At 48.0% G+C, this 279990-nt stretch overlaps 11 protein-coding genes and 1 pseudogene across 21 annotated transcripts; 8 read left to right on the forward strand and 4 right to left on the reverse strand.

The window, feature by feature from the left end:
- Positions 1-10710: 10710 nt before the first annotated feature.
- On the reverse strand, positions 10711-13618 carry Snu13 (small nuclear ribonucleoprotein 13). The gene is made up of 3 exons (XM_090328815.1): positions 13518-13618; positions 12812-12932; positions 10711-11888 (listed from the first exon to the last, which is right to left on the reverse strand). Exons 1-3 carry the CDS (start codon positions 13569-13571, stop codon positions 11626-11628), a joined length of 438 nt encoding a protein of 145 aa, XP_090184941.1. The 5' UTR covers positions 13572-13618; the 3' UTR covers positions 10711-11625.
- Positions 13619-18720: 5102 nt separating this feature from the next.
- LOC150067619 (uncharacterized) lies at positions 18721-26598 on the forward strand. Its single transcript, XM_090328816.1, has 2 exons — positions 18721-18984; positions 22175-26598. The coding sequence occupies exons 1-2, from the start codon at positions 18769-18771 to the stop codon at positions 26501-26503; spliced, it is 4545 nt and encodes a 1514-aa protein (XP_090184942.1). The 5' UTR covers positions 18721-18768; the 3' UTR covers positions 26504-26598.
- Positions 26599-29197: 2599 nt separating this feature from the next.
- Mei1 (meiotic double-stranded break formation protein 1) lies at positions 29198-98271 on the forward strand. 2 transcript variants are annotated; one of them, XM_090328817.1, is made up of 31 exons: positions 29198-29380; positions 31489-31612; positions 32618-32668; positions 38196-38269; positions 39793-39898; positions 40870-41073; positions 43997-44127; positions 49220-49334; positions 51334-51450; positions 52641-52740; positions 52849-52983; positions 57866-57980; positions 58991-59082; positions 59735-59876; positions 61208-61319; positions 65850-65910; positions 69504-69601; positions 72065-72233; positions 75356-75503; positions 78036-78311; positions 84746-84911; positions 86422-86526; positions 90061-90171; positions 90457-90617; positions 94334-94415; positions 94600-94775; positions 95389-95470; positions 96099-96205; positions 97324-97455; positions 97607-97716; positions 98130-98271. In XM_090328817.1, exons 1-31 carry the CDS (start codon positions 29222-29224, stop codon positions 98173-98175), a joined length of 3807 nt encoding a protein of 1268 aa, XP_090184943.1. In that variant the 5' UTR covers positions 29198-29221; the 3' UTR covers positions 98176-98271. The 2 variants fall into 2 exon arrangements, with proteins under 2 accessions (XP_090184943.1, XP_090184944.1); XM_090328818.1 differs by lacking the exon at positions 97607-97716 and having other exon boundaries at positions 98087-98231.
- Positions 62418-63552, forward strand: LOC150067621 (nucleophosmin-like; annotated as a pseudogene).
- Positions 98272-99444: 1173 nt separating the features above from the next.
- On the forward strand, positions 99445-114882 carry Ccdc134 (coiled-coil domain containing 134). Of its 2 annotated transcripts, none has more exons than XM_090328821.1 (7): positions 99445-99539; positions 101598-101707; positions 102814-102935; positions 103122-103206; positions 105318-105499; positions 105928-105999; positions 114299-114882. In XM_090328821.1, the coding sequence occupies exons 2-7, from the start codon at positions 101614-101616 to the stop codon at positions 114422-114424; spliced, it is 681 nt and encodes a 226-aa protein (XP_090184947.1). In that variant the 5' UTR covers positions 99445-99539; positions 101598-101613; the 3' UTR covers positions 114425-114882. The 2 variants fall into 2 exon arrangements, with proteins under 2 accessions (XP_090184947.1, XP_090184946.1); XM_090328820.1 differs by having other exon boundaries at positions 99451-99600.
- Positions 114883-121409: 6527 nt separating this feature from the next.
- On the forward strand, positions 121410-183115 carry Srebf2 (sterol regulatory element binding transcription factor 2). Its single transcript, XM_090328822.1, has 19 exons — positions 121410-121625; positions 149925-150368; positions 151080-151261; positions 152580-152726; positions 154555-154776; positions 156918-157032; positions 157152-157333; positions 160554-160746; positions 161030-161211; positions 162429-162705; positions 165083-165252; positions 171424-171592; positions 173334-173451; positions 174578-174687; positions 176072-176204; positions 178312-178480; positions 180138-180323; positions 181997-182108; positions 182288-183115. Exons 1-19 carry the CDS (start codon positions 121538-121540, stop codon positions 182506-182508), a joined length of 3420 nt encoding a protein of 1139 aa, XP_090184948.1. The 5' UTR covers positions 121410-121537; the 3' UTR covers positions 182509-183115.
- Positions 183116-185920: 2805 nt separating this feature from the next.
- Shisa8 (shisa family member 8) lies at positions 185921-191198 on the reverse strand. Its single transcript, XM_090358125.1, has 4 exons — positions 190384-191198; positions 187267-187400; positions 186562-186693; positions 185921-186342 (listed from the first exon to the last, which is right to left on the reverse strand). The coding sequence occupies exons 1-4, from the start codon at positions 190902-190904 to the stop codon at positions 185960-185962; spliced, it is 1170 nt and encodes a 389-aa protein (XP_090214251.1). The 5' UTR covers positions 190905-191198; the 3' UTR covers positions 185921-185959.
- Positions 191199-201620: 10422 nt separating this feature from the next.
- On the reverse strand, positions 201621-202588 carry Tnfrsf13c (TNF receptor superfamily member 13C). Its single transcript, XM_090358139.1, has 3 exons — positions 202444-202588; positions 202063-202362; positions 201621-201841 (listed from the first exon to the last, which is right to left on the reverse strand). The coding sequence occupies exons 1-3, from the start codon at positions 202586-202588 to the stop codon at positions 201660-201662; spliced, it is 627 nt and encodes a 208-aa protein (XP_090214265.1). The 3' UTR covers positions 201621-201659.
- A 4954-nt stretch (positions 202589-207542) lies between these two features.
- Cenpm (centromere protein M) lies at positions 207543-216325 on the reverse strand. Its single transcript, XM_090358151.1, has 7 exons — positions 216230-216325; positions 215804-215883; positions 214550-214642; positions 213139-213218; positions 211769-211860; positions 209526-209686; positions 207543-209324 (listed from the first exon to the last, which is right to left on the reverse strand). Exons 1-6 carry the CDS (start codon positions 216284-216286, stop codon positions 209546-209548), a joined length of 543 nt encoding a protein of 180 aa, XP_090214277.1. The 5' UTR covers positions 216287-216325; the 3' UTR covers positions 207543-209324; positions 209526-209545.
- Positions 216326-218227: 1902 nt separating this feature from the next.
- On the forward strand, positions 218228-221055 carry Smim45 (small integral membrane protein 45). 2 transcript variants are annotated; one of them, XR_016539660.1, is made up of 3 exons: positions 218228-218307; positions 218407-218525; positions 220264-220315. XR_016539660.1 is itself a non-coding variant. In XM_090358166.1 (3 exons), exon 3 carries the CDS (start codon positions 220750-220752, stop codon positions 220954-220956), a length of 207 nt encoding a protein of 68 aa, XP_090214292.1. In that variant the 5' UTR covers positions 218228-218307; positions 218407-218525; positions 220670-220749; the 3' UTR covers positions 220957-221055. The 2 variants fall into 2 exon arrangements, 1 of the variants encoding a protein (XP_090214292.1); XM_090358166.1 differs by lacking the exon at positions 220264-220315 and adding an exon at positions 220670-221055.
- Positions 221056-234780: 13725 nt separating this feature from the next.
- Positions 234781-264233, forward strand: Septin3 (septin 3). Of its 7 annotated transcripts, XM_090328823.1 has the most exons (12): positions 234781-236195; positions 237202-237209; positions 244637-244828; positions 249751-249879; positions 250573-250654; positions 250950-251087; positions 252850-252967; positions 254541-254636; positions 257069-257168; positions 259347-259398; positions 260559-260652; positions 262903-264233. In XM_090328823.1, exons 1-12 carry the CDS (start codon positions 234781-234783, stop codon positions 262966-262968), a joined length of 2490 nt encoding a protein of 829 aa, XP_090184949.1. In that variant the 3' UTR covers positions 262969-264233. The 7 variants fall into 7 exon arrangements, with proteins under 7 accessions (XP_090184949.1, XP_090184950.1, XP_090184951.1 ...); XM_090328824.1 differs by lacking the exon at positions 237202-237209 and having other exon boundaries at positions 234781-236164; XM_090328829.1 differs by lacking the exons at positions 234781-236195; positions 237202-237209 and adding an exon at positions 239331-239460 and having other exon boundaries at positions 257072-257168.
- Positions 264234-266462: 2229 nt separating this feature from the next.
- Wbp2nl (WBP2 N-terminal like) lies at positions 266463-278135 on the forward strand. Of its 2 annotated transcripts, XM_090358184.1 has the most exons (7): positions 266463-266576; positions 269962-270070; positions 270320-270461; positions 270861-270953; positions 272190-272297; positions 276021-276556; positions 278052-278135. In XM_090358184.1, exons 1-6 carry the CDS (start codon positions 266515-266517, stop codon positions 276485-276487), a joined length of 981 nt encoding a protein of 326 aa, XP_090214310.1. In that variant the 5' UTR covers positions 266463-266514; the 3' UTR covers positions 276488-276556; positions 278052-278135. The 2 variants fall into 2 exon arrangements, with proteins under 2 accessions (XP_090214310.1, XP_090214318.1); XM_090358192.1 differs by lacking the exon at positions 266463-266576 and having other exon boundaries at positions 269988-270032.
- Positions 278136-279990: the final 1855 nt, after the last annotated feature.

Genomic DNA, 279990 nt, shown 5'->3' on the forward strand with positions numbered 1-279990 from the left:
TGGTTGGCTTGTTGTCGGTCATGGGGCTTAAACTCAAGAGTTTGGGGTACTGTCCATCTTCTTTGCTGGTGGTTAATGGACTGGTCTGGGCTTGAACTGCAATTCTCATATTTTTTTAGTCTCCTGAGTAGCATTATAGGCACAAGAGCCGCCAATGCCCAGTTCAATGTAGCTTTTGTTTTGTGGCTTTGGAATGACTTCACCCAACTGTAGGTATGCTTTCTCCTGTTCTAATTGCAAAATAGGGAAGATTAGAAGAATAGAATAGTGGTAGAGCGCTTGCTAGCATGCATGAAGCTCTGGGTTCAATTCCTTGGTACCACACACACAGAAAAAGCCAGAAGTGGTACTGTGGCTCAAGTGGAAGAGCACTAACCATAAGAAAGCCCAAGAATAAGCCGAGCAAGGTAGCTCACTCCTATAATCCTAGCTACTCAGGAGGCTGAGATCTGAGAATTTCAGTTCCAGCCAGGGCACTAAAGTCAGTGAGACTTTTTATCCTCAATTAGCCACTAGAAAACCAGAAGTGGCTCTGTGGTAGAGCCCTAGCTTTGAGCTAAAGAGCTCAAGGACAGTGCCCCAGGCTAGGAGTTCAAGCCTCACAACCGACGAAAAAAAAAGCCACTGAGGTTTGCGAGAAATACACGTGTTTCTTTGTAAACTAATGTTTGCTTCTTTAGCAAAAATTAAAGACAAACTTCATGCATAATTCAGTGCCGCAATGATGCGTCAATCTGCCAGGTACGCTGTCCAAGACCTGGCGAGAGACGTGGTGTGCGCATGCGCGTTGCAGGCAAGCTGCCAGGAAAGGGGTGGCTCCAAGATAGTGCTGCAGAGCGCTGCAGAAATGCTACTGAACCCAAGGAACATGTGGAATGGTAGCCTCGTATCAGAGCTCTTCTGTGATACCCTTTGTAATAAATTTTAAGAAAAGCAAGGCAGGACCCCGAGATTTGGGAGATAAACTCCGTCTCCAAATCGGAGGTGCTCACTGAAGTAGGGGCTAGGATGACTATGGCTTTTCCAGTTGAGTCCTTGAAACTTGGACCAAGCACACATAAAAAAAATCAATTCTACAAGGACTTACTGTTGGGAGCCAGAGTGGAATCAAACTGTACCTTGACTTGCATCAGACGATGGCTATATTGTCTTATTGCTTTCTGGCCCTATTCTATGTAAATGACCTGAGAATTACCATATGAATGTAACACCTGGAGGTTCCCTGGGAGAGGAGGAGGGAAGAAGGGGGAGGGGAAAATAAACGCGGCAGTCTAGTCAGTCTTTGCCTGGACTGCGGACATCCCGGACCTAGTGTGTCTGTCTCTCTTCTTTTTCTTCCTAGTCCTTGTCCCCTATTTCAGGAACCCCAATCTGCGAACCCTGGTTTGCTGCCGGTTGGCCCCGGCATCTGGCGCCCGAACAGGGACCCTGAAAATCTGGGACGAAGGTGAAGGACCCCTCCCTGTGGTGAGTAACACATCGTAGGACTATTAAGAGAGTATAGTCAGGAGTAAAAATTATGGGTCAAGCTAATAGCCATGGGTTATTTCTACCGATCTTAACAGGCCTATTTGAAGCCCACGGAACGCGGGTGGAAAAAGGGGTGCTTCAGAGCTTCCTACAGTTTGTCGAGGAGGCATGCCCGAGGTCTATAGAGGAGGAATTCCAAAAAGCCTGGCAGCGGATAGGAAAAAGAATTCTAGATTATTATGATGTATATGGCCCCGAGAAGACCCCAATAGAGGCTGCTACTGTATGGAGTTTAGTAAGTGAATACATAGATCCTCTACATGAAAATGCTGAACTTAATCTTGAATTAAGGGAACTTTATGAGTTAAAGGACCCTTCTGAAAAACCTGAGGCTGAGCCATATGCCGCAGCCCAAGAGAGTCTAAGTGAGATCTTGAAAAGGGAACAACAACCAGTAGATATTGAGTATCAGAATTCAGGTTTGAATATCAAAGAGGAAAGTTATGATGAGTCAATGGAGGGCCGAATGGCTACGATGGAGAAGAAGTTAGAAGAAATCCTACATTTTCTATCGAAAATGGGGACAGAGCAGAGAGCCCCCCCAGAAGTAGGAAAGAAATATGACCTTCAGGCCACTATGGTGTCTGATTCTAAACCTTACCCCTCACACCCACCGCCTCCGGCTGCAGCCTTACGGCCTCAATCCCTTTCTCAACCTTTAGGCAAGCCTAAAGGCCCTAGCAACAAGTCCCTTTTAACAGGCACTACAACCAGGCACAGTGCATCGCAATTAAACCTGACTCAGGCTGCTAGAGAGAGGGAAGGTATTTCAGGGCCTCGATGCTTCCCTAGTTTAGTTGATTATGATGAACAAGTATACCATCAACCTGTTCCTGTTAAACTATTACAGGATTTAAAAAATGCCTGCTCCCAATATGGGCCAACTGCCCCTTTTACTCAAGTAATATTGGAGGCCGCGTGTGCTGGTATTGCATGCCCAAATGACTGGAAGCGGCTTGCCAGAGCATGCCTTAGTGCGGGAGAGTACTTATTATGGGAGACAGAGTTCACTGCACAGTGTCGGGCTAAAATTGAAACAAATAGGTCTAAGAACCTGCCTTACACTGTTGATCAGTTGTTAGGAGAGGGAACCTATAAAAACACCAAAGATCAATTGGGTTATGCAAAGGAGGCCTATTTACAAATAAATGCTGCGGCGAGAGAGGCTTGGAAAAAGTTACGCAATTCCAATCGTACAAAAAATCTAGTAGAAGTTAAACAGGGACCAAATGAGCCTTATCTAGAATTTTTGTCTCGATTAATGGAGACTGCAGACCGCCTAGTACAAGATGAGAATGCAAGGGAGATTATAGTTAGACACATAGCCTATGAAAATGCCAACGCCGCCTGTCAGGCAGCTATCAGACCCCATAGGAATAAGGGAGGAATCACGGACTTTATTTCACTGTGTGCTGATATTGGACCCTCCCATGTACAAGGCCTTACTTTAGCCGCCGCTCCTCAAGGAAAGACTGTTACTGAGTCTCTAAAATATAGAGGTCAGCGGCATTCTCGGGCTGCTAGACCCCCAGGGCGTTGCTTCTCTTGTGGACAAATAGGACATTGGATGACGCAATGCCCACGCCAGGCCAGGCAAAAGAGAGAAAAATCACCTGGCACATGTCCACGCTGTGGTAAAGGGAAGCACTGGGCTAAAGATTGCAGGTCAAGAACAGATCGCAATGGCCGCCCGCTTTCGGGAAACTGGAGGAGGGGCCAGCCCCTGGCCCCGCAAAACCATGGGGCAGTCCCTCCCTCTTCTCGGCCACAAGTGCATCTTCTAACAACCCCCCAAGATCAGTCTCCGGCCTCCTCCGTGCCACCCCAGGAAGTGCAGGATTGGACCTCTGTTCCTCCACCTGCTCAGTATTGACCCCAGAGATGGGGACACAAGCTCTCCCCACGGGGGTCTTCGGCCCCCTTCCCCCGGGAGTGGCTGGATTGCTGTTAGGGCGAAGTAGCTCAGCCCTTAAAGGGATACAGATTACACCTGGCAAAATTGACCAGGATTTTACTGGAGAAATCAAAGTTATGGCCTCTGCCCCGAAACACGTGGTATCGATCCCAGCCGGTCAAAAATTAGCACAATTAATATTTGTGCCTTTACCTCCCGGGGAGACTGCTAATTCCCCATGTGGACAGAGAGGATTTAGATCTTCTGATATCTATTGGGTACAAAGCATAAAACAAGAGAGGCCTGAGATGACTATATTTATACAAGAAAAGCCCTTTAAAGGAATATTAGACACTGGAGCAGATGTGTCTGTGATATCTAAAAAACATTGGCCAGCCCAATGGCCCCTGACAACCTCTATGACTTCCCTACAGGGGGTTGGGCAAGCAACTGACCCACAGCAGAGCAGTGCGATCCTTGTTTGGAGAGATGAGGAAGGGCACTCTGGTCATTTTCAGCCATTTGTCTTGGATCATCTGCCAATTAATTTATGGGGTCGTGATATCATGGAAAAAATGGGAGTGTATATGTTTAGTCCTAGTGCTGCGGTCACTAAGCAGTTACTTGATCAAGGCCTCCTCCCCTTTAGGGGACTAGGCCGAGCAGCACAGGGGGAGCTAGAGCCACTCCAACCCCAGTCTCACCCTACGAGACAAGGATTGGGGTATCCCTTGACGGGAGCTGTCGTTTGCCCTCCCCCACATGCTGATCCCATAAATTGGCTCTCTGAACGACCGGTATGGGTTGAACAGTGGCCTCTTTCACTAGAAAAGATCATTGCAGTACAGCAGCTAGTACAGGAGCAGCTGGACTTGGGGCATGTGGCCCCTTCTAACTCTCCATGGAATTCTCCCATTTTTGTTATAAAGAAAAAGTCAGGTAAATGGAGGCTGTTACAGGATTTGAGAAAAATAAATGCCACAATGGAACTGATGGGGGCCCTACAGCCTGGCTTGCCTTCACCCATGGCAATCCCAAAGGATACTTATAAGATTATTATAGATTTGAAGGATTGTTTCTATACTATACCCCTGGCGCCTCAAGACTGTAAGCGCTTTGCCTTCAGTGTCCCCTCTGTTAATTTTAAAGAACCCATGAAGCGATATCACTGGCTTGTGCTCCCACAGGGCATGGCAAATAGCCCAACTTTATGTCAAAGTTTTGTGGCTAGAGCCATTTCTTCCACTCGTGAAAAATTTTCTTCTGTTTATATTGTTCATTATATGGATGACATCTTGTTGGCTTGTTCTGACCCTATCGTCGTACGACAAGCCTTTGGACAACTAAAGCAGGATCTGAGCCTCTTTGGCCTTGTAATAGCAGCTGAAAAGGTTCAGGAACACCCGCCTTTTACATATCTAGGCCATATATTAGGCCCACACTATTTTAAAAGCCAAAAAATACAATTAAAAACTTCACACTTAAGAACTCTTCATGATTTTCAGCAATTCTTAGGAGATATAAATTGGCTTCGGCCTTATCTAAAGCTCTCCACAGGAGAGTTAAAACCCCTCTTTGATCTCTTAAAAGGAGATACCAACCCTACATCCTTGCGCGAATTAAATCCTGACGCCAGGAGGGCCATCCAAATTGTAGAAAAGGCAATTTCCCAGCAACAAATGACCTATTGTGACTATTCTAAACCCTGGGGAGTTTACATTTTAGCTACTTCTCACTCCCCAACTGCTGTATTGTGGCAGGATGGCCCACTTTTATGGCTTTATCTACCATCAACACCCGGCAAAGTGCTGACCCCCTACTACGAATTGGTAGCTAATCTGATACACATGTGCCGAGTGGATTCCCGTAAATATTTAGGTCAGGAACCTCATTTTATCTGTGTCCCATATAATTTACAACAACAAGATTGGCTATTCGCCCATTGCGATCCTTGGGCCATTGCTTGGGCCAATTATACGGGAAAAATTTTGCATCACTACCCGTCTAACAAACTTCTCCAATTTGCTGCGTGTCATACGTTTCTATTTCCTTCCATAGTACAGGCCTCGCCTTTATCCTCTGCCGCTTTGGTATTTACAGATGGATCCTCAAATGGAACGGCTGCTCTGACCATTAATGGGAAAACTCAATCTTGGGTTACAGGTTTTTCCTCCGCCCAAGAGGTAGAATTAGAGGCTGTTTTACAAGCACTCGTCCTGTTACAAGACGAGCCCTTTAACTTATACTCAGACAGTCAATATGTAATCCGTGCTCTTCAAGTCATAGAAACTGTTCCCTTTATTGGAACTACTAACTCCAATATTCAGACCCAATTTCGCCAAATACAAACTTTGCTTTGTTCTCGCAACCACCCCTGTTTTTTTGGCTTTGTTCGAGCTCACACTAATCTTCCTGGCCCTTTAAGTGAAGGCAATGCGGTCACTGACTCCGCCACCAGAGTTTACTTAACTCAGGTTGAACTTGCTAAGCAGTCACATGCCATCCACCATCAAAACAGTCGAGCCTTGCGCCGACAGTTCAAATTATCTAGGGAAGCAGCGAGGCAAATAGTTAAGACTTGCCCCAACTGTGTCCCTTTTTCACCAGCCCCCCATTTAGGTATAAACCCACGAGGACTGCTTTCTAATCACATTTGGCAGATGGATGTCACGCATGTTCCATCATTTGGCCGATTAAAATATGTCCATGTTACTGTAGATACTTATTCTAATTTTATCTTGGCCACCCCCCTTGCTGGGGAAGCCACTAAACATTGTATCTCTCACTGCATTCGATGCTTTGCTGTGATGGGGATTCCCTCACAAATAAAAACAGATAATGGCCCTGGCTATGCAAGCCGAGCATTTCAATCCTTCTGCCGTTCCTATAATATCACTCATATTACAGGCATTCCTTACAATCCTCAAGGTCAAGGCATCGTGGAGAGAGCTAATGGATTATTAAAACATCAAATTGCTAAAATACAGAAAGGAGAGTCATATCCCGCTACCCCTGTGAATATACTTAATCATGCTTTATTTGTTTTAAATTTTTTGAATTTGGATTCAAATAATTTATCTGCTGCTCAGCGATTCTGGGAAAAAAGAGAGCAGCGTGCTTTTGCCTTAGTAAAGTGGAAGGATCCCCTAACTGGTGCTTGGCATGGACCCGATCCTGTTCTAACCTGGGGTCGAGGGCATGTATGTGTTTTTTCACAAGGAGAAAATGACGCCCGCTGGCTGCCTGAACGCTGCGTTCGGATCGTGGAGAGTGACAGTGGCCATCCAAGCAGCGACTCACTGGGCCTACACCCCCAACCCTCCAGTGGTGCATCCTGCGACGTGGAAAGGACCTGAGTTATTTGTGCATGTCTATTGGGACTGCTACTGATCCACTTGTTCCACACATTCATATGAGCTGTGTTTCTCCTCCTTTTACTATTATGTAGGGACCTTTTAACATATTCATTGACTCTACACAATTTAATATGTGACATTATTTTGTCTTTACCATCCCTCTTCTTAATAACCTTTTTTGTAAAAGATGCCCAGGTGAAAAGCAAAGGCCTCCAGAGGTAAGTAGAAGTCGGCCGACCCCCTGTATGTCTGTGTTTTGTTTTATTTTTTTTATTCTATTTTATTTTATTTTATTTAAAAAAAAAAAAAAAAAAAAGGGGTGCACTGTGGGCCTAAAATAGAGGCCTGGGTGGTCAAGGGACGCCTTGACCCCCCTTCCCCTTCTGAGTTTCTTGTCAATATCAAGGCATACCTGAGAGTCCCACCAGCAAGACATGTCTAAATCTAAAAATAACTGTTTGGTGAAAACATTCATTTGAGCTCATGTTTTTTGTGTTAAGTGTATCTGATTGAGTCCAATTTTCTTGTTATATGTCAATGTCTGATTATTTAAAAGTCTCCGTTTGTCTTGTTCGTGTTACATATTTTTCCTTGTCCAGTTTTGTCTTTAAAATTGGTACCATTTCTAAGTATGGATCCTTATGGTTTTTCTGTGCGTACTCAAGCACACATCCTTGTTATTTATTTGAACATTTCTGGGCCTGGTATGGCCCCTCCCAATCCGCTGCAGCTGAGGTGAGCAGAGGCCAGACAAAGCAGCTGCAGGCTTCGTTCAGTTTCCTTTTTCCTACAACCTGCTGAAGTGACAGTCTAGAGACACTTGGTGACAGGACACAGACTTGTCTTAGTTCTCCTAGGTTTAAGACTCCCACCCAACTTTCATCTGCAAAAAGTAATATGTCTGATATCAGAAACAAACTCTGGAAGAATAAATTTCAGCTAAGTTGCCTTGTTAGAAAGCTTTGTTTAAAAACAAAAACAACAACAACAACAACAACAAAAAACCTGGTTGTCACCTCCAAGAATAAGCTTTGCAAAAACAACAACAACAAAAACAACAAAAAACAACAACAACAAAAAAACCCTCATGGTACTAAAATTTCCGGAAAATGAACGGCCGATATTAATTTTGCGCGCTTTAAGATCTTTGAGTATGAATGTGTGTACGAATGGGTGTGAGTGAACATGTTCAAGGTTAAATTGTCAGCATGCTGTATAAAACAATGGTTGAGCTCATTTGAAACACAAAAGCAATTGGGTAAATCTAAGTCTAAACTTCAAGAAAATTAGTAGGTTTGAATGTTTCCTATGTCTCAAAGGATTATTGCATTGTTTTAAAGAAAAACTGGTAAATATTTTTCTAGATCCTGAAATCTGCATTTTATTGCAAGGCATACAACTGTTTACATTGTAAACATTGTATCCTGTTTAGCACAGAGATGTTAGGGAATTTGGAATTTATTACTTTAAGTTAAAGTTTGGAAACATGTATTAGAGATTTAAATGTGAAATTGTTCATTAACGTCAGAAATTTTGCCTGTCTGTCTTTTCTTGCAAATCTGATGGTAAAATGTGGATAATGTGATTAGTATTTTAAAGGAATGTTTAAAGGTTTATCTCCATGCTATTGGGTGTTAAAAAAAAAAAAAAAAAAAAAAAAAAAAAGAGGAAACTAAGTCCAGACCTAGACTTTTGGTGCACTGATGTCTATAGTTCTTGCATTAGGGAAAAACTGTTATTTGAGTTTAAATTGTTGTTGGAGTTTAAGACAGTAATCTAAACTGCAAAAAAAAAAAAAAAAAAAAAAAAAAAAAAAAAAAAAAAGCCCTTTTCTAAAAGGCAAGAGGAGTGACTTGAGCCCTAGGGGGCCTGAAGGCAGAAGGAGTTCTTTGTGCCCTTAAAGGTTTTTCAATTGCAAATAAAGGCTAAGGTGTTGATTGTTTAAGCCAGTATCAGCAAAAGTTTTAAGAACATTGGAAATGGGTTTCTAAACAATATTTGAAAGTGAAATTGTCTTAAATGTTTAAAGAAAGAGAAAAAAGGAAAATCAGGACTACCAAAGTAATTGCTTAATTGCTATTTCAGCTTACTCTTGTAAGTTACTTTATAGCAATCTCCAGAAGGCCCATGGAGAAGGACAGCAGATCCTCATTCAGATGTAAGTTTGGCCCTCACCAAGTTCCAGGTAAGATCATGCTTAGAGACTATTTCTGTATTGACCACCTTGTTGCTTCTAATTGGAGTAAAGTGGCCTTTTGTAGACTCATTGATCTGAAAGCCACAGTTTTGAGCCTGCCCGGGCAAAGCAAAGTCCCTGTGAGACTGTGGTGTCTAATCTGCCAGCAGGATGCTGGGACAGAGTTGCTTTGGAGCTCGAAGTGGCAGAGTGATAGCTCTGAGCTGAAAAGCTGGGGGGAAGCACTCAAGCACCAAGCTCGGGACTCACAGAGGCAGGGCGCTAGCCTTGAGCTGGAGAGCTGAGAGACAGCGCCCAGACCCTGAGTTCAAATCCAGCAACCAACAAAGTGAAATGCCAATGGGATGTTTATCCCTGTGTGGAGAGACACTACCGGGACAGGAAAGCCTCTGCTTGGATGGCAGAGTTGGTGTCAGATCTTAGAGTCACTTGTGCTTGGCCATTCAAATTAATCAGAGCCGGGAGGTCATAGAATAGTTTGTAAGCATGCCTTACTAATGCCCGTGCCTTTCATAACTGGGCAGGAACTTGTCAATCTTCTGTGATAGTGGGTAGTTTAAAGTCCTAATTGAGCGAATTTTTTTTTATTTTTGACACCAGCCACAAATTCAGGAAAAGTTTGTGGATCTGAAGCTTGTGTCTCTATTAATCTGTTTAGATCTGACAACTGAAGCATTGTTAAGGTTGCAGAAATTTAGTTCCCCAGACAATCAAGAAAAAGCCTTTGCAAACGGGTGCTAAGTAGGCTGCGCTGTTGTGGCCAAGGATGGTTTGTGCAGTTGTTGAATGTCAAGTATGATTTCTAGTTTGGAGTAGATTGTTGTTCCTGGTGTCTAATCCTTGCAACCCCTTGATAAAACAGGCTAGGCTTCTTAAGGTCCCTGGTCAAGCGTGGAGACGGCGCCCCTGAGTCAGATTGAAGAAGTCACGGAAGTTGAATCTCCGCCCATCAAATCCCCGTTGGACCAAGGGACCAAAGTCATTTTTGGAAAATGTGACAGGATAAATTAGGGGTATAGAAAAGAGTAAAAATTGCACTTGTGTTTCTTTTAAAATAAAAAACGGGGGACATGTTGGGAGCCAGAGTGGAATCAAACTGTACCTTGACTTGCATCAGACGATGGCTATATTGTCTTATTGCTTTCTGGCCCTATTCTATGTAAATGACCTGAGAATTACCATATGAATGTAACACCTGGAGGTTCCCTGGGAGAGGAGGAGGGAAGAAGGGGGAGGGGAAAATAAACGCGGCAGTCTAGTCAGTCTTTGCCTGGACTGCGGACATCCCGGACCTAGTGTGTCTGTCTCTCTTCTTTTTCTTCCTAGTCCTTGTCCCCTATTTCAGGAACCCCAATCTGCGAACCCTGGTTTGCTGCCGGTTGGCCCCGGCAACTTACTCTGGCCAGTGGTAGCCAGCTCACCAGAGCACCATCAGGTGGTGAGCAGGTGCCTGGGACTGGTGGGGAATACAGATTCCCTATTTTCACTATTTCCTCCTTTCACAAGAGAATGATTATCCAGAAGATAAATCTGCTCAAGTGATGAGCTGACTTCCCAGCCAACACTGAGAAGAGGGAATACCACGTCTCAAAACAAGTTTTCCCTACCCATGATTTAGTTTTTGGCAGCACTGGGATTTAAACACAGGGTCCTTTACCACTTAAGCCATAAAACACAATGTCAGTCAAATGAGTCTTGTGTAACGTTAACAATCAGGCACTGCCACACTTCACTTAAAATGGAAGATGAATATACTTTTTTTATTAGGATGTGCAAGAATGACATCAGTGTTTTCACATAATATAGAATACATCTGCCCCACGCTGCAGAAGGTTCCCACAGCCAGGGCTAAAGTGGCCGCTGAAATCCCCATCGACCCAAAAAAAGAAAGAAAAAAAGAAAAGGATGTTTTCTGAGTTCCATTGTCTCTGCTGTAGCTATACCATGTAACGATGATTTGCCCAGAGCCCTTCATTCCAGAATCAATTGATCCTCTTGTCCATGCTACTTCTGAGTCTTCAAGGCCCAGGTCAACCCACTCCCACCCCATTCACTGAGTCTGCCTTTAGGTCCTACAGATTTTCCCTGCGGTATGTTGTTGTCCCCCCACCCTTGGAGGCATGGGTGAGGTGAGAATACAGTATCACCTCAAGAGCACCCAGGAGTAGAATACACATTAGTAAATGGCTAGAGACTAATCTCATAGGATATATATCTCCTCCTTAAATGATACATGACCATTCAGAAAGTGGGAACTGCAAGGGAAACTCAACCTACAGATCCTGTATGAAGGTTCTGCATGACAAGACAATTTATTCCCGACTGGCATACAGGATGGAGGTGACAGGTAGGAGCTGCACCAAAACCTGTACCTCAGTTGGGTCTCTCCCTGTTCTTTCTACTTTTGTTTTTTTGGGCATTAGGTCAGTTTTCAAGACAGAATAAAAGGATGACAAAGAGGATGAGGGGAAATGGGGAAAGCATTTCTGCAAAACAAACCAAAACAATACAAAAATCTAGAAACCAGATTTAGTATGATACTTTATAATAGAAAGGCATTGAAAATACTACATGCTAACACTGACAATATGACACACTTCGGGGGGGGGGGGGAGGGAGAGAGTGGGATCAGGGCAGAGGCCAAAGGCTTAGACTAAGAGCCTTTCAATGGACTGCTGAATGGACTGGATCTGCTGCTTCAGCTGAGAGCCTTCTTTGATGGTGACAGAACAGGCAATGACAGGCCTAGAAACCCCACAGGCTCGTCCCAGAGCCTGCTTGGAGCGCACAAACACATAGGGCACATTTTTGTCTTCGCACAGCAGCGGTAAGTGCAGGATGATCTCCAGGGGCTCAGCGTCTGCTGCCATCACAATGAACTCAGAGATACCTCTGTTGAGGGTTTTGGTGGCTGTGGAGACAAAGACAGGAACCCATAGGTCATGTGGAGCTACAACAAAATCATTTCCAGAGAAAGAATGATGGGTATGAGAAAATTGGGCAAAATGGCTGTGTATCCTGCAATGGCCCAGTCGATCTGAGGAGCAAGAGCAAGTTCCAGTCCAGTGCCCTCCTGTCACTGGCCACTGCTAGAGCAGGTGCCACAGTGTGAAGAGCTGGGCTGGAGCCATGAAGACAGATACATGGGCTACATGCTCAGTCTTCTTTGAGTAACACAGATTGAAGTGATTCTCATTCCCTACAATCTCAAGACAAAATGCCCAACGTTTCACATCTCCAGAGACAGTTCTCCCGCACTCGTCTATTGCCATGTTAAGAGTAAGAGTATTCTCTACCAACTCTGAGCAAAAATGTCTTGGCACAAAAAACTATTCCAATGAAAAAGTTACTTGTTAAAAAGCATAACAAAGATGAAATTCATGGATGTTAAGTACTCACATATACTGAAAAACAGCACTGCTTTAGATGACTTTAAAGAGCATCAAGTCTTGATAACTACCTTTCAAGTGGTTCCATAAAAGCAATGTGGGTTTATATACGAAGAGAAAAAAAAGCAATATTGGAAAGTGATGATTCTGCAGTTCAAAGTCAGCCTAAACAAGACAGGCTTGTGCCTGTAATCCTACTTAGAAGGCTGAGACCTGAGGATCACAGTTCAAAGCCAGCCAGCCCAGGGCACTAAAGTCCCATGAGACTCTTATCTCCAATTAACCAGATGTGGCACTGTGGCTCAAGGGGTAGGACGATAGCCTTGAGTAAAGAGCTCAGGGACAACACCCAAGCCTAGAGTTCAAGTCCCACAACCAACCAAAAAAAATAAAATTGTAAATCTTCAGATGGAGACTGGTGCCTTTAACATCATGGCTGACTTACCCTCATTGGCTCCTTTCCGAAGCTGCTTGTAGTTACAGGACTGTTGAACTAGGTCCAATAGTTTTTTGGTAAGATGAGCATCTGCAAGGGGGTAGGCTTTGGGATTTACATCAGCCTCCGTCTGTGGGGAAAATACAGGCATCTGTCAAACCTCACCGCAGACAAATTACTAATCAAAGGGGGAGATGAACGAAGGATCAGAGAGAGTAATGGAGGAAATAAGTCTAATTAAGGAATGTCTAGTGAATGGGTCAAAATGAAATCACCGCCAAACTGAGGACTCATACCTAGCTACTCGAGAGGGCAAGATCTGAGGATCGCACTCAAAACCAGCCCCACATTCAAAGGCAGCTCTGGCAGGAAAGCCTGTCAACTCCTATCTCCAACTAGCCACCAAAAGAGCCAGAAGCGGTGCTGTGGCTCAAGTGGTAGAGCACTGACCTTGAACGAAAGCTTAGGGACAGCGGCCAGGCCCAGAGTTCAAGCCCAGGAACAGCGAAACAAACAAGCCATGACAGTAACAACAAAAAAACCACCAAACTCTCCCCTCATGCGCAGGGACATTTATTCTCCGGACAGGTCCCGGCCAGCCGCGCGGCAGCCGCGCGGCGCCCCCACGTCCGGAGGCCCGGCAACAGACGGCCGCACGGCGAGAGCCATGGCGCGAGCCACGGCACGAGCCACGGCGCGAGCCGGGCACACTCACCCTCGCGCCCGCCATAGCGCCCGCCATCGTGCCCGCCGGCCCGAGCCCGAGCATTAAAATGCCCACTGGAGGGGAGCCGGAAGTGGCGCAGCGATGCGGCGGAAGTGCCGCCTTTGACCTACAAGGTCCCGGATGCAAGAGGTAAACAAGGCTTGCAGCAGGGCGGCGCGGATGGACCAGGCTCGAGGTGCCAGCGCTGCGCACGGAGCCCGGGCGCCGGGCAGTGGGTATTTAGGCTCATCCCTAGACACTTCCGCCCCAACCATGACTTCAGAGCCCGCGATGGCGCCCGAGGCGGGCGCCCGGGAGGCCCCGCTTCACCCTCAAAACAACTCCTCTTCCCTCCCTTCGCTCTCCCTCTTCTTCTCGTCAGCTGGGAGGCTGAACTCAGTACACTCTTCTCTGCACCAGCAGCTCCACTCCCAGTTTTTAGGTGGTTAACTGGAGATAAGAGACTCAGGGGCTTTCCAGCCCAGCTGGCTTCAAACTGCAATCCTCCACTCTCAGTCTCCTGTGTATCCTTACAGGCATAAGCCACTGACTACAGGCGTGAATCACCAATGAGAGACGAATAAGACTTTATATTTTAAATGTTGATCTATTTGGGTGAAAGCTTTTGCTTGTGCTTTCTAATTTTCCTTGTCCTACCACTTTTATTTCTTCCCTTGAATGTATTATTTTTCCCTCTACTGTTTTGAAGTTCATTCTCTCATTCTTCCCTTCTCTTTTATTCTTTTAAAGAGACTAGCTAGGCTAGGTTGTCTTGAACCCTAAGTTCAAGAGACCATTCTAACCTAAGCCTCCCAAATAGCTAGGACTAAAGCCTTTTTATGCTCAAATACTAGTCAATAACTAAAAAATTAGGTTCTATTATCTTGTCCTTAGATTTGGGTAATTTTCTTTGTAGTGTTGGGGATTAACACTCAGTAGGATTCTACATCTGCTGGCCAAGTGCTCTGTAACTGAACTACATCTCCAGCCTATTTTTGTCTTCTCTCCCTCCTTTGGTGGCTGGCTTTGAACTTGGAATCCCGCTGTCCCAGCTTCTCAAGAACTGTTTAAGACCTTACCCCATAACATAGTTCTACAGTTCTAGGCTAAATTTTTTTTTTTTTTTTTGCCAGTCGTGGGCACTGTCCTTGAGTTTTCTCAAGGATAGAGCTCTACCACTTGAGCATCATCACCACTTCCAGCTTTTTTTTCTATGTATGTGGTACTGAGGAATCAAACCGCGGTCTTCACACGTGCTAGACAAGCACTTTATCACTAGGCCAAACTCCACCCCCACACACATTCTGACTTAAATACATCCACATGCTATATACATTAATACAGCTATGGCATACAGAAAGGTAGCTCCATAAGATCATGATGGAACTGAAAAACATCCATTGTCCAGTTACTTGGTAGCAGTTTTAAAAGTCATAGCACAAGCCCGGCGCAGTGGCTCACGCCTGTAACCCTAGCTATTCAGGAGGCAGAGATCTGAGGATCAGGGTTCAAAGCCAGCCAGGGCACAAAAGGACCTGAAACTCTTGTCTCCAACTAAAGAACCTCTAGAAAAGGGGAAGTGGGGTTTGACTCAAGGGTAGGGTGGTAGCCCTGAGCTGGAGAGCTCAGAGGTACCTAAGGGTACTTGAGCAGAAGAGTCCAGGGGTAGGGTGGTAGCCTTGAGATGAAGAGCTCAGGGACAGCACCCAGGCCTGGAGTTCAAGCTCCCTCCAAGACCCCCCCACACACACACAAATTCCTAGCACAAAGTGGGAACTCTGGCTCGTGCTTATAATCTTATCTACTCAGGGGGCTGAGATCTGAGGATCACAGTTCAAAGCCAGCCTGAGCATAAGTCCACAAGACTCTTGTCTCCAATTAAATTGCCAAAAAGCCAGAAAACTGGAAGTGGCACTGTGGCTCCTGTGGTAGAGCACTAGCTATGGGCTGAAGAGCTCAAGGCCAATGCCCAGGCTCAGAGTTCAAGCCCCATAACCGACCAAAAAAAAAATAATCCTAGCACAAGGCATTTCTGATGTTTGTGGTGATCCAAAGTGTAAATCTGTCTGATGCCAGCTGCAAGAGTACAGAGGCTATAGCAATTAATAGTCATAGCTTATTTTTTTTTAAATTATTTGTAGTGCTGGGGATCAAACCCAGAGACGTGTGCGCATGCTAGGAAAGCAATCTACCACTGATTTATACCTCTCAGTCTTTATTGTTAACATTCCTCTTTATTTTTTTTTAAATGTTTTTTTTGTGGCTCATGGGGCTTGAACCCTGGGCCTGGGCCCTGTCTCAGCTTAAGGCTACCATCCTACCCTGAGCCAAGCCCCACTTCCAGTTTTCTAGAGATTAATTGGAGACAAGAGTCTCAGGTTCTTTTGTGCACAGGCTGGCTTTGAACCTTGATCCTCAGATCTCAGCCTCCTGAGTAGCTAGGATTACAGGCATGAGACACTGCCCGGCAAAAAGAACTGTTTACTGTTGTAAAATAATAATCTATTAGGGTAGCGGCATCCTCTGACCCTCATCTCTGATTGCATTAGGAGGCCATGAGAAAGACTGACTTATTAACATTGCGTTTATGATGTTCACACGTCCACAAAACCAGCTACAAACAACAGAACCTGTCCTTATCCAAGTGCGAAGCAATGTCTGCCAACTGCATACACGCTTCCATAAAAAAGTGTTAGGGCTAGGTGTTTAACCCATTGCTTCATTTGATCTCATGATATCCTCATGCACTGGCACCCCCATTTTGCAGCTGAGGAAAACAGTTCAACCCGAACCCACTTGACTCCAAAACTCTTAACCAAACTATGGTAAGCCAATCAGTGGCTTTAGAAGCTTCTCCAGCTTTGGACTTAGCCACATACTAGCTATCAAAGGGCGCAGAGTTGCACGGGCGGGAAGGTAATCCCACCAAATGCCACTGGATTAGACTTCGAGATGATGAAAGTGTTCAGTAAAACCGCTCCCCGCCTCAAGTGCCAACCCAAACTAACGACGGCAGGGCACCCGAATTAGAACTTTCTACTAACTGGCGATCGACAAACGGAAGCCAGTGTTTCCAAGCTGGAGCCTTCCTGAGCTCCGTGACGTTTCCGCCACTCCTCTCGGCGCTCAAAATTAAAACAATCGTCCTTTCGTCCCCCGCACGTGTTGACTCGCGCGGAGTTCTAGCGCAGGCCGGTAGAAACTAACCACTTCGAACCCCAACCATGAGAACAGGGTGGGTGGAGGTTTACCCGAATCCCACGCTTCCAACCCATCGCCTACAGACTCGCCGGGCGCTGGCGACTCCTGTAATTCTAGCTAAGCAGGAGGCCGAGATCTAAGGAGCGTGGTTCGAAGCCGGCCCATCTCGAGATACAACTGAGTGCCCCAAAAAGCCAGAACTTGAGCGCTGTGGCTCGAGTGGTGGAACGCGAGCCTGGAGAAAACCCGCTCGCGGGCCGCCCGAGGCCCTGCGTTCAAGCCCCACAACCGGCACCCAGAGAAAAGAACAGGTCAGGCTTCTCCACGGCCCACGTGGGCGGTTCGTCCCCCGGGCCCGGGTCTCGCCAGCCGCCCCCGCTCGTCGGAGGCCTCGGGCCACGCACACCCGCCCTGGGCTGCGGTCACGTCGCACCGACCACGGCGTGGCGACCGCCACGCCGAAGTTTCCCGAGAGTCAACTTCGGGCGCCAGCGACGGAAGCCCGCGGCCGGCCGAGTCCCAAGCGGCTGGGATCCGTACGGGCGGACCCGGGAGAGCGCGGGGACGGAGTCCGGAGCCCCCACTCACCCGGGCTCCGGGCCTACGCGCGAACTCACCATGGCTGCGGTCCGGCAGGCACGCCACTCACCGCTCACGAGCGACCGACGTCTGAGAAGCCGGAAGACCGAGCAGGCAGAGCGGAAGTCGCCGCGCGCTGCCGGAAGCGGAAATGGCGTCACACGGGGCGGGGCGAGCGCGCCGCCGAGGCCTCGGCTTTGCTGATTGGATCGGCTTGGCTGTTTTGATTAGCATCCATCACTTAGTACACAGCGCGCCCTGGCTCCCGACGCCTCGGCGTGCGACTTGACGATTCGTCCTCCCTTTTGTGTGGATGCCAGTCCCGGGGGTTGAGCACGGAGCCCGAGTTTTTCCGGGAGCTCTGCCACTTCGGTTTTCCGGTGGTGGTTTGGAGACGGTCTCGTAGTCCCCAGATCTCAGCCTCCTGAGCAGCTCGGATCACAGGACTGAGTCTCCAGCACTGGCTTCACGGGGCTCTGATCTCCAGGGAAGCCCCGAAAACCTGGGAGCGGAGCTGTGGCTCAAGTGGTGGAGTGCCATCCTGGAGCAAGAAAGCTAAGAGAAGTGTCCATGCTCTCCAGAGAGGGGGCGACGGGAGGACAAATGGGAGAAGCCAATAGAGAAAGGACATGTGCCGGTGTTTCCGACCTAAATCCGAGCCACCCAGAAGGCTGAGATCTGAGTGTTGCAGTTGGAAGCCAGCCCAGAGGGGAAAGTCTGTGTTTTTATCTCTAATTAACCACCAGAAAGCTGGAAGTCGGGCTGTGGCTCAAAGTGGTAATACACTAGTCTTCAGCAAAAAAGCTCAGGGACAGCACTCAGCTCTGAGTTCAAGCCCCACAACTGGCAAAAAAATAAAGTACGTTTTTATTACATCTCATTCTCATAAATGGAAGGAACTTATCCTCTTTCTCTCTCCCCCTCCCTCCCCCCCCCCCCCTCTCTCTCTCTCTCTCTCTCTCTCTCTCGCTCGCTCTCTCTCTCGCTCGCTCGCTCGCTCGCTCGCTCACTCTCTCGCTCTCTCGCTTTCGTCTATCATGGGACTTGGACTCTGGGCCTGCCCGAGCTCTTCAGCTCAAGGCTACTGCCCTATCCCTAGAGCCACAATGCCACTTCCAGTTTTCTAGTGGTTAATTGGAGATAAGAGTCTCTGCTCTTTAGTGCCCAGACTGGCTTTGAACTGTGATCCTCAGATCTCAGCCTCCTGGCGTGAGCCATCTTGCCCTGCCCTTCATCTCTTTACTACAGAGAAGGAGAGATACTTAAAAGTTTTAACTTCTCTTAATTCCTTCTCAGCACATCTCCTTAACAACATTCTGTATACTGAGGGCACACAGCCCCATGATCAGTAGCTAGAGCTGAAGCTCCTTTGTGATGTGGCCTTAGTGACAGAGGAACTATGAAACAGGGGTACCCCACCCCAAACTGGTTGATTCAACCACCCCAGTGCTGCCCTTTTGTACTCTTAACATCACTGGCCATGTTGCTGCCACTGCTGGGTGCCTGTGCTGTGGTAGGGCCATTCCAGGGTCCTGAATGGGAACCAGTGAGGGGTCTACTCTCCCAAGATTGCAGTTGCAAGGACCCCCGGTGTTGTGGCAACCTGCTGGTCCTGTGCCTCTTTCTGATCTGGCAGGTCCGGCACTTTTGGCACTGTATCATCAGGACTCGTCTCTGTAAGAGGAATGGCATTAAGGTAAGGTGAATCCCTTTACTTCCATTCTCCTCTCCACAATCAGCTACACTGCCCCTTTTCTATCACCTGTGTACCAGAGAAACATGACAGAGTGGCCCAGACTAGTCAGGGTGCTCACCATCTGATGCTCGAGACCCAGGAATCATCCTAGATATTTTCCTTCCCTCATTCCACCGTTTCTATCCACCTGCAAGTCGCAGGAGCTCTGTTGGCAAATTGTATCTCAAGTCTGACCAGTTACCTCACCACCCCAGGCAGAGTCACCAGTATGTCTCAGCTGGATCTGGGTAATATCCTTTTTTTCTTAGTTCTTGTTGCTTCTCTGACCAAGCCACCACAATGAAAGGGCTTGTGTGTATGTGTGTGTGTATTTGCTGCTACTGGGGCTTGTACTCAGGGCCTAGGAACTCACCCTTAGCTTTTTCACTAGCACTCTACCACTTGAGCCATATATCCATTTCTGGCTTTTTGCTGGTTAGTTGGAAATGAGTTTTATATACTTTTTGTACCCAAGCTCACTTCAATTGTGATCTTTAGATCTCAGCTTTTTTCTTTTTTTTTTTTTTTTTTTTGGTCAATTGTGGGACTTGAACTCTGGGCTTGGGCGCTGTCCCTAAGCTCTTCAGCTCAAGGCTACTGCCTTGAGCCACAGTGCCACTTCTGGTTTTCTGGTGGTTAATTGGAGATAAGAGTCTCGCAGACTTTTTAGCACCCGGGCTGGCTTTGAACCGTGATCTTCAGATCTCAGCCTCCTGAGTAGCTAGGATTACAGGTGTGAACCACTGAGCCCAGCTTAGATCTCAGCCTTTTGAGTAGCTAATATTACAGGCATAAGCCATGGAGTGACAAACTTCACAATGTTTTTTTTCTCTCTTTTTCTCTGGCAATATTGGAGTTTGAACTCCAGACTTCATACTTGCAGGGCAGATGCTCTACTATTTGAGCCACTCTACTAATCCCTTTTCTTCAAAATAAGGTTGATTGAGATTGGAGGCATGGCTCAGGTAGTAGAACATCAGACAATGAACAAGTTCAAGTTCTGGTTTCAGACAAAAGAAAGTTGAATCTAGGGATAACACACACACACACATACTACAAGTGTACATGCCAGAGAGTTTTCACAAACTGAACATACTCATGTGCAGCACATTATGAAAAACACCACAAGAGAGAGAGAAAGAAACAAACCACAAGCCCCCTCTTTCCTATAATCCAAACCAGCCTTTGCAAAAAAAAAAAAATTCCATGTGACTCATCTCTCTTTTTTCTTTTCTTTTGCCAATCCTGAGGCTTGAACTCAGGGCCTGAGCACTGTCCTTGGGCTTTCTCAAGGCTAGAGTTCTACCACTTGAGCCACAGAACTACTTCTGGATTTTTCTATGTATGTGGTACAGAAGAATCGAACCTGGGCCTTTATGCATGGTAGGCAAACACTCCACCACTAGGACAAACTCCTGGCCCTTGACTCATCTCTTAAACAGCAAAAATGCTGATATAGCTGAAATGAAAGAATGGTTATCATGAATAAAAAAACAACAACAACAAAAACCCAAGTTTGAAGCCCCTAGTTCAGGCTCTGGTAATGGCACAAAAACCATACCAACCACAAAGCTAGGCATAGTGATGCATACCTGTAATCCTAGCTAACTAAGAGTTCTAGGTGCCTGGTGGCTCACCCCTATAAGTCTAGCCTCTCCTGAGGCTGAGATCTGAGGATTATGGTTCAAGGCCAGCCCGGTCACTAAAGTCCATGAGACTTATCTCCAGTTAACCACCAGAAAACTGGAAGTGGCACTGTGGCTCAAGTGGTAGAGCAGTAGCCTTGAGTTGAAGAGCTCAGGGACAGTGCCCAGGCCAAGAATTCAAGCCCTACAACTGACCAAAAAACTAAAAAAAGGGGGTGGGAACTGGGAGTTTGGCCTAGTGGTAGAACGCTTGCCTAGCATGCACAAAGACCTGGTTCGATTCCTAGGTACCATACACATAGAAAAAAGCCAGAAGTGGTGCTTGGCTCAAGTGGAAGGGTTCTAGCCTTGAGAAAGCCCAAGGTCAGTGCTCAGGCCCTGAGTTTAGTTCCCAGAACTGGCAAAAAAAAGAGGGTGGTGCTGGTGATAGTTAAGGAGGGAGGGAATGAAGGAAGGGAAGAAAGGGAGATGGAGAGGGAAGGTAGACTAGTTTGTCTGTCTTGGGACTTGAACTCAGGGCTTGGGCTAATGCTCTGCCATTTTGAGTCACAGCTCAACATCCAGTTTTCTGGTGGGTAACTAGAGATAAGCATCTCATGAACTTTCCTGCCCAAGCTAACGTTGAAGTAGGATCCTCAGATCTCAGCCTCCTGCATAGCTAGGATTACAGGCATGTGACACCATGCCCGGCTTCTTTCTTCCTCCTCTTCCTCTCCCTCCTCCTTCTGTTTATAATGCTAAGGCTGGGACCCAGAGCCTCCTAAATACCAGGCAAGTACTCTAGGACTAAACAACACCTCTAGCCCTACATGGGCTTCTTTGCTATTCCTATACACAAAGACCTCGTCCTGTTCTCAAAGCCTTTTTACTTAACTTCTCTCTGTCCAGTGTTGTTTCTTCACATGCCACTTGCTGTACCTCTCTATATATTCAGGTTTCTAGCCAAGTATCCCCTCCTTTTAGAAGTCTTCCCTGACCTCTGGGTCTAAAGGAATGAATTCTATGCCTTCACTATTTAGGCTCTGTTTTTGGTAGTACGAGGGCTTAAACTCAGGGTATTGTACTAGTCAGGCTTAATTGCTCATCGGGTGTTCTACCAGTTGATCTACACTTCCAGCTAGGCTCTTTGATGTAGATGGATTGTTTCGGACTTTTGTGCCTAGGATGGCTTTGAATCATCTAGATCTAAGCCTCCTGAGTGATTAGGACCATACGCATGAACCATTGGTACCTGTCTCAAATGCTTTTTAATACAAAACATTATGTTATATATTTGGTTATTGTCTTTTCTAGAATATAGCCCCCTGCTTCTCTTGATACCTCAGCATCCAGAACAGAACCTGGGCTCAGAGATATTTCTCACTTTTGGGGGGGAAGGAATATCATTAGCTTTAAGGGAAGTAACTCCTTTTCTGAGCCCAAATATCCTGGTAATAGGAACTGTTAGTCTAGATCTATGGAGGGAGTGCTTTGTGAACTAACTCTGCACAAATTCTAACCTACAGGTCCAGTCACAGAAGCGGGCAATGTCCTCTGAGAGACATGGCACTTTCTTTGGGATACCTTCTGGATTCTTCCATCTTGACAAGCTCAAGGATACTCATGTCAAGCAGTTGGTGGAAAAGCAGAGAAGACTCCAGAAACCTTGGGTCCAACCCCCACCCTCACCACAGATGCCACCGAAGGACCCACCTTGGAATGTCCACACCCTCTCTCAGTCCATCTTTTGCACCTCTTCCTTTTCAAGCACCCATCTTCTCCCTCAGGACAGTTCTTCAAAAGCAGAGAGGACATCCTGGAGGCTTAGGGATAGTGAGACTCATCTCCGTCTACACACATGCCAACAGGTGGAACAGATGCTGGTTCACTCCCAGGAGAAGCTGGTGCCAGCAGAACCTGCAGTTAACTCAAGGTACCCCACCTCCATGCCTTTGGCCATGTCTGTCCCAAATCTTTCAGCTCAGAGACTGCAGTTCTTTCATGGAGAGTTCCTTCCTGATCCTCCTAGCCACCATCAGAAAATTCCCACCTGCACATCCTCTAACAGCTCCCAAGAGAATGGGGTGCCACAGAGAGAAACCCAGGCAGTGGGCAGAGAGAATAATGGAGAGACACAGGCCCCATGGGGTATGAACCAGAGAGAGAGCAGAGGGCAGGATGCCTGGGGAATCCAAACTTCTAGGGGCCAACTCTTGGTAGGTTATAGAATGAAGGATGGTACAGTAACTAAGGCCCTGGGGTATAAAAGCCTGAAGACACTAATAACTAAAGCTGATGGAAAGACCTGGACACCAGTATGGGAGAACCAGAACCATGTGGGAGTTGAAAATCAAATCCTAATTGGTGATCAGGGGAAGAAGAAACAGAAAGAGGCTCCCCTAGGAGAGAACCAAGTGGGATTAAGATGGAAAACAGATGCTGAGACCCAGACACCAGAGTGGGGGAACCAGGGAGATGGTGGAAGTGAGGGTGTTGTCAAAACTCAGTCATATGAGAAGAGAGAGGCCAGAAGAGAAGAAAAAGGAGAGGAGACCCAGGTCCACGGCTGGACTGGAGGTGAGAATGGTTACAAATCCCAGATGCCACAGCAAGAGACCCAAGGCCAGGCTGACATTGGTGCAGAAACTGAGGCAGAGGAGAAGAGAAACCAGGAGCAGGCTGGAAGCACGAATGCTGTGCAAACCCAGATATCTCGAAGGGAGAACCTGGGAGAAATCCAACAAGATGATGATGATATAGAGACCCGGGCCCTTGAGTGGGGGAAACAGAGATGCACTGGAAATGAGAAACTTACCGAAATCCAAATACCAGTGGGGGACAAGCAAGGTCAGAATGGAAACAAGAAAGCCAGGGACACCCAAGAATTCCGCATAGAGAACCAGAATCTATCAAGATGTGCAGTTCGAGGGGGATGGGAAAAACAAAGCTTGGGAAGGGTCCAGGAGGCCGAGGAATGCCAGATAACTAGAAGGAAGAAGCACAGAGAGATAAGACAGGAAGACTGGGTGGTGATCCAGGCAGCATGGTGGGAAAACCAGAGAGTGGTGGCAAACAAAATTCAGCGAGAATTTGATATACCATGTTGGAGAAATCAGATGCATCTTTGTGATGAGTTCAGAGCAGAAATTCTGGTACCAGAGAATGACCAGAGAAAGGGTGGAAATAAGGAGGATACACTTATCCTAGCACCGGAGGCCAAGAATCAACGACATTTAAGATGTGACATGGATATTTATCCAGTAGATAGGAAGTCCAAGATTGGAGATGAGAATGGAATAGATTTTCAGGCACTAGAGAAGAAAAATCTGAGAAGGGTTTCAGGCAAAACTGATGTAGACACCCAGGAACTTGTGCAAGAATATCCAGGTCAACTAAGAAATGAATTTCACCAACAGATACATATATTGAAATGGAAGAATCAGGAACATATTAAAGACAATAATAATGAAAATACCCTGACATCTGAGGCAGAAAAATGGGGAGGGTTAATAAGTAACTTTGGTGGAGAAACCCACTCATCAGGATGGAAGAAAGGAGAGCAGATTGGGTGTGATAATGATGCAGAAATGCATATACAAGACATGAGAGTCCCAAGAGAAGCTGGAATGGAGGATGCCACAGAAATCAGGGAAGCTAGGGAAGGAAGCCAGAGTCAGTTGGGTCATAATAGAGATGGCCACACCCATCTATCAGAGGGGAAGAATAAGCCAATCGGAGTGGAGGATGGAACAGAGAAAACGAGAAACAAGAGAGAACAAGGAAGAAAGGATGAAGTGAAGAACCACAGACCTGAGAGGAAGAGTTGGAGACAGTTGGAGAGTAGAAGAAGGAGCAGATCCCTAGGCAGGGGGAGCTGGGAGCTTCCTGGAGCAGAGAACCCTGCAGAAAAGCAGGCATCCATGAGGACAAGCCAAAGAATAACAAGAAGTGAGGATGGAAGAAAGATGCAGAGATTTAAGAGAAAGAAGCAGAGACCGATAGGAAGCAAAGTTAACAGAAAGATATCTTCAGCGAAGTTGAACCATCAGGTACAGATCCGAGGCAGAAATGCCACAGAAATTAAAAAACAGAGGAAGAGAAATGTGAAGAAGATCACAGGTGATAGTAGCCCAGAGACACAGATACCTGTGGAAGATGACCAAGTACAAGAGATCCAGACACAAGGGCAAGAAAACCAGAACAAGGGGGAGTTTGAGGATGCTTCAGAAATCCTGGATGTAAGGAATGAGAGAAAGGGCAGAGGGGAGAGGGGTGGATGGTCTGGAGCACCAAGGAGAGGAAACAATCACAAAGTTGGAGGAGGAATGGATGCTCTTAGGATCTGTCTCCAAAGTGATGGTTCTGCCAGTGAGAGTGAGGACCCCTCAGGCGGGAAGCCCAGCCTGACACAGTTCCCAGCCCTTGTTGCCTCTGAAAATGAGGCTCTGGAACACAGGCAGACAGTGATAGTAAATAGTATAGTCTCTGCCCCCTGTTCTGAAATGAAGCACAAAGCTGGGGTCACTTCAGCCTCCCCAAAGGCTGGACCCAGATCCCAAAGAAGACAACAGAGGAGCCCCTCCAGCCACACATGGCAGTCCCAGGATCCACAGTCATCGGAGCCCTCTGTCTGCCCTTCTTGCCCATATGACCAAGCTCCCCAAGCTGCCACAGCTTTGGTGGGTGTCTCCACTGCCCTCGATGTCATACCCACTTGGCCAACCCTCAGGAAGACCAAACGGGAGCTCCTGGAGTCCCTCATGCGTCGGAGGATTGCACACTTGAGATGGGGCCTCCCTTGGCGGATCCTGGAGTCTTATTTGATCTTTAACTTCTTGAGATCTTGCTCTTTGCCTGTAGCTGAGGTGAGGCTGCCAGGATTATGCACAAACCAGGAGCTCCAAAGGCATGGTGGCATCCAGGGATCCAAGGCAGGCCTTAAGTCTCCAGAGAGATCCCAAGGCTTTCCACCCCCTGAAAGAAAAAGCTTAGAACTTCCCACATCGGCCAGGCCTTTTCAGAAGTGCAGACCACTCAGGTCAGAGTCACTGGGCAGTGCCATTCCACCTGTGAAACCCAGGAGAACTAGGCCACCAGGGGGAGTTAGAGACCCTCAAGTCCAGGAAGAGGTTTCCAAGTCTAATATCCTTGCTCCCAGGAACTCCAGGTCAGCTTTAGAGTTTAGGAGTAGGCGTGGGCCCGTAAGAGTACTGGATCTTTCCAATGAGGACATCAGAGGCAGGGAAATGAGCAGGACTGGATTCTCCCTGATGGCAGAGGGGGCTCCTAGCAGAGTGAGTATCTTATCCTCCAGAGCTGATCAGAATTATTGGAAGAAAGAGCACACATCCTGGGGGGACCCTGAGCCTTCCAGACTTCAATGTCAGCAGTCTGCGTACCACAGAAGAGGAAGCTTGAAGACTGGCAAGGACAGGGGGCCTGAGGAACAGCTTTCCTTCTATTCCACAGAGACCTCCAGCCCCAAAGAAAGTGTCCACTCAGTTGTGACCAGTACAAGCATGTCTCTGCTGGGCAACAGATCCTGGTCCCCCCCATTGGCCAAGGCCCAGTACTCAGCCCCCAACTTGACCTTGAGAGAGCCTACCTTGCTTCCACAAGTGGATGACCCACATTCAAGTGAGGACATTGTTGGAATTAAAACAGCTTTAGAGAGAGACTTTCAGCCGCCAGAGTATTTCTGTGCTGGGGTAGCTTTTCCCCAGACAGAGAGCAACCAGGGCTGGGGGACATGTGAAAAGACCAGCTGGGGTCCAAGAAATCCACCAGCCCCCCGTAAGTTTGGTTTTATAAAGCGGTTGAGATGGTTTATCTTCCACGGTGGCTTTAAAAAGTAGGCCACTGGTCCCAAGTCCTTAGGAGAATGAATGAGAGTGAATTAATCACTCATCTCCAGAGCCTCTAATAAAATTGTTTTTGGGAGGTTCTATAAGGATTTTTTTTGGCATATGTTTTCTGAATACTACATTTGGGAGTTTAAGAATACTTTGTGGATGGGGTAGAAGCTACTTATAGCCTATGGTTTTTGAGATTTGGGGACTGTGGGTTGATCCAATGTCATTTTTTAACACCAGTCCTGGGGCTTGAACTCAGGGCCAAGAGACTGACCCTGAGGTTCTTTTGCTCGAGGTTAGCACTCTACCACTTGAGCCACAGTGCCACTTCCAGATTTTTCTTTTTATGTGGTACTGAGGAGTCGAACCCAGGGCTTCATGCATGCTAGGCAAGCACTCTACCACTAGACCACATTCCCAGCCTTCAAGCTAATTCTAACTGATGCTGTGTAAACAATCTCAGGATTGCGTGAGTGGGGTACTGGAACTCCGCATGTATACTATTATTCAGGTAGTTTTGGTTACAAGAAAGGGAAGTGACTATGGGCTGTTTGTCCTGCTAGGTTTTTGCTGCCTGTAAACTGACTTCCTGCAAAATTCATTCCTACCTCTTCAATACTTAAGGATTGCCCACTGCAATATTTATTGTTTTACCAGGCCCACCAAAGGACAAGAGAGCTAATCATTTTACTTTGGTCAAGATTGAAATGTCATGGCCTGGAAATGTAGCTTAGTGCTTGCCTAGAATGCATGAAGCCCTGGGCTTGATTCCTCAGTACCACATACATAGAAAAAGCCAGAAGTAGTGCTTGTGGCTCAAGTGCTAACTTTGAGCAAAAGAACAACAAGGATAGTGCCCAGGCCTTGGGTTGATGGACGACCTGTCTTCTGACAAATCTGTAGATAAATTTAGCAGGGTGGGGTGCTGAGTGGCTCATGCCTGTAATCTTAGCTATTCAGGAGGCTAAGATATGAGGATGGTGCTTTGAAGCCAGCCTGGAAAGACAAATTGGAGAGAGACTTACCCAGTTACAGGCTGGAAGTGGAACTGTGGTTCAAGTAGTAGAGAGGGTGGAAACCAAATGACTTTTGAAAAAGTCAGGGTAGATTGCAGGTCCTCAAATATCAGTACACACACACACACACACACACACACACACACACACACACACACGACACTCCTTGAGATATAGTTTGTTGCATTAAAAATAGAAATAGAGCCAGGTGCTGGTGGCTCATGCCTGTAATCCTAGCTACTCAGGAGGCTGAAATTGGCGGATCCCGGTTCAAAGCCAGACCAGTCCCTGAGACTCTTATCTCCAGTAAACCACCAGCAAACTGGAAGTGGCGCTTGTGGCTCAGAGGAGTGGGGCAGTAGCCTTGAGCTGAAGAGCTCAGGGACAGTGCCCAGGCCCAGAGTTCAAGTCCCACAACTGACAAAAATAGAAATAGATTATTTTGTTTTATGGCCTTTTTTTTATCTGCTTGTTTTGTTTTTGTTTTTTTTTGCCAGTCTTGGGCTTAAGCTCAGGACCTGAGCACTGTACTTGCTTGCATTTTTCTCAAGGCTAGAGCTCTACCACTTGAGCCTCAGCACCATTCTGGCTTTTTCTAAGTATGTGGTACCAAGGAATCGAACCTGGGTCTTTGTGCATGCTAGGCAAGCACTCTACCACTAGACCAAACTCCTGGTTCTGCTTAAATTTTTTTTTTAATTATTGGGACTTGAACTTTGGGCCTTGGCATTGTCCCTGAGCTCTTCAGCTCAAGGCTACCGACCTACCCCTTGAGCCATAGCACCACTTCCTGTTTTCTGGTGGTTAAATGGAGATAAGAGTCTCATGGACTTTAGTGCCCAGGCTGGCTCTAAACTGCAATCCTTAGACCTCAGGTGTGAGCCACTGCACCCAGCACTAAACGTTTTATTATTAAATAGTTGTACAAAGGCGATTCGGTTCTATAATTCAGGTGATGAGTACAGTACTTCTCAATGTCACTCCTTGTCATTCTTTTCCCCCCTCATGTTCCTACCCTTGTTACATAGTCCATGTTTTACACAGTGTACATTGAATGACTGCATTTGCTCACTTTTATCCCTGTGCCCCCCCTCTTTGCCCGCCCCCCTCAAAGTTTCCAGGTCTTGGTCATTTGTTTAGTTCAAAACAGAGGAGTTAGCCTCTGGGTTCCCCCAGAGTATCCTCTCCTTCAGTCAGTTTGTGTGTGTGTGTGTGGGGGGGGGGACTTGAACTCAGGGCCTCTTGCTTGGCTTTTTAAAACTTGCCCTGGGAGTCTGAGGGCAGGAGGTGGGGGAGCCTACCCATGCACCACACTAGGCCTTGAACGCGGGGGCCAGTCATTAAGGCCGCGGCCCTGCCCCCCGTGCCACCCTCCACTTCCCGCCTTTGGGTGGTTCATTGGAAAACAGCCTCATGGGCTTTCCCACCCTCCCTGGCTTCGAACCGTGATTCTCAGATCTCAGCCTCCCGAATAGCCTTCCATGGCGGTGGAACCTAAGATCACCAGCGTCGGCCTTAGTCGCTCTGGCTCCACAATCCCACCGCGTGCTCCTCAGAGGGAGGCCGACGTGGCGCGCAGGCGCACGACGCACGCCCTCCAGTGCGCACTCGTAGGCTGGGGGAGCCTCCAGTGCGCTTGCGCACACTTTGCGCGGGGGAAAGTCCTGACGCTGGAGAACGCCAGGCGGCGACGGCTGTGAGGCCGATGGCGGCAGCGCGCCCTCCGGCCTTCCAGAGGGATGAGGACACCGCGCTGCTGCTGGAGAAAGCCCATCACCGACATGACCCGCGCTGGCTGCTGCCCGGGGCCCCGCGCCTCTGCCTGGCGTGCACACTGGAGCTGCTGCCGGAGCAGGGCGTGTCGGTGAGGGCGGTGAGGGGCGAGCCCCTTCCCGGCCTGCCCCGGCCATGGCGGCGACAGCAGGCTTCCTCCCCGAGGGGAATCCCGGCCTGCTCGCCTTGCTCATCCTCCCCAGGCCCCAGGCCTGCTCATCACCCAGCCCCAGATTCAGGGTGCCCTGCAGGCAGGCTCTTTCCAGTGAGGCCGCCGCCTCTTCCTACGGAGGCCGCAGACTACGGTAGAGGGTCAGGTCAGGCAAAAGCGGCGGGGTGGGGACAGAGTTGGCCCTAACACGGGCTGGACTTTCAAGTTCATGGGAGGGGAATTCCTAGTGGTGGGGCTTGGGCTCAGGGCCTGAGCACTGTCCTTGGACTTTCTCAAGGCTAGAGCTCTACCACTTGAGCCTCAGCACCACTTCTGGCTTTTTGCTGCATATGTGGTACCGAGGAATCAAACCTGTTTCTTCATGCATGCGAGGCAAGCACTCTACCACTAGGCCAAACTCCAGGCCCCAGTAGTTCTCTTTTATTTTTTATTTTTATTTTTATTTATTTATTTATTTATTTGCCAGTCCTGGGCTTAAGCTCAGGGCCAGAGAACTGTCCTCGGATTTTTCTCAAGAACTCTACCACTTGAGCCTCAGCACCACTTCTGGCTTTTTCTAAGTATGTGGTACCAAGGAATCGAACCCGGGTCTTCGTGCATGCTAGGCAAGCACTCTACCACTAGGCCAAACTCCAGGCCCCAGCAGTTCTCTTTTAATCTCAAGTTGTGTATGTTCGTGTGTGTGTTGGTACTGTGGCTTGAACTTGGGATCTTACACTCTCAGCTGATACTCTACCACTTCAATCACACCTCCAGTCTAGTTTCTTTTTTTTTCTTTTTTTTGCCAGTCCTGGGCTTGAGCTCAGGGCCTGAGCACTGTCCTTGGACTTTCTCAAGGCTAGAGCTCTGCCACTTGAGCCTCAGCACCACTTCTGGCTTTTTTCTATGTATGTGGTACCGAGGAATCGAACCTGGGTCTTCATGCATGCTAGGCAAGCACTTTAACCACTAGGCCAAACTCCCAGCTCTCTAGTTTCTTTTTTATAACAATCTTGGGGCTTAAACTCAGGGTCTCCGAGCCTTTTTGCTCAAGGATAGTGGTCTACCACTTTGAGCCACCGTTTTCTGGTGGATAATTGGAGGTAAGATTTTCTGGGACTTTTCTGACAGGGATGGCTTTGAACTGGGATTCTCAGATCTCAGCCTTCTAAGTAGCTAAGATTACAGATGTGAGCCATTAGCACCAGGCTAACCATTTTTTTTTTCCAGGCCTGGGGCATGAAATCAGGGCCTGGGCACTGTCCTTGAGTTTTCTCTAGGCTAATGTTCTACGACTTGAGCCACAGTACCACTTCCAGTTTTTTTCTGTATATGTGGTACAGAGGAATGGACTCCAGGGTTTCATGCTTGCTAGGCAAACGCTCTATCACTAGGCCATGCTCCCAGCCCCTAAAAATTTTTTTTTTGGTTGATTGTAGTTCTTGAACTCTGGGCCTGAACTCTGGGTACTTGAATTCTGGGCGTTGTCCCTGAGCTCTGTTTAGGTCAAGGCTACCACCCTACCCATTGAGCCACAGCACCACTGCCAGTTTTCTGGTGGTTAATTAGAGATAAGAGTCTCACAGACTTTAGTGCCGGGCTGACTTTGAACTGTGATCCTCAGATCTCAGCCTCTTGAGTAGCTAGGATTACAGGTGTGAGACACTGCAAGGATTTTTAGGGTTTTTTTTGTTGTTGTTGTTAGTCATGGGGCTTAAACTCAGGGCCTGGTGCTGTCCTTGAGATTTTCTGTTCAAGGCTAGTGCTCTACCACTTTGAGCCACAGCTCCACTTTTAGGTTTTTGGTGGTTAATTGGAAATAAGTCTCACAGACTTCCCTGACTAGGCTGGCTTAGAACTGCAATCCTCAGATCTAAATGTAAGGTATGAACTTGTCCCTGCTCCCAGTGGGGAGTTGGATCTCCCCATACTCAACATCCAGTTTAGATGACACTTGAATACTAAACTGTAATTGGGAAATGGTAGTTATTTGTTTCAGATGACCTAGACTTGGTTCATCCTGAATGTTTATTTTCGTTTTCTCAAAGTTGGTGCGCAAAAAACATGTGCTGTCCTGCTTCCGAGATGTCCTCATGAGGCACACCTCTTTGGTCACACAGCTGGTGGCTCAGGAGCAGAAAATCTGCATTTACTTCATAAGCATGCTTTTTGGTGAGATCAGAAGGGAAACTTGGCATGAGTTTTGCATGTATAGCATGTATATTTGCTTTGGGGGAATCTTAGGAAATTGGTTTTGGAAAGATGATGCTTATATTGTAACAGTTTACTAGCCTATCATTTTATCAAAATGCTGGAGATATGGTTCCCTTTTTAAGATATGATTTATCTTATAGTAACAAGCCTTAATGTATGGAAGTATGAGGCAAAATATGGATAATTCATGATCTTTTAGAGTCTTATTTAGATTTTGTGTACAATCAGAAGGCTTGGAAGCGAGTCTGCTGACATTGGAGTGACCTGGATCAAATTATTTTCCTTCTCCTGTGCCTTAGTTTCTTCACATGGAAAGTGAAATACATTAAATGTTATCTGAAGTTCTTTCTTTTCATATGATTATAGTGTCTAAATGGAATGAGACCTTTTGGACAGTAAGGCAGCTAACTTGTATTGTCTCTGTCTCAGGCTTTTACCTGCCAGGATGGTCTTTTAAGGGAGACAGGATGAGTCCCAAAGTTCAAGGATGTTATAACTAACAAATTACTGAGCTGAAATTTATCCTAGATCTGTTACAGACTTTAGAGAACACAGTTTTTCTGTTGTGCCATTTTGATAGTTCTCATCTCTTTAAAGCCAGAACAGATGTTTAAGGACTAAGGGTAGAATTTAACTAGGACATTGCATAAAGCTGCTAGTTTTAGAATTCAGTTTGCCTGTGATTTTGTCTGTATATTTGCTTCTCTTAAAATAGAACTGTTAGGGCAGGAGTTTGGCCTAGTGGTTGAGTGCTTGCCTAGCATGCACGAAAACTCGGGTTCGATTCCTTGGTACCGTATACATAGAAAAAAGCCTTAAATTGTGCTGAGGCTCAAGTGGTAGAGCTCTAGCCTTGAGAAAGTTCAAGGACAGTGCTCAGGCCCTCAACTCAAGCCCAGAACTGGCAAAAAAAAAAAAAAAAAGAACTGTTAACCACTCATTCTTACTTTCCTCTGTTCCAAGGACTTTTATGCAGTGTGGAAGATGAGAGTATAATAGATCTCTGTATTGAAGGTAAGGTGAAATTGTGGGTACCTAGTATTGGAATTGTAGTTCTGATTACTTGAGACTTTGGTAAATCGAGACAGATAAGGAAAAGTCAATTTGTTGTTTGTAATTAATTCTATAATAATTTCTTTCTTATTCTATGTTAATTACTACATCAGGAATTTGGGATACATAAATGGATAAGATTTGGTTCCTGCCGTCTATGAATTTACTATCTGAAAAAGAGATTTAATTACTACATCAGGAATTTGGGATACATAAATGGATAAGATTTGGTTCCTGCCGTCTATGAATTTACTATCTGAAAAAGAGATTGGCTAGGTATCAATTAGATACATACATAACAGCACTTAAATTACACTTCATATTGGTTTTTTGAAAGTTGTACACAGGTGGTGGTTAAAATAGTGGAAGTGCATGTGTTTGTATATTAAAGGCTTATAAAAGTGAGCATATTCTTGCTGAGTGAAAACTGTTAAGATCCAGAGCTACTTCAGTTATTTGAACACATAACACACACACAAAGACCAAAGCAAACTTTTTAAAAAAACAGTTTAGGTAATGAAGGTATACAAAGCAGCTTCTGTACTTGCTCTAGAGAAGCAAAGGCAAGAAGTTAAAACTCAGATTTGGAGGATGGATCTTACGTATGAAAGTCAGACCAGGAGGACATGCAACTTAGATGCTGCTGAGTCTCTGAGTTTGGAGGACAGTCCTATGGTACTGGGACCAGACCTCTGAGGAAGGGCCCTACCAGATCATGTTGAGGGAAGAGGGATGCAATGAAGCTGATTCTGGAAAAACTGAAAACTGAATCTCTTTGAAAGGTACTACCAGGGTTAAGAAGTTCTAGAGTAATACTCATAGGAGTAAAACAGACAGTAAACAAGAAAGTCAGAGGAAGCAAAGAAAGAAAGCCAGTTCTTTCTTCATATAGCCTTGACCATTTCTTTCCAGTGTTTGTTATTGGTGGAGCTTAGAGGAGACAAACCACTAGAGCAGAAATGTGATTTGCAGTTCCAGTTTCAATATCCCAAAGTGTGTGTGTGTGTGTGTGTGTGTGTGTGTGTGTGGTTAGACAATACCAAGATAATTGGCTCTCAATCCTTTGGTGTTCATACAACCTTCTGCACATACCTGAACTCCTATAGAACAACAACAATCTTCCCACATATTGATGGCTGAGAGTATGGCTCAAGTGGTCGAGTGTCTACCTAGCAAGTAAAAGGTTCATCTGAGTTCAAACCACGGTACTGAAAAAAATACAAAACAGAAACTTGTACCTAGTAAGAAGCCACTATCCTTTATATAGATTTCATGCCAAAAAGTTACTCTTCTACCTTCAATATAAGGAGATGAAAAGTTCCAGTAATAATTACATTCATTTCTGGGATGTGATAATTAGTTTTCAAATTTATCTACTGTGCCATCTGCATATTCCATTATGTAAAGATTAAAACTTTGAAGTTAACCTCCAACAAATCTTCTATAAATGATAAGGAAAAGAGGAAAGAGGAAAATAGTTAATTTACAGTTGTTACAATCTTCATTTCTATAGGAAGTTTCCAGAGTATTTCTTTCCCTCCTTCCCTCCCTCTCTCCCTCCCTCCCTCCCTCCCTCCCTCCCTCCCTCCCTCCCCTCCCTCCCTCCCTCCCTCCCTCCCTTCCTTCCTTCCTTTCTGGGCTGGCTTTGAACTCAAGTCTCCTGAGTAGCTAGGATTACAGACATGAGCCACCACCCCTGGCTCTTCCTTCCTTTCTTTTATGTTGGTCTTGGAGCTTGAACTCAGGGCCTGGGCACTGTTCCTGAGCTTTTTTGCACAAGGCACTGCTCTACCACTTGGAACCACAGCTCTACTTCTGGTTTTTGAGTGGTTAATTTGAGATAAGAATCTCATGGGGGCCGGGAGTTTGGCCTAGTGGTTAAAGTGCTTTCCTAGCATGCATGAAGACCCGGGTTCGATTCCTCGGTACCACATACATAGAAAAAAGCCGGAAGTGGTGCTGAGGCTCAAGTGGTAGAGCTCTAGCCTTGAGAAAGTCCAAGGACAGTGCTCAGGCCCTGAGCTCAAGCACAGGACTGGCAAAAAAAAAAAAAAAAGAATCTCATGGGGACTTTTTTCCCTGGGCTGGTTCCAAAACTGAAATCCTCAAATCTCAGCCTCCTGAGTAACTAGGATTATAGGCATGAGCCACAGGTACCCAACTTAAATCTATGCTTTTCTATGATATAAGGGGTTCAGTATAATTCACCTGATACCCTGCGATTGGGCCCTCAGGAAATGATGCCATACTGGTGATTTAATGTTGATCTCAGCCATTGGGAGGCTAGGCACCCAGTAGTTAACAATAATTAACTCAGTCTTGATGAGAGAAAGTCCATGTTGAGCCCATGCATGGTTTCCAACCCCACCATTAAAGCTATTTCATGGTGCCTACTTTGGGCCTATAGAATGAACCCTGGGATGACTCAAGAAAAGAGGAGGACTGATATCCACAACATGTGTCATTTTGTCCCTTTATGATTCAGAACCTCCTCTTAGGTAGATTAAGAAGTAATTACACAGGACACAGTATCTTCATACTTAATTTTGATTTTGAGACAGTCTCATATGTAAATCAGGCTGCCTTGAACTTCCTTGGCAACCCTTGTTTTTGAACTCCTCATCTTCCTGGTTTAGCCTCCCAAATGCGAGGATTACAGACTTGTGTCACCATAACTGGCTCATCTTCATAATTTGTATCAATTCTGAAAGGTCTATCTTCTTGTTCAGGCCTCATTGTCACCAATCTTCTAATTCTCTTTTTCAAGTCTATGTCCAGCCAGCAAGCCAATCAGCAGGTGGCTATAAATTAATGTGATCTAAATATATTTCTGACCATCCAGGCATACAAATTTGTGAACAAATATTCTGGTCATCTGGGATATTTTTCCTTCAGAGACAATCTTTGTTTCTTTACTGCTTTCTGTGCTAGAATCTGGGTTTGAACTTAGATGTTCTTGCTCAGTTTTCTTGCTCATGGCTAATATTCTGCCATTTGAGTCATTCCTTCATTCTAGCATCTTGCTGATTAATTGTAGCTAGAGTCTTGGACTTTTCTGTCCAAGCTGGCTTTAAAACTTGATCCTCTAGGTCTCACCCTTCTGAGTAGCTAGAATTGCAAGTATGTAAGTATGAGCCACTGATGTCTGGCTCAGGCCACTCTTTTTTTTTTTTTTTTTTTCGTAGGGCATGGGGCTTGAACTCTGGGCCTAGGCGCTGTCCCTGAGCTCTTCAGCTCAAGGCTACCACCCTACCCATAGAGCCCTACTTCCCAGTTTTCTAGAGGTTAATTGGAGATAAGAGTCTCAACGGAAGTTTGCAAGTTAGTGCCCTGGGCTGGCTTTGAACAGCAATCCTCAAATCTCAGTCTTCTGAGTAGCTAGGATTACAGACATGAGCCATAGCTCCTGGCAGGCCCTCCTTTGTTTTATGCTCACCCTGGGACTTTAACTCAGAGCCTAGGCTCTGTCCTTGACCATTTTGCTCAGTTACTGCTCTACCACTTGATCCCCAGCCCTACTGGCTTTTCTTGGTAGTTTAGTGAAGATAAGACAGATCTGAGAATTGTGGTTTGAAGCCACCCCAGGCAGGGGACTCTTATCCAAATTGGAAGTAGAGGTGTGGCTCAGAGCAGCCTTGAGCAACAAACAAACAAACAAACAATTAAAAAATCCCCACAGAGACAGCTCCCATCCCCAGGATGAGAGGGGGGCGGGAATGGCAGAGGGAAGAGAGTCACAGACTTTGCTGCCTGGACTAGTTTTGTATCGCCATCCTCAGATCTCAGCCTCTTGAGTAGCTAGGATTACAGTACAGGCTTGAGCCACTGATGCCTAGTACTCATGCTTGAGTGGACCTGTAATCCTACAGCCATCAACTTCTAGTTGTTGCTGACATAGCTTGCAGAACCATCATTATTAGGCCCCCAAAATTTCCAGGAGGTGACAGGCACAACAAGAAGACTGCAAGGGTGAAGAAGATTTAGGTGCTTCTTCCTGGTCTCTGTTTTCTTCCTGTTTCTGGGAGTGTATATTCTGGAATGCTGCTTTGTCCTGGGTAATGATAGAACCTTCTCACAGTGGCCACTGAACCTACCTAGCTCATAGCTTTTCCAAAGTTAAACAGCTAATTTCCTCTCTACTTCTCAGAGACTCTTTTTTTTTTGTTGGTGGTGGTGGTGGGACCTGAACTCTGAGCCTGGATGCTGTCCCTGAGCTCTTCTGCTCAAGGCTAGAATACTCTAAAAATAGATGTTTAGAAATTGTTTTTTTGTGGGTCATGGGGCTTGAACTCCCGGCCTGGGCACTGTTCCTGAGCTCTTCATCTCAAGGCTACCGCCCTACCTGTGAGCCAAGCCCTACTTCTCTTTTCTAGAGGTTAATTAGAGATAAGAATCTCAGGTCCTTTTGTGCCCTGGCTGGCTTTGAACTTTGATCCTCAGATCTCAGTCTCCTGAGTAGCTAGGATTACAGGCCTGAGCCACCACACCCATCTTAGAAATTTTTTTTTTTTCCAGTCCTGGGGCGTCAACTTGGGGCCTAGGCACTGTCATTGTTTTTTCTTGAGGCTAGTGCTTTACCACTTGAGCCACAGCCCCACTTCTGGCTTTTTTCTATGTATGTGCTACCAAGGAATTGACTCCTGGGCTTTGTTGCATGCTAGGGAAGCACTTTATCACTAGGCCACACTCCTGGCCCTAGAAAAATATTTTTAACATAGAAATATAATATTCTAAAATATATAACTATATGATAACATTTAAACGTGAAAACATATATATTTACATTTAAAATTGTAAATAGCGGGGCACAGTGGCTCACAGAAGGCTGAGATTTGAGAATCTTAGTTCAAAGCCAGCCTGGGCACTAAAGTCCTTGAGACATTTATATCCAATTAGAAAAGCAGAAGTGGTGCTGTGGCTCAAGGGTAGAGCCTTGAGCTGAAGAGCTCAGGGACAGCACCCAGGCCCAGGGGTAACATAGTAGCCTTGAGCTGAAGAGCTCAGGGATAGTGCCCAGGCCCAGAGTTCAAGCCTCATGGCCAACAAAAAAAATAAAATAAATAAGAAGTAAAACAGTTGATTGTATTCCTGGAAATTTGGATTTATTTGGTATGTAGTGGGACTTGGACATTAGCATTTTCCTTTTTTCCTTCATCTTTTTCTTTCCTTTCTTCGTGCTGGTTATTGAACCCAAGACCTCACACACAGTAGGCAAGTACTCCACCACTGAGCGATTGCCCCAAATTTGTAAGCTTTCTGATAATAGGCAGCCTGATGTGAGAATTGCTGATATAAAATGATAAAGAACCCCCCTCTCCAAAGATCCTTTCATTATGTGCACGCATAGTTTCATAGGAGAAATAGAAAAGGTTAATACTAATGACTGCAAGGAAATCACTGCCATTTCTGACTTTGTGTAGCAGAGCTGAGAGGCGATTTCTGGGTCAGGCGATGTCTTCTAGTTAATAATGTTATTATGTCTCCTTAGTCATTATCCAGCTTATGACACAGCCGAAGCTGGAGCAGACCACCCATTACCTGTTGGACAAGTGCCAAAATGAGGTTGGTACATAATTGTAGGTTCTTTTTATTGAGAGGGGGAGCACACAGGGCTTATGAGCCATGCCTTAGGTCCTTTGCACTTTGGTTTTTTTTTGCAGATAGGGCCAGGCTGGCCTAGACTGTAACCTTCTATTTGCACTTCCATATAGCCGGGAAGACAGGAGTGTATGTTCAGCTATTGGTTGAAATGAAGTCTCACTATTTTTTTTTTTTTTGCCTAATGTGGTCTTGAATGGCAATTTTCCCATCTCTGCTTCATGAGTATGTAGGTTTCTCACAGTCCTAAGATTCTGCTACAAGAAGAAAAAGGGGTTTGTCTCAACTCACTGAGTGGAGCTTTTGAATGTGTTCTAGTACTCTTTGCAATATCCTCCTTTCCTTTTCATTGTTTCAAATTCTACTTTTATTCAATAAATTCTCATCTGTCTAGTATAATCATCCCATGGCCAATACTTGGTATCTTCCTAAATAACATACAGATTTTCTTAATGAGTTTATCAAAGAACTATGTTTACTATATCTTGGTTTGTTGTTTTTGTTTGGTTTTCATATGCATTACTTTGTACTGAAGTCATTTGCTTTTATAAACATTTAAGAAAAGCATTGTGGATATATTTAACTTTCTTTTTTTGGTTGTTGATCTTGGGACTTCAACTCTGCACCCGGGCACTGTCCCTGAGCTCTCAGGAGAAAGCTACCTCCTTACCCCTTGAGCCACAGTACCATTTCTGTCTTTCTAGTGGTTAATTGGAGATAAGAGTCTCAAGACTTTAGTGCCTAGGCTGGCTTTGAACTGAGATCCTCAGATCTCAGTCTCCTAAGTAGCTAGGATTACAGGTATGAGCCACCTTGAGCGGCAAATTTTTTTTTGAGATAAGGTCTCATTTTATAACTAGGCCACCTCAAACTTGTAATTCTCCTGCCTCACCTCTCAAGTGCTGTGACTATAGGCTATGATACCTAGTTTATATGCAGTATTTTTCTACCAGAGACATTAAATCTTTTATCAAAACATACGTAGTCAGTAAAAAAGGTGAAATATATACTACTTACCCTCCTGGTAAATCATCAGACTTAGTTCCTGACTCACAGAAACTGTTTACTAATACGAGCAATAATAATATTATGTAAATATGTATATATATATTATATATGTATATGCCCGTGTTTTATCTTTATAATTCTAACGTTTATCTTCTAGTTTCTGGAGGCAAAATATGTCATTTTTTCCTGTCCTAAGGATCAAACCCAGTGCCTCACATACACTATTCAAACACTGTACCACTGAGCTACATCCCAAGACAAAAATGCACTAACATTAATTCATGGGTACTAAGCTAGGTTCTGAGAACTCTTGAAAGGAATTTGACCCAATATTTTTTCCCCAGGACTTCACAGTTGAATGATTAAAAACAGACATGTTAAGAAGCTGATGGCAAAGAGACCTGCATAGCATAGGCCTTGGTGTGGATAGGGAAAGATCCTACCTGATACTGATAGAGAAGTATGTTCACTTTCTGTAGCTGTGCAACATGCCCTCCATGCAAGGCAGCCTGGCCATTATGACTCTTCTTGGCAAGTTGGTGGATGCTATCCCTGCTCTGGCAGATGACTTTGTAATAGAGCACAGTAAGTAAGCTGTAGGGAACCCTGGCCTCTAAACTTCTCCTGTTTTGACCACACTACTGTCTGGATAACTCATTTATTGTGTATACCTGGAAAGTCATTATGCCATTACTTTCCTCTAGAGTTTAGTTTTCTCATCTGCAACTGTGTTTTGTTGATCAATTTGAAAAAGTGAGTTCCTTGACTCTGGTCTTGTATGTTTTCCTTCTTTGCCTGCCTGCCTATCTGTCTGTCTCCTTTTACATTGGACCTCACTATGTGGCCCAGATTGGCCTCAAACCTGTGATCTTTCTCAGCTTCCCAATGGTGAGATTACAGATATATTCACCATACCTGGTCTTCCATCCATTTGTTTTTGTTTTTTCATTACTAGTACTGAGCCCAGGGTCTCAGGAATTCTGGATGAGCACTGTAACTCTTAAATCATGCCTCTAGCCCTTTCATTTTTATTTTGTTTTTGAGATAGTCTCACTAGCCTTGCCCAGGATAGCCTTGAATTTTGGGGATTCCTACTTCTGCCTCTTCTGAGTAGCTTGGATTATCGGCTTATGATACCATGTTCATTATTGTAATACAGACTAATTAAGGACCCTCTATGACATTCATTTTGGGTAGACAGAGGATATAGTACTTTTTTCCATCAGTGAAATACTGACACATATTTTATTGAGGATTTATCCAAGGGTTAAACCTTTAACTTCTCTGAACATTTATTCTCTCCCATCCCCCTTCCTTCTCTCCTCCCTCCCACGAGTGGTGCTGTAGTTTGAATTCAGGGCCTTGTGTTTCCTAAGCAGATGCTCTACACTTGAGCTATGCTTTTAACACTCATTTTCTCTTGATTAAACACTTAGAAAGCATTTATTATAGGTGGGTATAGGAAATTACCATCACATCCTCATTGGGGATAATAGTTGGAGTTTCATATTGCAGATGACATTGTGAGATTTTGTCTCTGGTTGTTTTCTGATCAGGTAGCCTGATGGAGCACCTATTGAAAGGTTTGGTATACCCTAATGAGGCCTTGCAATCTTCCATATGTTATCTCTATGGGAAGCTCTATTCTTCACCAGTAGCAGCCAAGATGCTTTCAGGCCATTTCCGAGAAAAGTTGTGTCCAGTCTTCTTTTCTACCCTGGAGAGTGCCCAGGCAAAGGAGCTACAGATCAACTGCTTGGGTAAGACAATAGGGTTGGGTGAGAAACAGAGAGCAAGCTTTTCAGATTTTGCCTGAGAACTTGTGATACTGGCTCCTCTAGTTTCAGAGGTGTGTGTGTGTGGCACTTTTGCAAAGGCAGAAGCCAAACATTTGGGAGATGAGCTAAGGCTGTGTGAAAGATGCCTAGAGTTGGTGTGACATCATAACAATGTTATCTTTGGGGGGAAAGAAAATAGAACATTACCTCAGGCCTTACTGCCTGTATTTGCTGCCAAGTTCATCTTTATAACAAGCACATTGTCAGTAAAACCTCCCATGGTCCTATCTCCCTCCAGGGGAGAGTAAAGGTTTCTCTGCTTGTTATTTTTCTTCTCCCTGTTCCCTTTTCCCCTTAATATTTAATATTATTATATAATGTTTATCTACTTGTTAAATTCTATGTCATATAGAATGCCTTGGTGGCATCCTTTGACATCCAGGATGTCAAAGGACTAGAATCCCTAACACTAACTTTCATAATATAACTATTTCTCAAGTACCATTTTTGGACTTAACTTTTTTTTTTGCCAGTCTTGGGCTTGAGCTCAGGGCCTGAGCACTCTCAAGGCTACAGCTCTACCACCTGAGGTTCAGCACCACTTCTGGCTTTTTTTTTTAATGTATGTGGTACCAAGGAATTGAACCCAAGCCTTCGTGCATTCTAGGCATGCACTCTACCAGTAGGCCAAACTTCCAGCCCTTAACTTTTTTTTTTTTTTTTTTTGCCAGTCCTGGGTTTGAACTCAGGGTCTGAGCACTGTCCTTGGACTTTCTCAAGGCTAGATAGAGCTCTACCACTTGAGCCTCAGCACCACTTCCGGCTTTTTTCTATATATGTGGTACCGAGGAATCGAACCCGGGTCTTCATGCATGCTAGGCAAGCACTTTAACCACTAGGCCAAACTCCCAGCCGCCTTAACTTTTTTTTTAATGGTTCTCAATTTCTTTCAGTTCCTAGAACATTGTTCCTACTACCTGAACTGCTTCTCTCTATTTCTAGTTTTTTTCCTATATTTTTATTGTAATTAATAGAAGGGTTACATTATATTCACCAGATTCTATTTCTAGTTTTATCTGCTCATCCTTTAGGTTCAGGTTAAGCTTACTCATCCCACAGTAGGCTAGATCCTCCTGTATACTCTCAGATTTTTGGCAATTATTCTTTGTTCATTCATTACAATTATTAGAAGTCATTTGAGAGGCTTTTTAAACAATTTATTTTGGGGACTAAGGGTGTGGCTCAAGTCCTGAGCTTGAGGCCCTGAGTACAAATATTGGAACCAGCACAAAAATAAGCAAATGAATTAAATTAAAAAATGTTTTTAGCTGGGCACGATGGCTCATGCCTCTAATCCTAGCTACTCAGGAGGCTGAGATCTGAGGATTTCAGTTCAAAGCTAGCCCCAGCACTAAAGTCCGTGAAACCATTATCTTCCATTAACTATCAGAAAACCAGAAGTGGTGCTGTGGCTCAAGAGGTAAGGCAGTAGCCTTGAGCTGAAGAGCTCAGGGACAGTACCCGGACCCAGAGTTCAAGCCCCATGACTGACAAAAAAAATTAATAATAGGGGCTGGGAGTATAGCACTGTACCAGTGGTACAGTGCTCGCCTAGCTTGCATGAAATCCTGAATTCAATTCCTCAGTACCACATACTCAGAAAAAGCCAGAAGTGGTGCTGTGGCTCAAGTGACAATGTGCCAGCCTTGAGCAAAAAGTGTTCAAGGACACTGCCCTGCCCAGGCCCTGAGTTCAAGTGCCAGGACTGCCAAAAAAAAAGTAATATATATATATATATATATATATATATATATATATATATATATATAAAATGAGATGGTGTCTTGTTGTATTGTTTAGGTTGTTTTAAGCTCTCAGGCTCCAGTAATTTTCCTGCCTCAGCCTCCTGAGTAACTGAGACTCCTGGTTTATCCCATAATACTTGACTTTGGGTGACTTATTTTTCTTTTTTTGGTCTGAGACCAGGAATTGAACTTAGTACCTGACACTTTTGCTCATTGGCTAACACTCTACCAACTGAGCCATGCCTCCAACTTCTGGGTAACTTTTTTTTTTGCTGGTCCTGGGGCTTGAACTCAGGGCCTTGGCACTATCCCTGAGCTTCTTTTGCTCAAGGCTATGACTCTACCACTTGAGGCACAGCACCACTTCTGAGAGTTTTCTGTTTATGTGGTGCTAAGGAATCAAACCCAGGGCTTCATATATGTCAGGAAAGCACTCTACCATGAAATCACATTCCCAACCCCTGGGTGACTTATTTTTATGTTTGTTTCCCACCCAAGAGTATATGATCCATTTGTCAGTCAGAATATATGTATTGAGTTCTGGTTGTTTGTGAAAATTGTGCCAAGTAACTAATGATGCAATAATGAAACATATTTTTCTTACATTATTTCCTTATAAAACTAAGAATTTGGGCTGGGAGTTTGGCCTAGTGGTGGAGTGCTTATCTAGCATGCACAAAGACCTGGGTTCAATTCCTTGGTACCACATATATAGAAAAGCTGGAGGTAGTGCTGTGGCTCAAGTGGTAGAGCTTTAGCCTTGAGGAAAGCCCACGGACAGTGCTCAGGCCCTGAGTTCAATGCCCAGGACTGGAAAAACAAATAAACAAATAACAACTTGGAATTCATTAAGAGTGATTGTGGTTGTGTTTGTCTAATTTACTGTTGAATCCCATAGTCTCAATTGTGGCACTTAGTAAATTTTCATTAGATCCTCTGGGAAAGGCTGAATGGTAGAAAGCAAACCAGTATTTAAGGATTCCAACGATTCTTTATATCTACAGAGACCTGAAGAAGTGTGGGCTGTTTTAGGGCTGAAATAGGCCTATTCCTGGCCTTGTGTACTTCTCACCTCAGTTTTCAACTTCTTTGTTTCCTAGGTTTGCTGAGGCAGCTACTGAAGTATGACCTCTTTGTGTCCTTGCTCATGAGCAAGTCTGTGCTGGCAGAAAGTGCTACGACCGTCAAGGAGTCACAAGGAGAGACCTCACTGCCTTTGGTGCTCAAAAAGGTAGTTGTTGGGCCAGGGATGTAGCTCAGTGGTAGAGCACATGCTTCGCATGGATGAAATCTGTTTTGGTGATCTCAGTACCATAACCAAAAAGTAGTTGTAGTTCCTAGATTCAATAACAAGAAATCCCAAGTGCTTCCTAAGTATTTAGGATTTATTTTTCTTTCTTTTTTCCTTCCTTCCTTCCTTCTTTCCTTCCTTCCTTCCTTCCTTCCTTCCCTCCCTCCCTCCCTCCCTCCTTCTCTCCCTCCCTCTTTTCTTTCTTTTTCTTTCTCTTATTTTTTTTTCTTCCTTTCTTTTCCCTTGAGATACTGGGGCTTTAAACCTGCCAGGATAGGTACTCCACCACTTGAGCCATGCCCAACCTTCTGTTGCGAATCTTTTTTGTTGTTGTTGCTGATCCTGGGCCTTGAACTCAGGGCCTGGGTGCTGTGCCTGAACTTTTTTGCTCTACTTTTTGAACTACTGCTGCGCTTCTGTTTTTCTTTTGTTTTGTTGATGGTCAATTGGAAATAGCAGTCTCATGAACTTTCCTGCCAAACTTGGCTTTGAACTGTGATCCTCAGATGGCAGCCTCCTCAGGTAGCTAGGATTACAAATGAGCCACCAATGCTGAGTGAATCTTATCTCTTTTATCTTTTTCTTTACTTTTGAGCTGTTTGAAAATAGAGAATGCAGGAGTGAGGTGGAATCTTAGAGTTGTTTTGATTTGCATTTCTTTTATGACCAGAGATGTTGAGCATTTCTTCATGTGTCTATAGGCCATTTTTGTTTCTTCTTCAGAGAAGACTCTCTTTAAGTCTTTGGCCCATTTTTTAATGGGATGGTTGTTACTTTGGAGGTTAGTTTTGGAGTGATTCAATTTTTTGAGTTGTTGATATATTTTAGATATGAGGCCTTTGTCCGTTGTTTGGTTGGTGAAGATCTTCTCCCACTCTGTAGGCTTCCTGATTAGTTTACTAGCTATGTCCTTTGCCATACAAAAGCTCTGCAGTTTAATGCAGTCCCACTTATCCAGCCTTTCTCTGATTTGTTGTGATTCTTGGTCCTTATTAAGAAAGTTTCGACCTGTGCCAAGGAGGCCTAGTGTATCTCCTATTCCTTCCTGTAGAGTTTTCAGTGTGTCAGCTTTTACCTCCAGGTCTTTGACGAATGACAACAGATGCTGGAGGGGATGTGGCCAGGAGGGATCACTACTACACTGTTGGTGGGAGTGCAAACTCGTTCAACCACTATGGAAAGCAGTGTGGCAGTGCCTCAAAAGGCTAAACATAGAACTCCCCTATGACCCAGCAATTCCACTACTTGGCATTTACCCAACCACCCAGAAACAAGGACATACTAAACCCACTAGCACAACAATGTTCATCGCAGCACTATTCACCATAGCAAAGATATGGAACCAATCTAGATGTCCTTCAGTTGATGAGTGGATCAACAAGTTGTGGTATTTGTACACAATGGAATTCTATGCTGCTGTCAGAAAGAATGACATCGCCCCATTTGTTAGGAAATGGAAAGACTTAGAAAAAATCATATTAAGTGAAGTAAGCCAGACTCAAAGGAATTTAGGCTCAATGGTTTCCCTCATTCGTCATAATCAGTAGAAACCTTGGGCTCTACTAGCAGAGATTTGCAATAGAGCAAAATCTTGATACATAAGGACATATAATGTGAAGCTAATTGAAAGGACCTCCAGGATAGTGAAACAAAAGCCATATAATGAATGATTGTTGTCCTTAATGTACTATGTTGTCTCTCATCTCCTTTGCTGTCCCTTGGTTATCTCATATTGGTATAGTATCTCACTTTGTTATCTGATATATTGAATTTATTTGTATTTGGATATTTGAAATTTGATAGGGAAGGGGGGAAAACCAAGACGGGTAGGGGGTGTGGGGGGGGAGGGAAACGGGTACCAAGACATGTGAAAGGGTATCAATGTATGTGAATTAATGCACCTTCTATCTGGCAAATATCATGTAACCCTTTTATTAATTACAATAAAAAAATAAATAAATAATAAAATTAAAAAAAAAAAAGAAAATAGAGAATGCATACAGCCACAGAGACAAAAGTACTCTAGTTGTTTTAGGTGTAAGCTTCTCTGCTTGGCACCAAAAGCCTTCTTTTTCTGGATCCTAAGCACCTCTTCAGCTTCACTTACCTGTCTCTTTTATCTTACAACCCAGCACTTCAGACTTCTACACGTTGCTCTGGTACTGAGTGAGCTAATTCATCCTGTCTGCAGATGTTCTTCCTTTTGCTTGTATAGCCTTCTTCCCTCTTTGTTAATCCAATTAAACTTGAAATCCTAAGGATTTTCTTTTATGTAGGCTTTAAGGAGAATGTGCCCATCTGCCATGTGCTTTTCTTACCATATTGTGGTAGACTGACTGGTGTCAGTCAGTGTACAACCCAGGGCTGGAAAGAACTGTGTAGCAGGAGGTAACTGGCTAGACGTTTGGCTCTCTCTGCAGGAAGAAGGAGGAGTTCTGGTCAGAAGTGAGAAAGCAAATTGCTTTCTGGGGTGCTTCTAGAATAGTTCATGCAAGGCCTCAGTCTCTAAGCTAGAAAACAATGATCAGTTCTCTGTCTATGTTTATTTCTTTGGTGCCATCCTGGAATCCCTGTGAGTTTCTGGTTAGAATGTTTGATCCTGGGTCTAGCAGAGGCAGAAAGACTTATGAAAAGGGGTCTCACAATCCACCCAAACAGTATAGTGGTGGCAGAAACAGAGATAAAGGACATTTTCCTGGGGAAGGAGAACTTGATAGAAACAGGAATATTGGCTAAGAGGCTCCAGCCTCCATCTACATGTGGAAACTTTCCATTGACAGTGTAGGATAATCTGACTTTATTTTACTATGACTTTGAATAAGACTGAGTCTAGAGGAACAACTGAGATACTTACCGTGGTTGAAAAATTTATGTGAATGAAAAAAGTATCAATAAAGATAAATAAAGTGTCTTGTGAGTTTGAAGTTGTCTGAGCTACATAATGAGACTCTATCTCAAAAACTAAATAAATAAAAGAAGAAAGAAAGAAAGAAAGAAAGCAAGCAAGCAAGCCAGGTACTGGTGGCTCATACCTGTAATCCTAGCTACTTAAGAGGCTGAGATCTGAGGATCATGATCCGAAGCCAGCCGAGATAGGAAATTCCATGAGATTCTTATCTCCAATAATACTACTCAGAAAAAGCTGGAAGTGGCACTGTGGCTCAGAGTGGTAGAGTGCTAACCTTGAGCAAAAGTGCTCACGACAGCATCCAAGCCCTGAATTTAAGTTTCAGAAAAAACAAAAACAAAACTAAACAAAACTTGGAAAAATAAAAATTTGATGTATACCAGCAGACAAATTCTCAGAATGCTTATATCTAGTTAACTAGCAACAAATTGGAAATGGAGCTACAGCTTATGTGGTACAGTGCCATCTGTGAATGAAAAGCCAAATAATAAAGCTGGGTTTGGTGGCTCACGCCAGTAATCCTAGCTACTCAGGAGGCTGAGATCTGAGGATCGAGGTTCAAAGCTAGCCCGGGCACTAAAATCTGTGAGGCTTTTATCTCCAGTTAACCACTAGAAATCTGGAAGTGGGGCTGTGGTTTCAGGGCTATTGTGGTAGCCTTGAGCTGAAGAGCTCAGGGACAGTTCCCCAGAGTTCAAACCCCATGACCCACCAAAAAAAAAAAAAAAAAAAAAAAGAAAGAAAGAAAGAAAGAGAAAAGAAAAGCCAAATCAGCAAGAGGCCTAGAGTTTATGCTTTATCTTTGCTACTTTTCAGCTAGGTAACCTGAGATCATGCCTAAGTTTGATGATTTACTAAGAGGACTCGCAGGTGTTGGTATGTGGTTAAACTCATGGCAATGACTAACTTACTTAAAATGTTAAACAAAACAAAATAAAATCAGCAAAGGGAAAAGGCTCATAAGGTAAGTGAGGTGCTGAGAAACATTGGCAGAGGCTTCTAGGGGCTTTTCCCAGTGTGCTCAAGGATGTACACAGCTGCTCCAGCAATTAAGCATGACAGCACACGAAACATATCCTACTGGAAAAGCACATTAAATTTTCAGTGACCAAGGATTTTATATCTATTTTTATATGTCCATCCTGGGGCATGAGCTCAGTGTTTAACTTTTTCTTTTTCTTTCTTTCTTTTTTTTTTTTTTGCCAGTCCTAAGCTTGGGCTCAGGGCCTGAGCACTGTCCTTGGGCTTTCTCAAGGCTAGAACTCTACCACTTGAGCCTCAGCACCACTTCTGGCTTTTCTTTCTATGTATGTGGTACCGACCAAGAAATCGAACCCGGGTCATCGTGCACACTAGACAAGGGCTCTACTACTAGGCCAGACTCCTGTCCTCACTTAGCTTTTTCACTCAAGGCTGGCACTGTACCACTTGAACCACAGATCCACTTCTTGCTTTTTGGTGGTAAACAGGACATAAGAATGTCACAGACATTCCTCCCTGGCTTTGAACTAAGATCCTCAGCCTCCTGAGTAGTAGGATTACAGGTATGAATCACTGGTTCCCAACTATAATTATTTCTTTTTATTCCCTGTGACAAGATTTTGTTGTATAACCTGAGCTAGCCTCAAACTTGTGATATTTCTGCCTTAGCTTTTCAAATGGTGGGACCTGCAAGCATGTACCATGACACCTGGTTGCTAACTCATTGATATACTGTATATGTGAAGCTCAGAATGAAACCTCCCTTGTTGTATGACATGATTGTTGTAAATATCAAAAACTACATGAAGGCTATGAAATTCCTTTTTGTTATTGAAGCCTGTATACTACTTGGTGATGGTTTTGGGGTGTGTGTGTGTGTGTGTGTGTGTGTGTGTGTGTGTGTAAGTGCCATTGATTTTCACATTATATTCTTTCATTGTGTTTCTTTCCTTGTTGTTCAGAGACATTTTTCCATAGTGCTTAACTGTTCTTCTTTGCTTCTTCCTTGTGTCTGGCTTGGGGCAGAAGAGGAAGGATAGGGATGAAATGGGATCCTGCCCTAATGTATGTAGGCTGTCTGCTGGTCTGTTAGTGGTGTGGCTAAGGTGTTTTTCGTTTGTTTGTTACTGTCTGTTTCTGCAGTTTCTTCTTTCCAGAGATGAGATCTTGCAAGTGGCGAGTACCCACTGTATAACTGCAGTGCTGGTCCACTCCCCAGTGAAGTATGCCCCGGCCTTCATCCATGCTGACATCCCAGGTAAAGGAGCAATGTAACCTTTTCTCAGTTCTCCAGAGCTCTGCATAGAATCTTGAGAGTCATAGCCGGTACCTTATCATGGAATTGTCAGTATCCCACACTGGAGGGATAGGGTGGGGACAGGGTCAGGCCTTATAACATCTGAATTTACTTGCCACGGATTTATCACATGACACTGGACAATTTGTTATTGACCTTTGTTATGTATTTGATCCTTTTTTGTGTCCATTGGGGATATATTTATAGTTATTATTTTAAAATTTGTTTATTGTTATTATAAGGGGGATGGACAGAGGGGTTACAGTTACATAGCTCAAGTAAAGAGTACATTTCTTTTTGGAAAATGTCACTCTTTCCCTCACTTTCTCCCAGTGTCTTAGTTTTTAATGCTTAAGTCTAGTTTTTTAACACTGGAGCCTGAGGTTGAGATCTAAAGATAACTCTATTACTGGCTTTTTGCTAGTTAATTAGAGATAAGAATGTCATGGCCTTTTCTGCCCAGACTGGCTTTGGGCTATGATCTTCAGATCCCATATAAGATTTTTGAATATATAAGATTTTGAACATATAAGATTACAGATGTAAGCCACCAGTACCAGGCTTGATTTTTTTCCCTTTCTTTTTCTTTCTTTCCTTCCTTCCTTCCTTCCTTCCTTCCTTCCTTCCTTCCTTCTTTCTTTCTTTCTTTCTTTCTTTCTTTCTTTCTTTTTTTCCTCCAGTCATAGGGCTTGAACTTGCCTGAACTCTACAGCACAAGGCTAGTGCTCTACCACTTTGAGCCACAGTGCCATTTCGGTTTTCTGGTTGTTAATTGGAGATAAAAGTCTTGTGGACTTACATACCCAGATATCAGCACCCCAGCACTTATTTGATTTTTCTATGAGTAAAAAGTTACTGTGGGGTGGCAGAAACACTCCCAAACCAGAAAGGCAAAGGAGTGGGAAGTAATGTTTTAGTAGTAGCTATTAGGAACCAGGAAGTATGTCCTGATATGCTAGCAAATGTAATTATATTTAGGTGCTCATATTGTATTTTATTTTTTGTGGAGCAGGATTTCAAACTCAGGGCTTGTAATTATACACCCAACTATATTCCAAGCCCATCTTTGTTATTTTATAGATGATAGGACTGATTTTTTTTGAGGGAACACACAAATTTTTTTTGTGCATTGAGGTAGCTACATAATACATTTACCCCCTTTTCTACAGAGGATTTGGGAAAATGGAAATGTAGACAATTTTGACATGTTATAAGTGATTATTGAATAGAATTGAGGCTCAGATAGGAAAAATCAGTGGCTCAAATCAACAAGGCTAGTTATTGACAGAGATGGAATATTAGGTCAAATTTCTTCTTTTTACTTTGTTAGTCATGGGACTTGAGCTCAGGGCCTGGGTGCTGTCCTTGAGTTCTTTTGCTCAAGGCTAGTGCTCTACCACTTTGAGCCACAGTTCCACTTTCAGTTTTGTGGTAGTTGCTTAGAGATACAAGTCCCACAACCTTTCCTTCTTGGGCTATCTTTGAACCTTGAGCCTCAAATTTTAGCCTCCAGGGTCCAGCAAAGTCAAATTTCTTTGACTCTAAAATTTCATTTTTTTTACCAGGTGTCTGTAGCTCACACCTATAATCCTAGCTACTCAGGAGGCTAAGATCTGAGGATTGCCGTTTGAAGCCAGGCTGGGCAGAAAAGTTCATGAGACTCTTATCTCCTGTTAACCAGCAAAAACCAAAAAAATCCAAAAAACTAGAAGTGGAGCTGTGGATCAAGTGGTAGTAAAAAATGCTCAGAGACAGCCCAGGCCCCTCTCCTCATAACTTAGATTAGAACCCTGAGGATGCTTTCCAGATTTGTCGTGAGTTGATAACACCTATGTCCAGGGAGAAGAGTACATGGACAAGTACAAAGGAATGTGCTATATAAATCCAGAGCACTTACATCAGCTCAAGGACTGCTATATCCTGACTATCATTTATTGTTTTCTCCTTTTTCTCTGGCCAGAGTTCCTCTTTGAGCATCTTTCTTCTTCCAGTGAAGTGCTTGTCTGGTCTACCTACAACTGCTTGATACTCCTGGCAGAAGAACCACTCTTCTTTTCCAAATGCCACACAGTGTATGGTTGGTAGTACAGGTCCTGTACTATCTTCTAATCTGGTGGGCAGCAGTTTAGGGTTGAGCAGCAGTGAGTAGTGGTAGGCTTCCCTGGGGAAGAAGTGCTAGACCTAAATATTCCTGTCAGTACAGCTCAATACCAGGTTTTGTATGTAAGCATTGATATCCATACAGTTCTATTCACTGGTTAGCAGAATTGTTTAGACTTTAGCAAGAGAAGACCATGTCTACTAGCCACTAAATTAATTCCATTTATACATAATAATTCCAGTGATACTGAGCTTTGGATTCAGTTCTCTCCATGCCATTATCTGTCTATCCAATAGTCTTTAGATTTTGTGTGTGTGTGTGAGGGGTGGGGGGAGGAGTGTCATGGGGCCTGAACTCTGGGCCTGGCTGCTGATCCTAAGCTCTTCAGCTCAAAGATACTGCCCTACCCCTAGAGCCACAGCCGTACTTCCTGTTTTCTAGTGATTAATTGGAGATAAGAGACTCACAATCTTTTGTGCCCAGGCTGACTTTGAACTGTTGCAATTGAACTGCGATCTTCAGATTTCAGTCTCCTGAGTAGCTAGGATTATACGCATGAGCCACTGTACTGGCTTAGTCTCTAAATTTTGTTAGTTTATTTTTTCAAAGTCTCTTGAAATCATTCATACTGATGATCACATATGGATTTTTAGACTAGACAGTGATTCATTTTGCATTTATTCTATGGTCCTAGTCTGTGTCAGTTATCACATCTGGAGATTTAGAAATATATATAACATTTTCCTTGCTCCCAGGAAGGGAAAAGAGGTATAAACAGGAAATTTTAAAGATGATTTGCGCTGTCCTAAAGAGAAGCAAGAAATGCTCTGGGGAAGTTCACAGCTTTGTCAGAGTGGATCAAGGAAGGCTTCCTGAGAGGAGCACAGGTTCAAGGAAGTCAAGGAAGACTAGGAGTATGCTGAGTGAGGAAGCATGTGACTACTGGGCTGTAGCTAGGCTTGTATAGGGGATAGAGGAGAGGAGACAGGAATCGGACGAGGGCCTGCCCTTGAAGATCTCACAGTCATGACTTGTCAACTCCCTCTTGTTAGGGTCACTCCACAGTGGGTCTCCAGATAGAAAGTGTCACCTCTCCTTGGTGGGGTGGGCAGTGGAAGAACTGCAGAACACTGATCATTGGCCTGTGGGATGTCATCCTGAGGTAGGAATAGAGGCAGTGGTCAGGAGCCTTCAAGGAAGTTTGAAGATGACCAACACAGAGCTGCACAAGCAGGGCCTGCTACTCTTTGCTGAAATCCTGACTCGGTAAGCCAAGTGATGGAACACCAGATTATTGAAGGGAAAGTGAGCTGTTATTCCTAATGAGACTAGGGCAGGAGTTTACCCACTTGGTTCTCATCTACGATTTCCTAGGCAGCCAGAAGAGATCAAGCTGTTCACAAGCTCAGCTATGTGTGGAGATGCTGGCCGTGCCCTCCAAGAGGCAGTGGGCAGTCCTGTCCTGGAGGTGGCCATTGAGGCAGTAAAGGCCATTTCTGCTTTCCTGAGGTGAGTGATCCTGGAAGGATGAACTTTTTTTTTTTGTCAGTCTTGGGGCTTGAACTCAGGGCCTGGGCACTGTCCTTGGACACATTTTGCTCTGCTACTTGAGCCACAATGCCACTTCTGGCTTTGTCTGTGTACGTGGGACCAAGGAATTGAACCCAGTGCTTCGTGTCTGCTAGGCGAGCACTCTACTGCTAGGTTACGCTCCTGGCCCAAGGATAAACTTTTTTGCCTTTGTATTCTTGAGGACCTATCAAGGACAGATACCTTCCAGGGATGTTTTTTAATTCTTTCTTTGCTATATTAACTATCTTCTCTGGGACTGCTATTTGGATGTTAGACATGCTAACAAATTTTCTTTCTGTTTTTGTTTTTTTTTTTCCAGTCCCAGGGCTTGAACTCAGGCCTGAGCACTGTTCTTGGGCTTTCCTCAAAGCTGGAGCTCTACCACTTGAGCCATAGCACCATTTCTGGCTTTTTCTATTTACGTGGTACCAAAGAGTTGAACCCAGGTCTTCGGGCATGCTTTCTACTGCTAGGCCAAACTCCTGTTCGTGCTGACAATTTTTAATCTTTTGTCACTGTATAATAACATCTGAGAGATTATCTTGACTTTTTCAACCTTTCTTTTGTTTTATGTCTTCTATTTTAATTTTTTAAGAACACTTTCTAATCCTTTACATGTTTGTTTTATTGCTTATTTTTTGGTTGCAAGAATTCTTTGCCTATGCCAGGCATGATAACTCATGCCTCTAATCCCAGCTACTCAGAAGGCTGAGATCTGAGGATCTGAGGATCTGAGATCCCTTCTGAGTAGCTAGGATTATATTACATGAACTACCAGTACCAGCTTTTCTGTTTTTCTTTTTCCTGTTGTTTTTTTCAAACAACAAATAACACACGAACCAAAAAAACCCCAAAAAGCAAAAAACAATAAAAACAAAACCAAGAGCTAGTTCTGTAGCTCATGCTGGCCTCGAATTCACTATCCTCCTTTCTCAGAGTGAGATAATGGGCCTCATGTTTGCTAGGAAAGTGTTCACAAGAACCATGTTCCCAGCTCCTTTTTGCTTTTGCTCTAGTTATTTTCCAGATAGGATCTCATATATTTGCCAGAGTTGGCCATGGATTATGATCCTTCTACCCTCACCTTTAGAGCAGCTGGGATAACAGATGTACGTCACCATTCCTACCCCACTTGTTTCTGTTTCTTGAATACTGCAAATTTGTTCCTGCTGTCGGACATTTCTACTAGCTGTTTCCTCAACTATTCTTCTGCCTCTACTTCCTAGATCCTGGGAACAAAGATGTGTACCACCATGTCTGACATGCTATTTATTAATTTTATGACATTAGTTATTGACTTGCCAATAAGAAACTAAAGAGGCAGGAAAGGATTTTTTTTTTTTTTGGTCATGGGGCTTGAGCTCAGGGCCTGGGTGCTGTCCCTGAACTCTTCAGCTTATGGTTACTCCCCAACCCCTTGAGCCACAATACCACTAAAGGTTTTCTGGAGGTTAATTGGAGATAAGAGTCTCACATTCTTTAGTGCCTAGGCTGGCTTTTAACCACAATCCTATTTACAGGTGTGAGCCACCGTGCCTGGCAAAGGATTTTTCTTTTAGCAGGAACATGGCCCTGCTTATATTTTAGCTTAGGTTTTTAACTCCAGAACTTTGAGAAAATAAAGTTCTATTGTTTTAAGCCACCCAGTTTGCAGTAATTTATGATATCAGGCCTAGGCAACCAGTATCTCTTAAGTAATTACATAACATTTTTAAATTTTGCATCAGTTTACAAACTCATCTAACTGATTAAATTAAGTAACCTCTTGGAGCTAACAGTTAGACTAGTAAATGACTCTTGTCTTCACTGAATCTATATAATGTAAGGGTTTAAATAGATCTTTTTTTTTTGTCTAGGCAATTTTTATAGTTGGATGGACAGTTTTTCTCAAAAGACAAAACTTAGGTAGTGCACATACTTCTAAATGGTATCATCATTGTTTGTAAATAAGTTTCCAGTGCTCCAATTTGGGGTTAACTCATCTTGATCCAGGAATTAGGAATGGAGCTCCTCAACATGGCTTCAAATTAGGGAAGTACAGAGGTTATAAGAATGTGGGAGCATTCCCTACTTCCCTAAGAACAAAAGTGTTGTGAGCCGGCGAAGTAATTCACCAATAGGCAGATAATATGATGCAACATAGTTTATTGATTTCATATAGCTTAGCAGAGTTGACACTATATTCTAGTTCCTACCTTCTAGTCCTAACTTGCCTAATCCTTATCTGCCTATCCAGCACACCCGCTGGGCTCAGCTCTCTGACATCTCTTAGTCCTGAAGTTGAACAGGGCCTGTCTATCAGATGTTAGACCCAGCTCCCAGTCCTGCCGTGGTGTGAGCTCTGGGGCCACACGACGAGTCTCGGTCCTCGTCAGTCTTCTCCAGCAAGAGCAGCTTCTGCATGCCAAAGATCCTCTAACCGCAGTCTCAGTGAAGGCCAGCAGAAGTGCCGCTCCTCATTCTGATTCCTTGGTTTATATTAGTCCTTGGCCTGCTCCTCTCCAGCTCAAACTCCTTCGTGTTTGATTTGAATTGGTTGTGCCTTGGTCCTTGCTTGGTCTGGATTGGTTACACCTTTTGGTCGGTGGTGCCCAGGGATGTGCTGGTTGCTTGCTCTATCTATTCTGCCCAGGTGTCTGGGCTCCTATGATACTTCATCTTGTAAGCCAGACTCCTGACCGTTCCTATGGTTACAGTCCTATGTGTCCTTACATCATAATTTATCTCCATGTCCATAAGCCTTTAGGTACAAGTTTCTATTGGCAATATATTTCTTAGTTGCATTTTATTACTGTATTTTATTTAATTACTCTACTCTTCTCATATTATTATATCACTATTTTATATCATATTCATTTAGCATTTCACAATATGTTCATCATATACCATTTTCATATTTTATTTATTATATCCATCATGCTAATATTTTCACCCTATTAAATGCTCACAACAAAAAATCACAATGAGTAAAACTAGATTATTTGCTTTACAAATCCTAAATGATAAAAATCAATAATGGCCACTCAGCAAAATTAGTATCATTCAGTTTCTGCTTCCATCTGCAATGAGACATGAAACTTACTACCTTAAACATTACCACTTCCCCAGATGTGATACTCAAATGTAGTTTCGGAAAAATCAGTCACAATATAACAATCATCATACCTCACAATGATGGTAATTTAAAAATAATCATCCTATTTCTTCCCTTTTCAGACATGCAGCCCACACCTTGTAATGCAGCTGTCTGGTAATCAGAACATGGTTGCCATGCAGTTATAAACATTTCTTCCCACACTCAAAACACCAATGTTGGTAGAAAACAGCCTCTTTAGAGGAATTGTGTTGGCCTCATTAGATATTAAAGCTGCATGTATTCCCTCTACTGGGTAATCTATAAAAGTCAATAAAAGCTTCTATAATTTATTGTATCAGATGATGAATCACTAGACAAAGCTTTCCCTGAAACAGATCTTGTTACCTAGTTTTATTTATTCCATACTCATGAAGTCTCCAAAAATAGTTTTCTAGCCAGGCGAGGTGGCTCATGCTTGTAATCATAGCTACTCACGAGGCTGAGATCTGAGTGCCTAGGCACTTAAGTCCGTGAGATTCTTATCTCTAGAAGTGGTACTGTGGCTTCAGGGGTAGGGCATTAGCCTTGAGCTGAAAAGCTCAGAGACAGTGCCCAGGCCCACAGCTTAAGCCCAGCTACCAATAAATAAATAAATAAATAAATAAATAAATAAATTAAATTAAAAATAGTTATAATCTCATGGAATAGGGAACTCATGGTTACCTAGCTAATTTCTTCTATTGCTATAGAGTTTGGCTCTTACTACTAAATTAAGTCTTGTTCTTAATAACATTTACCTATTGATCCTGATTTTTTTCTATTGGGGTCACCAAGAATTAGGTTGGTCAATCTGCCCAGAGATCTTATCATTTATTTGAGAGCAGTGGTCTTTGTACCACTTGATACATCCTCAGTTCCTCATATTGCTTCTTTTACCAGGTAGTCCAAAATGGTGAAAAAAAATCCTCTGTGTCATTAATAAATCTATCAGCACTGCTGGAGATTATAAAGACTTGCTTGATGTTAAGCAGTGTGCTAAGTACGTGGCACACATTAACTGACCCTCAGAATCATTATATGAGGACAGCGTTATTAATGTCCTTTCCTAGATGAGGAGATGGATGAGTACAGATGTTAGGGACATGCACAGTTATGAAGCTATATAAAGGGGCCAGGAATTTGGTCTAGTGGTAGAGTGCTTGCCTAGCATGCATGAAGACCCGGGTTCAATTCCTTGGTACCGCATACATAGAAAAAAGCTGGAAGTGGTGCTGAGGCTCAAGTGGTAGAGCTCTAGCCTTGAGAAAGTCCAAGGACAGTGCTCAGGCCCTGAGCTCAAGCCCAGGACTGGCAAAAAAAAAAAAAAATGAAGCTATGTAAAGGTTGCAACTGGGTTTTTTTTTTTGTTTGTTTGTTTTTTGCCAGTCCTGGGCTTGAGCTCAGGGCCTGAGCACTGTCCTTGGATTTTCTCAAGGCAAGGGCTCTACCACTTGAGCCTCAGCACCACTTCCGGCTTTTTTCTATGTATGTGGTACCAAGGAATCGAACCTGGGTCTTCATGCATGCTAGGCAAGCACTTTAACCACTAGGCCAAACTCCCAGCCCCATGCAACTGGGTTTTTTAAAAAATAGAATCGGGTCAGTCCAAATCTTGTAAGTCACTGTCCTTTGCTCTATTGTCTGAAAGCCTGGGAGGATCTTGGGTCTACCACTCCCTGAACCCACTCTTGTCTCTCAATGTAGGAAGGACCATCAGAGCTCACCGCCTGTGCAATACAGGATACTACAGGCCTTGCTTGAAGCCATGCTGAGCCGGTGTGTGGAGTTTTTCCAGACTCCACTGAACAGAAGGTCCTTGGTCAGTGCAGCATAACTTGCTTATTCTAGAGCCCCTTCTCAAATTCATTTTTAGGAAGTTAATATATTGCTGTACACCTACAATTAGATGTTACTTTTTTCAGATAAGCAGCTTTTCTCTAAGGTCCACAGTTATCAAGTACTTGAATTTGCTTAGTAAATCTGAAGGTATTTGTACTGAAAACATTTGTGTAAATTTTGTTTCTTAATGTTATCCAAGAATGTATGGTAAACATCCTTAAAATATTATTTATGGGGGCCAGGAGTTTGGCCTAGTGGTAGAGTGCTTACCTAGCATGCATAAAAACTTGAGTTTGTTTCCTCAATACCACATACATAGAAAAGCCAGAAGTGGTACTGTGGCTCAAGTGGTAGAGCACTAGCCTTGAGGAAAGCCCAAGGACAGTGCTAAGGCCCAGAGTTCAAGCTCCAGGACTGGCAAAAAAAATATTTATGACTTATGCTTCAGCATTTTAGAAAGAATCCGACTGATATGTATTATCTTGTAATTGTTTAAGTACTATGAACTTAAAATACTGTCTTGGTGAATGCTGATTATAGCTTAGGATTAAACTCTTACAACAGGCTAATGTTAACCTGTCTATAATATACATACACATACATACAACAGATGCATACATACAGTAATGGTTCTAAGGGAGAATGGGTTAAGTTTCCTCCTTTATTTATGTATGTATGTATGTATGTATTTATTTATGTATTTATATATTTGTTTTTGGGTCTTCAAAAATAAATAGGAGCCTAGGCACTGTCCCTGAACCTTTTTAATCAAGGCTAATGTTCTACTACTTTAAGCCACAATGCCAATTCTTCTCCTTCTGTTATTAAAAGACCTACTTAATTACATCTTCTAGGGTACAACCTAGGTTACCTAGAAAGTTTTGGTTCATGTGGATGGCAGACAGTGTAAATAGAGGCGATCTGAAGTAATCCATAGACTAGGTCCCAGAGTCAGATCTTAAAGCCTGGGTTTCTCTATCTTTTCCTCAGGGCCATGCCTGCAGCAGAAATTCAGAGAAAGCCATTATTCGAAGGGGAACATTCCTCCAGAGTACTCTGGAAGGATTTAGAAGGGCCTGCAGGTGAGGAAGATTCTAGAATGCAATGATGGCATGGAGGGTAGGGGTGGGAGATATTTGGGGATAGAGTTTTTCTAAGGATGATAAAGATTCCCTTTTGGTGATGTCTGCTACTGTGCCCCAAGATTGTATGTTGGTGACTTTTGTTGTTTTTACCCCATTGCTTCTTGTAGTAGCTATTCAGTGAGTTATGCATTATTAACAGATGTTTGTTTTCTCTGCTGTATAACAGGCAAGCCTAGTGCTAGCCAGAGAGTACAGAAAGTTAAGTTAAAATAACTCTTTTCCACAGGAGATTAGAGTCTCTTGGGGAAGAGACAGCTTTGAGTATATATGTAGGATTTGCTGGGTTGTCAAGAATCCAGGAAGGTATTCCAGATAGAGAAAGCAGTATAAGAAGAGATGTGAAACAGCAGATAGCATGGATGTTGAGGGAAGTACACATAGTTGGTTGGAAGAGTCATGTATGATGATCAGCAGAAGGTTGGAGAGGTAGCCAAGGACTTGATACTCTCCTCAATAATACCCCTTAGGTTTTCCTCAGATGTGATCGCGTGAATATATTCTCTGGATCCTGAGCTCAGGCATCTGCTAGAATACACCACCCTTAACTTGCATGGGTTGTGGTAGAGGTACTCACATACTGATTCCTCAGGTTGGCTGTGGAATTCCAAGATGAGCCTTTTGCCCAGGAGAATCCCTTTACAGCTCCCAGTGCAGAGAAGGAAGATACCCTGGAGACTTTTTCAGAATTTCTTCTTAGAGCCTGTGACTCTCTATGTATCCCCCTGGTGATGGTGAGTTCCTCTGAGTTACAGTAGCAGGAAGCTTGAGAGAAAAACTGAAGACAAGCCAGGTTGACAGGTTGACAGGAATTGAACCCAGGGCTTAATGCATGCTAGGCAAGCACAAAGACCCGGATTCGATTCCTCAATACCAAATACATAGAAAAAAGCTGAAAGTGATGCTATGACTCAAGTGATAGAGCTCTACCCTTGAGAAAGTCTAAGGACAGTGCCCAGGCTCTGAGCTCAAGCCCAGGACTGGAAAAAAAAAATAAATAAAAATAAATAAATAAATAACATTTCACTATAAGACTAGTTGATGCCTTTAAAGAAAGTAGAAGTCAGTAGCCAAGTGGGGTGGCTCATGCCTATAATCCTAGCTACTCAGGAGGCTGAGATCTGAGGATCAAGCTTCAAAGCTGGGGCACAAAAGAACTTGAGACTCTTATCTCCAATTAACCTCTAGAAATCGGGAAGTGGGGCTGTGGTTCAAGGTTAGGGCAGTAGCCTGGAGCTGAAGAGCTCAGGGACAACACCCAGGCTGAGTCCAAGCCCCAAGCCCCACAAAAAAAAAAAAAAAATAGAAAAAAGGAAGTAGAAGTCAGTAACAGTCATAGGTAATGTTTACAATGTGATAATATATTATAATGCATAATTTTATATTCGTTATGTTCATTATTTAATTTTTTGCTGCCCATGGCCCTGGCAGATGGGTGGTAGAATTTTTATAATCTCTGTCTCTCTCTCTCTCTCTCTCTCTCTCTCTTCCCCCCCCCACAGGCAAGCATGATTGATCCATGCCCCCAGTCCCCTTTTGCTTTTGTTACATTTTCTTCTAGAATCTCACGTTTTGCCTGGACTGGCTTGAACCACGATTCTCCTGTTTGTGCTTCTCATGTAGCTAGCATGAGAAGCATACACAGTTGTGTTCAGATTTTTAGTGGTTAAAATCCAGCTTTATGAGAATTTCCCAGGCCAACCTAGAACTACAATCCTCCTGCATAGCTAGAATTGCAGGCATGATCATCATGCCCTCCTTAGAAAGCATTTTCTTTACCTCACACCTCATTTGTTTCTGAGAGATAAGTCTTGTTACTCATTTTAGTTTTTTGGGGGGAGGGGTTGGGAAAAGAAGCCTACAGAATAAAGCATCTATTATTAGCTATTAAATAGCAGATCTAAGATGTAGAATATAGGTTTGTAACTTCATGTTCTCTAGCTTGTCTTTTGCCCTTTAAGTGAAAGCAATTTGTCTATTGAAATATTTGATGTCAGTCTTTATAGATGTTTTTCTTCTTTAGACACCCATTCCTGGTGGCATGTTTTCCTCCCTTGTGTTTTAGACGTACTTGGAGCAGGCCACCCATCCCGCTTTGATGGAAACCTTTTTCTGGATTCTGTACAACCTCTTTGTCATTGTTCCTCACATGAAGGAGAAATTCTCCAAGAAACTTGGTAAGTAGAAGGTAGTGTGGAACTTGGTAGAAAGGTGCACACTATAAAAAAACTAGACAATATATATTCTATAAACATGTTTTGTTATATAGATTAATATGTATCTGTGACAAACCCTAAGTTTAATTTTAATTATGTTCTAAAATCTATGTGCCAGTGATTGCATATAGAAATTCCCTTCTTCAATACTTGTTTGTTAAATGTGACATTTGAAATATGATGTAAAAATTAGTGTTAATAAAATCTGTTTTTTTAAAAAGGGCCTGGCTGGCATGGTGCCTCATGTCTGTAAATCCTAGCTACTCAGGAGGCTGAGATCTGAGGATCAAGGTTCAAAGCCAGCCAGAGCACAAAAGGACCTGAGAATTTTATCTCCAATTAACCCCTAGAAAACAGGAAGTGGGGGCCGGGAGTTTGGCCTAGTGGTAGAGTGCTTGCCTAGCATGCACGAAAACCCGGGTTCAATTCCTCGGTACTGCATACATAGAAAAAAGCTGGAAGTGGTGCTGAGGCTCAGGTGGTAGAGCTCTAGCCTTGAGAAAGTCCAAGGACAGTGCTCAGGCCCTGCGTTCAAGTCCAGGACTGGCAAAAAAAAACCAAACAAACAGGAAGTGGGGCTTGGCTCAAGGGTAGGGTGGTACCCTTGAGCTGAAGAGCTCAGGGACAACGCCCAGACCCAGTTCAAGCTCCATAACCCACAAGAAAAGGGGGGGCCTGGAGTTTGGCCAAGTGGTAGAGTGCTTGCCTAGCATGCACAAAGACCCAGGTTTGATTCCTTGGTACCACATACTTAGAAAAAGCCAGAAGTGGTGCTGAGGCTCAAGTGGTAGAGTTCTAGCCTTGAGAAAAATCCAATGACAGTGTTCAGGCCCTGAGCTTAAGCCCAAGACTGGCAAAAAAAAAAAAATTAGACAAGGAAGTAGAGCTGTGGTTGGCTCAAAATAGTACAGCACTAACTTGAGTAAAAATTTTACGGCCCTGAGTTCAAGCCCCATGACCAACAAATCAAAATAAAAATATCCTTGGTGTGATTCTGTCTTGCTTCTCTGCTTGTCTGTGGAGCTGTACTCCTCCGTCCGCCCTCACCTCGCACTGCCCATGGAAGTCTTGGACATGGATATGAGCCCACTGCAGCCCCAGAACTACCTTTTTGGTTGTGAACTGAAGGATGACAAAGATGACCACTTTAAAGTGATAATCCAGGGGCCGGGAGTTTGGCCTAGTGGTTAAAGTGCTTGCCTAGAATGCACGAAGACCCAGGTTCGATTCCTCCGTACCACATACATAGAAAAAAGCCAGAAGTGGTGCTGAGGCTCAAGTGGTAGAGCTCTAGCCTTGAGAAAGTCCAAGGACAGTGCTCAGGCCCTGAGCTCTAGCCCAGAACTGGCAAAAAAAAAAAAAAAAAAAGTGATAATCCATTTATCACTAAGAACAGTTAGTTTAGGGGCTGGTGCAAAAGATGAGTTACATATCATTGAGGCAGAAGTGATGAGTTATGAGGGAAGTCCAATTAAAGTTACACTGGCAACGTTGAACATGTCTGTATAGCCAACGGTTTCCCTGGAGGGGCTGTGAAATAGCGCCACCTGTGGTGCTGAGGCTGAAGTGTGGCTCAGGACCTGTTGCACATCAGTGGGCCACACTTGATTGCTGTGGAAAAGGAAGCAGTCAGAAGATGAAGAGGAAGAGGCTGTGAAACTCCTGAGTGTATCTGGAAAGCGGTCTGCCCCTGGACGTGGCAGCAAGGTTCCACAGAAAAAGGTAAAACTTGCCGAGGAAGATTAGTAGGATGATGTTGAAGATGAGGAGGAGGAGGAGGAGGATTTTGATGATTAGGAAGCAGAAGAAAAAGTTCCAGTGAAGAAATCTATATACGAGATACTCCAGCCAAAAATGTACAAAAATCAAACCAGAATGGAAAAGGTTCAAAACCAGCAACACCAAGTTCAAAAGGTCAAGAATCCTTCAAAAAACAGGAAAAAAAATACTCCTAAAACAACAAAAGGACCTAGTTCAGTAGAAGACATTAAAGCAAAAATGCAAGTAAGCATAGAAAAAATGTAAGTAAGCATAGAAAAAGGTGGTTCTCTCCCCTAAGTGGAAGCCAAGGTTATCACCTACGTGAAGAATTGTTTCGGGATGACTGACCAGGAGGCTATTCAAGATCTCTGGCAATGGAGGAAGTCTCTTTAATTAAGAAAGTAGTTTGAACAGTTTGTTGAAATTTTCCGTCTTATTTCCTTTCTGTAAGAGTTGATATTTACACTGTTTTTTTTTTGTTGTTTTTTTGTTTTTTGCCAGTCCTGGGCTTGAGCTCAGGGCCTGACCACTGTCCTTGGACTTTCTCAAGGCTAGAGCTCTACCACTTGAGCCTCAGCACCACTTCTGGCTTTTTTTTTCTATGTATGTGGTACCTAGGAATTGAACCCGGGTCTTTGTGCATGCTAGGCAAGCACTCTACCACTAAGCCAAACTCCCGGCCCCCTACACTGCTTTTGATAAATATTGTTCAGGCTCTGCTGCCAAGAATGTGTTGTCCAAAATGCCTGTTTAGTTTTTAAAGATGGAACTCCACCCTGAGCTTGGATTTAAGTATGTATGGAATGTTATGATGGGCCCTAGTAGAAGTGATGGTCAGATATGGAAATGGTGGGGATATAAAATGTACATGTGAAATAAACTCAGTATTTGAATAAAGTAAAAAAAATAAACTGGACCATTCAAAGCATAAGCCATAGAATAAGCATTTGCACATTTGTCAGAGTCTGTATCATTCTCGGTTCAGCATTCAGAAGAGGGAAAATATTCAGCACTCAAAATTCAAAACTCAGAAGGCAGTGCTCTATTAATACTTCTATGTCCAAGAAAAGTCTAGGAGACCCCAATTCAGTGCCTGCAACACACTACCTTTCCCATTCCTTTCATGCAAGAGATCTTTGACTTCACACAGTGTTTAGTATCTCTAAACATTGACTCATGAGCACTAAATTCCAGGTTTTATCCCCATTTATTGTGGCGACTGAAAAGGTCCTCACACATTTCTGAGTACTTTCTCTGGAGCATTTATGCTCTGTGTGAGGATACTGTGGATCTGTCCACTGATGTTCCTACCTGAAACTGAGACCAAGTGGTTCTTGATCATCTTCAATCTTCTGCACATCTTCTTGAATCTTTTTCATTTTTTCCACTCTCTTACCAGTATCTTTTCTCTTTCAAATGTAGATATCTTTCTCAGTTCTCAAGTTTTCATCCCATAAACACTTCAGCCTATAGAATGAACCCAAGAGTCAGAGCCTCTTTTATGTGATGGTGAGAATGGTAATAGCCAAACACAGAAGAAAGCACTAGTAATAATGAACAATTTCATTTAAATAAGTAGTTATTAGTAATAACTATGTTCAAGTTTTTGTTGTGTGTGCTTCATATGTATTAATTTTGTCCTTAGAAAAAATCTGGAAACTGTTCATTATCCTCATTCTGCTATTCAAGGGAGAGGAAACAGTTGAGGGCAAAGCCTTGGCTATGGCTGTCATCTAGATGGATGGCATTTTTTTTAATTTAGAGAATACTTTATTAGTTTCTGTAATCAAGCCCACGTAGATAAGACCTTACATATTTAATTCAGTGTGGATGGCATTTTTGGTTTTAACTGAGAGGTGGCTCACTGGAGGAGGTTTGATCAGAGAGGTAATAGACCATGGGCTCAGTTTCAGGCAGACTCAGTGGAAGACGCCTATAAGATGTCCTAGTGGAGATGTTTGGTGAGTTGCATACTATATGTTAGTTATAGGGAGTAATCTGATATTTGAGGCTTGAACTCAGGATCTGAAATTGGGTTCTTTTTTCTTTTTTTTGTCAGTTGTTGGGCTTGAGCTCTGGACCTGGGCATTGTCCCTGAGCTCTTCAACTCAAGACTACTGCCCTACCCCTTGAGCTACAGTGCCACTTCCCATTTTCTAGTGGTTAACAGGAGATGAGAGTCTCATGGGCTTTAGTTCCCCAGGTTGGCTGGCTTAGAACTGCGATCCTCAGATCTCAGCCTCCTGAGTAGCTACTGTAATGTGGCCACTTTAGGGTTCTGTCACAAAACAATGTCCTCAGGCACATGGCAAAGAAGCCAAACAGGTGTGAGCCACCTGGCCCGGCTGAAATTGAGTTCGTTTTTTAAAAAAAACAAAAACATATAGAAAGGATAAAAGTGGAAGGCATGTCCTTTTTGTGGGACTGTCAAATGTACCAGGCTATAGTAGAAGATAGTTCAGAAGAGGAGATGAGCATTTTATTCAGCACGTACTCTGAGTTAAGCACTTATTAGATGTATCTGCTAATTTACCTTAGGTTTATAACAGATGTCAGAACAGAGTCTCAGAGTAGTTAAGTAAGCTTTCATAGGTCATATTACTAGATAATGATAAAGTGCATTTTGAACTAGGTTTGTGAAATTCTGAAACCAGTGTTTACACTAAGATTTGGAAATCTCTATAGCAAGTCTAGTTTAAATCATTCCACTTTTTTCCCACTTGTCTTAAGCTTCCTCATCTTTCATACAACTTACCCTGGAGCTGAAGGCCAAGTTCTGCAGTACCTCTAGGTATGTATAGTTTCAAGTATGGTTAAATACCAGGGTGTAAGAGTTCTGTTTTTATTTTATTTTCTCAGTGTCTGAGACTAGCTTCAAACTTTTACGATCCTTTTTCTTTAGCTTAAGTGCTAAGGTTAAGGTTATACATGAGAATCACCAGCATTGCTCTTTTTTTTTTTTTTTTTGCCAGTTCTGGGGCTTGAACTCAGAGCCTGAACACTGTCCTTGGGCTTTCCTCCAGGCTAGCACTCTACCACTTGAGCCACAGCACCACTTCCAGCTTTTTCTATGTATGTGGTACTAAGGAATCGAACCGGGGTCTTTGTACATGCTAGGCAAGCACTCTACCACTAGGCCAAATTCCTGGCCCCAGCATTGCTCTTGATTGGACAAATGGAAGTACCTGGCTAGTGTTTGGGTCATGGGGCTCTGGTGTAGTTGACATAGTGTCAGCATTGCTTAGCCACTGATGTATAAGCTAGTCGTACTTACTTTGGTTGCTTTTTGTTTATTCTTGTAAGGCTGTCATTCCAGGTGATATGTGAATGGGCACTGGTCACATCACACGAAAAGGTCTCTCAGAGATCATTTAACTTCTCATTTAAATGGGGCGGGGGAAGGGGAAGTAACTAAAGCCCTCAGAGACCAGGAATAAAATAGTCATCAAGTTAAAATTGCCACTAGTCCAGTGACTTCAGAGTGAAACTTTTTTTTTTTTCCAGTCTTGGGGCTTGAACTGTGGGCCTGGATGCTGTCCCTTAGCTCTTTAGCTCAAGGCTATAGCCCTACCCCTTGAACCACAGCACCACTTCTGGTTTTCTGGTGGTTCATTGGAGATAAGAGTCTCACAGACTTCAGTGCCCAGTTGGCTTTGAACTGCGATTGTCAGATCTCAGCCTCCTGTGTAGGTAGGATTATAGACTTGAGCCACTGCACCTGACTTCAGAGTAAACCTTTTATTCAAAGTAAAAGTCACTGCCTCAGTTTCTGTCCAAGTGTTTCTAGAGCAGTCTTCTGTACAGTCTCATTCATGATTGTTTGCCTGTCTCTGTATTTACTAAGAGATTCATTTTTTGAACTCAGGGCCTACATTTCTTGGCTTTTTACTAAGGCTGATGCTCTACCCATTGAGCAACAACTATACTTTTAGTTTTACTTCTGGTTTATCTCTTTTTAGAGATAAGAGTTTGTGGACTTTTCTGCCCAGGCTGGCTTTGAACTCTGATCTCCCGATCTCAGTTTCCAGAGTAGCTATGATTACAAGCATAAGCCACCAGATCTTGGCTGGAAATTTTTTTTTGTCGGTCCTGGGACTTGAGCTCAAGGCCTGAGCACTGTCCTTGGGCTTTCTCAAGGCTAGAGCTCTACCACTTGAGCCACAGCACCATTTCTGACTTTTTTCTATGTCTATGGTACCGAGGAATCAAACCCGGTCTTTGTGCATGCTAGGCAAGCACTCTACTACTAGGCCAAACTCCCGGCCCTGGAAATTCATCGTTATTGTCCACATCCCACAATCATGTGTGGCTATCCTTCCACAGTTCCAAATAAAATATTCAGCATTCAAGAAAGAATTCACGAATCCATTTGGATTCAAGGTTCAAATTTTAGAAGTTTGTATTGTTGTTATTATTATTTGATGGTAGTAAGGTTTACGTTTACAACCTTGAGAGGGGGCACAGAAATGGAGGGACAAAGGGTGAACAAATGCACAGAGTACTCAGTAGCAATATTTTGAAAATCAATTATGCAATGTGTGGGAAGGGACAGGAGGCGGAAACTAGGAGAAATCAAAGGAAATGGTGACATTGCTCAAAAAGAAATGTACCTACCTAACTTATGAAATGGTAATGCAGGGGGTTGTCATGGGGCTTGAACTCAGCCTGTGTGCTGTCCCTGAGCTCTTCAGCTCAAGGCTACCACCCTACCCCTGGGTCTGGGTGCTGTCCCTGAGCTCTTCAGCTCAAGGCTCTACTCTTTTTTTTTTTTTTTTTTTTTTTTTTTTGCCAGTCCTGGGCTTGAGCTCAGGGCCTGAGCACTGTCCTTGGACTTTTTTCTCAAGGCTAGAGCTCTACCACTTGAGCCTCAGCACCATTTCTGGCTTTTTTCTATGTATATGGTACTGAGGAATTGAACCTGGGTCTTCATGCATGCTAGGCAAGCACTCTACTAATAGGCCAGCACTCTACCACTAGGCCAAACTTCCAGCCCAAGGCTCTACTCTTGAGCCAAGCCCCACTTGCTGTTTTTTACAGGTTAATTGGAGATAAGAGATTCAGGTTCTTTTGTGCCCAGGCTGGATTTGAATCTTGGTCCTCAGATCTCAGTCTACAGAATAGCTATGATTACAGGCATGAATAACAGTGCTGGACTCTCCAAGAGACTTCCTTATCTCCAATTAACTATCAGAAAATCAGAAGTAGCACTGTGGTTCAAAATAATAGAGCACTAGCCTTGATCAAAAAGAGCTCAGAGACACGGTCCAGACCTCTAAGTTCAAGCCTCATGACTGACCAACATAATAATAACAATAAATAATTGAAAATTAAGTTAGGACAGATACTCTACCACTAGAGTTTCTTCTATCCCTTCACCCCACCCCACCCTTTTTCTAACTTATTTTTCAGGTAGGGTCTTGCATTTTTTCCCAGGGCCACCCTTCGACCCCATTCCTGGTCCCTATGGCCTCCTGCATAGCTGGGATTGCAGGCATATGATACCATACCTGAATTTTTGGTAGAGGTGGGATTTCACTAACTTTTTGCCTGCGCTAGCTTCAAATTTTGATTCTTTTAATTCTACCTCCTGAATAGCTGAGATTACTATAGTAAGCTACTATTCCTAGCCAGAGCCCTGTTTTCCTTCCCAAGGACATTAAAATCATTATTATTAAGTAGTTGTGCAAAGAGGGTCCATAATTCAGGTTATGAGTATACTGAATCTTGACTGATGTCACCCCTTCCATTGTTCTTCCCATAAATCTCTGGTTCATTCCTAACCTCATGTTATGGTGTTCAGTTTTTACATAATGTACATTAAATATAATGAATGCATTTGTCCACCTTTCATCCCTCCATTCATGTGTCCCTTCACTGTCCCCAACCCCCCCAAATATGTTTCTGCTTCTTGGTATTCCTTTTGTTGAACAGTTCACTAGTTGTTCAGAGGAGTTACACTTTTTGGATTCCTCCTCTAGGTGTATCATCCTTTGGTCTGTTTGTGTGCAAATGTTATCATGTATGTTTGTATTTTAGATCTAGTGTCTACATATGAAGGAAAACTTGTGCTGTTTGTCTCTCTGAGCCTGACTTATTTCACTTAAGATAATTTTTCCCAAGGACATTTTTTGGTTTGTATGTTTAACAGTTTTCTTTGATTTATTTTTTTCAATGTTTTAGTAGCTGTTTATGTAGGTTGAGTGCCTAGATTAGAACTGTGGGCATCAGTTTCTATACTTGTTTTTTTATAACTGCCTTATGGCCTACTGTATGTGGCCATATTAGGGTTCTGGAACAAAACAATGCCCTTAGGCATATAGCAAGGGTAATTTTGTCTGAGCCAAAGAAACAATGTTGCCTCTCATTTTATCTTCTCTCTCACAGCCATTCAAACCTAAACCAGATATGTTCCAATTTCCTCTACTATATGTGCCTTAACCTTCTCTCAGCTCCAGAGAAGACAAGACCACCTTCCCAAGAAGGTAAGATAATATCATTTGTCCATTCACAAGGCTCATAGCAGACTGTAGGGTCTGTATGTCTTGCTGAATGGATGCATAGTGAATCCATACACTAATAAGCTGATTTCTTTCCTTTTTTTTGTTTGTGGTGGTGGGGCTTGAACTCTGGGCCTAGGGGCTGTCTCTGAGCTCTTCATCTCTCTATGGTGCCATAGCACCACAGAATCAGAAAATGATGGAATCTAAGCTTCAAAAACCTATATAACTTTTCCTGTCCTTTTTTTTCATAATTAATTACCAGGGTAAATATTTCTTTTTTTTCATTGAATAAAAATGAATTATATTCACTTATATAAGCAATATTACAGAAATTTTAAAATTACATTTTATCTTCCATTGTCCAAAGGAGGTACATGCAACAAATCAGTGTATTAGTCCAATGCATCTTGGTTATTGTCACTCTTTTATCATTTTTTATTATTATATTTATTGTAATATATAGAGGTGATACAGTTACATTTTCCAGATAGTAGGTGCATTACTTCTCACACATTGATATTCCTTATGTTTTTGTCCCCCATTTCTCTCCCTCCAATGACCCCGAATCATCTTGTTTTCCCCCCTTCTTTTTCTTATTTCAAATAAACAAATAAACCTCTAGACAATATACCAGGTAACAAAGTCAGAGTATGAGATTAACCAAAGGGCAACAAAAGAGAAGAAAAATAACAAAGAACATTAAGAACAACAAATCACAGAAGATAAAGCTCTTGCTTCCATATCCTGGAGATCCTTTCATTTAGCCTCATCCTAAAAGACCTTATGTATCTAGGTTTTGAGCTGTTGTAATCCTCTGCTGAGAGAGTCCTAGGTGTGTACTAATTTTACAAATGAGTGAAATCATTGAGCTATGTTCTTTTGGGTCTGGCTTACTTCACTTAATATGATTTGGAAATGGAATGACTTAAATATTTCTTTAGATGAAAAATAAAGGTCCTGTCATTGAATTCAATGTTATCGATAGCTAAGATTTTTTTTCCTAATGAAGAAACTACATTGAGAACTGATAACATAAAGAGTGACATAACTCATCCCTGACTCTAGTAGACAGTATAACTGCAGAAAGCAATATGCTCATATATCTATTCTTTTTTCTTCTTCTTCTTCTTTTTTTTTTTTTGCAAGTCCCAGGCTTGAGTTCAGGGCCTGAGCACTGCCCTTGGAATTTCTCAAGGGTAAAGCTATACCACTTGAGCTGTATAGCACCACTTCTGTCTTTTTCTATATATGTGATACCAAGGAATCAAACGTAGGTCTTGGTGCATGCTACCAAGCACTCTACCACTAGGTCAGACTCCTGGCCCCTATCTGTTCTTTTATGAAACAGATTTCTTAAGAAATATAGAAATCTCTGCCTTCAGAATAAAACCCACGTTTTTTTTCCCATTGAGCATTTGTTTGAGATAATGTCTTTCTATGTATTTCAGGTTTTCCTCAAATTTGTGATCTTCTTGCCTCAGCTTTCTAGGCCCTGGGATTACATGCATATATTCCTATGCCTGGCTAAAATCTAAGGGTTTTTCGCTTTCTTTTTATATAGTACTGTGGCTTGAACTCAAGCCTGTTGCTTGGCTTTCACTCAGGGCTCATGTTCCACCACTTCAGTCATACCTCCACTTCCAAAATCTAAATTTTGGTTTGTTGTTTGTTTTTTTGCCAGTCCTGGAGCTTGAACCCAGGGCCTAAGCACTGCCTTTGAGCTTCTTTTGCTTAAGGCCAGCACTCTACCCCCTGAGCCACAATACCACTTCTGGCTTTTTCTGTGTATGTGATACTGAGGAATCAGACCAGGGCTTCATGCATGCTAAGCAAGCACTCTTAACATTTAGCCACAACCCCAGCCCCCCAAATAGAAATTTTTTAAACTAGCCATTTAATGTTTTTCACATCATAGCTGTAAATTTTATCACATAATTCCATAGCTCCTGACTCAACACATCAGTTTACTAGCTATTCAGTCACATAGACAAAAACATACTGTGACCTTTCATGCTTCTTGGCATGTAAACCCATTGCTTTCTCTGTTTTGAATGTCTTTTCCCCCTCTACCTGTTTTCTGCTCACCACTACAATTCCTCTTTGAACTCCCCTCCCCTCCTCAGGTGGCTTAAGTTGCTCCTCCCATTACTGGAGCATGATTCTGATTACATGTCCTGCAATTATCTGGTTGCAGGTGGGAAGAGAGATAGGGCCTGGGGTTCAGCCCAGGCTAGTGTGAATATACATACACCAACTAAATGAATTGTATCCATGTCCTACATGATAACTTCAGTCTCTCCTGGCAGGCTAAAAGCTGCATAAAGGAAAAGGAACCTCTGATGTTCTCTATACTGCATGTGCCCTTGTTGTATTCAGTATTCTCAGGTACTCACTACTTACACTTTTGTATTCTGTGTATGGCCTCCCCCTGCTGTGTCCTCCCAGAACTTTCCACAGTGTCTGAGCTCCTGCAGTATGGTCTGCCCCAGATAAGCAGCAAGACCCTTGAAAGTCTTGCCTTCCTGTCTGATCGTCAGTATGTGGAGGAAAGTGCTCGCCAGAGGCAGTACTGCATCCTAATTCTCTTCTACCTGGCCTATATCTACAATGACAGGTGGGTGCTCAGCGCTGGTGGTAGGTACAAGGCTTCCATTTATAGCCTAGTTTGGTACAATGAACATTTTCAGAGATGTCTTGGAAGGCTGAAGCTGCTGAGTGCTTTGATATCCTTGAGAGTGTTTATGTACAGAAAAGAAGAAAAAAGCTTTTTCCTCTGCTTTTCCAAGTGCAGGTACTAGGGCTTGAACTTAGAGTTTCACATTCTCACTAAGCTTTTTTTTGCTTAAGGCTAACAATCTACCACTTGAGCCTCCATTTTGGCTTTTTGGTGGTTAATTGGAGGTAAGATTGAAGATAAAAGATTTTATTTTCTTCTTCAAAAAGCAATATTTATTATGAAAAGCAAAGTAGTTGAGTATAAAGTTAACATGCTGTTGTTAACTATATGCTCCATGAACTTGTCAGTGCTTACACAAGCATTGTGCGTGTGTGTATGTTGATCATAGGACTTGAACTCAGGGACTGGGTGCTATCCCTAAACTTCTTTGCCCAAGGCTAATTCTCCACTTCTTGAGCCACAACTCTAGTTCTAGCTTTTTTTGGTGCCTAATTGGCGATAAGAGACTCACAGACTTTCCTGCCTGGGCTCGTTTTGAAACATGATCCTTAGATCTCAACCTCCTGAGTAGCCATGACTATAGGCATAAGCCTCCAGCACCCAGCTTACTGCTTATTTTTAATATATATATAATGGGATATTCTGTAAGATCGTCAATATAGTTTTTAACTTAGTAATGTTTAGTTAAACATTTTCCCTTGCTGGATTGTGTGTTAGAGCTGACTTATTCTTTTGGTACCTACGTGCTGTTTATATTATGGTTATTTACTATTGGTGGTACTGGGGTTTGAAGTCAGGACCCCATGACTTGACAGGTAATTACACCTCTTGGAATGTAATTCCAGCTCTTCATTGCTTTGGTCATTTTTCAGTTTTTTTTGTCCCGGGCCAGCCTCAGACAATGATTCTCCTAATCTCTGCTTCCTGAGTCTCTGGGCTCACAGATGTTGTCTATGCCTGACTTTTTAAAAGATAAACACATATTTGAGCATATTCAGAATTACAGAGAAATTGCAAAGAGAATTTTCTTACACCTATTATCTATTTTCTTTTTTTATTATTTTATTTTGTTGTTGGGGTAATGTATAGAGGGGCTGCAGTTGCATTCAACAGGTAGTAAGTGCATTACTTCTTGCACACTGATACCCTTTCTCATGCTTTTTCCCCATTTCCCTTCCCCATCCCCTCCCAATCATCTTGTACCTGTTATCTATTTTCTTTAATATTAACACGAGCATGGTACATGTATCAAAATAAAGAAGCTGGGACTGGGAATGTGGCTTAGTGGTAGAGTGTTAGCCTAGAGCAAAAGAAGTTCAGGGACAGTGCTCAGGCCCAGAGTTCAAGTCCCAGGACTGGGGGAAAAAAAAAAAACAAAGAAGCTATTTTTTTAATTTTGTGGGTCATGGGGCTTGAACTCTGGCCTAGGTGCTATCCCTGAGCTCTGCAGCTCAAGGATCCTATCCTACCCTTGAGCTACAGCCCTATTTCCCCCTTTTCTAGTGATTAATTGGAGATAAGAGTCTCTCCCTTTGTAGTTTTCTAGTGATTAATTAGAGCTGAATCTCTCAAGTCTCTGAGTCTCTTGCTTTGTATTGCCCTGGCTGGCTTTGAACCTTGATCCTCAGATCTCAACCTCCTAAGTAGCTAGGATTACAGGCATGAGCCACCGTGTCCGGCTCAAAGAAGCCATTTAAAAAACAAACAAACAAACTTTTAGAGGTTTGTTTGTTTTTGGTTGTGAGGCTTGAACTCAGGGCCTGAGCGCTGCCCTTGAGCTTTTTTACTCAAAACTAAGTACTCTACTACTTTGGGGTATAGCTCCACTTCTGGTTTTCTGGTGATTAATTATAGAAAAGAGTCTCAGGATTTTTTGCCCAGTCAGGTTTTGAACTGTGATCCTCAGATCTCAGCCTCCTGGGTAGCTAGGATTACAGGGGTGAGCTACCACGATCTGGTGGTTTTTAAAAAAATTGTTTATTGTTATTTTAAAGATGATATACAGAGGGTTAACAGTTACATAAGTCAGGTAAAGATTGCATTTATTTTTAAGCAATGTCACCCTTTCCCTTGCTTTCTCCCAGTTTTTCCCACCCATCCCTACCCACCAGTTGTATAGTTTATTTTTAACTATTTGTTGTTATGGTTGTTGTTGGTGGTGGTGATTATGGGGCTTGAACTCAGGGCCTGGGCACTGTCCCTGAGCTCTTTTGCTCAAGGCTAGCACTCTACCACCTTGAGCCACAGCATCACTTCTGGTTTTTCTGGTGGCTAATTGAAGATAAATGTCTCATAGACTTTCTTGCCCAGTCTAGCTTTGAACTATGATCCTCAGATCTTAGCCTCCTGAGAAGCTAGGATTATAGGCATGAACTGAGCTACTGGTATCCAGCCAAAGGTTATTATTATTGTTGTTATTGTTATTATTATTTTAATAGACAAGATATACCCATGGGCTAGAAGCCTGGCTCAAGTGGTAGAGTGCATGCTTGGCCAGCACAAGGCCTTGAGTTCAAAACTCTAGGACAACCAAATATATAAATAAATATAAACAAACAAACAAAAATATGCCTACTTACCTTCAAGGAGCCTATTGACTAGTAGAGAAGATATTATATATGTGCATGAGTTTTCATATTCTAACAAAAACAGCATACCTAGCATAGAATTCTCCTGCCCTCCTCTTCTCTTACTATCTTCTTTGAGTATATAAGTCCACATAATTGTCTAATGATAAATATGAGAAGAATGAGATGGACAGGCTGCTAAAGCAGGGCCTTTCTTTAACAATGAAGTAGCTGTTTTTCTTTAACAATACAGATCAACTTGTATGTAAGTGTGATTGAAGTCCCTCAACACCCTTGCACAAGGTCTATCTATATGCAGTGTACATGTATGATAATGTGTGGAATTCTATACAGCACATTATCTTTATACATGGTGGCTGCAGGCATGTTTAGGCAGAACAGTGGTCTGGGAGATAATGTGTTAAGCTTGACAGAAGAGATCACTGACCTTGTTGTCTTGCCTTTTCACTAAAAGATCTCTTTGGTCAACAGGTTTGTCCCAGAGGCACAGTTATTTGAGGCTGTGCAAAGCTTCCTCCTATCTCTGCAGGACCAGGGAGAGCTCCCACCACCAGTTATCTGCAGAGCCTCCCTCTATCTGCTTGCAATCTTCCAGGACAAGGACAGAGTACTGCATGAGGTATGGGTCAGATTCCTGGGGGCCCTTTTCTTCTTCTGGTACCTTTTTCTGTTAATTTTCCTTGGAAGAACATGATAGATAGATAGATAGATAGATAGATAGATAGATAGATACATAGATACATAGATACATAGATACATAGATACATATATACATACATTATACATAGTGATGGAGAAAGACAGTGCTTATATAGAGTAGCAGAGAGGAGGAGAGGGCAGACACATACAGAGCCTATGTAAGTTAGTTAATTCAACAGTCTTGGGAGGTGGCAATTGTTTTACCATTTCATAGATCATAAAGTGTGAAAGTAACTTTCTGTAGGGCACATGATAAATTGATAGAGGAGCCATTATTCCACCTCAGACTCACCTAATTATCAAGGTTCTTTCCTCAACACTACTCTAGTCTGTGAAGGAGAGAGCTGTGAGGTATTTTCTCTCCTGGTAATAGCTTCCCATACAAAGTGGATAGCTGATCAGTTTTGTAATTAGGGCTTTTGTGCTCTTACAGTTTTTTCCCCTAGCTGGCATCTAGCATTTGAACCATGCCTATAGGCAAGCCTTATTGCTAGTTAGTTATAGATAGATTTTCTTGGGCTTTTCTGCCTGAGGCTAGTTTTGAACTGCAATCCTCAGATCTCAGCCTCTGAGTAGGTAGGATTACAAGTGTAAACCACAACACCAGTTCCATATTTTTTATTGGAATTGTATAAGGTGAGTTTCTATATTTTTATTGGAATTGTATAAGGCGAGTTTCTCTTATTTCTCTCATTTATTCATCTTATTTGACTTTTTTTTGGGTGTGTAGGAATTATGGAGCTTGAACTCTGGGCCTGGGCATTGTCCCTGATCTCTTCAGCTCAAGGCTATGGCCCTTCCCAAGAGCCACAGTCCTGCTTCCCCTTTTCTAGTGATTAATTGAAAATAAGAGTCTCAGGGTCTTTTGTGCCCAGGCTAGCTTGGAACTGTGATCCTCTCTGAGCCTCCTGAGTAGCTAGGCTTACAGGCATGAGCCACCTGCCTGGCTAAGCTCATGAGATTCTTATTACCAATAAACTACTCCAAAAAAGCTGGAAATGATGCTGTGGCTCAAGTAGTAGAACACAAGCTTTGAACACAAAGAGGCTCAAAGATAGCACCTAGGCCATGAGTTCAAGCTCCAGGACCTACAGAAAGAAAGAGATGGGGGGAGGGAGAGGAAGGAGGAGAAAGAGGAAGGAAGGAAGGAAGGAAGGAAGGAAGGAAGGAAGGAAGGAAGGAAGGAAGGAAGAGGAAAAAGTGAGAGGAATTAGAAAGCAGACTAGGGTCCATTTAGTTTCTGAATACAGAGAAGCTCTTGCTGTAGGTAGCTGGCTTTGGTCACTGAGGTTCTTGATGAGTAATAGAACTGCATAAGACAGGTGATCTAAAACACAACCTTAAGGACTACTTCTTCAGGAGATCCACCTGCTAGGCCCCAGGCCTTTCCTTTGCTTCCATCTTTGAACTTTCCTTCCTCATACAATACCTTTTATTTATTATTTTTAAAATTTTTGCCAGTCCTGGGACTTGAACTCAGGACCTGGGCACTGTCCTTGGGCACATTTGCTCAAGACTAGTGTGCTGCCACTTGAGCCACAGCACCACTTCTGGCTTTTTTCTGAGTATGTGGTACCAAGGAATGGAACCTAGGGCTTCATGCATGCTAGGCACTAGGTGAGCATTCTACCACTAGGCTATGTTCCACGCCCTCATCCAGTGTCTTTTTTTTTTCTTTTTGCCACTCCTGGGCTTGAGCTCAGGACCTGAGCACTGTCTTTAGACTTTCTCAAGGCTAGAGCTCTAGCACTTGAGCCTCAGCACCACTTCTGGCTTTTTTCTATGTATGTGGTACTAAGGAATCAATCCGGGTCTTCATGCATGCTAGGCTAGCACTCTACCACTAGGCCAAACTCCCGGCCTCATACAGGATCTTTTAAGAGAAGGCTACCTTGCTATGTTCCCATAAGCTTGGTATATTTGAGCACATTGCCTTTTTATTTTCTACTTGTAAATTGTCTTTATACAAAAGAAAATCCACATTCATGTACAACCTTGGGAATGACTGCTTCTTTCTGGGCCTTGAGCCTGCCATTCAGAAATGAACAGGTTGGCAAGAGTCATTTCTGAGATCATTTTTCTTCTGGTCCTGGGGCTTGAACTCAGAGCCTGGCTGCTGTTCTGGAGCGTCTTTGTTGCTGTGCATTGTAGGATATTTAGCATCACTGCTCTTTCCTCACTAGATGCCAGTAGCATTCCTCCCCAATCAAGGTAAAAATAAAAAAAATATTTCTAGACTTTGCCAAATGTCCTGTGGGGAACAAAATCAACCCTAATTGAAAAATACTGTGGTAGCATTATGCAAGTTTTCTGCCAGAGTGCCTTGGGATAAGCCAGTAAGGTGACATAGTAACTTAGTCCTGAGATGTCAGTGTACTTACCCCAATAGTGTCTTGGTTAGGTAGAGGTCTCTGCAAAGTGCATTTAACTCCTGTTTTTCTTTTGCTTCCAGACTGTGGTTAGTGCAATCAGAAAATTCTTAGAGTCCATCTCAGACCTGCACTTGGTCTACACTCACCACCCCAGCCTGCTCAGGTTCTTCCTGGTATGTCCAGAACTGATGAGTAGGTTTGGGCACCGTGTTCTAGAACTTTGGTTCTCCTTTGAAGAGAGCAGCTATGAGGAACTGGATGAGGTTGTTTCTGCTGAAGAGCCTACCCTTCCTGCCAGCTTCACAGACCTGTTCCAGATACTCAGAAGCAGCCCCAGCATTCTGCTCATTTTGCTGGTAGGTTACCTCTCATTCATTCACAGATGCCCAGACTTCTGTCTCCATGAGCCAGAAATCAAGAGGCATTTCTGGACTTATAGCTATCCTCATGTAAGTGGGAAATACTTCCTATTTGTGAGTGCCTGGTTTCTGTGAATCCATACCCTTTACTAAGTCTGATGGAGGTCTAGCCACTGATAGAATGTGCCTCTCTGCTCCCCAAGAATTGGAACTATAAAATATGGGTATTAGTTACCATTTCCTTTTTACAATTCTGTGTAAAATTAGAGCTTATAGGGCTGGGAATATAGCTTAGTGGTAAAGCATATGCTGAGCCAGAGTAAGGTTTTAGGTTTAATCACCGACACGAAAAAAATAAATCAGTAAAATTTAAAAATAAAATAAAAGTAGAGGGCCCGGGAGTTTGGCCTAGCGGTTAAAGTGCTTGACTAGCATGCACAAAGACCCGGGTTCGATTCCTCGGTATCCCACATACACAACCAAGCTGGAAGTGGCAGAGACGAGACACAACCAAACCGGAAAAGTGGCAGAGACAAGACTGCGACGGCGACAGAGAGCGAAAGAAGCGAGCTGAGCTGAAGTGAACAGAGCCCAACCGAGTGGTGGCCGGAGTGAGCGGGGCCGGAGCGAGCAGGACCGGAGCGTGCGGGAGCGAGCCGAGCCAGAGCCAGCGAGGCCGGAGCTAGAAAGGGGGCCTAGCCGGGCCGGAGCGAGCGGGGCCGGAGCGAGCGGGGCCGGAACGAGCGGGGGCCCGAGCGAGCGGGGGGCCGGAGCGAGCCGGGCCGGAGCAAGCGGGACCTGAGCTGGAGGGGGAGCCTAGCCGGGCCGGAGCGAGCGGGGCCGGAGCGAGCGGGGCCGGAGCGAGCGGGGCCAGAAAGAGAAGGGGGGCCAAAAAAATAAATAAATAAATAAAAGTAGAACAGAGCTGATTATCTCTTTCTCAAGTCCCTATTTTGGCTTTTTGGTTTGTTTTGTTTTATTTATTTATTTATTTTTTGGTTGGTCATGGGGCTTGAACTCTGAGCCTGGCCAGCTCAAGGCTGGTTTTCTGGTGGTTAATTGGTGATAAGAGTCTCAGGGATTTCATGCCTGGGCTGGCTTTGAACCATGATCTGAGGATCAGAGGATCTCAGCCTCCTAAGTAGCTAGGAATATAGGCATGAGCCACTTCCAATTTCCCTTTTTCAATTTGGGCCTTGTTAAGGTGGAGGATATCTATCCTGGATGAAGTCTATTCTAGGGAACTGGTTTCAAAGGAACTAAATACTTATAAGAAGCAAGCCAAAGAGAAAGTAAATCTCAGAAGATAAAATCCTTAGAGTTCATGTTCTCAGGAAACTGGACTTGAATATGTATCATCATCATCTTTCCTTCCTGGAGGAGGTCTGGACAGGGCAGAGAGGAACTTTCTCTCTTCCTGGCTAAATCTTAATAGGAAGGATCTGCCTTCTGGACTTGATATCATTCAGATGTATAGAAAGGTGAAGGCTTCTCTGAGCTTCAGTTTTCTCCCATGTAAAATGTAAATAACAGGCCAGTAGTTTGGCCTTGTGGTAAAGTGCTTGCTTAGCATGCATGAAGATCCGGGTTCCATTCCTTCAATACCACATACATTTAAAAAAAAAAAAAAAAAAAAAAAAGGGGGGTCGGCGGTCCAGCTCCGCGGCTTCTGAAGGCTGGAGACTTCGGGGTTGGCAAAGGGGGCGCCTTCACCCGGCTCTTGGCCCCCTCCATTCCTAAGCCATCAGCGGCAGAAATCGCCTTTCCCCGCAGGGAGTGAACATCAATGCAAGCCTGAAGAAAAGTTTTTTCCTCCTAAGCCATGGCATATCAGTTATACAGAAATACCACGCTGGGAAACAGTCTTCAACTTGCCCTTCAAGTTCTACTTCAGTTTGATAAGACTATAAATTCAGCATTGGCTCAGAGGGTCAGGAACAGAGTCAATTTCAGGGCTCTCTAAATACATACAGATTCTGCGATAATGTGTGGACTTTTGTATTGAATGATGTTGAATTCAGAGAGGTGACAGAGCTTATTAAAGTGGATAAAGTGAAAATTGTAGCCTGTGATGGTAAAAATACTGGTTCTAATACTACAGAATAGGTAGGAAGAAAAGGGGTTTTTTAAGCCATCTCCTGTTATTACCGCTTTTTGAAGAAAACATAGAAGAGACTTTTTAAATTTATTCTAGCATTGCAAAAATGACTACACTGTGCTATCCTATCAGAGAATACTAGCAGAAAGAAGCTTATAACTCTGTGTTCTCGAACATTACCTTTACTATACAGCATGAAGAAACTTGACCTTTTTTTTATGACAAATGAAAAGTGGTTGTCTTCCTGAGAATTCTCTAATAAATTCATTTTAAAAACAAAACAAAAAAAAACCAACCCAGAAGTGCTGTGGCTCAAGTGGCAGAGCTCTGGTGTTGAGAAAGCCCAAGGACAGTGCTCAGGCCCTGAGTTGAAGCCCTAGGACTGGCAAAAAAAATGTAAATAACATGAGGATGGAGGAGACAATATGTAGGAACACTCACGATACATAGTTACAGTAGGGCATCATGTACTAATCTGACTCTGAGCCAGATAAAACCTTGACTCTGAATCAGATTTTTAAAAAACCTTCATCTAATATCAATGAAATTCACTGTTTATAAGTAATATAATCTTAATATAAACTAAGTAATATTGCAAAAAGATGTTCACCTCAGATTTCAATTGTTTAAGACCATAAAGTTAAATAAGCCTTCCTGGGCTAGGAGTTTGGCCTAGTGACTGAGTGCTTACCTAGCATGTATAAAGCCCTAGGTGCAATTCCTTGGGACCACATAGACAGAAAAAGCTGGAAATGGTGCTGTGGCTCAAGTGATAGAGTACTGGCTTTGAGAAAGCCCAAGGACAGTGCCCAGGCCCGAGTTCAAAAAAAATTTTTTTAAGTCATTATTGGAGCCCAAGGCTAGTGAATTTCACAATTTTTGGCCCTAGAAACAACACTGGTTAAAAAAAAAAGAACAGCAAGGAACAAGTTTTTGTTCACTTATATAATTCAGACCATTTTCTCCCTAGCTTCTAGCCAGAGAAAGGTTGGGGGGGGCGGATTCTAAAAATAGGTATTGGTACCACTTTCTCATTTTGATATGGGCAATTAGCAGCTGAAAACAGAGCTGTTAATTACTGTTATCAATGAGTGGTCTTTTTTGTAGAATGTTTAGATGTGAAAAACAAATGATGTCACAGAACTTTGGTCCTGGTTTAACCAACTCACCCTAAGAGGTCTAGTCCTAAGAGGGTTGGGCAGCTGTGGATAACAGCAAATACACGGGAGTGGGATGTGGTTCTGCCAACTACTGTCCCACTTAACCCAGGTGATGGGAGGTACACTTTCCACTAGCATCCACTACGGCCACCAAAAGACTAAACAGTATCTTCCCTTTTTTTTTTTTTTTTTTTTTGTACCAGTTCTGGGGCTTGAACTTAGGGCCTGAACAGTGTCTCCTGTTGGGTCTTCCCAAGGCTAACACTCTCTATCATTTGAGCCATAGCACCACTTCCAGCTTTTTTTTTTTTTTGCCAGTCCTGGGCTTGAGCTCAGGGCTTGAGCACTGTCCTTGGACTTTCTCAATGCTAGAGTTCTACCACTTGAACCTGAGCACCACTTCTGGCCTTTTCTATGTATGTGGTATCAAGGAATCCAACCCAGATCTTCGTGCATGCTAGGCAAGCACTCTACCACTAGGCCAAACTCGCAGGCCCACATCCAGCAAAACTATGTATGTGGTACTGAGGAATTGAACCCTGGTTTTCGTGCATGCTAGGCAAACACTCTACCACTAGGCCAAACTCCTGGCCTCATATCTTTCCTTCTGAACCTGGAAATTCAAAGTAGCAGAATGGACCTTGTAGGAAAAGAAGGAAACATGTTTCCATACGGGTAATAATCCTTGATAAAGTGAGCATATATCTTCTGTGGATCAATGAACTCAGATTTCTGAGGGACTAGCTCTATGGCAGTGAGGCAAGCAAGGGCCACTGAAGAAGTAAAACCAGGAAAATGGTTTGGCCTTGGGCCCCTTGACCTTAGGCAGATCACTCAGTCTCCCACCCGCACACTCTATGAAGTAAGAGTTAGATAGGATAATATAGATGTGATTACTGTCTTTTGAGAAACTGTCTTCCTAAGAATCCCAGGCTGACCTGAATGTTTAGTTCAGTCCAGCCTTAATTCAAGATCTTCCTGCCTCAATCTTCCAAGCCTGGTTTGGAAGGTATGTGCCATTGTGCCTGGTTCTGAATTTATGCACTTTTCTTTTGGCCAGTGTTGGGGCTTGAACTCAGGGCCTGGGTGCCGTCCTTGGGCTCTCTCAAGGCTAGAGCTCTACCTCTTGAGCCACAGCACCATTTCTGGCTTTTTTTTTCTATCTATGTGGTACTGAGGAATCGAACCCCAGTCTTGGTGCATGCTCGGCAAGTACTCTACTACTAGGTCAAACTCACAGCCTTTATGCAGAATTTTTTCTAGCCCTCTGTTTGGTGATCTCCTCTTCCCAGAGATGTTTTCTGAATCCATAAAAAGTGTTAGAGGTGGAATATCTCATCCCTTCATTAATACAGTTTAATAAAATTTATAACTCCACTAATTTCTTGATAGGCTAAGTAATTAATTTGCTTCAGTTTCCCCATTAAAAAATTGTTAGGATACATAACTAGAGAAATTATTGTAATTATTGTGAGTGTAGCCTGGTGATAGAGTGCTTGCCTAGTAGCATGAAGCCCTGGTTAGATTCCTTAGTACTACATAACAGAAAAACCTGAAGTGGCACTGTGGCTTAAGTGTTAGAGCACTAATCTTGAGAAAGCTCAAAGACTATGCTCAAGCCCTGAGTTCAAGCCCCAGGACTTGCAAAAATAAAAATAAAAATTAGACAGATGCCACTAATCTTGAGAAAGCTCAAAGACTATGCTCAAGCCCTGAGTTCAAGCCCCAGGACTTGCAAAAATAAAAATAAAAATTAGACAGATGCTGGGCGCTGGCGCTTCATGCTTGTAATCATAGCTACTCAGAAGGCTGAGATCTGAGAATTGAGGTTCAGGCCAGCCTAGGCACAAAAGTCCTTGAGATTCTTTTTTTTTGCATTTTTTATTGTAATTAGTAAAAGGGTTACATGATATTTGCCAGATAGAAGGTGCATTAATTCACATACATTGATACCCTTTCACATGTCTTGGTACCCATTTCCCTCCCCCTAGTCCTTGAGATTCTTATCTTCTGTTAACTACCAGCAGACTGCAGGTGGCGCTGCGGCCCAAGTGGTAGAGCACTAGCCTTGAACAAAACTGCTCAGGGACAGTGCCCAGGCCCAGAGTTCAAGCCCCAGTACAGAAGAAAAAAAAAAAAAAGAAAGAAACAGCATGTAAATAGATGCACAGTTACTACACAAACACAGCATAGCACCTGGCATTATTAAGCCCTGCACAGTTGCTATCAGTATTTTTGTTTCTTTGAAATCTGTGGAAGTTTGTAAAGAGCTAAGCCAGATACCTCTGTATTCCTATCCTTCCCTACTGCCCAGTGGTTAGCATATCAGGATTTGTTTGCCCTGTAGTAAGGTCTCTGTGTCAGGATTTGTCCTCCCTGGAGAGAGGAAATCTGTGTGTGACCTTGGATTCATGACATTCAGTCCTAACTGGCCTAACACATTAGCTTGTCCAAAAGAATTGGCTTGTTTGAGCTGGTAGGTGCCAGGAGCTATCAGTAATATAGGCACTGGTACAGCTTCTGACTGGTTTTGCCGTTAACATACGCTCATTAAAATAACTCTGATAGCAAAACCAAAACCAATGTCCTTTCCCATTTTCTGAACACAAATCCTTTAATAGCTCAGGGCAGGGACAGGCAGACAACACGGCAGAGAAGGGGCCTAACTTGGCCCTCACTTTCCTTTCTATGCCCTGAATCTGTCCCAGCCTATCCTTTCCCTTGCCTATGACATCTCCATTCTCTCTCCTTTTTTCCCTTCAGGCACAGTCAGATTCCCTGTCTTGAAAACAGCCTCTTCTTGACCCTAATATTTTCTTTTGCAAGAAGAAGGCATCTTGGAAAGTAGGAAGAGTTGGGGCTTGGCGTCCAGAGACATACATTCATATCCTTTGTGTAACACACTACTCATGTGACATTAGGCAAATCCTATAATCTGTCTCAACCTCCATTAAATCTAGTTTGGGATGACGGTAGAACTGCTTACTCAGATGTGAGGAGTCTGTACTCCTGACAGAGCCTTAGGTACAAAATAGGTTCTGAGTAAGTAGGTGCTTACTTGTTTCTGGGACACCATTGTCATGAACACTTTCCCTGTTCCTCTCTTCCTTACTTTTTTTCCTGACCCAGACTCTGATACCCTCTGAATTCTGGCTTCTTTCTCCCCTGCTCAGGACCTTATCTATTCTAGCCCAGTAGACATAGCCCACAAGGTATTGATTGTCCTGAAGACCTTCCTGAAGAAGAATGAAGATATCCATGTGGGCAGTCTCATCCGTGGCCACTTCCTGCTCATCCTGCAACACCTGCTGGTGGAGGATGTGGTCCTCCCTTCAGGAGGTCAGTCTACAGGGACCTTGGGTATGTTCTGACCTGAAGGCCAGCGACATGAGTGGGCAGCTCTCCCCTGGTGAGGTCTGCTCTGGGAGAATTAAGGATTGTGCTGCAAAACAAAAGTCAGGCAAATGTGATATAACATACTCAGTTGTGTGTGTGTGTGTGTGTGTGTGTGTGTGTGTGTGTGTGTGTGTGTGTGTGTGTGAGAGAGAGAGAGAGAGAGAGAGAGAGAGAGATAGAGAGAGAGAGAGAGAGAATTTTACATAAATGGGTGTATATGATGTATTTGTGCATAGTGCCATCCTAAATAGCATGTGCTCAGAGCTATTTGTCACCAGTAGGAAGAAAGTGAAAATCTGGGGGAGGTTCAGGAGTTAGCAAGGTCCTGGGAGGGAACTGGATCTGTAATGTGTCAGAGATTCCCAGTGGGATTCCACTCCAAATCTGGAGTGGAAGTCTAGGAATCAAAGAAACCATGTCTTAGCTATTCAGGAGAATGAGATCTGAGGATCATGGTTTGAAGCCAGCCAAAGAAGAAAAGTAGATGAGACTCCTGTTAACCACTAAAAAAAACCCAGAAGTGGAGCTGTAGCTCAAAGTGGTAAAACACTAACCTTGAGAAAAAGAGCTGAAGGACAGAACCCAGGCCTTGTGATCACCAAAAACCAACCAAACAACAAACAAACCATAAGATATAGGGATATGTGTGGTAAAAAGACACTAGGCACCAGATTCATACTTAGATTCTGGCCTTGTGTCTTAGTATTTTCTAGCTGTAGCAATATTGTAGATGGTGGCTTTTAAACAACAGAATTTTTTTTTTGCCAGTTCTGGGGCATGAACTCAGGGCCTGGGCACTGTCCTTGGGCTTTCTTAAGGCTAGAGTTCTACCACTTGAACCACAGCACTAGTTCTGTTTTTTTCTATGTATGTGGTACCAAGGACTCAAACCTGGGTCTTCGTGCATGCTAGACAAGCACTCTTCCACTAGGCCAAACTCCTGGCCCCTCAATTTCTTAACTGAACAATAGGTCTAAGAATTCTTGTTTTGTGTGAGTAGTTTTTCCATGATACTGGAGATTAAATCCAGGACCCTCATACTTTCTAGGCAAGTACTCTATACCTGGAGTTAACTGGATCTCAGCCATTTTGATTGTATTTTGTTTGAGATAGATTCTAGCTAACTTTATCTAGGTTGGAGTCAAACTCTCAATCTGGTTGCTTCTTTCTCCCAAGTAATAGACTTCAGGCATGACCCACTAAACACTGTGATTTTCAATGGACTTACTAGGAAAAAAGAATTCCTGATAACAATCTGGAGTTTGTGTTCAGTGTATCAGGTAACAATTCTGTATTCTACAAAGAAGGAACAAGATATGAGATGGGTAAATTCTAATAAACAATCCCATCCCTTTGGAGATAGAGAACTCAATGTTCCTTATTCATTGCAGGAAGCAGTGTCTTTTGGAGTTCTGAGTTCAGACTTCCTGACTAGTCATCCTGTTTTTTACAGTCTCAGAGAACTTGCCCTTGCTGCTGAACCTCCTGTCTTTGGTACAGCTAAGGAACGATTCAAAACAAGAACTGGACAGTATGGCCATGAAACTTCTTCACCAAGGTATTTTGGTTTTCTTCTGATAGTGCCCAAAGGCCCAGAGTTAATGTGTGGTAGAACTCAGTCCTAATAGTGTTTCTCCTTCTTCTGTTCTTTTACCCTTTTGGAAGAAGATAGGGATCATTTTGTCCCCAAAGGCTGAGAGACCTCCTAAGACTTCCTTTGCTTGTTGCCACTGAGTATTTGAAAGCACTCCCCATAACAACTCCTCAGGATCAGACTCTGTGTTCAGCCATGCATAGCGGCTCACGCTTATAATCCTACCTACTCAGGAGGCTGAGATGACGATTGCAGTTCAAAGCCAGCCTAGGTACTAAAGACCTAGAGACTCTTATCTCCAATTAATCACTAAAGAAATGGGAAGTAGGACTATGGCTCAAGGGGTAGGTCGTTAGCCTTGAGCTGAAGAGTTCAGGGATAATGCCCAAGTCCAGATTTCAAGCCCCATGTCCCACCCACCCCCCCCCCAAAAAAAAGAAAGAAAAAAAAATCAGAGTGTGACAGGCAGAAGCCATGGAGTCCAAAAGGTCTTTTGTATGTTAGCTTAGTCTCTGTGTGGTGTTAGGTAGTAACTTGGCCTGTTTCAAACCTAGATTGCTCAGAGATAACATTATTTCCTATCTGTAGGGTTCAGATAGGAATATGTAATCTGGTAGACATAGAATGACCATACATAATGCTTCAGTGGATACTGCCCATATCATTTCGTGTTTCCTACCACCAGGACAGTTTTCTACCTCATCTCACTGCTGACCCAGTTGACCACAATGTTCTCTTCCCACACCCCAGACCTCACTGGAACCTTTCATTGCCTATCAAATGTAGTCCCTACTTCATAAGTAGTTCCTGTAGAAAGAATGATTGAGGGAAGACTGAAAGGACAAGGACAAATGACATATCTTCAGAATGTATGCACTTAGGTTCTTTGGCCACAGATGAGAAGGAGTAGCTTTCCCCACCTAAAGTCCAAACCTTAAAGGATCAGTATCAGGTTCAGAGAGGACCTCTGGGGACTTTTTTTTTTTTTTTTTTTTGCCAGTCCTGGGCTTGAGCTCAGGGCCTAAGCACTGTCCTTGGACTTTCTCAAGGCTAGAGCTCTACCACTTGAGCCTCAGCACCACTTCCAGCTTTTTTCTATGTATGTGGTACCGAGGAATTGAACCCGGGTCCTCGTGCATGCTAGGCAAGCACTCTACCACTAGGCCGAACTCCTGGCCCCTGGGGACTTTTACATACCCTGCCTTTGCTCAGTGCTGATTATTACTGTCAGTCCAAGGTTGATGCCAAACTGGAGAGAGATCTGTATATGAGAAAATCAACCTGGAAGAGCTTCTGACAAGCTGGTGCCAGTGGACCATGCCTGTAATATTAGCTACTCAGGAGGCTGAGAATTGAGGTTTTTTTTTTTAGTTGGGGGGAGGCCTGGGTGTTGTCTTTGAGCTCTTTAGCTCAAAGCTAGTGCTCTAGCACTCGAGCCACAACACCACTTCTGGTTTTCTAGTGGTTAATTGGAGATAAGAGTCTCACAGACTTTAGTGCCCAGGCTGGCTTTGAACCGTGATCCTCAGATCTCAGCCTCCTGAATAGCTAGGATTACAGGCGTGAGCCACCGGCACCCAGTTAGGACAGAGGTTTTGAAGCCAGCCTTAGCAGGAAAGTCCATGAAACTTTTTTTTCTTTTTTCATATATTTTTTATTGTAATTAATAGAAGGGTTACATGATATTTGCCAGATAGATGGTGCATTAATTCCCATACATTGATACCCTTTCACATGTCTTGGTCCCCATCTTCCTCCCCCCCACCCCCATCCATGAAACTCTTATCTTCAACTAAACACCAAAAAGTCAGAAGTAGAGCTGAGGCTCAAGTAGTAGAGAACCAGCCTTGAGTAGAAAAAGCTATGAGAGAATGTTCACAGGCTGGGTCAATCTTTGTAATCTCTGTTACCAGTGCCACAGCACTACTGTGGCTTTTTTTTTTTTTTTTTTGTATGTGGTACCGAGAAATCGAACCCAGGTCTTCATGCATTCTAGGCAAGCACTCTACCACTAGGTCACGTTTCTAGCCCTTTACACACAATTCTGGAGTCCCCGTATTTGAAAGCACTGGGAGGAAAGGACTTTACTTAAGGTGTAAAAATGTTGGAAGGGGGAGGGGAAACCTGCTTGTCTAGCTGACCACAAGGCAAATCAGTTCCATGTGATGTGGCTGCCAAAGAGCCTTGAATAGGTTTTATATTGTGATGATAGAATGGCAATTCCCTGGAGAGGGAAATATTCTGTTGCTGTCTGCTCTTCAGTGTCATAACTGCTCTGTTGTGTGTGGGCGGAGGGATGCACAAGAGCCATCTAATCTAGAGAAGCTATAGGAATTTCACTGGGAGCTTAAACTTTGACCTAAATCTTTTTTTATTTTTTGGCAGTACTAGGTTTTGAATACAGAGCTTTGAACTTGCCTCCAGGAATTGTGGCACTTTCACCATACCACTAACCCTTTTTTTGTGTTTGTTTTAGTTTTTCAAAGTCTTGAGTTTTTGCTTGGGGACTGCCTTGAACCACCATCGTCCTATCTAGACTTCCCAATAGCTGAGATTGTAAGGGGATATCACCATGCTTGGCTTACTGGTTGAAATAGCATCTTGCTAACCTTTTCCCAGGCTGGGCTAGGCTCATAATTCTGATATTTCCCTCCTGAGTTGCTGGAATTATAGGCATAAACCACCATGCCTGTCTTTTGCTTTTGAGACAGGAAGGTTTCTATATAGCCAAGACTGGCTTTAAACTTAGGATTGACCCGCCTCATCCTCCTAAGTGCTAGGAATATTGGCCTGAGCTGAATCTTGGTTATTGAATGAGAGTAAAAGAACTAGCCTGTAGGAGGTGGTAAAAGAAAGATAATATGGCTACTGGGTATAATGGAACATTCCCATAATCCTGGCAGTAACAAGACTTAGGTATGAGGATTCCAAATTCAAGGGTAGCTTGTGCTATGTAGTGTTATGTTGTCTTAAAAAAAAGAGAGAGAAAGGAAGGAAGGAAGAAAGGAAGGAAAGAAAGAAGGAAGGAAGGAAGAAAAGAAATGGGTGGGGAATATAATATGGCCAAGACAGGGAACTGCTTGTCTGTCACCATTATCACAGAATTCCTTTGGGAGGCTGGTTGGTCCAGAGACTCCTGCTAAGGTGGCAGATGACTTCTGAGGCCCCTTGTATCCTGAAGTCTATGGTGGCATATGCCCTTGACCAGCTTAAATCACTTTGCTTTGCAACAATTACTGTTTGTTCTGGTTGCTGTGATTCTGTGGGCTACTTATGTGGTTAAATCATATGGGAGAGTATGAATGTGTCCTCGAGTTAGCATGGTGCTTCCTTCCAGCTGCAATATCAGGAACACTTAATTTGTGCATGCTTTCCAAGACTGACATTTGAAATTCACCAGGTGTAGGCCTTCATCTGTGAGAAGTGTGAATGCTGGTATGCTGGTTAAACTGTAGACTGCTGTGCCATAGGTCACCTGGGAACTCTGATTTCTTGCAGTAAGCAAACTGTGTGGGAAGTGCAGCCCCTCTGACGTGGACATCCTGCAGCCTTCCTTCAACTTCTTGTACTGGAGCCTTCATCAGACTAGGCCCAGCAGTCAGAAAAGAGGTATAGGGGCTCAGACAGACACAGTGAAGAGAATAATGAGCAATGTTAGAAGCCCTTATTTCCTTCAATTGTTTCATCTGTAAAAAACAAAACAAACAAAATCAGCAGGGGTTCATGTGAGGCTATCAGAACCTTTAGTTCTGGTGATGCCGGGACCCTTAGGGCCTCATGCTGATTCTTTGTGGGTTTTTTTTGTATGCTTGAAGCTCTGCCAATTGCAAATGCAATCCCTAAGCTAGAGTTTCTGTGTAACTATGTGGCCCTTACCATACCCTTCCTCTGTAGCTGCTGCTGTGCTCCTGAGCTGCACAGACCTGATAGAGCTTCTGGAAAAGATGTTGGCACTTACCTGGACAGAGATGGACTCTACCAGAAACGCATTGCTCTGCTCTGCTTGGCTTCTCACTGCTTCCTTCTCTACCCAGCAGCACAACGGCAGTTTAAAGGTTGGTCTCTAGCTCCATGGTTTTGGGGCAGGAGACAGCATTCAAGGAAATGATAACAAAAATTCATGAGTTCTGACCCCAGCTTTGTGACATATTGGCTATGTAACCACGGTGAGGTATTTATTTTAAATATTAGTTTTCTTTACAAAGTGAGGAAAACATCTAAGGTTGTTGTCATGTTTTGTTTTTTTTTTTTTTGCCAGTGCTGGGCCTTGAGCTCAGGGCCTGAGCACTGTCCTTGGACTTTCTCAAGGCTAGCACTCTACCACTTGAGTCTCAGCACCACTTCTGGCTTTTTTCTTTTTCTTTCTTTTTTTTTTTTAATTTTTATTTTTTTATATTCTTTTGATATTTTTTACTGTAATTAATAAAAGGGTTACATGATATTTGCCAGATAGAGGGTATATTAATTCACATACATTGATACCCTTTCACATGTCTTGGTCTCCATTACCCTCTCCCCCACCCCCTTTCTGGCTTTTTTCTATGTATGTGGTACCAAGGAATTGAACCTGGGTCTTCGTGCATGCTAGGTGAGCACTCTACCACTAGGCCAAACTCCTGGCCCCTGTTATGTTGTTTTAAATTAATCCTTTGGGTTTTGTTTTGTTTTGTTTTTTGGTCCTGGGGCTTGTATTGAGGGCCTGAGCATCGTCCTTGGGCTTTCTCAAAGCTAGAACTGTACCACTTGAGCCACAGCACACTTCTAGCTTTTCCTATGTATGTGGTACCAAGAAATTCAACCTGGGTCTTTGTGCATGCTAGGCAAGCACTCAACCACTAGGCCAAACTCCTGGCCCTGTTTTGGGGGTTTTTAATACATAGTCTCACTATGTAGCCCAGGCTGGCCTTGAACTCTTGATCTTTGTGCCTTAGCCTCCCAATGCTAGATTATAGGCATGTGCCACCACAACCAACTAAATCTTTTTAAAACACACAGCTCACCTACATGCCAGGCTATATTTTGTCATAGAGGAATAAAAAATGAATGCGGCATTTGCCCTACCCTTAGAGAACTTATAGTTTAAGCTGCCTTTTGCTTGAACTCAAGGCCTGGGCACTGTTTGTGGGCTTTCTTAAGACTAGTGCTTTACCACTTGAGCCACAGCAACACTTCTGGCTTTTTCTGTGTATGTGGTACTGAAGAATAGAAACCAGGGCTTCCTGGATTCTATTTCAGCCAATGGAAGGAAGCAGAGGCAAGTACTCAACCACTAGGCCATACACCCAGCCCCCATTCTAAACAGTTCAAACAGTAAGATTTTATCCAACAAAGACAGTAGGAAAGGCACTAGAGCCAAGTATGTGCAAAGTCACAGAGCCTGCACAAATTTAGGACCTGGGGTATATAATCTGAAAAGCACAGAGGTGCTCTATATGGCTAAATATGAGGATGTAGAAATAGATCAGATTAGACAGGCAGGACCTAACTTATAACCTTAAAGTGCCTAGTGGCAAGCTATGAAGTGTCACATGTGATTAGCTGTCATTGCTATTGTTGGAGAAGGTGATACAGGAAACAGAATAGCAGTAGACATATCCAGTGGACAGAACACCTCCTTTTCTCCTATCCCATAGGACCTTGTCATCACAGTGACATGAGCTCTCTTCATGAGCTCCCCTATAGATGACTTTAGGAATCTCTTCTGTTCCTCTGGACCATCCTCTAGCTTCTACAATAGTGTTATATTGTCCACAGCATTGTGCCAGTCTAGTGATGTGCATGTAGAAATTAAGATATTTTTGACCTTGGGCTCCTATAGCAGATCTGTGCTGTAAAAGACTCTGTAGGTAGTTGTTTGTGGTTGATTTGCAGCAGAAACTTGCCCTGCTTTTCTGTATGAAGATGCTGGGCCCACCAATATTTTTGCAGTGACCTGCCCAAGCAGAAATCTCCATCCTGACATTGGCTGTGTCCTGACCCCAGCTTATAGCTAACCATTTTTGTGTGTGTGTGTGTGTGTGTGTGTGTGTGTGTGTGTGTGTGTGCTACAATTGGGGCTTGAACTCAGGGCCAGGGTGTTCTCCCTTAGCTGTTCTGCTTAAAATTGGCATTGTACCACTTGAGCCACAATATTTGTGACTATTTCATATCTCCATACAGTTTAAAATGTATTCATTTGTTTTTCCTTTTATTACCATATATTAATTGTACAAAGGTGTTTCATTATGTTCTTGCATGCATATAATGTACTTTGATCAAATTCATCACTTCTATTACTATTTACTATTGTTATTGTTTTTATTATTTTTTTGGTCGTGGGGCTTAAATTCTGGGCCTGGGCGCTGTCCCTGAGCTCTTCAGCTCAAGGCTATCACTCTATGCTTTGAGCCACAGAGCCACTCCCGGTTTTCTAGTGGTTAATTGGAGATAATTCTCACGGACTTTTTAGTGCCCAAGGTGGCTTTGAACCTCGATCCTCAGATCTCAGCCTCCTGAGTAGCTAGGATTATAGGCGTGAGCCACTGTGCCTGGCTCTAATACATTGTGTGTGTGTATGTGTGTGTGTATGCCAGTGTCAGTCCTAGGGCTTGAACTCAGACTAGGTGCTGTCTCTGAGCTTTTTTTGCCTAAGGTTACCACCCTAAACTTGAGCTTGGGCTCTACTTCTAGTTTTTTGGATAGTTAATTGGTGATAAGAGTCTCATAGACTTTCCTGCCTTGGCTGCCTTTGAATTGTGATCCTCTGATCTCAGCCTCCTAAGGTCTGATCCTGGCTTATTTTTTAACATTTTTCAGAAAATTTGAGATTTATAGAAAAGGTAAGCAAATAGCAGAAAGTTCCCATATAGTCTTGTACACAGTTTCCTCTGTTATTCACATCTTATGATATCTCTACCTCTTTTAAAAGTTGGCTCTTTTGCTTAGAATCTGATTCTTCTATCAGTCAGAAGAGAATTTTTTTCCCATTCCTGGAACTTGAACTCGAGGCCTGAGCACTGTCCTTGCACTTTCTCAAGGATTGAGCTCTACTACATGAGCCACAGCACCATTTCCAGCTTTTTCTACATATGTGGTACCAAGGAATCAAACCTGGGTCTTCGTGAATGATAGGCAAGCACTCTACCACTAGGCCAAACTCTCGGCCCTAGAGAATTTTAAGGAAGTGCTTAATCCAGCCTGTGACAAAGTGGGGGCCGCTACTGGTTGAAGAGATCAGGGAAGACACAGCTTTGAACTTGCCACCTTTGCTAGCTCCTTTGCTAGATGTTGTTTGATATCAGATACATGTTTACTGATGCTGATGCTCAGCTGTCCCCCACAATAGCTCTGATGGAAGTCAAAACAGGTGATATTCTTTTAATTTCCTAGATGAAGAAAGGGAGGCAGGCTGAGGGAGGTACAATGATGTGCCACATGACAGAGGCAGGATTTCTGATTTTGTCTATCTGACTCCAGTTAGGTGAATTAATGTGAGTACAGCCAGAGTCTCAAGCAAAGATGGGAAAGGCTTGGGGAGGCTCCCTGGTGGAGGAAGCAATTGGGGTCAGAGGAGATTTGGAAAAGAGTTAGTTGTATAGATACAATCTCATTTTTCCTCACACTCTTGAAGACAGGACTGGCGAAGGTCAGAAGACTCTGTGACCTCCTCTGTATCCTCTTGATGAAGCAAGTTTGTGGCAAAAAAAAAAAACAAACAAACATATGGGAGCAGGCTATTTACCATATGACCTGTGGAACATGAGGCTTAGTCTTTTATTTCTTGCTCTCCTAGGTTCACCAGACACTGTCTATAGAACTGGACCAAGTACTGAAAGCTCTCAGCTTTCCCACCAAAAAGGTGGCGCTGCTCCTAGGTATGGGCCCCAGAATTTCCAGTGAGAAGAGGAAAACCTCTGGAGTCTGAGATAAGACCACTTACCCAGAACAGCCTCTGAACACCCCATAACCATTCCATCAGTATAGTTTCCCTGCACCATGACAGAGCTGGGGGGGGGGGGAGAAGGCAGGAACTAGATGTGACAAGTCTCCTGTTTTCAGCTGCCATTTTAAACTTCCTGCGGACAGCCCTGCAACAAAACTTTTCCTCTGTCCTGGTTGCCTTGGTGCACTCCGGGACCTATCCACCACCAGGCTCTGAGGACAGTGTCCTAGCTCCACTGGGAACGTCACAAGTGCTGTCTCTGGTCGGCGGTCTGCAGAACCTTCTGGTGCAGGTAAGGGCCTTGCTGAGTGGGTAGGTATGTCGTTTTATCTCAGAATGATGTTTATTGGCATTTGCCTAATGACTGATATTTCATATTACTAGAACACAAGTTTTATTTGATGAAAGGTTTTGCTATGGATAGAACCCATGGTTTTAGAATAACTGTGGTATGTTTCAGTGACTAAATCTATGGACCTTTTCAGAAGGTCCCATCTCCTTTTCTGTTTTGTTTTGGTTTGGTTTTGCCAGTCCTGGGGCTTGAGCACTGTCCTTGGACTTTCTCAAGGCTTGTGGTCTGCCACTTGAGCCCCAGCACCACTTCTGGCTTTTTCTATGTATGTGGTACTAAGGAACCGAACTTGAGTCTTCGTGCATGCTAGATAAGTACTCTACCACTAGCCAAACTCTTGGCCCTCCTTTTCTAAAACCATACATTTTTAGAAAAGACAAATCACCCAGTATGCTCTGTATGATGTCAACCAGTATATCTTAATAATTATCCACAAGGTCACACTCCAAATCTGAAGTTCTGAAATCCACATAACTCTGAATTTTTTTCCTTAAAGTTAAAATCTTCTGCTAGCAAATTTGACCATAATTTCTACTTTTGTTTGTTTTTACAGAAGGACCCTCTATTGTCTTATGCCTGTGTTGGCTGCCTGGAGGCCTTGCTTGACTACCTAAATGCCAGGAGTCCTGAATTAGGTAGGAATGTTCCCCATTTTGATGTTCTCACAGGGAAAAATGGAAGGGAACCAGCCCTCACCTTACTGCCCTAGGTTTCCATTCCTACCCACTTGTGTGATTCAGATTCATCCTACTTTTGTTTTGTTTGCCATTACTAGAGCTTGAATTCAGAATCTCACTTAGCTTTTCCTGCTCAAGGCTGGCATTTTACCACTTGAGCCACACCTCTCTTTCTGGTTTTTGCTATTTAATTGGAGGCTGCCCAAGTTGGCTTTGAACACTGATTCTCAGATTTTATTCTTCTGAGTAGCTAGTATAGGCATAGGTCACCAGAGTCTAGCTTACTTAACTGTTTTAACAGTGAAAGGACATTGTTATGCCCATTACACAGATCAGGGCATTAGGTTCAAGAGCCTTTCCTCTTGTCTGCCTCCCATAGTCATGGTGAATATTGTTTCACTGAGCCAGCATGGGTAGGTAGAGAACTATGGAAGGGAGAAACCTCCTGGGATCAGCGTATTCAGTATCCTGTTGGCAGCTGGCAAGTCCCTTTTTGAGCCAATAGGAGAAGCTCCTCTTCAGCCATGTGCCTTCAAACTTTTGGAAAAGTACTACTAACCACCTGGGGATTGGTGTTTCCTTACAGCACTCCATGTGGCCTCCCAGCCCTGGAATCGATTTTTGCTTTTCACTCTGTTGGATGCTGGAGAGAACCCCTTTCTCAGACCTGAGATACTAAGGCTTATAACCCTGGTAAGTGCAGAAAGCATAGTCCTATGGTCTGAGGAGTGTCAGGAGCCTGGATGGTTCAAAAAAGAGCCAGGAAACAATATTTCAGGTCACCCTAATGTTGAAAGAAGGCAGAGAGGCTGGGTGGCCTTCGCTATATTAGTCCTGTTTGGAGAATTCTTCGAATGCCCACAGGTCCTCATCCCGGGAGACCTGCACACATCTTATTTCTCTTATGAAATGTTGACCAGAGTTTGCTGTCCCATGCCAGGCCTACTAGGTACTGAAGGTGTAGAAGAGCCGAATACTCTGCTTGTAAGGTTCCTTCCGTCTAGAGGGAGTAGACAAATTAATAGTTAAATATTATATTCTTAGCAGGGGCATGGCGAGGATGCTGTGTTTGGCCCATAGTAAATGCCCACTATTTAAAGCCTGTGAGCTGGGCCGGGAGTTTTGCCTAGTGGTTAAAGTGCTTGCCTAGCATGCACGAAGACCTGGGTTCGATTCCTCGGTACCACATACATAGAAAAAAGCCTGAAGTGGTGCTGAGGCTCAAGTGGTAGAGCTCTAGCCTTGAGAAAGTCCAAGGACAGTGCTCAGGCCCTGAGCTCAAGCCCATGACTGGCAAAAATAAATAAATAAATAAATAAATAAATAAATAAATAAATAAATAAAGCCTGTGAGCTATAGTGCAATGAACCAGCAAATAGATCAGTTGTTGGTGTGGGAACACAGAAAGAAGAGTAACTGCTTGTGTACAAAGAAGGCAATGTTTCAGCTGAGGCTGAGTTAGTAGTGAGGAGGAAAGTGCTGTAGGTGTTAAGGTGAGGAAAGCTGCTGTAAGAGCCCATGGTGGCAGGTTATGGAACTGCCATGGTTCATCTGGGTCATGAGTATGTAGTGCGTGACAGGAAGGGGAGCCAGCACTGAAGGAACCAGTAAGGCCAGCTTTCTCAGATCTCACTCTGTGTCATTTATACCATTTTCCTGTGACACAGGACTACTCATCCTCACCAGTATAGAGTCCCTTGAAGACAGGGTTCTGTGGGCTTTAGACCAGTGTCCTCAGCCCAGAGCTGAGCACAGCAGGGCACAGGAAATGGCATCTCTTCCAATAATGTGGGCTTCTCTTTCTGTGTCAGTTTGTGCGGTACCAGAGTAGTAATGTCTTCTCTCATAAAGAGGTGAGTCAAGTTCTGCAAGCAGCAGTTTTGGCTGACTTTTCTACTCTCTCGAATACCACACTCCAGGCTCTACGTAACTTCTTCCTGCAGGTGGGTAGAAACAGGTAATACGAAGTTCTAATAAGGCTAGACTCTCACGAGCACCTTCTCCATAGAAGGGGGGAGTTTTGGCCCCAAGAGCCATTAGAAAATCAGGAGTGCTGCAAGTGGGAAGTTAGAGAGGGCCTGCTTTTTCACCCAGGTGCAGAGCATGGGCCTTCTGACTGACCACAAGACAGCCCAGACCCTGCAGGCCTCCTTGGAGGGCTTTTCCTCCAGCGCCTTTTCTGCCCAGCCCCTTCAGGACATGCTGTATCCTTTCTTGAATATGGGTGCGTTGGTCTGAGCAAGGTTACTCAGGCCAAGGATGTGTGGCATCTTATTAGCCCAAGCAGAGAGGACTGGTGACTAGTGAGACCTTTAGAAAGCCCATGTTTGAGGCTGGTCATGGTAGTGCACGCCTATTTATCCAAGCACTTAGGATACTGAGACAGGGAGATTGGGAGTTTGTGTCCAGCTTAGGTTGTATAGTGAGTTCCAGAGCAGCCTAGACTAAATAGTGAAACTTAGCAGGTCTCAACTTTGGAATCTACATAGCTATTTTTTTAAGGAGCATCTTATTTTTGTTTGCCTATACTTGTCCTTTTGGGGCCCTGAAAAATGTGATTCTCTTCCACTGTAGTTGGACCCATCTCTCTTTGTTTTCCTCTCATGTATCATACCAGCTGCCTGGGAGGGGTAGCTGTATCCCTGTCCCACATCAGAGACTGAGCCTCAGGACTTACGAGATCCGGAAACTAAAGAGCAATGGGACCTGCAGAACAAGTCAGGGTATACTTGTTACAGAGACGGAGGACAATCTCAGCTATTCATGTGGAACCATTTACTCCATTGTGGAAATGGAATCCAGAAATAAAATGATACATTCATACAGCTTTGTGGGCTCACACTCTAAATTTATCTTGTTTCCCTGGAGCTGCTGTCTCATCCAGTAGGAGAATGTGTTGTTTCAGCAAAGAATGACAATGGAGAGAGATGTGTTATGACAACACTAAGGACTTCCAGGGTGTCTTACCTGAGTGCTGTGAGGACAAAGAAGACTTTAGAATCTGAGCTGCTAGTAGCTAAAAGTGAAGATCTTGGTGAGAGGTTTATCAGGCAAGGAAAGCCTTTTTTGGCTAAAGTGGGTGCCTTCGGTTCCTTTCCCTCACAGCTTGTTTTACAAACCCATAAGAGTAGTTTTTATTTCATGTGTGCTTCCATTTAACGAATGCCATATAAGTCTGAACTCCTCAACTGTGTCTTGGCCTGTTCAGAAGTCAGCCTGGCCTGGGACTTTAGTTCCTGTCCCTCTGGCAAGGGCCCCAGCCTAACTGGCCACACCACCTGGACACTGGATCTGGCTGCTGTTCTGATTCTGCAAAACTGAGGCTAAATGAAGAAACAACTTGGTTTAGAAGTTGGTGGATGTGAGGGGAAAGAAGGGGATGCCCATACTCCATGTTGGGGACTGTGCTGATTTTTTTTTTTTTTGGCCAGTCCTGGGCTTGAGCTCAGGGCGGGGGCACTGTCCTTGGATACTTTTTGCTCTGCCACTTGAGCCACAGCGCCACTTCTGGCTTTTTCTGTGTATATGATACCAGGAAATCGAACCCAGGGCTTTCTGCATGCTAGTGGAGCAGGCTACCACTAGGCCACGCTCCCAGCCTGACTGTGCTGATTTAAAAAAAAAAAAATACTAGTTACAACCTGCTAAAATGATCTTGCGAATTGCAATTAAAAACAAACTCGTTCAAGAAAGACAAAGGTGGCCTCTCCCTCAGGACTTAGGGCTGTAGTTTGCTGACGCGTGCTTTAGGTTCCACCTGCAGCTTAACTTCCTCCAACTCAAACTTTCAGGACGACTCTGCCAGAGCAGCTTCTGGCTGGCAACTTCAGCACGGTGGGGGGGCAGGGCCGCGAGTGGTGTGGGCGGGGCAGGAAGTGGTGTCAGAGCGCGGCGGTCGCGGCCCGCTGTCATTGGTCGGGAGCAGCGCGGTGGGCGGGGCGGCTGCCCGCGGTCTCTAGGAGCTGTTAGCCGGTTCTCCTCCGCTGTTCCCGGCGTCTCGCCCTAGCCTGGTCAACTTTCTGCTGAGGTGTGCACGGAGGGGCTGAGGAGGGTTGTCCCACCTGCCCCCGTCCGCACTGCCGGCTCCGGTAGGTGGTGGCGGGGCTGCAGGCTCCTGGGGAGGGTACTGCAGGGACCGAGGCCCTCGACCTGGCTGCGGGGTGCGGAGAGGTTGTAGGGGGGCCGGGACGCCTCACCTCCTTCAACAGAATCACTCCCTTCCCCGGGCGCTCCCGGGGCGTCGGTGCCGGTCCCTGGGCCCGCGACCTTCGGGAGCCTGCTGAGAGCCCGCCACCACTACCACTTCTGCAGAGCGGTGCAGACTGGTCCGCGCTGGAAGGAGCTCTGGGATGCATGGGACGGGAGCTTGTTTGAGAGGCTCAGAAACTAATACAGTAACTACCGCAGAGAAAGCCGAGGCCCCTGGTATGGCCTAGTGGTAGAGTGCTTGCCTAGCGTGCACGAAGACCTGGGGTCAATTCCTCGGTACCACATACCTAGAAAAAATGAAATCAGAAGTGGTGCTGTGGCCCTAGTGGTAGAGCTCTAGCCTTGAGAAAACCCAAGGGCTCAAGCCCTAAGCCCAAGCCCAGGACTGGCCAAAAAAAAAGGCCGAGTCGACCCCCCCAGTCTGCTTTTTTGGCTTTCTTTTCCCCACCCTTCTCCGGCTCCAGTCATCATCAGATGTCTGACACCTTCTTGCCACCTTCCCCTCCCCCTTCTCAAGTTTTGCTTTCGCCTAGTGACAGTGGAACATAAAATGGCCTTGGGTGAGCTTGGCTTCCTTCTCTAGATTTTAGTTGTCTCATCTGCGTAAGGATAAGGCTTTGATGATTTCTGTGGCCTCACAAGGTCTGTTAACTGGCCATCTTTTCTCTGCGGTGCGTGTTATGGTAGATGAGTAATCACCTGTGATCTGAGGTAGCTTATGTTCATTTAGAAAGATAGGAAGCTATGTTTGGCAGTTTATGCCTATTCCAGCAGCTGGGAGGTTATGCCAGGAAGACCCAGAGTTTGAGGCCAGCTGGGCTACATAGACCCTGGCAAAATAAAACAAAACAAACAAACAACAACAACAAAAAAAAACGGAAGAAAGGAAGGAAGGAAGAAGGGAGGGAGAGGAGGGTGAACATAGAACCAAGAGACATATAGGTTTAACCTGGAAATAGCTGTGTGACTGGGCATTCACCTCATTTGTCTGTGGCTTTGTTGTTTTCATTGTAAAAGTTGGATTTCATCACAGGGTAACTATCACTAGAAGCCAGAGGCCTCTAGATGTGTGTCTGGAGCTATGGTAGTCAGTTGTGTGGTGTTACCTGGATAGAAGCAGGAGTTGCATGTGGTTCCAAAGTTCCTACTGTCCTATCTCCCTTCCCACTCTATACCCTTGTTTGCATTTTTATGGCAAGTTAGGGAAGAAGGGAAATAACAGAAGTTTTCTGTACCTTCTCACTGCCTGGAACTCTTCGACTTGATACCTTCCTTTGAGGTCAGGATAGACATGCTGCATCACCCAGACTTTCCTCCTAGCAGGAAGGTGACTTCCTGTGACACAAGAAAGCTGAGATTTAGTGAGCAGACAGTTTTCCTAGTAGCTCATGATGGTCAGATCACCTGCCTATAATAGCTCTACATTGGGCCGGGAGTTTGGCCTAGTGGTTAAAGTGCTTGCCTAGCATGCACGAAGACCCAGGTTCGATTCCTCAGTACCACATACATACAAAAAAGCCGGAAGTGGTGCTGAGGCTCAAGTGGTAGAGCTCTAGCCTTGAGAAAGTCCAAGGACAGTGCTCAGACCCTGAGCTCAAGCCCAGGACTGGCAAAAAAAAAAAAAAAATAGCTCTACATCCTCCATCCACTCTAGGCATTGTTAACATTTATTTTCCTTCTTCCTGCTATCATTTCTTGGGTTTTTGTTGGGTAACTGCTAGTCACAGTCCCTGGGCTGGATCTTCAGGGCACCCCAAAGCTGATTCCTAAGTCTTGGAGACTATGCTATGTCAGGTGAAGTAGCCATTCTCTACACCCTGTGTTGTATAACATCCACTTCTAAGTCACATTCCCCTTCTTTGTATTCTTTCTGTAGCTCCACGGTCTTAGATATGGACCTCCAGTTTTTAGCCTTTCTCTTTGTCCTGCTGTCTGGAACAGATACCACAGGCACCCCGAAGCCCTTGAGCCCAAGCCTCAAGATTTGTATCTTTTGGGACTTGTGATAGGATTAGTGAGCTGTCTGTGAAAGAGCCAGTAAATGAGATCTCTCTATATCCCCACTCCTTGAGGAATTCCAGTTACGAGCAGACCTAGCTGGCAGGAATTGGAGAGAAAGAGTCAGTTTTCTTCTGACTTTGTTTTACTATGTTAAGATGGAGAAGGCAAACATCTCTCTGATTCTCAAAGGCTCAGTGAGGAATATATTTGTGTCTAGCACCTTTTCAGCAGGACCCCCAGACAGGACTCAGGAAATGGATTGCTAGCTCATCTTGAATATGTGGCACTGGGCCACATCCTCTGGGCCAAGTCTTGAGAATTCAAAGATGAGTGAGGACCATTCCCAAATGTTGAGACATCAATGTCTAAACTAGTGGTCATTGCACTCAGTGCTCAGTGCCCTGATGGATTCAGGAGAAAATGGAAGAAACATTGAGCTGTGGGTGATAAACTGGATCTTACATGAGTAGAAACTCCTAGTGAAGAGGAAAAGGGTAGTGGCATCCCAGGCAGAAAGTGATTGTGAGAGACAGCAGGAAGGCCACAATGAAATGAAGCCAGATCCTGAGAAATTGGCTTCAGATTACCAGGTCCACTGGGAACTAGACAAATGCATTAGAGAACCTATACAGGTTAAATCCTGGAGATGTGACTCCTATGGTAAAGAACCTGCATAGCCAGAATAAGGTGCTCAGTTCAAACCCAAGTAGCACCAAAAAAAAAAAAAAAAAAGTTGTGTGTGCTAGTACTGGGGCTTGAACTAAGGACCTCATGTTCTTGCTTGGCTTTTTGAGCCATACCTCCACTTACGGCTTTTTGCTAGTTAGTTGAAGGTTAAGAGTCTCTAGGATCTGTCTGCCCGGGCAGGCTTTGAACCTTGATCTTCAGCTCACAGGCTCCTTAGTAGCTGAGATTATAGGCATGAGCCATGGCTCCCAAATTAATTTTTAATAACGCCTCCCTTGGGAGGGGGTCCTAGTTATATTCATAGCCTTTACAAATACTTGTTGGTCAGGAATAGGTCTTCTGGGATGGGGCCACTGGATTATCCAGGTAGGGCTGTCATTTCAGTTCCTTAACAAGCTACCCAGATAAGAAAATGTTCGAAGTGAAGCGACGGGAGCAGCTGTCAGCACTGAAGAACCTGGTGCAGCTGGGTGATGTTCACCAGCAGTACAAGATCCTTGACATCATGCTCAAAGGACTTTTCAAGGTGTTGGGGACAGGGGGTAGCCTGTGGCAGGCCAGATAATTGACGTGGGCCCGACATAAGTAGAAATTCCCTAAAGGGCTGGTGTTCAGTGAGAGGGACGGATGTTGATGGTGGGATTCAAGTAAATGGGATGAGGGCTGTAAAAGGGCTCTACAAAGCCACTCAACCCAAGTGGGGTTCCATCAGGTGCTGGAGGAATCCAGGACAGTGCTCATTGCTGCTGATATACTTCCAGATGGGCCCTTCCCCCAGGATGAGAAGCTGAAGGATGGTATGGTGTCCCTAACTTTCCCCTGTGGGCCCCACTACTTTGGTTTTCTCTACCTGCTCTTTCCTTTCCTTTCTTTTATTTTTTTCTTTTGTGCCAGTATTTGGGACTTGAACTCAGGGCCTTGCATTCTTATTTGTCATTTTGATCATGGGTCATGCTCTTTGACTTGAACCGTATTTCCACTCCAGCATTTTGCTCATTAATTGGGAGATAAGTGGTCTCTTGGACTTTTCTGCTTAAGTTTCTAATGGGAGATCCTCAGAGCTCAGCCTCCTGATTAGTTAGGATTTATAGGCATGAACCACTGGGATCTGGCTTCCTCTTTTTGTTTTTATTCTTCTTTTCTCTCTGGAGTAGCACCTTCTAAGAGATCTCCTTTGGCAAATTAGAGCTTGGTCTGTCTTCCTTGAAGCACTTCTAGGGTTCAGAGCTAGTTTCTTTATCTTGGGCACATAATCCCTTTATGCTGTCCTATGCTTAAGAGTAGGGGAGCCAGGGAGGTGCCTCTGCCCATCACCATTTGATCCTAGGGAAATAAATAAGCCTCTAAATCTAAAATGTTTAATGTTAATGGATAAGCTCTTAAGTATAGATGTAGTCCAAGCAATAGCGGAATATGAAAGCACCAGAATCTTGTTGGTGTGTTGCTTTCCTAACATTAGTTCCTCCCTCCATTGGTCAACTTCTGGTAAGGAAGGCAGGAGCTGCTCCCATTTGAAATAGAAAATTTAGATGCCTGTCAGTGCATTTGAGCCCGAGGGTGTTTATCAGCAGTCTTTGCTACTACCCTAAAAGGCTCATCTTGATGAAAGGTGTGTGTGTGTGTATATGTGTGTGTGTGTGTGTGTATATGTGTGTGTGTGTATGTGTGAGCGTGCATGCCTATGTTAGTCCTGGTGTTTAAACTCTGGCCTGGGCACTGTCCCTGAGCTTTATGGCTCAAGGTTAGCACCCGATCACTTGAGCTACAGCTCCAAGTCCAGCTTTTTTGGTGGTTAAATGGAGATAAGAGACTCACAGACTTTCCTAAGCTGGCTTGAAACTGCAATCTCAGATTTCAGCCTCCTGAGTAGCTAGGACGACAAGCATGAGCCACCAGTGCCTAGCTTAAATGTGTTTTTAGACAGGGTAGGAAAAACCTATCGCTAAAATGTTCTATGTCTCCATCCTCTCTTCTAAGAACTTCTCTCAGCAATGGTAATCCCTCTAACTTCTATTAACTGGTTATATTTTAACAATGTTTTCTAGGTTATACTGGGAGAGGGTACAAGCACCCTTAAAGATAACCTATTAGGGGCTGGGAAGGTGGCTTGGTGGTAGAGTACTTGCCTAACATGCATGAAGCCCTAGGCTTGATTCCCGGAGAAAAAGCCAAAAGTGGTGCTGTGGCTCACATGGTAGCAAAAGAAGCTCAGAAACAGTGCCCAGGCCCTGAGTTCAAGCTCCAATACTGGCAATAATAATAATCTGTTGGATGATAGAAACTTTGCAAATGTCATCTCTAATCTTCACTAAAACTAATGAAACATGCAGTATTTCTTCCATTTTCCAGATGGAAGAGGATAAGTGATTTGCTTTGGTTTTTCCCTCTGAACCAAACTCACTTCTGAGTCCCCTGAGGTTTACGATTATTCTGAAACCCAAGGGTCCCTACTCCACTTTTCTGGCATATGTTTGGCCTCTGCTTACCTCCCTTGGATATGTAGCCAGTGCTGGAGAGAACTGCCTGGGACATCTCTGTTTCTAGAGCCAGCTACTTGCTTATTTATGCTCAGTGAGGCACTTATTACCGTCATGAGCACTAACTAGCCTTAGTCTAAATGGACCTGTTGAGGCTCGAAGCCTGACTTGACTGGTAGAAAGTGTTCTAGCAAGTCCCTGAGTTCGAATCCTATTACTGACAGACCTAACTAGTTTACTAGGGAAGGACATGAGTGGGAAAACTGGTAACCTTTCTCTAAGTTCTGTAGGTTAGTTAATATTTTAGGGATGTCCGTGGGTGCCACTCTTTGGGTTTGGCGGATGCCTCCATTTCCTGGAGGAGGCCTGGGATCAACTGGCAGTGGCAGGAGGACAGTGACCCCGACTACTCACCAAGGTCCTCTTGCCAGCTTTCTCCCATGTGGTGGAGAACACGGCGTTCTTCGGTGATGTGGTACTGCGTTTTCCCAAGATTGTGCACCATTACTTTGACCACAACTCCAACTGGAACCTGCTCATCCGCTGGGGCATCAGCTTTTGCAACCAGACAGGTGTCTTTGACCAGGGACCCTACTCACCTATCCTGAGCCTGGTAAGGACTGGGGTGGATGAGGCTTGGGAGCCTTCTGTCAGTGCTTAGCTTGTGTGTGTGTGTGTGTGTGTGTGTGTGTGTGTGTGTGTGTTTCATTTTGGTTTTTGTTTTGAGAGTGAGTCTCATTATATAGCCCAGCTTGACCTTAGACTCAATCCTTCTGCCTCAGATTCTCAAGAGGTTGTCTTACAGGTAATGATGCTGGGGGTGGTGCTGTCTGCTGTGCCCGTGCTGGGTGATATTTTCTGTGGTAGGCTTCAGGCCACTTTGGGCCATGGAAAGAAGCCCCATTTCAAGAGGTTCTATGCCAACCCGGGCCCCAAGAGGCTTCATTTGGCCTATATCTGCCAGGGCGAGGGACTTGAGTCCTGCGTGCTGGTAAACAAGAAGCAGAAGCCACAGAATGACTAGCTTTCCCTCATCTGCAGATGTCCCAGGAGCTGGGGATCAGCGAGAAGGACTCCGATTTCCAGAACCCATTTAAAATAGGCCGCGCAGAGGTGAGCTTCTGGGGCCTGTGGCTGTGGGATGCCTGACCAGCGAAGGCTGGGACTTAGGGTGGAGCATGAAGGATTTAGACTCAAAACCAGACCTTCCGGGATCTGGGTCTAAAAAACTGTCACTCTTTGGAGCCTTTGAACAAGCCACTGCTATTCTCCATGAACAGACATCCCATGACTTATTCTCTCTCACTTTATTCTTAATATCTGAGTCACCTTATATGTTTGGCTGAACCCTGAGGGCCTCAATTACCTTACTTTGTATAATCCAAGATTTCTGAGACACCAGGAACAGAAAGATAAATTATGATTTGTCAGATGGAAGCAGGTCGTAACATGCTGTGAAATTATACAGGGTCACCTTCAGGGGCTGTTTTGGATGGTGTCAGGCACAGCAGAATAGTTCGGTACTAGTTGTGAGTGTTTAGGTTTTCCCATTTCCTGAATGGGAGTGACATACCCAGCAGATGACAGAGTGTCAGTGGCAGCTGCCTCTGAGCTCAGGTCTCCTAGGAGTGTTTTACTAGGGGGGTGGTGCTGAAGCTAAAGGATAAAGCATTTATTGTTCCTTCACCTTCTGAGTCTGTAAATGCAGAAATTATTGCTGCGAAACCTGTATGTCCTATCCCAGTACAAAGAGATTCACCTTCATTCTAGTTACCCCTCTTCTTACATACAGAAGGGTCAGATATAAGTGGGACCAGGGTAATTTTACTCCTGATTTTTAGAGACAAATTAGCCTGTTGTATAGTATATGCCTTTAGTCCTAGCAAATTGGGAGCTATAGTGACAGAATCAGTTTAGCCCAGTATCATAAGATCAGCCTTGGCGAGGAGTTGAGAGACTATCTCAAAACACAAAAGAGTCCCATTGTCAGGTTGTGAGTGTGGCCTAGTGGTAGAGTGCTTGCCTAGCATGCACGAAGCCCTGGGTTTGATTCCTCGATACCACATACACAGAAAAAGCTGGAAGTGGTTCTGTGACTCAGATGGCAGAGTGCTAGGCTTGAGCAAAATGTGTCCCAGGGCAGTGCCTTGGCCCTGACTTCAAGCCCCAGGGCTGGCTACAAAAAGAATCCCATTGTTTTTCCCATCGTTGCTCATGTTGATCCCTACAGGAAGACTCAGCACAAAGTACCTTCAACTGAGCAGTCATGAGATTCAGCCTTACCATTCCTACCTGAGACTCAGGTAGTTGAACTAGAAATAGGTTTTTGGGGTTTTGTTTTTGCTTTGTGCATGTCTCTGGAGTGGGTGTATTGTAACATCAAGTGCAGTGATATAGTCAAGTGCAGTGGCAGTGATGTGGATGGGGAAAATTTGGTTAGCAGTGTGATTCTATTTGATCTTTTCAGAGAATGGGCTTTCCTGTGGTCATCTAGACAAGTGACCCACACTGTCTAGTTTGTAACTAGACACCATGTTTCCACAGTTGGTGGTCCCAAAGAGCCATGAGTGTCTTTGACTGTCAGTGTGTAGTCTTTGTTTTTTATTATAGTTTGTAAATTAAACCCCAGGCCTCTTGCATGCTAAAAAACTACACACTACACACCCAACCTTTTCTTTCTTTTTCTTTCTTAAGGTAGGCTGTCATTAAATTGCCAGGGTGATCTAAAACTGGTGATTCACCTGTCTCATTCTCTTGACTACTTAGGGCATGTGCCACCTTGCCCAATGGACCTGCAGTTTTCTGAATGGCAGACCAGACTTCTGGTGATCCCCAAACTGCCCTCCGGTCTGAGCACTCAGGGAATGTAACATATTGTCATGTTCATGACTGTGACAATTTGCTAAGATTCACAGAACTCAGCATCTAGTCTTGCTCATGGCTATGATTTCTTGGGAGAAAAAGTACAAAGCAAAATCAGCAAAAGGAAAAAGCACCTGGGGCCCAAGTCTAGGGAAACCAGCTTCCAGCGTTCTCTCCCAGGAGAGTCATGCCTGGAGTACTTCATTTCCCCAGCAGGGGAATTAACATGGGCAGTACAGTAGGCTAGTCCCCATACTCTTTGCAAGGGCTTTTGCCTTTGATCTGAAAAACATGGAGAGTAGGGTAGTGGACTATGATTTACTACTTGAAAAGAATTAACCTAACTGGGGACCCGGAAGAAGCAGGGATGAAGTGAAGAGGCTGCTTTCCTTTTCCATTTGGGAGCTGATGATAGCTTGAATCAGGATAGTAAGGTGGAGCTGGTGAGAAAGGCCTAAGTTCCAATTCTCATTTGTAGCAGAGCCAGTTGGGTTTGCTGGGGAAACAGACATGACAGGGGAGAAAGAAGGATTCAGGGTACTGGAAGGTCTTTAGTATCAGGAAGAGGAAATTGGGAGTTTGGTCCTCTACCAGGTAAGCCTCTGAATAAAAATGTCAAGGAGAGGGCCTGGAGTTTGGCCTAGTGGTTAAAGTGCTTGCCTAGCATGCACAAAGACCCGGGTTCGATTCCTCAGTACCAGAAGTGGTACCAGAAGTGGTACCAGAAGTGGTGCTGAAGCTCAAGTGGTAGAGCTCTAGCCTTGAGAAAGTCCAAGGCCAGTGCTTAGGCCCTGAGCTCAAGCCCAGGACTGGCAAAAAAAAAAAAAAAATGTCAAGGAGATAACTGACCATATCTCTAGATTTAGTCATATGTGATAGTCATGGGAGAAGATGCAGTCACCTGGGGCCCGGTAGATTGAGAAGCTGAGGACTAAGGCCTAGGATAGGACTCCCATTAGATGTGGAGAAATGATCTAGGCACTAGTGGTTCATGCCTGTAATCCTAACTATTCTGAAGGCTAAGATTCACAGGATTATGCTTCAAAACTAGTTAAAGAAGAAAAGTTTGAGATTTCATTTCCAAAAAAAGCTTCTCTGTGTGTGTTTGTGATGTATGTATGTATGTATGTATGTATGTATGTACATGTATAGTCAGAGCCTTGTGCTCTAGCTTTGTTTTTATTCTCCTAGCTAGTGCTCTACCACTTGAGCCAAGCCTCCAGTCCAGCTTTTTTGCTGGTTACTTTGAAATAGAAATCTCAGACTTTGCTGCTTCAGGTGGCTTCAAACCTCCATCCTTAGGACTCAGCTCCTGAGTAGCTAGGATTATAGCTGTAAGCAACCATTAGCTGGCTGATGTGGTTTTGATGTACAGGTAGGGCAAAAGATTGGGTTTCTGGAGAATGACCAGTACGCTCAGGTGAGGCAGATTTAAACAGCCTTTTGGAGGTTTTAGGTCCTGACAAGAATAGACCAAGAAGCTGGGTGCGGTGGCTCATGCTGCTCAGGAGGCTGAGACCTGAGGATTGTGGTTCAATGCCAGCCTGGGCACTAAAAAGTCTGTGAGACTCTTATCTCCACTTAACCACCAGAAAACTGGAAGTGGTACTGTGGTTCAAGGGGTAGGGCAGTAGCTTTGAGCTGAAGAGCGCAGGGACAACGCCCAGATCCAGAGTTCAAGTTCCACCACCACCAAAAAAACCCCAAAAAACAAAAAAAACAAAACCAGTGGCAGAATTGGGCCATAAGGAAAGCATGTTTGTGTGTTGATGGCACTCTCTGTGGGGAGGAGGAGGTGAACTGTTGGAGCCCCATTAAAGAGGAAGCAAGATGAAAGCCACCAGGGAAGACTTCCCAGAGGAGTTATCTAAGCTAGACTTGTAGGATAAGTAGGCATGGCCCAGCTAGGCAAGGAAGGGAGTGGGGAAAAGGGACGAGCACGTTTCTGACCGGGGTAGGTTTGGGCAGAGCCACCTGCAACTGGCTAGACTAGGGTCTCTTGAGCTATTGCTTCCTCAGCCAGAGTTAGAGATTTTAGTCTTCTATGATCTAGGGGTCTTTCAGCTCCTTTGTTTTAATGATACTGAGGTCTAAACTCAGGGCCTAGAGCTTGCCAAGCAGGTGTTCTACCGCTTGAATCACACTCCACACTTCCAGCTCCTCTTCCTCAGCAGCTCAGGATTCATGGATGGGCTCCGAGCAGTGGGATATGGGTGGGAGATCTGTTAGATTAGTCATAGTTAGGTCTGCTTTTATCTCTGCGGCTTGCATGCATCATTTGCCATATCTGAGCCATGCTTGTGATTTTCCCTTCTAGAGGTTAGAGGTATCTACCTGGTATGTAGATAGGGCCACAAGGTGGAGCTCTTAGCTTACTTATCGTGTGTACTCTGTGTGTGTGTGTGTGTGTGTGTGTGTGTGTGTGCTTATCATGTGTACTCTGTGTGTGTGTGTGTGTGTGTGTGTGTGTGTGTGTGTGTGTGTACTAGGCCTTGAACTGAGGGCTGATCATAGATCTCAGCCTCCTGAGTAGGCTTATAAGGCATGAGCCACTAGTGCTCAGCTCAATATGTGTTTTTTGTTGTTATTGTTTCAAAATTTAATAGTATTTTGTGCCAGTAGGTTTTTTAAAGGCAATGATGTATCAATAAATAACAGTTAAATTGAATTCCTGAGAAAGAGCCTACCCCATGATTATATTTCATAGTGCTATAAATGACAACATGAAATTCCAGTGAAATAGTGAAAATGTTGTAAATCATAACACAAGCACAGTGGTCTTCAAGATATGCATTCATACAAATGTAAACCAGAACACAGGAATCATTCTTAGACATGGGAAAAAAAAACAAAAAAACAAAAAAAACCTTCTTTTGTTTGGTCGATCGTGGGGATTGAACTCTGGGCCTGGGCACTGAGGCTCAAGACTACCGCCATACCCCTGGGCCTGGGCATTGTCCCTGAGCTGTTCAGCTCATGGCCAAACCCCTTGAGCCAGGTGCCACTTGTGGTTTTTCTAGAGGTTAGTCGAAGATAAGAATCTCATGTACTTTAGTGGCTGCAGCCTCCTGTATAGTAGGATTATAGGTGTGAGCCACCGTGCCTGAGGACATGGACAAACAACAACTTTTTTTTTTTTTTTTGGTGGATCATGGGGCTTGATCTCTGGGCCTGGGCACTGTCCCTGAGCTCTTTAGCTCAAGGCTACCACCCTATCCCTGGGCCTGGGCATTTTCCCTGAGCTTTTCAGCTCAATGCTATTGCCTTAACTAGAGCCACAGCCCCACTTCCCCTTTTCTAAGAGTCTTATAGTCTTTAGTGCCTGGGATGGCTTTGAACCTTGTTCCTCAGATCTCAACCTCCTGAGTAGCTAGGATTACAGGTGTGAGCCACAGCTCCTGGATACATGGATAAACTTCTAAGTGTTGTTGCCTATATCTATAAAACAAACAATGGATATATTATGTTAAGAACTTCAAGGAAAAATAATATAAAGTAATATAATGAAATCTTTGGGGGTCTAGTGGTAAGAGGGCTTGCCTGGCATACACAAAGACCCAGGTTTGATTCCTCAGTACCACATACATAGAAAAAAAGCCAGAAGTTGTGCTGTGGTTCAAGTGGTAGAGCCTTTGCCTTGAGAAAGCCCAAGGACAGTGCCCAAGCCCTGAGTTCAAGGCCCAGGACTGGCAAAAAAAAAGAAAAAAAAATGTCTCATGGACTTTTGCCAGGTGTGGTGGCTCATACTTATAATCCTAGCTATTGTGGACAGGAAGAAAACTGCGTTTATAGTATTTTCCAGACTCCAGACATCTGAATTCACACCTATATCATCTCTTTGTTCACACTTCCTAATGTACTATCATATAGAAAAGAGCAAAAGGCTTTTTAACATTATATCATAATTTTTAATATGGGAAAAGAAAAAAGTCTTCATGAAATCTGAGCAGTGTAATTTTTTTCATTGTATTGCACATAGTTTCTTATCACACGTTCTTCACTTTCCATATGTTTTCCTAAATGTGAATAAATGCTATCAGACTAAATCAAATGTAGAAAATAACAGCAGCAAACAGTCAAAGTTAATCCTTATAATTTAATTAAAAAATGGATAGCAGGCCGGGAGTTTGGCCTCGTGGTAGAGTGCTTGCCTAGCATGCACGAAGACCCAGGTTTGATTCCTTGATGCCACATACTTAGAAAAAGCCAGAAATGGTGCTGAGGCTCAAGTGGTAGAGCTCTAGCCTTGAGAAAGTCCAAGGACAGTGCTCAGGCCCTGAGCTCAAGCCCAGGACTGGCAAAAAAAAAAAAAAAAAAAAATGGATAGCAACAAAATAAGTGCTCTTTCTTTCTAACTTGTACTAATGTTTTAAAATGTTTGAATGCGGTGAATGAAGGTCTTCAAAAGCCAGTTCAAAGGCATGATGGTGCTTCCTACTGTCCATCCACCAGAATCTAGTAATAAAGACCAACTAGACTTCAGTCCCTTAAAAATGGTTCTTGGTTTTTGGGTTTCCTTAGTGAAGACCAGAATTTAAAGTGATATAATCAATGGACTAATTTCAAATAGAGCCACCAAGCTGTGGGCCCGACCTCTGGCAAGGTGGCCCTGGGTCACCCACACTTCCTTAGGCATGGGCTAGCAGCTTTCACTCTTGATCCACTAGATCAGATTCCTAAGTCCAAGTGCTCAGCCTGCGAAGCAATATGTTGTAGGTTGTTGTTTTTTTCTTCCTGTCAGTTATGCGTCTTGAACTCTGGGCCTGGGTACTGTTCCTGAGCTTTTTTGGTCAAGCTGATGCTACCACTTTGAACCGTAGCCCTTCTGATTTTCAGGTGATTAATTGGAGATAAGAGTCTCAGGTCCTCGGGGCCGGGAGTTTGGCCTAGTGGTTAAAGTGCTTGCCTAGCATGCATGAAGACCCGGGTTCGATTCCTCGGTACCACATACATAGAAAAAAGCCGGAAGTGGTGCTGAGGCTCAAGTGGTAGAGCTCTAGCCTTGAGAAAGTCCAAGGACAGTGCTCAGGCCCTGAGCTCAAGCCCAGGACTGGCAAAAAAAAAAAAAAAAAAAAAAAAAAAAAAAAAGAGTCTCAGGTCCTTTTGTGCCTGAGCTGGCTTTGAACCTTGATCCTCAGATCTCAGTCTCCTGAGTAGCTAGGATTACAGGTATGAGCCACTGTGCCTGGCCTTTTTTTTTTTTTTTTTAATGTATGTTGTATCAAGGAATTGAAGCTGGGTCTTTGTGCATGCTAGGCAAGCACTCTACCTCTAGGCCAAACTCCTCTCCCTGTGTTTATTTTTTTCTAAACAAATAAGTGAAAATATTAGGATATGAAATACAAGCCAGGCATGTGGTATATACCTGTAAATCTCAATATGTTAGAAGCTAAAGCAGGAATATTGTGAGTATGAAGCTAATTTGACCTACTTAGCAAGATCCTATCTAAAAATATCAAATCAAATGAAAAAGCTGGGTGCATCTGTAATGCTAATTAGTTAGGAATCAGAGATCTGAGGATCTGGGTTCAAAGCCAGTATGGGAATAAAAGTCTGTGAGACTCTTATCTCTAATAAGCCAGCAAAGAGCCAGAAGTGGAGCTGTGGTTCAAATGGTAGAACACCCTGAGTTCAAGACCTAGTACTAGCACTAAAAGAAAAAAGGACAAGCTCTAAGAAGGAATCAGCACATAATGGAAAGGAGCATGCCATTGAGGAGGCAGGCTCTGGAGGAAGTCCCAATGGCAGTGACAGCAGAGCTCGACCTACTGGCAAAGCAGGTGGAAGCTGGAAGGAACATTCTGGATCTAAGCCACTCCTTGTGCAAAGACCCGGAAGTGCATAGGAACAGGCAGTCCAAGAACTGAAAGATGAGGCAGCTTGCCAAATTTGGGGCAGTGTGGGAAGTGTCAGGCATTTAGACACAGACATAGGTTTGAAGGGTAATTGGCCCTAGAGGCCAGTAGAAGCTAAGAGTACAGGAAGACTGGGGGAGGTGTGGATGAGAGGAGCCAGCACCTTGGGTTGCAGTTGAAGATCCCTTAACAAAGTTCTTATCTTCTATCCCTGTGCTCCTGCTCATCCTGTTCTGATGTCTTCCACCTGTAGCTTGGGATCTGCCATTTTGACCTGTGACCCACCCCTGCTGCTGTTTTCCCCCTCACTTCAAGAAACTGTTTCCTGTTCACAAGCAGCAGTACCTGTTATCTGTCTTTTGTCCTGATCTGGACCTGTTCCCCAAGTCTTGAAGAAAGTGATAGGCAGGAGCTCCTGGGACTGCTCTGTCCCCTCCGTGGGGGACAATATTTCAATAGTTTCTTAGTGCCTGCCGTGGAACCTTGGCCTGGGAGATTCTTCTCTTCCCTGTTTGCTTGGCAAAATCTGGCTTATCTTTTAAGAGCCACTCAGCACTTTTCCTGAGTTCAAATTTCCCTACTTCCTTATCTAGGGCTCCCTGAGCACAGGACTATGTCCAGGCAGCCTGCCTTGACCTAACTCAGAGGAAATTCCACTAACAGACTAAGTAAGCCCACTCTGCTCTTCCCCTCAGTTCGTGCCCAGCACTGACTCTTTCCAGAAGGCCCTGAGGGAAGAAGAGAAACGCCGGAAGAAAGAGGAGAAGCGGAAAGAGATCCGAAAAGGTCCAAGGATCTCAAGATCCCAGTCTGAGTTATAATCCTGGGGCAGCTCAGAGCTCAAGCAACCAACAGGAGGCCAGTCAGGAGGAAGAGGTGACAACCACGAGGCTACAGCTGCCAAATACCGTCTGGTATCATCCATCAACGGTGAGGGTGAGAATCAGCTACTGCCAGATGGGGCACCATCTTTGCTGGGTCCTCAGAAGCTAAGTGGAGCCCTGACCAAGAGACTGAGTCTCAGGGGTCTGGTTTTCCTCCCAGGGCCTCCGAGGAAGGGGTTTTGAAGGGACCTTTAGAAGACATTGTGCTGCAGACACAGCCCTGTGGAGCAAGTAGAGGAGGGAGGTGGTGTGGCCCCCCTGGTAGGTGACAGCTGATGTCTGGCTGGCTGCCACTCTGCATGGAAGCAGAAGAACCATGCCTTGCGGTGAAGTACCAACACCTGTAGCTGAGCTCCCAGCCCTCCACAGAGACACAATAAAAGCCAGCACACACAGTGGTCCTACCAAGGTTGATGATGGGACAAGGGGACCTCTGGGAGTTTTGAGACCAGCCTGGAGGTTGTTCTTCTTTTAAGAGGAGCCCCAAGCCGTAAGGGTTTAGAGATGCAAGGATGCAGCTTAGGAACCAATGTTGAGGGGAACTCAGAAGTGTCCTGGGAGGGACACAACAAGAACTCTGCCTGCCCCCTATTTGGGGACAGAGGCATAAGGAACAAACTCCTTGTCCTCTCTAGCAAGGCAACCTGTTGGCTGTAGCCCTAGGGGACAAGCTACTAGAGGCTGTGCTTTGTAATGGCAGGGCTGCCCTGAATCCCATTGATCTGATGTTGAACTCCTTTCAGGAAGTGTGCAAGCAGAGTAGCATGGCCATGGGGCAGGGAGGTTACAGGAGTTAGATCCTGAGTGGGCTGCCTGGTTTCTGTGGAAAGGGGGTAGATGCCATTCATTTCCAACCCTCCCAAGCAAGAAGGGAGAGGCTCCAGAGGAATTCAAGCCTTGCATCTTGACCTTGCCAAGCCCAGGTCTACTTCTTAAAGGTGCAGAGATACACAGTATTCACGTGTACATGTACACACACACACACACACACACACACACACACACAGCTCACTTCCTCTCAGTTCCCAGATAAAACCTGAATCTTTTTGCCTGTCAGCCTTGCTGACTGACCTTGGTCCACTCTTCCTCATCTGTGCTGTGGCTTCATTGCTGAAATGATGATGTTGAAATCCCCTAGTCTGTTTCCTTGAAGCTAGCCTTCTTCCTTGCCAGGAGGTGGCCAAGGGAGGGCTCGGTCCTAGGAAGGCCTCCTGAAGAGCCCAGAACATACATCCCGTCAATCATTCAGGAGAAGTCCAGAAACTAAAAGCAACTGAGAGGAGGGCTGGGGAAGTTTTCCCATCAGAGTGGCCTACTAGCCACCTGATCTGGGAGTTGCTACCTGGGACTCCCAGTTTGTACGCTGGAGAGTGGTTGTGGTTGCTGACTGCAGGGAAAGTGCTTCCTCCAACTGATGGTAGAGTTTATCAAGAGTCAGGCCTGATTGGCAGTGGACCCAGCTTTCTTGGGGGTGATGAGATTACAAAAGATGCCTGAGGACAGTACAAGGATGGTTCAGCTTTGGCTGGGAGTCCTGCTGAGTGACTTGTGGGTGCTCTATTATCAGCAGGATGTTTACCAGTTGAGGCTCAGCTGGGGAAGTGAGTAATGAGAGAAGCAGCCCAGTGTGGTGGGAAGACCTGGGCAGCTTGGGACTGGCCCAGGCTCTGGCCCTTAAACCAGGCACACCTCATTGAGATCCTTGGGCCTCCAATTTCAGAATGTTCAGTTTGGGAGGAAAAGGTCCTGTGGGCAGGAAGTACCTAGAATTTAAGAGACTACTGTGACAAATGCCTACTGGGTCCATCCTACAGATTGGTTGAGAACCCAACTATATGTAGGTCCCAGAAAAGAGCCCAGTCTTCCACCTCCTTACCTGCCCCATCTGATACCTTCATCCTCCTGGGCCATTGTCTTATACTCTCGGCCTTTTTCTACCCCATATGACCAAGGTTTTCCATCTGCCATCTCCAAAGAAATGGAGCCATTCTGCTTTCCTTTCTCCTCTATGAGTTTTCAGTGTTCACTCTTGTGGCCACTTGCACTGGAAATGTGCCTTACTAGTCTTGTGCAAACTGTGATGGCCCAAGGGAAGGTACTTGTGAGGGCATCTGCTTGTCCAGCCTCCTCCTGCAGCTGGAATTCAATTATATGACTGAAGTTCCACTAATTGGACGCATCCAGCCTGTTTGGGAGTTGTGTTGGTGTCGTCACTTGGCTATAGATAGCAAGAACAGCAGCATGTTCTGCTGGCCAGTCCAATAACCACTGCCTAGTTGTGCAGTACCTTCCCTTGGGCCTCTAACTTTCCTCCCCTCCCTCTCTCCCTCTCTCTCTCCCTCGCTCCCTTTCTCCCTCTCTCACTGTCTCTTCTTTTTCTTCTTCCTTCCTTCCTTCTTTCCTTCCTCTCTCCCTCTCTCCCTCCCTCCTTCTTTTCCCCCTCCCCTCTTTCTTTTGCCAGTCCTGGGGCTCAATCTCTGGACCTGGGAACAGTCCCTGAGCCTCTTTGTGATCAAAGCAAGCATTCTACCACTTAAGCCACAGTGTCACTTTCAGCTTTTTCTGTGATTAACTGGAGATGGGGGGGTGGTGCACCACCCAGGCCAAGAATCTAAGCCCCAAAAATCTACCAAAAAAAAAAAAGTCTCATGGACTTGCCTGCCCCAGGCCAGGCTGGCTTTGAACTGCAACCCTCAAATCTCATTCTCTTTAGTAGCAAGGATTACAAGTGTGAGCCACCAGCACCTAGCCTGCAAATGTTCAAGGGTGGAGTATCTTGGCAGTGGAACTGTAGACATTTGGGGTGCTGATAACTTGTAGGTGAGATAGAGAAGTCTATCCCACATATCGAGCAGTATTCCTGGTCTGCTAAAGTGCCAGTAGCAATCTCCCAGTCAAAATGGCTAAAACTCCAGACATTTTAAGCCCTGGTTTAGACTGTTGAAAACTTCTCCCAGTAGAATTTCCAGACATAGGGAGATGCTGCTGTGGCTTCTTGTGGTAGGCCTCTGCTTTTGGCCTGATCTTGCAGTTCAACTTTCTCTTCCTGGGTCCTCCTTTCTCACTGGTTTCTTTAGATGGAGAGGGTTTTGTTTGTTTTCTTAAGCTCTCCCTTTCCTCTGCAATCTTCTTGGGTGGCCATACCCTCTAGGACTTCAAAGTTGATGACATCTGTCACAAAACCTGTTCTTTCCCATCCTCCAACCCTAAATTGAGGTCAAAGTCCCTTTGGCTTTCTGAAAGAAGTGGTATCTGAAATAAATTCTGAAAAACTGGGAAGGGAAGGAAGGGGACAGGCACCAGGAGAAAAACCCTAGGAGGAGAAATGTGAAGAAAGTGAAAACATGCAGACTCTCTGCCCAGTGGTAAATATTCTGACAGATCAGCAGCCCAGGTCTGGAGGAGCCACTTGGTCAGAGGCTTCTCCACCCTGCAGAGCCAGCTCATCCTTCCCACTTCAGCAGGTACCAGCTGGAAAACGTTCAGCTAAGTGGAACCCAGAGCCTGAGGGAAACTGTCAATGTTTCGCTTAGCTGAGGCTTGGCTACCCTCTACCATGTCTACTGAGCCTTCCTTTGTACTCCCTCTGGCCACTTGGCCAGATACTTGAGGCCTGCAGAGTAGGAGGAACTGTGCCCACTCTGGCCTCCTGGTGCTCAGACAGCCCCCTGCAGAGGTTACTGAGAGCCTGGGATGGGGGGAGGCACTCCATCAAAGTGGGTCATATGCCTTCCTAGCATGATGAAGCCCTCCCTGGGTTTGATTCCTCAGTACACAAACAGAAAAAGCTGGAAGTGGCACTTTGGCTCAAGTGATAAAGTGCTAGCTTTGAGCAAAAGAAGCTCAGAGACAATGCTCGGGCCCTGAGTTCAAGCCCTAGGACTGACACAAACAAACCACACACAACAGCCAGGTACCCTTAGCTCATGACTGAAATCCTAGGTACTCAGGAGGCTGAGATCTGAGGATCACAGTTCAAAGCCAGCCAGGGCACTTAAGTCTATGAGGCTCTTATCTCCATTTAACCACCGGAAAACCAGAAGTGGCACTGTGGTTCAAAGTGGTAGAGTGCTAGCCTTGAGCTGAAGGGCTTAGGGACAGCACTCAGGCCCCAGCACTCAAGCCCCACCCACCACAGGGGAGGGTGTGGGGGAGAGGGCAGACAAAAAACTACAACAACCCAAAGCAGCAACCAGCTCAGTGCCAGGTCCAGAGCAGGGCAATCCAGTTCGTTTGATTTTTGTTTCTGTCTGTATGTAAACAAGAACATTCTTATTTTATTTTCCCCATAAGACTTTAAATATATGCTTATCATAAAAAGTAATGTATACAATACTAAAATATCAGAAAGAAAGTAAAATGTATTCCAAGTCCAACTGTCAGCTTTTGGGAGTGACTTACCTTTTCAATTATAATAGCTGCCTTGTCTGAAAACTTACTATATTTATATGCCAGGATGTGATGCCATGTGCTAGCTGGCAGCAGCTCATCCTACCTCAAGACCTTTGTCACTGATGTCAGTTCCTCTGCCTGTCCAAGAGGGAACACTCAGAATTTGAGACTAAGTGATATTTCAGACTCCCATCCCCATGCCAGGAATTGAAGCCAAGCCCTAGTCAAGCCCTCTAACCACTGAACTACCTCCCAGCCTTCAGGTCTGGTGGTAGCAGATCAAGTTCCTGGTTAATCTCATCATACTCATTACTTTCTTGGTTACTTTTTTTTTTTTTTTTTTGCCAGTCATGGGCTTGAGCTCAGGGCCTGAGCACTGTCCTTGGACTTTCTCAAGGTTAGAGCTCTACCACTTGAGCTTCAGCACCATTTCAGGCTTTTTTCTATGTATGTGGTACCGAGGAATCGAACCCAGGTCTTCGTGCATGCTAGGCAAGTACTCTACCACTAGACCAAACTCCCGGCCCCTTTCTTGGTTACTTTTATACTATCATATGTTATTTTCACATTTATGTACTGTACCCCTTCTCCCACTAAACAGGAAGCTCTAAGGGATCAGGAACTGTGCCTGCCACAAAGATGGTCAGTATCGTCAAATGAGTGTGGGTCATGAGGCTTGAACTCTAGGCCTGGGCGCTACCTATGAGCTTTTCATCTTTTTTTTTTTTTTAAAGGATTTTTTTTTATTGTAATTAGTAAAAGGGTTACATGATATTTGCCAGATAGAAGGTGCATTAATTCACATACATTGATACCCTTTCACATGTTTTGGTACCCATTTCCCTCCCTCCCCGCCCCCCCAGCTTTTCATCTTAAGGCTACCGCCCTGCCCTGAGCCACAGCCCCACTTCCTGTTTTCTTTTTCTTTTTCTTTTTTTTTTTTTGCCAGTCCTGGGCTTGAGCTCAGGGCCTGAGCGCTGTCCTTGGACTTTCTCAAGGCCAGAGCTCTACCACTTGAGCCTCAGCACCACTTCTGGCTTTTTTGTATGTATGTGGTACCGAGGAATCGAACCCGGGTCTTCATGCATGCTAGGCAAGCACTTTAACCACTAGGCCAAACTCCCGGCCCCACTTCCTGTTTTCTAGTGATTAATTGGAGGCAAGAGTCTCACAGTCTAGTGCCCCAGATGGCTTTGAACCATGATCTTTAGATCTCAGCCTCCATAGTAGCTAGGATTACAGACGTGAGCCACCTCATCCTTGTCCGGCCACCTTATTTAATTTTCAAAAGTAGGGGCAGGGAGTTTGGCCTAGTGGTAGAGTGCTTGCCTAGCATGCACTAAGACCCAGGTTCAATTCCTTGGTACCACATGTCTAGAAAAGCTGGAAGTTGCTGTGGCTCAAGGGGTAGAGCTCTAGCCTTGAGAAAGCCCAAAGATAGTGCTCAGGCACTGAGTTCAAGTCCCAGGACTGGCAAAAAAATAAAAATTTCACTAGTATAAGTGGTGCCATGTTATCCCCATTTTAGAGATGACACAACTGAAACTTAGCTATTCCATCAACAGACCAAGGTCCACCAGTAAGTCAGCCATCTCCAGTCTTCACACAGCCCGTGTGCTCTCAAGTCTTTTGTACTTGTTATAGGAATCTTGTCAATAAATTTGCATGTATGTATGTGTATAATTTTTACTGGTGCCACGGTATTTCTTCGTTTGGAGCTGGTTTACCCAGTGCCTTCCTGGGCTTCTCAAATTTTCCCAGCAACCCAATTTGGGGATGGGTATCTTTGGAGACATCTTTCAGCAGTTCTTTGAGTGCTCGTGCCTTTTCTTCAGGATAAATTCCTGGAAGTCTGCACCTTTGTGTACAGCCTAACAGCTGCAAGACAGACAGGGCAGTGAGGCGGTTCCGCGCGTGGAGTGGGGTGCATGCCACCTCCCGAGGGCGAGCGAGGTCCTTGTTTAAAGGCCCGGGTGGCTCTGAGCAGGTGCAAAGGCGCGGAAACGGCCCGCAAGAGGGTGCTGCCCAGCCTCGTTTCGGGCTGGAGGCGCGTCACTGAGTTGGGGGTGGGGGGGGTCTACCTCTATTCTCCCCGCTTTCCCGGGCTGCGGCGGGGGTGGGGAGGCTGTGGGGAAGATGATGTAATGCGCTCGCGGTCCGCGGCTGCACCGCCGCGCGTTAACCCTTCGGCCCGGGACGCGGGCGCGCCGTCGTCCCGGAGCAAATCCCACGGAGGAGTGGCGGCTCCTTTAACCCGGGGAAGGGGGCGGGGCTGAGGGCCCCGCGGCCGCCCCCGGTCGGCTCCGCAGCCGCGAGGGGCGGGGTCGCCCTATGCAAATCGGAGCTGCTGATCGCCGACGCGCCATCACCCCACGCGCCGCTGCTCGCGCCGATTGGCCCGGAGGAGCCTGGTCCCATGGACAACCCGCGGGGCGGGGGCAGCGCGGCCGGAGGCGGGCGGCGCGGGCTGGGGCCGGGGAATCCCGCCCCGCCCCTTCCGCGCGGCGCCGGGGCGCAGCGCAAACATGGCGGCGACTGGCACGGGCCGGTGAGGCGGTACCGGGCGGGGGCTGTCGGGTGTCATGGGCGGTGGCGGCAGCACCGCCCCCGCGTCTCCCTGAGCGGGACCGCCCTGGGGCCTCCGCGCCGAGCCGGGCGATGGACGGGAGCTCCGAGCTGGGCCTCATGGAGACCATGGAGACGCTGACGGAGCTGGGCGACGAGCTGACCCTGGGGGACATCGACGGTGAGCGGCGGGCGGGCCGGAGCCTCGGCGAGGGGCGCGCGGGGAGGAAGGGGTTACGGCGGCGCGCCCGGGCGCGCGTGCGCCCACCCCGCCACGGCCCCGGCGGAGCGAGCCCGGCGCGCCGGCCGGCCCGGCGGGGAGGGAGCGCCGGGCTGGAGCGCCCCGCTCCGGGAGGACCCCGGGGGCGTCGCGGGGGCGTCGCCGGGGGTGACAGCACGGCCGCCGCGTCCCGCGTGCGCCCGCGCGCGCCCTGCGCTCCCGCCGCCCGCGGCTCCCCGGCTCCGCGTCGCACCTGTCACTGCCCCGGCCCGCGCTCCCCGCGTCGGGGCCTCCCGGCGAGGGCGCACCGCGGGGTCGCCGGGCGTCCGGAAACAACAACAACAACATCAACAACTTTGGGCGTTGCTGGTGGAGCGGGCTGTGGCGGGAGCGAGGGGCGGCTCTCCCGGGACGGAGGCCCGGGCGCTCCCGCCGCCGCCCTGCGAGGGCACCTGGGCCGCCCAGATTCTGAGCTGTGGCTCGGGGGGCAGAGGCTGGGGAGCGGTGGCCTTTGTTCAGCGGCAGCATCGGCGGAGTGGAAGAGAGCTAGCAGGAGCTCCGGGATCCTCTCTTAAATTTCCTTTCTTTCTTTTAATCTTGGGAGCCTAGGTTTGGAGAGGATCCCAGACTTGCCCAAGGTAACCACGCGGACGGATGCCCGGGTCCGGAGCCCACAGTGGTTTCTTTGCACTCCTCCCTCGGGGATTCGGAATCAAGTGAACAGGCTAGGAATCTTTTAAACACTGATCAGCTTTCTCCCGGTGTTCTAGAACGGTCCCCGCTTACTCTTCCCACTGTCAGGTATTCTTCGTCACCCTTTCCCAGGACCTGTTACGTGATCGAAGGTCACTCATCCGCCCGTTCATGGAAATTGCGCTTTTCACTTTAGAAAGTACTTTTTTTTTTTTTTTTTGCCTATAATGGGACTTGAACTCAGGGTGCAGTTGCTGTCCCTTAGCTTTTTTCTGCTTAAGTCTGGTGCTTTACCACTTGAGCCACAGCTCCACCTCTGGCTAGCTCTGTGTGTGTGTGTGTGATCAGAGATAAGAATCTTGGGGCTTTTCTGCCCAGGCTGGCTTTGAACCATGATACTCAGATCTCAGCATCCTGAGTTTAGGATTATAGGGGTTACTGGTGTCCTGCACAGTACTTTTTTTTTTTTTTTTGGTCAAGATTCTCACTAACAGATATGGTGGCTGTCTTCATTGTGCAAATGAAGAACTCTGCAGATTTTTCTTCTAGAGGAAGAGCTAAGTGGCAGCAGCTATGTGGAAAGGACATTTGCCATTTTCCCATTTTGTTTCTGTAGCAATGCTGCAAATGCCTCCTTTCCATGTTAGCCCGCCAGGCAGGGCAGCAAGACCTTAAGTTGAGGGCCCACTTATAACTACAGACTTCTTCACTGACTGCCTTAAATTCAGAGATGGGTTATTAATAGGGGAGAGGATTCTTGGCATCTAATAAGGACAGCTAACGTGCTTCAGGCACTCATGTGCCAAACATTGTGTTAAGCACTCATACACACCAGTAGTTTCCATCTTCATAGTAACACCATCTGTAGAGATCACCTCTCACTCACAGATCCTGAAATTCAAGCCCAGGGCCCTTCCTACCCAAATTCATTTTATCCCCATAGAATGCTGGAAAAAAAATGTAGATTCTGTAAGTTCAGTGGCTTTACACTTTACAGGTCCCCAAACCGCGTTTGGGAAGTGCATGCAATTCCCTGTTACCTATTGGTCAGTATTTGAGTTCAGACTTTGGTGTCTGGTAAGCAACCATGAATGATAGGAAAGGCAGAATTTCATGGCCACATGGAATTTGAGAGGAGTACCAGTACATAGTGCTGAGGGTGGCTTAATATTGCCCATAACAATGAGTGAAAATTATTGGTGGAGCTAGTTAGAAGCTGGTGTACCAGAAACACCACACCAAAGAGCTCTTAACCTAAGGACAACAGGGTTGGGCAGGCTTAAGGCCAGGTGTCTGCAGATCTCACTCGATACCTAAGTGTTCCCTTTCCAGAATGTTAGCTAGCACAATGAGGAGGGGGCCTGAATTCTTTGCACTAAGTACTTGAGAAATGCCTGAATAAATGTAGCCAGTGTGGGCTTGACAGGGCACTGAATTCTATTCACCATAGATTTCAGGATTGGATTAGATTAGGCATGGGCTAGCCAGAGATATTTCTAGAGCTAGATGAGGAAGCAGAGAGCGTATATTTACTTTCTTTGTTGTGAGTCATGGGGATATCCTGTGCCTGCCTTCAGCAGATACACAGAAACCCTTAGCCTTGCTGTTCCAGTCCGTCAGTGCCCATTAGAAACCATGTCCATGCAGTCATTTAGCACATTTGTTTTGTTTATACCACTACCAGGCTTGAACTCATGCCTTTCAGCTCACTGCTTTCTCCCTCCCCCCGCCGTCCTTTTTTTCTGCCTGTCTCAGGGCTTGAACTCGGTGGGGCCTGGGTGCTGTCTTAAGCTCCTTTGTGCTCAAGGCTAGTAGTCTACCACTTCAGCTATAGCGCCATTTTCATTCAGCTTTTTTTCTGAGTGATTTATTGGAGATTAGAGCCTCATGAACCTTCTTGCCTGGACTGGCTTTGAACCACAATCTTGAGATCTCAGCCTCTGAAGTAACTAGGATTACAGCTGACTCTGCTTTCTTGCTCAAGGTTGATTCTCCCTCGATCATGGCTTAGTGGTGTACCACTTGAGCCTCAACTCCAGTCTGGCATTTTTACTGGTTAACTGGAGATAGGAGTCTCAAGGACTTTTCTGCCCAGGTTAGCCTTACACTTTGATCCTGTAGGTCTCAGTCTCCTAATTAGCTAGGATTACAGGCGTGAACCACTGGTTACCTCCCTTTTGAGTGGTTTCAGAGCACCCCCATGATGAGGGTAAACAAGGGAGCCTCTGGGAAGAAATAGCAGTGTTTCTTAAAAATAAAATAAAAAAAAAAAAGTCCAAGTATGATTCCAGTGTGGGTGGCTCATGCCTATAATTTTTTTTTTTTTTTTGCCAGTCCTGGGGCTTGAACTCAGGGCCTGGGCACTGTCCTTGGACACTTACTCAAGGCTAGTGCTCTGCCACTTGAGCCACAGTGCCACTTCTGGCTTTTTCTGAGTTTATGGTACCAAGGAATTGAACCTAGGGCTTTGTACATGTTAGACAAGCACTCTACCACTAGGCTGTACTCCCGGCCCTCATGATTATCCTTTTTTTGTTTGTTTGTTTTTGTGGGACATGGGGCTTGAACTTGGCCTGGGTGCTCTCCCTGGTGCTCTCACCCAACCTTTGAGCCAAACCCCAAAGGTTAATTGGAGATAAGAGGCTCAGGTCCTTTTTTGCCTTGGCTGGCTTTGAACCCTGATCCTCAGATCTCAGCCTCCTGAGTAGCTAAGATTACAGGTGTGAGCTACCCTCTTGACTCTCATGCCATAATCTTAAATACTCAGGAAACTGAGTCTGAGGATTGTGGTTCAAAACAAAGTCTGGGCTGGAATGTCTATGAGACAGTTATCTCCAGTCAATTACCAAAAATAAATAATTTAAGCTGGAAGTAGAGCTGTGGCTTAAGTGGTAGAGCAGCGTCCTTGGGCACAAAAGCTCAGAGAGAGTGCCCAGGCCCTGAGTTCAAGCCCCAGGACTGTCATGGACATGCACGCACACACACACACACACACACACACACACACACACACACACACACACAAATCCAAGTATGGATTTTATGTAAAATCTTGAGATTTTTAAATGTTAGCCCCCAAAAATGTTTTTTTAAATGAAACATACTTAGGAGCTAGAGGCATGGCTCCACTGGTAGGGCACCTCCCTAGCAAGTATTAGTCCCTGAGTTCAAACCCCAGGGCCACCAAAAAGAAAAGAAGAGGAAGAAGAAGAAGAAGAGGAGGAAGAAAATACACTTAAGGGCTGGGAGTTTGACTTCGTGGTAGAATGCTTACCTAGCATGCACAAAGATCCAGGTTCAATTCTTCCATAACATATACATAGAAAAAGCCAGAAGTGATGCTGTGGCTCAAGTGGTAGAGCACTACCCTTGAGAAAGCCCAAGGACAGTGCTCAGGCCCTGAGTTCAAGCCCCAGGACTGGAACACATAAATAAGCAAACAAACAAATTTAGGACTGCCAACAAAGCTTGTGTCTTAGTTGATCACCAGGACGTGTTCTGTTGTTCCAGACTCCCAGGTTTCCCTTGTGAGTCAATAGCTACACTGCCTCCTTTGGGACACACTTCTATTTTTTGAAGAAAGACTTTTGTGCTATATTATAGGCAAGGTCTTCTGGAAGGGCAGAGGGGTGGGATTTTCTTGCACTGTGATGAAGAAAGGCACAGTCAAGAAATGATCTATTTGCCAAGCTCCCCAAAGGTGGTGGCAGGAAAATATAAACATCTAGGGAAGGGGATAGACCCGAGCCGCCTCAGACATAAAAGGCTGCTGAGAAATCCTGGAGTGTATGGTGTATGTCAGTGAACGGTAGAAGACAAGATCTGAGGCACAGTGGAACTAACATGCATTAGATGGGGGTAGTTTGGGGCATGTGGGAAGGAAATTATTGAACAGTTTTAAGTAGAAGAATAACCCACTGGTCATGGATTTTTAAGAAAAATTGAAGTGCTGATAGGTAAGGAAGCATTTGGAAAAACTTCCAGGTATGAGGTGATGGCCTCAATGAGGGTTTGGCCTTGAGAGCAGAGCATAGGTAGAATTCTGGGATCCTGTGGAAGCTTTGAGCCCGAGGCTTTGCAGCAGCTCAGAAGGTAACAGGGAGAGCTGGTTGATGATGATAGTGTCTTAAGCTGAAATTGAAGTAAGGTGCCATCCCTGAGAAATAGATGCTTTAGGAGGAGGTAAAACCTGGCAGTGGAGGTTTGAAGTAGGGGAGTATAATAAACTGAGAGGAGGTGAATATTTTCTATTAGCATATACTGGTGATACATGGCGAGCTTCTTGTGGGAGGATCAACTTTTTAAAGAGCAAGCTGTTGGAGGATGAGCAGGGCTGCACGAGGCAGCAAGAATGACGAGGCCATAAAGAGAGTTGGCAGTTAAGGGGTGTACCTGTGATGGAAGAAGCTGATGGAGGAGGAGGGGGTCCAAGGCCAGATTAATCAAACACGAGCCAGAAACAGCTGGACAAGGGACAAACAGAGGCAGCTGTTCTCTTTAGAGAATGTTTTTCCTGCCAGGCAATGAAGCTCACGCCTATAATCCTAGCTACTCAGGAGGCTGAGATCTGAGGATCACGGTTCAAAACCAGCCCAGGCATAAAAATCCATGAGACTTATCTCTAATTAACCACCAAAAAGCCAGAAATGAAGTTGTGACTCAAATGGTAGAGCACTAGTCTTGAATAAAGAAGCTCAGGGACAGCATCCAGGTCTTGTGAGTTCAAGACCCAGGATGGTATTCCCCGCCCCCCCCCCCCAAAAAGGTGAGTGAAACCCCCATCTTAACCAACAGGTCAGTTATAGTGATTCACATCTGTGGTCTTAGCTTGTGGGAAGTGAAGATAGGTAGATAAAGGCCCAAATCCTTCCTGGACCGAAAGCAAAACCCAAACCCTCATAACTAAAGTTTAAAAAAAAAAAAAAAAGGCTGGCGGTGTGGCTTACGTGGTAGGGTGCTTGTCTTGCTAGTACAGTTTACATAAAGCCCAGTGCCTCAAAAAAAAAAAAAGAAAGAAAGAGAAAAAAGCCATTTTCACCGAGCTAACTTGCTTTGTGTCTGTGTATTTGCCTGTTGTACACATGTCGTAAATGGAATCAGATACGCTTCGTGTGATGTTCAGGTTCATAGACCTTGCAGCCTCGTGTTTCGTTTCTTTGTTAACTTGTCAGTTTTGGGCTTTTCCCCCTTTTGACTGTTTTAAATGGAAATGCAGGGATCGTGAACAAGTTTTTCTGTGGCCATAGGTATTCACTTCCCTTGATCAGTCATCTGTACTTCTTGTCTGTATTTTCTTTCTTTCTCTCTCCCTCCCTTCCTCCTTTCCTTTCCTTTCCTTTCCTTTCCTTTCCTTTCCTTTCCTTTCCTTTCCTTTCCTTTCCTCTCCCCTCCTTTCCTTTCCTTTCCTCTCCCCTCCTTTCCTTTCCTTTCCTTTCCTCCTCTCCTCTCCTCTCCTTTCCTTCCCTCCTTTCCTTTCCTCCTCTCCTCGCCTCTCCTTTCCTTCTTTCCTTTCCTTTCCTTTCCTATCAGTCCTGGGAGCTTGAACTCAGGGCTTGGGCACTGTCCTTGGACACTTTTTGCTCAAGGCTTGAGCCCTACCACTTGAGCTACAGCACCACTTTCAGCTTTTTCTGAGTATGTGGTCCTGTGGAATCAAACCCAGGGCTTCATGCATGCTAGACGAGCACTCTACCACTAGACTATGCTCCCGGTCCTCTTGTCTGTATTTTCAGAAGGCTTACAGTGACTCCATTTAATCTTTTGCTTAGTTTCCTTGGTCAGTCCTTTTTGCCCCCTCTGATAGTGAAGCTGTTATCTGAACTTGTGTGTGTGTGCGTGTGCGTGTGTTTGTAGATTGCCAGGCATGTGTCCTTCCACTTGAGCCATGTCTTCAGATCATCACTCTGAGAAACAGTAATAGAACTCCGGCCCCTTCATTCTTATTTTTAATTTTGTAGAGTACCTCCTTCATTCTTCAGTAGCGTCTTCTAGGTAAATTGAGGAGAGAGGTACATGTCTAAAAATATCTTTAACCAATTTAATAGTCGATTGGGTTTAGAATTTTAGGTGTTTTTGTTTTCATACAATCTGGCTGTGGCTGGCCTTGTACTCATCATTTTTCTGCCTCAGCCTGACAAGCGCTGTGATTGTAGGGCTGTACAGCCACACAGCCACACAGGCACGCTATTTTTACTCTTTCTTTTTCCCTTTTGGCTGTCCTGGTGTTTGAACTAAGGCTTGCTAGGCAGCTCTCTCCACTGGAGCCACTCTGGCATTTTTATTCTTGAACTCTTTATGTGACCTGCTTTCTCCCATGGAAACTTTTAGCATCTTGTCCTTAGTGTTTGGGATTCCCTGATAGGGTCTCCCTGTGACTGAGATGTCAGTCATTGCCCCTACTTAGTGGGGCTCTCGCTGTGAGTGTGTCTAAAACCTGATTCCCACCAGGCCCCTCTGTCCTTAGCTAGTCTCCACTCTAGCCTGCAGGGAACCCTCAGGTTCTGAGCCTCTGCTGGCTTCTCCCTGCAGTCATTCAGTTCCATCCTTGGCAGAGGACCCGAGCAGGACCTGACAATGAATAGATGCTCTGTGATGGTTTGTCGAGTGAGAGAAGGAAAGGACTTGAAATTCAGGATATTGGGTGGCCCCAGCCTGGTGCCCACGTCATTGAGTGGTCTGGAGTGGCCAGCCTGAGAGTAAGGAGCCAGTGTTGGGGAGGGTGTGGTCAGCACACCACTGAAGGGGAGGGGAGGAGAGGAGGGACACACTGGTTTCCCCTCTTTCGTGAGCGAGGCTTGTCTACACTGCTCAGCCAGGTGAAGCACAGAGCACTTTCCCCGCTCTGTATATCCTTTTAAAGGCAAAAGCTTTGTTTTGATACTTGAATTACTTGTGCCACCAACATTTGGGTGTTTATTTTCCACCTTGTTTTAGCTCATGACCTCATCTTGTTACATTTTCTGGAATATGTTTTCTGGGTTTCTCAGACCACCAAACCAGAGCCCTCTGGCGTTTCCCCTTCCTTGGCCTGTGTGTCCTCACCCTTCACAATCATTCTCCACATTCACGCCCAGTCCTTTGGCCTACGTGTTCTTGAGTACTGCCTGTCGGGCTCTCAACTGTTTGTGGACCTCATACTCATCCCTGATCCTTGTTGGCTTTTTTTGAGGGGTGGGAGACAGGTCATGGGGCTTGAACTCTGGCCCTGGGTGGTATCCCTGAGCTCTTCAGCTCAAGGCTACTGCCCTACCCTTGAGCCAGAGCCCCACTTCCAGTTTTCTAGAGATTAATTGGAGATAAGAGTCTCACAGCTTTGTAATGCCTAATGCCTGGCTGGCTTTGAACTGCAGTCCTCCTGATCTCAGCCTCCTGTAGCTAGGATTACAGGTGTGAACCACCGCACCCTGCTTTGTTGGCTTTTTGTAGGTTGATTGGTTATTTTTTTTCTGGTACCCATGTTTAAACTCAGTCCTACTGCTCAGCTTCTTTGTTGAGCTGGTGCTCTATCACTTGCCCCATGCTTCCAGCCTAGCTTTTTGCCGGCTATTTTGGAGAAAGCCTGGGCTGGCTTTCACACCCCCATGCTTTTCCTTTTCATGGACGCATCCTCTTTTTTGATGGACATTTGAAGGTGCTTCCAGTCTATTGCCACTGAAAACAATACCTAATGAATAGATTTGTAAATTTATCACTTGACATTTGCAGATATGGTTGGGTGGGAATGTGGTCTGTCCACATTGTGACTTGACATTTCCTTTTGGCTGTTCTGGTGTTGGAACTTAGGCTTGTTAGGCAGTGCTCTCACTTAAGCCACTCTGGCTATGATGCCCCTGGGTCTGTGTATACTTGGAGTTTGTTTGTATGCTTGTTTGTTTTGCCAGTCCTGGGGCTGAGCACTGTCCTTGGGCTTTCTCTAGGCTAGAGCTCTACCACTTGAGCCACAGCACCACTTCCAGCTTTTCTATGTAATGTGATACCAAGGAATTGAACCTGGGTCTTTGTGCATGCTAGGCAAGCACTCTATCATTAAACCAAACCGATGCCACTCTTTCTGCTGAATGTTTCTCCATATCTCCATGGTGTAGCTACCACTTTACACTTCCATCAGGAGCAAGGGTCCATGTAGACTCTAATCTCTTTCTTCTTTCTATATCTTTGCCACATCCTTGCCAGTTTAACCCTTGTCCCCAGCACTGCCTGTTCTGACCTCCCAGCACCTCACTTGACTGTTTTCTGGTTAAGGTCCCAGGAGAGGTCACTTTGCAGTACCGCAAGTGTCCCCATGCCCAGGACTCGAGTCTTTGGAACTGGCCTACGACTGTGCCACTTGGATTTCTTGGTTTGCCTGCTCTCTTTCATGGATGTGTTTAGACAGACATATAGAAACTTGGTAATTACATAGGGTGTTCTTAGCTATCATTTTATTTGGCTTAGTTGTACATTGACATAATAATAGTTATTATTAATTACTATTATACAGCACTGGGGATTGGACCTCAGGGCCTTTTGCTTGCTAGACAGGCTCCCTCCCACTTGAGCCACATACCCAGCCTGATTGACCAGTTCTCTTTGGTTTTAAAATTGTTCCTTAAAGTTCTGCTTTAGGGGACTTGGAAAATGGTTTCTTGGTTTCCGTTGTGTCAGTGGGGCCCTGTTTTGTCTGTGTGCTCTTCTGTAGTTTCTAGGTGGCAGCGCTTTCCCTGACCTGACTTTTGAAAGCATCTTCCTCAAAAACGTTCTGAGGTTTTCTACTACCAGAAAGGGAAGTTTCTTTCCCTGTCATTTGCTTTAGACCTTTTCTCACAAAAATCTGGGAATATATTTGAAATAACCCTTTGTTGTATGTAGCCTTTTTTTTTTTTTTGCCAGTCCTGGGCTTGAGCTCAGGGCCTGAGCACTGTCCTTGTACTTTCTCAAGGCTAGAGCTCTACCACTTGAGCCTCAGCACCACTTCTGGCTTTTTTCTATGTATGTGGTTCCAAGGAATCGAACCTGGGTCTTCATGCCTGCTAGGCAAGCACTCTACCGCTAGGCCAAACTCCCGGCCCCTAGCCTCTTTTCTTACAATACTTTTCATAGGTTCTTGTTTGTTTTTGCAGTACTGAGGCTTGAACTTGGTAGGCAGTCATTTGAGTCATGTCCCCAATCCTTTAGTGTTGTTGCAGTTTGTATTTTATTGTTGGGGTAATGTATAGAAGGGTTACAGATACATTTGTCAGGTAATGGATACATCTTGAACATGATATCCCTTCTCATGTTTTTCTTCTTTAGTGTTTTTTAGATGAGGTATTGAATTTTTGCTGGGCCTAGCCTCCAACTATGATCCCCTTATTTTTATTTCCTTAGTTAGCTGAGATTACATCATATTGGGCCTGTTGTTATATTGTTTTGTTGTTGTGCAGGTACTGGGATCTGAGCTCAGGTCTTGTTGGTTTTGCTTGGCTTTTCTACTTAAGGCTGGTGCTCTGCTACTTGAGCCTTATCTCCTTCTGGCTTTTTGCTGGTTAATTGAAGATATAAGTCTCTCAAATTTGTCTGCCCAGGCTGCTTTGAAGCAGGATTCTTTAGGCTCCCTGAGTAGCTAGGCATACAGGCACCAGCCCTTCTTTGCACTGGCTCTTTGGAGCTCAGGAGACCCTTCTCCCTTTTTGTTTGCATGTGCCTGGATCCTGATCTGCTGCTTTATACTTCCCATAGCAGCTGGGATGACATGCCACTGGGCCCAGGTTCTTTGAGGTACAGTCTTGCAAACTCTTTTACGTGGGCTGGCTTGGAACCACAGTCCTCTGAATCTCAGCCTCCTGTGTTGCTAGGATGACAGGCACACATCACTGTGACAGCTGTGTGCCTTAGATGATGCTGAACTGCAGTCCTCCTGATTGAGGACTGTTCAAGTAGCTATTTACAGGCACGAGCCACCAATACCTAGCCCTCTGAGCAACCTGAGCAGGCTTTCTGTTTCATTCTTCAGTGGGGTTGGACCCCAGCGTATGATCGTTGTTCTCTGTTGTGTTTGATTCTTTGTACACCTACGTATTCAATAATGAATGTGCAAGACCATTTCATTTTGATCTTACACAATGAGGGTGACACCAGACTTCTCTAAACGTGACTTACCTTGTTCTTCACTGGTTATTAACTGTCCTGCAGTCTCTTCTGCTTTTCAGTCCTCCAGGTTTTCAAATTCAGGTGTGTGCCGCTGTGTCTGCTCAGACCTTCTAGGGGGCCTGTTTCGCACTCACAAGGTAAACAAGATCCCTGCTCTGACATTTAGTAACAGTTCTTTAGGTCAGGTACTGTTTCATGACCTAATCTCTATTATCTCATAATATATATTTGCAGTTAGTCCTTAAGAAACGGAGGCCCGACCACAAAACTAGTAAGTGGTAGGAGAAAGACCTAGATCCCAGTGTGTCCAACTCTAAGCCCCTATGTTTCCCTCTCTTGTAGCCCATGTCACATCCGTGTCTAACGTAAGTAGGCTTCTGCGTTGGGATTGCCATGTGGGGATGGAACTTGAAGCTAGAGAAATGCAAGGCCCTCTGCTCGCTCGCACATTGAGTGGACGCGTGTGTGTCACGGGTACCTCAAGTGACTTTCTCCAGTCCTGGAGTGCTCCTCAGCCTTCCTTTCCTCTGTGGGATGGGGGATTGGAGGTTTGTCATAGGTGCTGCAAGAATTTAGTGAGTTGGGCATTGGTGGCTCACATCAGTAATCCTTGCTACTCAGGAGGCTAAGATCTGAAAATCAAGGTTCAAAGCCAGCCTACACAGAAAAGTCCATGAGACTGATCTCCATGAAGCCGCCAAAAAGCTGAACGTGGAGGTATGGCTCAGATGGTAGAGCACCAGCCTTGAACAAAAGAGCATGAGGCCCATTAACAGCATAAAGAGAACTCTTGCATTCTGCAAACAGACTATACTATCAAGGAGCCTTATTTAGAGCATGATTTTGGAGTGTTTATTTTTTCTTTTCAAAAAGGCTTTTATAATAAGTGTGATGTGTGAGATACAGGAGCAGTCCCAAGTGTTCCATTTCTGGACAATAAGATTCAGCATTTAAACTCTGGAAGTTTTTAGAGTAGCAGAAGAGTCTGGAGTCCTCAGGGGACTTTAAACCATTAGAGGGCTTACAAACTGGAACACACACCTCTTTCTGCCTCCTTCATACTTTGGGAATTGCTACTGAATGTGTATCTTAAGTGCCTCTCATCGTCTCACGCCTTCCTCAGGCCTGCAGGAACAAGTCTGTTGGGTTCAGGGTCTGGCTTAGGACAGTGATGAAATTCTGAGCTGGTGAATAAGATGCTGGAGTCTTAGCCCTTCCCACAGGGGAGAAACGCAGTTCCTAAGTGCTGACATTCCTGCCAGGCTTACCTGACAGTCCCTGGTCACATTTGTCACCCCAGCGGTGCTGCCAGGTACATGCTTGAGAGTTTCTGTTTTCGCTTTTGATTTTGTTTTCTTTTCTGGCGGTACCAGGGTTTGATCTCAGAGCCTCATGGGTACTAGACAAGCTCTCTCCCACTTAAGCTATGCTCCCTGGACCCCTCTTCTTGTTTTCCCTTTTTCCAGTCCTGGGGCTTGAACTCAGACCACTTAGGCTACAGCTCTCCTTTTTGCTTTTTGTTGAATAATTGGAGATAAGCATATCTGGACTTTATTGCCCAGTCTGGCTTTGAACCGTGATCCTCAGATCTCAGCCTCCTGAGTAGCTAGGCAGACAAAAGCCACAGTACCTGGCCTCAAACACAGTTTTGACCAAAAACCTTCTTGGTGTGTTCTTTGTCAGAATTCTTGGTGATAAGCCACATAACCTACTTTTAGCTAGCTTAAAAACAGAAGTTTTTGTTTTTGTTTTTGTGGGAGGCAGGGAAGCAGTAAATGGATTGACCACAGAAACTGGAGGGCTAGGCTAGAAAGTGGACCAGCTATACATCATAGCTAAGGCAGAGACCACCCAGATTAGAATTCACCTCTTTGATCTATTTCCATGCTTTCCTCAAGAGTCATGCTTCTTGATGGGAGAAAGCACTAGCTACTGGTAGGAAGCCTTATCCACCAAGACATAGCCAGTGGCATTCTCTAAAGAAAGATGAGGAGACTATGATGGACAAATGAAACAAAAGTAATAAATGTCTGCCTCAATTTCTATGCTTTTCCTCCTGGTCTCTAAAATAAAGCCACACATCTATGATGGCGTCGGGGTCTTCCCCAGTTCACTCCAACCAGCTCCATCTCCCCACTTCACCCATTGTCTCTCAGCGGCAAATTGCAAGGCATTTGCTGGTGCTGTGGTTTTGAAACTGCCTCCTTTTGCCTGCAGCACCCTTCCCCTCTCTTAGGATCCCGATCTGCTTGGATGGATGGTGTTTTTCTCTATCATTCTGACAACACTTTCATTGTAAGGAACTTGTCTATTCTCTCCCGTATTGAAATTTATAAACATGGTTGAGTTTTCCTGTCTTGTCCCCCTGAGGTGGGTTGTCCTGTGTGCTGAGGATTTAATCTGGGGTCTCATGCTTGCTAGACAAGTGCTCTTACTACTGAGCTATGCCCAAGCCCTGCTCCATGAGATTGAAAGTAAAAAGAACACCAAGACTTTTCTTTTTTTCATTGTTTTCGTTTGGTTTGGTTTTGGGGTTTTTTTTGTCCCTCATGGGGCTTGAACTCCAGGCCTGGGCATTGTCCATGTGCTCTGCAGCTCAAGGCTACCTACCACTCTACCCCCCTTGAGCCACAGTGCCACTTTTGGTTTTCTAGTGGTTAATTGGAGATAAGAGTCTCATGGACTTTAGTGCCCAGGCTGGCTTTGAACTGCGATCCTCAGATCTCAGCCTCCTGAGTAGCTAGGATTACAGGCGTGAGCCACCGTGCTCGGTGTTCATTCTTATTTTTTGTTGGATGGGATCTCACTATGTAGTCTGGGCTGACCTTGAAGTCTTGATCTTCCTGCTTCAATCTCCTGAGTGTTCGGATTGCAGGCATGTAACGTTAGGATCACCACCTCTTAAGTGTTAGGATTACCAGCCCAATCTTCTCTAATCCTTGCTCTGTGCTGCCTCCCACACAAGGCATGGGATGGTCCAGCTCCCAGCACACATCAGATGCAAGCGTTGAGTGGATGTGCATAGTTGAATAACCTGCCTTGAAAGTGTGAAGTTACTTTTTCTTCTTAGTCTTAGGGAGATTTTGAAGCACAGTGATGAATGAAATGGTGGGGTGGTGTATCTCATGTTTTGCCTCATGATTTATGGACTGAAAAGTGTAGCGATCCTTTGTCTTGTACACTCTACCCCCAGGACCATTTGGATCCTGTGACTTGTACCTGTCACCTGTCATTGTGAAACCAGAAACCTTCCTCTTTTAGAACAGAACTGTATAGGATCAGTTCCTTGAGTCTCACTCTTTTTATCTTGCTCAACTTCCAGTCTTTTGGAGAGAGAGAGGAGAGAAGAGAGAGAGAGTAGTGTAAGGAAGAGCCAAGGAAGCCAAGGAAGACCAAAGATGACATGTCCTTCCCTTTCTGAGCTCATGAATGGATGCCCTCACTCAATACCTGCCCAGTGCCAGGCTCTGTGGTGATATCCTCATCACAGTGGCACCAGATCATCCATATACTTGTAGGGGGCAAAGTGCTTGACTTTAAATCCCAGTTCTGTTTCTGTAACACTGGGCACATTACCTTACCTCCTTGGAGTCTCATTTTTCGTCTGTTATGTGGGTGATAATGACACCATCTTCAAAGTGTTGAGGAGGAAAGTGAATGTAAAGTGTTCAATACATTTGTTTATACATAATAATAAGAACATAGTAAACATTAGCTATTTCTATACTATTGTTTTGCAACTATCACCATTGACTCGAGGCTTCTTTTCTTTATGCTCAGAGAATGAACATTTCAAAGTAAGAAATGGAGTCAGGTGAATAGCCTTCAAACAAGAGTTGCCACCAATCTAAGATCTCTTAACTTAGTCTTAGGTGAGGATGGAGTTCTTAGGTGGAGCTCTTACATGGGTGGAGATGTCCCAGCCATGGTGAAATGGGCTCTGCCAGTACTTGTTCAGGGAAGTATGAGGAAGGATCATGTGGGGAGTTGAGTTGGGATGACCTCTGCAGTAGGTGGCTTAGGAAAAGAGCACAAGACTGATTGGGAGGAGAAGAAAGCATCTACCTCTGTCTCTTGCCCATTCACATGGCATGTGCTATACAGTAGCCAGTGTCTCACAACAGGCCAGCTGTAATCACAGCTACATGGGAGGTAGAGGTAGAGATAATGAGGTCCTAGGTTGGCCTAGCAGAAAGTACTAGACCATATCTGAAAAATAACTAAAAGCCTAAAGAGCCTGTGGTATGGCTCAAATGATAAGGTCTTGAGTTCAAACCCCAATACTATATGAAAAAAAAAATGAAGAAGGGAAAAAAATCCCACACATAACAACTCAAAAAGCTCCTTTGTGGGGAGCTGGGAGTTTGGCCTAGTGGTAGAGTGTTTGCCTAGCATGTATGAAGACCCAGGTTCGATTCCTCAGTACCACATACATAGAAAAAAGCCAGAAGAGGTGCTGTGGCTCAAGTGGTAGAGCACTAACCTTGGGAAAAGTCCAAGGACAGTGCTCAGGCCCTGAGCTCAAGCCAGGACTGGCAAAAATAAAATAAAATAAGTTCTTTCGTGGGTGCTCATGAAGATGGTGCAACACAGTGAATGCCCATTGTCACTGCAGGGCCGCGAGATGTCTTTCTCCCAAGTTGTATAAATGCAAAACATGAGAAATGATCATTTGACAGTAAGGAAAGCATGGGTGAAGGAGAGGCAAACACTCAGTCTCCACTCAGCCCCCTTGCAGCATAGACAGTAATAAACAGCTATTAGTGGTAACTTTTATGCTGTCCACATAGATTAATAGGATGAATTTAATTATTTAGTTTCACTAGTAAACATCTTTTACTAAAATAGAAACATGATTTCTAATCTTGCTTGACAAAGTTTTCTCTGTTTCTTGTTCTGGCCATTCTCATATTCTCCTTTGGTCTGAATCTAGCAGAAAATGTTGCCCACTATGATTCTTTATTAGTTCATTATGTCTGGGGCTCTCCCTGAACAGTTAACCAGCTTGGTGGTGGGGTGGGTGGGCTGAGGAGAGCTTGGTAAGTAAGACAACTTCCTACATTGGAAATTTTTCTTCATTCCTAGCAAGGCAAGTGGTCAAGTTCATTTGCAGGATCCTTTGTCATCATGTGGTTCCCTGACTAGATTGCATCTTATGTCCCAGTCAGCCTTCAGGGAATGGTGTTCCCTGTGTCTTCTTGATTGCCTTAGGACAGAAGGTCAGGAACTGACATCACCCTGTGGCTGGGATACAGAAGGTGTCCACAAAGTCTTGAGACTCTTATCTCCAATTAACCACCAGAAAACTGGAAGTGGCATTGTGGCTCTTGAGCTGAAGAGCTCAGGGGCAGCACCCAGGCCCAGAGTTCAAGCTTTATGACCAACAAAAAAACCCCAAAACTGGTAAGTAGTAAACAAGAAGTCACACAAGGTTGTGTTTCAAGGAGCATTGTGTGACTTGTAGGTAGGCAGGTGTGGCAGAGTCTAGTATGACTTGAAATCAAGGACAAAGCTTTGGGGAAAGGGATTTTATTCCCATGTTTTAGACTTTTCTGGTCTCCAAATGCTAGAGATCAACGTTGATAAAAGTGGCTCACACTTGTAATCCTAGCTACTCAGAATGCTAAAGCTGAGGATCATGGTTCAAAGCCAGCCCTGGCAAGAAAACTCATGAGACTCATTTCTAATTAACCACCAGGACACTGAAAGAAGAGCTGTGGCTCAGAGTGGTAAATCAGCACAAAAGCACAGAGACAATGTCCAGGTCCTGAATTCAAGTCCCAGGACCAACACACAAAAAAAGGGTTAATTTGAGAGGGTGCGTGGGGGGGGGGTCCTAGAGCTTGAACTCAGGACCTGGGCGTTGTCACGTTCCTGAGCTTCTTTGCTCAAGGCTGGCACTCTTCCAGTTGAGTCACAGCTCTGCTCCTGGCTTTTTGGTGGTTAACTGGAGATAAGAGGCTCCTGGACTTTCCTGCCTAGGCAGATCTCAGCCTCCTGAGTAGTTAGGATGAGCTACTGGCATTAGGCTGAGAGTTTTGAAGTTGAGCGGTGAAATTCAGAACTTAGAGCAAGCAATAAAAGTATGCTTGGCAATCCTAGTGTGAGAAAGCTTGCCTCTCCCAAAGGCATGTATGAAAGGAAATGGGTTCCTTTGGGGAGTAAAGTGAGTGAATCTTCATTGAAGCTTATATTTAAGAAGTCTGATGTCTTGTGAGTTGAAAGGCTGCTGGACCAACAGGATCCTCAAAGAAGACAAATATTTTAAAGCAGGATAAGGAAGTGGAATGAAGAGATGAGGTATAACCAGACGGAACAAGTCTGGACTGAACTAAGGGTGTAGAACAGTTTTTCCTGTCCTGGGCAAAGCCTCTGGGTCCTCAGGCCCTGGGCTGTCATGAAGGAACCTGGGAAGCCTGGACTTGCCTGTGCTCTCTGTCCACTTTTCCTCTAGGACTGCCTGTGTGTTGAGCCAGAGACAGCCTAAAGGACAATCCCAGAGTTGCTTTGGATTTCTGGGGTGATCTTTCTCCCTTGGTTTGTTGCTGTTTTAATTGTTTATTTTCGCAGCCTGGGGGCAGAGGTGGAGGGGTGGAGAATGAATCCAAGGCCTAGAACTTGTTCAGTAAACATTCTACCACTTGAGCCCTGCCCTTACCCTTTTGTTTAGATTGAGTCTGAGCAGCTTTGCAACTCTCCTGCTTTCACCTCCTGAATAGCTAGGAATTATAGGCTTATGCCACCTTGCCTGGCTTTCCCCCCCCTCTACATTTTTCCCCCCAAGTTCTGGGGCTTGAACTCAAGGCCTGACCACTGCCCTTGAACTTTCTCAAGGCTAGTGCTCTATCACTTGAACCACAGCACCACTTCTGGCTTTATCTGTGTGTGTGGTACCCAAGGCTTCGTGTATGTGAGGCGAGCACTCTACCACTAGGCCACACTCTAGCCCTCCTTTTGATTTTTGACTGTTTAATTTTATGTGATAGTTGAATCATGCAAAGGAATAGAACTCATTTGTGAATGTTCCAGAATGTGAGCATTTGAGCAGCTCTGCTTTTCTTTTGTGGTTTCTTTGCCAATGAAAAGAATTCACTGGGGCTGGGCGTTTGGCCTAGTGGTAGAGTACCTGCCTAGCGTGCACAAAGACCTGGGTTCAATTCCACAGTACCATATATACTGAAAAAAACAAAAGTGACCCAACAAAAAAAGAGAACTACAGACCTATCTCTCTAATGAACACAGACACAAAACTCCTCGCTAAAATACTAGCTAATAGAATCCAGAAACAAATTTAAAAAATTATACACTATGATCAAGTAGGCTTCATCCCACAGATGCAAGGCTGGTTTAACATTTGCAAATCAATTAATGTAATATATCATATCAGTAGAGCTAAGGATAAGAATCATATGATAGTTTCTCTGGACGCCGAGAAGGCATTTGACAAAATACAGCATCCATTCATATTGAAAGCACTAGAAAAAATGGGAATAAGGAGGGAAGGAAATGGGGACCAAGACATGAAAAAGGGTATCAATGTATGTGAAGTAATGCACCATCTATCTGGCAAATATAATGTAACCCTTCTATTAATTATAATAAAAATATATGAAAAAATCGGAATAAGAGGTACATTCCTTAAAATAATTAAAGCCATATATGACAAACCTACAACTAGTATTATACTAAATGGAGAAAGATTGGAAGCGTTTACCTTAAAATCAGGATGCCCACTCTCTCCACTTCTCTTCAGTATAGTGCTGGAACCCTTAGCCAGTGCAATAAGGCAAGAGGACATCAAAGGGATCCACATAGGGAAACAAGAAATTAAACTATCCCTATTCCCAGATGACATGATCCTCTACCTGAGTGACCCAATAAGCTCCACTCCCAAACTCCTAGAATTAATAAACCACTTTAGCAAAGTGGCAGGATACAAAATTAACCTTCAAACATCAGTAGCCTTCTTGTACACCAACAATACACTAACAGAAGGCCAAATCAAGAAAATGATCCCATTTGCAATAGCCCCCAAAAGAATAAAATACTTAGGAATTAACCAAACATGTAAAGGAATTAGTTAATGAAAACTATAAAAGCCTAACAAAAGAAATTAAAGAGGACACCAGGAAATGGAAAGACATCCCATGCTCGTGGGTAGGGAGAACCAATATAGTGAAAATGGCCATACTGCCAAAATTGATATACAAATTCAATGCAGTCCCCATCAAAATCCCAAAGACATTCTTCACTGAAATAGAAGATATAATCCAAAGGTTCATACAGAGCAAGAAAAGACCTAGAATAGCCAAAACAATTCTAGGCAAAAAGCAATGCAGGTGGTATTACAATACCAGACTTCAAACTCTACTATAGGCCATAATAACAAAAACAGCCTGGTATTGGCACAAAATAGACCAGAAGATCAATGGAACAGAATAGAAGATCCAGAAATAGAACCACATATCTATAGTCAACTTGTATTTGACAAAAGAGTCAAAGATATACAGTGGAACAAACACAGCCTATTCAGTTATTGGTGCTGGCAAATCTGGGCAGCAACGTGCAGAAAATTAAAAATTGACCCCAGCCTTTTGCCATACACAAGCGTTAACTCAAAATGGACCAAAGACCTCAATGTCAGACTGGAAATCTTGAAACTGCTACACGATAAAGTAGGAGAGACACTGGAACTCATAGGCATAGGCAAAAAACTTGTGAACAGAATCCCAGGGTCATAACAGATTGAAGAGAGATTAGATAAATGGAACTACCTAAAAATAAAAAGTTTCTGCACAGATAAAAGAATAGCTACTAAAATAGAAAGACAGCCAACCAACTGGGAATACATCTGACAGATGCTTAATATCTAGCATCTACAAGGACCTCAAGAAACTAATCCCTGCCCCACCCCCCAAATCCAACAAACCAATCACTAAAATGGGCAAGGGAACTAAAGAGAGACTTAACCAAAAGAAGAGGTTAAAATGGCAGAAAAGCATAAGAGAAAATGCTTATCATCCATGGTCATAAAGGAAATACAAATAAAAACAACCCTAAGATACTGCCTTACCCCAATTAGAATGGCCAAGATTTTGAACTCAGACAATGACAGATGCTGGCAGGGTTGTGGAGAAAAAGGAACCCTACTGCACTGCTGGTGGGATTGTAAGCTAGTTCAGCCACTCTGAAAAACAGTGTGGAGGTTTTTTAAAGAATTGAAAATAGACCTTCCCTACAATCCTGCCATACCACTCCTGGGCATCTATCTTGAACAGCGTAACCCAGGATATGATAAGGACACTTGCTCAGCTATGTTCATCTCTGTACTATTCACAATAGCCAGGCGATGGAAACAATCCAGATGCCCTACTGCAGATGAATGGATACACAAAATGTGGCATATATATATATACACACACACAATGGAATTCTATATAGCCAACAGGCAAGATAAAATAATGGCATTTGCAGGAAAGTGGATGAATCTAGAGCGAATCATGTTGAGTGAGACAAGTCAAGACCAAAGGAACAAAAGGCGCATGGTATCCTTAATCTGTGGTGATTAGATCCAAACAGTACAAGAGCGAGGACTCAATATTTGTGTACCCAATGCTATGGACATGGTATTGAAAATATAAACACAACTACATAGACATAAAAATCTATGACTCTATAGATATAATGTTTTATTACAGATTAATATGTATCTATGACATACAAACCCTCAGCCTAATTTTAATTATGTTCTAAAATCTAAGTGCCGATGATTGTATATAGAGATTCCCTTCTTGAATACTTGACTTAAATATATCATTTGAAATATGATATAAAGATCAATGTTAAGAAATTGTTTAATAATTTTTAAAAAGCCTAGCAAGCCTGGGGAATTTGGCCTAGAGTGCTTGCCTAGCATGCACAAAGATCCAGGATCAATTCCTTGGTACCATATACATAGGAAAAAGCTGGAAGTGGTGCTGAAGCTCAAGTGGTAGAGCTTTGGCCTTGAGAAAGTCCAAGGACAGTGCTCAGGCCCTGAGCACAAGTCCAGGACTGGCAAACAAACAAACAAAAGAAAGCCCAACAAGTTAGTGGCATTGAGTCTCAAGTGGTAGAGCATTAGCCTTGAGCAAAAAGAAGTTCAGAGATAGCCCCAGGCTCAGATTTCAAGCCCCAGAAACAGAAAAGAAAGAGAGAGAGAGGAAGGAAGGAATGAGAAAGAAAAGAAAGGAAGGAAGGAAGAAAGAAAGGACAAGACAAGAGCTATGAGTAAAATGGAAACATACTATTAGTGTTCACAAATTAAGAATGATTTGAGGAAAGGAAGGACAACAAAATGGGGAGACAAAGGACAAAGAGTGAACCAATGAAACATGAATACTCACAAGACAATATGTTAAAAATGAATGCTACAACTTGGGGGTGAGGGTTGAAAGAGGGAAAGTAGAAGAAAGACAAGGGAAGGAGTAACAATGTTTGACAAAGAAATATATGTAACTATAACCCCTCTGTACATCACTTTGACACTAAAATTAAATTAATAAACAAAGCTTAGAGAATGACAACAACAAAAAGCCAAAGTGGTGCTGAGACTCAAGTGGTAGAGCTATAGCCTTGAGAAAAAAGCCCAAGGACAGCGCTCAGGCGCTGAGTTCAAGCCCCAGGACTGGCAAAAAAAAAAGAAAAAAATACAGTCATCATTTCAAACACGGGATGCCTGAGTCACCAGTTTACTGTCCTGTGTCACTCAGTACCTCTTTCACACCCTTTTGCCTAGGAAGGTAATCCAAAATTTCACTTGTTCTTCACAAACTAAGTCCCGAGGTCTCAGTGTTTGGAGCAATGTGAGCAGGCAGTTAGTTGAGGCTGCTGTTTGAATTTAAAGGCTTCAGTGTAGAAAGTTGTAGCTACCGGGCTGGATGCCTTAAATGGCTGTCCGGGTGATGTTAATAAATGGTCTGGGGAAAGCAGGGGTGCCTGCCAGAAGTGGACTGCTGGAGAGAGCACCACAGTTGGCCTTTGGTGTGAGCTTGGTATTCAATTTGCCTTTGCTGGTAACTGTCAGGCCAGGCCATTCTAGGGGGGGGGGTGTCAGGAGTGCTGCGGGTCACAGTTGTGCCCCATCTCATTCCCAGACAGCTCACACGCTCTGCAAGACCAAGACAAAGTGAGCGACAAAAGAAATGAAGGACATTTGGTGAAGTGACTTCTTTCGTATACTTGGGTTTGAGCTCAAGGTCTTGGTTTGCTAGGCAAGTACTCTACAACTTTACACCCCAGTTCCTAGGATGATTGTCTTTTAAAGTATGACAGAAACTGCAGTTGTCCCGCTTCACTGTATCTCGGGGTTTTTTGTTTTTGTTTTTTTTTTAATCCATAAATAGTGATCCCTCACCTGTCACTGGAGTTACATTCCAGAGAACCCCATGATAGGTGAGCATCTGTGAAGTACAGTGAGTGAAGCACCAGATAGCAAAGGATGACTATCTGATGCTGCTACTTCACCACTTTTCACTTATAGAAATGTGTACATTAGGGCCGGGAGTTTGGCCTAGTGGTAGAGTGCTTGCCCAGCATGCACAAAGACCTGGCTTCAATTCCTCGGTACCACATACACAGAAAAAAGCCAGAAGTGGTACTGAGGCTCAAGCCCAGGACTGGCAAAAGAAAGAGGGGGGGGTACATTACTGTGCAATAGGTACATTTCTGTGCTGCTGTGCAAAGTCATATTAAAAAAGGCTCTTAGGGGGAAAGAATTTGTGTCAAAACTCTCAGTATATCTTTGGGAGGAAGTGTTATTTCAAAGATAAGAAGCCTTAGCAGGCACTGGATTACTGCTACTGTAATCCTAGCTACTCAGGAGGATGAAATCTGAGGCTTGCAGTTCAAAGCCAGCCGGGGCAGAAAAGTCCCCATGAGACTTTTTTTGTTAAGCCTCTGGGTCTGGGTGCTGTCCCTGAGCTCTTCAGCCCAAAGTTAGCACTCGACCACCTGAGCCACAGTACCATTTCTGGTTTTTTGGTGCTTAATTCGAAATAATAGTCTCATGGACTTTTAGACTTTCATGCCCAGGCTTTCTTTGAACTGAGGTCCTCAGATCTCAGCCTCCAGAGTAGCTAGGGTTATAGGTGTGACTACCAGCACAGGGGTCTGTAAGACTCTTGTCTCCATTTAACTACTCAAAAACTGGAAGTGGAGCTGTGGCTCAAAGTGGCAGAGTGCTAGCCTGACCAGAAGAACTCACGGACAGTGCCCAGGCCCTGAGTTCAAACCCTATAACCACCAAAAAAGAAAGGAAAAGAAACTATTACAGCTTTACAGATTAGTAGCTAAGCAATACACAGATACCATAATAAACTAAGCACTTTGCTTTGAAAAAGACTTGGAGTTTCCTCGTGAAAGTCACTGACAGTTAAATTGGTGAATTCTGTCCAAATAGTGGAAATGTGACTGCAGACCAGTGGAAAATTCCCGCACCTTCATGAGTGGGCATGTTCACTCATGCAATGATCTTAGAAGTGTATGCATATGTGCGCGCATGTGGACATTTTAGTTTATCTTATTTGTGGTTCTGGACGCCATACCAGGATCTCCTATACACTAGATAAATACTTTACCCTTGAGTTATATCCTCTGCTTTGGATGTATGTATTTCATTTTATTTTTGTGTTGATACTGGAGTTTGAATTCAAGGCACTTGGGCCCTTGGGAGATAAGTCTCTTATCTCCAATCAATCACAGAAAAAGCTGGAAATGGTGCTGTGTAGTAGTGGAAGAGCATTAGCACTAGCAAAAGAGGCTCAGGAACAGAGCTCAGGCCCTGAGTTCAAGCCCCAGGACCCCCCTCAAAAAAAAAAAACCAAAAAAACAAACTCAAAAGCCAAACTTGGTAACCCCTCTGTACAACACCTTAATAACAATTTTACAAAAGGCCAGGAGTGTGGCCTAGTGGTAGAGTGCTTGCCTAGTATGCACAAAGCCCTTGTTTGATTCCTCAGTACCACATACACAGAAAAAGCCAGAAATGGTGCTGTGGCTCAATTGATAGAGCACTAGCCTTGAGAAAGCTCAAGGACAATACCCAGCCAGGCACTGAGTTCAAGCCCAGGACTGCTCTCCCTACCCCCCAACAAAAAAAATAAAGAAGAAAAGTAAATCTGGTACCAAACATGGTAGCTCACATCCATAATTTCAGCTCTTTGGGAAGCAGAGATAAGAGGCTCTTACTTAGCTGGTCAGGGTAAAAGCATAATACCCTGTCAGAAAACACAATGATCAGGACATAATTTAATTGGTGAAACCCTAAAGAAAGAAAAGAAAGATTGAAAGTAATCAACCTATCATCACTATCTGATTAAATAAATTCTGTATAAAATGATATATCCTTGTAATGGTTGACAGTCTACCACTAGGCCACACTCCTGGCCCCCTCACTTACTTTACTGAGCAACTCTTCCCTAAGTTTAAGAAGCAGCTAAAGACAGGAATGTGATTTTCATGTTTTATGAAACAAACAAGCAAAGTATCATTTAGCATTCTGGATGAGATCCCATTCAATTATTTGTAAGTTTGTCTATAATTAACACATTGTTTATAATGTTAAAAAGGGGGGGGCGGGGCTATAGTTCAGTGGCAAAGCACTGCACCATCCTGAGTTTAGTCCCCAGTACCGAAAAAGAAAAGACAAAAAAATAATAACACAAATTGCAGAGTAAATGCAAATTACAAACATAAATCACCAGGGCTGGCAGTGTGGCCTAGTGGTAGAGTGCTCACCTAGTATGCACAAAGCCTGCAGTTTGATTCCTTGGTACCACATACACAGAAAAGGCTGGAAGTGGTGCTGTGGCTTAAGTGGTAGAGCTCTAGCCTTGAGAAAGCTCAAGGACAATGCTCAGGCCCTGAGTTCAAGCCCCAGGACTGGCAATAAAAATAAATAAATAAATAAAATCACCATGTCTGTAATCCTAGTACCCAGGAGACTGGGGGAGAAGACCTGTGATTCAGAACCAGCTGGGCTACACAGTAAAGCTCCCCCGTCCCCGCCCCCCAATGAATAAATGACCTTTGTAAACCAGTTCTTCCCTTACCTAATTAAACCAGATAAAGAAATACCCACTAAAAGATGATTGACTAATTGTGCCCATGGGATTGTTACCCCATCTGGGCTAACGATTTGGATGCCTATTCTTAAAATTAATCTCACTGGATTTCAGGTTGTCTTATGCTCGGTAGATGTTGCAAGGCTGATCTGGGCAATGTAATTTATGTTACCACCAGGTCACAAGCTCCATATAATACATGTGAACTGGAGTTCTCCTGGCTTGAAGCACATGGCTGCGTGCAGTGCCCTAATGACAACCAGGCCTCTAATTTCGATTATTTTCTGTTAAAAAGTCCAGACCCCTAACACAATTTCTAGGGCCCTCACTTTCTTTTCCTTTCCTTTTCCCTCCCTCTCTTCCCTCCCTGCCTGCCTGCCTCCCTTCTTTCTTTCTGGCTAGTCCTAGGGCTTGAGCTCAGGATCTGGGCACTGGCCTTGGGCTTTTTTCTCAAGGCTTGTGCCCTACCACTGGACCTATACCACCACTTCCAGCTTTTTTCTGTGTATATAGTATGGAGGAATTGAACCCAGGGCTTTGTGCATGTTAGGCAAGCACTCTCCACTAGGCCACACTCCTGGCCCACTCACTTACTTTATTGAGCAACTCATCCTTAAGTTTAAGAAGCAGGTAAAGACAGGAATGTGATTTTGAAGAAAAGCAAGGAAGGGGAGCTTGGGTGTGCTGTCCCTGCTCTGGGGAGCCTGATTCTAGTACTGTGCTGTGTGCACTGCGGTGGGAACCTGACTTTTATTTTTATAGCTTCATAAAACCTTCTCCCAAGCCTCCCTTTTCAGGTTTCATGGCCCTCCATGGAAATAAAAGCCTGTGCAACTGCAAAACACAAGTGATCAGAACAGAAAGCAGTGGGAAGACATTAAGATACTCCCACACAGTGGAGCTCAAGTTAAAAGGGTGAAACCATGCCTGGGACCTGTCTCAGTTCCCTGGGCCTCCTCTTTGGCTCTGTGACCAGAGAGGACCCAGAAAGAGCCAGTGTTGTGCCAGAGTAGCTGCTCTAGGAACCTCCTCATGGAATTCCTTCCTTAAAATGCTCTTCTTAACAGGCCCTCTTTTGGCACTCGGGGATCACCCAACCGAAGGCTGAAAGGCAATGGTGACGATGAATTTAAACTGTCATGTTTAAGCCTCATGACCTTTGCACACCAAGCCATGTCTTCCCCATGAAAGAGTTTGAGAGCACTTGATGAGATGAACAAAGTGGGCCCAAGTGTATCTGTAGAGGGAGCCTCAGATGTGCCGTTGTTAAGGGCCTGTCCTCACCAGGCACTTTGCATAAGTCATCCAGAAATTTGCAGAGCAAAGAGACCAGTAAATTACTGTGTTCACAGAGCTAGTTATCTTGGCTTCCCTCCCCCTCATTATTGGAGTTTGAACTCAGAACCTTGCCCTGGCTGGGAAGATGCATTACTCTTGAGTCACAGCCCAGCCCTGTGCTGGACAAGACATGGTCTTGCTATATGGCTGACCGGAACTTCCCGTCTTCCTGTGAGGGAAAACAGGCAGTGCTGATTTCCCAGAAAACTGGAATTTTATAGGGACTCTGGAAGGTTTCTCTTAACTATTTTCTTGAAGCTTTCTGTTCGTCTTGTGTTGTACTTGAAATATGTGAGGTTTCGATTTGTGTTTGGTTTAAAATTAGTGCCAAGTGTGAGAACATTTCTAGGCAAGCCTTTTACCACCAGGTCAAACTCCCGCCCCCTCGTTTCCTGCCTGGACCTGGATCTGCGTGGTGTGGATCACGGTGTGTGGCAGTCCACCCACTTCCCACTCATCCACACAGAGCAGTCAGGGCGTGGGTTGGTAGTTCCCCTCCGGGAGTTCAGTCAGCTGAAACGCAGTGTAACCTTGCCCTTGGACTGACTGATGCCTGCAGCACCGTAATTGAAATGCTAAGCTCTAGTTATCCAGTATGGAGACGACACTGGACCTCCCCAGAGCCTCTCACTTGCCCCACATTCCATTCTTCGAGGCCCAGGCTCCCCCGCTTTCCTTGACTCACACAATGCATGCAGTCAGAGACTTAGAAATTGCTAGGGGAGGCTTGGGGAAAGGAATAGAGATGAATGAGGGAGATGGTGGTAGTGGTGATGTTGGTTTATGTTACAGTTGATTTGGTATCTAAATCGGAGCGTCCTTTGGTCTCAAGTTTGGAGACAAGGGACTATGTAGTTTAAGAATATGCAATATTGGGGCTGGGAGTTTGGCCTAGTGGTTAAAGTGCTTGCCTAGCATGCATGAAGACCCGGGTTCGATTCCTCGGTACCACATACATACAAAAAAAAAAAAAAAGCCAGAAGTGGTGCTGAGGCTCAAGTGGTAGAGCTCTAGCCTTGAGAAAGTCCAAGGACAGTGCTCAGGCCCTGAGCTCAAGCCCAGGACTGGCAAAAAAAAAAAAAGAATATGCAATATTACAGTGAGACAAAGGAAAGAAAAGAGAGTGTAGAGAATCGGTGACATAGACTCCCTAGTAGGGAGAAAGACAAATCGTGCCAGTAAGCCAGTGGCTTGTACCTGTAATCATAGCTACTCAGGAAGCTGAGATGTGAGGCCCGTGGCTTGAAACTACCCTGGGCAGAAAAGTGCTTCAGACTTATCTCCAATTAATTTTTGAAAAGCTGGAAGTGAAGCTGTGGTGTAAGCAGGGACACTAGTCAGCAAAAAAAAAAAAAAAAAAAAAAAAGCTCAGGAGCAGCACGTGGGCCCTGAGTTCAAGCCTTCAGACTGGAGGCCTTCAACTTTCTGATGGCCCCTGAATGTTTTAGTTCTGGGTTTTGTGATGTTGGGGGTAGGACTCGGGATTTTACATGTATTAGACAAGTGTTTACCACCGAGTTTGGCTTTTTGAGATAGGGCCTTGCCTGCTGTAGCCTCCCAAGTGCTGGAATAACCTATGTGCACTGCCAAGCCTAGTATCTCTGGGTTTCTGCAGGTGCTAATCATACCCAGAATGTGCCCTGGTTGGAGAGGAGGCCCAGAGTTTGGCTGGAAAAGGGATTGGGAGTGGGGTCTGGTATAACCGTGTGGACACAAATGGCAGGAGCAGTGCTAGGATTAGAGTGAGGCCTCCTAGGCCGAGGCTGCTTCATTCATTCCAAAGCCTTAGAGCAATGATTGTCCACCCTCGGCATCCGTGCTTCCAGCGCAGTGGCTTTCGGCGCCCCGGTTTCTTTTCTTGTTTGTTCTTTTGAGGGGAGGAGCGTGGGGTGGAGACTTCACACATAGTAGGTAAGCACTCTGCCTCTGAGCTGCAGCCCCAGCTCCTGTATGCCACTTCCTTCAGTCTGAATTAATATTTTGGATGGCGATAAAATTACTCCTTTTCCTTTATCCACAGAGATGCTGCAGTTTGTCAGCAACCAAGTGGGCGAGTTCCCTGACTTGTTTTCGGAGCAGCTGTGCAGCGCCTTTCCTGGTGGTGGCAGCAGTGGCAATAGTGGCAGCAGCGGCAGTGGCGGCGGTGGCAGGAGCAACAGTAGCGGAGCTGGGGACCCCTCAGTACAGCGGTCATTCAGCCAGGTTCCGTTGCCTTCCTTTTCCCCCTCAGTCGCCTCTCCCCAGGCTCCAGCCCTGCAGGTCAAGGTCCCTTCAACCGCAGTTCCCACCCCACCGAGAACAACGCCTGTCCTCCAGCCTCGGCCCCAGCCCCAGCCCCAGCCCCAGCCTCCAGCTCAGCTGCAACAGCCCACAGTGATGATCACCCCAACATTTAGCACTGCTCCACAGACCAGGATCATCCAGCAGCCTTTGATCTACCAGAATGCAGCCACCAGCTTCCAAGGTGATTCATGAGTCTGTGGGGTAGGTGGAGGGCTGGCCTGGTAACAAAAGATCGAGACTTGGATAATATCAGGCCTGAGGTCTGCCTGGGTGGCAGCCAGATCTGGGTGTCTACAGTTGAGAGCTGTTCATTCAGCCAACAGCTCCCCAGTTCCCCTGCAGAGACAAGTCCAGCTTTTCAAAATGGCCCTGAATCTCCAAGAAGCAGGCCTCCAGAGCATGCCCTCAGCGTGTGTTAGAAGTACTGTGGCTTTCTGGCGTCCCAGGGGCTGTGGGGAGCCTGGGCGGGATGCAACTTGATCTGAATTTGAAAGGCTCTAATGGTTCCTCCGTGGCTTCTGAGAATTTGTTGGAGGGTAAAGGCACACGTTCCATTCAGAAAGGACGGGAGGAAATGAAGCTCCAGAGAATTGTTGATTTCCAGCATCTATTAATTCTCTTGCTGGGTGTAGTCATTTATTGACTAACTTCCCCTACCCCTACCCCAGCACCCAGAGTAATAAAACAATTTGTACTCATTCCTTCAGACATGGATACAGCCCTTACGGGATGTTCTTATTCTCCAAACCAGCTTGCAAATGGCTGTTCACATCCTGGGCAGTGGCTGGGGGGTTGGCGTCATTATGAGATGCTCCATCCTGGGGTTCCTGCCTCAGCTACCGCAGCAGTGTGCCTTCCTTACCCATGTCACCTCTCCTCTTCTTCCCCCAAGTCCTTCAGCCTCAAGTGCAAAGCCTGGTGACGTCCTCCCAGGTGCAGCCGGTCACCATCCAGCAGCAAGTGCAGACGATACAGGCCCAGCGGGTACTGACGCAGACAGCCAATGGGACGCTGCAGACCCTCGCCCCAGCCACGGTGCAGACTGTTGCTGCACCCCAGGTGCAGCAGGTCCCGGTAGGTTGCCAGAGAGGATTCAGAGAGGCACTGGCCAGGGTAGTCCGCTGGTCTTCTTTGGTTGAACATACGGTCCGCATACCAAGACAGGCTAAATGAAGTGTACGTGAGCCCTGTACAAGAAAGATATGGCCAAGACTCACCTGCAGCTTCCCGCTGTGCCCACGGCCCCTCAGGACAGGCTGCGCAGTGACTGTGGGCGCGTAGAATGAGTGTAAAACTAGAAAGAGATGTACCCAATCGTTATCTCTCGGTGATTTTCTGCATGGCTTTCCATTGTCTCTGTTTTTCTTTCAGTGGATGCTGAGCATACATTACTTTTAGGGAGAGGAGTGTATTTGGTTTTAATCAGAAAAAAATACGTTTTATATTATGTATCATAGAATGTGGACTATATTTTACTAATTTATCTGGAACAAACAATATGGGTTTAACCTTTTTTTGTTGGTTTTCCTTGAGTCTGCTCCCCATCAACTTCTCTCTCTGAACCATCCATCCACAATGAGTTACCCCTGCTTTAGTCCTGCCAGTCATTAGCACTGCCCTCTGGAGCCTTAAGATTGAGGGCTCCCTTTAGAATCATATCCACCCTTCCCCAACTCAGTATTTTGGTTATTTATTGCAAATAGCTAAACTTTTAAAGGGACTTTTTTTTTTTTTTTTTTGCCAATCCTGGATTTGAGCTCAGGGCCTGAACACTGTCTTTGGACTTTCTCAAGGCTACAGCTCTACCACTTGAGCCATAGCACCACTTCCAGCTTTTTTCTATGTATGTGGTACCGAGGAATCAATCCCAGGTCTTTGTGCATGCTAGGAAAGCACTCTACCACTGAGCCAAACTCCCAGCCCATAAAAGGACTTTTATGAAATTTTCTGGGAGCTTTTTGATTCTTGATTCCATTAAATTCCATTTACTTCTTTTTTCTTGGAGGGTCTATGTGGTATGAAACAAATGCAAAATTTAAAAATTGCTTAATGTTAAGATTTTATATTGAAGTATAAATTAAATATTATCATTCCCTAAAAAAAAGAAAGAAGTCGAGTGCAGTGGCTCATGCCTGTAATCCTAGCTACTCAGGAGGCTGAGATCAGAGGATCAAGGTTCAAAGCTTGCCCAGGTACAAAAGGACCTGAGACTCTTATCTCCAGTTAACCTCTAGAAACTCTGGGCTTGGCTCAAGGGTAGGGCAGTAGCCTTGAGCTGTAGAGCTCAGGGACAGCACCCAGGCCGAGTTCAAGCCCTATGAACCACAAAAAAGAAAGAAGGAAAGGAAGGAAGAAAGAAAGGTAATGCTTCTTTTTATTCCTTTCCCTACAGGTCCTAGTCCAACCTCAGATCATCAAGACAGATTCCCTTGTTTTGACCACACTGAAGACAGATGGTAGCCCTGTGATGGCAACTGTCCAGAATCCAGCCCTCACCGCCCTCACCACCCCTATCCAGACAGCCGCCCTTCAAGTACCGGTAAAAGCTGCCTCTCCCTTCCCTCCTCCCTCCACTTCTACCTGCTGAGAAAGAGTTGGGAAATTACAAATTCCATTCCACTTTCATCTTTGTTTTCCCTTGAAAGGAGTACTGCTATTGTTTGTTAAATGGGAGTCTTGGGATCTGTATGAGAGTAGGAAAAAATGCCAAAGGATCCTATTTCTGGGTGACAGCTCCACACGGGATCATCTCCTCTTCAGTCCTTTGCTGGTGGAGATTGGGCTTGTTAAGGATGGATGTTAGACCAGGAAGGGTGTCAGGGTAAAGGACAGGAGGTCACCTGCACTCCAGTTATGGGGTCTCAGCAAATTTTTAGCATCCTGGAACAAATCTGATTGAGAAAAGGTGGCTAAACTTGGAAGCACCAGCTTTATTCACAACAGCAAGAACTGGAGCAACCCAGATGTCCATCCATATAAGAATAAATAACTTGCACTCATGAAAGTGCCAGCTGGGCTCTGATGACTCACACTTGTAATCCTAGCTACTTAAGAAGCAGAGATCTGAGGATCACAGTTAGAAGCCCTGGCAAGAAGTCCATAAAACTTCTTCAGTTAGCTAGCAAAAAGTCAGAATTGGAAGTATGGCACAAATGGTAGAGGTGTATAGGTGCTAGCCTTAAGGGAAAAGCCAAGCAACAACATTAGAGTAATAAATCAACATTAAAGTAAATAAGAGCTGGGAATTTGGCCTAGTGGTAGAGTGCTTCCCTAGCATGCACGAAGTCCCCGGTTAGGATTCCTTAGGACTACATATGCAAAAAAAAAAAGCCAGAACTGATGCTGTAGCTCAAGTGGTAGAACTCTAACCTTAAGAAAGCCCAAGGAAAGTACTCAAGCCCTCAGTTCAAGCCCTGGGATTGGCAAAAAAAAAAAAGAAAAGAAAAGAAAAAAGTAATCAGAAATATGCATAAGACAACATGGGTAAACCCCAAAATGATATGGAGCAAAGAATCCCATCACAGAAGAGTTCATACTAGTGATTCATTAATATGAAGATGAAGAAGAGAATGGTGATGAGAACTTTCCCACAGCAGAGACCATCATGTGGCCTGGTGGGTAGGCATGCTCTATTCACATGCAAAACCTCATCAAGGTCTGTAGTTAGAAAATGTGTAGCTTTTATCATCTGTGAGTTATTTCTTAATGTTTAATGAAATTGAATAGCCTTTTTGTTTATTGGTCATTTGGCTATTAAAGCCATTTATTGAAGAAAATAAAACTACAATTAGTAAACATAGAAACAAAGAAGGAAAAGAGAAATGAGGAAAAAAGAAGGGGGGGTGGTTGGGAGCTTTTGTGGTTGGCCTAGTTATTTAGTAAAATGGCTCTGACTGTGAGTGTTAGTTTTATGCTTGAGTTTTCTGAGTCTGAATTGTAGAAAGGAATGCAATAGTTTAGTTGTCATTTATGAGAAAAAACAAAAATGTGTCCCATGCCAAGAGGAATTTTTCTCTGGTGCCAGCTAAGGATGATTTACTCAGCATGGTTCAGAGATAGTTAACAGTTTGACAGCAAAGTCAAAATCACATAACTTGGTTTTGGTACCCATGAGAACAAAAGTTAAGACATATTGAGCCAAACTAATCCTTTGGTGGTGTAATGTATTGACAGTGATTGTGAAAAAGAAGTAATACCTGTAGTGTCTCCTGAGGCCTTTTGGACCTGGCTTCTGTAGCCCGGAAGGCTCTTAGGCTACACAAGGCACTGCCAGCTGAGGCCTGGGGGTCAGGAGCAAGCCAGTTTTGTGCTGTGACAGGGCTTTGCTTTACTCAGACTAACAACGGAATAATTCTCCCCTGTGTCAGACGTTGGTGGGCAGCAGTGGGACCATTCTGACCACGATGCCTGTGGTGATGGGGCAAGAGAAAGTGCCCATTAAACAGGTCCCTGGAGGAGTCAAGCAGCCAGAGCCCCCAAAGGAAGGAGAAAGGAGGACCACACACAATATCATTGAGAAGCGGTACCGCTCCTCCATCAACGACAAGATCATTGAGTTAAAGGATCTGGTCATGGGAACAGATGCCAAGGTGAGTGCCAAGCAGGCTACTGTCTCATGCCCTACTCTTACATCTACTGTCCCAGTGTGGAAAAGATATGCTTACCCAGGTACCAGTGGCTCACACTGGTCATCCCAGCTGCTCAGAAGGCTGAGATCCAAGGATCGTGATTCAGAGCCAGCCCGGGCACTAAAGTCTGTGAGACTTTTATCTCCAATAATCACCAGAATACCAGAAATGACGCCGTGGCTCAAGGGCTCAAGGGTAATACCCAGACCCAGAGTTCATGTCCCATGACCAACCAAAAAAAAAAAAAGATGTACTTATTTGTTTATATGCCAGTACTAGGGCTTTGAACTCAGGACCTTGAACTCCTGCTTTTTCATGCATGGCTGGCCCTCTATCACTTGGGCCACACCTCCAGTTCTGGTTTTTTGCTAGTTAATTAGAGATAAGATTCTAATGAATTACTTGTCTGTCCAGACTGTCTTCTAACCACAATCCTCAGATCTCAACCTTCTGAATGGCTAGGATTGTAGGTGTGTGCCTGGCAACGAGGCACTCATTAAAGTATCTTGGTGTTTGCCAAGATTATAAAATATTAACTAATGTAAGGGGACAAGGTGGGGAGTTGATACACCAGTGACCTAGTGGGACCTTTGCTTCCTTTGAGCTCTTCTGAGAAGTATCTGACACTTAGCCTCTGGCCATGTACAGGACTCTGTGTACTTGGAGGCAGCTGGGGTTCTTGATAACGTATTTTTAGCTGCATTCACAGGTGGGTAGCAGTATTTTTACCTTTTATGGAAGAAGAGAAACAACGTAGAGGTTGGATCTTTGACCAAGAATAAACAGGAAGTTGAGTTTTCTAGCAATGGGAAGGGTTTTTATTTTGTTTTTGTTTTACCTATCTGTTTCATGTCAACACTGTTTTGAAAGAACGTTCAGTTTTCTCAGTAACCTACAAATTTATAAAGTATGTATTTTAAGTAAAAAATACATACCATTGCTTGAACTCAGGGCCTGAGCACTGGCCTTGGGTTTTTTTCTCAAGACTCCTAGAGCTCTACCACTTGAACCACAGTACCACTTTCAGCTTTTTTTCTATGTATGTGGTACTGAGGAATTGCACCTGGGTCTTCATTCATGCTAAGCAAGCACTCTTACCACTAGGCCAAATTCCCAGCCCTACTTAAGTAACTTCCTAATAATGCTGTGGGATGGTTCTTTGTTTTACAGTGCTAGGAATATAACTGAGGGTTTCCTTCAGACTAAGTAGGTGCTTCTACCACTGAGCTACAGTCTCATCCCAGTACTGTGAGCTTTGTTTGTTTAAAAGAGTGCTTGCTTGCTTGTTGCTGGGAGTTTGACCTGGTGGTAAGAGTGCTTGCCTAGCATGTACAAAGACCTGGGTTCCATTCCTTAGTACCACGTACATAGAAAAATCTGGAAGTGGTTTCTGTGGCTCCAGTGGTAGATCTCTAGCCTTGAGAAAGCTCAAGAACAATGCTCAGGCCCTGAGTTCAAGCGCCAGGACTGATGGGCACTGTAGCTCAAATGGTTCAACTAGTGTTGAACAAAAGAAACTCAGGGACAGCACATAAGCCCTGAGTTCAAAGATCAAGACTGCCACACAGAAAAAGTACTTAATTAGCCAGGCACAGTGGCTCATGCTTGTAGTCCTAGCTACTCAGGAGGCTGAGATCTAAGGATCAAGGTTCAAAGCCAGCCGGGCTCTCCAATTAACCAGTAGAAAATGGAAAGTAGGGCTGTGGCTCAAAGGGAAGGGTGGTAGCTTTGAGCTGAAGAGCTCAGGGACAGCACCCAGGCCCCATGACCCACAAAAAAATAAATAAAATTATATGCATATATATATATAGTTTTATACAAATATTATAAGTAATCAGAATAGTAGCTAATATTTATTGTGTTGATTATGTGCCCAGCTCAAAGCTAAATTTCTCGTGTATTCTCATGTAGTCCTCACTGCCAGCCTGTGATTTAGGTGTTTTTGTTATTCTCATGTTAAGGAAGAGGAAAGAAGTTCAGAGATAAAGAATTATGTAGACCAGATAGCATTTAAACCCCCAGCCATAATCCCCCTCCACAAGCTCAGGATTCTGTCTCAGCCGGAGCAGGTTTTATGGCGTTTCACTCATCTTCTCTCTCAGATGCACAAATCTGGTGTTTTGAGGAAGGCCATTGATTACATCAAATACTTGCAGCAGGTCAATCATAAACTTCGTCAGGAGAATATGGTGCTGAAACTGGCAAATCAGAAAAACAGTAAGTATGCTTGTCAGGAAATGGCCGTCAGATCGTCGAGGTATGTGAGAAGCCTGGGACGGCATTCGTGGGGGCCAGCCCTGCCCTGTCCAAGGGGATTTTTTTTTTCTTATTTGCAGAGTTCTTGAAGGGCATTGACCTCGGCAGTCTGGTGGACAACGATGTGGACCTAAAGATTGATGACTTCAATCAGAATGTCCTGCTCATGTCTCCCCCAGCCTCTGACTCAGGGTCCCAGGCTGGCTTCTCTCCCTACTCCATTGATTCTGAGCCAGGAAGTCCTCTGTTGGACGATGCAAAGGTATGAGCTTTTGAAATTCCCTATTCTTTAAAGGCTCTTCCATTTCCCTTAAGAAAATAGTAGGGAGACCACAGAGAAGTGTCCACGCCAGGTTGTCAAGAAGGCTAGAGAGGAACGGGAGTTCTGTGAAATTATCTAGGTCCTAAAGGATAAGGAAAGAGAAAACTGGCCTTGTATGATAGCCTACACATGTATTCCCAGCCCTCAAGAGGCCGAGACAGGAGAATTACCAGTTTGAGGTTACCTGGACTATATAGTAAGATCCTACCGGAAGGAAGAAAGGGAAAGGGAAGGGTGGGAGAGAGGGAAGGAAGAAAGGAAGGAAGGAAGGAAGGAAAGGAAAGGAAAGGAAGGAGAGAAATAGGAAAGAAAGAAAGAGGAAGGAAGAGGAAGAATGATGGAACAATTAAGATATGAGGGCAAAATATTTGCATGCATAGAATGTCAAAAGGAAATTACCAGCTGGCACTGGTGGCTCACATCTGTAATCCCAGCTACTCAGGAGGCTGAGAGCTGAGGATTGAGGCTAAAAGCCAGGCTTTGGCGTCCTGAAGTGGAGCTGGGACTCAAATGGTAGAGCACCAGCTTTGAGCAGAAAAGCTTAAGGGATAACACCAAGCCCTGAGTTCAAGCTCCAGTCCAAGTACACAGTCACAAACAGTTGTATAACTGATTGCTGCAAATAAATAAACATATACACACGAAGGAGAATAAACTGACTGGAAGGTGAAAGAAATGTCAGAACTCCCTGTTCCTCAGATTTCCCTGGTCCTTGCTAAAAGGCTGTTGAAGGCCCCTCCGAGAAGAATGAGTGCCAGATACAGAATGGGGACAGAAGGGCTCTGGGGGTGGCTGGAGCCGCCTCATTTCCTTTGTCTGAAATGGGCTTGGCAGGACCACTTTCCGAGGCTCATCAGTTCGTTTAGGACGAGGCCACCCTGGGTCCTCTTTCTGGAAATGAGTGCAATTTGAAATCTTAACAGATAACCTTCCAACCAGAGGCTTTCGATTGTTTGAGAAAAAGAACCTCCGGCGGTTGAAGCTTAATGGAATTAGTTAAAAGAGCCTCTGAGCCTAATGACGTCCCTGGGGGTCTTGGAGACCACTGGGTCCCATATTGGGTTTTCACATCCCAGTTTCCAACTCGCACCGCTCCTGGTGAATGTATTTGACTAAGCTGTTTATTGTATCCTATACTTGCTTTTACTGAGGAAGTCCTATTTTTGAAATGTTTTATAAATGCGATTCTGTTTGGTAACAGCAGGCCATATGACAAATAATTTGAATTAGCCAGGCTTCTGAGTCATCCAAAGAAGTTTTCAGTTAGTTTTAAAATATTAGAAATGACATTGTTCCCCTCAAGGCTCAGGAACAATCTAAGTCCAGCCTTCTTCCCCGCCCACCATGGGCTGCCAGGGCCCTTGCTCCATCCTCTAAAAAGCAGGAGAGGAAAAAGCAATGTTGGAGGGGGTTGGAGGTGTGCCTCCATTGGTAGAGTGCTAGCCAATGAGGTTTTCTTTTTTGTTTGTTTGGTTGGGGTTTTTTGCCAGTCCTGGAGCTTGAACTCAGGGCCTGAACACTGTCCTTGAGCTTTCTCAAGCCTAGTACTCTACCACTTGAGCCACAGCACCACTTCCAGTTTTTTCTGTGTATGTGGTACTGAGGAATCGAACCTAAGTCTGTGTGCATGCTAGGCAAGCACTCTACCACTAGGTCAAACTCCCAGCTCCAATGAGCTTTTTACAATATCAGATACTGAGTTCCAGTTCCCATCTCAGACCTTTAAAAAAAAGGGAATGTTCAGATCTTAGAGGCAGACTCAAGCCAGTGCAGTGGCTCACACCTGTAATCCTAGCTTCAGGAGGTGAGATCTGAGGATTGTGTCCAAAGCCAGCCTGGGCATGAAAGTCCATGAGACTCTTGTCTCTAACCACCAGAAAAACCAAAGTACAGCTGTAGCTCAAGTGGTAGTGTGCTAGCCTTTTGCCGAAGAGCTCAGGGACAGTGCCTAGGCCCAGAGTTAAAAAAGAGGCAAAGTTGATTAGGTAGATCCATGCTGAAACCTTGCCTTTTTTTTTTTTTTTGTCAGTATTGGGGCTCGAACTCAGGACCTGAGCACTGTCCTTGGGCATTTTCCTCAAGGCTAGTGCAGCACCACTTCTGGCTTTTCTATGTATCTGGTATAGAAGCGCTGAACCTAGGCCTTCGTGCATGCTAGGCAAGCACTTTACTACTAGGCCAAACTCCTGGCCCTAACACATTGTCTTTTGTCATCCTATTGTGGTATAATTTAAGAGCATTAAAACATACATGTTCGAAGTGTACAGTGCCAGGAGTTTTGGTGGATGGGTACACCTGTGTCACTGTTAATATAATCAAGATGTGGACCTTTTCCATCACCCCAAGAGCTCTTCCTACCCCTCCACAGATGTTCATACCCTTCTCCAGCCTCGAGTGTCTGCTAATCTAAAGGTTTCCTGTTACTTAGCTTCCCTTTGCCTCATATAGAATTATAAAGAAACCAAATCCTGCCATGTTTTCTCTTTTATTGTAGGGGAATGCACTTTAAAAGAAATTCGTGGATAGGCCAGGAGTTTGGCTTAGTGGTAGAGCGCGCTTGCCTAGCAGGCACAAAGACCTGGGTTCAATTCCTCGGTACCACATACATAGAAAAAGCTGGAAGGCTCAAGTGGTAGAGCTCTAGCCTTGAGGAAAATACCCAAGGGCAGTGTTCAGGCCCAGAGTCCAAAGCCCATGACTGGCACAAAAAAAAGAAAAGAAACAAAAGAAAAATTCTTGAGCTGGGGGTTTGCTGTAGTGGTAGAGTGCTCACCTAGCATGCACAAAGACCCAGGTTTGATTCCTCAATACCATATACGTGGGAAAGCTGGAAGTGGTGGTGTGGTTCAAGTGGTAGAGCTCTAGCCTTGAGGAAAAGCCCAAGGACAGTGCTCAAGCCCTGAGTTCAAACAGGACTGGCCAAAAAAAAAAAAAGAAGAAAAGAAAGAAAGTCTCTCTGCCTTTGGTCTTTGGAACATACACTTTGCTTTGTCTGGTAGAGGAATAATGTGCCAGTGTTTAAGCAATAGATTGTAAATTGTGGACTTGTTAGCTCGCTCCTGGCTTTCTTCCTATCTGACTTAATGGTCTTGAAATTAAACCTTCTATTCTGTAGAAATCCATGAAGTAATCAGTCTAACCCTGCGGCTCTGTTTTGAAGGTCAAGGATGAACCAGACTCTCCTCCTGTAGCTCTGGGCATGGTGGATCGATCTCGAATTCTGCTGTGTGTCCTCACATTCCTGGGTCTCTCCTTTAATCCACTGACTTCCCTGCTGCAGTGGGGAGGGGCCCGAGATGCTGACCAGCACCCGTACTCAGGCTCTGGCCGTAGCATGCTCTCATTTGAGTCAGGTAGGTTGAGGATGGTTTGGAAGGATGTTGTGGTAGGGGCTCTTCACTTAGTTTGAGAGGGAAAGGAAGCCCCCACCTCCTTGCTTCTGACAGAGGCTGGCCTAAGTTACATTTTGGAGGCAACAACACAAACCCAAATCAGGAAGTACAAATCAAATGAGAATTCCATACTGTTTCAGGTACCTTGGGCAAGGGGAGTGGGGAAAAAGAGTGTAGAGCGAACTCAAGGAAGGAGGTGGTGAATTTTCCCTGAATTGTGAAACCAGTGAGACTCCCTCTTTAGGCTCTGGGGGCTGGTTTGATTGGATGATGCCAACTCTTCTGCTTTGGCTGGTGAATGGTGTGATTGTCCTGAGCGTCTTTGTGAAGCTCCTGGTCCATGGGGAACCTGTGATTCGGCCACACTCTCGCTCTTCTGTCACCTTTTGGAGGCACCGGAAGCAGGCAGACCTGGACCTTGCCAGGGTAAGTTCTGTCTCCGCCTTTTCCCATCACTGAGCTTGACAAGAACTCAGCAGCTGATGTTGAGACTGAGTGGATGAGGTCGTATGTCAGGTGCTTTGGTGACAGAGAAGAGAAAAGGGCTCTCTGAACAGTCTCGGGACAGTAGAGGAGAGGGCACCTATTCATAGATAGTGCATGAACACAAGATCGTTCTTCTTTGGGAATTTGATGCAGAAGAGATGAGTTCTTTGTTTTTTATTTTTTTGCCAGTTCTGGGGCATGAACTCAGGGCCTGAACGACGCTGTTCTTGGACTTTCTCGAGGCTAGAGCCCTCTACGACTTCCGCCAAGCACCATTTCCTGACTTTTTTTTTTGCTGGGTCATGGGGCTTTTAACTTGGCCTGGGCGCTGTCCCTAAGCTCTTTAGCTCATTGTCCTAGGCATTGTCCCTAAGCTTTTCAGCTCAAGGCTACTGCCCTACACTTGAGCCAAGCCAAACCCCACTTCCTGTTTTTCTAGAAGTTAATTGGAGATAAGAGTCTCTTTTGTGCCTGGGCTGGCTTTGAACCTTGATCCTCAGATCTCAGCCTCCTAAGTAGCTAGGATTACAGTGTGAGCCACGGCACCCAGCGGTCTGGCTTTTTCTATGTGTATGATACTGAGAAATCAAGCCAGGTCTTTGTGCCTGCTAGGTAGGCACTCTGCTACTAGGCCAAACTCCCGGCCCCAGAGATGAGTTTTGACTGATGGATGGGATGGAGGATATGAAGGGACTCTCCAAATCAGATAGGACAGGAAGGCACAGAGAAGGACCTTACAGATGGCAGTGTCACCATTTAGGGACTAGCAAGTTCGTTGCGTGTATGTTGGGTGCAAGATACATCAGAGAGGAATGAGAGTACAGACTAGTAATGTATCAAGGCCTAAATTGGAGTGAGGGTGACTCTTAACTGACTTAGGGCTTTATTCCAATTCTCCAGAAAACCAGGCAAGGTTTTGAGCAGGGAAATTAGCTGAAAGATTTCATTTTAAATCAACATGGGGACTTTATGGGAAGGATTCTTTGGTAACCCTGAAAGAAGAGTTGAACATGCTGGAGGTCTCAGGAGACATGTGAATCAGAACATTCCTGGGTGGCTGTAAACTGTGAGCCCACTCTCCGCTCCTCCAGAGTCTGTTAGAACAAAAACACTACAGCAGGGCCAGTGACCATTGTACACTTGTTCTGCTTTTTTAGGGAGATTTTGCAGCTGCTGCTGCCAACCTACAAACCTGCCTGTCTGTTTTGGGCCGGGCACTGCCCACCTCCCGCCTGGACTTGGCCTGCAGCCTGTCCTGGAACGTAATCCGCTACAGCCTGCAGAAGTTGCGGTTAGTGCGCTGGCTGCTCAAGAAAGTGTTCCAGCGCTGGCGGGCCACGCCAGCCAGTGCAGCCGGCTTTGAGGATGAAGCTAAGAGCAGCGCCCGGGATGCAGCCCTGGCCTACCACAGGCTGCACCAGCTCCACATCACAGGTGAGTGGCAGCTGCTGCTACCTGACCTGCTGAAAGGCATCCAGGCCATTTCCTCCTTAGTTTGGTGTACCATTTGGTTTGCCAGGTTTTCACCATGGTGTTGAAGCTCTTTTTTGGGGGGGATGAGCGGGGATCAGGGGGCTTGACCTCAGCCTGGGCGCTATCCCTGAGCTCTTCAGCTCCAGGCTACCACCCTACCCCTGAGCCACAGCCCCACTTCCTGTTTTTTTGTGTTTCTAGAGGTTAATTGGAGATAAGAATCTCAGGTTAGGTTCTTTTGTGCCCAGGCTGTCTTTGAACCTTGATCCTCAGATCTCAGCCTCCAGAGTAGCTAGGATTACAGGTGTGAGCCACCACGCCCAGCTTGAAGCTCTTTTTTACACTATTTTAAACCAGTTTTCCACTTGTGTACACAGCACTACAGTTCACCATTGCTTCTAAAATGCACTTTTTAAAAAATAGTAATGTCTGTACGCTTCAGGTGTCCTATAAGAAGGGGCACCTCATGGATTATTCTGCAATAATAGTTAAATTAATGGTAACAATTATGAGATCATAGATTTGATGAAATTTCAAGCTTCTGCTCCAACAGGTCATCGATGGGTGACAGTTCAGTGTATGTGTTAGATTCAGCAGAAGGAGCACATTTTCTTGGTATGAGGAGGGGAGGGATATTCATCTACACACATGCAGATGTCCTCTAAAGGGGAAGCCCTGCCTTGGGCAACTTCACAGCCGTAGCATAAGCCTCGTACAGAGAGGATAATGGAGCTGGGACCCCAGAAGCAGGAGAGTGCACAGACTGGGAAAGATCTAAAAAGGCAGAAGGATCTGGATGCCAGGCATCTTGTCATGTACCCATACCCCATCCGACTGGTCTGTCTGTATTTGAGGAGGTTTCCTCTGGTGGCAGACAGAGGCTAGGTAAGAAAGCAGTGAGACTAGTCAGGAATCAAACAAGAGCTGATACAGCCAGAAGACAAGGGATGCTTTAAAGCCAGATAGGCAGCCAGGTCTGGTGGCTCACGCCTATAACCCTAGCTATTCAAGAGGCTGAGATCTGAGGATCACGGTTCAAAGCCAGCCTGGGCACAAAAAGACTTGGGACTCTTATCTCCAATTAACCTCTAGAAAATGGGAAGTGGGGCTTGGCTCAAGGTAGGATGGTAGCCTTGAGCTGAAGAGCTCAGGGACAACGCCCAAGCAGTTTAAACCCCATGACCCACCAAAGAGAAAGGAAGGAAGGAAGGAAGGAAGGAAGGAAGGAAGGAAGGAAGAAAGAAAGAAAGAAAGAAAGAAAGAAAGAAAGAAAGAAAGAAAGAAAGAAAGAGAAAGAAAGAAAACCAAGCAGGTAGACTTGAATTAACGGGGCTTGGGAAGTCTGGGTGTTACAGGTAAGGATGATTCTCTGGTGTGGCTTGGGCTCCTGATGGACAGTGGAGAACTAGCATAGCTGAAGGAAAGGAGGAGTTTTCTCGAGAAAGGCCCATACACTTGCGTGTACTCAGGCAACTGGACTTGCAAGAGTCTGTCAAGAAGTCTGCAGCTTCTGCAGTGTACCCCCTTCCCCTCCCCTGCTCCTAGCTGCAAAAGAAAGCCTGGAGCCTTATGGGAGAAATAGACACACCAGGCTAGTGAATCACAAAGGCTGAGACTCCCCATGGCTGCTATAGAGAGACAGCACGGGAAGAGCCCTCAGCCGAATGAGAGAAGGAAGCCCAACTCTGCCACCATCTGAACCTCAGCACAGGCCTTTGGTTGGCCAACCCTGAGACAAGGAACCTACTTGCCCTTGTAGTGAGCAAGCAACAGTATGAAAGCCTTAGGACAGTTGTGCTACACCCTGGCTTATGCAGGGGCACTTTCCCCCAAAACAGACCACTGTGTAGCTTTCCTTAAGCAGAGCATTGAAAGTTTTTCCTGGTCTTCCACCTATGACCCAACACGTGTCTAGGTTCTTTGCTCAATCTTGTTATATGCTATATAAATGATGTATATAAATTCAGCTCCGTTTGGGGCTTACAGGTTTTGAGTTTTGTGTTTTCCCTTACCTCCCCTGATGTGTTCAGAATCTTAGAACTGTATCAGCAAAATGTGGCCATGCTGTTGACACTTCTAAGTCCTGTACATGGATCAGCAGTCCTGACAGCTCCCATTCTACAGAGCCTTGTGGCGTGTCCTTTGGCCATGTTCTGAGGAACTGCAGACAGGACCTCATAGCTTGTACGTTACAGAACCTGGTGTCACATCTGGACCTGTGTTCTCATAGAGGTCACCTTTCTTTCTTTCCTGCTTCCACTGTAGCAGATTGCCAGGAAAACAGGGAGGTGTCTCTTTTGGAGATCTGTCTACATTATCATCTTTCTGTCTGCCTTAGGGAAGCTTCCTGCAGGATCTGCCTGTTCAGGCGTGCACATGGCTTTGTGTGCTGTGAACCTGGCTGAGTGTGCCGAGGAGAAAATCCCACCAAGCACTCTGGTTGAGATCCACCTGACAGCTGCCATGGGGCTCAAGACATGGTGTGGAGGCAAGCTGGGCTTCCTGGCTGTGAGTACCTGTCTGTTACTTTTGCACCACTGCCAGGCACCTTCCTGGGCCTGGAACTCAAAGTCAGAGTGGGCCCCACCCTCAGGTGCCCTACCATTCCACAAATACAGCAGAGAATGAAACAGATCAAGATCCCTCCCCTCTTGGCTCTGAAGCTTTATAAGGACATTTTGTTGTCCTTACTTTCTCTTACTCTAACCAAAGAGGTACATTTCACTCAGTATCCCATTTGGCATAGACTGCTGAACACATTAGGTATGTTCAAAGTGGAATTATGTCTCTCCGTTTTCATTTCTTATTTATGAGGGAGATAAGCTGAGAACAAAGAGGAGAGTACAGGGCCGGGAGTTTGGCCTAGTGGTTAAAGTGCTTGCCTAGCAAGCACAAAGACTCGGGTTCGATTCCTTGGTACCACATATATAGAAAAAGCCTGAAGTGGTGCTGAGGCTCAAGTGGTAGAGCTCTAGCCTTGAGAAAATCCAAGGACAGTGCTCAGGCCCTGAGCTCAAGCCCAGGACTGGCAAAAAAAAAAAAAAGAGGAGAGTACAGGATGCTAATGTTTCCAAAGTGAGCTGAGATGACAAAGGTGACAAAGGGCTCAAGGAAACCCAGTGTCTTCTTTGGCCATAGATATGACATCGATGCTTTGGTTCCTTCAGCCATCTTTAGTGATCACCTTGCTGTGGACCTGGCATTTCCAGAGTAGATGATAGGGAAAAGCATAGAGTCTGGTAGAAATCCAGACAGGGTCCTGGGCTTTCAAAGTACAACATTTATATAGAAATCCTCTAATCCTAGCTACTCAGGAGCTGAGACCTAGAGGATTTCAGTTCAAAGCAGAAAATTCTGCAAAACTCCATCTCTAATTAACCAGCAAAAATGAAAGACTGGAGGTGTAGCTCAAGTGGTAGCATATCACCCGTGAACAGGAAAACCAAGCAAGAGATTTTTACTCAGTGTCATTTGCAAGAGTTGTGTGTGTGATCACGTGAAGTCTCGGACTTTTCCTTCCTGCTGCCCTACAGTAGAGTTAGGCCATGTAAATAAACCACTGGGGATGGACTTGAGAGTTGCTTCCCGTTCAGGGTTGGCATGGAGCGCCCTGGCATGGACCACCTGTGCACTTCTTTTAGGAAAGGCCATTTCCAAACCAGTGGCCACCGTTTCAACTCCCCAGAATTGCCACTTCTCCTTTGCTACCCAACATGTGGGCATGGCAGGAGTTAGTTGGTCCTTTTAATCTTGTTAGGGTTTTTACTTGCACTTGCAGGTGGTTGGTGGTGTGAAGCACCAATTCATCGGGTTTACTGGTAACATAGATGGTGTCTTATGGAAACGCTTTTCCAGTTTTACCTATATTGTGCTTGGGTTGACTGCCTTTTTATTGATAGTGCTCTTTATTCTGAATGTGACGGGCTGTTACACCACATAGGCGGCCTGTGTGACTTGCCTGTTCTCTCTCTTAGTAGGTCTATTGATAAGCACAAGTTCCTGGCCTTAAGGAAATTCAGATGATTAGTCTTTTCCTTTGTTTTATATATTTTGTATCCTGTTCAACAGGTCTTTACTCCATGCTAATGCTGTGAAGATGTCTTCCCATGATACCCAATACAAACTAGGTTTTACTCTTCACACATTCTTAATCCACTAGAATTGATTTTTGTATGAATTGGATATAGGGATGCAACATGCATTTTTTTTTTTTTGGTCCCATATGAGTATCTGTCTGACCTAATTACCTGTTATCCTTTAAAAAACTGTCCTTTCCCTACTGAACTGAGTGACATCTTTTTCCTAAGCAGGCACTAGGCCACACTCCCAGCTCCCACATCTTTGTTGTTGTTTTTTTTTTTTTATAAATCTAGTGTCCATGTGTGGTGGGTCTGCTGCATGGACAGTCTATTCCATTTATCACCTAGACACAGCCCTAGCACACTTCCTTGCTTGAGCACTCTCTCTCTCCCTTCCCCCTTCCCCCTTCTCTCTCTCTCTCTCTCTCTCTCTCTCTCTCTCTCTATCTCTATCTCTATCTCTATCTCTATCTCTATCTCTCTCTATCTCTCTTTCCCCACACACACTTTCCCCCCTCCCCAGGATCTCACTATGTATGTAGCCCAGGCTGGTCTCAAATTCAAGATCCTACTTCCTCAACCTTCCAACTTGGCCTTCTAAGTGCTAGTATTTCAAGCATACATCCCTAAACCCAGCTTGATTCATCTTGATATCTAGAAATCAGTATACCAGCCTTAGCAATGATTATTTTGCTCTTTACCTTGTCTCTACAAGCCAAAGGTATGGCAGGCATTTGTAATCCCAGTTATTCAAGAGGTTCAAATGGGAAGATCATTTGAGCCCAGTGATTCAAAGCCAGCTGTGGCAACAGAACAAGACCCCATCTAAGGAGGGAAAAAAAAAAAGGAAAGAAAAAAAATTGTCCCGGGCTGTGAGTTTGGCCTAGTGGTAGAGTGCTTGCCTAGCATGCATGAAGACTCAGGTTCAATTCCTCGGTACTACATACATAGAAAAAAGCTAGAAATGGTGCTGAAGCCCAAATGATAGAGTTCTAGCCTTGAGAAAATCCAAGGACAGTGCTTAGGCCCTGAGCTCAAGCCCAGGACTGGCAAAAAAAAAAAAGAAAGAAAGAAAGAAAATTGTCCCTTTTTCTCTGAACTCCTTAGGAAATATTTTGTGTCTGACAAACAGTGAGTAGGTTAGTATGTGTTTCTGCAAAACTCTTCCTAAAATATTTGTGTATTTATGTATGTGCATTATAATTTATGATCATATATGATGGATTATACCATAAACCCTGATTTGCCTCTTCTCAACCTAATGGTAGATCTCTGACATCTTTCTTTGTAGTTTTATGCTACAGAGGTAGTTGGGGCTACTAAGGGATATTTGGACTGTTTCCTGTTGCAAACTGCTCCCTACAGAACTCATCTTTGCACACTGTCTTTACCTACCTCAATGAGAATTTCCTCTAGAGAGGGTGACGTTGACTCAAAGGATATAAATATTTGCGAATTTAATAGCACTGTCTAATTTGCGTAGTAGGTGAGATGGGGAGGGAGAATAGCTGATCTGGAAGGTGATTGCCCTTTCTGTTCAGTCAGCTAAATTTAGAGAGCCAGACAGTACTTCCCTAAAAAGGAAGAGGCTTTGGATTTGGCTAGATAGATTTAGCTAGCAAATGAGCCAGGTGTTAGGGGCAAGAGGAGGGCTGGCCTCTGGAAACGGCTTAGACCACAGGGTTCCAAACTTTCTAAGTTTATGTCGCGGTTGTTTGGGCTGATGAGTTTTGTGGAGGAGGGTTTCTTGTTTTGTGACAGGGCCCTGCCCTGGCCTAAGCCAGCCTAGAACAAACCTACTATGTAGAGTGACCTCAGATGCGTGCTCCTCCTGCTTCTGCCTCCTGATGGCTGTTTGCTGTTGTCAGTAATTAGAACATACTGGCTCAGTAAGTATTTGTAACTTCGTAGCTTAGTAGCCATTTGAAAAAAGTCATATATAAAGTTGAAAGAAGCTGGGTGGTGGTGGCTCATGCCTGTAATCTTTTTTTTTTTTTTTTTTTTTTTTTTTTTTTTGCCAGTCCTGGGCTTGAGCTCAGGGCCTGAGCACTGTCCTTAGACTTTCTCAAGGCTGGAGCTCTACCACTTGAGCCTCAGCACCACTTCTGGCTTTTTTTTGCTATGTATGTGGGGTACCAAGGAATCGAACCCGGGTCTTCATGCATGCTAGGCAAGCACTCTACCACTAGGCCAAACTCCCAGCCCCGGGAATTTTTTTTTAGCTATTGGAAAAATCATTATAGAACTGTAATGACAACAAGAAAAAAAGCAACAAGTTATTTTTATAATTTTCGTCACAAAAACTAGACTACTACTGCCTATCCCATTTTTATGTCTTACTAGTTCAGACCACTAACTCCAAGTTTTTCTTTTCTTTCTTTCTTTCTTTTTTTTTTTTTTTTTAAGAATTCAGATCAAACTATACTTCGACACAAGCTCCAGGGCTGAGTCCCCTACCACAAACAAAATCCTCACATGACTCAACTAGGGAGGCATAGTAGATGTAAGAATCACAAGATCAAGGTTCCTGTAAGCCTAGCTACTCAGAGGCTGATATCTGAGGATCAAGGTTCAAAGCTAGCCTAGGCAGGAAAATGTGCAAGACTCTTATCTCCAGTAAATAAACTACTAAAAAGCTGGAAGTGGAGCTGTGGCTCAAGTGCTAGACCTTGAGCATAAGAAGCTCAGAGACAGTGCCCAGGCCCCAGAGCTCAAGCCCCGGACCAGGTATGGATGGATGGATGGATAGATAGATAGATAGGTAGGATAGATAGAATTTCCTAATGGTCTCTGGGTTTCTCTCGCCCTATGACCTAGCCAGGATTGTTTTATTTATGCTTCTTGTTTGTAACATTTGATCCTGTTTCTCTTGGGGCAACCACCATACTTCCTTGCTAATCAGACCTGTGGAGCACGTTGTTCTTGGGAACAAGTTAGAGCCAACAGTTGGAGCAAAAGCAAAACCTCCTTCCCTTATCTCCCTCACTGGGTTCTCCTCCACTTCTTACCACTCAGGTTCAAGGGATGCGTTGAGAGTTTCTGAGTTCCTCTCTACTTGCTTCCAGCATCCTGTGCACAAAGCTGGCCAGCAGAGAGGGGGGGAAGACTGTACCTATGATTAGACCTTTAAGTAAAATGTCTCCCTTGTCCCAGAAACCACTGTCAGAATGTCAGAATGTGAGTGTCTGTCTATAGAGAAGTGTCCATGGTTTCCGCTCAGATTCACGCAAGCTGTCTCAAGGTTCCCCTGGAGAAAGTCTTCTCCATCTGCCTCCTTGAGTGGTCGAGCTTTGGCTGTGCTATTTCTAACCCTGACATTCAAGTCTTCTGAAGCTTTTATGTTAGCTGATCACTGCTTAGAGCCCAGAAAAGGTCAGAACCATGAGACTGGCAGACCGTGAGCGAATGCCCTCATCTCAGACGGAGACGCCGTGGCTGAAGTGAAGATGATGGTCCCCAGGCTGTGCTAGCGGCCCCTGCTCTGGCTCCCTGAGCCCCATCTGTGCTTCCTCTTCCCTGTCCTCCTCTGCTCAGCTTCATACTCAGATCAGCCTGAGTGGAATAGTTTTAGAGGCTGAAAAATCATGACATAGTAGAAGAGAGGTGTTGACATTCAAAAAAATGATGGGACTTCCTAAAGCAAGTGACCGACGATGTTGTCCCTGCCGCTCTTCTCACTCAAGCCCAGCAAAGAGGCTTTCTGAGTCCCTCGGTGGTCATTCCTCAATGGCAGGGCTCGTGCAAGGAAAGCTGGGGGATTTCTACAGAATTGCACTTGTAGAGAGGGCACGCGCACGTGCCCGTGCCTGTGTTCTGGGACAGGCCTCCAGCTGTCCTTTTGTGCCAATGTTTCCTTCTGTGACACTGACCACTGCTCCCTCCAAGTATTGTTCTAAATAAACTCTTTATCCTCAGAGCTAAGAGAGCTGAAATACTAATAAAAGTAAAATATAAATTTACGTAGAGTGCTGGGAGTATGGCCTAAGGCAGGGTGCTTGTCTAGCATGCACAAAGCCCTGGGTTCAATTCCTTCGAGCCATGTACACAAAGAAAACCAGAAGTGGTGCTGTGGCTCAAGTGGTAGAGAAAGCTCAAGGACAGTGCCCAGGCCCTGAGTTCAAGTCCCAAGATGGGTGGAAGGAAGGAAGAAAGAAAGAAAGAAAGAAGTTGTCTAGAAATACTTATAGAAGGTATGAATTAAAATGACATGAGATTGAGGATGGGCCATGCTCAGTACTTGCAAGGCTGAAGGTGAAATGTAACAGAGGAACTTAAGACCCTTCCAGGTCAAACAGCCCCCACTGCACTCCGCATGCTGAATGTCAGCGGGTCAGGACTAGAGTCTACAAGGCTCAGTGGATAGCAAGAGCCTCTGATGTCCTTTGAGCTATGACTTAACTGCCACACCTGGCAAGGTTCCAGAGTCAGAGCTACTTTCCCTAGTTTCTGTGGTGGAGGCTTTTAGAACTCATTTGGGTTCTGGCCTCCAGTGATCCCCTTTTCCCCCCGCTTCTGAACTGGCCCCCTGGTGGTCTCTGCTGACCTGGAGGTATTACAGCCAGCCTCTGCCAATGAAGCTCTTACCCTTGTCCTTCCACAGAGCTACTTTCTCAGTCGCGCTCAAAGCCTGTGTGGCCCCGAGCACAGCACTGTACCCGATTCCCTGCGCTGGCTCTGCCACCCCCTGGGCCAGAAGTTTTTCATGGAGCGAAGCTGGTCGGTGAAATCCACAGCCAAGGAGAGTCTGTACTGTGCCCAAAGGAACCCAGGTGAGAATGCCCTTACTACTTCCCAGAACTGTAGACAGCCACAGGAGCCACGCTGTGGCAGGGTCCTGTGGATTAGCTATAGAGATACAAGGTGTCCCTGACTTACCTAATCAAACCATGGGCATTGGCAGCTCACGCCTGTGACCCTAGGTACTCAGGAGATGGGAGGATTGCAATTCAAAGCCGGCCCAGGCAAGAAAGCCCTGAAACTCTGATCTCTAGTTAACCATCAAAAAGCTGAAAGTGGGGCTGTGGCTCAGCTGTAGAGCACTAGTCTTGATGAAAGAGCACACTAGACTTGATCAGAAAACTCAGGGACAGTGCCTAGACCTTGACAAGGACTTGCGCCAAAACACACACATGCACACGCGTGTGTGCACACACACACACACACACACCTCCTGAGGCTCTGGGAGGTTAAATATCTTGCCTGAGGTCAAAGCTGTCTGTGGCTAAGCTGGGTTTCCAGCCATGCTTGCTTCAACAGTCAAAGCCTGAGCTCCTTTACCCAATGCCACGCGTGGTGAGCTGTGACTAAGTGTATTCTCAGCCCTTGTTCTGGGCACTTTGGAGAGGGGATTTGTGGGGCTTGCAGTTCCCTGGCCTCTGGGTGTATTGGGAATGCAGAGGACATGTATGGAGCAGTTAGGGAACAATAGGTGGCAGGCATTTGTCAAGTGCTCAGAGTAGTGACAGGAACAGGGCTGCAGGCGTTGGAGGGACATGCCAGTTTGCTGTCCTTAGCATTTGATAATGATTAAAGTTGACTTTCCCTGCCTCTGTGTGGCACAGGGGTGGACTTGGGAGTGGTGGGATGGACTCTGACTCTGAGCACTCTGTAGCTTTCTGCAGTGCTTGCTCCGCAGAACAGGGAGTCTGTGGGGAGGGGAGAAGGGGCGTAAGCTCTGGAGGGGTTTGCTGTCTCTCTCTTTTTTTTTTAAAGCTATGGATCAATATAAGAATTATGTGTTGTTGCCTTTTAAAAGAACTGTTAAATATCAGAAGGTTGAGAGGTGAAAGCAACAGCGGTCCTTGTCCTCCACTCCCGGCTTGTCTGCTGCATAGACTTTCCCACCCTGGTTGCACCTCTTGGAGTTCCCGCCCAGGTCCGATCCTGGGAAAGCCAATGGCACACACAAATCTCCCTCCTCCTCCACATGTGGCTTGTGTTGTCTGCCACATATAGGGCGAGGAGAGGCTCGTTGATGGTGTGGGCCTACCCATAAGTCAGTTCTCCCAAGCATTCAGGGCCCCTTGTCTTGTCAGCTCAGCTAGAGCTTTGCTAATCACAGGTTCTGTGGTAAGGCTCTGGAAGATAAAAGAACAGATTCCTCATTGTTTAATTGTCAAGAGCATAGCAACCACCATTGTAGCCTTTTTTTTCCTTACCTGGCTCTTTTCCTAGCCATAAAGACAAGAGACAGCCTGTGAGACTTGAGTTTTTGTGCACATATGCACACTCACTCTCTGCTTATTTATCAGGACCATTGTGTTTGATTTTGTAGAGGAATTTGATCCCTATTACAGGGCACCACTGTTTCTTAGATTCTTCTCCCCATCTTTTCTCCATGAAGAGAAAAGTGCTAGTATTCATAAATAAGACCCATCTGGAGGCAATCTAACAGTGAACCCAAGGCCTCACAGGTGCTAATCGTGCATTTTGCCACTGAGCTACATCATTGATGCTTAAGGGGCTTGGAGAGAACACCCATTTAACCCATCTTGCCTTTCTCTTGTTTAGCTGACCCCATCGCCCAGGTCCACCAGGCTTTTTGCAAGAACCTGCTGGAGCGAGCTGTGGAGTCCTTGGTGAAACCTCAGGCCAAGAAGAAGGCAGGAGACCAGGAAGAAGAGAGCTGGTAAAGTCTTTGGGCCCTGTTCCCTTTGTGTTTATTTCTCAAAACTAGAACACAGACACAGTTATTAAGTAGAGCCAGTTGCTGGAGTAAGTCAGGAATTTAATGAGTTACTTTGATATTTAGAGTAGACAGGGGGTAGCCTGTTTCGAGGAGAGGAGGTAGGAATGGGGTACAGAGAGTTCACTAGAAGACAGATGGCTTTAGTCCAAATATGTCTGGACCCAGCCCTTTGGAAAGTATGCAGGTTTTATTTCGGGGAGGTTGAGTTTTGTTGGTGGTGGTCATGGGGCTTGAACTCTAGGCCTGGGCGGTATCCCTGAGCTCTTCAGCTCAAGGCTACTGTCCTACCCCTTGAACCACAGCACCACTTCCATTTTTTTAGTGATTAATTGGAGATAAGAGTCTTACAGACTTTAAGTCCAGGGCTGGCTTTGAACTACAGTCCTCAGATCTCAGCCTCCTGAGTAGCTAGGATTACAGGCATGAGCCACTGCGCCCAGCATGGGGGTGGGGTTTAAGGTGGCTTTTTTTGTTTGTTTTTTCCTGCCACTCCTGGGACTTGAACTCAGGTCCTAGGCATTGTCCCTGAGCTTCTTTTTTACTCAATGCTAGCATTTGAGTCATAGCAGCATTTCTGGCTTTTTTTGTTTGTGTGATACTAAGGAATTGAACCCAGGGTTTTAGGCATGGTAGGCAAGCACTCTACCATTAAATCACATTCCTAGCCCCGGTGGGAGAGACAACGGCTCTCTGTGTAGCTCAAGCTGTCTTTGAACCTGTGATCCTTCTGCCTCAGACTCCCATAGTTACTGAACATGTCCTTACAGAATAAGTCCCAGGAAGCAGAGTGCTGAGGGACAGGGCAGATCTGCTGGGAATATAGGAACCTTTAGGAGAACATGCAGAGAAGGAAGGAAGAAAAAGGCTGGGCCTCCTGGTAGAGGGTGGAGAGTCAGTGATAGCCCTGAGAGCGTGTGGAAGGGGAAGGCCGAGCTGCCTGTGCCTGGGGTGATGGGACAGCGTGGCCAGAAACCGCAGATGGATCTTGGAGCTGGCAAGCTAAACAGCAAGGCCGCAAGTGTAATCTGTGCATTTTACTCTTCATAAGACTCTCTTTCCTTTGTAGTGAGTTCTCCAGTGCTCTGGAGTACCTGAAGTTACTCCACTCCTTCGTGGACTCCGTGGGATTTGTGACCCCACCATTTTCCAGTGGCGCCGTTGCCAAGTCAGCCCTTGGTAAGCATCTAGGGCTCCACACTCTAGAGGTGTTCCGTCTTTACAGAGCCGCGGTTGGTTGAGGGCATGTGAAAGCGTCTTCTGTGGTCGCAGGTTTGGGTCTGTGGCCTCCAGGTAGCCCCCAGCCTACGGCTGCCCGACCTGGGCAGCATTCCAGGGGACAGCGAGTGACTGATTCTTATCCTCAGGCTCTGCCTGGTTTCCCTGGTTTGGCCAGACAACAGCTAGTCCAGGCACAGGGGCGTTGCCCTCCCTGTCACAGCGCTTCCTTCCGGCCTCCGTGACACTCTGGCTGCTCACTGCCTCCAGTGTCATGATGCAATCTCCTGACTGAACGTCTGTGACATTCCTTGCTTCTCTCTAAGCTGCCATCAGGGTGACAGCACGTCCGCTGCCACCTCTCAGGCTTCAGAGACTCCTGGAGCATAGGAGTGCCAAGTTACCCTCTGCCTGCTCCCCCTGGGAAGCCTGGATCCCAGAAAAGCACTGGCCTATGAATTGCTTCAGAGTCTGGGAGAGACCCTATCCCCAAACCCTCTCTCACATGACATTGCACTGGCTTTGCGGGATCACTGGAGTCACAATTTAGCTGTTGTGCAAACTGAGTCTCAGAAAGAAAAAGCATAAAATAAGTAGGGGGCTGGGAATGTGGCTTAGTGGTAGAGTGCTTGCCTAGCATACATAAAGCCTTGAGTTTGATTCCTTAGTACCTATAAACAGAAAAAGCCAGGATGTGGCTCAAGTACCAGGACTGGCGAAAAACCTTAGTAATAATAATAATGATATAGGTAAGGCTGAAGTGGTAGCTACAGTACAAGTACTTGCTTAGTAATTAAGAGTTCAGCCCTTGATACCACTAATAATATAATACTAACTAGGAAGAATAAAATTCTAAAATCACTACAGTGAGCATTTTTGTTAGACTTTGCTATTTGAGCCAATTTCTTTTTTTCTTTTTTTCTTTTTTTTTGTCTGTCATAGAGTTCAAACTCAGGGTCTGGGTGCTGTCTGTAAGCGTTTATGCTCGAGGCTAGCACTCTACCACTCTGAGCCACAGCTCTACTTCTGTTTTCCTGGTAGTTGATTTAGGAGTCACAGGCTACCTGCCCAGATCCTCAGATCTCAACCTTCCAGGTAGCCACGATTACAGGCGTGAGCCATAGGCGCGAGCCGTCAGTACCCAGCACAACTTTATTTTGATAGAGTACAAAAGCAGGACTATTGGCTTAGTAGGAGCAAAGACTTTAAGGCTCTTGATGGGTTTTGCCAGACACTCTCTAAAATGGTAGAGGAAGTGCTTTCACCAGAATTACCATGTGCCCTGTAGGCACGGGTGCAGCCGGCTCTGCCCGTGCTGAAGCGAGTTTGCCACTGCCCCCTCCAGGCCCAGACGTTGTCTGTCGCTGGTGGACTTCAGCCATCGCCACGGCCATCAGCTGGATCCAGGGAGACGATGCCGCCGTGCGCTCCCGTTTCACTCAAGTGGAGCATGTCCCCCGGGCTCTGGACGTGACTGAGTACGTAAGCATCCTTGGCCACTCCTCTGCTTCCCTGCAGAGGATGAAAACTGTATGGTAGGTGAGAGTTCTAGGAACAGGCGGCCGGCACCAGGGAATTCAGGCCCTCTGTGCAAGTCTACATAGCTCTGCTCAGCTCAACAGTTGTTCCAGCTGCTGTCAGCACCTTCCTCCTGCCCCAGTGTCTGTGCCACCACAGGCTGTCGGAGACACCAGGACAGTGTGGCTCTTGGCAAGTCAGAGGCTTCAAGCAGAGGCAGCAGTGTGGTATACCTGTGCTACAGACGCCTATCAGCCACCCTCTACTGCCCCGTCAGCCTGCTTTTCTAACTGAATGGCCTGGAGCACAGCGCCCAACCAGAGAGCTTTGACATTCCTCCTTGAGACTCACCTGTGTACCCAGGAGGCCCTTTCCAGGGCCACGTGCTCACACACTGCCTGCTTCTGAGTAGACACTGCCCACACGCTCATGGTACAAAGGCCTATGAACAGGGTCCCGGACTCAGTGCCAAGGCTGGCTCTTTACAGAGAATACAGCAGGTGGCTGAACAAAGTGGGCTGAACGAGTTTCAGCCCTGTGTTCCCTGAAGCAGGTCTAATGCTCCAATTTTATGTAACCCCATTTTATTTCTTCATTATTATTATTATAAAGTGATTTACAGAGTGGTTACAGTCCCGTAAGTCCAGTAAAGAGTACATTTCTTTTTTGGACACTGTCACCCCTTCCCTCATATTTAGTCCCTTTCTGAAGTCCCCTGTTGAGCCAGCAGCTCCCCTGCCCCAGCCCTCCTTAGCATCCCCCCTGCGGATGCCTCCCAAGATGGTGTAAAGCTGCATAGCCACAGCTGACAGCCGGATGCTCAGTGGGCTCCCGCCCTGGGGTGCAGTTAGTTACATGTGGTTCCTGCTCCTCAGGAAGTGGTGGGGTGGGAAGCCTGTGACCCAGCCTCATTCCCTGTCCTTTCCCCAGTCTACTGACTTCCGCCAAACAGTTAACGCAGGACTTCTGGAAGAGTGGTCTCTAGAGAACAAATAATGGGCTGTTTTCGTCGGCTTGTGTTGCTCTTACAAAAGCTGGGCGCAGAGGCTCATCCCTGTAATCCTAGCGACTCAGGAGGTGGTGATCTAAGAATCATGAGTCAGGGCCCAGCCAGGACGGTCCATGAGACTCCTGACTACAGTTAACCAGCAAGAAGTTGATTAAATGTGCCCCAGTACTGATGAAAAGAAAAAGAGCCTCAAATGTTCTTGTTGCCATTTTCTTCACTAGTTCTTCTAGCACTTGAACTCGGGACCTGGGTGTTGTCCCTGAGCCTATCTGTGCTCAAGGCTATCTCTCCACCACAGTACTACTTCCAGTTTTTTAGAGTAGCTTATTCGATTTCAGCTTCCTGAGTAACTAGGATTACAGGCTTGAGCCGGGCCCCACCCCTCAAAGGTCTGATGAGTTTCCATTTGGGTTCAGTTTCAGAGGTTTCAGTCCATGGTCCCTTGGCTTTGTTGCTCATAGACCCTGGTAAGGCAGGACATCCTCGCAGGGCCCTGGTGGTGGAGCAGAGAGAGACAGGCAGGAAGGGGCTGGGCCAAAATACTGAGACCTACCTGTTCCAAGCCTTGTGGTCTAGTGCCCATCACCCCCCAGTCATGCCAGATTGTGACTCTCGGTGAATTAGCCCTTGATTGTTAGAGCCATCGTGATACAATACTTCCCCAGGGCACCCCCGCAACATGGCCTTGGGGACCAGGCCCTCAACACAGAGACCACAGGAACATTTCCTGCCCAAACCACAGCAGCAGCCTGCACCTTCTGTCACCATAGCTAGGGTGGTGCCTTGGTGACCACTTTTATACAGAGGAAATAAGATATGAATTGGTTGAATTCTCATTTCAAGCAGCTTCTTAGTGACAGTCCTGATGGTTAAACCAGAACCTAGCTAGGAATCAGTGTGACAGGCCACCAGAACCACCCTCGGCACTGCCACGACAGAACCATGTGCCTGCCGTGTGTGGTAATCACATCTCAGCTTCTCCACCTGGGACCCGGGTGCCGCTTGGCCTCTCGCCTCCGCCGCGCTCTGAGCTGCCTCCGCCTCTCTCTCCTCTGCAGAAGCCCGCTGGTGAAGGCAGTCTTGTACACCTGCAGAGCCATGCATGCCTCGGTGTCTGGGAAAGCAGATGGGCATCAGAATGCCTTCTGTCATTGTGAAAGGGCCAGTGGCCACCTGTGGAACAGCCTCAACGTCAGCGAAGCCGCCTCCGACCCCACCCTCAACCACGTGAGTGAGAGCCCAGGTAGCCCCTCCAGAGGCACCCAACTCTGGTCTGTAAGAGCTCACCTACCGTACGCATGTGCACTGTGTGCTGTCTTAGAGGAAGCACACTGGTTGGCTGGTAAGGTGGCTTAGCAGTAGAGTGCTTGCCCAGCATGCATGAAGCCCTGGGTTCAATTCCTCAGTACCACATACACAGAAAAAGCCAGAAGTGGTCCTGTGGCTCAAGTGGTAAGGGTTTTGTTGACAGCAGACATCCTTTGTGACCCAAGAGCAAGTCCCTGAACCCCAGATCCTGCCAGCTAGTGGCTGTAAATCCCCGGGTGAGCTACACAGCCAGAGCTGCTCCTCTGAGGCCGGGAGCTGGCACAGCTCTTAGGCCCCACACCCTGTCCTCAGGCATGAGCACTCTGAGCTGCTGATGGCCCTGGCACTTCCACGGGCAGCCACACATTCCTGGTGGGCAGCTGTGGTGCATTGTAGTTGCATTGCATGTTCTGGCAGTACCTATGCAATGTTTCCACAGTGCATCCCAGAGGCCTGCCCAACCCTCGAGAGCCTCCACGCATGTGCTGACCAAGGCCTGGTCATTTGGAGAGAGAGAAGCCTTACTAGAGGGGGCCCCTGGAGCTGTCCACGGAGGAAAGGGAGCCTTCCCCTGGGAATGTGTGGTGTCTGACTCGAGACAGAGCAGCGAGGAGCCTCCTGGATGGTCCCACTCCTGGCCGCTCACTGGGCTTTAATCCCAAAGGCCAAAGTTGTCAGTGGACCTGGGCCCTGGGGTGAAGCCAGGACAGTCTGTCAGCCCTGTAAGGACAGGCGTGGCATGGAGGACCTGAGACAATGGCAGGATAGAGAGCGTCTGCCGGGCTTGCCATTGGTCTCCTTGGATATGGTGTGTGTTCATGAGACCCCACCTTGGGAGTGGAAAGGTGAATGCCACCCCTGGGGGTTGGAGCGCTGAGGGGCAACAATGAACCGAGAAGAGCCTGGTGACCTGAGAGCAGAAGCCAGCCCAGGCCTGCAGCTCCTGTGCCCCGGGGGAGCTCTGCTAGAACCCACACCATGCAAATCGCAGGCCTCGTATAAGAGGGGCCCTCATCCATGTGCCTGTGATACGGTGCATGACGCATGGTGCTGTGGAGTGCCAGGCAGGCGTTGTGGATGATCTGCCCGATGCATGGAGCCCAGTGCCATCACACACAATGCCCCCAACAACCCTGTGTCGCCATCCCTGTTTTATGGGTGAGGAAACTAAGGCTTAGAAAAATCAGGTCATGTGCCAGGGTCATATAGCTAGTATGTAGGAAAAATAAGGACCCAGATCCACCCCCAGTCCTGAACCACCGTGAAGCGCCCCAGTTTCCTGCTCCCCTTCCTCCAGCCACTCTGTCCTTGTAGGCTCTGCAGCCACTACAGCACACCTTTGGTTGTTCTGGAGGCTGGCTCCAGGTCGGCCGTAAGGACCCCTGGCCCCCAGACCTGACTGCTGTCTCCCCGCCGTCTCACCTGCGGAGGGGTTGATGACCCACTCCTGCGGCATGGAAGGGACCACTGTTGAGTGTCATCAAGCTGTGGCTTCTGCACCTGCCCTGGAGTGGCTGGGATTCCTGCTGGGGGCTCAGCCAGTCACCCATCTCCTCTCTCGTGGCCTGCCCCACAGGTGATCCAGTTGCTTGCCTGTGATCTACTGCTGTCTCTGCGAACAACACTCTGGCAAAAGCAGACAGGTGCCAGCCAGGCCCTAGGTGAGACCTACCATGCTTCCTGTGCGGAGTTGGCTGGCTTCCAGCGGGACCTCGGCAGCCTGCGCAGGCTGGCACACAGCTTCCGCCCAGCGTACCGCAAGGTGAGACGGAGCAGGCGGATGAGGTAGGCAGGCTGGGTCTGTGGAGCCGGCCCTTGGCGGCCATCAGGCACCTGCTGAGCCCACTTAGTGGATGCCACGAGTCCCTTTGGTCAGCACACTTTTGAGTACCTGGGATCTGCCAACCTCTGGGATATGGCACAGGACAGCCAACACTGTGGGCCTGAAAGGGACAACCCGGAGCCACACTGCCCCCTTCCCCGCTGGAGGAGAGCACTGGAGCTCAAGAAGGCAGGGAGCAGCGAGGGAGCACCTAGCCCTCCCCACAGGGGAACACCTCTGGCTTTCATAACCAGAAGAGTAAGGACAGAATTACTCTGTCCATTCCTTTTCCTGGCGGCTTAGGGACTTCAGCAAGCATCCCTTTGGCAATGCTAGAGGGTCTTAGATCACTAAGTGTGCAGCTGGTCTTTCTGGACCCATGTCATTTCTCCGCTGAGTTCATTACTAGAGTAATGTAGCAGACATGTTCTGGACGTTTGAGCGAAGGTCCATACGCTGCCCGGGCTGGCCTCAGATTCCTGGACCAAGGCAGCCCTCCACCCTCAGCCTCAGTGGTTTGGACTACAGGCATGCACTAACCATTCTTAGGCGAAGCGTTTTTAAAATGCATTCGTTTTGTTTGACACATGGTTGGATGTAGTTGCAGGCTATCACGTGACATTTCAATACGTGTATATTATGGATAGTGTCATAATCAGAATTTCCCTCGTCTCAACCGTTTATTTCCTTGAGTTGAAATCATTATATTTTTGCCTGAAATGCTCTCTAAATATCTGAGTGAGAAGATCCGTAAGTGGGAGGGTGGTAAGTGGCTGTGGTACGTGAGGGGTCATGACCTCACTGTAGAGCACACGGGTTCACCCACCAGGTCAGGCTGTCTGTGTGGACACTCACTGGCGCGTGCTGCAGGGATGCAGCGACATACTCGCCAGGTCACGCTGCCGGGGTGCAAGAGCACACTCACCACCAGCCACTGTGTGCAGCAGAGGAGACGGACATCACCGGGGAAAACAGAAAATAAATAAACAAAAACAAGTATTGCCGGGCACAGTGGCTCACGCCTGTAATCCTAGCTGAGAGCTGAGGATCACCGTTCAAAGCCAGTCCTAGCAGGAAACTATGACGTTCCTATATGTAATAAACTGCCCCAAAAAGCTAGAATTGGGGTTGTGGCTCAAGTGGTAGAGCACTAGCCTTGAGCAAAGCTCAGGAATGGCACGTAGGCCCTGAGTTTCAGCCCCAGGTCTGGCACAAAACAAACTCAGACGTAGACCTGGCCCTCCACCCTCAACTGCTTCCTTCTTACCCAAGAGCCACCCCTGGAAACCTCTGGCTCTATTCTTTGGTGAAGAAGCAGAAGGGAAGGAGATGGTGAAATTAGCAGCTTAGCCATCCTTTTTCCCTGGTCCTACTTCCCCTGTCCCTCTGTCCGGGGACCCGAGGCTTCACACACCCAGACCACGTTTCTCCAGCACGGTGCCTTGCCACATGCTCATCTCCCCATCTTGTCCCCGCCTCTGCCACCCGGCCTGTGCTTGGTTTCAAGTTGGTGAGGAAGGCCTCACTGGGTGGCAAGTGGCACGGCTCAGAGCGGTACCACCGGGGAGATGACGGCCAGGACCCCGGGTCTGACGGCTCCCCTGTGCCCCCAGGTGTTCCTGCATGAAGCCACTGTGCGCCTGATGGCTGGAGCCAGCCCCACCCGCACCCACCAGCTGCTGGAGCACAGCCTGCGGCGGAGGAGCCCCCAGAGCACCAAGCACGGTGAGTGCCTGAGGGGGGGCCCCGCCCAGCGTGACAGGGCCTCGCCTCTCTGGGCTGCAGAGTGGGTGGGGGCTGAGTGGCCGTTCGTCCCCCGTGTGGGAGGTACACGGAGTGGGGCTTGGGGCTGGGGAAGGCAGCAGAATAAATGGGACCACAGCTGTGTCGTCTCATCCCCGCAGGAGAGGTGGACACCTGGCCTGGACAGAGGGAGCGAGCCACCGCCATCCTGCTGGCCTGTCGCCATCTTCCTCTCTCCTTCCTCTCGTCCCCCGGCCAGCGGGCGGTGCTGCTGGCTGAGGCTGCCCGAACTCTGGAGAAGGTGGGCGACCGGCGCTCCTCCGGTGACTGCCAGCAGATGATTGTCAAGCTCGGGGGTGGCACTGCCATCGCCGCCTCCTGACTGCCCGGTTGGCCCATCTGCCCTTCACCTTCTCCCCTCCATCCTGGCCCCAGGGCCTTCCCTCTGTCTCCCTCTGTAGAGAGCTTCGGGGTACAGAGCCTTGTCTGAGAAGTCCCCCGCCTGTCGAGGCTTTGGAGCATCTCGTGCCAGGGTGCCCATGGGCGGAACCCCTTAAAAGTTGCTGTCCGTAGACGCCCATGCTCCTGGCCCTGGGGTGCTGAGAGGAAAGACCGGGGCCGGAGTGGGGGTGGTGAACTCCTGCCTCCAGCCCTCCAGAGACTCCCTCAGTGTCCTCTGCTTCATTTTTTACCATGTTTTCTCTGGGAGGGCCTTGCCCGGCATGCCCCTTCCCCTTTTTATACGAATGTTTTTATATACGTGTGCTTGCGTCTGCCGTGATGCAGGGCAGAGTTGCTGTGGCATCTTTATTTCTCTCCCCTGTGCCTGACTAAAGCCACTTCATTGTTTCTCATCATTCCCCGGATCAGCCAGGGGAAGGGGGGCCCGGCCCCCAGGAGGTGGGTGGGAGGCAGGGCACACCTAGGGGTGGTTGAAATAATGTTGGCATTATTTTTTAATTTTTTAAAAAATAAATGGTATCTTATTTCATTGTCCTGTTTCTTCCCACTCCCCACCGAGGGGCCTGGGCAGAATGAAGCCACCCATTGGGCCTGGGGGCAAGTCTCCAGATTGGTTCCTCAGTGCCCCCCCCACCCCTGAACTCCTACCTCCACAGTATATTTTTATCCCTAATCTTTGTCCTGTAAATAAGCCGGTGCCCAAGCCCAATGCCAGGCCCACCCTCACGAGCCCCTTTTCAGGGTGGACAGCAGGAGCCCACTTCCTTGCTGTGAGGGGGATCCCGGGAGGAAAAGTAGTCCGCCTTTTCTGGATCCCCTGGCTCAGCCTCCTGGAAGACAGTGCCTCTCCAGGAGCTCCCAAAAGACCAAAGGGGACCCTCCCCGTGTTTTCCTGACCCTTCAGGAGGTTGGGGCAGAACAGAGGGTGGGCAGCACAACCAGAATGCATACAGTAGGGCCCCCTCATCCTTAACCCCCCCCCCCACAGGCCTGCTTTCCATCTCATGCCCGCCCCCACTATCATTAATTTATGACCTCTGCCCACAGGGCCGTGCAGCCCTGGTGTCGAGTGTGTGTGTGTGTGCGTGTGTGTGTACGCTGTGCCTTTTCTTTAGCAGTCAGGGGTGGTCTTCCATTGGAAAGGGTGCACCTGTGGCTTCCCTGATGTTGAGTCATTCACCATGTTCTGGACGTAGGTTACTCAATAAACAGATTGGTTCCACCCAACACAAAGTGTGACTGCTCAGTTGGCTGCAGACCTTGGCTAGAGCTGAGTGGCTTTAGTGTAACAGGTCTTGGCACCCCAGTGAGCCTGGCCCTCCCAGTGCCAGCAGACACTCCACGGATGCAGGAAGGACCCGCTCAGTCAAAGGGCACAGTACATGGGAACATGTTCCCTGGAGTGAGCTGGCAGGTTGGCTGACAGTAACAGTTGTTTGGGATTTGGGGTGCTAGACCTCTTCATTGGGTGGGTCACTGGTGTGTGTGCTGGCCTAGGGCTTGACCTCAGGTCTGAACTTGTGCTCAAGGCTAGTGCTTTACCACTTAAGCCACAGCTCCACTTCCAGTTTTCATTGGCGATAAGAGTCACAGACTTCGCTGCCTGGGCTACCTTCAAAACCATGATCCTCTGGTGTCAGCCTGAGTAGCTGGGATTGCAGGCATGAGCACCTGCCCTCAGGTAAATCACGCCTTCCCCTTCCCTGCAGGCCAAAACCCTCAAACCCAAGTCTAGGTCCCAGCTGGGTTACCCTGGGTGGCTCTGGCCGCCTTCATTTCCAGATGTGCAGGACTGCCTTTGACTAGTCCCATAGGCTTGTAGGCCAGGTGTAGGTGTGGATGATGTTATGTGCTTGAGGACTGGTAGACAGCAGGTACTCTGTGATGCTGGTGAGAGGCCCATACCTATGGGTTAAAAGGAGTGTATGGCCCTTGGGAATGAACCTCATGTTGAATTGCACATCCAGGCCTGAGCCCTGTTCACCTGGACAAGAAGCACTGGCCACACTGCCCGGAGTGGAGCGGCCCAAGTTGTGCCATGGCTACCTCAGCATTTTCATTAGTGGCCCCTATCCTTAGCCTAAGCCAGGGCCTAGGGGAGACCCAGGTATCTTGGGGCTAAGCGTAAGCAGAGATTAGAGATTGTAGCTACCTCCCAGCCCAACCAGGGCCAGTCACCTAGTGGGTGGTCTGTGTGCCTAAGAACTGGATTTTTTTGGGCGTTACAGCAAGCGCCATGACTCAGTACCTACTCCCTTCCCATGGATCTGAACAGCTGTGAGCTTTAGGGTGGTGGTGGGAGAGGGCTCTTTCCCACAAGCCCTGGAGGCCCTGGTTTTTTCAGTAGTCGACATGGACCTTCCAGCAGGAGATGGACTGAGACCCTACTGGGTGTGTCAGGTCCTCAGGGCAGCCCAGACAGCAAAAGGAGACCACAGTGCAGGAGGAAGCCCACCTAGAGTCCGCTTCCATATCTAAAGGCACAGCCCCGTGAGCTCTTGTGAGGACTAAGAAGGCACCAAATGGTACTTGTTAGAATAGGGTACCACCTCAGGAAAACACCCAACCAGGTGACTTGCTTCTGACCTGCTCCTCCCCTACACAAACAGGCCAGTCAGTACCTGGAACAGAGAACTGGGAAAGACACACGGGCTGCTGGCAATGTCCTGGGCCGCAGCCAGGGAGCCCTCCTGGCAGGCAGGGACAGACAGTACTGGGCATGTGCGGTGAGTGCCCTGAGGGAGGGGTCTGCCTGGCTCCCCCAGCATCTCCATCATTCTCACCCAGAGCAGCACCTCTATTCTGAGCACCAGATGTCCACATGGCCCGCACGCGTTAGGGGGGTGGCTCTGGGCCAGGGTGGCCAAGCCGCCCGCAGGCCAGGAGCCGGCCCTGGGCCAGGCTGTCAGCAAGGATCATCCAGGCTCGGCCAACTCGCCCAGCGTGGCCAGCTCAGCCCCCCTCGGAGCATACGAGCAGCTCCCAGAGCTCAGTCCTCTCTCGCCAGTGCCCATACCTTACGATGGCTGTGCCCCTCCGTGGCTCCCCGGTGAGAGCATTAGGCCTGGCATTCAGCCTTGGCCTCCCTCCCCAGCCACTTCTCCTTGGCACCCAGCGGGTGTGACCCTCTGCTCCTGCCCACGCTGCGCCCTCGGCCCGCACTGCCGTCTGTCTAGCCCATGACCGGAGCCGCCATCGATGCCTCGGGCAGGAGCCGCAGTACAGGTTTATTTACAGAGGAGCCCAATGGCTGCCACCCCAGCCGAGGACACTGGTCCCCCCGACGGGTCCCTCAACCCTGCGCACTCCAAAGCCGCAGGTTCCACCCGGGGCCGCCGCTCCGGCCGGCCGTCGGGGGAGCCCGCCCGGCTTCACACGGTGACCTCGGTTTTGCTGTTGGTACTCAGGTGCCGCGGCCCGCGGCCCGCGCCGCCGTAGAGGCTGGGGGGCTGCGCGCCGAAGGCCTCGGCGAGCTTCTCCACGCTGAGCTGCCGCCGGGGCGCGTGGCCGGGCCGCCGCGGCGCCGGGGAGGCCGGGGCCAAGCGGCCGCGGGGAGCCGATCGGGCGGGCCGGCCGGCGCTCCAGGCCGCGTAGGGGCCGGAGGGAGCGGGAGGCGGGTAGCTCGGCGGGGCCCAGGGGCAGGCGTCGAGCAGGGCGGGCAAGTCCTCCGGCGCCCGCGGGGCCCGCGCCGGGAGGGTCCGCGGGGCAGGCTCGGCGGCGGGGAAGCGCGGGTAGAAGTCCTGAGGGGCGGCCTCTGCGGGGACAGGGCGCGGCGGCCCCGCTCAGGGTGCGCGGGGCGCCGGGGCCCAGGGCCCCCGCCGGTCCCGCACGCCCATTGGCTGCGGGGTGGCGCCCTGGGCGCGGATTGGCTGACCCGGTGGGCGTGGCGCCCCGGGGCTCCGCCCACAGCCCCTGGGCTCCGCGGACCCGGAGCTCGGGTTCCCCCAGCCCGGGCGGCCCGAGCGCCACTCACCTACGGCCTTGAGCGCTGCGGCCTTGAGGGTGGCGAACTTGGCGTAGTCGGGCTGCAAGGTCACGCTGCCCCCGCCCTGCAAACGAGGTCCGCGCGGGGGCCCCAGCGGAGCACTGTTGAGGCGTTTCTTGTCTAGAGGGGCAAGCGGGGGGAGGAGGAGGAGGAGGAGGAGCAGACTGACCACGAACCCCTCCTGCCGCCCCAGCTCAGTGGGAACTGGTGGGATGCTCTCCAGCTGAGGCAGAGCAGATCCCGTCTTCCCGCACAAGGTCCAGGACCTGGCTCAGAAAACCAGGAACAATGGCAGCCGGCCCTGAAGGTGCTGCCCCAACGTGTGGCTTGCCAGCACATTAGGCCTGGGCCAGGCAGTCCCAGAAACTGCTCCCCGCAGGGACTGTGGGAGGGGGCGGTCAAGCGGTGCTTCCCCAGCGAGACCAAGACGAAGCCAGGCTCCGGGGTACGAGCACAGCCCTGGACAGCAAATCCTGGATCTAGACTTTGAATCCGAAACCCTGAGACCCCCTCTCCATCAGGGGGATGGCTGGCTGGCCCGGCCCCCATGCACACACTTGGGGAGACAGGCTGTTCCTTGCCCTGGGGAGGCTCAGAGCCTCCACTCCCCAACCAGCGTGCGCTCTGACACCTCCTTCCATGTAGCTCATGCTCTGTTGTAAGCGGCCTGATACCCGCCTCTGGCTGACTCACCTGTGCTGTTGTGGGGGGACCCCCGAGGGAGGCCATCAACCATTTGGACCTGGACACAGCTACCTAAGGGCGGGCCTAGAGGCGGAGGCAGTGGTTCCTGGGGGTCCGGCTGCTTCAGAAGTTCAGTCAGCGTCCTGTGTGGATAGTGAAGACAAATTCCCTCAACCTCCTGCCTCCCCAAAGACCAAACCCAGCCCGGCACCAGTGGCTCACACCCGCTAGTCTGTCCTCCTCGTCTCTCAGGAGGCTGAGATCTGTGCCATGCAGTTCAAAGCCAGCCCTGAGCAGGGAAGTCTGTGAGGCTCTTATTTCCAAAACTACGAAAAAGCTTTAAGGAGGTGGGGGGCAGAGAAATGGAAGGACAATGCAGCAGTGGTATCACTAAACACAATGTTGAAAATGAACCATAAAATTGATAGGTGGGAATGGCGGGGGAGAGTGGGAGAGAGCTGGGAAGGGATGATACCGTGACGTTGTCCAAAAGAAATTTATTCCTTACCTGATTTATTAACTAACCCCGCTGTATATCACCCATATATGATTATAATAATAAGTTAAATTTTTTTGCCAGACCTGGGACTCAAACTCAGGACCTAGACACTGTCCCTGAACCTCTCCATGCTCAAGGCTGCCACTTGAGCTACAATACCACTTCCAGCTTTTTCTGGGTACTTTATTGGAGATAAGAGTCTCATGGACTTCCTTGCCGGGGCTGGCTTCAAACTACAACCCTCAGATCTCAGCCTCCTGAGTAGCTAGGATTACAGGCATGAGCCACCGGCACCCAGCTTAATTTTTTTTTTTTAACTGAAGTGGAGCTGTAGATCAAGTGATAGAGCAGAAGCCTTCAGCAAAGCAGCTCAAAGACAACACTCAAGCTCTGAGTTCAAGCCCCAGGACTAGCACAAAAAAGAAAAAAACAAGGCCAGCCCTAGTTGTCAGGGTCAGTGTGTGGCCCCCGTCCGTTCCCTCAGCGTCTCTGAGCTCTCACAGAGACGGTGCCCATCTTGATGAAGCAGTCTGCAAATTTAGTCAGTGGGACAAAGCCATCTAATCTTCTGTAAGACCCCCCACTTCACCACCGCCCGTATCCCTCCTCTGCCTGTAATGTCCCCCCTGGGGAGGGGGGGGGCTTGTGACCTGCCCATCTGCAGCTCTGGGCCTCGCTGCCAGAACGGGCAGGAAGACAAGGAAAGACAGAAGGAAGGAGACAAGCCAGGAGCTATCCTGGTGACAGCCCAGTACCCAAAGGCTGTGTGACCTTGGGCAGCCACCTCCCTGGGTACCCAGTACACCCAGCCCCCACCCAGCTGTGACAGTGTCTGATGAGCCTTCCCTACAGACAGCCAACCCAGCCTTCAGCCCAGCTGCCTGCGCCACCCAGAACCCATGATTTTCTCCCACTTGGCCTGACCCTCCTTCTGGGGCTGGGACTATGCATGATTCATGAAGAGGTGTCCTAAAGGACACCGGGGGATGGCCAAGGGCTGGCTGTGGAGTGGCAGGGTCTGAGAGTGTCTACGCCCTTCCTGCTTTACCATCCACTCAGTGGCTCGCCTCTGTGGTGTCATCTGAGCCAGCGCCCCTCACCCAGCTCTCATAACGTGGCCTGCCCCTCCATCCCCCCCCACACATACCACGACCCCACGTCCTGTTCCAGACCTTCCCCAAAAGAGCACAGGCATGGTGGCTCCCGTCCATAATCCTAGCTACTTAGGAGGCTGAGATCTGAGAACGTGGTCCAAAGCTGGCCCAGGTAGGGAAGTCTGTGAGAGTCTTTTCTCCAATGAACCACCAGAAAACTGGAAGAATCCCTGTGGCTGAAACAGCAGAGCTCCAGCCTTGAGCAAAAGAGCTGAGGCCCTGAGTTCAAGCCCCACAATGGACAAAATAAAAAGAAAATAGATGTGACAGGTGAACATGGCATCAAGAAAGCCCTACCACCCCCTTCCCCACAAAAGCTGGAGGCAGAGCTTCTATCCCTGCAGCATCAAGGACCCCAGCTTGACTCCACTGGCAGAAGCAGCACAGATACACAGGATGGATACCAGAGTCTCAGTCTTCACGCTGCTATCCAGCTGCTTAGGTTGAGCTGAGTGTGTGTGTGTGTGTGTGTGTGTGTGTGCACTCAGAAGTACTGAGGCTCAATCAAAAATGGAACTCCAGGCTTTTATTATCTTTTGAACTGAAGACTGGCACTCTATCACTTGATCTACATCTCCCTTACAGCTTTTCTTTGTTAGAGGTAAGAGTCTCTTAGATTTGTCTGCCCAGGCTGGCTTTGAACCTCGATCCTCCGGTCCTAGGCCCCTGGATCTCTGTAATTACAATCATGAGCCTGGTTCCTGGCTACCTTTGTGATGGATCTTTGAAGCAGGAAAGCCCTCCTGCCCCCACCACTTGGCCCAGGAGGAGAAAGACCCATTAGGCCCACTACTGCCACCGCTAAATGTCAGCCTGTTGCATGTCCAGCCACGGAAGTTCACGTGCCCAGAGGAGCAGGGCTGTGCGTGGAAGCCCCTGGTAGGCCATGGAAGGTGCTGGGGCGTGGGGGGGGAATGAGTGGGTGATGTGGTTCCAGTACCAGGATGCAGATGGCCAGCCGGTGCTCCCGCTCAGCTAGGGAAGGGGACTTGGGTCCTGAGGAGCCCACATCACAGCCAGCTCAGAACCCACCTAGCACCTGGCCAGACGTGCAAAACACTCAGATCCGCTCCTCTACACCTCACTCCCCATCCCAGCAGGGGACTGACGCCCTGACTTCACCGGGGGGCTATGGCGTGGGCTTCGGAACCCCAGGGAAGGAAGGTCAGGGCTGAGTCACAGCAGAGGAGGGAGATGGGGGGGAGAGGCGGGAGGAAGGGAAAATGAGAAGCAAGAGTGGAGAAAGCCGAGAACCGCGCGTCTTCCCAGGACACGGGGCCTCCGCGGGCGCCGACCTTGTGCCCTCTCCATGGAGCCTGGAGCAAGTGGGGGGGGGTGGCCGGCGCCCAGCCCAGCCCGGAAGGTCAAGGGGAGACTGCGCGGTGTCCGGTGTCTCCCGAGGAAGGTTCCAGGAGCGGGGCCGCCGCCGGGAGGGGAGCGGGGAGGGCGGCGGGCGGCGGGCGGCGCGCTCACCTGGTCACCGTGCGCCGCGCGCGCGGGCTGTGCGCTCTCTCCAGGCCCAGGCGCACCCCGATGCCGGCCAGCACGAGCAGCGCGGCGACGCCGCACACCGCGTAGACGGCCGTGTGGCTGCGCTCCCGGCCCGGGTCCCGGGGCGCCGCGGGGTCGCGGGCGCGGGCGGGCGGCCGGCCGGTCTGCACCCAGGCCGGCGTGTCGTAGTTGGAGCAGCGGCTCTGGTCGAGGCGCCGCGGGCCGTCGTGGCAGCAGAAGCGGTAGCCGCACGTGCCGCAGCAGAAGCTGTAGGCGCCCGAGCTGCAGTTGAAGGGCGGGTCCCACTGGCCCATCACGTCGTAGTAGCCGCGGCAGCGGTCGCCCCCCGCCGGGGCCGCCGTCCCCGGAGCCTCGGGGGCCCCCGCGCGGCCCGACGGCGGCGCCGCCAGCAGCAGCGGCAGCAGCAGCCGCAGCGCGAGCCGGAGCCGGGGTCCGGGCGGCAGGCGGCCGCCCCGCAGTCCCGGCGCCCCAGCCCGCGCCATGGGCCCCCGCGCCGCCCGCTACTGGGCCCCGCGCATGGCCGGGCGCCGCGCGGCTCCCTCCGGCCCGGTTCCCCGGCTCCCGCGGCGATGGCGCGGCCCGCGATCCCCGCGTCCTCGGGGACCCCAGAACCCCCGCGGGCTCGGCGCGCGGTCGGTCCGCGGAGCGGGACCTCCGGCGAGCGCGTCCTCCTCCGGGGCTCACCTCGGACCCGGGATCGTCTCCGCCCGCGCGCGCCTCCGGGCTCCTCTGCGGCCCGGCGAGGCGCGGGTCCCCGGGCCTGGCGGGGGCTGCGCCGGGGAAGCGGCCCGCCGGACCCCGCTGCCTTCCCGCCGCCCGCTCCGCGCTGCCCGCGCTCTGGCTCCGGCTCGGGCTCGGGCGCGGGCTCGGCGCGGGCTCCGGCGGGCGGGCGGGCGGGGGAGCGAGCGAGGGGAGCGGGCGGAGGGCGGGCGCGCGGCGGAGCCGGAGGAGGAGCGCGGCCGCCGCGAGGGGAGGGCGGGGCGGGGCGCACGGGGGCCCCCGAGCCTCCCCGAAGCCCTTGAGGGGCCCGGGCGCCCCGGGAGGCTCCGCGTCCGGCCCCAGAGACTTTTGCCTCGGACATCGGGGCCCGCGACGGACTCTTCCCGGCCTCGCACGCGCGGACAGAGGCGGGCTGAGCGGACCCCGGCGTGGCCGCCCCCTCCGCCCCGCGGCCCGCCCCCTCCCCGCCGCCCAGCCCTCCGCCGATCGCCCCGGCCCCAGTGACCGGCCCCCTCCCGCCCCGGGTGGGGACGGCCCGTGGCGCGGAGCGGAGTCTACCCGGCTGCGGGGCCTCGCTGCGTCCTGACTCAGTTTCCCCTGTCACCGTCAGTCGGCTCCAGAGCTGAGCGTGGCCCTGGCCTGCGGGCCCGGCTCCCTGGAGAGCGGGGTGGGCGCCCAGGCGCGGCCCGCACGCCCGTCTACCTCCTCCTGCCGGGCTGGAGCTCAGCCCCGTCCCCGGACTCCTTCTCGCCCCCCGCGTCCGGTTTTCTGGTGGTTAACTAGGGCTGAGCCCGGCGGTCCTGCCTGGTCCGGCCTGGAGCCAACCCTCAGCTCTCAGCCTCCTGGGAAGCTGGGCCCCAGCTGCCGCCAGAGCCTCCCGGGCGAGGGCCCGGAGTGTGGCCTAGGGTAGAGCGCTTGCCTAGCACGCACCAAGACCCGGGTTCGATTCCTCGGTTCCGCATACATGGAAAAAAGCCAGAAGTGGTGCTGAGGCTCAAGTGTTAGAGCTCCGGCCTTGAGAAACTCCAAGGACAGTGCTCAGGCCCTGAGCCCAAGCCCAGGACTCTTTTGAGCCTCCTGAGCTTGTCCCTCCAGGCTGGCTTCAAACCTCCCTCCTCCAGGATTCCAGGCAGGCACTAGACACCAGCCCCAGGCACCAGCATACAAGGTTAAGAACGTAAGGAGATCTTGTCTCCTTGTGGAGAGCAGAGCGATAATCTGCTCCTTCAGGAGGGCGCGGGATGCCAGGAAGACAGCGCTAGGAGACACGCATGGCACGCCTGCCCCCTCGTCCCCAGCATCGCACAGCCAGAATGAGTGAATGAAGCTAATTTCTAATTCCTGGAACACGAGGAAGCTGACATTCTACAGCTCTTTCCGGTCCTTTCTCGGTCGCCTCTTTTCTTGGTTCCTGGGATCAACTCGTAAAAGGAGGGAGGGGGGACACAAAGGATTTACATTTTAAGAAGGATCGAGTCCTTCTGAGATGAAAGACTGGCAGGCTAATTTCAGGTATTAGTGGGTCAGAACAGGAAGGAGGTGATCTCCCGGTCCTGGCTAAAGATAGCCCGCCCTCTCCACCTCACGAGCACACTCACACCTGTCTGCTCACATGTGTGCACACACACATACACGCACTGCCATGCAGACCAGACAATCGCACCGCCATTAAGATTCTCTCCTTTGCAATTTTAGAAGAAAAAATGCAGACGAATAAAGGAAGGAAGAAAGAAAGATTACTTTTATCCTATCACATTAAAATATGATACGCTTTCTTTCTGGGGGGAGGTTGTTTTATTTCTTTCCTTGCGGGGGGGGGGGGACCTTGAGTTCAGGGCCTGGGTACTGTCCCTGAGCTTTTTCACTCAAGGCTAGCGCTGTACCACTGTGAGCCACTTTTAGCCACAGCGCCACTTCTAGCTTTCTTTCTTTCTTTTTTTTCCAGTCCTGGGCTTGAGCTCAGGGCCTGAGCACTGTCCTTGGATTTTTCTCAAGGCTAAAACTCTACCACTTGAGCCTCAGCACCACTTCCGGCTTTTTCTAAGCATGTGGTACCAAGGAATCAAACCCGGGTCTTTGTGCATGCTAGGCAAGCACTCTACCACTAGGCCAAACTCCCAGCCCCACTTCTAGCTTTCTGGTGATTAATTGAAGATAAAAGTCTCCTGGACCTGTCTGCCTGATCAAGACCATGACCCTCACATCATGAGTAACTAGCATTACAGGTATGAGCCACGAGTGCCTGCAACTTTACTTCTGTTTAATATCTGGATTTGGCTTTTTGCTATCCTTCAACTTTTTTTCCTTCGTTATTTTGTGTGTGTGCCAAATACTAAGCCTTGAATTCGGGGCCTAAATGCTGTCTCTTAGGGGATTTTTTTCTGCTCAAGGCTTATGCTCTACCATTTGAGCCACGACTCCACTTACAGCTTTTTCCTGCCCTAGCTGGTGTTGAACCTTTATTCCGAGATCTCAGCCTCTTGAGCAGCGAGGCTGACAGGCGTGAGCCGCCATTGGTGCCTAGCAGTGACGGTGCTTTTTTTCTGAAGCACTTTTGTTTTTTTAGGAGTTTTACTGGAAAAGGCTCCTGACATCCTGACCACCCTCCCACCCTCAGACGTTCACTTTGCGGGTTCCACACCCCTCCTCCACAGTTCCGGGCACCAAGATTAAAGAGACCTCTGCTCCCGTGTGATGGGGGTGGGGGCGTGCTCCTGAACATCTGCCAATGTGTCCCCGCCCCTGCCGGGGTCGCACTCCCTCCTGGGCCCACCCTGTCCCCACTGTCTGGCAGCGAGCCATCTGCTCAGCACCCACCCATGCTGAGTCCCATAAAGTCCTGCCAATAGGGACTGCCATTTGTCCCCGGAAGGAGCCAGATTCCAGTCCCCAGCCTTCCCAGTGTAATGCCCAGGACTCAGGACGACTACCAAGAGACCACCGAGAGTCAGACATTCCAAAATGCAAAAGCAAGGCTTTATTCAGGCGGCTAGCACCGGCCTTGTCCTACGGCCTTGTCCTATACTCCCATACAGCGGGAGCTAGGAGGAGGCCCTGAACTGCAATATTTCAGGGCTTTTAAAGGCAAAGACCACAAATTTATAGCAACACAGCAATCAGCTATTGGAGTGAGATAAGGTAGGGGTTAGGGACACTTCAGGGCAGTGAAAGCTAGTAGAGTCCTAATTAGCTGTCTGAGGGTAGTTTTATGGCTTTAGAAAACAAATGCCATCCCTTGAATTTACAGGAGTTTTGGTTAATTTTAACACAGACAGGTCAGTTCCTGGGACTTAATGGCACCACAATTCTGTTTCTTTAATTTATGTGCACTTTTGGGTCACTCACAGTTTACATAAACAACAAGACGTTGCTGCTTCAGAATGGGTTTTTTTTTTTTTTTTTTTTTTTAGCTCTTCAATATGACAAAAGCTCTGTCCAACATCTTATGTGCTTGAGGTCAGTGCTAGAATGTCCCCTTAAGAAAGATGAGAAGGAGCTGGGCATGGTGGTTTCCAGTCTACTCAGTCTGTGTTTCCCCTCCTATCAATAAAAAGAGGTAGTTATCTGAAATTGGATAGGGAAGGGGGGGGGACAAGATGAGGGGTGGGGGAGGGGGGAGGGAAATGGGGACCAAGATATGTGAAAGGGTATCAATGTATGGGAATTAATGCACCATTTATCTGGCAAATATCATGTAACCCTTCTATTAATTACAATAAAAAATATAAAAAAAAAAGAGGTAGCAGTTCCTTTAAGAGTGCCCGCCCCTCACCCAGGGTCTCTGTACAAGTTCTCCCTCATCCACAGCTCTCTTCCCTCCTTAGCCACCTACCACAGGTGCCCACAGCTACCAAGTCTGTGCCAGACACTCAATGCCTTCTCCAGATGAGAGTCTGGCCAGGGGAGCAGGGGACCAGCAGAGAAGCAGTGCCCGCAGCTGAAAACAGCTATCTGGGGCCTGGACCTGACAAGGCTGCAGCCCCATGGCCTGCCAGGGGCCCAGCCAGGTACCGGCCAAGGTGGCCTGCACTGGCACACCCCAGCTGAGGTGCCGACCTTTGCCCTGGAGCCTGGAGGCGCTGACCACAGCGAGGCTTCAGGGTGCCCGCCCCTTGTCTCTTCTGCCAGCCCCTCCCAAGCCTGTGTCACCAAAAATCATCCATTGATCCAGGCTTAAAATAACCCCTGGCATCTGCACTGAGCCCCGCCGGGCGGGTGGCGGAGCCAGCAGAGTCTCTGTGTGCCTGAAGGGCTCCTGCCCCGCCCCCGCTCCAGCACTGGCGGCTTGAGCTTGCAGTGTCCGCGCTGTTCCTGGACACGAGTGAGACACTGCGTGGGGCCGGTAGCAGGCCCGTAAGGGCCTTCCCTGAATCGTGGGCATGTGTATGCACACGCGTGTGTTCTTTGGCTGGGTCTGCACATGTGTCCTTCCCCCACTGCTCAACTCAGCCCTGGAAGCCTGGGTCCCGAGGGGCCGTGCCCATCACAGAAGGCCTGTGGGGGTCATTGGGGGTGGTAAGTGGCCAGTCTCTGCCCAGCTGGGAGCTGGAAAGTTTAGAACTTCCTAGAAAGAAACCCAAGACCCACAGAGGGGAAAAGGCCTGCCGAGATTGGCACGCAGCCAAAAAGAGCCAGGCGCTGGGTCTGGAACTTGCAAGGTTTGAGGCTAACTTCAGAAAGCATCCCCCCCCAAGCCCCGATACCTGTAGGAGGTCCTTGCCTTCCCGTGGCCATCTTGTCTTCTCAGAATGCCTCCCTAGCCTCTCACACTGAGAGCTGAGTGTCCTGTGTGCTGTGCGGTGCTGGAGCTTCGTCTTGGAACCAGTCTCTTAGCAGTGTTGCTCAAGGCTTGAGCCACAGCTCCACTTCAGGCTCCTTTTTTTTGGGGGGGGGGCGTTAATTGGAGAGAAGAGTTTCTCAGGCTTTCCTGCCAGGCTAGCTACAAACTGTGATCTTCACATCTCAGCCTCCCGAGTAGCGGGGATTTCAGAGTGAGCCACAGCCCTGCCCAGGTGTGCGCCCTGCCTTGCCTCTTCCACTCAGACTACCTGGGTTGCCATTTTGGCTCTACTGAGACTGTGTTAACCTTTCTCAGACTGCATTTCCTCGTCAGATGGGTGGCTAGCACCTCTGGCAGGGCTGCAGGGAGAAGTCAGTGGTGCCCAGCTATTAAATGCCCAGATCCCCGTGGCCTCCTGGGAGCCTCTGCGGAAGATGGAGCTTGCCACTCCGCCAGGGGTCTCATTCCGAAACTCCCTTCTTCCATTTTCCCCATCAGGCGGTTTCCCCAAACAGCAGATTTTGGGGGTGCTGGACTCCCCCTGAGCAAATGCCAGCACCAGGAGGGGGACAGGAGGGAGGGCGCCCAGATGCCTTTGTCTCCTGAGAGGCAGCTAGTGACTCAGGCTCCAGATGCGGGTGGGTGGGAGGGGGTGCCTGGGCTCCTGAGGTCACAAGGGAGACTGGGAGGGGAGGAGGTGCAGGCTGCTGAGGCTCAGCCTTCCTTCTCACAAACCTAGTGACCCTTCGGGGGTCACTGCAGACTGTGCCTCAAGTCTTACAGGTAATTCCCCAGCCTGAGCTCCCACTCCAAAAAAAGGTCCCTTCCAGCCTGTAGAGAGGGATTTGGCTGCTGAGGTCCCAGCAGGTCCCCTGGGTCAGGCAGGTCCCCACTGCCAGGCTGTCCACTCCTGGGAACAACTGTTAGGTCAGCTCAGAAGACAGGGCTCTTGGGGGGCTTCCTATCCTTCCCCCAAATTTGGCGTTGGCATGTAGTCAGGGGCACCAGTGAGGATGCCAGTCCCGCATGGAGCCACAGTCCAAGAGCCAGAAGCAGAGCTGGCCAGGCACGCTGAGGCCCTGGCTTCCAACCTTGGCATGGGGGGCGGAATGTTAAAAGCAGTCTGCCCGAAGTGGAGTTGTGGTTCCAGTGGCTCACGGACAGCGCCCAGGCCCTGAGTTCAAACCCCAGGACCGGCACATAGACAGACAGACAGACAGACAGACAGACAGACAGACAGATAGACACACACACACACACACACACACACACACACACACATGGCAATGAACATTTAATCTAGCTCCTCCCTTTCTCCTCCACCCCTAACCTTGACCCCACCCCCTTGACTTGCCTCTGCCCCCACCCCTTCCCTGCAACCTGGATGCTCGGAGCCGCTAGCCCCTCCTCTCCTCTCAAACCCGCCCCTAGGCCCTTCCTGTCCTGGTACCATCCTAAGGTCCTGCAGCCTACCAGCCTTCAGTCATCTGAGTAGCTGGTGGTCAAGATGCCACCCAGGAACTCGGAAGGTGGCTTCGTGGTAGAGTGCTTGCCTAGCATGCTCGAATCCTAAGTACCATAGAAACAGAAAAGCCAGAAGTAGTTCTGTGGCTCAAATGGTAGAGTGCTAGCCTTGAGCAAAAAACAGCTCAGGGACGAAGCCCAGGCCCTGAGTTCAAGCCCTGGCACAAGAAGAAAAGAAAATGATGCTATTTTGGGACTGGTGGCATTTGCCTGCCCAGGAGTCGCTGTACCATCCTGGGTCTAGGGCTGCATCCCAGATCCTTGCCGTTTAGGGACGACGCCGGTGCTCTGGGACCCTCTGGATCCTGGAGTCTGGTAACGTCCCCCTCCATGGGCTCGGCTGCAGTGTCTCGGGAGTCTGACTGTTCTCCTGCCCCGGGGGCAGCGGGCCTTGTCCAACTCTAACCTTCCAGTGCCAGCGCATCCTCTGCCAGTGTTCTCTGGCCCAAACTGTACAAGCTGCAACCCTCCCTTGAACCCTCAGGAGCCCTGTTTTATATCAGAGGATCCAGACCCAGACAGGTGCCACCAGTTTCTAAAGACAGGAGGAAAGAGGTAAGGCTTTCCCCTCTAGCCTCCCCAGCTGGGCCTCCTGTCTTACTCTGAACCCCCAGCCCTTGACTACCAGGCAGGAAGTGAAAGGAGGAACTGAGACTTCAGATGGCTCCACCCCCACCTACTGACCCCTAGGGACCGGGTGCAAACCGGACCCTCTTTCAGGAAAGAAATGGCTAGAAACAGGAGAGTGCGGCGGCTTTCCTCTCTCTCCACCACAAACACTGGTCCTCCTAGAGTCTATCTTGGATCCTCCTTACTGCAAAACAAGACCAGTTGAGAAAAATCTCTGAGCAGACATCCTCAAGGAAGGGGTCTGAGCAGGGGAACCCCTGTTGGGCTGGAGGGCACACTACGCTGGGGACAAAGGCCTGCCTGGGGTGGCCAGCCCACCACTGATCTTGGTTTGTGTCTTGGATCAATCCCTTCCCCTCTCTCTGGACTGCGCAGACTCTGCTTATGGATGGGGCTTTCAGGACAGTGGTGCCTTTGGCATGACTCTTTGGGGAAACAAAAGATGTATATACAAAGGTGTGTGCAGGGGGCTGGGAGTTTGGCCTAGTGGTAGAGTGCTTGCCTAGCATGCATGAAGACCCGGGTTCAATTCCTCGGTACCACATATAGAAAAAAAGCCGGAAGTGGTGCTGAAGCTCAAGTGATAGAGCTCTAGCCTTGAGAAAGTCCAAGGACGGTGCTCAGGTCCTGAGCTCAAGCCCAGGACTGGCAAAAAAAAGGTGTGTACAGAAGGAAGCTCCCTGTACCTCCAACAGCAAAACCTGAAAATAACCAGATGCTCAGGTAGAGAACGGGGATGGGGGGGCACGTTTGAAGTGTTTGGAGAAGCTCAGCACGCAGGATGCGGATGGGAATCCACATCACCACTCCCGCTGCACGGCCGTGTCGCTGAACATGGGCTACGGCTCCACAGCTCCTCCTGGACCAACGCCTTGCTTGTCTGGATTTCATTTCAATTTTTTTTTAAAAGCTTATTTTTAAGCAGACACAAAAACCTACCCACCCTCCCCCCTTCCAGGTGCTGTTACAAAGAGCAAGCTTAGAAAGTAACACCTAGGCCAGAGGGGAGCTGATTCCATCACCTGCGTAGTCAGAACCCTTCCTGGTAAGGAGACGCTGTGCCAGCTCCCCTCCCCTCCTGCTATTCGTGGAGGACAGTAATCCCACACTTTTTCCTTATCTGGAGTTTGTTTTCCTCATCTATGAAATGGAGATGCATCCGAGAATTCTCTAACTTTCTTTCCAGCTCTTCTCCTTTGGGGAGTCACAGACCAGGGGAAAAACTTTGTACCCAACTCCCCATTATTCAGAAGGGGAACCTGAGATCAGAGAGGGAAACCTCACGGCACCCAGGGTTGACAGAGAGGTGCCCCACAGGTTTGCATGTCTGAGCACTCGCCCTCGTCCCCATTCTGAGTCAAGATCTTGGCTATGGCTGAGCTGGAGGAACAGCTCGGACTCCTCCTAAGCCAGGGATGGAATAGGCAGTGTCAGGTGGGCCTCCAACCTGCTGCCCGCTGTTGACCACGTGCCCTGCCCTAGACACCAGTCTCTCTGAGCAGATCTGAGATGAGTTGAGACAGGGAACAGGTGGTCAGACATGTAGGTATGAATGTTCAGGTTCGAGGGGCTCCAGATGCCACTGGCTAGGAAATGGGTGGTGCCTGGCACACATCTCTAGCGGACAACTCAGGGAGGCAGGCAGAAAGCCTCTGGTGCCTAGACCAGAACACAGACGAGGCCCTGGAGGGAAATTAGTATACAGAATCCCATCTTTTAATGACCAGTTCAGTGCTCTTTCCAAAAGGGGCAAAGTGGGCCAGGAGTTTGGCCTAGTGGTAGAGTGCTTGCCTGGCATGCACAAAGACCCAGGTTGATTCCTCGGTACCACATACATAGAAAAAGCCAGAAGTGGTGCTGTGGCTCAAGTGGTAGGGTTCTAGCTTTGAGAAAACCCAAGGACAGTGTACAGGCCCTGAGTTCAAGCCCAAGACTGGCCAAAAAAAGCAGGGGGTAAAGTAGTGACAAGGTCCAAAGAAGCCATCCATGGCAGAGTTGAGGTTCAGTCTCGTGTAGGGGGCAGGCAGCAGCAGCAGTGACAGCTACTGGCAAGGGCACAGTGGGACCCCAAGCGCAAAGTGAGGATCTTGGCCCCAGTTCCCAGAAACCACTGCCGGGGGCAGCTTCCAATGGGTTGGTGGCGAGCCTAGGGGCACCTCAGTTCATGTGGCTCCAGCCACAGGCCTGGCCTGGCCTCTCTTTGGAGTCAACACCTGTGGATCCCATGTCCTGTCCTGAGCATGGCTGAGTAGGCCATGCCCCCAAAGTGGCTGGGCTCCAGGTAGTCCCTCAGGGCGTGTCTTGCCAGGGTGTTTGGGACAGCTTGGTTTTGTAGCATAGGCCATGATGTTGCATGTAGATCTCCTGTCAAGCTCAGCCTCTGGTTCTAGAAGCTGCTTCCAGGGTGGAAATGGCATCGCAGGTCCTGGCAGATTGGGTCAAGTTGACCTAGGGTTGACCTTGGGATACAGATACTTAAGAATGCAGCAAAATATTTTCTTTCCTAGTTTTTCTCTAAAAAGTAATCTTGGAGCCCACTGGCAGAGCACTTACCTAGTATATGCAAAGCTCTGGGTGAGCAAAGAACCATAAAAAAATTAAACTGAATAATTGCAAATAATTGTATGCTATATCCTAATGAGAAACTGTTGGTTACTCGTGGCTGTTACTGGCATCATTTTGAAAGCAGGGCAGCTCTGAGAACAAGTATTAAAGAAACACGACGCTCAGTTACAAATTAAGCATCCTCCCACTTGGTCTCTTTCTCAGATTAATTTTATCTTAATAGTATGTTTTCCCCAAGTAAAAGAAAAACCTCTTACTCAGAGTATCTGTATTAGTCTGCTTTGCATGACTATAACAAAATGCTTTAGGCTGGGTAAATTCATAAAGATAACAGATTTATTTAGCTCATAGTTCTGGTGGCTTGGCTCAAGAGCCCACAGCTAGGGCATGGCCTTCTTGCTGGCAGAGTTCAGACGTGGTACAGGATATTGCACGGTATTGTCTCTTCTTGTCTTCTTAGGAGCCATCGGTGTCCAGTCTTGACCTTGTCTGATTCTAGTTACCTCCCTGAGGTCTTAGCTCTATCACAGTAGGGATTAAAGTCTTAGGGAACACACTCAAATGATAGCCACGTGATCTATATCTGTCCATTCAAAAAGGTGGGAGCAGCTACATGCTGGTGGCTCACATCTATAATCCCAGCTACTCAGGAGGCCGAGAGGGGAGGATCACAGTTCCAAGCCAGCCTGCACAAAGGCCAGAAATGCTGGTTGTTCAAGCATTGTCCAAGCAAGAATGCAAGGCCCTGAGTTCAAACCCAGTACCATCACACACACACACACACACACACACACACGCACACACACACGCACATGCGCACACACACGCGCACACACATGCACACACATACGCACACGCACACACACGCACAGCAAGGGACTCAGGACCATCAGCGCTGGTGGGACTCTGGCTCACAGCCGCTCCCTCTGCAGGGTGCAGCCGGCAGCCTGGCTCGCCTGGGCGGGCAGGCAGCGTCTGTCCCAGGGCTGAAGGCCCAGGCGCAGGGCAGGGCCGCCGCCTACGGCTGCTCGGGGCCGGCCGTCTTGGTGGTCACCAGCTCGGTGGAGCCCAGCTCCGTGGCCGGCACGGGGACGCCGGGGCCTGGCGGGGCCACGTCTGACTCTTCTCCGGGTGGAGGCCAGGCAGGAGCAGAGGCGGCGCGGCTTTCCGAGATGGGGACGAAGACCTTGTCCGGGGGCTCTGGGTGGAGACAGGAGCGTGGGCACGGGTCACCGTCTTCCCTGCTCCCTGTTCTGGAAGCTTCCTCCGCGGGGCCAGCTGTCACAGACGGGGAGGGCAGGGGCGGCACGTGACAGGCCCCGAACGGGAAGTGCGGGGCGGGGGGGCGCCGCCCGGACCCCGTCCTCAGCCTGCCTGGGGCCCCGGTCCCCAGCCCCGGCTCCTCGAGCCCCGGCACTCACCGTCCTGGCCTCCGTCGGGGGGCTCCGCGGAGGCCGCCCCGCGCCGCCTCCGCCACCGCCACCTCCAGCTCAGCAGGGCCACGAGGGCGAGGGCCAGCGCCAGGCCCAGCAGCAGCGGGGCGCCCAGGAGCAGCGCGGGCAGGGGCGGCGCCGCCTCGCGCCCGGGCCCCGCGCCCGCCGCGCCCGCCGCGCCCCGCGGCTGCAGCGCCGTCCCGGGCGCCGCCGCGCTGCTCCCCGCCGCCGCGGGCCGGGCGGACGGCGAGGCGGGGCGCGACGGGCGCGGGTCTGCGGGAGGAGAGCCTGCGGGGGTGCGGGCGACAGGGCCGGTGAGCGCCGCGCCCCGGCGCCCCGGCCGCCGCCCCCCGCGTCCCGCCCGCTTACCGCGCCCCGGCTCCGGCGTGCGCAGCAGCCTGCAGGACACGCAGCGCCGCAGCAGCGGGTCGAAGCAGTGCGCGCGGGCGCAGGACGCGGGCCTCGCCCCGGCCCGGCCCGGCCGGCCCCGCGCCGCGCGCCGCGCCCGGCCCATGCGGCCGCCGCGCAGCTGCGCCCCAGCTCTGCCGCCCCGCTGCCCTCGGGGAGGAAACGCGCCGCCCGCCCCGCCCCGCCCCGTCGGCCCGGGCCCCGGGGTGGGGCTGCGCCCCGCACCTTCCCCTTTCACCTGCGCCCCCGGGTCCGCCACCCAGGGGCCCCGGCCGCGCGGCGCCGCCCCGGCCGCCAGGTCCCCTCCCCGCCCCCCTCCCCAGCCTGGCAGTTGGAGTCGGTGGGCGCGGGGGGCCAAGTCAGGGGGCTCCGGGGCCTGGACACCGGGAATGAGAGAGGAGTCTGGGTGGCCTCCCCTTGCTCGTGGAGGCCCTTGGAGGCCGGGGCAGACAGGCCGTCCCTTCCCGGATGGGGTGGAGGGGTAGAGCCTGGAGCAGGCCGGACCTTGGGGTGGGGCAGGCGGACCCCTGAACACTCAGGGTGGGCGGTGAGCGCCAGAGGAAGGGCCGCGGTCCCAGGGCAGCGAAGCTTATGGGGAGAGAGACCTGCACGGTGGGGGCGGGACGGGCGCTTTGTGCAGGGCAAGGGCAGAGGCCCGGAGAGGGGGAGCAGCCCCCTCACCTGGACCTGGAGCAAGGCTGCCGAGCAGGCTGGGAGTTCAGGGTCCAGAGGTGCAGGTGGGGCCCCCACCCCCGGCAGCCCGAGTAGGGGTCCCTCTGGGCCGGGCGTGTGTCTGCTGGGACTTGAACCCGGGGCTTTGTTGCTTAAGGCTAGCACCCTTCTGCTGGAGCTGTGGCTCCACGTTTTAGCTTTCTGCTGGTTAACTGGAGAGAAGAGTCTCAGGGACAGTCCTGCCCGGGCTGGCTTTGAACTGCCATCTCAGATCTCAGTCTTGAGTAGCTGGGCCTACAGGGCTGAGCTACTGACACCTAGCTGTTTTTACGCAGAAGGTTCCTTTCCCTGGCTGCTGTGAGCCAGAGTCTGGAAGGACCAGATAGGAGGCTAGAGCCCTGGCCGGAGCAGAGGGATGGTGAAGGGAACAGCTGCCCCCGCCAGCCTCAAGGGACCCTGGCGCGCCTGTGGGCCAGTGACTGCAGCAGGAAGGTGTAGGCGGCAGGGCAGCTAACAAAGGAGAAGTGGGTTGGGGGGTGTGGGTGATTGTGGGTGTATGGAGGGGTGGAGGGGAGCCTGGAGCCCCCCAGAGACTGTGTTTTTGTTTTGTTTTGAACCATCTAGGGGTGGGAACCAAGGCAGATGGCCACGCCCTCCCCGCACACCCACCTCCAGCTCTATTGGTAGTTAATGCCCTGTTTCTGTTAGGGTCCCCGAACCCTACACTCCAGGCATCTTGCTCAGTACCAGACGTTCGGGCCGGACCAGACTGAAAGCACCTGTCCCAGGGAGAGAAGGCCCACTGGGGCTCGGGGTGAGAACTCAGGGTCCGTGAGCCTCCATGTTCCAGCCTTAGCTGTTTTGCCTCCTTCTGAGACTGGGAGCTCCCCTCCACGCCCCCAGGCCCAGGAGAAAAAGCAAGAGCTATGACTCACTGACAGAATTATAGCATTTGTCACCCTGGAGAGACGGGGAGGCTGGCCACCTGGGGCGCTGGCATGGAATTACTCATATAATACAAGTGTTGGTGTGTTTTCCATGGCCCCAACAAAGCCAGGTGTCCTGGGCTAAGTGGGGAACAGCAAAGAGCCTCTGGGGTCATGTGTGGGCTGGGGGCAGTACTGGCCCCAGCCCTACCTTCTGACTCCAAAGTGGGGTGGGGGTTGTGGTAGACCTTAAACTCTGCTTGGCTGATTTGGTGGTTAAGAGAAATTTCACCAGTGTGGGAAATCTTAGGTTGCACTTCAGTAGATTTTCTTCATTGCTCTTAAATCAAGTTTATACAAGTTGGGGGAGGGAGTCGGTACTGGGGCTTGAGCTCAGGGTCTCAGCACGGTCCCTTAGCCTTTTCACCCAAGGCTGGCTCCACTTATTATTGTATTTTCAGTAAAATGGAGAGAAGAGTCTCATAGTCAGGCACAGTGCCTCCTGCCTGTAATCCTAATTATTCAGGAGGCTGAGATCTGAGGATTATAGTTCAAAGCCAGCCTGGTAGGAAAGTCTGAGACTCTTAGCTCCAATTAATCACCAAAAAGAAACCAATGGTAGAATGCTAGCTTTGAGCTATAAGCTCAGGGACAACACCCAGGCCCAGAGTTCAAGCACCAGGACTGGCACCAAAAAGAAGGAAATTCCTTCCCCTTGATGTCAAGTTAGTTTTTAAAAAAGACTATACAGCGAGTCTGGAAGTGTGGCCTAGTGGTAGAGTGCTTGCCTAGCATGCATGAAGCCCTGGGTTTGATTCCTTAGTACCACATACAGAGAAGAAGCTGGAAGTGGTTCTGTGGCTCAAGCGGTGGAGGGCTAGTCTTGAGGAAAAAATATAGGTCTCACAGACTTTCCTGCCTTTGAACTAAGATTCTCGGTTCTCAGCCGTCTGAATTGATAGCACTACAAGTGTGAGCCACCAGCCCCTGGTTGTAAAGGTTTTTTTTTGTTTTTAACCAGTCCTGGGGCTTGAGCTCAGGGCCTGAGCACTGTTCTTGAGCTCTCTCAAGGCTAGAGCTCTACTGCTTGAGCCACAGCACCACTTCCAGCTTTTTCTGTGTAGGAGTTACTGAGGAATGAAATCCAGGTCTTTGTGCATGCTAGGCAAGTGCTCTACCACTGGGCCAAACTCCCAGACTGGCTGTATAGTTTTTTTTTTTTTTAAAAACTAACTTGACATCAGGGGGAAGGAATTTTGGCCCCCAAAACACCTCCCCAAACACCATGGGATAAGGACGAGGCTCCCCGAGGACCCAGCAGGCACAGGAGAGCATGAACAGGGCCTTTGCCCCAACTGGAGCAATGTGTTAGGGACGGGATAGGGAGGTGAGGCCACTGTCTCTCCCTGGGGCAGAGAGGTCCAGCCCCTCCAGATCTGGATATGTCTCTCCCTGGGGGCAGAGAGGTCCAGCCCCTCCAGATCTGGATATGACACTTCTGTGAGAACTGTGACACCCTGGACTACACAAGTAGTTTGAGTTGTAATTTTGCCAGTCATATCTGAAGCCATTCTCATGAAAAAGCCCCCAAACAAGACAGAACTCTGAGTAAAGGGGAGTTTCCTGGGGTCCCCACAGGTGGCCTCGGCTGGCACCTGGAAGCCCCTCATTCTGGATTGTTTGTGCCTTTACGGTGACGGGTTTGCTGTCACGTGGTCAGGGGCATGGAGGGCTCTGCTGACCTTGTCAAATCCTTTGAGTGTGTCAGTGTTGGGGTGTGGGGTACTTCACAAGGGGGCTCTTGGCTGCACCCTGTTCAGTGACAGCACTAAATTTGCTTCCTGAAGATGCCCTTTAGCCATCTCAGGTGTTTGCTTAGCTGACGTACAAGGATGCTGCTGCAAAGCTCCTCCAGGCCGTTCTCACTCGAGATGACCTACTTTCAGTCTATTGAAAGTCTGTTTTCCTATATAAATATTCCTACCACTTTTTCTTCTTCTTCTGAACTCAAGGCCTGGCTGTTGTCCCTTAGCTCGTATGTTCAAGGCTGGTACTCTACCATCTGAGCCACAGCTTCACTTCCAGCTTTTAGCTGGTTAGTTGGAGATACGTCTTATGGACTTTCTTGCCCTGGACTCGCTCAGATCTCAACCTCCTGAGTAGCTAGGATTACAGGCGTGGGCCACCAGAACCTGGTTTCCTGCTACTTTCACCACACACACAGACCTGTGCACATGCACACACTCCCTAGTCCGGGATGGCAGAACAGCATGGTGGGATCGTCCTGTGAGATCACGCCCACATGCAGACACCTCACCATCCATGACTAGTGGTGCTAACGGAGCACCTACTACGTGCCACCAGGGACAACCCAAGAGCAGAAGACCAAGAATTTATCAGATGAGGAATGAGAAATGTTGGGGAGGAAAGTTCAGGAGATGGCAGAAAGATGAGGGCTACATTTGATTTTTTATTCATTTTAGCACAGAATTTAGTATGACAGGGTTAAAGTAGAAAGAGCGAAACATGTCCAGTTCCTCATGCAGGAGACAGGAGTTCAAGTTCCAGTGAGGGTACCTGCTTAACTAGGCAACTCAGGCAGGACCTGAGTGATCCTAAGGGGAGGAGGTTGGAGGGAGGGCACAGCCACCCTCCCCACTACCAGCCTGCAGTGGACAGGGACAGCCAGATAGCACCTGAGCTCTGCCACAATACCCATGGAGGAGATGGCCCAGGGGCAGGGGTCGTGGGGTAGGTCCACTGGCGGGGAGCCTGCATTCCTCCGGAGGGCGGCTTCTGGGGAGTGAGTGCCGGGAGCCCATGGGGCTGGCCTGCGTGGGGAGTTAGAGACTCCCTCACTTCCACTCGTGGAGAGGGCCAGGGCACTGCCCAGAATCCCTGCCCTTCTTCCTTGGTCCTCCAGAGGACGGAGTTCTCAGTGTGGGAGCCCTGGCGCCAGGCCCGTCCCAGCACCCCTTTGTGTATGGGAGGCCCAAGGCTTGCCTTGCCTTTCCTACCTCCAGCAGCCATGCAAGCCACCCTGGGGAGATACCTGCAGCATATGCTCCAGGAAAGCTGCCACATGCCACAGAAGCTGATGGGGGGACTCACAGGCTGGGTCCTGACACTTCCTGTGCTCAGGTCGACCCTGCCTCTGCCATGGGGGACTCAGAGTCCATGGTGCAGTGCCCTCTCCTTGCTGAGGCCAGCCATATCCACAGGGACATGAGAAAACACTGGTCTGGTGCTGGAGGCTCACAGCTGTCTGTAACCTCAAAGGCTCAGGAGACAGAACTGAGCGTCATAGCTCACAGCCAGGCCAGGCAGAAAAGCTGGCGAGACAGTCATCTACATTGAACCACCAGAAGTGGAGCTGTGTACCTGAGTGAGAGAGCTAAGGGACGGCACCCGGACTCTGAGTTCACATCCCAGTACTGGCACGCGCATGCGCACACACACGCACATGCACACACAGCACAGCACCAAATCAGGGCCAGAACCCTTGAGTTTGAGTTGCTCGTTGCAGAGAATTCCAGTTTCCTGGGCTTAGCCCCAGAGCTGTCCAAAGCCAGGTGGCCTGAGGGGCATAAATGATGCTGTGACCAGGAGCAAGCCCCGCCCCATGGAGTTCTGGGCATTTCCTCTAGGCAACTTCCGGCCCAGATGGGATCTTCAGCTGATCCTCTGGGCACCTCACAGACCCATGGTCCCCGAGTCCTCCACTTTCAAACCCTGCCTCCAGTTAGCCCGACTCTATCCTGCGATGGAGTCTGAAGGTCACCATGACAAATGAGCTGCCAGAGGCTGTGCCACCAGAATGCAGCCCTGGCCCCACCCCAGCCAGGCTCATCAGGTAGAGATGGTCCTCAAATTCCCTCAGATTCCTTCCGGGCGCTACCTTGGGCCTCCAGACGGTGAGGGGCTGCTTGTCCCCAGCCTTCCGGGGACAGCAGGTCTGAGGGCACCTGATGCCATGTCACTGTGTTATGATGGGGGCAGGCAGCCCAGGCCTGGGGAGGCAGCCTCTCTATTCCAGGCTCCTGCCAAGCCCAACAGGGCGCTGGCAGCAATGGCAGCCCGAGTTCCCTCGGCACTTGGACGGCTTCCAGGACCTCGCCGGAGAATGTGATGCCACTTCTCTTGTTAAATGGCACCAGGTGGCAAGGAAAATGTGGCACAGGGACCCTAGGGAGAGGTGTACCCCATGCTGGCTGGGGGCAGGGTGAGGTGAAATGCAGTACCAGAGGTGGCAAGCTCTGTGCACCCTGTCTTCCCCCCAGCCCCCAGCCTCTACCACCCAGGATACAGAGAAGGCTGGCTCTCTAGGCCTGTCGCCTTAAAGACAAAGCAACCCGTCACCTCCGTCTCCCAGTTTATTCTTTTGGCCCCAAAATACCCTGGGAGGGCTCCACTGGTGTACCCCCAAGGGTACAGTGCAAAGGTTGGGTTGCCCTCTGCCACCTTCTCCTCAGGGCTAGCAGAGCCCTAGTATGTCCCAAGGCCGAGACTGTAGCAAGAGGGAGTAAGGGTTTTAAAAACCAGCCCTGCCACGCATGGTGGCTCATGTCTGTAAACCTAGCTACTCAGGAGGCTGAGATAGAAGGATCACAATTCAAAGCCAGCCTGGGTGGGGAATGTCTGTGAGACTTCTATCTCCAATGAATCACCAGAAAACCAGAAGTGGCTCAAAGTGGCTAGAATGCCAGCCTTGAGCAAAAGAGCTTGGGAATAGCACCCAGGCCCTGAGTTCAAGCTCCTTGACCCAAAACAAGTCTGCGAGACTCAAATATTTAATTAACCCTCAAAAAGCTGCAAGTGGAGCTGTGGCTCAAGTAGTAGCACACCGGCCTTGAGCCAAAAATGCTCAGACAGCGCAAACAAAGGTCAACCCTAAAAACCGCCTCTCTCAGGGGCGAGGCCTGTTCTGTCCTTCCACCTGCCTCTCGGGGGTCTCCCAGCAGGGACAAGGGGGAGAACACAGAGGGGTGGGCTCTGCTGCCTGTCAGCTGGGTGACTGCACTAATGAGTCTCAGGTTCACGAACTCTGAACTGGGAACTCAGCAAGCTCCTGGGTCTGCTGGGAGAGTGCTGTGACAAGGGCTCAGTGATGCATGACGGTGACACATGACACAGTGACATGCAGGGCCTCAACCGGAATCTCTGAACTCGCTGTCTTCCTTGAAGCCAGCCAGGTGTGTCAAACCCTCACAGGGGACCCGACTCCCCAGCACTGGTGGCTCACGCCTGTAATTTAAAAAAGATGAAATCTAAAGATAGAGGTTCAAAGCCAGCCTGGGAGGGAAAGTCCATGAGACTCAAATCTCCACCAGAAAACTGTAGATCTGGTGATACACTACATCGGAGGGATAGGAGCTGGAAGGTGCTGGGGGCTGACAGCTGGGTCCCCTCCCCACCCAGGCCAGGCCAGCCCGGATTGGTCCTCACCACGGCCAGTCATTGGCAGCTCACAGCTCCTCGGGTGGGGGGCTCTCAGAACTCCTGAGCAGGGACAGCAGGTTCAGGGCTGACATGCCGGGCACGTGGCCAGCACAGATCTGCAGCATGCGTACTAGGCGCTGAGCCATGGAGGCCCGGAAACTCTCCACCTGCAGGGAAGGGCAGAGATGGGGGAAACACAGTCTGGGATGGCCTCAGAGGCAACTTACCCTCTGGGGACCTCTCTCTAGCTGGGGTGCCATCTCCGGGTGGCCTCAAGCCGGTTCTGTGGCTTTCAAACCCCCTGCTCGCTGGGAGTGCCTGTGTCCCTTGCAGGACCTTTCCCCTGAACCTCAGTCCCACCGAGTTGGCTAAGGACACCTGAATCTTTATTCCTGTGTGTGCAAGCGTGGGGCTTGAACTTAGGGCCTGGGAGCTATCTCTTTGCCTTTTCACATTCTATCACTTGAGCCAACGCCCCACTTCTGGTTTCTTAGTGGAGAAAGAGTCTCATAAGCTGGTGGCTCTCGTCTGGAATCCTGGCTACAGGAGGCTGAGATGTGAGGATCATGGTTCAAAGCCAGCCCACACAGAAAAGTCTGTGAGATGCTGATCTCCAATTAATCACCAAAAATACCAAAAAGTGGAGCTGTGGTTCAAGTCATAGAGTATTAACCTAAAGCACAAAAGCTCAGGGACAGTGCCCAGGCCCTGAGTCCAAGCCCAGGACCAGTATTATTAAAAAAACAAAACAAAAAAAAACAAAAAAACAACTTTCACAGACTCTCTTCCCAGGCTGTCTTTGATCTTTGACTGCAAGCCTCTTGAGCAGCTAGGATTACAGGCATGACCTTGGTACTTTGCCTTCATTCTCTAGAGTCTGAGAATCTTTTTTGTATCCCCAAGGCACTAACAGAGGTCCTGTGCACCAACCCCACACCTCCTATGTGCTTCCGGTCCACGGGGGGCTGGGATTCCTGCCGTGTAAACCCTACAAATATGGACAGACGAAAGCCTGATCCAGCAGAAGGATGTGCTCTGAAAGGCCAACTGGGACAACAGTCCAACTAAAGATCCCTACTAAAGGTGCGCCTCAAACAGCGGAGCACCTGAATAGTAAGAGCAAAGCCCCGAGTTCAAATCCCAGTATCACCAGCAATAAAGCCTGGGGTTTCATTTGCGGGGGGTGGGGGTGGGGTCCATGCTCTGAGCAGTCACAGGCAAGTAATGTCTTGAGACAGAAGTTTCTAGGCTTGGGCTGGGAGCTTGGCCTAGTGGTTAAAGTGCTTGCCTAGCATGCATGAAGACCCAGGTTCGATTCCTCGGTACCACATACATAGAAAAAAGCCGGAAGTGGTGCTGAGGCTCAAGTGGTAGAGCTCTAGCCTTGAGAAAGTCCAAGGATAGGGCTCAGGCCCTGAGCTCAAGCCCAGGACTGGCAAAAAAAAAAAAAAAAAAAAGTTTCCAGGCTTCAAAAGGACCGGTAAATTGGTGCAGCCTGCCACTTCATGGTCACAAATGGAACTGCATCATGTCACGTGATCAGAAGGCATCAAGGATAGCAGCTCCCACACACCCAGACCCAACTAGAGATAAGGGATGTAGCCAGGTGTGTGTGTGGGGGGGCTCACACCTGTAATCCTAGCTACTCAGGAGGCTGAGATCTGAGGATGACTGTTCAAAGTCAGCCCAGCAGCAGGAAAGCTCCTCAGACTCGTTTTATTTGTTGGCCGTGGGGCTCCACAGCTCCACTTCCAGGTCCTAGTAGTTGTCTGGAGGTTAAGAGGCTCACAGCCTTTTCTTCCTGAGCTAGCTTTGAAAGGCAATTTCCAGAGTATAGGTAGTGTTACAGGCATGAGCCCCTAGCGCCCAGCCCATGAGACTTCTATTTTCCAATGAAACCCCCAAAACTGGAAGTAGAAATGTGGTTCAAGTGGTAAACACCAGCCACGAGGAAAAGTGAGAGCATGAGGCCCTGAATTCAAGCTGCAGGTACTGACACACCTGTGTACTCACGTGTACATATGTGCACACACAAAGGTGTCATAAACAGAGACTGGCACATACCCCTTCTTTATGCCTGTGTACACTAAGGTGACCCCTGCAGGACCAGGATTCAAACCAGGGTCTTACCATGTCTCTATTCCACTAGTAGTCCTCCACCAGGGGGCTCAGTGACCCACCCACAGCCTGCTGACTGCCCCCGCCCCACACCCGAGTGCAGTGCTGGCCGCTGTGAGCTGCTTCCTCACCTCCAGGTCGCAGAAGAGCAGGGGACTCCGGTAGGTCTGGGCTAACTTCACGACTGCACTCTGGTGCACGCTGCAGTGGCTCTCCCGCCCAGCTGCAAATGCCAGACACACCACAGTACATCTGGGAAACCCTGGCCACAGACTCTCCATTCCCCAGGCCTCAGCTCCTCCCTTGTCAGTAGGTGACAATCCTGTGACACCTTCTTCTTTTTTTTTCCTGCCAGTCCCAGGGCCTGAACTCAGTGCCTGGGCATTGCCCTTGGGCTTTCTCAAGGCTTAGTGTTCTGCCACTTGAGCCATAACACCACTTCCGGCTTTTTCTATGCATGTGGTATTAAGAAATGGAACCCAGGTCGTCATGCATGCTAGGCAAACCCATTACCACTAGGCCAAATTCCTAGCCCTTCTGTGACATCTTTGCTGGGCTGTCAAGACCATCTCATTAGCCAATTAAGGCCAATAGCGCTGAGAGTGAGCTCTGAACCAGGTGCCGTGGCTCACATCTGTAATCCTAGCTACTCAGGAGATGGGATGTAAGGATTGGGGTTCAAAGCCAGCCCTGACAGAGAAGTCTATGAGAGTCGCTTTTCCAATTATCCAGCAAAAAGTAGGAGATGGAAGTGTTGCTTAAATGGCAGAGCACTAGCTTTGAGTAAAAAAATTTAGAGACAGTGCCCAGGCCCTAAGTTCAAGACCCAGGAAAGATTAACAACATAAAAATAGTATTTGGGCCAGGAGTTTGGCCTAGTGGTAGAGTGCTTGCCTAGCATGCATGAAGACCTGGATTTGATTCCTCGGTACCACATACATAGAAAAAGCTGGAAATGGTGCTGTGGCTCAAGTGGTAGAGCTCTAGCCTTGAGAAATCCCAAGGACAGTGCTCAGGCCCTGAGTTCAAGCCAGGACTGGCAAAAAAAAAAAAAAAATACACACACACACACACACACACATAGAGAGCTATAGATATAGATACATAGCATTTGATGCAGGTTAGCTGTTGATATTAAACTCAAAGTCTCAGAACAACAGAACTTTTTCAGGACTCACAGAATGACAGTAATAGGAGCTAACACTAGAAGACAAAAGCAAACGACTATCTGTATTTATTAATTTTTTATGACGTCTCACTGTGTAGTGTAGGCTGCCCTGGATCTGGCAGTTCCTCACGTGCTAGGATTACAGGTATGAGGTGCCATCCTCTGCTTATTCCACAGCTCTGCAAGGATTGGGCTTTCCTGTGAAAGCCCCAAGGCAACAGGCAACTCAGCAATAGTGGAATTGTCTGCTCAGCTTCCACTACTCCACTGCCCTGCTACTCGTCTCTGGTGGAGATGAGAGTTGGGGAGTCCTGGGGAGGGGAACACACTTACCACCTGTGATAAGGAAACAGAGCTTGCCCAGGAAGAATCTGGCATCCACGTGGCACAAAGACTCCTCCACAATCTGGAAGCTGGGTGGTTACAGGCCAGGGTGAGAAAATAAACCAGAGGATAGTTTTACAATGTAGTTTTTTTTTTTTTTTTTTTTTTTGCCAGTTCTGGGCTTGAGCTCAGGGCCTGAGCACTATCTTGGACTTTCTCAAGGCTAGAGCTCTACCACTTGAGCCTCAGCACCATTTCTGGCTTTTTTTTTTTTCTATGTATGTGGTACCGAGGAATCGAACCCAGGTCTTCGTGCATGCTAGGCAAGTACTTTACCACTAGGCCAAACTCCCATCCCAATGTAGTTATTTTTATTTTTTCTTTTTTGCCAGTCCTAGGGCATGAACTCAGGGCATGAGCACTGTCCTTGGGATTTCTCAAGGCTAGAGTTCTATCACTTGAGCCACAGTACCACTTCTGGTTTTTTCTATGTATGTGGTACGGAGGAATCAAACCTGGGTCTTCGTATATCCTAGGCAAGCACTCCATCACTAGGCTAAATTCCTGGCTTTGTAGTTATTTTTAAAATTTTTATTGGTCACGAAGCTTGAACTTAGGGCCTGGATGCTAACACTGAACTTTTCCCTCAAGACTAGTGCTCCACCACTTGAGCCACAGTGCCACTTCCAGCTTTCTCTGAGTAGTTTGTTGAAGATAGTTCTTATAAACTTTCCTGCCCCTGCTGGCTTCAAACTTCGATCCTCAGATCTTAAGCTTTCTGAATAGCTAGAATTACAGGTGTAAGCCACAAGTACCCGACTTTTATTTTATTTATGTTTTTGTTGACCATGAAGCTTGAACTCTGGGCCTGGGCACTGTCCCTTAACTCTTCAGCTCAAGGCTAGTACTCTCCACTTGAGCCACAGCACCACTTCTAGTTTTCTGGTGGTTAATTGGAGGTAAGCGTCTCATGGACTTTAGTGCCCAGGCTGGCTTTGAACTGTGATCCTCAGATCTCAGCCTCCTGAGTAGCTAGCATTATAGGCATAAACCACCAGTGCCAGGCTATTATTTTTTTTTTAACTATACTTTTTTTTTTTTTCCTCTTAGTTGGTACTCGAATGGGGGACTGAATTAAGGGCCCTAGGCACCTGCTGAGCTTTTCAATTATGACTGGCTCTGCCTCTTGAGTCACATCTCAGATGCAGCATTTTTGCTAGTTCACTGTAGATAGGGTCTCATAGACTAGTATTGCATTGGTTGATGTCTTTTAGACATTATTCACGGGCTACCAGCTCCTCCTCGCCCAGGCAGCCTCTCCCCACCTCCTTCCTATCCCATCCCAAGTGAAGTCACAGTCCCAGCTACTCCCAAGCCAGACCAGCCAGAGCCCAGACAGCCCTCATTGTCTGCCTCTCACCTGTATTTGCTGTGAAGGTTAATTACAAGTATGATCAGATCAATCCGGGGCCGACTCCCATTGGAAGGCAGAGGGAGGGACTTTGCCAGGTGGCTTTAAAAAAAAGAAAGAAAGAAAAAGCAGGCTGAAGAGATACAGACCCACCTCATAATGGCCTTTTCCCATATTGCTGAACACTGGTGGCTCACACCTGCCATCCTAGCTACTCAGGAGGTTGAGATCTGAGGATCCAAGTTCAAAGACAGCCCTGGCAGAAAGTTCAGAGTCCTAACTCAAATACCACCCCCCAAAAAAAACCCCAAGAATGGTGGTTCAAGTGGTAGAGCACCAGCCTTGGGTGGAAAAGCCAAGCAAGACCAAGAAGGGATGTGTTCAAGCCCCAGTACTGGCACCAAAAGAGAAAGAAACAATTCCTTTCCGTGTCTGTACTGTGTGTTTGAGATCACTGGTTAGTGTTTGCTCTTCAGTCTGAAAGCCTGCAAAACAACTTAGCAGACAACTAGCTCTATCCACAGTCTCCCACTCTTCCACCTCCCCACCCCACCCCCCCAAAAAAGGTGCTTATTCTATCTTGTAGAGGTCACTTTAACTCTCTGAGGAAAAAGCTTCAGGATTTAGGAAGTCCCTTAAACACTGCCCCCTGAGCCCATCTTTCTTTCCATCAGGGAGAATGATACACATGTTTAGTCACCTGACTAAGAACATCAGCGGTTTCTGCTCCCTACCAGGAAAAGAAAAGCAAAACGTGCTTCTACATTATCTCCAGATTTAGGAGACGTCAAGGAATTCTCCGAGTTTGTGGTGGGATGGAGCTGTGTGCAGGCAGTGAAGCCTGCTGGTTGTAACTGTTACCCAGCGCGTTCCACTGGGTTTGGAAGGAAGCAAGTTTTACAGAGGCATTTCCAGCATCCTCGCCTGGGTGCTGCCCTAGTCTTTTTGGGGGGGTGGAGTGGGGGTGGGGAGTGGTTAACTGGATTAAAGTCTTACGCCAGGGCCTTCACACGCTGTCCTCAGATCTCAGGGTGCGAGGCCCTGCGCCCTGCGGACGGGTGACCTGGTACTGCGAGGAGGAAGAAGGGACACACGGTTCCTGGGGTCGGGACGGGGCTGAAGACGGGGCACAGCCTCGGAGGGCGGCGCGGGGCTGAAGACGGGGCACAGCCTCCGAGGGCGGCGCGGGGCTGAAGACGGGGCACAGCCTCCGAGGGCGGCGCGGGGCCGGCACCCCCCCCCCCCCCCGGCCCGGCTACTCACACCTGCAGCTCGGACGCGCAGTCCTCCCGGAGCATGGCGTCCGCCAGCTGCTGCATGCGTGCGTCCTCGGTGCCCACCAGCTGCGGGGGGAAAGCGCCCTGCTGGGATCCCGGGAGCGCCCGGCGCTGGCAGCCTCCCCTCCCCCGGGGAGATCGGGCCCCACCGAGCCCAGGCCCGGCCCGGCCCGGCCGCCGCCCGCCACCCGCACCGCGCCTGGCGGGAAAACCCTGCCCCGCGGGCAGCCCCGCCCAGCCAATCACCAGCGGGCACCGAGCCAGCCGCGCACACCGATTGGCTCTGAGAGTGGTTGTCCCGCCCACCACTGGCCGGGCTCCACCGCGCGGCTCTTGAGGAGGCGCCCGGATCGCGGGCCCGCGGCGCGGCCAGGGGAGACAGGCGGGTCGATGCGGGGCCATCGGCGCCTACCAAGATGGTGGCTTTGTTCAGGCAAGGCAGCTTGTCCATTGGCCTCAAGACCGACATCCCAGCCGCAGGCCCGGCCGGGACCCTCGCCCGACGCGCCGGACGTTCAAACGGCCCGGAGCTCCGCCCTCCGGACCAGGCGGGCGCGTCACTCCGGGAGGGGCGGCGCTCTTAAAGGAGCCGCTACCTCTTTTTACAGATGGGAGGGGAAACAGACTGAGTAGACTGGAAACCACCACGCCCTGTTTCTTCTCACCTTTCTAGCACTGAACTCAGGCACATGAGATGCTGGACAGAGCTGTTGTCATATTGAAGAGCTAAAAAAAAAAAAAAAGCGCCCCCATTCTGAAGCAGCAATGTCTTGTTTATGTAAACTGTGAGCCACCCAAAAGTGCACATAAATCAAAGAAACGCATTGTGCTGCCATTAAGTCCCAGGAACGGACCTGTGTGTGTTAAAATTAACCAGAAATCGAGTAAATTCAAGGGATGGCATTTGTTTTCCAAAGCCATAAAACTACCCTCAGACTGTTAATTAGGACTCTACAGCCCTGAAGTGTCCCTAACCCCTACCTTATCTCACTCCAATAGCTGATGGCTGTGTTGGTGTAAATCTGTAGTCTTTCACTTTAAAAGCCCTGTAGAAATTCTGTTCAGGGCTTCCTCCTAGGCTCTGCCCTGTGGGGAAGCCTGGAGCTAGCCCGCCTGAATAAAGCCTTGCTTTTGCATTTCAGAACGTGACTCTCAGTGGTCTCTTGGTGGTTGTCCTGGGACTTGGGCATTACAATATGTCTCAGGTTTTCTGGGATTCCTTCACTATACTCTAGATCCACCCCCGACACCTAACTCTAGCCTTACAACTGCTGACAATAAAAACTTGGGGTCATTCTGGACTCTTTATAATCTGCATGAAGTCTGCAAGCAAAACCTGTCGGTACTAACAACATAGCCAAAAAGATGTTGCCCCCACACAATATCCTAGACCAGTGGAACCTGTAGCCTGGCTGCCTGCTTCCATCCAGTTTCCCAGGGCTGCCCCAAGCCTTCACACAGCATCAGAATGAGAGCAGACCACTTCTCGGATCAAACCAACTCCCTATCCCCTTCTCCTTCGGTTCACTGAGAGGCCTGGCATGACCTCAGACTCTGTGAGTCTGTCCCTGACAATCTCTCTGAGCTCATTCATTCTTCTCCTTCCAATACCCCCTCCTGTGATGCCAGCTACTAGCTTGTGCCTCAGATATCCTCCTGCTTTTGAACCTTTAGCCTTCCCTTTCCCTCTGGATGAGAAGCTTCTCTGCAGACTTAATGACTTGTTTTCTCATTTCATTTATGTTTTTGAATCATAAGGTGAGTCACCTTATCAGAAACCTTACCTAAAATAACAATCACCTTTGGACTGTTCTTTTCTGCCTGTCCACTAGTTTGTTCACGGTGCTAGTCTCCAATTCACAAGCCATTATCAAGAATTGCTGCCGGTTGCTGGTGGCTCATGGTTGTCATCCTAGCTACTCTGGAGACCAAGATCTGAGGATCATGGTTCGAGGCCAGCCCAAGCAGAAAAGGCTGAGATTCTTATCTCCAATTTACCAGCAAAAACCTGGAAGAGAAGATGTGGCTCAAATGGTAGAACACTAGACTCGCCTGAGTGAAAAAACTAAATATAAAAAGAAGCTCCACTGAGCCAATGTGTCCTGCCTGCCTCAGTCCTGGATCTTTTCTCTACTATGGGACCCTCAGCGGCTGTGCCTGTCACTGCTTCTGTGTCTCCACCCACTTGCCAGACGCTTCAGTTTCAGTTTCTCCCAACCTACAGCTTTGGGACCCAGCGGCCTGCTGAGTAATTCTCATGGCTCCTGCATTCCCCAATCCTGCCCTCCCTGTCATCTGCCACACCACGTGCAGATAGAGGAAACCAGAAAAAGGAGGCTGGTTGCCAGGGCAACAGAGAATAAAGCCCTTGCGCTATCCAGCTGCTGATTGGCTAAGACAGGCCCCGCCTCCTGCCATCCTGAGAATGGGCGACAGAGGAAAGGGTCTCCCATGGACAGAGAAAGAGACTAGGGTTCTGAGCCAGCCTAGGTCTGTCCCTTCCTGGCCCACCGGGAGCACCTGGGCCTGAGAAGCTCTGTTTCCTGTGGGAGTCATTGACCTAATCCTATCTCTGCCTCCAACACCCAGAGTGGCCACAGATGGCAGTGTCTCTGGGGACTGCAGCTGCGACTGAGTCCACGGGCCAACGCTGAGCTGCTCAGGCGCGGTCAGTGCAAAGCCCCGATCTGGTATCTGCAGGGCGTGAGGTGGGTGTATGGGCATGCAGGGGGCACCAAACGGTACTGGGGGCTTGGGAGACACAGAGAGAGGGGCTTTGCTACTGTCACAAGGTCCCTGGTAGGACCTTGTCTGAAACGGGCCTGAAAAATTCCTTTGAGATAATTTGGCAACCCCAACCCTACCTTGTCACTGCATTAAGGAACCCTGAAGCCCAGAGAGCTGAGAAACAAATCAAGGTCATACAGAAAGGTCTGAGAGTTTTTGTGTATCCACATGTATAAGCCATAGCCAGAAAGCCAAGAAAAAGGCCTGGAGGGGTCCTCTGTCTACCCCAGAATGCCTGCAATTTAGTTCACTGGGTTGGAGCCGCTTGGGGTGGGGGTGGGGCCTAAATTCTGCTCCATAGGCGATCAACATTTCAGACGTCTGTTCCATACCATCATCATGCTTAAAAACTGGAAGGAGATCTGCAGCCTGTCCTGTGATGGGGTGGGGGGTGAGTCCCCCCAACCTTAGTCAAGGCAGTGTAGACCATCCTTCCTCTTCCTCCTTCAGTCTCAGGACTGAAGGACCAGGCAGTGCTCTGAGCCTCCAAAAGGCAGAAGGGGTAGGAAAATGCTGGCTTCTCCATGCTGTCCCTGCCTCTGCCGCTGCAGACAGTAAATCACATTTGGTTGTATCCCTCCATGAACATGGCACCTCACCTCACCGTTTTAGTCTGTGGGGACCTTAGGGAGTAGTGTGCTAAAAACTGGGAGACCCCAGGCAGATGCAGGACCCAGAAGTGACATTTTCCCCTCCTCTGGCCTCCCTATCTGGGACTGGAGGAGAAAAGGAGCTGGAGATTGGAGGCAGAAGCCAGAGGGGGAGAGCTTTCAATCAATCCCTCTGCTTCCCTCCCAGAAACCACAATGGACCCTTGCTCATTTCATGCTGTTTGGGGATGTCTCTCCTTCTGCAGGGGACTCCAACCCCAGCTCTGCCACTTCCTGTCTGAGCTCTGTGAATGTGCCCTCTGCCTGCCAAGCGGGCAGGAAGGGGACACCTCAGCCGTCCCCCTCCTTTTTTTATACCTAGGAAATGTTTAGGATGGGTTAAATAGGCCCTGTAGTATTCTAGCCCTGGAGCAAGCAGATAAGCTGGCCTTAGTGGTGTGAATAGGAGTTTGCCTAGTTACCAGGAATGTGAAGCACAATATCAGGAAAACAAAGGATAATATGCCAACGAGAGACAGGCACTTCCACAACAGCACATAGTGGGGACATGAGGCAGAGAGATGGGTGGGAAACAGTTGAGGGCAGCTCTGGGTTTGAGGGAATCCCTCTGTGTAGGTCCTGGCGCCTGCAGCCTCCCCTGCATTGCTTTCCCCACTTCTGCCTCAGTGGATGTTGTCCATGCTGATTCTGTGCCGGACAGCATGTTGCAAATGCATCTTTCTTTTTTACAATTTGTATTGTTATTATAAAGGTGACAGTTGAGGGGTTCCAGTTATGTAAGTGAGAACATTTCTTTTTGGATAACGTCACCCTTTCCCTCCCTCTCTCCCAGTTTTCCCCTCCCATCTCCACCCACGGGTCATATCGTTCATTTCAGCAGTGTCTAATGAGTACACGGCTGGGTTCGCTCACCCTTGCGTTCATCCATTACCAAAGATATAAAGGAACAAAAAAGAAAAATCAGAAAGGAGGCCGGCGTTCGGCCTAGTGGTAGAGTGCTTGTCTAGCGGCACCAAGGCCGGGTTCAGTTCCTGGGTCCCCCACACAGAACAAGCTGGAAGCGCAGTGCTCAGACCCCGAGCTCACGCCCCAGCCCCAGGACCGGGGAAAGGAGAGAGAACAAGAGCAGCAAAAGGGGGAAAGACACCAAACCCGCCGCTCTCACGTCCTCGAGTCCTTCTTGCTCGGTTGCCCTGGTTTACTACCCCTGCCTGTCCATCACCACCACTCCAGCCTCAGCACCGCAGCCGCTGCGCCCTAGCTGGGTACTGGGGGTCGAGCCCGGGTCCTGCGCCAGGCGAGCTCTCCGCCACTAGGCCGACTCGGGCCGAGGCGCCCGGCCTGGCTACGGCTCCTCTCCAGCCCATCCGCCCTCCGCGGAGCCAGCGGGAGGGCAGCGCCGGGCGTCCTCCAGGCCGCGGGGTGGAGGCCGCCCCCCTCCCGTCCCCGTCCAGGCCGCGGGGTGAAGGCCGCCCCCCTCCGTGCCCGCCCCGGCAGGCGCTCCGCCGTGGACCCGGCCGCCCGCCCGCCCGCCATGCCTCTCTTCCTGGACTGGTTCGTGCCCGTCTACCTGGTGGTCTCCGTGCTCATCCTGGCCGGCTTCGGCGCCTGCATCTACTACTTCGAGCCGGGCCTGCAGGAGGCGCACAAGTGGCGCGTGCAGCGGCCCCCGGGCGGCCGCGACCCCCGCCGGGAGCGGACGGCGCGGGACAACCCGGCCTTCGGGGGCCCCGAGGTCTGAGGGCGCGGACGGCGCGGGACAACCCGGCCTCCGGGGCCCCGAGGGCTGCCCCTCCCCCCGCCTGCCGGTGTCTCCCACCCCGGGCTTCCCCACTGAATCCCAGTCACCCCCCCCCCCCCCGGGAAGGAGCCCCCTGTGGAGGGCGCGGGCCTGGTTCAGCTGAGCCTGAGGCTCTGGGGCTGGCGGGGAGGGCGGCAGACATGGGGAGGTGAGCTGGGGGGCAGTGGGGACCTGTCCTCCCCTGGCTGCAGTCTTCCTCCCCTTCCCCAGAGCCCCCCACCCCCTCCCCACCGGGGCTCACCTCCCCCCAGCACGCCTTGCTTATGGCAGCTCGCCATAATAAAGACTACCCACCACCTTTGCAAAGACTGTCCTTCTCGTGTCTGTGAAAACCATGACGGCGCAGGGGTCCCCGCGTTGACCAAGGAAATGTCAAATCCCAGAGAAGCCTGCACTCCTAGCCACCCAGAGGCTGAGAGCGCAGGATCACCGTGCACAGCCAGCCCCGCAGAGAAGTCCGTGAGGCTCTTATCTCTCCAATTCGCTACCAAAAAGCTGTGACCCAAGTGGTAGAGCACCAGCCTTGAGCCAAAAAAAAACAAACCTAAGTTTAGCACCCAGGCCCTGAGTTCAAACCTTAGCATTGGCTTCACATGTGCTGCTACATCACACACGCACACACACACACACACACACACACACACACACACACACACGAGGTGAGGAAAAAATGGAGACTGCTACCAGGTCCCAGAGCAATGGCTGAGAGTTGGACCAGATCTCCAGGCTGGAGAAGGGCTCAAACACCATCCAGGAGGCCCAGGCAAGATGAGAGGGGAGGCGCTGATGCCAGGCACTGAACGCAATTCCACCAGACAGACTTCAGGACTCAGAGGATTGTCATGTAGAGCCTAACTGACGCCTCAACAGCACTCAGGGACCTCCTTAAAGTCTGCACCTTTCTCGCCCCCACTTACCCTGAGCCCTCTCCTCCCTCACCTCTCACCCAGCAGAGCATTTGCAGCTATGGGACATTTCTGCAGAGCCCTGGTCCCTCAGGCAACACCTGCAAGGGAAGGGAACCTTAGAGACTGATGAGCTGACAGTTGGGACAGGATATGTCCGTCATAGGCAGGCAGGTAAGCAGACACTCCAGAAACTCTCTAGAAGGTAAAGCTCTTTCAGCACCTTCTGAGTCTAGCACTGCTTCAAAATTTCTCTTGCAGTACCAGGCCCCAATGCATTCCGACCTTCTCTCCCTCCTGAAGAACTGGGCTTCAAAAGTCCTTTGTGCCATTCTTTCCCTCCCTCCCTCTCTCCTTTCCTTTCCATCCTCCCCTCCTTCCTTTCTTCTGTTCCAGTACTGGGGCTTGAACTCAGGGTCTGAGCTCTGTTCCTCAAAGCTTGTGCTCTACCAGTTGAGCTATAGCTCCACTTCTTGTGGCGCTTGAAGGTAAGAGTCTCTGGAGCTTTTCCTGCCAAGGTTGGCGTCATGCTCTGATCCTCACATCTCAGTTTCTTGAGTAGCTAGGATTATAGTTGAGAGCCACCGGCACCTGGCCTGTATTTTCTTTTTTTTTTTTTTTTGCCAGTCCTGGGCTTGAGCTCAGGGCCTGAGCACTGTCCTTGGACTTTCTCAAGGCTAGAGCTCTACCACTTGAGCCTCAGCACCACTTCCGGCTTTTTTCTATATATGTGGTACCGAGGAATCGAACCCGGGTCTTCATGCATGCTAGGCAAGCACTTTAACCACTAGGCCAAACTCCCGGCCCCCTGTATTTTCTTTTGATGTTAGTGTCATTAACGGTGTGAAGACAGCCTTCAGTTGAGTGCCAGCCATATTTATCAGCACACCAGAATGCCATACATATGAGGATGTTGATTGCAAGGGACGGAACCTGACTCACCTAGCTTGGGCAAGAATAAAAAGGCACCACAAGGACATTGAGGTGTTCTAGCCCTTTAAGACAAAAAGTTAGCAGGGGTTCAGACACAGAGCCACTCTCATTGCAGAGCTGAAGCATTTATGAATGCTGGGTAAGCACTCTATCAACAGAGCAAGACCCCAGCCCTCATTTACCATGTTTTCATGAACCCAGGGTCTTATGTTTGCTAGGTAAATCACTCTGCTACTTGGGTCAGGAGCCCAGCTATTTTGTTTATTTATTTATTTTTTTGTCAGTTGTGGGACTTGAACTCTGAGCCTCAGCACTGTCCCTGAGCTCTTCAGCTCAAGGCTGCTGCCCTATCCCATGAGCCACAGGGTCACTTCTGGTTTTCTAGTGATTAATTGGAGATAAAAGTTTCATGGACTTTAGTGCTCGGGCTGGCTTTGAACCACGATCCTCAGATCTCAGCCCCCTGAGTGGCTAGGATGACAGGCGGGAGCCACTGCACCCAGCTTTATATTTTTATTATTTTTTAATATTTTTATTTCTAAGATAGGGTCTTGCTATACTTTTCCCTGGCTATCCTGCTTTCACCTATTGAGTAGTTTGGATTAAAGGTGGGAACTATCACACCCACTCTCCTCTCTCATCATTTTTTATTCCTTCTTCAGGGCATCTGTTTACTGGTCATTTTTTTCAGAACCTCAAATTTTGGAAAACAGCAGCCAAATGCTCTCAGGGTTTTTGTTTTTCTTTTGTTTTTGCCAGTCCTGGGGACTTAAGCTTGGGGCCTGAGCCCTGTCCCTGAGCTTTTTTTTTGCTGAAAGCTAGCACTGTATCACTTGAGCCACAGTGCCACTTCCAGCTTTTTCTGCTTCTGTGTTACTGAGGAGTCGAACCCAGGGCCTCATGCATGTTATGCAAGCACTCTGCTACTAAGCCACATTCCCAACCTTTTTTTTTTTTCTTGTCTCACTCTATTTTTGAATCTTCAATCTCTCAGTTACTAGAGAGAGTTACTGAAACCAGAGTTTCAGACCTCAGGCTTGAATTCCTGGGATTTCACACTTCAGGCCTGGCCACCCACCTGTTTAAAGAGACTTGGTAAAAGGCAGAGGAAGGAGATTAGAGCATGGCTCTGGCACCCACAAGAGAGGACATAGTTCAACCTCAGCCATCTTCCAGGTATACACAGGAGGTTTAGATTGAGATGGAGAGTGAGGGTGGCGGGGTGGGGGCGAGGTATGTGTTAACGGGTGTGTCTTGGTTGTTTGTTACCTCAGTGGTTATTTTGGCAGAGATTCTGGAGAAGAGAAGCCCTGATGTTCCCTTCCTTTGGGTCAGTTTCCTCTCTCTCTCTCCTTGTATTGATCAGTCCAAGCCTTGCATGGTTTAGACAAAGACCGATGATAACTGGAGACAGGAATGCCTAGCTTCTCTCCTGCTTTTACTTAATTTTTGAGCCCACAATAAGGAGTCAGAGCTTTTTAGCAAAAGCTGCTTGTGAGTAGCTGTTCCATTACCCTTCTCAGGAATGGAAACCCCTCAGGGGGAGACATCCATTGGCTCATCTTAGACCATGTGACAAGCCTGTCATCCAAGAGTGGAGCAGGGTTCCATGGAGGGTCCTGTTTGGGTCAGGGCTCAGCTGGACAGTTCAACATGACCTGGGCTTGAGTCATCTTAGAACAAGACAGCTCTCCTGGGTTGTCTTAGGGGAAGACAGAAAGAGTGATGGAGGGGTTGGAGGCGTGGCTCAGGTGGTAGAACACCTGCCAGTGAGGGAAAGCAAGTGTCCTGTGAGATCAAATCTCAGTTCAGGACAAGGGGAAAAGGATACTGGGAGCGTGTGACCTTCCTCTGCCCAGTTTCACCCCACAGACCCCTTCGGGGTGGGTTGGTTCTGACTGACTGAGCTAGGGAATGCAGCCTGTGGTTAAGTGTGGTTTGTCTCACAGACTGTTTTGAAAAATACGCTAATGGGTTGCCAATATTTATAGGTCAGGAGATTTCACATTCAGGCCTCGTTTCTAACTCCTTTAAAAATAGGAACCGCCGGCTGGCTGGGCCTGAAGTGGAAACAAGCTGGGTCAGGAGGTTCACACTGTAGCTGAGAGGGGGCCGGCTGGAACTCAGCCACAGGAAGAGGCGGGTCCTCCAGACGAGCCCCCTTCTCTCAAGTCCTCATCCTTTTCTAGGCTTTTCCCTGGGCCTCCTCATATAAATGTCCGCTCCTGTTGATGGAGTCATTGTGTGTGCATGGGAAGGAAATACGAATGGCCTTCAACCAACTTTTCCTTCTTTTTTTTTTGTTAGTCGTCGGGATTGAACTTCGGGCCTGGGTGCTAGCCTTGCACTCGTTTACTCAAGGCCAGTACTCTACCACTTTGAGCCACAGCTCCACTTCCAGTTTTCTGGTGGTTAATTGGAGATAAGGGTCTCATAGACTTTTCTGTCCAGGCTGGCTTTGAACTGGGATCCTTAGATCTCAGCCTCCTGAGTACCTAGGATTACAGGCATGAGTCACCAGCGCCCAGCAACTTTTCCATGTTTTGTAGGAAAAAAAGCAAAATGAGCTCATCAGGAGGTAGAGACAGGAAGAGCCATAAAGTTAGCTTGAGACCTGATCTGAAAAACAAACCTCAGAGTGAGGGGCTGAGGGCATGGGTCAAGCTGTGTAGCATGCCGGGCACAGTTCCCAGGGTGTGGGTGTGCGTGGCAGTGGTGGCGGGGGGAGCAGTCAAATGGAAACCAATTTGAAGTTTTGATCTTTTCCTAGACTAGTAATATATACAAATATGGTACTTCCTATTTATTTATCTTCCTTTTTTTTTCTTTGATATTGGGGTTTGAACTCGAGGCTTAGAGCTTGCTAGGCTTACTTGGCAGATATTCTACCACTTGAGCTCCATCTCCAAGCTGGCTTTTTGCTAATTATTTTGGAGGTGGACTCTCAGGAAGTTTTCACCTGGGGCTGGCTTCAAACTGCAGTCCTCCAGATCCCATCCTTCCAAGTAGTAGCTCATGGGTATGAGTCCCTGGAGCCTGACTTCAAAGCATTTCTTAATGCCAGGCAGTGAAATCATAAATGACTTCAGGCCAGCTCCATATTCCCAGCCATTGTCTGGCACTGGGCTCAGCCTGAAGCAGGCAAGGTGAGGAGACAGGGAAATTAAAATGAATAATTATTGAGAAGGCCAGATTCAAACATGAACATCAGGAAGTAGCCAGGTGCTAGTGGCTCACACCTGTAATCCTAGCTACTCAGGATGCTGAGATCTGAAGACCACAGTTCAAAGACAGTCTGGGCAGGAAAAGTCTATGAAACTTTTATTTCCAGTTAACTATCAAAAACTCGGAAGTCGAGATGTGGCTCAAGTGAGAAAAAGCTAAGCCCTATGGCCTCAGTTCAAGCCCTGGGACAGACAGACAGACAGACAGACAGACAGACAGACACACACACACACACACACACACACACACACGTGCTCTACTCCTGACATCTACAACGGTATGTTATATAACTGCCATTCCACAGCACAAGGCCTGACACCTAGAATGTAAGGATAAAGTCCCTAAATGCAAAGAGCTCACAAATAAGGTAATAGATTTCTGCATGAGAAGTAGTTTGGAGCCAGTGCAGTGGCTCATGCCTATTAATCCTAGAGGCTGAGATCTGAGGATTGCAATTCAAAGCCAGCCTGGGCAGAAAAGTCTGTAAGACTCTTGCAGTCTCTCCAATTAGCCATCAGAAAACCTGGAAGTGGTGCTGTGGCTCAAAACAGGAGAGCTCTTGCCATGAGCCAAAGATCTCAGGGACAGCCCAGGCCCTGCATTCAAGCCCCACAGCAGATCAAAATAAATAAATAAATAACAAAATAAGGTAGATTGGAGAAATCAAAACCAGAACTGAAAGTGTGTTATCTCCCCGGGAAGGGGGTTGTTAAGGAAGGCTGCCAGGAGGTGACTTTTAGGCTTTTTTTTTTTTTTTTGCCAGTTCTGGGGCTTGAACTCAGGGCCTGAGCTCTGTCCTTGGGCTTTTTTCTCAAGGCTAGCACTCTGCCACTTGAGCCACAGCACCATTTCTATGTATATGGTACGGAGGAATCGAACGTGGGTCTTCATGCATGCTAGGCAAGCACTCTACCACTAGGCCAAACTCCCAGCCCCTAGGCTGGGTTTTGAAGACTATATAAGAGTTTTCCAGGTTAAAGGGAAAGTGGCCTGCCAGTGAAAGAAGCCACTGAGAACGTCTGTAGTGGAGTTGGGTGGATGAAGCAGAGAATACAAGTGAAGCAATGGGGAACGGGAGAAATCAGTGGCTTAGGCCCAAGGAGAGAACCTGCTGAACCCTTGGTTGCCAACTCTTCCAGGAAGACTTCCCGACATCCCAGCAGCTTGTCTCCATGTTAGCCCTGTGAGGCCATCTGTGAGGTCTAGTCACGAGTTGCAGGGCCAGTAACTGCATGTTGTCACCCTGGGCACAGCCTGCCTGGCATTTGGCAGAGCGTCTTGGAAGGCCTGCTTGTGGGGTGAATGGACCCAGTCTCTGGAAAAGCCTTTTCAGAGGCTGCCCATCCATTTTGGGACCAAGCAGGCTTTGCCTTGCCAGCTTCTGGGGGGGGGTGTGTGTGTGTGTTAGGAGTCCTGGGAACCCGGGCTGGGTGGGGAGGCAGGGCAGGTGGGCCTGGGCGTGGCCTGGAGTGGGAGGACAGGAGGCTGGAATGTGCAGGGCCTCACGTGGGAATGGATGCTATGTTCGGATTCTGGCCTGTGGGGGTGGCACAGGCTCCTCATTGTTCAACCCCGTGGCTCTCCACGGCTGGCCAAGTAGGAAGGGGTTCAGGAGGGGGAGAGGGCAGCCCTCAAAGGACAGCCACCACCCCAGGCCACAATCCCCCACGGGCCCTGGCAAGGCAGAGCTTCTCTGAGTTGAGAAGGCTCTGAGTTTGGAACTTGGACACCCAGGTGTGGGGCCACTGATTCCCTGTGGAAGCCAGGGCCAAGTCCGTGTCTCCCTCTGCTCCCTGGGATGGAAGTCAAGGGAAATCACTCAGGCTAACCAGACAGGGAAAGCCGAGATCCAGATCCAGTCCTCATGGCCATGCCTGTCAGCCTAGCTACTCCTGTAATCCTAGCTACTCAGGAGACAGAGATTTGAGGATCAAGGCCAAAGGCAGCCGGAACAGGAAAGTCCATGAGATTCTTTTTTTTTTTTTTTTTTTTTTTGCCAGTCCTGGGCTTGGGCTCAGGGTCTGAGCACTGTCTGTGGACTTTCTCAAGACTAGAGCTCTAGCACTTGAGCCTCAGTACCACTTCTAGCTTTTTCCTATGTATGTGGTACCAAGGAATCGAACCCAGGGCTTCGTGAATGCTAGGGAAGCACTCTACTACTAGGCCAAACTCCTGGTTGGGTCCATGAGACTCTTTCTCTTTTTTTTGCCAGTCCTGGGCTTGAGCTGAGGGCCTGAGCACTGTCTTTGGGTTTTCTCAAGGCTAACACTCTACCACTTGAGCCACAGCACCACTTCTGGCTTTTTTCTATGTATGTGGTAGTGAGGAATTGAAGCTGGGTCTTTGTGCATGCTAGGCAAGCACTCTACCACTAGGCCAAACTCCCAGCCCCCCGCCGCCCCCCCGCTCCCCCGTCCATGAGATTCTTATCTCCACTAACAAGCAAAATGCCAGAAGTGGAGCTGAGGCTGAAGTAGCAGAGTGTTGGCCTTGAGTGAAAAGCTCAAAAACAGTGTCAGACCCTGAGTTCAAGCCTCAATATTGGCCCAAGAAAGGAAGGGGTGGGGAATGGACAATGGGGTGACTTGTTCAAAACCACACAGCTGCACCAGCCCAAGTTTGAGAGACTCCAGAGCCTGGCCCCTTGTCTGGAAGGGGCCCCCATAATGATTTGTGCTTGAGCAGAGGTCTCTGTTTTCTGAGGCCACTTTTACACCTGTCAATCTTTCTGTTGGAAAGAATAGAGGCTACAGACAGGAGGACATTTTCACTTTGACCACTAGAGGGCAGGCCACGTTCTCTGAGGCATACCACCATGGGGGTGCAGGCCATAGCCACCAAACAGGGAGACACAGGGTCTGGCTCTTCTGGGAGTCTCACAGACTTTCTTGCCCAGGCTGGCTTTGAACTGCGATCCTGAGATCTCAGCCTCCTGAGTAGCTAGGATTACAGGCGTGAGCTGAGATCTCAGCCTCCTGAGTAGCTAGGATTACAGGCGTGAGCCACCTCATCCAGCTTGGAGCAGTTTATTAAGAAATAAGAGTTATAGCTAGGCACTGGTGGCTCATGATTGTAATCTTAGCTACTCAGGAGGCTGAGATATGAGGATCAAGGTTCAAAGCCAGCCTGGTGGCAACTCTTATCTCCAATTAACCTCTAGAAAAAAGGGAAGTGCGGCTTGGCTCAAGGATGGGGCGGTAGCCTTGAGCTGAAGAGCTCAGGGACAGCCCCCAGGCAGAGTTCAAGCCCCATGACCCATAATAAATAAATAAACTGCTCAAAAAATGCAGGAAGTAGCTGTCCAGGATGGCTCACGCCTATAATCCTAGCTACCTAAGGAGACTGAGATCTGAGGATCGCAGTTCAAAGCTAGCTTGGGCACGAAAGTCTGTGAAACTCTTATCTCCAATTAACCACCAGGAAATGGAAAGTGATGCTGTGGCTCAAAGGGTAGACCAGTAGCTTTGAGGTGAAGCGCTAGGGACTGTGCTCAGGCCCAGAGTTCCAGCCCCTTACCAATAACAACAACAAAGAAAGAAAGAAAGAAAGAAAGAAAGAAAGAAAGAAAGAAAGAAAGAAAGAAAGAAACGAACGCACGCTGTGACACTGGGCTCAAGTGGTAGAGTACTAGCCTTGAGAAAAAGAATCTCAGGCCCTGAGTTCAAGCTCCCAGATGGACACACACACACACACACACACACACACACACACACAGTGAGTTGGTTAAGCAGGAAGAGAAGTCAGAATCTCTGATATCAGGGGTCACATAGAGGTAATGCAATCCAGCAGGGCCCTGCCCCATTTGGCCAGGCTGAGCTGTTCCGTCTTCTCCCTGAGCCTCAAAAGCAAGCAGGGAGAGGGTGTCTACCCAGCTCCCCTCCTCCCTCAGGGACGCCCACACGTTGTCCTGGTAACCAGCTCACAGCCAAACTTGAAAGCCGAAGCTTGAAGGAGAGAAAAATGGAGAAGAAAGAAGATAGAAAGATCCTGGGCTCCTGTATTTACCAGTTATTCATTCATTCATTCATTCATTTAGTCACTGAATACAAATAGACTGAGGCTGATACCTGCCTGGTCCTAAAATCTAAGTTCTTCAAAATTGTGCTGTCCAATATGGCAGCCGCAGACTAAAATGAAATAAAATTTCAGTTCCTTGGTAGCCCTGTGTGTGTGTGTGTGTGTGTGTGTGTGTGTGTGTGTGTGTGTGTGTCCTGGGGCTTGAACTCAGGACTTAGGCGCTATTCTTGAGCTTTTTTGCTCTACTCAATTTCTGTATTCCTTTTGGTGGTTTATTGGAGACAAGAATTGTGGGCTCGCAGGATACCTGTAATCTTAGCTACTCAGGAGGCTGAGATCTGAGGATCACAGTTCAAAGCCAGCCTGGGTTCTGAAGAACATGAGACTCTTATCTCCAATTAACCACTAGAAAATGGGAAGTGGGCTGTGGCTCAAAGGGTAGAGTGGTAACTTTGAGCTGAAGAGCTCAGGGACAGCGCCCAGGCTCAGAGTTCAAGCCCCATGGCAGGCTGTATTTGAACAATGATCCTCATTGTCAGCCTCTGGACTAGCTAGGATCACAGGCGTGAGCCACAGGTAGTGTGCCTGGTGGTAGCCACATTTTAACCACTAGCCATCTGTGGTTAGTGATTATCGTGTAGGACAGAGTAGATATAAAACATTTCCATTATCACAGGACGTTCTATCGATCAGTTCAGCCCAGAAGCTCACTTGCTCAAGAGAGAGAGGAGAGGCCTGTGGGGGAGCAGGCAGAGCCTGCAGTGTTTTGGGCTACAGTGTCCTGTTTGGCAGAGAGCAGGTGGCAAAGAGAAGATTAAAGCAGATGCCAGGAGAATGCTTAGCCTAGTTCCTGGCACAGGGTGAGCACACAGGGAAGCGTATGTCATGATGATGTGACCGTTGTTGTGGGATCTGCTTACACCTGTCTTCCTAAGCAGATTGTGAACTCCTCCAGCCTGGCACAGCGTCTGGCACCCAGGAAGCGCCATCACCATCACTCGTCTACCACCATGACAGAGGCAGCCCAGGGCTGCAATTTAAAAATGGCCACTGGTGACTCACACCTGTAATCCTAGCCACTCAGGAGGCTGAGATCTGAGGATCATGGTTCAAAGCTGACCCAGGCAGGAGAGTCTGTGAGACTCTTATCTCCAACAAACCACCAGAAAATGAAGTGGAGCTGTGGCTCAAGTGGAAGGGCAGTAGCCTTGAGCTGAAGAGCTCAGGGACAGTGCCCAGGCCTTGAATTCAAGCCAGAGTCTGCTGGCAATATGTGTTCATCAGGTTAGGTGGCTTGTGGGTCTCTTCAAGGTTAGACCTAGCGTTGGGTCATCTTTACACCTTCATGCAGTACGTGGTTCAACTGGTACGAGCCGGGGCTCAGGGAATAAGGTAAAGGGACAAAGCCAAGCTCAGAGATTCCAGTTTCAGGTAGCTGGGGAGAGTCTGAGGGTCATAGAACTTTCCAGGCCTAGCAAGGGGGCTGCTGCAGAGGAAAACCAAGAGTGAGACTGCCTCAGGGATCATCACAGTGATGTCATCTGTGGAGTATCCTTCCTTCTGCTTCCTCCTCCTCCCCCTCCCTCCCTCCCCCCCCTCCTCTTCCTCCTCCTCCTTCTCCTTCTGCTTCTTCTTTTTCTTTTGGTGCTGGTACAGGTGCTTAAACTCAGGGCCTGAGCACTGTCCCTTAGCTTTTTCTGTTCAAGGCTGGTCCGCTACTAATTGGGCCACACCTCCTCTCAGGCTTCTTGATTCATTGGTGATAAGAGTCTCCTGGATTTTTTTTTTTTTTTCTGCCTGTGCTGGCTTTGAACCTGGATGGATCTTCTGATCTCAGCCACTTAAGTAGCTAACTTGGCTGGTGCTGTGAGCCACCAGCACCTTGCTTTGTCTGGTCTTAATAAACATCTTTCTAGGGGCTAGTCTGGAACACAGAAGACATTTGGGGAAGGACATGGCTTTCCTACATGGCCTCGAGTTCCAGGCAGCTGAGCCTGGCTGCTGGGAGCCGCCTTTGGCCCTTAGGGATTCCAGAGACTCAGAGCAGCCATTCACAGACACCCACTCCTGGTGCCAGCCCCTCCCACCCGGAGCTCACCCAGCCACCAGCCTGCAGCTGCAGGGACAGCTCAGGAGAGAGCCCCAGGGGAAGACCTGAAGGATGAGGCCACCGAGCTGGCCCCACGCCCACTTCTGCTGGCAGAGGAATTAGGGGGTCTCTCTAGGTCCAGCGTTCCAGGCTGACCACCAGCCTCTTGTCCTGTGATCAAGGTAGGTGGGCATTTGATAAACAGGACGGGAAGTTCATGGGGCACGGAGACTGAATCCCGGAGAGGGGGTGAGGACATAGAACAAACAGATCCCAGCAGTCTTGTCTTTGAGCTGGCTCTGCACTGGGACAGGTGGTTATGGTGACATGTAGAATAAACTTGGTGTACTGGGCATAGACAGTGTAAGTAGACAGGAGGGCAGAGCTGCAGGGCTGTGCCAGGAAGGACAGGGCAGAGGTCCAAGACACTGAAACACAAACCTGGGGCTGGAGGAGAGAGCGGAGGGGCTGGAGACTTTAGGGTAAGAACCTTTCTGCTGTTCTGTCTTCTCTGTCCCTGCTCCAGACCAGAAGATCCCACACACACTCCTTACGTTCAGAACCAATCCCCCACCCTCCAAGCCCTGTCTTGTCCCTGTGAACAGCAAGTCCAACCCAACTGTGTTAGAAGTGATGGAAATAGTTGGGTGCCAGCGGCTCACACCTGTAATCCTAACTACTTAAAAGGCTGAGATCTGAGGATCACCGCGAGAAGCCAGTCTGAGATTCTTAACTCCAGTTAACCACCAAAAAGCCAGATTTGGAGCTGTGTCTCAAGTGGTAGAGCATCAGTCTTGAGCAAAAAAGCTCAGAGACAGTGCCCAGGCCCTGAGTTCAAGACTTAGGACTGGCACATATACACGAAAAGTAACAGAGACAATGTGTCCCAGGAAAGGAGTTACACAGAGTCTGGGGTGGGGTGGGCACTAGCTGGCCCTCTGTGCGGCCTGGAGCGCACTTCAGAGAAGGGCTCATCTACCTAGACTGCCGTCAGCATTCAGAACAGACTTATTCCCATCTCCACAGCCCGCAGAGCCTTCAGGCCACATCCTGCTGGGCCCCCAGGCTTCAATTCTGTTCCTCTCGGAGTCCTCTATCACACCGCTCCTGAGTGACTGTTGCACCTGTGGATCTCACCTGGCCACTGTCCAACACCTAAAAGCATCCCTGAGCCTGGTCTGGACCCCATCACCTCCCACCTTGTCCTCCTCTTCCCACTCAGTCTAGCCTACAAGCTCCACACTGAAGTTTCAGAAGCTGGTTATTCCTTGCTTGCTTGCTTGCTTCCTTCCTTGCTTCCTTCCTTCCTTCCTTCCTTCCTTCCTTCCTTCCTTGCTTCCTTGCTTCCTTCTCCCTCCCTCCTCTCCTTTTCTTTCATCTTTGTGGGCCTTGAGCATACGATCTAGGTGCTGTTTCTGAGCTTTTACACTCAAGGCTAATGCTCTACCACTTGACCCACTGATCCGCTTCCAGCTTTTTGATAGTGAATTGGAGATAAGCGTCTCATAGACTTTCCTGCCTGGGCTTTTTTCAAACTGTGATTCTCAGATCTCAGCCTCCTGAGCAGCTGGGATTACAGATGTGAGCCGCTGGCACCCAGTGGAGGTTATGCTTTTTTGCCTTTGGCTGTCTTGTGGAGTCCTGCAGCCCCAGTGCAGCCTGCTCCTATTGATGCAGACACTGGGCTCCTGCTTTCTCCTAATGGTTGCTGTGCAAGACTCCTGCCACTCCAGAGTATGGCAGCCCCCCAAAGAGCAGGGGCATTGGCTTGCTCATTGGACAAGCCACACTCATTGTGTCTGCTTCCCAGGGTCCAGGGTCTCCTCACATCCATCTCTGACTCTGTCTCTCCATCAGGCCAGTATGGGACTCTCTCTAGGTATGAGGCAGAAGCCCTACCTCTGGACCTCATTCCCTGGCCAACCCGGTATCCCTCAGCCTCTGGTCCACATGCCTGAACTTGTTTTGCCTGCTGTACATAATAACCAGAGCCCTTAGGCTCCCTGTGAGAAAGAGGTGAGTGGGGACTCCGGCAGCCCCTGGCCTCCTCCAGGATCTCTGGATGTGTGTGGATGTGTGTGTGTGACCTTCACTGAGTTGTCCAGAGAGGCTATGCTCAGGTTCAAGTGAGGGGACACGCAAGCCGCACCCCTGGTTCTCCCCCACGGGAACAAACTGCTCATCACTTGTACCTCGTCTGTCCTCCATGTGGCAGCTGGCTGGGCGCATGGAGCAGGTACAGCCGCGGGACTGAGGGCAAGCAGGTGTATAGTCTACCAAAGAGCTGGCAGTGCCCAAGCCAGGCACAGGTGGCACAGGTGTGGATGTGCAATCCTAACTGAGATTTGAGGATCCCAGCCCAGGCAGGAAAGTCTGAGACTCTTGTCTCCAGTTAACCACCTGAAAAGCTGAAAGTAGAGCCGTAGCTCGAGTGGTAGAGCAAAAAGGATAAGAGACAGTGACGAGGCCTAGAGTTCAAGCCCCATGACCAACCAAAAACGAAAAGGCGAGGGGACTGGACTTTTAGGCCTCTAACTCATTCCTGTTGTTGGCTCTTCTTTCTGTGGTTGCCCCAGGGAAAGCGGAATGTCCTGCATGGACTACAACTCTGGACATGTACCTCTAGAGATGCAATCGCCCAGAGCCCCGGGACCTGGAAAACCCTTCATCCGCAGTCACATGTTGGGGCATCACACTCACCCAGCAAGGCCCCCCGGCGGGGTGTCTCCCCTCGTCCCTGTCATCAAGAAGACTGTCCACCTGGATGCCTTCTCCCAAAGCCACATCCCACAGGCTTCCAGCCGATCAGGCCTCAGGGGCAGGGCCAGGAGCCTGGCCTCCCAGGACGCTGGCACTATCACAGGGACTGCTCTGCCAGCCAACAGCCTTGTGCCCAGAAAGCTCAGCTCTATCTCCTTAACAATCCGTCAGCACATGCAGGCACAGACCCTGGACCTCCCGCTCTCTCCCCGGGAAGAGCTGCCTGCGCTGGGCAGAGAGGCTGCTGCCCATCGAGGAGGCCGGGTGTCTTCTTCAAGCTGCCCTCCTGGGTCCCTGCCAGAGGGCATGTCCCACACCGAGGGCCCTTGGAATCCATGTCTGGCCAAAGCCAGTAGGATGCCCACAGCGGAGAAACCCCTGGTGGGTTCGTACCTAGCCTTACCTTTCCAATCAAGGAGAAACCAGTGCTCGTGGAATCCTACGGAGCCTGGCCCTGCTGGACAAGGACACCCTAGACCTTCCCCTGGAAGAGTCAGGTCTCGGTCTCAGGGTATCCCCAGGCCTCACACCGGTCTCCAAAGGGCCATTCCTGGGATGAGTTTGGAGAGTGTCGGTACAAGATCAAGCCCAGATAGATACCTGGCCACAATGAGTGCCAACAGACCTGGATTGCCAAGCCACTTGGTTACCTCAAATATATCCAGACTGGACATAGCTACAGAATTGCCTGCTCTGGAGACCACGCTGGGGTTGTCCCCGGGTTTCACTACAGCAATAGCAGTCAAGTCAGGCAGAGCCATGGAGGAGACTACAACAGACACAACCAGGCCAGACTGTACCATGAAGTTGACGGGTACGGAGGCTGGCAAGCCAGGCAAGGCCACAGACCCAGACAGGCCAGGAGAAGTCGTGGTTTTAGCGGGCCCAGCCAAGCCAAGCATGACCCCAGGAGGCACAGCTGTGGTTTTGGCAACACCAGATCCTGCGAAGCTCAACACAGACAGACTGGGCAGAGCCACACTGGACACAAGCAAGCTTGGCACAGCCATGGATCTAGTTTTGCCCATCACCCCAAACCCAGCCACTGAAGGGATGAAACTGAGCAGTGTCAATGACCTGAGGTTATCAGACATGGCCGCTGATCCACTCGTGCCAAACAGAAGCATGGACCCCACCGGGGACCACGCCACAACAGCTACCACCACACACCAAACCACAGGTCCTGCCACCCTGGACCTGGAAAGTTCAGAATCTAAAGGTAAATGCAAGAACCTGGCTGAGGATTTACTGTGCAATGGAAGGATGTGAGGTGTAAAAACCTGGAGGATTGTGCTTGACTAGGTTTGAAAACAGAGGGAGGGGTTTAGGGGCTGAACAGGAGGCAGCCCCTGAGCTGGTCCCAGCCTATAGAGGTGAGGCTGAGGGAAGCCATCAGAAGGTTTGTGAGAGTAACTTGGGGGAGAGCAGTTATGCTGTCTTCCCTTGGGCATCTTTTGTAGTTATTTCTTTGGTTTCCCAAGGAACCCTAGGATAACTGGGTGATCAGAAGGTGAATCCAGTTTTAAATGCAAGTCTATGGCGCCAGTGGCTCACGCCTGTAATCCTAGCTACTCAGGAGGCTGAGATCTCAGGATTGTGGTTCAAAGCTAGCCTAGGCAGGAAAGTCCACGAGAATCTTATCTCTGATTAACTAAAAAACAAAAACAAAGAAACAAACAAAAACCCAAGGAGGAAGTAGATTTGTGGTTTAAGTGATAGAGCTCTACTCTTGAGCCAGAAAAAAAGCTCAGGGACACCACCCTGGGTCCTGAGTTCAAGACAGCCAACAGACTAGAAAAAATACAGAAAAATAGTGAATAGCACTTCAGTTACTGTAATACTGAACTTGCCTAATACCTTTGTGTGTGTGTGTGTGTGTGTGTGAGAGAGAGAGAGAGAGAGAGAGAGAGAGAGAGAGAGAGAGAGAGAGAGGGGGAGGGAGAGAGAGAGAGTGTGTAATGGGCCTAGGTGCTTCCCTGAGCTTTTTCACTGAAGGCCACCACTTTGGGCAACAGGGCCACTTGTAGCCTTTTCTGAATGGTTTATTGGAGATGAGAGTCTCATGAACTTTCCTGCCTGGGCTGGCTTTGAACCACAATCCTCGGATCTCAGCTTCCTGAGTAGCTAAGGGTGGTGGTTGTGCTCCGCCAGTGCCTGGCTTGACTGGACATTCTTACTTGGCTGGTTGTTTTTATTTTTATTTGTTTTAATTCAAAGCTGGTATTCTACTGTGGCATCACTTCTGGCTTTTTGCAGGTTACTTGGTGGTAACAGACTTTTCTATCCAGGCTGGTTTTGAACTGTGGTCTTCCCGCCTCAACCTCCTAAGTAGCTAGGATTACAAGTGTGAGCCGCCGGCATCCTGACCCCTGCTCACCTTTTACTGGGTTACAACCCTCTTTTCTGTCTCCCCCATCCCATCCAGGCTTTACCTCCTCCATGTTGCGGGTGTCTGTCTCCTCTTTCCATGCCCAGGCTCCGGGACCCACTCCTTAGCCCGGCCTCACCCCACCCCCAGCGGAGTCCCAGAGACTTGAAGCAGAACATTCAGGGCCGGTCTCCGGTCACCCACCCCTCAGTCCAGCCCTGGGCCTGCCTCCTGACTGCCCCTGCCCGCCTCCCCCTTCCAGGCCTCCTGACTGCCCCCTGCTGGGTACAGCCCCCGCCGCCTCCTCCTCTCCCCAGAGTTTGCCCCTGCCCCCGCCTGCGGCCCCAGCGGCCCTGTGGATTCGTCCCTGACTAGCTCAGGGTTCCCGGCTCAGCTATCGGGCCCTGGCCCTGGGCCGCCTGCAGCCCGTGAGAAAATCCCGACCATCTTGACCAGCAGCTGCCAGTAATCGAACCCAGGCTGGGGGTCGGGGAGGGGGGTCTGGGGTCCGGGCTGGGGTCGGGGAGGGGGGGTCTGGGGCCCGGGCTGGGGTCGGGGAGGGGGGGGCTGGGGTCGGGGACTGGGTCTGGGGTCCGGGCTGGGGTCGGGGAGGGGGACTGGGGTCTGGGCTGGGGTCGGGGAGGGGGGTCTGAGGCCCGGGCTGGGGTCGGGGACGGGGTCTGGGGTCGGGGAGGGGGGCTGGGGTCCGGGCTGGGGCCCGGGCTGGGGTCGGGGAGGAGGGGGCTGGGGTCGGGGACGGGGTCTGGGGTCGGGGAGGGGGGTCTGGGGTCGGGGAGGGAGGCTGGGGTCCGGGCTGGGGTCTGGGAGGAGGGGGCTGGGGTCGGGGACGGGGGCTGGGGTCCGGGCTGGGGTCTGGGAGGGGGGGCTGGGGCCCGGGCTGGGGTCGGGGAGGAGGGGGCTGGGGTCGGGGACGGGGTCTGGGGTCGGGGAGGGGGGTCTGGGGTCGGGGAGGGAGGCTGGGGTCCGGGCTGGGGTCTGGGAGGAGGGGGCTGGGGTCGGGGACGGGGGCTGGGGTCCGGGCTGGGGTCTGGGAGGGGGGGCTGGGGCCCGGGCTGGGGTCGGGGAGGAGGGGGCTGGGGTCGGGGACGGGGTCTGGGGTCGGGGAGGGGGGTCTGGGGTCGGGGAGGGAGGCTGGGGTCCGGGCTGGGGTCTGGGAGGAGGGGGCTGGGGTCGGGGACGGGGGCTGGGGTCCGGGCTGGGGTCTGGGAGGGGGGGCTGGGGCCCGGGCTGGGGTCGGGGAGGAGGGGGCTGGGGTCGGGGACGGGGTCTGGGGTCCGGGCTGAGGTCGGGGAGGGGGGCTGGGGGTCCTGGCTGTGGTCCGGGACGGGGGCTGGGGTCCGGGCTGGGGTCGGGGAGGGGGGGCTGGGGCCCGGGCTGGGGTCGGGGAGGGGGATTGGGGGTCCGGGCTGGGGTCGGGGAGGGGGGCTGGGGGTCCTGGCTGTGGTCCGGGACGGGGGCTGGGGTCCGGGCTGGGGTCGGGGAGGGGGGACTGGGGGTCCGGGCTGGGGTCGGGGACGGGGGGCTGGGGTCGGGGAGGGGGGACTGGGGGTCCGGGCTGGGGTCGGGGAGGGGGGGCTGGGGTCCGGGCTGGGGTCCGGGCTGGGGTCGGGGAGGGGGGACTGGGGGTCCGGGCTGGGGTCCGCGCTGCGGGTCCGGCAGGGGCTGGGAACGGGATCCGGGGCCGGGACTGAGAAGCGGGCGCTGTCCGGGGCCGGGCGCGTGGATGCCGCGCGCCTCCGGAGCTCGGCGGCCGCAGCCCCGCAGCGCTGCCCGGTGCCCGCCGGCGCGTGCGGACGCGGGAAGGGGCGGGGCCCGGCGGGCGGTCACGTGGTGCGGTGGCAGCGGCCGCGGTGGTGGCGGCGGCGGCGGCGGCGGCGGCGGCGCGCGGGCAGCGCAGCTCAGCGCCAGGCGAGCCAGCGGCGGCGGCGGCGGCGGGGTCCGGGCGGGCCGGCAGGCGCGGGGCGCGGGAGGCGCGGCGGGGTCGGGCGCTCGGAGTGGGCGGAGGGCCCGGAGGGGCTCGGCCCGGCGGTGGGGCGGCTCGGCCCAGGAGCCCGCGCCCCGCGCCTGGCAGCCCCGCGCCTGAGCATCTCCCGGGAACGGAGACAAAGGAGGATTCATGTCCAAAGGTAGGACGCCAACGCGGCCCGCGCCCCCGCCCCCGCCCCGGGCGGCCCCGGCCCCGCGCCCGGGGGAGGGGCGCTGCCCAGGAGCCCACGCGCGGGACGTGCGTGGACGCGCCGCGGCGCACACCTGGAGACCGCGCTGTTAAAGAGACAGCGGCCGGGAGAGGCGGAGACGCGCGGATGCCCTCGCGGGACCCGGACGCGGGGAAGGCGCCGGGCTGGAGCGCAGGACTTGCAGACACGCACACGCATAGACACGCACACGCACAGACACGCACACGCATGCACAGACACGCACACGCATGCACAGACACACACACGCACAGACACGCACACGCATGCACAGACACGCGCATGCACAGACACGCACACGCATAGACACGCACACGCATGCACAGACACGCATGCACAGACATACACGCACAGGCACACGCACAGACACGCACACGCATGCACAGACACGCGCATGCACAGACATGCACACGCATAGACACGCACACGCATGCACAGACACACATGCATACACAGACACGCATGCACAGACACACGCACAGACACACGCATGCGCAGATACACGCATGCACAGGCACAGACACACATGCACAGACACGCATAGACACGCACAGGCACACGCACCTGGCCAGGCCCCGCCGCGAGCTGGCACGCCGCCCCTTCCCCAGGCGGGCAGGACTGGGGTGGGGAAGGGGCGGCTAGGAGCCCCCCCCTGCTCCTGCGGATGGGGGGAAGGCGAAGGTGGAGATGGAGTGCTGAAAACTGCTGGGGTCCGGGGAGCCCGTGGAGAAGACATCCCCCTCCCCCGCCAGGCGCTCGGGAGAGAAGAGGGGGCAGGCCAGCAGGGAGACCGGTGCCAGCGCTCTAGAAAGGTCCCCTCCGCTGCCACCTTCCCAGCTGAGGGGTGGGGTCGGTGGGGCATAGACAAAGCCTTCACTTGCCTGTGGAGGAAGCAGCCGCATCTTGCCAGGGGATGGAGGCCCTGAGCTGAGTCGGAAGGAGCCGCGGCTGGGGCAGATGGCTCCTGGCAGGGGAGCCGCAAACCAATGCTCTCCTCTCCAGGGGTCCTGAGACCGAGCTGGGAGCGTAGCAGAGTCCCCGAGGAACTAGCCAGGGTGGCAGATAGGAGCTGCAGCAGTGTTGTGACCCCATTTTGAACTCTTCTCCACCCTTGGGGTGCCCTCCCCCCATCTCTATTGCAGGGGAGGGAGGAGGCCTTTCTTAACAAGAAAACCTGCCTTGGCTGCGGCCCCCACAACAGCCATTTGCTGGCTTTCAGGTCAGCCAGCTGCTCTGCACAGGGAGCAGCAGCTGAGGAAGACGGAGGTGTGAAGTGACCCCACCTTGTGGTGGGGGGTGCATTCATTCATCCGTCATCCATTTATTCCTTCCCTGGTGTCTATGGTAATTTTCTTAAAAATTAAAAAAAGTATTATTATCAAGGTGGCATACAGAGGGGTATAGTTACGTCAGTCAAGTAGAGTACATTTCTTTTTTTCCTTTTTTTTAAGCTAGTCCTGAGGCTTGAACTCATGGCCTAAGCACTGTCCTTGGACTTTCTCAGGGCTAGAGCTCTACCACTTGAGCCACAGCACCATTTCTGGCCTTTTCTATGTATGTGGTAGAGAGGAATCAAACCTAGGTCTTCGTGCATGCTAAGCAAGCAGTCTACTACTAGGCCAAACTCCTGGCCCAAGAGTACATTTCTTTATGGACAATATCACCTCCAGTTTTTCTTTACCATTCCCACAAAGAAGTTGTATAGTTCATTTTCTTTCTTTCCTTCCTTCCTTTTCTTTCTTTCTTTCTTTCTTTCTTTCTTTCTTTCTTTCTTTCTTTCTTTCCTTCTTTCGTGTGCCAGTACTGGGGCTTGAACTCAGGGCCTCCGGGGCTCTCATGTGGCTTTTTCAGTCAAGGCTAGCAGTCTACCACTTGAACTACGCCTCTACTTCTGGCTTTTTGTTGGTTAATTGGAGGTAAGAGTCTCATGGACTTTTCAGTCTAGGTTGGCTTTGAACTGAGATCCTTAGATCGCAGCCTCCTGAGTGGCTAGGATTATTACCAGTGTCTGGCAGTGCCAGGCAATTACATTCATGGTTTTGAATAACCTTCTCAGTACCCCACAAAGTCAGGTTCTACTCCTACATTTCTGGGAAGAAACCAGGCTTGCAGCAGTCAGCTGACCCTTGGAAGTTGGCCTGGTGGGACCAGAGAGCTGTGTGGCAGAGAATGGAGTGACAAAATCCCACTCCAGAGTAGCATTTGTTCTGTGCCCTCCAGGTCTCGGCGTCCTTGTTAGGTGCCCTCACTAGCCAGTGAGAGCTGGGTAATGACCTTGTCTGAGTATAAAAATGTCCTTGGCATTAAAATGGAAGCCTTGCCTGGATTAGGCTAGTCCTGTCCTTAGAAATTCTGTTCTTTCCACCATCAGGATCTGTCTTTTGAGAATTCATTCTCTCCCTTTCTCTCTCTCTCTCTCTCTCTCTCTCTCTCTCTCTCTCTCTCTCTCTCTCTCTCTCTCTCTCTCTCTCTCTCAATACTGAGGCTTGAACTCAGGGCTTAGGTGTTGTCCCTTATCTTTTTTTGCTCTATCATTGCGGCTGCAGCAACACTTCCAGAATTTTGGGTGGCTACTTGGAGATGGGAGTCTCAGGTACCTTTCTGCGTGGGGATGGCTTCACACCACATTCTTCAATTCCAGCCTCCTTACTACTAGGATTATAGGCATGAGCTAAGAGTGCCCAGCACATTCCGTTTTCCTTCCTTCCTCCCTCCGCCCTCCCTTCCTCTCTCTGTGCTGGTTATGGGGCTTGAACTCAAGGCTTCCTGCTCTCCCTTGACTTTTTGCTCAAGACTGGCCCTCTGCCACTTGAACCATACCTGTACTTCAAGGAATGTTTTCTTAGGATGCTGCAGGTGCCAGTCCAGGGCTCAGCAGGCCATGGTGAAGATACATACTCTATAATTTACTCAGAACCCTCCCCCCATGGAGAAATACCAAACTGTTTCCAAGTCTGTTATACAGAAACAAGCCCACCCTGCCCTGGTCCCCCTCCCCCTGGGGTGAATGTGCATGGAACAGCGGACGGAGACCAAATGGGCTTGTGGAGTCCTGAGGCAAGAGGAAGGCCCAGCCTGTGTGGGCAGCGGGCAGGAGAAGTGGGGCACAGGGATCTAGTGCGGGTGTGTGTGTGTAGGTGCGTGGTGGGGGCGGGGCTGAGCCACGAGTGCAAGTACGGGAGCAGGGCCAGGCCACCAGAGTCAGCTGTCTCAGGGCTGAGCCAAGCTTGCTGCCCTCTGGAGCCACTTCGCTGGGAACAGCTTCCTGGGAAGTAAGAGGGCACTGTGCCAGGCCTGGGGAAGTCCCAAGGCTTGGTCAGATTTGGCTGTGCCTGTGAACGATGGGAAAGAACAGGTTGGCGTTGGAGAGGACCAGGTGTGTGGGAAGACTCCTGGCTGGGTTGGAAGAAGGGTGGCGGGGGGGCGTTCTTGTCCTCTCTTTATTATTATTATTAATTATTATTATTGTAGGTCATTGGACTTCAAATCTGGGCCTGGGTGCAGTCCCTGAGCTCTTCATCTCAAGGCTACTGCCCTGCCCTTGAGCCACAGCACCACTTCTGGTTTTCTGGTGATTAATTGGAGATAAGAGCCTCACAGACATTCTAGGCAGCAGTGACTCACACCTGTCACCCTAACTACTCCAGAGGCTGAGATCTGAGGATCCTGGTCTGAAGCCAGCCCAGGGAAGAAGTCTGAGGTTTGTAGCTCTGAGCCATGATCCTGGATCTCAGCCTCGTGAGAAGCTCAGCTTACAAGCATGAACCTCCCTCTCCCTCTTGCCCATCAGTGGCTCCATCAGGCCTCCCTAGGAAGGTTAAGAATCTGCGGGGTGATTCCAGAGCTAGAAGGCATCCTCAAAAGAGCACGGAGTCCAACAACAGCTTGAGAAATGAGCAGCTGGGGTGCAGCCACATGATCCGATCACGCCAGTGAGCGGGGAGACCCTGGGTCCCCAAGGCTGCACGGAGCAGACCCAGGCTTTTCCTACTTCATCCCTGCTTTTTTTTTTTTTTTTTTTGGTTCCTGTCACCAAAATACCTGACATACTGAATTTAAGGGGGGAAGGGCTTACTTTGGCTTGTGGTTCTGGAGAATTTGGTGCCTGGTTGCTTGGCCTCACGCACTCGGGTAGCTCGGGAGCTGTGGGGGAGCCTCGGGCCGAAGGCTCATTGGTGAAGAGGAAGTAGAGAATGGGAAGAGGTCAGGACTGATGTTTCCACAAAGACCCTTCCTCTCCTCTCCCTCCCAGTGACCTATTTCCTCCGCTGGATCTTCCCTCCTGAAATTTCCAGAATCTCTGAAAATAGTACCGCCAGCTAGGGCTCAACCTTTTTTAAAACCTGATCCTGTGGGGGAGAGCTCGTTTTCAAATTATACCACTCCGCATGCCCATTTTAGACATGGCGAAAGTGGAATCACTGTATTCTCAAACCTACTCTGACGGACAGTGAGCCGATGACACCTGTAGATTTCTCCTGCGTGTGAACACACCTGTGATTTACTTGCTCTACAGGGATCCCTGTCTCTTCCCTTCCCTGGAAAGGCTGTGTTCCAGCCTCTCCTTTCTGCTACCTACGATTCTTAGAGTGATTGCCACCTTGGCCGATTGCCTGACCTCATTCTGATCCCATTCCCTACCAAAGGTCCCACAGACTCAAAAATACGGTTAGAAGGGTGTCTGGGGCTCAGCCACCACCCCCCATTGTGCATTGCAACCCATTAGTGGACAAGAGAGGTTGGAGTGAGGTTGCTGCAGTTAGCTGCTCTGTTTCTTCAAGGTGAAGACTAGCCAGGCAGTAGTGACTCACACCTGTGATCCTAGCTACTCAAGAGGCTCAGATCTGAGGATCTTGATCTGAAGCCAGCTCAGGGAAGACATCTGTGAGATTCTTAACTCCAATTAACGAGCAAAATGCAGGAAGTGGAGGTGGGGCTCAAGGGCTTAAAGCACCAGACGGAGTGAAAAAGCCAAGCAAGAGGGTGAGGTCTTGAGTTCAAGTCCTAAAACTGACATCAAAAGAAAAAAAGAGAGAAATACCGCCCTTTCCATGTGACGTTGGTCCCTTCCTCTCCTCTTTTGTTTTTCCTCCCCATGGCTTTGCAGGGCTCCCAGAGACCAGGACGGACGCCGCCATGTCAGAGCTGGTGCCTGAGCCCAGGCCTAAGCCGGCAGTGCCCATGAAACCCGTCAGCATCAACTCCAACCTGCTGGGCTACATTGGCATCGACACCATCATCGAGCAGATGCGCAAGAAGACCATGAAGACGGGTTTCGACTTCAACATCATGGTCGTTGGTATGCAGGGCATAGGGTCACTGGAAGGCCTGCAGCTGGCAGCGCCAGGACCGCCTCAGCCCTGGCTTCTTGAGGGCCAGCTCATTCCGGGAGGCAGAGTTTTGGCCTGTTGATGTGACAGGCCTGACCCCTTTTCTCCCAGCCGATCCAGGGCCTGAGCCTTCGGTGCAAGGCCAGCCTGGCACCACCTCCAGCCACGTGTAGAGAGGCCTCCCCTTCAGTCCTTGGCCTGCTCTTTGGTTTGTAGTGTGGGAGAATCCCCAGATCTTCTAGAGTTTTTCTTTTTTCGGTTTTGTTAGAGATTGAACTCTGAGCCTTGCACTAGCTAGACAAGCACTCTGCCATTTGAGGCACCCCTCCCTACCCCTCTCTTCTTTCTGATCTCTTGTAATGTGCTGTGCTGTGTGTGTATGTGTGTGTGTGTGTGTGTACGCATGCATGCATGCATTCTTGCCCAAACTGGGGCTTGAACTCAAGGCCTTGGCACTTTTGCTTAGCTGTTTTTGCTTAAGGCTGATGCTCTACCACTTAAGCCCCAGCTCTACTTATGGCTTTTAGTAGTTAATTGGAGGTAAGAGACTCACACTTTGCTGCTCAGGTGGCTTTGAGCCAGGATCCTCAGATCTCAGCATCTTGATTAGCTAAGATTATAGGCACGAGCCACTGGTGTTCAGCATTTCTGATCTTTTGTGGTATTTTAAAGCTTTAAGAAAATTTCCAGGGAGGTGGTCATCTCTGGGTGTTAGGAAAGGGATTTTTCTATTTGGGTTGGCTTTAACGAACTGCCATCTTCAGTTCTTAGCCTCCTGAATACCTAGGATTACAGGCGTGAGCCACAAGTGCCAAATTCAAACCAGTAGCAAAATAGTGCCTGGGTCTTGGCAGCTGTGTCACAGGCCCCATTTGGAGTGGTTCTGACCCTCCGGGTTCTCTGTCTTCTGACCTGATCTTCTTTCCAGCCTCCAATAACCCTCAGTCACCGGTCCTACTTAGAACTTTTCTAACTCTCCTTTAACTCCAGGGCAAGTTTAGATACTCCTGTCCTAGTATTCTACCCCTTACTCATACAAAACAGATCTCAACTTCCATGCTTTTTCCTCCCTCTGAGCCTTTGCATATGCTGTCTACAGCTGCTGCTGCTTCTCCTCCTCCTCTTCCTCCTCCTCCTCTTCCTCCTTCTCCTCCTCCTCCTCCTCCTCCTCCTTCTTCCTTTTCTTTTTTCCTTTTTTGTGGCTCTGGAGATTGAACCCATCTCAAATGCCCCCCCAACCCCAGCTTTTTGCTTTGATTTTGAGATAGGGACTCCCTAACTTTGTCCAGTCTTATTATGAACTCATGATCCCCCCGACTTCTGCCGCCTGAGCTAGAATTACAGGTGTGAACCACCATACCTGGCCTGTTTCTTGGTTTTGAGATAGGGCTGTATTATGTAGCCACACTGATTAACCTCAGACTTGCAACCCTCCTGCTTCAAACTCTTAAGTGGTAGTTCATGGGCATGTGTCATTTTGCCTGGTTCCTTTAGGTTTCTGCATCATTGTTGCTTCCTCCTTAATTTCCTTAATTTCAGAGAGATTCCCTTTGCTTTTCCATTATAATGCCCTGTGGTTGTCTCTTCCTGGTACATCCTGGCACATATTGTAACCGGCTGCTTGTGTTTAGGCCTCCCTCACACTGAACAGTATCTTGGGCCCCTGCATTCTAGGACAGTGTTTGGCAATCAAGAATGCTGAATGCTAGCCGGGCACCAGCAGCTCATGCCTGTAATCCTATCTGTTCAGGAGTCTGAGATCTGAGGATCACAGTTCAAAGCCAGCCCAGGAAGAAATGTTTTTGAGACCTCCTTCTTAACCTATAGCTGGGCACTGTGCAGGATACCTGTTCTCCCACGCTGCATGAGAGGCTGAGATTGGGAGGACCGCAGTGCCAGGATTTCAGGGATTCTCTCCTTCCCCCCGCCCCCCCCCCCCATCCCTGAGGGAAGTAGACACTGTTGGCAAGCTTGAAAGTGGGTGGATCATGGCTCAGGCACAAGCCTGGGTGAGAACTGAGACCCTGTCCTAAAGATAGCCAGCAAAAAGCAGGGGTGGAGGTGTGGCTCAGCAATAGAATGCCAGCCTAGCAAAGCACAAACCCTGAGTTCAGATCTCAGGACTACTTCCTCCCACCCCGAGAAGAAAAGAAAAAAAGATGCTGATGAGCTGGGATGTAGGTCAGTGGCAAAGCACTAGCAAGTGCAGTGTCCTGGGTTCGATTCCCAGTACTAAAAAGAAAATAAGAAAAATACAATAAAAAAAATACTGCTTGAACTCAGTCTTTAGTTTGACTGGTGCTCTATCACTTGAGCCACTTCCAGTTTCAGCTTTTCGTGGTTAATTGGAGATAAGAATTTCATGGGAGGGCCAGGAGTTTGGCCTAGTGGTTAAAGTGCTTGCCTAGCATGCACGAAGACCCTGGTTCAATTCCTCGGTACCACATACATAGAAAAAAGCCAGAAGTGGTGCTGAGGCTCAAGTGGTAGAGCTCTAGCCTTGAGAAAGTCCAAGGACAGTGCTCAGGCCCTGAGCTCAAGCCCAGGACTGGCAAAAAAAAAAAAAAAATTTCATGGGAGTTGGGCACAGGTGGCTCACGCCTGTAATCCTAGCTACTCAGGAGGCTGAGAGCAAGGATCAAAGTTCAAAGCCAGCCTGGGCACAAAAGGACCTGAGACTCTTATCTCCAATTAGCCTCTAGAAAATGGGAAGAGGGGCTTGGCTCAAGGGTAGGACAGTAGCCTTGAGCTGAAGAGCTCTGGGACAATGCCCAGGCTGAGTTCAGGTCCTATGACCCCCTCCCCAACCCCCGTTCCCCCAAAAAAGAAGTTTCATAGGCTGGCTTTGAACTGTGATCCTTAGATGAGCCTTTTGAGAATCTGTGATTAGAGGCTTAATTTTAAGAACTTTGACAAACACGGCATCACTGTATTTATATTTATCTACATCCATCTACTTAATGGACAAAAGACCTTATAAAGCTTTCCAGACCAAGAATGGCAAATACAGGCTGTGTATGTCTTATCTCTTGGCACTGGAGGTATTCTGCTTTTGTGTTTCTTTCTTTCTTTCCTTCTCTTTGTGTTTTGGAACATTTCCATAGCTTTTCCTGGTGGACTCCCAAACTAAAATCTGAACAGTTCCAAAATCTTAAAACTTTTTGAGCCATCATGTCAGTATGCAAGAAAATTTTCAGTTTTGGGGGCACTTCAGATTTCCCACTTTCAGATTAGACTCAGCCTGAAGAAGACCTGTGGCCACTTCTCTGGGTGCCAGTGGCAGTCACTGCTGGACATGAGGCCATGTTCAGTACTAAGCCAGGATGTAGCCATGTGAATTTAATCATCCAAGGGGCCTTATCAGCTCATCAGGAGGAATAGAAATGCTTCTTCATCGTCCTGGCCTCTGCCCATTTCCTTCCTTTTCACATTCCTATCTGGAAAGGAAAAACAGTGGCAGGGAGCCATTTTACATTGTTTTTTTTTTTTTTTTTTTTTTTTCTTCTTCTTCTTCTTCTTCTTCTTCTTCTTCTTCTTCTTCTTCTTCTTCTTCTTCTTCTTCTTCTTTTGTTAGTCCTGGGGCTTGAACTCAGGGCCTGGGCACTGTCCTTGAACACTTTTTGCTCCAGGCTAACACACACCACTTGCACTACAGCGCCGCTTCCAGCTTTTTCTGTGTATTTGGTACTGAGGAATCAAACCCGGGGCTTCGTGCATGCTAGGCAAGCACTCTACCACCAGGCTACACTCCTGGCCCCTTTTTTTTGTTTGAAGTAGATCAGCACCTCTTGTGTTTACTGTCTATCCGATTCCTCTGAAATTCCAGTTAAGCTGCCAGCTGTAGGACTGGTGTGGTTTCCTATAGCACCAGCAATGCTCTTGTTCCTTGTAAAACCTTCCTGTGTGATTGGGGCGTGTTAGTTTGAGAGGACGGGCTGGGAGGCAGGGTTCTCCTAGTGCATGTTAACTGTGGAACTGCTCCTTGAGAAGTGCTCTGTTACAGACCTGCCTGGTTGGAGGACGTAGAGGTAAGTGCTCTATGGCCCAGCTTCTCCTCCTCTCACGGTGCTCGCATTGCCATGGTCTTTTAGCAGCGCACTAGTCTTCTGGGGCACAATTTATAAACCCTTGAATTAGGAGAAAGAGTGATTCTTGAGGTCCAGGTCCTTGGACTTGCACTACATATGCATTTTATGTTGGAAGAGGATTCACCTCTCTAGGGCCACCTCAATGGAGGATAAAGATAGCTCTGCTGTGGGACTTACAGGGCTGATATAAAGATAGATTTTTGCTAGCAGATGTGAAAGTGCTCAGGTAGTATCAGAATACTTTAGTCTCCTTAAAGATGGATGGCGTGGTGTGGTGGCTCATGCCTGTAACCCCAGCTACTTGGGAAGTAGATGTTGGAATGCTCAAGGTTCAAAGCTGCCCCACGGAAAGAGTTAGCAAGAACCCATCTCAACCAACAAAAGAATGTGGCGCTGCACGCCTGCAGTCCAAGCTACTGGGAGTCATAGCTAGGAAGATCCTAGCTGATGGTCAGCAAAATACGCCAAACTTGCTCTGATAAATAAAGTAAAAAGAGGGTTGAGTGCATGGCTGAAGTGACAGCCCAGCAAGAGCAGTGTCCTGAGTTCAAATTCTGTTACTATAAAAAAAAAGACTCTCCAAAAACCTTACGTCACGATAAACAAAACAAAACGTATGTGTTAGACAAAGAGAGGAAACCTCTTCCAAGGAAGCCATTTCATCTGCTGCTTGGGCCTCAGTGAGTGGCCCGGAAAAGGCTGGCCTGGTCACAGCGTGGGGAATCCATAGGCCAGAGGTAGAGCTGGGCACTTCTGAAGGTGGGTGTGCCGTGTCCCCATCTTCTTTTCCTGCCTCCCTGCAGGCCAGAGCGGGCTGGGCAAGTCAACGCTGGTCAATACACTCTTCAAGTGCCAAGTGAGCCGGAAGGCTTCCAGCTGGAACCGGGAGGAGAAGATCCCCAAGACGGTGGAGATCAAAGCTATCGGTCATGGTGAGGAGTGGGCAGGGGCCCCGCGGCCTTGACTAGGGGGCACAGGTGGAGTATGTGTGTGTGTGTGAGAGAGAGATGGTACTGAAGCCTCACTCAGGCTGGGTGCTCTACCACTTGAGCCATCCCTCTCTACTTCCGCCTTTTTTTGGTGGTTGATGGGAGAGAAGAGTCTCATGCACTTTTCTGCCTGGGCTGACTTTGAACCACAAGTCTCTGATCCCAGCCTCCTGAGTAGCTGGGATTCCAGGCTTGAGCCACTGGTGTCCAGCTGGAATGGGGTCTCTTGGGGGGTAAGACATGCCACAAATAACTTCAAGCCCTAACGTTGATGTAGTGAGACCCTCAGCCTGCTAGCTCAAGAAAGACAGGTGGAGCCAGCATGGAAAGAAGTAGATCTTGAGCTGGCTGGGTAGTGAGGGCCAGGTAGGATTTGGGCAGGAGTAGAATAGAAGGAAGTAGGGAGAACAGCATGAGCTAAGGCACTGAGGCAGGGAAGGCCATACAACTTGACTTTTCCAATCAGAAAAGTTCCTAGGTAGCTGGGCGCAGTGGCTCACGCCTGTAATCCTAGATGCTCAGGAGGCTGAGATCTGAGGATCGCTGTTCCAAGCCAGCCCAGGCAGTGGCTGCGGGGCATCTGGGAACAGCAGTCAGGCTGACCTGGCTTTGTGACACCCTTTGTCTGCCCCACAGTGATAGAGGAAGGGGGTGTCAAAATGAAGCTGACTGTCATCGACACTCCCGGCTTCGGAGACCAGATCAACAATGAGAACTGGTATATCTACCACTGACATTTCTGCCCTAAACACTGCCAAGAAGACAGGAACCTGCCGCGTCGCCCACTTTGGCCATTCTCTGCAGGTCCCTGGAGCCTGGGCGGGGCCTGGGTCTCCTGGGGAAATTCTGCCCTTGGCCAACCCATCCATGGAAAGCCAGGGGAGGGAGGGAGAATCCACCAGCAGGCGTCTTAGACCAGCCAGGGACCTGGGGTAGGAGAAAGGGATTGTCTGAGAGCTGCTCCTGGGGTTGGGTTCCTCTAATCCAGTCTCTGTCTGCCCCTTCCCCTTCAGCTGGGAGCCCATCCAGAAGTACATCAACGAGCAGTACGAGAAGTTCCTGAAGGAGGAGGTGAATATCGCCAGGAAGAAACGCATCCCTGACACTCGAGTCCACTGCTGCCTCTACTTCATCTCGCCCACAGGACACTCGTACGTACCAGCCCCTCCCACCGCTGGGCGTGGCTCTGGTGTGCACCATCCATGCTGTCCTGGATTGGATGATCCATGTTCACGCTCAGTCAGGGGCCGGGATATATAGCCATGACCCCCATGACCTTGTGATTGCCCAGGATTTCCACCAGGAAGTCAGGTTTGCATGCCAGGATGGTGAAACTGGCATCAGTTTCTATATTACCTGCTAGTGTCCCAGCACATGATGGCTGAGCCAGCTGAGAGAAGTTGGTATAGGCAAGCAGTGGGCACTCATTTATTCAGGGTCTGGGGCACTAAGAGGGGTGAAATAGAGGGGTGGCGGGCTACTGGATTTGGGCTGGGGACTCTGCCATTGTTATCTAGAAGGTAGCCAGTCCCAAAGGAGGAGCTATAGATGTCCAGAACGCTGATCCCAGCAGAATGTGCTGGAAACTCAGGCTGAGTAGCAGGTGGGGCCCCTGACAGACAACAGGAGGAGATAAAAGCCAGAAGAATCCAATGCTGTGCTTTTTTTGAGCCCATCCTGGGGCTTGAACTCAGGCCCTGGGTACTATCCTTGAGATCTTCTGCTTAGGGCTAGTACTCTACCATGTTGAGCCACAGCTCCATTTCTGGTTTTCTGGTGATTAATGGGAGATAAGAGTCTCAGAGACTTTCCTGCCCGGGCTGGATTTGAATCATGATCCTCAGATCTCAGCCTCCTGCGAAGCTAGGATTACAGGCACGAGCCGCCAGCGCCGTTTCCAACATTATTTCAAGTGACCTTCTTTGCAACATGTGACTGAGCCTGGAGCTCAACATGTAAGAGGATGGCGCATGAAGGGAGGCCCTAAGATCTGGAGGACCTGGGCACAAAGCAGGCGTTCAGAGACATGACAAAAGAACCCCGGGCTAGCCCTGGATCTCAAGAGAGTATGGGCTTTATCCTTCTCTGACCTTGTCCTATGGTTGGAAACAACTTGGCTTAGTAATCCAGCAAATGAGATCTTCAGACTGGGGGATGGGCAAAGCTGCCAGAGGGGCTGGTGTCCCTGTAGTGATGTGGAGGAGACCCTTCCAGAAGGCATTTAAGACACATAATAGCAATGACACAAGGACATGCAAGTGGGGGCAACTGTCCACAGGTGTTCCCAGCAGAAAGCTCAAGGTCAGAGGTGTTCTGAAGCGAGAAGCCTGTGGCTTACACCCATAATCGGGAGGCTAAGATCAGAATATTGCGGTTCGAAGCCAGGTCAGGCAGAAAAAATTCCATGAGACTCCGATCTCCAATTAGATAAGAAGTTCCCGCCTCCCCCCCAGAAAAAGTCTGAGTGGAGGTATGGCTCAAGTGGTAGAGTGCCATCTCTGAGTTAAAAAGCTCAGGGACAATGAGCACCCAGGTTCTGAGTTCCCTGAGTTCAAGCCTTACTACTCGCATAAAAAATGAAAAGAAGTCGGGTGTGATGGCTCACGCCTGTAATCCTAGCTACTCAGGAGGCCAAGATCTGAGGATCGAGGTTCAAAGCACTAAAGCCCGTGAGACTCTTTATCTCCAGTGAACTACCAGAAAACTGGAAGTGGTGCTGTGGCTCAACTAGTAGAGCAGTATCCTTGAGCTGAAGAGCTCAGGGACAGCGCCCAGGCCCAGAGTTCAAGCCCCATGATGCACAACAACAACAAAATACGTTGTGAAGGGTTGGGGTGAGGGTCTGCATGGTGGGGGTATCAGGACAGCAGAGGCAGGCGGTGGCTCTGACATCCCTGCCCCCCTCCTTCCCAGCTTGCGACCCCTCGACCTCGAGTTCATGAAGCACCTGAGCAAGGTGGTAAACATCATCCCCGTCATTGCCAAGGCCGACACCATGACGCCGGAGGAGAAGGCTGAATTCAAGCAGAGGGTTCGAAGACCACACCCCCATCCTCCTCCCCCTCGCCCTCCCACTCTTCTTTCCCTTGCTCTGGGGCCAAGCCATTCTGTGTGGTCATCTTCCTCCTTCCCTCCTCTTTTGACCCTCCCCCAGCAGGGTTGGGGGATCCAGGACCAAAGGTAAAGAGAAGCTGGTCCAGCTCCGGGCTGCCCTCTTCCCATCCTTGGTTCTGGTGTGCAGAGACCCCTGGGTACAGGAATCACAGGAGCCTGAGATCTCACCTTTTGTTTGTTTGTTTGTTTATCCATCATTGCAGTTTTATTGATATTTGTTAGTGGGTGAGATTGTATTGTTCATTTTCTTTTTTCTTTGTGGATAATGATGCAGTCCAGTTTCCACAAGGAATACTGCAAAATTTCTCGGTTTCTCTCTCCCCACCCTCCATTAGATCTTCTGGGGGTGATGGCTGGTGGGGGGGGGTGGACTCGGGTTCCCCACTCTTTGCCTGCCAGAAAATAGTCCATTTTGTGCCCAGAGTTTAAGTTCCTCTTTTTTTTTTTTTCCTACCTTCTTGCTTTATGTGGGGAGGGGGAAATGCATTCAAATAGAAGATAGCAAATCCCTTTACACAGCAGCAATTAGTCAACCTTTTTTTTTTTTTAAGATTATGATGTATTTAATGACTTTTTAAAAAAAATTTTATTGTGATTAATAGAAGGGTTACATTACATTCACCAGATAGAAGGTGCATAACTTCACAAACTATTTAATGACTTTTTAAAAAAATTGTGAACTCCAAAGAGTACAAGAGCGAGGACTCAATAACTGCATACCCAAAGTTATGGACATGGTAATGGAAATATAAACATAACTATATAGACATAAAAACCTATGACTCTATAGACATGTTTTATTTCTTAAATTAATATGTTCCTATGACATACAAACCCTTAGCCTGATTTTAAGTTCTAAATACTAAGTCCCAGTGATTGTAAACAGAGATTCCCTCCTTGAACACTTATTTGTTAAACTTGACATTTAAAATATGATGTAAAAATCAACATTAATAAATTCTTTAAAAAAAAATGGTGAACCAAGTAATCAAACCCAGGGCCTCATGAATGCTAGGCCAGCACTCTTATGGAGCCTCAGTAATACACTATATCCTTATCAGTGTCCTCTCTGGTACAGGCTGTGAGCCAGTCCAGAGCTGCATGTCCTGGGGAAGGAGAGATGAGATAGGAAAGCAAAGACAGTTGTTATCTTTAAGAAACACAGTTAGCTGGTTCCAGTAATGCTAACTACTGCCCCAGGACAAGCAAAAAAGCAACAACAACAACAAAAGACTTTTTGCACAATGCTTGTGCTCTACCTCTTTGAGCCACAGCTGCCACTTCAGGTTTCTGGTGGTTACGTAGAGAGCTCAGGGACAACGCCCAGGCCCAGATTCAAGCTCCATGACCAAAAAAAAAAAAAAAAAGCCAAGTGAGCCAGGCATGTGTGCGTGGGTACCCCCCCTACAGCCACACACCTGCACCCCCCACGCAGAGCTTTCCATTATGACACCTGACTACCTTCTCTTCCTTCTCATCCTTACCTCTAGGTTCGAAAGGAGCTGGAAGTAAATGGCATTGAATTCTACCCCCAAAAGGAATTTGATGAGGACTTAGAGGACAAGACAGAGAATGACAAAATCAGGGTGAGTATCTAGTGTTCCCATCCTCACCCAGAATGTGCCACCTGGGTCCCTCTCCATATCCTTGTGCATTCTTGCTTGACAAGGGTTTGGAAGGGGAAGGGGGGAGGAGGGAGGGAAGAGAAGGAGGAGAATGACTCAATAGAACAAATCACAGAGCAGCTTCCTGCACAGGAAAGCTGGCATTTCCTCCCATCTCCACACTGGCAAAACTGCCTTGTGGGGCACTAGGCCAGAGCCATTGGAGTCTCCTCTAGTCAGACTGTGCCTCAGTTTTCCTCTATAAAATGGGCCTGGGCGCTGTCTCTCAGCTCTTCAGCTCAAGGCTACCACCTTAGCCCATGAGCTACAGCCCCACTTCTGCCTTCCTAGTGATTAATTGAAGATAAGAGTCTGATGCTTTTTAGTTCCCAGGGCTGGCTTTGAACTTTGATCCTCAGATCCCAGCCTCCTGAGTAGCTAGGATTACAGGCGTGAGCCACCGTGCCCAGCTTTGTCCCTGAACTTTTTTGACTTAAGGGAAGAATTCTACCATTTGAGCCACAGCTCCACTTCGGGCTTTTTGGTGGTTAATACATGGTAAGCGTCTTATGGATTTTTCCTGCCTAGGTTAGCTTCAAACTAGGATCCTCAGAGCTCACCCTCCTGAGTAGCTAGTATTACAGCCAAGGACGCCTGGCACAGTTCACTTTTATCAAGTATTTGTGAAATACTTGACTTCACTATCAGAGAACATTCTACACGCATATGCCCTCAGCTCGCATGGTTTACTGGTATGCGGCATAACATTTTAAATAAATACTCCCATAACACTGCTTCCATACAATTTTTTTTTTTTTTTTTTTTTGCCAGTCCTGGGCTTGAGCTCAGGGCCTGAGCACTGTCCTTGGACTTTCTCAAGGCTGGAGCTCTACCACTTGAGCCTCAGCACCACTTCTGGCTTTTTTCTATGTATGTGGTACAGAGGAATCGAACCTGGGTCTTCATGCATGCTAGGCAAGCACTTTAACCGCTAGGCCAATCTCCCGGCCCACAATTTTTTTTTTTTTGGCCGGTCCTGAGGCTTGAACTCAGGGCCTGGGCACTGTCCCTGGGCTTTTTTTTTTTTTTTTTTGCCAGTCCTGGGCTTGAGCTCAGGGCCTGAGCACTGTCCTTGGACTTTCTCAAGGCTAGAGCTCTACCACTTGAGCCTCAGCACTACTTTTGGCTTTACTATGTATGTGGTACTGAGGAATCGAACCTGGGTCTTCATGCATGCTAGGCAAGCACTTTAACCACTAGGCCAAACTCCTGGCCCTCCCTGGGCTTCTTATGCTCAAGACTGGCACTCTACTACTTGAGCCACAGTGCTACTTCTGGCTTTTTCTGTTCATATGGTACTAAGGGACCCAGGGCTTCACTCTACCAAGCACTCCACCACTAAGCCACATTCCCAGCCCTCCCATACAATTCTGCCTTACTTCTCATCAGTACACACTATGATATCCGTGCAATGACATCATCACCCAGGGACACACTTCTTGGAACCTACTCCTGTCACTAAATACCACATGACCAACTACTTCACCCAGTGAGAAAGCAAGTACGGGCTGGCAGATGCATTTGGGAATGCACTTGGGGACAGACAACTCACCATCTGCAGTAGAGGGGCCTGGCACACCATCTGCCAGTCGATTTCATGGAATACCATGGAACACCTGTCACCCTGACTGTGTGTAGATGTTCGAGATCGGTTCTATCTGTCCTAGCAACTGTAGAGTTGCTCTAGTGCAAGCACAATGTGGTCTAAAGCTTTCTGAACTGTAGATACTACTCTATCTGGGTAGTCAAGTACAGGTGGCTTGTACCTGTACTCCTATCTACTCTGGAGGCTGAGATCTGAGGATTGAGGTTGAGCCCAGGCAGGGAAGTCTGTGAGACCCCTCTCCCCCCCTTTTTTTTTTTGGCAGTTGTAGGGCTTGAACTCAGTCTAGGCACTGTCCCTGAGCCTTTTGCTCAAAGCTAGCGCTCTACCACTTTGAGTCACAGTGCCACTTCCCCATGAGACTCTTGGTCTTCAGTTAACTACCAAAAAGCCAGATGTGGAGCTGTAGCTCAAGTGATAGAGCACCAGCCTGGAACATTAAAGCCCAAGCCTTGAGTTTAAGCCCTAGTACCAGCGTAAAACCAAACTCTGTTTGAAGGAAAGCTGACTCACTGAAGTTAACCAGCCAGGCAGGGAGGGATACTTTCATGATTGTGTCCAGGAACCCTGACTCCCGTTCCAGTGCTTCTTCCAGAGAACAGGGCTGGGCCCCTGCTACCAGTCCTGCCACTGAATGTGCGTGTAGGTCAGGATGAGACTTCTGGGACCATTTGCTGTCCTGCTCTCGGATTATCAGGTCAAAGGAAGATGACTGCGCATGCGTGTCTGGTTTGTCTCTGTCCCCATTCAGCAGGAGAGCATGCCTTTCGCCGTGGTGGGAAGTGACAAGGAGTACCAGGTGAATGGCAAGAGGGTCCTTGGCAGAAAAACTCCCTGGGGGATCATCGAAGGTAATAATTCACTGCAGCTGCTGGGAGACCTGGCTGCTGATCAAAGGCTCAGCAACCGCACATTAACTTAAGTATCAGTAGGTGAAGGTACTGTCCTGGGATACACAGTATATAATTTATGCCAGTAAAGGAAGTTTACATTTGTTCCGGTACTGGGGCTGGGACTCGGAGGGCCTCATACTCTTGCTTGGCTTTCTTGCTCGTGGTTGGAGCTCTATGACAGAGCCAGGCCTCCAGTCCATCAATTTGTTGGTTAATGGGTGATGATGTCTTGCAGATTTCTCTTTTCTCTACCCAGGCTGGTTTTAAACCTCTTCCTCTAGGTGTCAGCCTCTTGAGTGGCTAGGATTATAGGCATGAGCTTCCAGCAATCAGCACATGCTGGGATTTTTTTCCCCTTAAAATGAAATGATTTCTAAGAATGGTGTGTACCCTTTGTAAGACCACAGAACCATGTCTTAATCTTCTGCTCCCACAATTCTTAGCAAATGGCTTAGGAGATGTAAGTACTCCATCTCCGTTGAATTGAACGTGCCATGTACCACATGGCAAGATGGCGCTGTATTGAATTTTCTCTCTGTTTGTTTCCAGCATGGAGATTTGCAGTTAAGGCCTCTTGTTGGATAGACAAACATGCTACTTCTTGAATCACATCCCCAGACCTTTCTGGTTTTGTTAGTTTTCAGAGGATCTCAGGCTTTTGGTCAGACTAGCATGAGACCTAAATCCTCCTACATCCCCTCTTGAGTAGCTGGGATTGCAGGAGTATACTACCATGTTCTGTGTGTTTTACCCATGTTGGCCTCAGACTTGGATTTTCTTATCTCTGCCTCCTGAGTAGTTGAGATTACAAGCATGAGCAACTCTACCTAGCCCTTTAGCCTACTTTCACTTAGATTATAAACTATATGTTAGGCCTAGGCAAGTTTATTAAACTCTCTAAATGTTTGTTTTCTCATTTGTAAAATGACAAAAAGGACATTTTTTTTTCTTTTGTTGGTCAAAGGGCTTGAACTCAGGGCCTGGGCACTGTCCCTGAGCTCTTCAACTAAAGGCTAGTGCTCTACCACTTTGAACCACGGCACCACTTCCAGTTTTCTGGTGGTTAATTGGAGATAAGAGTCTCATGGACTTTCATGCCCAGGTTGGCTTTGAACCATGATCCTCAGATCTCAGCATCCTGAATAGCTAGGATTACAGACATGAGCCACCTGTGCCCAGCTTAAAAAGGACATTTTCTTTTTTTTTTTTTTTTGCCAGTCCTGGGCTTGAGCTCAGGGCCTGAGCCTTGTCCTTGGACTTTCTCAAGGCTACAGCTCTACCACTTGAGCCTCAGCACCACTTCCGGCTTTTTTTCTATGTATGTGGTAGCGAGGAATGGAACCTGGGTCTTCATGCATGCTAGGCAAGCACTTTAACCACTAGGCCAAACTCCTGGCCCAAAAAGGACATTTTCTATTAGTTTCTACTGTTCTACTAAGTCTAGAATGGTATTGTATTGTGCCCATTTCAGCTACTTAAATAAATATTTCTTTAATGAATAAAATTTAGTGTACCTGTTGGGTGTCAGTGACTCACACCTGTAATCCTAGCTACCCAAGAGGTTGAGATCTGAGCCGGGAGTGTAGCCTAGTGGTAGAGTGCTTGCCTAGCATGCACAAAACCTTGGGTTCGATCCCTTGGTACCACATACATAGTAAAAGCCAGGAGTGGTTCTGTGGCTCAAGTGGCAGAGTGCTAGCCTTGAGCAAAAAGTGTCCAAAGACAGTGCCTAGGCCCTGAATTCAAGCCCTAGGATTGGCAAAAAAAAAAAAAAAGTGTCTGAGATCTGAGGATCACAGATTAAAACTAGCCTGAGCAGATAAATCTGAAAGACTTATCTCCAGTTAACCAGCAAAAAGCTGGAGATGGAGATGTGGCTCAAGTACAAGTACAAGCTTTGAGCAGAAAAAGCTGAGGAAGAACACACATACACACAAAAGAGCACACAAGGCCCTGAGTTCAAGTTCTGCTACCAACACAAAGCACAACATCTAGTGTATGAAAGTGAGAGTGAATCTTTTGAGCCGTTACACAATAACCTCTCTGTGTTCTCTTTAAGTGTGAGCAAAATGGAAGATCACTTTCTGGTTGTGGCGTTATGAAATGATCACCTATTTTCTCTTATTTTATTCATAGTGGAAAACCTCAACCACTGTGAGTTTGCCCTGCTTCGAGACTTTGTCATCAGGTGAGCTGTCTTCCCTCCGTGTCCAGATTGTAGGTTTCATGATTTCAGTGGGGATCATCAGGTTCCCATTTGCTCTCTCTCTCTGTTCCTCTTCCCTGCCCCGTCCCTCCTCCCCTCTTCCCTCTCCCTCTCCTCCTTTCCCCCCATCTTTCGCTCTCTGCTTTTCTCCCTCCTTCCCCACTCTTTCTTTCTCTCTCTGTTTCTGGGCCTGAATACTGTCTCTTAGCTTCTTTCACTCAAGGTGAGCGCTCTGCCACTTGAGACACACCACCACTTCTGTCTTTTTGAGTTTATTAGGGATGAGTCTCTCGAGAGCAGTGGCTCATGCCTGTAATCCTAGCTACTCAGGAGGCCGAGATCTGAGGATCAAGGTTCAAAGCCAGCCTGGGCACAAAAGAACTTGAGGCTCTTACCTCCAGTTAACTTCTAGAAAATGGGAAGTGGGGCCTGGCTCAAGGGTAGGGCGGTGACCTTGAGATGAAGCACTCAGGGACAACGCCCAGGCTGGGTTAAAGCCCATGACCCACAAAAAAAAAAAAAAAAAAATAGAAGGAGTCTCATAGACTTTTCCTGCTCAGCCTGGCTTTGAACCAGATCTTCCTGAGATCTCAGCCTCCTGAGTAGCTAGGATTGCACACATGAGCTACTAGGACATGGTTCCTCCCCACTTTCTCTTCTTTCTCTTTCCTCTCTTTCTCCTCCCTCTCTCCTCCCTCTTTCTTCTCTCGCCTCTCTTTCCTGTGCTGGGACTGGGGCTTGAACTCAGGGCTGGGCACTTTCTCTTAGCTTTTTCACTCAAAGCTTGTGCTCTACCACTTGAGCCACAGCTCTACTCCCAGCTTTTTGGTAGTTTCTGGAGATCAAAGTCACATAGACTTTTCTGCCCAGGCTGGCTCCCATGATCCTCAGATCTCAGCCTGCCGAGTCGCTAAGGTGACAGGCATGAGTCGCCAGCACTTGGCTTATTTTCCAGGTCTCTGAAGGTGCTTTCTGCCTCCGTTCCAGCAGAGGGAACTGTGGAATTATCATTGGTTGTCTGGAGTGGGCCTCAGTTACTGGGTCCAGTCTATCTAAGCGGTGGTCTGGCCTCACAGGCCAGTCACTCTTCCTTTGCCTGCCATTAACTGTATTCCCCTGTCTTCTCACCCCGTGTCCTTCAGGACCCACCTCCAGGACCTCAAGGAAGTGACACACAACATCCATTATGAGACTTACAGGGCCAAGCGGCTCAATGACAATGGAGGCCTCCCTCCGGTGAGCGTGGACCCAGAGGAAAGCCACGACAGTAACCCATGATGGTCCTTCCCTCACGGTGGCATCACATACACCTCACTTCTCCACACACATACCCTGAGTACCACCTCCAACCACCTTCCTCTCAGCTCTGACCCACAGGCCTGTCTGTTGTTTGTGGAGTGTCTTGTGTACATTGTATGTGTGTGCATGCGTGTGTGTGTGTGTATGTGTGTATGTGTGTGTGCGCGTGCACGCACGTGAGGGCACGTGTACTTCTGCACATGTGCATGTGTGCTGGGGATGGGGTCTTTTCATTGCCCTCTGGAAAGTCCCTTGTAAGTCTGGTTCCCCCATGCCCGTCCATTCTCTGTCTCTTCTCTTTGTACTTCAGAACAAAGCCCTTTGCCCTAGACAAGAAGTCTGGGGGAAGTTTTATTTGAAAATGATGGGGGCAGGTAAGCCACAGGCTACTCCTTACCTCTGGCCCCACTCACAATGGGGCGGAAAAGATTTTTAAGGACTGGTAGCTGAGCTAGCCCAGGGTGCAGGGTGAGTTCAAGACATTCTTCCCTTTGAGTTGGGCTGGTCCAGGGTAAGGTTAGTTCTTCCTTGGGGAAAAGAAAAGGAAGGTCACAGGGGAGCGGAGAAACCTGCCTGAGCTTTGTGTTCACAGAAGGATTGATTGCTTTGGTCTGTGGCAAGGTCACTATCCAAAAGCAACCACCTGTTACCATCACAACCCACTTGTTTCCACGCTCCCCTTGCCTCTGCTCTGGGGTTAGTTGTCCGCTTCTGCTTCCTGCTCTGTCCTTTCCTCATAGGTTTTTGTATTCATATATTCATGTATTCAACCGTTCTTTCTTCCTGGCTGTCTGCCATTTTTCACTTCCTTTTAGACTAACCTACTTGAGCTTCATTGTCATGTTTAGAGTTTATGCCCAGTCTATTTCCAAAACTACTTTTGGCTATCCTGAAGCACAATTACAGCCCAATTAGACAGTGCCAAACTGAGATGCCATGAGACGACAGAGGCACAGACAGAGTAAGAAAGGTTCTGTAGTTGAATGCTGGAATTGACCCTGGCCTTGGGGTCCACCAAGGTAAAGATGGAAACCGGTCACCCACTGGGAACTGGGTCCCTGTTCAGGGAGGCATGCACGCAGGTCAGCAGATGGCTTTGGGGGGACAAGTTCTAGAAATAATATTTTAAGAATGATTGGAAATGACATACAGCATTTCTCTTAGTGATTTGATTTCAGAGACAAGTGTGTAACCACATTTCCCTCTTCTCCTTTAGTCGCTCATTAAGCCGCTCCCTCATAATTCCTTTTGTGGCATAATTCCTTTTGCTTTTTGCCGAAGTGAGTTCCCTTCATGTCTATTTGTCTGTTGGTCTGTCTGCCTTTCTTCGGCACCCCTTCCTCCTGCACATGTTCTCACTGACACCCGGAAGCACACGCCCAGGCTTTCCTCACCTCTCCCATGATCCCTGTATTTATTCGTGTGTATTCCCATGTGTATTATCCAAATGAGTTATCCCCTTTTTCCTTCAGCCTGCAAGGCTATGAAATTGAGGGCTGGGGAAACAGTTTAGCCTTAGGAAGGGTTCCTAGTTCAGCCTAAAGTGGTCCCCTCAGCCGGGCGAGGTGGCTCACACCTATCATCCTAGCTCCTCAGGAGGCTGAGATCTGAGGATCGCAGTTCAAAGCCCGGGTACGAAAAACCGTGAGATTCTGTAGGGCGGTAGCCTTGAGGGATAGCACTCAGGCCCAGAGTTCAAGTCCCACAACGGACAAAGTGGTCCTCTTTGAATGCCGGCTTTTATAATCTCAGTCCTCTATCACTCAGGTGCTAGGGAATTTAAAAACAAACAAACAAAAAGACTGTAGATGTTCAGTGAAGCAGGAGAAAGAGAGGTGACCAGGTCAGCAGTCCTCCTTATTGTGTAGTTTCAGTCTTTTTCTGGAGGCTGATTTGCCAATCTAACCCTCTCCTTTATTCCAGGATGGGCGTCTGGCAGGATACAAGTGACAGGGTGAAGCTTATTATGTTGTAACCACAGCATGTGGTTTGGGGGATGTAGGTCTTGGGCATCTAGGACCATTAAGGAGTGAGGGTGATGGGCATCCGAGAGGCTGAGTTAGAGGAAGGGTACCTGGCACCCTAAACCTTAGTCTCAGTCTCCCGGGAGAAGCTGTCTTATGTGTCTTCTGCCAGCTGCTGGCCTCCACACCCTCAACCTCTCTCCCCTCCCCCTCCGCCCTGCAGGGAGAAGGCCTCCTGGGCACTGTGCTTCCACCTGTGCCAGCCACCCCCTGCCCCTCTGCTGAATGAAGGCCATTTCAAGCACCGCTGCTCCCTCCATTCCTCTCAGCTGTTATTGCTGCAGACCAAGCCCCTTTTAGAGCTGTGCTGTCCAGCCCACCACTGTCCCAGCCTCTCAATCCAGTGGGAGGGGCCAACTGCCTCTTTAAGACAGGTTCCTCCTTTGGCCAAACCACTCCTCTCCTCCCAGTGGAATGGAGTTCTCGCTCTCATCAGCCTGCCTGCACTGCCTTGCTCCCTCGTCTGTCTGCTGGTCCCAGGTCATCTGTAGGGAGAATGAACTCGCCAGGAGCTGCTTCTGCCTTTGTAAACCCATACCAGCTACTTGTGTAACTGGCTCCCCTGGGGCGGGAGTAGGGGCAGCATGACACCCATTCATTCATTCATCTGCATGAGCTACTCTTGGCTTTCTGAAAGGCTCCAGAAAGCAACTTTTGTGCTTCTTAGATTGTCAAGATCAGCTGTATGTCCCCATGTGGGAGAAGTGTGTCGCTCTCATCGCTTAGAGGCATTTATCAGGGGGGATTAGAGGAGCAAGGGCTAGCTAGCGTCAGCTTGCATTGATTTAATCACCACTGGTGGCAGGCCCAGCGGGAAGGAACACACCCTCCCCACCCTACAGTGTAAACACGCAGCAGCGTGGGTTTGCCTGAAGAGAGACTGTTGGAGTTGACTTCCTTATTTTCCAAACTTCAAAAAAGGTGGGGGGAGGGGGCTAAACCTATGAAATGGCAGAAATCACAGAAATACATAGGAAGAAAAATAGCACCCATGTACATTTAGCAATAAGAGGCTCTTTCTCCATTGACCCTACTCCTCTCGTTCCACTCCCCCCACCCCATGTCAGCCTGGCCACAGGTGGCCACTGTTGGCTAAAGGAAAATACCTATAGAGGACAAAGCCCCCGATCAGATGCATGGATGTTTGTGAATGTCGGCTGCCACTGCCTCCACTGTGTCTTTTTAGAACCCTTGCCCGAACCCCCACCCCACCCCACCCCACCCCCCAACTCCACCTTGACACAACTTGCTTCAGTGGCTGGTGAACATGTGGCCATTGTGTCTACAACCAAGTCTGGGTGGAACAAGAGACCCAAGCCTAGGGGATGCAAGAACGACCCATTTCTGAAAATGACCAGTTCCCAGCCAGTCTTTCAGTGACATTCTGGTTAAATTTCCCAATTGAAAACAACACAACAGAAACTTCAAACTGGCCATGTAAATGTTGCTAGACTTTATGTGCTGTAAAACTAAACATTGCTGTTTGAACGGTAACGGCCTGTTTTGTTTTTCTTTTTTTGGTCTTACTTGTGTTCTTTACTCTTTGGTTAAATTTGTCATCTCTCACTCACGAGGATGGGGCTGAGCCAGACATACTTAGTGAGGAGTAGTCAGAGATAGCAGCTCGTGTGCTGGTTCACACTTGTAATCCTAGCTACTTGAGAAGCACAGATCAGGAGAATCACGGAAGAGTGAGTTTGCCCACTCTATTACTGTGACTCCATCTTAATAGTAGAAAGACACTGGGTGTGGCGGCACACTGCACTCTCACCCCAGCTATGAAGGAAGTCTAACATAGGTGGATCGTGGTCCACGAATGCAGCCCTGGCAGGAGGCAAGATCCTATTTTTTAAATCACCAGAGTGCTAGGTGCTGTTGGCTTGCGCCTACAGGCGTGGAGGAAATGTGGTTTGAAGCCAGCCTGAGCAGGAAGAAAAGTCCATAAAACTTATCTCCAAAAGGGTGGAAGTGGAACACTAGCTTTGCACAAAAGAAGCTCAGGAACAATGCCCTGGCCCTGAGTTGAAACCCCAGGATCAGCTAAACAAACAAATAACCAGAGCAAACAAAGGAATGGAAGGCCAGGAGTTTGGCCTAGTGGTAGAATGTTTGCCCAGTATGCATGAAGACCCAGGTTCAATTCCTCACCTACCACATACATAGAAAAAAAGTCAGAAGTGGTGCCGTGGTTCAAGTGGTAGAGCTCTAGCTTTGAGAAAACCCAAGGACAGTACTCAGGCCCTGAGCCCAAGCCCAGGATTGGGAAAAATGTTAAAGGGGGATAGAAGCAGGAGCACATAATTAGCATGTATGATGAGGTCTTGAGTTTAAATCCCAGTACTACCAGGAGAAAAAAAAAAGCCACAGATACTAGAGATGGAAACATTTTAGGAGATCAGCTCATTGCAATGTAGCATAAGGTCAGACTCCAGTCTTTATTTCTCAGGACTCTGTATCCCAAATGAATTATCCCATCTGACCTCATATTTTCTGTGCTTTGCCTTCCTTCATGAAAAATGTTTAATTTCCTAGCCTTTCACTTTTTCCCCTTGAATGTATCAGGACCAGCTCTGTGAAAAAAAAAAAAAGGCTCTGTCTTACTCAGAAACCTATTTTACAGTGAATACTCTAAACTTGTATTTTAAAACAGAATTTATTCCGAAACACTAGCTTGTATCTTTCTTGATTTAAGCTAATATTTCTCTCCTTGAGAGGCTTACTTTGGTAACCATCAAACAACACGGTATTCACGGTATACTATTTCCCTGAATTTGAGTGTGCCACATGTTTGCAGTGAGCACAAGGTATACAGGAATAGTAGAAAATGGTTCAGAGGGGTTGGAATTGGAGAAAGATGAGTCACAAGGTTCCTGGAATCATTCAAGCAAAATGATGAAGATGGAAATAGAATGGTGACACAAGACAGATGGTGAGAAATGGCTGAGAGTGTAATCTGGTGAATATAAAGCATCACAGCTACAGAAACTTAAGCACTCTTCAAGTCCAATACCACTGTACCGATCATGCAGGCAACTGATCTAGAGAATATAATCTTTAGCCTGGAAGTATGGAGATTAGCTCTCAATGTATGGCCAGTGCATAATACACTACTTATTTTGTGTTTGGATTTGGGAAAAATTGCAATCAGGATGTATTATGATTGGTTAGCATGTCAGTTTACTTGGCAACACTGTTCCCTCACCGGTACATTCGTAAATGACAACATCTGGAATTCATGAAACACAGTCATCAAGATGCCACATCCCTTTATTTTAGTATTTGTGAAGTTGAAGCAATTCTGGAGCTGTGGATCCCTCCGGAGCCGCACAGCCGGAATGATGGAGGTGACAGGCTCTGCGTCTGGGGCCTGGCCTGCTTTCCACTGCCTGACCACCCACCTCCACAGCTCCTCCTCTGGATCTAGATCCAAGCTTTCTCTGGAGAAAAGTTCTGCTGATCTTTGGGAAGGCAAAGACTGATCTTTCCTCCAGAAGCAGCCTCCTGACCCAGGTAGGCTCGGGGACAGCGGTGTGACAACGTCTGGAGAGGCCTAAGGAGGCCCGTGAGGCCTCCGCCTACCCATCGGGCGGGGCCCAGGGGGGGCGGGGCCCAGAGGGGGCGGGACCCACCAATCCACGTGACAGCAGCCTCGCCCACTCACGGCAGCCTGTGCGCCATAATCCCCGCCCCCTCGTGGCCCCGCCCCTCCCCTTGGCTCCGGTCCCTCCCCTTCCCATCGAGGGGCGGCCGGAGGGGCCGGAGGGGCCGGAGCAGGATGGCGGTGAACCAGAACCACAGCGAGAACCGCCGCGGGGTCGTCGTCCCTCAAGGCGAAAGGTGCCTCAGGGGCCCCCCGGAGTGCTGCGGGAGGCGGAGGAGAGAAGTGGGGTGGTCCGAGCTGGTCCTCCGGCCCGTTGACTTTCCCGCCTTTTTTGAGCACGTGGTCCTAGAAGATGGCGGGCGGCGGGGATCTCAGAGCTCGACAGCTGGGGAGCGGGCTTCCCCAAGGACCTCCCCGAGGCCCTCCCCAGGGCCTCCCCGAGGACCTCCCCGAGGACCTCCCCGAGGACCTCCCCGAGGGCCTCCCCGAAGACCTCCCCAGGACCTCCCCGAGGGCCTCCCCGAGGGCCTCCCGAGGGCCTCCCCCCAGGGCCTCCCTGAGGGCCTCCCCCCAGGGCCTCCCCCAGGGCCTCCCCGAGGGCCTCCCGAGGGCCTCCCCCCAGGGCCTCCCTGAGGGCCTCCCCCCAGGGCCTCCCCCAGGGCCTCCCCGAGGACCTCCCCCAGGGCCTCCCCGAGGACCTCCCCGAGGGCCTCCCCGAGGGCCTCCCCCAGGGCCTCCCCGAGGACCTCCCCGAGGGCTTCCCCAGGGCCTCCCCGAGGGCCTCCCCGAGGACCTCTCCGAGGGCCTCCCCCCAGGGCCTCCCCGAGGACCTCCCGGAGGGCTTCCCCAGGGCCTCCCCGAGGGCCTCCCCCCAGGGCTTCCCCAGGGCCTCCCCCCAGGGCTTCCCCAGGGCCTCCCCGAGGGCCTCCCCCGAGGGCTTCCCCAGGGCCTCCCCGAGGACCTCCCCCAGGGCCTCCCCGAGGACCTCCCGGAGGGCTTCCCCAGGGCCTCCCCGAGGGCCTCCCCGAGGACCTCCCCGAGGGCCTCCCCCCAGGGCTTCCCCAGGGCCTCCCCGAGGGCCTCCCCCCAGGGCCTCCCCGAGGGCCTCCCCCAGGGCCTCCCCGCGGCCTCACCCAGGGCCTCCCCCGAGGGCCTCCCCACCGGACCTCCCCACGGCCTCATGCACCCCTGCCCAGCACCCAGGAATCAGGCTTGGAGAGAGGCGCCTTGGGGAACATTCTCGAACCTTGGAAGGCCCTCCCCGGGCCCTCGGAATTTCCCGAAGCCCCAGTCCCAGCCCCGGAGGGACGGACGCCGGCCCTTCTTTTTGCAGATTGAGACCCGAGGCCTGCCCGGGAAGAATAAGGCGCTGGGCATGTCCCCGCGGGGCTCAGGTGGCGGCTCTGCCTGGGGCGGTGTCCCCCAGCTTTTCCACGAGAGGCAGGCGCTCTACCACAGGAGCCACATGTCCACATGTGCTGGTTAATTAGAGATGACTCTTTCGGATTTGTCGGCCTCGGCTTGTTTGGAACTGAAATCCACCGATCTATTTCTGCCTCCCAAGTAGTCAGGATTACAAGCCTGAGGCCCCAGTGCCCTTCTTCTTAAGTGTTAAGCATCCCCTATCTAAGACATCTAAAATTCAACAGCATCCAAAACTTTGATTGCCAGTATGATGCCTCGTGGTAAATTCTTCTTTATGAAACTTTTTTCATATGCAACATTGTTTAAAATTTTGAATAAAATGACTACCAAGTTATTTATATATACAAATTGCGTTTGAGATATACATGAGGGCTGGGAATGTAGCTTAGTGGCAAAGTGCTTGCCTAGCATGCGTGAAGGCCTGGGTTCGATTCCTCAGCACCACATAAAGAGAAAAACCTGGAAGTAGCCCTGTGGCTCAAGTGGTAGAGCACAAAGTGGCCCAGGGACAGTGCCAGATGAATTCAAGCCCCAGGACTGGCAAAAAGAAAAAAGACATAAATGAACTCCATGTTTAGACTTCTCGAAAATAGTATGATGAATATGGAAATATTCCAAAAATCCAAACCATCCCCAGCATTTTCATAAGAGCTTTTAAATTTATTCCACAAATAAGTATTTGTGGTCAAGCACTGGTAGTTTATGCCTCTAATACTAGCTACTTGGGAGGCTGAGATCAGTAGAATTGAGGTGTAAGACCAGGCTGAGCAGAAAGGTCTGTGAGACTCCACAGCTGAAGAAGCTGGACTTGGTATTGTTATATGTGTGTCATCCTAGCTACAATGTAAAGTCAAAAATAGACTTATTCACCCAAGCAAGAAGCAGTACCCTATATAGTAAAAAAAAAAAAAAAATTAGTCAAACGCACGAATAATCCTAGCTACTTAGGAGGCTGAGATCTGGGAATCAAGGTTTGAAGCCAGCCCAAGTAGGTAAATCTGAGACATTCTTGTCCCTTCTGCTAACCAGCAAAAAGTGGGGCATGGCTCAAGTGGTAGAGCACCAGCCTTGACTGAAAAGGCCAGCAAAAAGCATGAGATCCAGAATTCAAATCCCAGTACCATTGTGCACACACACAACCAGTGCAAAAGAGGAGGCATGGCTTAATGGTAGAGCAGCTGCCTGTAGAAGCATCAAACATCAGGAAATGGGGCTTGGCTCAAGCGGTAGGGTGGTAGCCTTGAGCTGAAGAGCTCAGGGACAGCGCCTAGGCCAGGAGTTCGAGCCGCATGACCCACCAAAAAAAAAAAAAAAAAGCATCAAACATCAGTACTGCCAAAAAAGGAAAAAAAAAATCAGAGTTTGTTAGTAATTAATCATGAAAGGAACGACTTTTAATAATGTAATTAAAATACTGTCAGTTATCATAGTGATGCTATTGTTAGCCCATGAAAAAAATTTAAAATGATTTAGTTGATACTTTATTGTGAAATTTATTCATTTCTCCTTGGTTTACACAAGGATTTCTGAAATAAACTCAGTCTTTAAAACAGAAGCCTCAAAAAAGTATGTTTTTTTTGAGCTTGAACTCAGGGCCTGAGCACTATCCTTGGGTTTTCTCAAGGCTAGAGCTCTACCACTTGAGCCACAGCACCCCATCTGGCTGTGTGTGTGTGTGTGTGTGTGTGTGTGTGTTACTGAGGAATCAAACTCAGCTCTTCATGCATGCTAGGTAAGCACTCCACCACTAACTCCCCGCTAACCCCCCCCTCGCAAAAAAAGAGTGCCCTGACCCCTAGTTCAAGCGCCAGTACTGGCACACATACACTCACACACACAAAAGAAACATCTCAGTACTTTATATGTACAGCACAAGAAATGTAATAATGAATAAACATTGCGAAGAAAAAATATCCAGTGAAAGAAGAGCAAGAGTGAATAAAATCAGACAGTAATATCCCTTGAATTCATTAAAATAGTAGTAGGACTAATAGCTGACATTTATTGAATACCTTCTCTGGACTAAGCACTGTGCTTGCTGTTGCATGAGTCATTTTGACATCTTCCCCACCCCACCTTTTGGATGGTGACTGAACTCATGGCCTTGTACATGCTAGGCAAATACTCTACCCCTGAGATCTATCCTCAGCCATTTTAGGACTTGATTGTGTGCTTTCCGCCCTTCTTTTCCTGCAGCATCCTGAAGCAGTGTTCAGATGTGGAGCTCTCCTTCCCACATGCGCCCCAGGGCTCCAGCTTCTTTAATGGTACAAAGAGGGGAACATTGTTTCTCACTTCATTCCGGGTAATTTCCATTTCTCCTCTGATTTGCTGACTAATTCCACATTTGTTTGCCCTAAAACTAGAGAGAAGTTAAACATTGTTTTTCAAAGTACTTTTAAACAAACTTACTTTGAGATTTTTTTTTTTTTTTGAGGAGGAATTGATTAGGAATTTTAACCTAGAAAGCCAAAACAGCCTTGACTTGTCCTTATAAGCATCTATCCATGGACAATTTCTGTATTCCTTTTCCAAAGTTTCTTTCCTCACGTAGGTGATTTTTGTGACTTCACACTCGGTCAGTGATCCCTTGTTGTCTTTCATGATGCCGTTTGATCTGATGAAGAACTGCACTATTGAACAGCCAGTGTTTGGTGCAAACTACATTCAAGGGACCATTCAGGCAGCTCCAGATGGTAAGTGTTCCCCTCCCATGTGGGATTTTTGGACCACACCTGTGATCCTGGCTGCTTGGGAGGCTGGGATTTGAGCACTGTGATTCTAAGCTGGGAAGAAAAATCCATGAGACTCCCCTCTAAATAACCAGCATAGAAGCCCGATATGGTGCTGTGGCTCAAGTGGTAGGGTGCCAGTCTTGAGCAAAAGTTAAGGAAATGTGCCCAGGTAACAGTTCAAGCCCCAGTACTGACACAAAACAAACCAAAAACAACATGCTCTTTTCCTCAGAAGGTTCTAGAAGGGTTGAGGTTCAAACTTGGCTGTCATTGGAATGCAAAGCAAAGCAGCCTACTCTGCATAATCCTTCCTTCAGTGTCAGTGTGCCAGCCTCTGAGCGCATGCCCTTTCTCCCTCAGGTGGCTGGGAAAATCAGGCTACGTTTAAACTAGTCTTCCGGAAAGGCGGTGCCATCCACTTTGCCCAGCTGATGATGCAAGCTGCTTCTGCTGGTGAGCAACACTGATGGAGATTCAAGGAAATGAAGTAGGACAATTTGGGGGCAAAATTTGCTAACCAGCAGGCATTTTCTGAGTAAGTCCCATACAAATGTAGAACTCTCCAAGACTCTTCAGAAGGAGACTGTAGTCTAGTAGGGGCTTGCAGAAAGATGCCTAGAAGACTCATTACACCTGATTGTCTTTTGCCCTTTAATTCTGGTCTCATGTATTCATGAGTGGGTCCCAGGTGGTTTTAGTTTTTTCCTGTGACTCCTGTGGCATGGCTTTGGATCTTCTGTCCTCTCTGGCCTTGTATTTGCTTCTTTTAGGTTTAGCCTTCCACAAAAGCAGAGTGGAAGTACTTTCCTTCACAGAGAACTCACTCAAACTTTGACCACAAATCCTTTTGTGCTATGTTTTTGATCTAACCTAGCCTTGCTTTATTCTTCCACCAGTCAGGACTTTTTTGTGCCGTATTCTGTTTCATTTGAGTCTTTATGCTATTTGCTCTGTTAGGAATGCTCTTTTCCTTTCTCTCTTGTGTTCCTCCTCCAACTCCAATCTAGCAATAACAGAGACATATTCCATATACAGAGGGATCTATTTAGCACAAGCTGGCCTCACTTGAGTGGTGCTTCTGCCTCAGTCTTTTGTGCTGGGATTACAGGCAGGCACCAACCCACCTAGCTTCCCTATGTATATTTATCTTGTTTCCCTGAAGTGTTATTAGATATGCATGCAAAATGGTGGTTAATAGTATGTCGCTGCCCGCCGCAACGACGCATCACTTCGGAGGTGGACTGGGAATGATCACAGACTCAAATCGCTGCAAGGAGAGGTCTTTTATTTCTCTCTCCTTTCTTCTCTGCCTCTCTCCTTTCTCCTTCTCTCTTCCCCCTTCTCCGTCTTTCTCCCTTCTCCCGCCTTCCCCAGAAACCCCACACAATTTATATCCTTAAGCAGCCAATCACAGTAAAGGTCATCTGCAAAGCAGCAAACAAACCTGGAAGAAATCTCGCGATCCACTCTATCCACAGGCACCGAAGAAACAAATCAACAAATGCAAAGAAACTTCCTGGTCAGCAGGCACTGACTCATTAGCGAGCTGCCAGGGGCCATCTTCTCATCTTACTTCCTCAGGAGGCTCAAAGCAATGTCTCCAACAATAGTATGTTAAGTATTTTGTTAATAGCTGCTGTATTATCTGTATTAACAGAACTCCTATCTTTGCAAAACTTGTTTTCTCAGCTGCACAGGGAGTTCCGCTTGGAGTCCAAAATTACTGGATCAGCCCTCCAGGTATTTATGTCGTTACTGGTGAGGGCACCTTGTACACTCCAGAGACTTCTTCTCGAGGTAAGATGTGGTGGGGAGATGAAGAGTATACCAGATATTTCAAAATTACTCTCTGTATGTAGCCTTGCCTCAACTGCTGCAGGATATATAGTTTGGGAGTTTAGAATAGTTTCTAAACTATTTCCAGATTAAAATCCAGTGCTGCGCCAGGAGTTTGGCCTAGTGGTAGAGTGCTTGCCTTGCATGCACAAAGACCCAGGTTTGATTCCTCGGTACCATATACATAGAAAAAAAGCTGGAAGTGGTGCGGTGGCTCAAGTGGTAGAGCTCCAGCCTTGAGAAAGTCCAAGGACAGTGCTCAGGCCCTGAGCTCAAGCCCAGAACTGGCAAAAAAAATAAAAAATAAAAATAAAATTCAGTGGCAACTCAGAAAATAAGACTTGAAGTTCAAGTTCAGAGTTACTCTGTGTGTGTGTGTGTGTGTGTGTGTGTGTGTGTGTGTGTGTGTGGTGTGTGTGTTTGCTTGCATGTGCGTTTGCGTTTGCGTTTGCACATGCCTATGTGTGCCTTAGAGCTTCTTGAATTCAACTAGGGTGCTTTCCCTTAGCTTTTTGTGCTCAAGGCCAGCACACTGCCATTTGAGCTACACCTTCACTTATAGTTTTTTGGTGATTAATTGGAGATAAGAGTCTCATAAACTTTCTTGCTTGGGCTAGCTTTGAAATAAGAGCTTTAGATCTCAGCCTCCGGAGTGGCTAGGATTACAGGCCTGAGCCACCAGTACCTGGCTAGCTTTACTTGTGATTTCTAATGCTCTTTTTCTCTCCTTGGAATATAGTTTCCAAAGCCTTAGCACCATTTCCGGCTTTTTCTAAATATGTGGTACTGAGGAATCGAACCCGGGTCTTCGTGCATGCTAGGCAAGCACTCTACTACTAGGCCAAACTCCTGGCCCCATGTTTCTCCTTTTTTTCCTTTTTTGCCAGTTCTAGAGTTTGGGCACTATCACTGAGCTTCTTTTGCTCAAGGCTAGCACTCTACCACTTGAGCCACAGTGCCACTTCCAGCTTTTTTGCTTTTTCTGTGTATATGGTACTGAGGAGTTGAGCCTGGGCCTTCATGCATACTAGGCAAACACTCTACCACTAAGCCACCTTCCCAGCCCACCTTTGTTACTTTGATTCTTTTCACTCAGCATCCTGAGGTCTGGGATCACAGGTGTGTACTACTACATGTGGTGATTTTTTTCTTCATTTCTGTTTTAATATTCTTTTACTTTCTAGTACTTTCTTTTTTAAATTAAAAGATCTACTTTATTAAAACTGTAGATTAATAAAAAGATCTAGAGCACATGATCTTAGTAAGAGCTTTGCCATCTTAAGAAGGTTGCTGTAGCTTATACTTCTTAGTTCTCAGTTGGCTGCAGTTGCTCAATATTCCTCGTTATACCATTGCACTTCCCATCCAAAAGAAAGTGGGGCACAGGATGGACAATGATCTAATGTTAGGATTTTCTTGACATCATCAATCTTGATGGATATAGAAGAAAAATATTCACTATTGGGATATGGAGACAATTAGATACACTTAAAGTTGCTTAGGTAGTTGTCTGGTAAAATGGAGAAGCCAACCATTTGGTCTGTTTGGGTGGATAAGGTTGCAGGTTGTGACAAAGATTTGGCTTGTTCAGTCATGTAAGAGCTCGACAATTCTTTTCTCTTGGATTTGTAAACTTGGGCTTACAAATTCTCAGATCTCAGTGTCTTGAGTAGCTAGCAACTGGCACCTCGCCAGGCACCAGTTCTTAGACTGGTGAAATTCTCTTGAAGTAGATGTTAGTGAGGGATGCTAGGGTTTGGTGGCTTATATATGTAACCTTGGCTACCCAGGAGGCTGAGATCTGAGGAACTGAAATTTGGGCCAGCCCATCCTTGAAACAATCAGCAAAAGCTGGGTGTCTTTGTCTCATGCCACTCAGGAGGCTGAGATCTGATGATCGCGGTTCAAAGCCAGCCCAAGAAGGAAAGTACATGAGCCTTTCATCTCCAGTTAACCACCCAAACACCAGAAGTGGAGTTGTGGCTCAAAGGGTGAGTGCTAGCCTTGAGCAAAAGAAGTTAGGAACAGGGCTGGGAGCATAGCCTAGTGATAGAGTGCTCACCTAGCAGGCACAAAGCCCTGGGTACCAATTCCTTGGTATCACATACTAAGAAAAAGCTGGAAGTGGTGCTGTGGCTCAAGTGGCAGAGTGCTAGCCTTGAGCAAAAAGTGTCCAAGGATAGTGCCCAGGGCCTGAATTCAAGACCCAGGACAGGTTAAAAAAAAAAAAAAGTAGTTCAGGAATTGTGCCCAGGCCCTGAGTGTAAGCCCTACAAAAATAAACACAATAACCAGCAAAAAGCTAAGCTGAAATTGTGGCCCAAGTAGTAGAGTGTCAGTGGAGCAAGTAAGTTGAACACATGGAAGGCCCTAAATTAAAACCTGGCACTGCCAAGAAAGAAAAAGAAATTCAAGATTGGATAGCACAGTCACTTATAAGGTACAAAATTATCTAGACATCTGGTCACCTGTTTGTTATAGGGCATTCATGTCCCAGAAATATCTCATCAGGAAGCAAACACCAGTCACTAATTGTTAGTCTTTTAAGGCTGATTTGAAACTGAGACTGCAGTGTACCTAAAGTGCTGTGACACACTGAAACTAAACAAAGTGATAGCAACAAAAAAACGAATTGAAACTGACTTCAAGAGAGCCTTCATGATGTGAGATCAAAGCAACAGCTTCATGAGGCAGAAGGTAAAACCCTAATCTTTCTGAAGGGTTCCCATGTCCTTGTGTGTTAATGAATTTATAAAGCTAGGCATGTTTTAGGCTCACAGTTTTGCAGTCTCAGGACATGATTGACTAGCACTGTTATTTTGAGTTTGTGATCCTGGTAGGAATGCATAGTGTAGCACAACCACTTACCTCATGGCTAAGGACAAAAGAGGAAAAGAAGCTGGGTCTTCCAGTCACTTTTGGGGTACTCTCTATGACTAAAGGCTTCCCACAACACCCCTCATCAGGGTCCACAGCACCTACCAATAGCACTGTTCTTGGAGCCATTAACAGATGGCTCTTGGGGGATATTCAAGACCCAAATTACAGCATCCTACTTAATGGTCCATGCGTTCTTTCTTGTATGTTAATCTATATTTTTCTTCAGAGCTCTTGACAGATTAAGGGTAGTCATTTTGTTTTCACCTTAATAATTCCAAAATCGGTATCATCTGAATCTAGTTTTAGTGATTGTATTTTCTCATTAGGTTTGTTTTCCTTTTCGTCCCCTCCCCCCCTTCCCCTTTCTCTCTTTCTCACTTTGCCAGTCCTGAGGACTGAGCTGCCTGGGCAGTCTTTGAGTTGTTTTTTTCCCCTCAAGGCTAGCTCTCTACCACATAAGCCACAGCACCACTTTGGGATTTTTCTGTGTATATGGTACCAGGGAATTGAATCCAGGGCTTCATGCATGCTAGGCAAGCACTCTACCGCTAGGTTACACTCCCAGCCTTTGGCTTGCTTCTTGTAAGTACTTACTTCCTTTGAAACCAGTTGCCTGGGGTTGTTCAAATCTCTACAACAGGACTGATAAAACCTTCCACTAGCCATATATAAAGGGAAAAAGTTTCATGGTGGTCTGTCCAAACTCTTATCATTTTGCTTTAGCAGTACTTTCTAAGTTCTTTCTCATCTATTCTTTATCTACGGGATCATTCAGTATGTTTTCTTTCTTTTTGGCATTCCCAGTTTATGTGTATGGAGCACCCCCTGCTGGATATGGAGCCCCTCCTCCTGGATATGGAGCCCCTCCTCCTGGATATGGAGTACCCCCTGCGGGATACCCCGCCCCCACAGCGGGGTACGGAGTCCCTCCACCAGCATATGGAGTGCCGCCTCCTGCCTACGGAGTCCCGCCTCCCGCGTACGGAGCTCTGCCTCCCACACGCGGAGGCCCTCCCCCTGCCTATGGAGCCCCGCCGCCTGCATATGGAGCTCCGTCCTCTGGATATGAAGTTTCTCCCGCGGGAATGGAAGCGCGGAGTGCTGGACATGGAGCGGCCCCTTCTGGGTACCCATCCCCACTTCCTGCACCCAGAGCCCCACCTGCTGGATCTGGAGTGGGGCCTCCCAATTCTGTGGCAGGCCAGACTCCTGGAAATGAGGCTTCGCCTCCCTCTACCTCCTCTATGCCCCATTCTTCTTCTAAGATGTAAGCCCTGATGATTTACCAAGCAAAAGGACACCCAACATTGAAGTCGAGACCGGGACAATGAACGACTCAGGTATATAATCACAGACCCATGCCAGGTGGTTACATTCTCTGAAAGGGAATTTTTTTTTTTTTTTTTTTTTTTTTTTTTTTTGCCCGTCCTGGGCTTGAGCTCAGGGCCTGAGCACTGTCCTTGGACTTTCTCAAGGCTAGAGCTCTACCACTTGAGCCTGAGCACCACTTCCAGCTTTTTTCTATGTATGTGGTACCAAGGAATCGAACCCGGGTCTTCATGCATGCTAGGCAAGCACTTTAACCACTAGGCCAAACTCCCGGCCTGAAAGGGAATTCTTAAGGGAAAGCCAAACTTTTACTGCCATGTCTAGATTTTAGAAGCAGAGTCAACTTTTGATTAGCTAGGCTAAAGGTGGAGTAGACTGATAGGGCTAATTTTCCAATAATTTTGTTGGCATTAGCCATGTTCTAACACACCTTGAATGTGAGTCTGGAAAAAGCTTTCTTCTTTCTTCTCCATCCCTATTCAAGAAATATTAGTTACATTTCCCTTGCTAGGCACTACAGCAGTACTGAAAATATCACCTTGAATACAGCTGTTTCATTTTTTTGTTCTTTGTTTTGTTGTCAGCTGTGGGGCTTGAACTCTGGGCCTGGGTGCTGCTGTCCTTGAGCTCTTCAGCTCAAGGCTACCACCCTTACTCCTTAAGCCACAGCACCTCTTCTGGTTTTCTAGTGGTTAATTGGAGATAAGAGTCTCGGACTTTAATGCCTCGGCTGGCTTTGATAAGCAATCCTCAGATCACCACCTCCTGAATAGCTAGGATGCCACGCTGGCTTAAATATGAATATTTTATGTGGGGTTGAAGATAGAAACTAGAGCCTTACACATGCGTGGTACTTTACTACCAAAGATATATCCCACTCCTCTTAATTTGTGTTTGTTTGACAGTACTGAGTTTAAACTCAAGACCTCATGCTATTGCTTAGCATTTTTGTGCAGGCTGGCCCTCCACCACTTGAGCCAAACCTCCACTTTTAGCTTTTTGCTGGTTAATTGGAGATAAGAGTCTTGTAGACTTCTCTGTCCATGCTGGCTTTGAACAGCAATCCTTAGATATGTCTCCTTACAAGCTAGGATTCTAGGTGTAAGGTACTGAGAGCTAATTTAAAATTTTTTTAATTTATAATATTTTTTGGAGATAGAATACTGTTAACTAAAAAGGCCAGCATTCTGTCTTCATCTCCTGAGTATCTTGGATTACAGGTGTGTAATAACATATTTGACTGTATATATTCATATATTTGACTGTATAATATGTAAGAAATGTTTTGCAATGTGTCATTTACAGTAATTTGAGGGACTTTTTGGTGATTCATTTGGAGATGAGTCTCACAGACTTTTTCTGCCTGGGCTGGCTTTGAATTGAGATCCTCAGATTTCATTCTCCTGAGTAGCTAGCTAGGATTATGGACGTGAGCCACCTAATCTGGCTATGATTAGCTACTTGGTGTATAAAGTTTTCTTTTAATGTTTGGATGCTTTTCTTCAGATTAGAGTCATCAGTTGATCTTCAGTGTAACAGCTGGGGAACCAGATGCTCCTATATTGTCAAGGACCACCTTCTCCAAGGAAGTCAGGTAGGTCTATGGGGGTATGTGTACAAAGAGGTGCTGTTTCAAATCTACTTGAAACGGTTAGAGAAACCTTTCTTTACTTCATAGCCTCTCACAGGCTTGAATATACTAATGAAAATCATAAATCTTGGAGAGATTTTTCAAACTTATATGTTTTTCCCCAAATTATTTAGCCGCAGAATATTTTTTATTAGCTAGACATTATGAAACAATCTTTTTTTTTTTTTTTTTTTGCCAGTCCTGGGGTTTGAACCTTGGGCCTGGTCACTGTCCTTAGGCTTTTTCAAAGCTACTGCTCTACCACTTGAGCCACAGCAACACTTCCCATCTTTTCTGTGTATGTGGTACCAAGGAATCAAACCCAGGGCTTCATGCATGCTTGGCAAGCACTCTACCACTAGGTCACGGTCCTGGCCCCATTGTGAAGTAATCTCTGAGAAGCACTTTCTGGAATAGACACTGGAATTAGAATAACTCCAGGTGCTTGCAGCTCTTCCTAACATGAGGACAAATCAAGGACCAGTGTTCCTTCCACTCCAGTGAGGTTTAGAGAATCAAGTAAGTGGTAGAGTGCTAAGCAAAAAAGCTTAGAGACAGCACCTAAGCCCTGAGTTCAAGTCTACGAATGGCAGACAAAACAACTGTCTGTTTAGCTGGGAATGTGGCGCAAATCGCCTACCTAGCAAACACAAAGCTCTAAGTTTAAACCTAATACCAAAAGAAAAAAAATCTACAGTATCTATGTCTTGCCCAGTTTTGAATAGTATTATTTGCAATTTTGGTGTTGAGTCGTGTGAGTTCCTTATATATTTTGAATATTGACCCCTTATTAGATTCCTGTTTTACGAACTTTTTTTTGGCCATAAGTTACCCTCTCCACCCCCATAGGCTTCCCTCCCTCATCTTTTTACTGGAACACTCTTTCCTCAAATCCAGGTTCATTGCCACCGGTGCCCCAGCTCCAGTTTGGCCCCTTTTCTACCCTCTGCTTTCTGAAGTGCTACTGTAACTATCTCTGCATTTCTCATTGGAATACTGGGGACAGTGGCAGGCATTGAAAAGGAGGCATCAACTAAGCTTGGTGTGGAGGTACAGGGTTAGAATGCCAGGACTCACAAAGCTGAGACAGGAGGATTACAGGTTCAAACCAGACTCTGCTATGTAGGTAGAATGTAGCAACTGACAACATTCTAATAAAGGACTAATCTCTATTATGTAATGCCTGAAAAGTAAGGCCTGGTTCACTCCTCACTCCCTGTTCCACCTCTGTGGCACGCGTGGTTCCTGAGCAGGTTGGGCGGGATGGAGGGGGGCAGTGTGCACGGGCTGCTCATGACTTGGGGAAAGGGCAGGGGAAGGTTTACTGTTTTCACTGCAAATCCTTTTGAATTTTGTTCTGTGTGTATGCAGAACCTGTTTTTAGAAGCCAATAATTAAAAAATAACTTGTCAGTTTCCCCCTTCACAATCAAACCACAATCCTGGTTCCACATATCTGCGGTTCTCCTCCTCCTCAGTGTCACAGGGACTGTGTGACCACTATGCTGAAGCACAGCGCCAGGCAGAGCCTTGGTTTCAGTGCCTTCTGCTCACCGTGTGCCATTCACCTTTCAGAACAGTCCAGAAGTTCTTTCTTTTGAGAAACATTCTGGGCTCTACTTCTGGAACAGTTGCCTTCTGAAGAGCTTTATGTATTCTTTCACCACCACCTTTGTGTTCTGGCAGAGAGCTGTGCCAGTGCTGTAGGTTTGTCTGGCTGCTTGTCTAGCTCTAACCTGTAAGCTAATGGACAGTGGAGACTCCACCCGACTGCAGGGACCTTGCTGGGGTCCAGCACACAGTGGTATCTATGAAG

The sequence above is a fragment of the Megascapheus bottae genome, chromosome 2 (genome assembly GCF_031878675.1).
Source record: "Megascapheus bottae isolate mThoBot1 chromosome 2, mThoBot2.hap1, whole genome shotgun sequence".
In the NCBI taxonomy this organism is placed as follows: Eukaryota; Metazoa; Chordata; class Mammalia; order Rodentia; family Geomyidae; genus Megascapheus; species Megascapheus bottae.

Coding starts and splice junctions, on each gene's coding strand:
- Snu13 (XM_090328815.1), bottom strand. CDS start 13,571: ATGCTCGGGCTCGGGCCGGCGGGCACGATGGCGGGCGCTATGGCGGGC. Junction 12,933..13,517: donor GCGCTATGGCGGGCGCGAGG/GTGAGTGTGCCC, acceptor TTTTCCCCACAG/ACGGAGGCTGATGTAAATCC. Junction 11,889..12,811: donor TCGGAAAGGAGCCAATGAGG/GTAAGTCAGCCA, acceptor TTGTCTCCACAG/CCACCAAAACCCTCAACAGA.
- LOC150067619 (XM_090328816.1), top strand. CDS start 18,769: ATGTTGCTGCCACTGCTGGGTGCCTGTGCTGTGGTAGGGCCATTCCAG. Junction 18,985..22,174: donor GTAAGAGGAATGGCATTAAG/GTAAGGTGAATC, acceptor TCTAACCTACAG/GTCCAGTCACAGAAGCGGGC.
- Mei1 (XM_090328817.1), top strand. CDS start 29,222: ATGGCGGCAGCGCGCCCTCCGGCCTTCCAGAGGGATGAGGACACCGCG. Junction 39,899..40,869: donor TGACTTTGTAATAGAGCACA/GTAAGTAAGCTG, acceptor TTTTCTGATCAG/GTAGCCTGATGGAGCACCTA. Junction 90,172..90,456: donor GCCCAGCAGTCAGAAAAGAG/GTATAGGGGCTC, acceptor CTTCCTCTGTAG/CTGCTGCTGTGCTCCTGAGC.
- Ccdc134 (XM_090328821.1), top strand. CDS start 101,614: ATGGACCTCCAGTTTTTAGCCTTTCTCTTTGTCCTGCTGTCTGGAACA. Junction 103,207..105,317: donor GGATGAGAAGCTGAAGGATG/GTATGGTGTCCC, acceptor TCCTCTTGCCAG/CTTTCTCCCATGTGGTGGAG. Junction 105,500..105,927: donor ACTCACCTATCCTGAGCCTG/GTAAGGACTGGG, acceptor CCTCATCTGCAG/ATGTCCCAGGAGCTGGGGAT.
- Srebf2 (XM_090328822.1), top strand. CDS start 121,538: ATGGACGGGAGCTCCGAGCTGGGCCTCATGGAGACCATGGAGACGCTG. Junction 121,626..149,924: donor GACCCTGGGGGACATCGACG/GTGAGCGGCGGG, acceptor CTTTATCCACAG/AGATGCTGCAGTTTGTCAGC. Junction 182,109..182,287: donor CCCCCAGAGCACCAAGCACG/GTGAGTGCCTGA, acceptor TCATCCCCGCAG/GAGAGGTGGACACCTGGCCT.
- Shisa8 (XM_090358125.1), bottom strand. CDS start 190,904: ATGGCGCGGGCTGGGGCGCCGGGACTGCGGGGCGGCCGCCTGCCGCCC. Junction 186,694..187,266: donor GTCCCCCCACAACAGCACAG/GTGAGTCAGCCA, acceptor TTGCCCCTCTAG/ACAAGAAACGCCTCAACAGT. Junction 186,343..186,561: donor CGCAGCGCTCAAGGCCGTAG/GTGAGTGGCGCT, acceptor CTGTCCCCGCAG/AGGCCGCCCCTCAGGACTTC.
- Tnfrsf13c (XM_090358139.1), bottom strand. CDS start 202,588: ATGGGCCGGGCGCGGCGCGCGGCGCGGGGCCGGCCGGGCCGGGCCGGG. Junction 202,363..202,443: donor CACGCCGGAGCCGGGGCGCG/GTAAGCGGGCGG, acceptor GCACCCCCGCAG/GCTCTCCTCCCGCAGACCCG. Junction 201,842..202,062: donor CCCCGACGGAGGCCAGGACG/GTGAGTGCCGGG, acceptor GTCTCCACCCAG/AGCCCCCGGACAAGGTCTTC.
- Cenpm (XM_090358151.1), bottom strand. CDS start 216,286: ATGTCGGTCTTGAGGCCAATGGACAAGCTGCCTTGCCTGAACAAAGCC. Junction 215,884..216,229: donor TGAACAAAGCCACCATCTTG/GTAGGCGCCGAT, acceptor TTCCCCCCGCAG/CTGGTGGGCACCGAGGACGC. Junction 211,861..213,138: donor CTGTTTCCTTATCACAGGTG/GTAAGTGTGTTC, acceptor TGGCATTTGCAG/CTGGGCGGGAGAGCCACTGC.
- Smim45 (XM_090358166.1), top strand. CDS start 220,750: ATGCCTCTCTTCCTGGACTGGTTCGTGCCCGTCTACCTGGTGGTCTCC.
- Septin3 (XM_090328823.1), top strand. CDS start 234,781: ATGGACTACAACTCTGGACATGTACCTCTAGAGATGCAATCGCCCAGA. Junction 251,088..252,849: donor ATCTCGCCCACAGGACACTC/GTACGTACCAGC, acceptor CCTCCTTCCCAG/CTTGCGACCCCTCGACCTCG. Junction 252,968..254,540: donor AGGCTGAATTCAAGCAGAGG/GTTCGAAGACCA, acceptor CCTTACCTCTAG/GTTCGAAAGGAGCTGGAAGT.
- Wbp2nl (XM_090358184.1), top strand. CDS start 266,515: ATGGCGGTGAACCAGAACCACAGCGAGAACCGCCGCGGGGTCGTCGTC. Junction 270,071..270,319: donor TGTTTCTCACTTCATTCCGG/GTAATTTCCATT, acceptor TTCCTCACGTAG/GTGATTTTTGTGACTTCACA. Junction 272,298..276,020: donor TCCAGAGACTTCTTCTCGAG/GTAAGATGTGGT, acceptor TGGCATTCCCAG/TTTATGTGTATGGAGCACCC.